The sequence below is a fragment of the Aphelocoma coerulescens genome, chromosome 13, assembly GCF_041296385.1.
Source record: "Aphelocoma coerulescens isolate FSJ_1873_10779 chromosome 13, UR_Acoe_1.0, whole genome shotgun sequence".
NCBI lineage: Eukaryota > Metazoa > Chordata > Aves > Passeriformes > Corvidae > Aphelocoma > Aphelocoma coerulescens.
The window spans coordinates 11,249,696-11,532,827 of record NC_091027.1 but is presented as its reverse complement, the minus strand read 5'-3'; the positions used below and the strand labels follow the sequence as shown (position 1 = coordinate 11,532,827).

At 44.5% G+C, this 283,132-nt stretch overlaps 11 protein-coding genes and 1 long non-coding RNA gene across 37 annotated transcripts; 6 read left to right on the top strand and 6 right to left on the bottom strand.

The window, feature by feature from the left end:
* Positions 1-26,841: 26,841 nt before the first annotated feature.
* LOC138118233 (uncharacterized) lies at positions 26,842-44,723 on the bottom strand. 3 transcript variants are annotated; one of them, XR_011155046.1, is made up of 3 exons: positions 44,018-44,723; positions 28,492-28,675; positions 26,842-27,214 (listed from the first exon to the last, which is right to left on the bottom strand). It is a non-coding gene; the product is annotated as an uncharacterized lncRNA (long non-coding RNA). The 3 variants fall into 3 exon arrangements; XR_011155048.1 differs by lacking the exon at positions 44,018-44,723 and adding an exon at positions 38,597-38,836; XR_011155047.1 differs by lacking the exon at positions 44,018-44,723 and adding an exon at positions 37,586-37,751.
* Positions 44,724-56,613: 11,890 nt separating this feature from the next.
* Positions 56,614-61,007, bottom strand: PTTG1 (PTTG1 regulator of sister chromatid separation, securin). The gene is made up of 6 exons (XM_069028754.1): positions 60,857-61,007; positions 59,972-60,074; positions 59,514-59,692; positions 58,626-58,704; positions 57,711-57,860; positions 56,614-56,768 (listed from the first exon to the last, which is right to left on the bottom strand). Exons 2-6 carry the CDS (start codon positions 60,051-60,053, stop codon positions 56,689-56,691), a joined length of 570 nt encoding a protein of 189 aa, XP_068884855.1. The 5' UTR covers positions 60,054-60,074; positions 60,857-61,007; the 3' UTR covers positions 56,614-56,688.
* Positions 61,008-61,076: 69 nt separating this feature from the next.
* SLU7 (SLU7 homolog, splicing factor) lies at positions 61,077-72,026 on the top strand. 3 transcript variants are annotated; one of them, XM_069028743.1, is made up of 16 exons: positions 61,077-61,133; positions 61,527-61,703; positions 62,322-62,475; positions 62,734-62,814; positions 63,386-63,550; positions 63,697-63,762; positions 65,301-65,348; positions 65,848-65,979; positions 66,264-66,361; positions 67,761-67,828; positions 68,028-68,167; positions 68,941-69,102; positions 69,534-69,638; positions 69,823-69,897; positions 70,153-70,257; positions 71,180-72,026. In XM_069028743.1, exons 2-16 carry the CDS (start codon positions 61,540-61,542, stop codon positions 71,357-71,359), a joined length of 1,743 nt encoding a protein of 580 aa, XP_068884844.1. In that variant the 5' UTR covers positions 61,077-61,133; positions 61,527-61,539; the 3' UTR covers positions 71,360-72,026. The 3 variants fall into 3 exon arrangements, with proteins under 3 accessions (XP_068884844.1, XP_068884846.1, XP_068884845.1); XM_069028744.1 differs by lacking the exon at positions 61,077-61,133 and adding an exon at positions 61,140-61,344; XM_069028745.1 differs by lacking the exon at positions 65,301-65,348.
* An 11,473-nt stretch (positions 72,027-83,499) lies between these two features.
* Positions 83,500-105,135, top strand: SHROOM1 (shroom family member 1). 13 transcript variants are annotated; one of them, XM_069029237.1, is made up of 9 exons: positions 83,500-83,635; positions 87,223-87,272; positions 95,131-95,185; positions 95,902-98,742; positions 99,466-99,536; positions 100,270-100,845; positions 101,238-101,388; positions 102,537-102,809; positions 104,538-105,135. In XM_069029237.1, exons 4-9 carry the CDS (start codon positions 96,007-96,009, stop codon positions 104,790-104,792), a joined length of 4,062 nt encoding a protein of 1,353 aa, XP_068885338.1. In that variant the 5' UTR covers positions 83,500-83,635; positions 87,223-87,272; positions 95,131-95,185; positions 95,902-96,006; the 3' UTR covers positions 104,793-105,135. The 13 variants fall into 13 exon arrangements, with proteins under 13 accessions (XP_068885338.1, XP_068885339.1, XP_068885336.1 ...); XM_069029238.1 differs by having other exon boundaries at positions 95,097-95,185; positions 95,981-98,742; XM_069029235.1 differs by having other exon boundaries at positions 95,097-95,185.
* Positions 105,136-112,052: 6,917 nt separating this feature from the next.
* On the bottom strand, positions 112,053-115,573 carry SOWAHA (sosondowah ankyrin repeat domain family member A). The gene has a single exon (XM_069029135.1). The coding sequence runs from the start codon at positions 115,531-115,533 to the stop codon at positions 113,830-113,832; it is 1,704 nt and encodes a 567-aa protein (XP_068885236.1). The 5' UTR covers positions 115,534-115,573; the 3' UTR covers positions 112,053-113,829.
* A 10,306-nt stretch (positions 115,574-125,879) lies between these two features.
* Positions 125,880-169,863, top strand: SEPTIN8 (septin 8). 3 transcript variants are annotated; one of them, XM_069028534.1, is made up of 10 exons: positions 125,880-126,022; positions 142,495-142,609; positions 144,563-144,758; positions 145,440-145,626; positions 158,705-158,866; positions 160,317-160,413; positions 160,749-160,917; positions 161,172-161,304; positions 161,979-162,169; positions 168,503-169,863. In XM_069028534.1, the coding sequence occupies exons 1-10, from the start codon at positions 125,993-125,995 to the stop codon at positions 168,555-168,557; spliced, it is 1,335 nt and encodes a 444-aa protein (XP_068884635.1). In that variant the 5' UTR covers positions 125,880-125,992; the 3' UTR covers positions 168,558-169,863. The 3 variants fall into 3 exon arrangements, with proteins under 3 accessions (XP_068884635.1, XP_068884637.1, XP_068884636.1); XM_069028535.1 differs by lacking the exon at positions 168,503-169,863 and adding an exon at positions 163,998-166,942 and having other exon boundaries at positions 125,884-126,022; XM_069028536.1 differs by lacking the exon at positions 168,503-169,863 and having other exon boundaries at positions 125,882-126,022; positions 145,446-145,626; positions 161,979-162,173.
* A 3,204-nt stretch (positions 169,864-173,067) lies between these two features.
* CCNI2 (cyclin I family member 2) lies at positions 173,068-180,657 on the bottom strand. The gene is given in 7 exon segments (XM_069028537.1): positions 173,068-174,467; positions 174,510-174,696; positions 175,546-175,776; positions 176,805-176,947; positions 178,076-178,148; positions 179,131-179,265; positions 180,544-180,657. Coding segments are annotated over 7 exon segments (1,047 nt in total). The 3' UTR covers positions 173,068-174,303.
* A 2,753-nt stretch (positions 180,658-183,410) lies between these two features.
* KIF3A (kinesin family member 3A) lies at positions 183,411-204,192 on the top strand. 4 transcript variants are annotated; one of them, XM_069028547.1, is made up of 19 exons: positions 183,411-183,479; positions 184,777-185,059; positions 186,640-186,784; positions 187,004-187,088; positions 187,566-187,671; positions 188,428-188,567; positions 189,242-189,439; positions 189,823-189,997; positions 191,009-191,098; positions 192,691-192,762; positions 194,604-194,612; positions 196,137-196,293; positions 197,119-197,299; positions 197,588-197,698; positions 198,478-198,603; positions 199,253-199,306; positions 199,456-199,524; positions 199,731-199,855; positions 200,368-204,192. In XM_069028547.1, exons 1-19 carry the CDS (start codon positions 183,474-183,476, stop codon positions 200,414-200,416), a joined length of 2,181 nt encoding a protein of 726 aa, XP_068884648.1. In that variant the 5' UTR covers positions 183,411-183,473; the 3' UTR covers positions 200,417-204,192. The 4 variants fall into 4 exon arrangements, with proteins under 4 accessions (XP_068884648.1, XP_068884646.1, XP_068884645.1 ...); XM_069028545.1 differs by lacking the exons at positions 192,691-192,762; positions 194,604-194,612 and having other exon boundaries at positions 200,368-200,447; positions 201,201-204,192; XM_069028544.1 differs by lacking the exons at positions 192,691-192,762; positions 194,604-194,612.
* Positions 204,193-205,485: 1,293 nt separating this feature from the next.
* On the bottom strand, positions 205,486-207,631 carry IL4 (interleukin 4). The gene is made up of 4 exons (XM_069029290.1): positions 207,488-207,631; positions 207,231-207,278; positions 205,743-205,874; positions 205,486-205,581 (listed from the first exon to the last, which is right to left on the bottom strand). Exons 1-4 carry the CDS (start codon positions 207,629-207,631, stop codon positions 205,486-205,488), a joined length of 420 nt encoding a protein of 139 aa, XP_068885391.1.
* A 14,381-nt stretch (positions 207,632-222,012) lies between these two features.
* On the bottom strand, positions 222,013-241,383 carry RAD50 (RAD50 double strand break repair protein). 4 transcript variants are annotated; one of them, XM_069028541.1, is made up of 26 exons: positions 241,124-241,383; positions 240,390-240,569; positions 239,903-239,986; positions 239,520-239,671; positions 238,505-238,690; positions 238,156-238,360; positions 237,613-237,741; positions 237,240-237,405; positions 235,972-236,165; positions 235,219-235,425; positions 234,258-234,440; positions 233,897-234,054; positions 233,046-233,221; positions 232,708-232,945; positions 232,030-232,219; positions 231,047-231,173; positions 230,628-230,821; positions 230,208-230,318; positions 229,574-229,666; positions 229,378-229,491; positions 228,468-228,595; positions 227,448-227,672; positions 224,866-224,951; positions 224,316-224,458; positions 222,831-222,964; positions 222,013-222,507 (listed from the first exon to the last, which is right to left on the bottom strand). In XM_069028541.1, exons 2-26 carry the CDS (start codon positions 240,516-240,518, stop codon positions 222,321-222,323), a joined length of 3,939 nt encoding a protein of 1,312 aa, XP_068884642.1. In that variant the 5' UTR covers positions 240,519-240,569; positions 241,124-241,383; the 3' UTR covers positions 222,013-222,320. The 4 variants fall into 4 exon arrangements, with proteins under 4 accessions (XP_068884642.1, XP_068884641.1, XP_068884643.1 ...); XM_069028540.1 differs by having other exon boundaries at positions 240,390-241,383; XM_069028542.1 differs by lacking the exon at positions 229,378-229,491 and having other exon boundaries at positions 240,390-241,383.
* A 13,595-nt stretch (positions 241,384-254,978) lies between these two features.
* On the top strand, positions 254,979-258,434 carry LOC138118351 (interleukin-5-like). The gene is made up of 4 exons (XM_069029289.1): positions 254,979-255,589; positions 255,761-255,793; positions 257,866-258,000; positions 258,336-258,434. The coding sequence occupies exons 1-4, from the start codon at positions 255,410-255,412 to the stop codon at positions 258,432-258,434; spliced, it is 447 nt and encodes a 148-aa protein (XP_068885390.1). The 5' UTR covers positions 254,979-255,409.
* Positions 258,435-268,162: 9,728 nt separating this feature from the next.
* IRF1 (interferon regulatory factor 1) lies at positions 268,163-275,009 on the top strand. 2 transcript variants are annotated; one of them, XM_069028583.1, is made up of 10 exons: positions 268,163-268,316; positions 269,425-269,516; positions 270,426-270,525; positions 270,724-270,900; positions 271,216-271,265; positions 271,391-271,526; positions 271,693-271,818; positions 272,443-272,486; positions 273,319-273,454; positions 273,913-275,009. In XM_069028583.1, exons 2-10 carry the CDS (start codon positions 269,430-269,432, stop codon positions 274,011-274,013), a joined length of 957 nt encoding a protein of 318 aa, XP_068884684.1. In that variant the 5' UTR covers positions 268,163-268,316; positions 269,425-269,429; the 3' UTR covers positions 274,014-275,009. The 2 variants fall into 2 exon arrangements, with proteins under 2 accessions (XP_068884684.1, XP_068884683.1); XM_069028582.1 differs by lacking the exon at positions 268,163-268,316 and adding an exon at positions 268,337-269,346.
* Positions 275,010-283,132: the final 8,123 nt, after the last annotated feature.

Sequence of the window (283,132 nt, the reverse complement as noted above, 5' to 3'; positions counted from 1 at the left end):
CTGGGTGTGCTCAAGCTGCATGGACTCTGCAACACTGGAGGTGTGAGAAACTGCTTCTGGCCAGGTTGTGTGCTGGAGTGCAAGGGCTGCGCCTAACTTTCTGAAGCAGCCACAGCATTCTCGGCTGAATCTGCTCGTGAAGCAGCTCTCGGCTGGACTTTGGAACTCGCTGCACGGAGTACATTAGCCCGCTGCCCAGCTGCTCCGTTCTTCGCCTTCTGTGGTCCGGGCAGAACTGAAGCCCAGCGACGGCTTTCAGCTGTCCCGCTCTCCAGAGTGTATACTGCACGCATCCACAGCGTGCTGTGCACGGATTTTCCTCAGCTCGAGGCGCAATCATTTTCTTGCTGTTTTACAGTTATCCAAACGGTCTGTGTAGCTCCAGCGCCACGAAATGCGTCAGGAGACAAGCCCTTGCTGGATGAGCCTTTCGCTGGCCAAGACTTTCGACACAGCACCCCAGTCTGGGCGACGACGAGGAGAGAGAAAGAGCATGGCTTCTTCCTGGCACGTTCTTCTGTGCGAGACCTCTGTCCGCGTCTTTGCTCCCTGCAAGGCTGGACGGTGCGCGGTGGTACTTGGAACTGAGAAGGAAGGGGCAGAGAGCACCACGATCTGACGGCGCTGTGCAGGCTGTAAGGGAAAGAGGGCTGCCACTGGAAAGCTGATGCAAATACAGGTTCTCACGCGCCGCGGACAAGCTCTGGGTAAGCTTGCTGACCTAAAGCTGTTTTGTGTGCGAGACGCAGCCGAGAATCTTTCCCTTAAGATTCAGGCTACAACGCAGACAGAATGTGGTGCTAGCTGGCGCTGAGAGAGAAAGTGCATGCAGCCCCGGTGTGTTTCGGCAGAAGCAGCAGCAGCCTGGAGGCTTTCGCTGCCGGCACCGTGCTCTCTGGGCGAGAAGCAGACGACAGCTACTTTTATTTGTGCTGGTGCCTATTCCTCTTTCAGCCCTCACTGGGAACAATATCGCCTAACTTCAGGCTTCGAAATGCGGAAAACAGAGTGGTTTATTTGGCGGAGAATGGATGAGCAGAGTGCAGCAGGTATTTTCGGTGTCTTTACACGAGGCAACGGGAAGGCAGAGTCCCTCATTGGCTTTTCTTCTAGTTCTTCAGGAGAGTAACTTGCAACCCAGCTGCAAGAGCCAACAATGGAATGGACGTCTGTCGGAGAAGTAGGCTGCAGTGCTGCCGGCTTCTGTGCACAGTTTTAATATTGCTGTAACTACATGGTTCTTTTGGAACGTCTTCTGTCCTGAGTTTCCCATCTCTGTGACCTCTAGCTGCTTAAATTTGGCACACTGAATGTGTGTGGAAGTGATTGCGCTGCAAGTCTCAAGTGTTCCAGAGAGGAAGGAAAGTCAGCAAATGCTTTCTCACCTGGCCCATCTCTCAGTCTGAACTGTGGCTGGAAACGCTGCTTTGCAAGGGTGGACTTACCTACTTTGAGAGAATGTGATGTTGCTCTATATATAGTTGCGAAGGAAAGTGCTGGTCACTGGTATGTTTTGCTTAGTTTACAGACTTTAGAGGGGCTATGAAGGCCAATGCCTTATTCTAAGACTTGTCTTTGTGCAGCTGCTGGATATTTGGATGGGGTTTGGGATCTGCGAGAGATGGAACGTAGGTTGCTACATAGAGCTTGAAGGAAAGTGCATAGCTCCAGGGCCTTTGATGCATTTCAGTGGGTGCGAGTTACATGTTGAGCGTGTTCATGATGGCACAGAAAAGGTTCTGAAAGAAAGAGGCCATGCTGGAACTGCCTTTACTTTTGCCGCTTAGAAACTGCACAGCCAACAATGAAAAGATTCCTCTTGCTTCCCCGCTACATGCAGGAACACATTGTTTTACGTCTCCAAGAGGCAGGATGCACAGCGGAGCTCTTCCACCAACTGCTCCCACACGACTGTGGCCGGGCCAGCGAAGCGCTTGGCTTTTTCCTGGGCACTGTCATTGCTCATCGAAACAACCACACGATGGCACTGACGACTTGCCAAAGAAGGACACGCACCTTGCGCAGCTCAAAACCACCCCAAGGGCAGAGGCAAGTTGCAAACGTCCCTGCACTCAAATCAACGGTGTCAGGACAAAAAGATTTCCCTCATCTTCCCCTTCCAAGAGCAGACTCTTCTTTGCACCACACTCCAAGAGCCAGACAAACCTCTTTGCCCAAACAAATCTTTTCCCTCTCACAGAGTCTGCCCACCAACTTGAAACCATCTGGCAAAAACACAGCTCACAACAGTGGCAGCTGAGGAAGCTCTTGCTGCCTACAACTTCAACTGCACTCCTCAAACTAGCAGCACACACACTGCTCTCGGCACTTTCCTTCTCAGCTCTAGGTACCATCCTAAGTCTTCCCTCTCCCAGAGTCAGGATCCAAAGACAACGGCACCAGGGACTGCTCACAAAGGCACCAGGAAAAAAGGGTCACGAGCTTGGCCTTTGCATTCCCGCTGACAGCTCAACAGCTAGAGAACTGCCTGTTGGGAAAAGCCTTTAAAATCCCTAAGAGCACCTCATGTGCGCATGCAAACCTGCTTTCCTTGCCAAAGAGAGCAACTACAAGCCCATCTCCAATAAAACGGCATCCCCTCCTCCAAAATGCAACACATCCAGGGACTGATCCACCTCCAGTATTGAATATGTCCAATAATTGCCCCAACACGAAAGGGGCCAGGAGAGAAATGTCTTGCTGGACTATTCCTCCCCATGGTACCTTAACATCTGCTCTAGCAACACTGGCACTATGTCCTTGCCTTCCCAAGGAAAGGCACTGCAAGTCCCTTGGCCTTGCCTTGCCTTCAGTACCTTGCCTAGATTCTCCTAAGCTACCCTTGCTCTGCTTCCTTTGCCTACGTCTGCCTTGCCTCGCACTACCTACAGCTTGCTGGCTTTGCTTTGCCCTGCCTACCACTCTTTACCTTGCCTTCCATGCAGGCAAGGCACTGCAAACCAAGTGCAGGCAATTGCGGGCAAGTCAAGCGAGAGGTAGGCAAGGCCAGAGCAGTGAGGGGAAAGCAAATGGAGTGGTAGGCAAGAGAAGGCCCAGAAGTTAAAGGCAAGCCTTGCCCCTAGGAGGAAGGAAAGCCCACTGATGAGTAGGCCAGGCAGAAACAGGAAGGGCTCGGCAAACCAAGGCCCTGGAGGAAAGCAGTAGGCAGGTCAAGGGTGGGGCATGGCCATGCAAAGGAATGCAAAGCTACAGAGGGCTAGCAGGGCAAGGCAAGGAAACTGTTGAGTGTCCAAGGCAAGGCAAGGCAAGACAAGGCAGATGAGAAGTACATTCAAGACTTCTGGTACACGAAAGTGGCCAGGCCCAACTGCTCTGAGTGGCCTTGATCCTGTGTGGGTCGTGTCTAATCTGCACCTAAAAGACTTGAGCTACCGGTTTCCTTTGTATGCAAAAGAACTCTCCTTCTCGTCCCGGAGCTCAAGAGCAAAATGTGAATTGCCCTTCCAAGATTCAAGATGTGCAAGGATTGCTCCCAGATAAAGGCTGCCCATACAGATGAGTGTGGCAAAAAGTGTCCTCCCCTAGTCTTTCTCTCATGTGATCTTGAAACACTGGAGATACTTGAGAGCCTTGAGATTCCTAGGAGGAGCAGAAAGGGCAGGGCAAGGCCATGAAATGTCATTGAAAAGGGGTCTTGAATTCCAGGTGGGGGAGGGGTGAGCAAGGTCATGCAAGGCAAGGGTTCAAGGGCAAGGCAAGGCAAGTGGTGGCTTGGCGAGGCGAGGCAAGGCAATGAGGGTCCTAGAAGGAAAAGGAAAGGAAAGGTAAGGCCAGACCTAGACGAATGTGAAAGGAAGTCAGGTGGGGGATGGGTGAGCAAGTCAATGCAAGGCAATGGAGAAAAGGCAGGTTGAGGGAAGGCTACAGAGGGGGCAGCAAGGAAATGCAAGGCATGGGGAAGCATGTGAGGAGAGGGTGATGCCAGCCGGCTGGGACGGAGGGGATGGGGCAGCTGAGAGTGGCATGGTGGAGATATGGAGGGGGGTGTTATTGTGCGGGGGGGGGTGTGTGTGTGCAGCAGAGTGCAGGGGAGGAGCAGGTGTGTGTGTGCACATACGGGGGTTTTGTGCCAGGTGCTGTGCCAGGGGAAGCCGTCCCACCACCAAGAAGGTGTGGGAGTGAAAGGAGTAAGATACATGTGTCTTTACAAAGAGACCGTGTGAATCTGCCCTTAGACAAGGCTAGGAATTTACAGGTAGGGAAGTAACAGAAGAAACTATTAGTTCTAGAAACTGTTACTAATCAACAGAGACTGTTGCTCAGCCAAGGCCCTGTTAAATTCCTGAACCTAAAGCAAGGCAACAAAGGCTTAATAGAATTAGGAATAGTTTCTTCTTCTTCCTTTTTCATACCAAAATCGGGGTGCATATTAGAGGAGGGCATAGAGTAGGCACTTCGGAAAGTCTGTACCTCCTGAGTACCTCAGACAAAGGGGAAAAGCAAGAGGGTGCTATGGCCAGGAACTTAGCATAAAATGGGAGCTGTGTCCCACAATCATTTGAGAGACTGCATGGGAAAAGCCCCATGGCCTCTCCCTGTAGTTGAAGAATGTTACAGGACGCCTCTGTCTCCTTTTTGGTAGATGAAGAAACTCAGAAAGCAACACTTTTGCCAGAACTCTCCAAGATCCCCCTTTGCTCCAGAGCAGTGACTCAATCACTGCCCGGGAAGCTGTCTTTTCTACCAGAGGTGTTTGAGATATAGTTCAAAGTAGTGTGGCAAAGAAAAAAGTCAGTAATTGGTTTACAAGGGATGGCAAACAATAGATACCAGAAGCTTTGGCCCTACCAATATTAACTCCATGAAGACCTTGCACTTCCTAAGGATTGGCAGAAGCCTTCCTCAAGATGTATGCTGCTGTGGGTCTTTTTAGACTGGCAAAAGGAGCTGTTGAAGGTTGCTTGATCTGTGCTAAAGCCAACAGCCAAGTTACAAAGCAACTTGCCCGGGGAGGGAGGCCTTGGGCTGTATGTCCCTTCCAAAGATGCCAGGTGGATTTTCCTGAGATGCCTCAAGTGGGAAGGCTTAATATCTTCTGGTAATTATACATCAGCTAGCAAGATGGCCAGAAGCATTTCCAACTGCTTCAGCAATGACAGGATCAGTTATTAAGGCATTTTTGGAACAAATAATTCCAAGAGACAGGATTGTAGAAGCAATAGACTCAGATAGGGGTACTCATTTTACAGGAAATATCCTTCAAGGGGTTTTGGCTTCTTTAGGAATACAATGGAACCTCCATAGGCCCTGGAACCCCCAGAGCTTGGCTCGGGTAGAAAAAAATGAATCGAGAAATAAACACCTTTTGAAGCTGGTAATAGAAACCAAGGTGCCATGGGTAGGCCTTTGGACACTGGCTTTGGCGAGAATGAGGGCCCAACCCAGAAGAGAGATTCAGTTATCCCCCTTTCAATCGTTGTTTGGAATTACCCTGCTAATTCTCAACCTAATGGGGGGGTAGAGGCAAGTAATGTATATTTAAAACCATATGTGGCCAGGATACTGCTTCTTGTAAAACCCCTTCAACAGGAAGCTCAGCTGGCACAGACCCCACCTTTGGACTTTGCTGCTTATAACATCAAGCCAGGAGATTGAGTCCTAGTTAAGGAGTAGAAAGAAGCACCAGTGGTGGTGAAGTGGCATTGCCCATTCCAAGTGTCAGTGATGACAGAAACAGCCGTTGAGACAGCCTGAACACAGGTGGACCCTTCACACTTGGGTCAAGGCCTCTGAAGCCTCGGAGATTTGCGCATCTCAGCTGGAGGAGAAGGCCGGGATGCCGTGACTGACTCTGCAGGAGTGGGCCGGAGCAGTAGCCAGTGCGTTGACATCAGAGGAAGCCCTGCCGTCCTATCCTCCGACCATCTGCTGAAATAGTCTGTATAGGCATCCCTCCTCTAGAATCTCCACTCACTGGGGGGCTAATACTTGTGGCCATCGTTTTACGTTCAGTGGTTTCTTGTGTCTTCAATTGCCACAGGTGGTGCAGAAGACAACGTGAAAATTAGACTAGCTAATTAGATCACACTATTAAAATCTTTTCCTTAGTAATTCTACTTTGATATGGTCAGCTGAGTTTAGGCCAGGAGTGGGAGAATCAATTTGCAGCCTTAGGAGAAGAAGTAGCAAAAGTTTTTAACTTTAGCAATTGCTGGCTCTGTGGAGAGCCAGGAGGATCTGAAGAGTGGCCATGGTTGGCTAGCCCAGCTGAACCTAAATGGTGGGTCAACGTGAGGGCCATAATGGAATGGGATTTGGGGCCAAAGAAGGAAGTTCACGGCCACTTCGTTCTTCTCAAACAGGCACTTATTGCCTAAATAGGACAGAGGGTGTCTATGTAGGTAAAGGCGTTTATGAATTGACTTCCCCTCTGGATTTAAACAATTGGGTTTACACCCCTTACAATTGCTCCAAATATCAAGGCAAAGGCAATCAAATACCTGTTAAGCTCACTAATGGTAGCTGCGTAAGGTGTTCTTACCACACCAAAAATATTTGGAAGCCTGTAAAGCAATGGGGAGGGACAAGGGGTTTTTTTGACCACCTATTTTTAAGATGTCCCCACGAAAATTCCACAAGTAGAAGACATGTTGTTTGTGATTATCAGTGGGAATGGCAACACCGGATTGGAACTCAAAGCCTTTTAGTGAGTTCTGTGGGAATGGCAACAGCGGATTGGAACTCAAAGCCTTTTAGTGAGTTCTGCTCCAAATCCAACCAAGCAGCTTGAAGATGTAAATGTAGATGGGAACCCTGTGTGGGAGCTTAGAAATGCAAATACTGTGACCCTTATGGTGGGGCAACTATTGTTGGAGGACTGTTAGGCCCAGGAATCCCGCTGTATTTTGACCCACCTATTGATGACAAAGGATAGGAAGGCCCCTTTGCTAACGGAACACAGGCTTTGAAAGGACATTCTTGGATTTGTGGCCAACATGCTTAGCTCAGGTTACCTCCAAACTGGTCAGGGATATGGTATGGGTATGGGGTATATTAGTCCGTTGTTCTTTTTGCTGCCACAAGTTCAGGGAACTCGCTTAGGAATCAAAATCTGTGTTCATTTAATTAGAGAAAAGCAGTCAACTGATGCAGCCCTGGCTGCAGGGAGCACCCCAAAATGGGGAAAATATGAATGGCCACCAGAATGAGTTACTGTCTCGGTTTTGAAAGACAGGTGTCTGCTAAGGACGGCAGAAGCCTCCCTTGAAGTGGCAGATATAACCCCTTTCCCTCTGAGTTATTATAATTTTGAAATCAAGGGCCTTTAGGCAAAGATGTGGGAAATAGGAATAACAGTTCTTTACTATATATATCTATATATATATATAGATATATAACCAGTCAAACAAAGCAACAACAACTATGACAGTAACAGCAAACACAAACCCAGTCCCAGCCTTCTCGGCTGTCAGGCTATTTCCCCTTGGGTGCAGTTCTGCTCGCAGCCAGCAGGGATCGCTGGCGGCTCCTGGTGAGCAGGGCAGGTGCGATGGTTCCCCCGCAGCTGCAGGGGGCGCTCTGGAGTGAGCTCGGGGAGCACGCGGCTCTGGTGCCCTGGGATCCCGGGGAAGGGTGGAACAAAGGCTTCACAAACCGCTGGGCAGCCAATCCCGGGCTCTCGGGAACAGCAGGCTGGAACGGCAGGCTGGAGCGACAGGCACAAACACAAATCCCGCGTGGCAGACGAGATGTATCCAAAAGGGGAACCCCCCGGAGGTCCAGGCAGGCAGGGCGAGCACGGCTACAATGCAGCGAAGGCTCGAAGCAGCAGCGGGGCAGGGCAGCCACAGCCCAGCCTCCAGCAGGGCAGGGAAAGCAGCCCTGGGATCCTGGCATTGTTTCCAGCAGAAAGAAAGATGCCGAAAACGGGAACCAGAAGCCTTCTCTGCAGCTTCTCTCTCCAGACGCCGAGAACAAACTGACCCCACACTCAGGTGAAACAAAGGAGTAGCCAGGCCCACCCGACCCCCAATGGGCAGCTGTTTTTGTCTTTCTTAAGTACAGCCATTTATCTCCTAGCAACATGCATATGGGAAAAAATTCCTTTAACAGAAAAAAACCCTAGGACTAAGCTAAAACCCCAACAGTTACACAACACCATGGACCTGCCACTTGGAATCCTAAGGAATTAGTCCCAGATGCCTGGGAACCCATTTATCATTTGAATGGGATAATTAGGTTACAAGCTGTCTCGGAAATAATAACCAACGAGACAGCCACAGCTCTTGACTTTCTTGCTGACACACCCACTTAAATGAGGAAAGTGGTATTTCAACATTGGATGGTACTAGATTATCTGTTAGCAGAAGAAGGAGGAGCTTGTGGGAAATTAAATACTTGAGCTGCTGTTTTCAAACAGATGACAGCGGAAATGTGGTCAAACAAATAACAAAGGAAATAAAGTCAGCTCATGGACCTGTCCAAACATGGAAAGGATGGGAATGGGACATGTTTTCATGGTTAACTGGCCAGCTTATCGGCTAAACGAATACGATTTCTCCTCTTACATGCTATAGCAACTCTAATCTTTTTACCATGTGTGACACCTTGCTGAGTGCAGCTCTTTCAGCAGGTGGTCAAGGGGATGCTGGTAGCAGCCATGCCTACCTGATCCAGAAATGACTACAAAAGGATAGAAGAAGATGTCACTGCAAATAATATTCAAGATTCAAGAAGAAAAAATTAAATCAATGGTATTTAAGGTTTGTAAAGACAAATAGAGATAAAATAAAAAGAGGAGGGATTGAAAGGAATGAGATGAATGAGTCTTTACAAACAGACCGTGTGAATCTGCCTGTAGACAAGGCTAGGAACTTATAGAGAGTGAAGTAACAGAAGAAACTATTAGTTCTCTAGAACTGTTATTAATCAACAGAGGCTGTTGATTAATCAAGGCCATGTTAAATTGCTGAACCTAGAGCAAGGCAACAAAGACTTAACAGAATTAGGAATAGTTTCTTTTTCTTTCTTTTCAATACCAAAGGGGGGGTGCATATTTGAGGGGGGCATAGAGTAGGCACTTTGGGAAGTCTGTACCTCCTGAGTACCTCAGCCAGTGGGGAAAAGGAAGAGGGTGCTGTGGCCGGGAACTTGGCATAAAAAGGGGGCTGCGTCCTGCAACTGTTTGAGAGACACCATGGGAAAAGCCCCATGGCCTCTCCCTGTAGTCGAAGAATGTTACAGGACTCTGTCTCCTTTTCGGACATAAACCTCTGGCATCATGGATTAGTTTTCCCTAACATCAGAGACCTGCCGCGTGGTCCCCGTGCGCCTCCCCAGCACTCTGGGGGGTGTAAAATAATTCCCGGCAGCTCCCACCGCGCGTGACCGATTCTGGCGAAGCCGGGGTCCCTGCAGCGGCGCAGGCGGGAGGGAGTGGGAAGTGCGCTCGGTGCCGTGTCGGCCGCTCCCGCCCAGCGCCGCGCTCCGACAAGGCGTTAGCCCGCCCGTCCTGGGAAGGACACAAGGGATGCTGAAGTTGGAGCTTAGCTGTCAGCCAGAGCAACTTCCCTCTACTGGCGACCTCGTTTTCCCGCCCTCCGATTCAGCTACCTTGTGGTAGGTGCGGTGGTGCTGAAGAGGGGCGGTGTCTTGGCACAGGTGCTGGCATAGGTGGTGCGAGAGCTCCACGCAAGGAGCTTTGAGTGGCATGTGTGAGGGTAGGAGCGTATGGCATCCATAGCTGAAGGCAAAAAAGGTCAGGGCATGTAATCAGCTGCAGTGATGCTAAGTTGTTCATCTTCGCAAACTGCTTGCCAAGTTGTTCCTTTCTTAGGTAATGGGGGTTTGTATCAAGCAGAACTGCATGTTGTCAGTTATTTGCAGAAAAGGTTACTTGGACTGTTGGAGAAGTGAGTGTAGCAGTTTCTATGGCATTCTGCAAAAATTGACAGGTCTCTCTGTGTTCCCCAATTCTTAACAAAAGTTAAGAAACTCCTGAAAAGAGGTTTTGCAAAACCTCAGGGTTTTTTTCCTACTAGTACTGTAGAGACAACCATAGTCACCTTGTCTTTCCAAAAGTGAAGGTTACATATTTTTGTCCAAGAGCATCTAGTGCTTTTGATCAGCGTTTGTGTGCATGCATTAGCCTTGTTCTTGTTCTTCCTTGGAGAACTTTTACTCAGATGATCTGTGTAGGCTGTAGACTGCAGTGGTGGACTTCAAGGCTTCCAGCAGAAGGGAGATGCTGTCCATGTTTTGGATTTTCCTTAGTCTGAACCTTCAATGTCCAAGGCTTCACTTTTTAAGCAGTTGGAAGAGCTCCCAATTAAGACATGAACAGGTCTTAATTGACCTTGTCACTGCCTCAGTTAGTCAAGTTATCGTGTGCATTGGATTTAATTGACTAGTGCAGTGAGTGCTAAAAATATGTAGAGTATTACCTCTATTACCCTGCCAGAAGGGTTTGAATGGAGAACAAGGAGTTCCGAAGACAAATATTTGGTGTATGAGAAGTAGAATTTAGGAGTTGATTGCAGAGCACTGCATGCACAAATGTCTAAGGAGGATCCATCTTTTTATGTCCCATCTATGCTTGTTCTCATTTGAAATACTGAACATTCTGGAGGTTGGTTTTGTTAGGGTTGTGGCTGGGGGGGGGGCAGTGGTGGGGGAGGGGTGCAAAGGCACAGAAGAGAGGTGCCAGGACAAAACCACTTTCTTCATCAGCCCTTCTCGTGGCCCACATTGTGGTGCTGTGTTAGACGTCTTGCACACTGAAAGACTCCTCTGGCAAGTGCTTCTCCCCTGGCACACTTCGCTGAGCGAGAGCTACGTGGGCAGCGTGGACTCAGAGAAACCGAAAGGGTGCCCTTGTAGCTGGAGCCGAGGAAAAAACTGTGCACGGTACACCATGGCTGCGTGCAGCATGCCCAAGGAAAAGCAGCAAAGTTCAATGCAGTCACTCGCCTTCTCTTCCGGACAACGTAAGGTGAAGAACTTCTTTATCAGAGAGGTGTTTCCATTTACGTGAAAGATGGAAAAATTTTAATTACTTATACAAACACTTTGCAACCTGTGGGCTGATACGGAGATGAGCTTCCTTTTAATATTCTCCCCCATGGTTACACAACATCATCATCTACTTTTCTGTCTTCTCATTGATAACAGGAATGTAGTGTGCGTGCACAGGATATTTAATATTGATAAAAATATTGCTGGTGGGTGGGAATCATGGTGAAACACCCTTAAAGGTGCCCGGCTGACAGCAGAGGGAGGTACTTGTGAGCTGATTTTCACCAGCAACAGGATGGGAGGGGAGATAACTAGAAGACTCAGGAAACCCAACACAGGTTTGTATCCAGGCATTGTGTGTGCAAGAGCAACAGAAAATCAGTTTCTCTTGTAAACCATTAGAAACCTCTTTGTGTTTATCAAAATATGCAAAATATGTAATTTAGATGACTGGCTGCTATAATGGGCTGCAGAAAGCTCATCTGCCACCTTAAGTAGGATTGGGAATGCAATCAGCTCTCAGAGCTGAAGAAAGAGCTCACAACTATGGTTTTAGGCACAGAGACGAAAAACCTCCTTTTGAGTATCCACGGACTAACAGTGGTGGGGAGTAATGGGTCTTTCCAAAAGAAACCTTCTATTGATATATTCCCATTCTGCTCCTAATAGAAGGATGAAGGATAATTAGAAGGAAAATTAATGAAATTGTAAGCCTAGTGATTTTGATCAATTCCCAATTCCTGATAAATTTGTTTGCAATAGTGGACAACACTACACCATTCTACTCCACCTAATATCAGCAGCCATGGTCTGAAGGGTCCTGCCTGCAAGCTGATTCAGAGGGTCTGCCAACATGCTGATATTGCATTTCCATCCAGCTCTATGATGCTGGGCTGGAGTTGCAGTCAGGTTACACAGAGGCAGACGGGAGAGAGCCTCTGATGAAATTCCCTAGAGAAGGAGCTTCTCCTCTCAACTGTTCTTGCTCTTAGTCACACTCCTGTTTGATCTACCTCTGGGTAAAGGCGCCAGTTTAAGCTGCCAGTAACAATCAAGGTCATAGTTTGACTTTGACGTGCAATTGTATTCCTGTTCTTAATCAGTTCCCTGAGCATGTGAGTCACACTGTGGGTGTCTTAAGCTCCTACCAGACACCGGAGGATGAGCTGTTCGCATGTGCCTCTACCTTCCTGGCAATGCACCTTGAGGCCTGGGACTAATGAACTTTGGGAAGCACTACACCTCCCAGGAGATTGGAACCACCACTGGGGTTAAACAGAGAGGTGGAAGTGAAGGCCAGTGTTCAAGGCATTGGCTCAGGTGGGATAATAGGGGAGAGGGAAAGAGGGACACTGAATGCCACATCAGGTCAAAGGAGAAGAATAGCGAGCAACCCTGCAGAGTAGACTCCTATTGTGGTCTATGTTAGGTAATTTCTGGGGACGAGAATCTATAGGAAAATAGTATTTTTTGCCAGAGAGGTGTCACAATCTGCTAATACAAGCGAGGGTTGTGATGGTTCGTTTATAGATCTCAGAGTGCAAAAAGATACGAGGAATTTTAGTTTTAATCAAAACAGTGCACCTTTATTAAGTGCCCACAACACAGTAATGCGATAGAGAGAAAGAGAGAGAGAGATAAAGAAAACAAAGTAAAAGGGTAGAGAGGAAGAAAAGGGGGGCAATAGCTACCAACGGATGAGACAAAGTCCTCGTGGCCTTCTGTCAATAGATTCGTCTTCTTTCCATAGGGAGATCTCATCTCAGTTATTTCAGAAAGTCCCTTTATAGTCTTTTTCAGAAGTGAGGGGCAACTGGCCAAGAGGTTGGGAAATCTACAGCCTTTGTTATGGGGCTCGTTGCTTTGGGAAACAGGTACAGGACAGGTGTACAGGACAGGTCATTCCTTTCCACTTCAGCACAGTCCTTCCCACCTGGGCAGCAAGAATGGCGCAGTCCACTGTGACCTGCACTAATTTTCCTCAGGAATGTGTACCAGCTCCCAGCAGGCACACCTGCAGGCAACACTTGGCAGACATCCCACCTCAGCCAGGCCGGGACTCCTGTGTTCAGTCTCCATCCTTGGTGATGATCGTGAGGCAGATGAGGGATCTTCGGACCGTCTCTTACAGGGGGTCAACTCACCTGTGGCTCTGCCGTGGGCTGATGGTGCAGAGCCTCCTGCTGTGCTGAGCAGTTTCTGCAGGCCCTGGCAGAGAACATTGTGGTCTCTAGCAGATTAACCATCGCAGGGATGGAATTAGCCCCTATTTTCCCTTGGCTAAACAAAGCTTTCTTGAGGCCACAGAGCTTCTGCTAAAACATAGCTCAAAGGGCTCTATGTTACACCAATATCCCCTAAATTCATCTCAGCAATCTAAGAGACATTTAAGTCTCCTTCTAGAACCGTTGTCACCTCATCAGTTTCAATTTTTAAGGCAGAGAGACCCTTCGAAACCAAATTCCAGTCTCAATCTAGGCTGGTGACGCTGCTCTAAAGCTCACACACCAGCCTGATGCTGTATTTCAGCCAACCCCCAGGCAATGTCAGCACAGGCACAAGGGAGTACTGTCACAGAAAGGAGAAGCAAACTGTCTGTGACCTCATTAAGCAGAGAGCACCTCGTTTCCCTCACCAGCAGGTGAGCAGCACATTGGCCTTTAACAGTACTAGGGCTGCCCAGGACATTGCAGTGCTCAGGCAGGGCGAGCCCGATTGGACTGGCAAAAGAACTGGCAGAGACCCAAAAGGTTAATTAGATAATAAGTTAATTAATTTGCCATTCATAATGGTTGTTACAGATATAGTACTGAAGTCTTGCTTTTTTGACAGGGTAAATTTGTGTCAAACGGGCAGCATATGTTTTCCCAGCCAGCTTTGCCGAGGTGTGACTAGACAGAGCTCCCATGAGGTCTGTCAATCTGGAAGAAGGGATGGAGAGCTCCAAGGCTCATCCTCTCCTACGCAGACTGGCCTTTAATCCAGCCTGACAGGTATTTCTGCATGGGACTGGGGTGTACTCTCTATGTGCTTCTTTCCCTCTGTGTGCACACTGCTGGGGTTTTTTGTTTTTGGAAATAGTCATACTTGTGTTGAATCGTGCTGCAACCGGGCCAGGAGACACTTCAGAGACAGTCAGAGAAGTGGGTATTTGCTTTATTCAGCGCGCCGGGTGTGTGGGGATCGCTCCTCCAAACACACACCTGGTGCTCTCTACAACACAGTATTAAGGGTTAAATTATGAATATTCATCACATTCCTTGGGACAGGTGTGGTTAAACAAATTATTTCTCGGAAGTTATTAGCATACGGGCCACGCATGCGCTGTGTGTCCTGGTGGTCGCGCTGAGGAAGGCCTCTCCTCTTCCTCGGGGGTCTTTCTGATGAAGGCCAGTAGTCATCCTCGCAGTGAACTTTTCGCCTTTCTCCCTGGGCATGCGTAGTCCTTTGAGGGATGATTCAGCAATCTCTGAGATGATCCTTGTCCCCTCTATCTTGACAAGATTAGGGTGAATTCGGCTTCTCAGGCTTTGTAATTAACATCTTATGTCTGAACTAACATTGCTGTCTCCCAATAGTTAACTTGTGCTTACATGAGTTAGTTATTGACTGCCCCTTCTTCAGTGTCTCCCTCCTTCTCTTCCTTCTTTTGCAACAGAGTGAAGAAGTTGTTCACCACCTGCAGTGAAACCTGACCTCAGGCAGAGCTGCTGACTCTGAGTTCCATCCCTTCCCACACTGCCAGGACCAGTGCTGCCCCTGCCAGTCCCTGCTCTGATCGTCTTCCTCCCAAAACATAGGCACTTGCTTCATTTAAAGCAAGAGAGGCATCTCACTAAACACAAAGAGAAGCGCATGGATTTGAAATTAATCCTCAAGACAAATGTCATCAAGAACAGGCTTCTGCCACTTTGTCATGGGTTAGCAAAGCATAGTCTCGGAAGTGATCTTCTTGCAAAGGGGTGCTTACAGCTTCCTCTGCGACCTGACAGAACCTATCAGCTGGCCAGTTTGAACACGGACAATTCTTTAAGCTATTTAAAATTGTGACCGCCTCTGTGATCCACACTTAAGAATAGACAAACCCCAGGCAGAGCTCTCTCTCATTTCCGGCGCTGGGACAGGTGGCTGTGGGCCCCATGCAGGGGCTGGCGGGTCCGGCCCAGGCCCTGCTCGGGCCAGGCCAGGCCGGGCCACGGCCATCCTTGAGCCGGTGGGCCCTGTTCCACCCACGGACCCCCCCCACAGCCCTGCTGTGTGCAGACAGAGTAGCCCGGCTCCCCCTCTCTAGTGCAGCCAAGATTCAGCTGAAGCTGCCCTGCTGTCTGGCAAAAGATCATGTGACCAACAGCGATAAGCGAAATTCCAGCTGCAAGGCCTGGGTGAGATTAACCCTTTTAGTGCTGTGAAGAGCTGAAAACCTGAGGGAGAAGAAAGAGGAGATGCGTAAAGCTGAAATTCTGTTGTAAAGCTATGATGTATCAGAGTACCTGTTGTAATTTCATGAAGGCATGGGGGGTGGAGCATTCAACTTGTACTTGTGAGCAAAAGCACCTGCGCTGAGATAGGAAGATGCTGAAGCAGCTGTAATTTCATGAGAAGTTTGAACAGGGAGAGATGAAAGCGATGAGGACTCTTGCTCTAAATGGAAAAGGAGAAAACCTCAGTTTCTAGAGATGCTCCAGAAATAGTCCTAGAGATGAAGATGAGGAGGACCCTTTGCTCCCAGGGAAGGAGAAGGGCCTCTATTCTTAGAGAGGAAATGCTCCCAGAGATGGTAAAGAGAACTTTTGTTTCTGAATGGCTCAACCTTAAAATTGCACCCCAGTAGCTCAAGATTGGACCCTCTAAAGTAGTTGTGGGAAAAGCTGCACATTGTGAGAAGGGACTCTCACATGATGCAAACAGAAAACCAACATGGGCGGCTGTCTCGTTGTGATAATTTCTCCATAGCATGAGAGACTCCTCTTCCTAAATGAACTGAACAAGGCTATTACGGAAGTGGTAAACAGACTGAACATCTCAAGGGTTGTCTTTTTACATTGTCACTTGGAGAAGGGAGAAAGGTGGGGGGAAGAGAAGAGTTCTGAAGGTGTGGTATGATTTTATTTTTTTTCTTTTTCCCTCTTTTAGGTCTGTTAATAAATTTCTTTATATTGTTTCAAGTTTGGTGCCTGCTTTGCATTTCTCCTAATTCTTATCTCACAGAAGGCAAATAGTAATGAGTATTCTGGACCAAATCCCTACACTAAATTGGTGTTTCTGCCTGGTTATGAACCAAACCCGCTACACACATATTCAGCACAGTCTGAGGAGGCAGACTGACACCGCCTAAGGTGTCACATTCACCAACAGAGATGTACTCCAAAAGAGAAGGGTTTAGCCCCAGAAATTATCAGCTTACTGCACTGAAACATGTGTCACACTTCTCAGTCACTGATGAACTGTTGTTCCTTTTAGGCGAGTCACTGGTGCCCTTGATCAGCGACCCTCTCCCTTCACAGAGAGATTTAAAATCTAGTGTCTCGTGCAGAATTGAACAGGTGAAAGAATCAGACAATGAATGCTTCTAACAAAAATTAATAGAAAACTTGGGGAGCCTGCAGGTGGCATCCATGCAGAGGACCTTAGAGCCAGAAAGCTGGACTCCAAGGCTGTTGAACCAGCTGGGACTATTGATGTGATTAACAATGATTTGATTTGGAAATCAACGCAAAAGAGGTTGTTTGCTTGCTTTGTCCAATTTAGTTCCTAAAATACTGGCTTCAACACAGGGAGAAATGCAGCCGAAGCAGGAAGGGGATTTTGAGGACAGGTGGAGTGGGGTGTGCTTGTTATTTTACCAGACATCCATCTGGATTCTAGCTGGGGAAAAGTTGAGCATTCAATCAAATATTTTACGTGTGGCTATAATAATCCGAACAAAGGAACAGCTGACAAGCTCATGATAATTTAAATATATGGCAATTTCTGTTTAGCAATCTTGTTACTACATTTTCTCTATCTAGGTGCAAGGCTTCTTAATAGATATGTAGGTTTCATTGCAGTTTGGCTGAGAATGAAATACTACGAATTTAGAGGAAAGACAATACAAACATTGTCTCTAAGAAAAATATTAAGAATATTCTGGGTTGCAGAGCAAAAACGCTGCATATGCACAGCTATTAAATATTGCCAGGTATAAGATGTTTGGCTTATATTCTAACCCTAGGACAAGTAGTTTTTCATCACAGATAATTTGAATTAGAAAGGAGAGAATTTTCTAAACTTTAGTCCTATTAAATTTTATTCTTCACTTTAGCTCCAGGGAGCTGCTTCTGCCAATAACTCCTGGAAGCAGTGCAAGAACCCCTTGATAAACCCCTTGTTTTTTGGTGTGTGCTGGGAAGAAAACTGGTAAGCCAGTGATAAATTATTTCTCCTGACCTTAATGTTTTTTGAAATGCATTAAATCTCAATGATTATATTCCAGACCCCATATAAAGTTCTCATACTGACACATTACTTTTGCTAAGTAGCCACGTGGTTCACAGAAACGGCTATAAAATACCAGACAAGGAAGAGAAGTGAGTGTCAAACAGAGGGAAAAGCTTGTTGTCTTACTATTGCCCTTGGATAACTGAACTCCCTTAGAATCAGTAGCTTTGTGCGTTTTGATATGATTATTTCATTATTCTCTGTGGGAAAATGAGGTTGTTCCCACCCCTCCGCCATCCAACAGGGTTCTCAGACTCCCATGAAATGCTTGGTCTCTGCATTTAGTTTCTTTGGGGCTGTAAGACGCTGCCTGGTTGGAACAAGTTTAGATGGCTAATGCTCAGTTTTCTGTAAGTGACGAAGTCCATGGAATACAGGAGAAGGACAACTCTGTTTTTGTGCCGATCCTTCCCACAGCCACAACGAGCACAGGCTGCAGGCAAAGGACCAGGAGCTCTGCCCACAGCAGAGAGAGCTGGTTGCTGATTACCATCCTCACAGCTTCTAAGGCTGCACCTCTCTTTGTGTACAAATGGAGGTGCTGGAAGGCTGAGTTCTGCTGGGCAGAGAGCTGAGAACTGGCTTAAAATAAAGCAGTCCTGCCCATGTCTGCTTGGAGACACTGACAGTCTTGGATACCCTCTGGTGAGACTGCTCACAGACATCCCCTTGCCGCCCTTATGACCATCTTCTGCAGAGAAGTTCTTCTCCTTAAAGACTAAAATTTCTACCTTCTTGGAAAAGTGTCATTTTTCTGATTCAGTTTCTGACCTGAGAGGAACAAGGTACCTCCTTTTGAGAAAGGAAGTATCATCTGCAAGATTTTCACCACAGTTTCAGTATATTTGTTTAGGCCTGGAGTCCTTTGACAGAAAAGTTTCATCAGCTGAAGGTACCTCAGTGCCTTTAAGCAGTGGAACCTCTTCAGCTCTGCTTTCAGTGCCAGGATGTTTCCCTTTCAAACACTTTAGGAAAGTTGAAGTGGCTATGAATCAAACGAGTTGTCAAAATATCAGCTTATAGAACATGATCTGCTGCTTAGATCAGATTGACACATTCTGCATACAAAAAAAAGCACTGAATGGAAACATTCTCTATATTTGGACACTGGGCAATACCAATACTGTTGGGGAGGATGAAAGTTTGGTAAGGTATGTAGGCTTGGCAGAAAGGTCTGTGAGTGTAGAAGCTGGGGATGAGGTAGAAATGAAAGCAAGTTTTGATATAGAATAAAAGATGTCTTGCTGAAACAGTGATCGCTGAGTAACTGAGAAGGCAAAGGTTGGAGATGAGTTGGAAAGAGATTTTTAGGAGCAGGACAAAGGTATGTGATTACAAACAAAGTCATGTTTTTCACCAAGTAAATAAGTCTCAAGAAGAGCATAAGTAAATAGAAAACATGTCTTTACCAAAAAGAAAGATATGGCAGGCAAATAAGAAATGTTGATGTAGCAAGAAGAAGAAAGGTCTAAGAATTTTCCACTGTAAGCTTAAATTGTAGCTTACTTTTGTGATTGGATAATAATGAGTGTAATACGGTGATGGTAGTAGTTATGATAGGCTATAGGCAAATGTAAAGGTATTGTGTATGGTGCTTATTGGTTGCTATGTGTTAAGGTACTCCGCAAAGAAAAGTATATAATGCTTTGTAACTTGAACAGAAAGTGGCTTCAGGTATGCCTACAGCTGGAGCTGGCAGCTGTAGGGCTGGCTCTGGATACCCACTCCCTGAAATGCTGTAACTTCGCCTATGCAATAAATGGCTTTCAAGAGAGACGCCTGAAGTCCAGACATCCTTCGTGAAACTTTCTCCTATACAATATAATCCAAAGAAAAGCAGGAAAACAATCCTGCAGTGAAAAAGTAATCGGCGGTGAGGCTCAGCTCAGACTTCAGCAGTTACCAACTTTAAATTATCAGAGCACTTTAGGCTGCGATAACATTACACTGTAGAGGCTTTTCACTAACCTTTCTTCTGCAGCTGAATTTCTCAGGCAGTAGAAAATTTATCTAGTGATTCAATTCACTGCAATCTCCTCCTGAGTCATTACTGGAGCAACTCCTACACAAAGGTTAAGCATTTTAAACAAATGGCTCTACCATGCCTGAGATGGGTTGCAAAACTCGGCAGCAACCAGACATTCAGACAAAAGTGATTTAAGTTTTCACAGGTGAGATGCATTTACATCTACTGATGATTTTATTTCAGCAATTCAGTGTTATCTTTCAGCCTCTTTGTATTCAGTGTGATGCTAACTGTGAATACTAAAGTATTCAGTGAAATGCTAACTTTTTATCATGTATTTGTAATATTTACTCATCTACTCAGATGAAAAAGACCTTGAATATTTGGAGAGCAGCCATAGCTTTCTAGATCAAAATACAAATGCCTTTACATTAAAATTATTAACTAATTTGAGCAGTTCTTCAGTAATGACAGAAGAGGAGACTACTGTCTCTCCCATGTGTGGAGAAGAAGCATTTTTGGTGCTTCTGTGTATTGTGGAAAGGCAGCTGTTCCCACAGAGGGCAGCGCCAAGTCAATTTTTTCTATTTCTGTAATATGCTTTCCCAGCACAGCACCTGAAGAGCTGCTTCTTTCTCTTTTATTTTGTCATTGTGGATGGAGAGTGGCAGACACGCAGTACCAGCACTCAGAGCACTCCATGGTGACAGGGTTTTTCACTCCGTCCTACCCATAGGCAGATAAAAGCTTTCCTTAGCTGAAGTGCTGCCCCAAAGATCTGCACTTGTAGAGATGCTCAGTACTTGGTCAGGGTCTAGCCCTGGAGACAACTGGCTCAGTATTAAGCCCAGCGGTCATATAGACGTCTACCCTTAATTCCAATTCTAGACTAATACCACCACTGCCTGTACAGCAGTAGCTAAACCAAATCCAAACTTTTTGTTGTGAGATAAACATTACACAGATTTAGCTTGCCTAATATTAATGTTTTTGCCCTGCTGTTCTTACCAACATCAGCAGTATTGAAAAAAGCAATCAACACATTATGATAAATGTGAAGAGTTTTGTTTGGCTTCCCAAGCAGCTCTGCAGGCATCTTCACAAAAGGGACAGACATGCTCCTGAAAACCAGGCATCTTCGGGGAAGGAGATGTAGCAAATATTTTTCAGTTTCAGCTCAGCAATCTTCTGTACAGAAAGACAACTCCTGAAGGAAAGGCAACCTCAGAGCTATTTTGAATAAATATGACTGGGATCATTGAATCTTTCTTCCTGTCCTAGAATGTGAAAAATGTCCTATGTGGGAGTGTGTTCTGTTTGGTTTGGTCCGGGTCTCCCCTTTGGTTTTGTATTATTGTAACATCCCAGTTGGCACCCTCCCAGTTTTATTATAATTATCCTGTATGTCAGTTTTGTCTCCTCCCAGGGTCCTGCCAATTGCTCTGGCGCCCCTCCCAAGCGTCTAGAAAGCTCTGGCTGGGGGGGCCCGAGTGATTGGCCCTGGGAAGAGAGTCCCTCCCTTCCTTTCCTATAACTGGATCCCCTGTGCCCTTCACCTTGTTTGCCACACCCTCCCCTTCCCCGATTGGTTGTTCTTGTGATCCCTCCCTTGTCGCCACCCCTCCATAAAGTCTCCTGCGCAAGCCTTTCAGGTTGCTCTCTGCTGGGCACCCCTGGTAGGTGAGGTTTCCTGTTCGGAGGCACAATAAACCTTCTGGATTTTACCCAGCATTGAGTCTGCCTCCTCCTTCCACCACCTGCCTCCATTGCCGCGGTCCTGTGGAAGGACCCACGAGCCAGACCTCTGGTCTCCCGGATTCTGGAGGCTGGCCCCCGCAACCTGCTGCATCCAGAGCTGACCGGGCTGAGTGGGAACTGCTCCGAAGGGACGCAGAGGCAGTCCAGTGCCAGTCTGTAAAAGTAATGGTTTTGAGAACGCCCCCTTTTTAATTTTTCCCCTTGTTCCACTACACCTGTAAATTCTTTGATAAAACTAGAATTTTAAAAGTAAAATCATAAAAAACCAGAATGGTTTGGGTTAAAGGGGCCTTAAAGATTATCCAGTTCTAGCCCCCTGCCCGGAGCAAGGACACCTTTTACTAGACCAGTTTGCTCAAGGCCCCATCCAATCTGGCCTTGAACACTTCTAGCATGAGGCACCCAAAACTTCTCTGGGCTACCTGTGCCAGGGCCTCACCACCCTCACAGGGAGGAATTTCTTCCTAACACCTAATCTAAACCTATTCTCTTTCTGATTAAAGCCATTCTCCTTTTTCTATCACTCTATGCCCTTTTCCGAAGTCCTTCTCCAACACTCTTGGAGCCCTTTTAGGTACTGAAAACTGTCCTAAGGTCTCCCTGAAGCCTTCTCTCTTCCAGGTTAAACACCCCAACTCTCTCAACCTGTCTCCATAGCAGAGGTTGTCCAGGCCTCAGATTATCTTTGTAGCCTCCTCTGAACCCAGTCAGTCCATGTCTTTGTTACATTGGCGACCCCAGAGCTGGATATAGCATGTCAGGTAGGGTGTTTCAAAAGTAAAGCAGAGGGACAGAATCCCCCTTCATCTGCTGGCAACTGTGCTAGTGATGCAATCCTGGACACTTAATGGCTTTCTGGGCTCTAAGTGAACACTGCTAGGTCAAGTTAAGGTCATCAGATTACACTCCCAAATCCTTCATCTCAGCTCTCAATCCACCTTCCACGCAGTCTGTGTTTGTGCTTGGGATTGCCCTGACCTACATGCAGGACCTTCTACTTGATCTTGTTGAAATCCATGATACATTCATGGGCCCACCTCTCCAGCCTGTGAAGGTTCCTCTGGATGGCATCCCTTCCCTCCACTGTGTGAACAGCTCCATACAGCTCAGAGACTTGCTGAGGGTGCCCTCAATCCCCATGTCCGTGTTCATAACAAAGTTGTTAAACAGCATGCTAATACAAGCTCCTGAAGATGCCACACCTCCTTCACAATTCCTAGAATTACTGGCAAAGATTCATTCTGTTTCCCACTCCCCAGAAAGCTCAGCTGACCCTTAGAAACCTGTCCCACTCGATGCCTATCCTCCCTCTTGCACCGCTTTCCCTTCTTCTGTTAAGAGCAGGAGGCTGATAGTTTGAGAAACAAGGAGCGCATCTCCGCGAATCCCATTCCCAGCCACCGAGGGATCGCGGTCCCCGAGCGGGCTTTGCCGTGACGCTCCTGCCCTCTTGTGGGCCAAGGGAGCCTCCTACCGTTCCTGCTATTCTGGGGAATGGGGGAAAATCACCTAAAACCCTGAATGCCTGGGATGGCTCAAAACCTGTCTGGCTCTGCCTGCTCCCCCGCACGCCGGGAAGCTGCGGAACATCTGCAGCGGCACAGCCAGACGGCAAAACACAGAGTTACTGGGGCTCCTGTAAATATTTGTTTTGCTCAAGTAAATATGCCTGTTTTCACACTCTCAGCCAAATTTGAAGAGTATGCATCAGAGAACTTAGCTTTATCTCAAGATTTCTTGGACCTCAAACCGAGTTTTTATGAGCTGATATTTTTTTAGCAGAATTTCAGAGAACTGGTGCAGTTTTTTCATTTTCCCTGTGGATGTGAGCTTCAAGAGTAAGGGAAAAATCACTGAAGGGAAGTAAAAACACACAGTAGAAAAGCCAGAGCTTGTCAGATGTCTAACTAGGAAGGAGCAGTGAAACTTTAAACACTCAATAAGAAATGTACAGAGATTTCAAATTTATCACCGCACCAGATTTACCTCTCCTGGAGAGACCCTATGAATGGATGGAGAGTAGTGGGGCTTCAAACATTTAATTTTTTTCAGTGGGAAAATTTAGAACAAACCAAACACTGCTGGTTCCTTTCCAAACTGCATGTTTTTTTCCATTATATTTTTGTAGCTAAATGCACTGACTTACTGAAAAGAGTTAGAGCTATCTTTATCTTCTTGTCTTAAAAAGTGACTGAGAAAATTCCAAGTGAAATGTAACCTTAGCCAAGGTCTAGTGCCATCTGCAAGTTAATTTGTATAGGGCACAAATCCTCCTGAAGCAAATTAACCCAAATCTTTTCCCATCTTTGGCCTGCTAATGGTGTTCAATTTGTTGCACTACTGAAAGAAGCCAGTTTGACTTTAAAACCAAAGCAAAACAGAAAAGCATAAATAGGTGTGCTAGAGCTTCTAACAGCTTTTTGGCTGCCTCTATGCAAACTGTAGATAATATTTCTCCTGAAATAGTAGGCCTTGGCTCATGGTCTGACTGTCTCTGCACAATGTCCCAAAGTAGACGGCGCTAACGCTATTTTAATGCACAGTTTGGCACTGACCTGGCCATACTCATAACACATGGATGGCAACACAGTAGAGCCTTGCGTGTCTGCATGCTGCACATGACACTTCCCAAAAAAGGAAGAAGAACTTAAATCTCAGGACTGAACAAGTTGTTCCATGCATAAAATCCAGATAAAGAGAGGCAGATTTTACTGGATGATGTCTCTGCAGCCCTGTACTTCCAGTCTCTTTCATGCTGTGCTGGCTCATAAAGGATCTCACTGGCACTCGGTGACCTCAGGTCTCAGCATTCCTAAACTTTCCCCCTCATGGCAGAAGAATGCAACATATCTTTTCATGTGTGATTTCTCTGTGATAGGAAACTTTGCAACATAAATCTGCTCAAGCGTAGATCCAGCCCTGAACCTAAGACCTTCATCTCCATGATTCTGTTAATGCCTTTAAGCATATTGCATGGGCTAGACTAGAGGGCTCCTTAAGATCCCACACAGCCTTATTTTCCTTGACCCTTCTAATTTCTTATTGTATCAGAAACTTCCCACTCCAATAGAGAATTCCAGCCCTTTTAGCAACTTTTTCCAAGCTCCATTAGAGCTTCACAACTCTAAATAAAATGTAGGTGGTTTAGTGCAGTCAATGGACTGCAAAGTTCCATAATTTCATTTAATCTTCTTCGCAGTAGTGCAATTCCCCTTCTAGAGCCCTGTCTAAAAGGTAGATATTCTTCTCTGTACCAGTAATGTCTCATCTGGTTACAGCAATAGACAAGACAGATGGATCCAACACCGAAAGTCCATTGCACCCAGAGGAGAGTGGAGCCAATGTCAGTCCTCCAAAACACAAAATGGGAGAGCAAGAAGGTGTTAAATGTTTCACAGCCTTTGCCTATTTCCTCTCAGATATATTGAGAGATATGAGATCAATTCAATTTTTTTTACATATTGCAATAAAGAAACACAAACATCCTCTTTGAATACCTTGAAAACACCTCCTCATTATAACCTACTGTGGGGCATTTTCAAAAAAGAACATTTCAACACGTGGGCCAGGAGTAATTAGACAAAAGCTGCTGATGCTCAGTTATACAAACTTATGGCACCTGAGGAAAGTGTCCACATCTTAGACATCTTCCAGTGCAAACCAGTAGCTTCAGACCAGCCCAGAAAAAAGGAAAAACAAAAAAAACCCCACAAGAGTGATGGGGCATTCAGTCACATACAGCAGACAAAAATCCCATCACTAGAAGGAAATTTCACTGCTGCCACACTGGGAGCTGCCTAGAAAAAATCCCTTGCTCTTACAGCTGTAATTACATAAATCCCTTTGATGCGTTGATCAAGAAATGCATCTTGATACTGATCAAGAAACAGTATTAGTTAGACCTAATCCACACTTTGGAGGCACCAGAAGGTATCAGCATGGCTCCAGGCATTTAGGGCAGCCTATGCTGTATGTTTCAGCAAGGCTTCCTTAATTTTATCCTCATGAGTTTGAAAGTATGAAGGCTGAGAGGAAAGAAAGAGGGAAGAATCCAAAATTAAAATAGCAGATTTTCAAATTTTACCCTTCCAGTACACGTTGTCTGGGAGGTTAAATACTACTGGGGCTGTTCTTAGGCAAATTGAGTACCCTGTGAATGTTTGTGCCTTTGAGAAAGAACATGGAAATATGGGGGTACAAAATAACCCAACTACAAGCACATCTATTTGTGTCTCTCGGAGCAGACAAACACCAGACAATTAATGGGCAAAGAGCTAAATTAACCCCCTTGAATTATTTACTGCAGGAAGGCGAAGTCTGAGATCCCTGGCACTTCTCCAGCCTTCTGTCAGCACAACTGGTTGCCCTGTCCCTCCAGTAAAAAACTAGATAGAGTGGGAGGCAGGCACAGACAGGAAAGGAGGGGCTGTCACTTGGAAAGTGCTCCAGGTGTTAGGCTCTGAAGAGTTAAAGCAACCAAAGGAATCCTAAAAAAAAACAACAAAAAACCAAACCAAACCAAAAAGTTAAGCAGCAGCTCACACAACAAAAATGCAAAAATTAATGAGATTTTTATAACCCCTTTCAAAAATTGAATATTTCAATTTTTAAATGTACAAAGACTAAAATCTTCATAAATTTCCTATTAAGAAACATCTGATGCTGTTTTATATTTTCCATTGAAATACATGGCATGAAGGTTGCCATAGCTACAAGCAATTTTTTAAATAACTGTTTTTCATCAGAGCAGCTGCAGTTTCCTACAGAAATGAGGGTGAAGTGGGCAAGCTTCAAGGACTCTGACCAACTTAAAATTCCTAATCAAGTGAGTCCAAGATTTTCATAAACACAGCTTAGATACTTTCAATATGGGTTCTGTTTTTCAGAGAAAATACCACTGTTTTTAACTTGGCAGCACCCCAGGAAATGCTGTCAGCACTGCCAGAGGTCTCAGTCAAGAGAAGAGCTTTGTTTTCATGCTGGAAAACATAAAAATTTCCACAGTTAAGCCCCAGCCTGGTACAAGTCCCCAGGCACCAAGGGATGTGCCATGGCCTAGGATTGCTCTGAAGGGCTTTCTGAATGAACCGCTTGAGTGGCAGCGGTGGGCCTAAAAATGCTCCAAGAACCAGAGATTTCTGTACCGAGGAAAAGCTCTTCCTTGCCTGAGTTTGTACAGGAAAACAGAGAAAAGAAGAAATGTGAAAAACAAGTGAAGCTGTAAAATGCTGGCAGGAGGCTTTCTGAGGAGGGGCTGTGATTTAGGTGGCCCTGCCTCCAATGGTGTTCAGTGGTTGCTGAGCATCATGAGGCTGTTTCTTCTTCTGTAGGAGCGCTCCCTGGATGGAATAGGCAGAGCGGCCTTCTCTGCAGCAGTGTGAGCAGAAAATGGACATTGCTGCATTGCAGGCGCCTGTTTGCGGGAAGCCTAATCTAAGGACAACATGGAGAGACTCCTTTCAACCTGTAGTTATTAACTGTGGCAAAATTCCTACAAAACCTCAAATAGATTCCTTTTTTGCCTTCAGGCAAGTATGTCCCTGTGTCCCAGTCCATAAAAAAGAAATAAATAAAGAGCAAAATTTCTCACAGGAATACCAAGAGATTTAACTCCACCAAAACAGTAATTTAATTGCTTTGTATAGAAGATGGAAGTGTTTGTCTGGGTTTGAGTGTTTTTCTAAAAAACAAATTAATGATCATTATTTTTTACACTATTATGAATCTGAAAAACCATCTAAATGATTATTGTTTTTATACACATTGCCTCATTTATCTATGACCTGCTTCTATGGGATACTTCCACAGCACAGTGCAAGTGCTGCCTCCTGCTCTGGTGGTGATGCTTGAAGGCTCATTTTACCCTGCCATCACCTGTACAGCAGATGAGTTTACAGGCAAGCAAGAGATATTATTCCATATCGACAGATCTTCTGGGCAAGGTAATTTTATTTCAAACGTGACTTAAAATTCCCTTCCCATCTTGAAACGACAGCTTCCTCTCCCAACGACTGTATTCTTTTTTGCTCCAAAATTCTTCTGGAATAAAAGACAAAGAAAAACAAAGGGGAACAAAGTCAGAAAAAAGCTTTTAAAAAAAGTTAGAAAAATGAAAGAAAAGCTATAATGGCAGATTCTTCTAATGAAATGCATTTTTTTTACTAATTTCAAGTACTCAAGGAAGTGTTCAAGGCCAGGATGGGGCTTGGAGAAGCCTGGTCTTGTGGAATGTTGCCCTGCCCATGGCAGGTGGTTAGAACTCCATGATTTTTCAGATTACTTCCAAACCAAACCATTCTATGGTACTGTGATTTTATGATTCATAGGTGTGGAGGCAGTTTAAGTCCTATCTTTAGCATGGAACATGGATTTTCTAAAAAGTGGAAAAGTTCCTCATTTTAGAAATTAGCTACTTCATGGCAGGCAGAAACATCTCAGGCACTCAGTGAGATCTTGGTACAGCCTGTCCAAGTGGCTTTGCCCAACACCCTTCTCCACATCAACAGTAAGTGATCAGAAAGTGGAAAAAAAGAATAGCTACCAGAAAGACAATCTAGTAAATATAGTTTATAATGTAAGTTATAAAAGTTTCTCCTTCCCAATGTGAAAATAGGCTAGCACAGCAGAGTGAAGGAGGGATGCCAGCGAACAGAGAATTCTGTACTAGAGTGCATGTATGTATCCTGTCAAAGGAACAGACCTTCCTGGATCTCTTGAGGCATTAACTTTTCTGATGTAGAGTATTTTTTCAAGGAAAGAAACAGAAAAAGCACAACATTCCATACTGTTGGGCTGCCAGAAGAACAGATTTTGAGTCATTGCCAGCTAGTGACCTTAGTCAGCAAATATGACTCCATAGATTTTCAGCCCAGTCTCTTCACCAAGGGAGATGAGAGGCTTGTGAAAGCTGTACAGGCATACACACTCTCATAGTGAAATGCTTTTTCTCTCGACTGTGCAGACATCAGGATTACTGAACCTGACATAAACTCATCATTTTCCTGGAAGCAAAAAGGGATGCTAGCCAAAAAGATGAGCCACAGTTGGCAAGAGCTGCCTCGTCCTGGATTAGCAAAGGGCAAGCTGTGCAGAGCCATCCTCAGATGAGTGTGCAATGCACAGCCACTGTTTGGAGATACCTGAAATGATCTGCTGAGAACACCTCCCTGCAGCCTGCACTGAGCCTCTCCACAGCACTCACCTGGCAAGGCACAAACAGGTTAAGGAAGAAACGCAGAAGCTTAAGGAGAGGAGGATGGGTGGGAGGCAGCAAAAGGGAGTAGTGGTCAATGCCACAAGGCACATTTTCCCCTTACCTGCAAAGTGAAACACACCAGCACCTAGAGACCAGCTGCAGCTCCTCTCTCTGTGCTGCTTTGCTGTTTGTTCTCATTCTGGTTTTGAAGCAGTTCATCAGGCCCTCCAGCACAAGAGGTTTACTTTTTTCACCAGATTCAAGCAGTGTCTTGGATCAAGGAGAACAGAATCCTGGGGGATGGGCTAAAAAAAGGAAAAAAATTTAGCATAAAGAGGGAGAGAGATAATACACTATATACTGGAGAGAAAAGCAAAAAAATTTCAAGAGATTTGCCCTGATAGAGGCAGGGTGGGATCAAGAACCAAGAAGTGGGGACAGAATGTCAGTCAAGCAAAGGGAGGGCAACAAACCACACAAGCAGTGTGGTGACACTGGGGCATGCTCATAGCAGTATGTAGATGTTTTTCCTAATTTGTTTGTTGTGAATAGTAAGAAGAAAATGGCAAGTTAAAGGAAGAAGTATGCAAGAGGATTCAGGGCTTCTACATTTTAAGTGTTTGGTCTTCCAGTTTGTTCATCTGCAAAATGTAGGTAGCCCTGCTAATGTGCCAGAGCTGTGCCGGGGATTCAGCCCGGGATTTATTAAGAACAAAATAAAGAGCCTGAGATCTGTGAATAAGCACCAGAAGGTGCTGTAGCTCAAGAGATAGAGAGAGGGTATATATTTTTAGGAAAACCTTTACTTGTGTCAAAAAGTAGTTTCAAATCTACACCAGCACTAACAAATTTAGATGAATTCACCTGAACACTTCTGTACTTAAAAGTACAATGAAAAATCAGAATTTCACTTTGGAATGAAACATTTGGGGCAACAGATAAATCCTCCAGAAGAGATGCTGTCATCAAAGTTGTGATGCTTCAACTTCTGGTGGTTGTGCACAGAGCTGGTGGATTCAGTAAAGATTTATATCCATTAATACACCCGGATGTGTTGTACATTTGATAGAGCCCTAGAAAAGGAGCCACTGGGTCATTTTACCTTCAGCACTGTGACCCTGCATTGCTTCTATGTGCAGGCTGGGGTGTGTGACCTGCAGACTGGGCCATCCTGAGGCTGCCCCAGTTAGAGTGAAGCAGAATAAATAGGTATATTGTGAGGCAGTAAAATGAGACAGACAGAAGGTACACTGGTTGAAACTGCAAGCTAAAAATACTTTCTATTCTGCTAGAAAGACACAGCACTGTCAGTAAGACAGCCTGAGACTTGAAAACTTATCTGGTTTAAAGATGTCAAGAATATTTCAAAAGAAGATGCCTTGTCATGAAAGGGCAAGCTAGCTTCAAAGGCAACTACAGTAGCCTGGGCCTAAGGAAGAACACACTGAATGGTTGGTCACTGCAGGGCTGAAAGGCAGGCTTGCATCTTCTTTCAAAATAGCTCTGTACCTATTCATTTTAATCTGTTCTCTCACCCAGCAGCAACTGTAGAGCACAGAAACATCCAGGCAGCTGTGAGAGGAAAAACACTTCGGAATAATGAACTCTAGAGACATCTTTTTCATCTACCATTTTCCATCTGAAGGCTATGATCAGAACATATACTTGCTCAGGACACAAATACCATCTAATTTTTCATTACACACAGGCTAGGAAGCTGTTTTCCTACATGAAGGCCATCATTCATGGAGAGGTGAAGCCCAAAGCTTAGACAGAGGTTTCCTGACTTTCACCTGGACACAGCCAGTCCATGCACTTGTGGAGGTCCAGCCCCATGCAGATATGGCCACCAACTTTTTGGTAGTGACATCCCACTTGCAGTTCACCAAAGGTGTGGTGACCTTGTGTGTGAATTTGTAGGGGGTGACGAACCACACTCTGGGGGTACGCATACAGCTCTCACCCACCCTGGTTACCCCCTGGCCCCTCCTGTGAGTGCAATCACAAGCATGAGTCATCATCAGAGTGACAACAGTCCTGTATTTTCTCCCTGCCTCCTTATGATAGTGACTTGTTCACCCTTCTGTGTTTTAACTACTTAAGCTTAGTTTGAGACAACATCACTAGTGCTATTATTAGTTCATTAATTACTGTACTCTTTTGAGAAAAAAAGCATTACTTATGCCACATTTTTGTTCTGTCCCATAGATGGCACTGCATAGACTCCTGTACTCCTTGATTTCATCCACGGCCTTGTTACCACCATGCACACACCACCTTCTCTGCTGCATCACTGCCAAGAGGCTGGGCTTCACAGTGAAGGAAGAGGATGAAGTTTTGCACCATAAGGCATCTAATATCCACCACGCTTCCTGCATTAGACATACTGTAAAATGTTCCATTGATATCTTGTCTTCTGTAGATTTTGCCAAATCTAATCTCAAATTTCTTTTTCTCTTTCTGACAGGGATAATAGAGGAAAATAAAAAGCAAAATTTTGATATTGTTGTTTGCTCGGTGTGTTTCTCCATCTTGTTTAATGAATATTCCCACAGCAGGAGCTGGTGGAAATGGTGAGCTCTTCCAAGAAATGTAATTTCTAGGCTGGTGAGCACAATATATCTCAGACAGCCACAATTGAAACTCTTCAACACCTAGGATAAAAATTTATGTTTAAAGTACATCAATATGAAGGCACATCTGTATCCACAGGCAACAGTGATTAATATCTCATAATTTTTAGTGTAAATGCATATTCAAAATTAAAGGCACATGGCAGTTTTAAGCTACTTAGCTGAACAGGATCTTCATGCACCTGAGGGATTTTAGCATTTCTATGCTTTTAAGAGCTTTGTAACATAGGGATAAGATCAGTGTATGATACACTTTACTGAGTTGGGAAAATGTAATTTAGAAGGTGTTCTTATTGCAGGAAAGTGGTGTGGAAAGCTCATTGGTAATCATACCTCTTTACATGCTCAAAGACCACAATTACTTTCCTGGTCCTGGAATGAAAAATTTTCACATAAGTCTACCAAGAAAAAACATCAACCTGTGACTTGAATGAATTGCCCTATAGAGGGATGTTTGTGCTACCGAGCCTTCATACAGCACACACATTGCCATCAGTGATTACACTGGAAACTTTCTAATCTAAAAAATTTGGGATCACATCACCAACGTCAAGAAAGAAAATCTGTGTTTCTATAAATGGGCTGCTGCCTGGTGCAAATGAATATTCTTTATGGTAACAACTTTTGTTGAAAATGGGTATTTGGCATAAGACAAAGCAAAAGAAGCAGTAAATGCACAGCAGCAGTACTAAGAGAGCAGGGCAGAGCAGATTATCATTTGGGAAATTTAGTGTTCAGCCCAGGGAGGTCCAGGTTTACCATGGTCTAAGGGAGCTCACCACATCTATCCGTAGAACTGCAACACTCAGCACTGTTTGGGGACCATCAGCCAATCAACAATATCTCAGGGATTTATATGTAGCCCTGATAACAATGAGAGGAAAGAACTAAGCTAATCAAACAGTGAGCAGCAACACAGAGCCTATGAGTTCAGAAGAGATTTAACCACTACACAGGTATTTAACATGAGAGAGCCAGGCCTTTGCAATGAACCGTCCTCGTTGAAATGATTCACATCAGTGAGTCTTCCTCTCCTGCTTGCTACTGTCACCATCCAGAAGAGGCAGCGGATGATCTTCTTTGATCTCCCGTGTATGCAAAGACAGAAATATCTAAGCTGAAGAACTGAGACCCATGGGTCTGAGAGCAGATTCAATTACAACCCATGGAATTCAGTTCTCAAAGCTGAGAATAAATGATATTAATTTTCAGTTTGTCACAATGAACGGCAGTATCTCATACTCCTGTTGGCTCTCTCCAGTGCCTGTCCTTCTTCCAGGGGCTGTAAAACAAAAGAGTTAAACCTTCACTGCAGCCAAATCAGCTGTACCCAGACTGTAGGTCAGAAGCAGAATAATGGCTCCAAGACACCTATTTTGAAAAATAGGGTATTTGATATATTCCTTTGACACGAGAAGTGGCCACACACACAAGCACAATATGCCCTAACAAGCTGCAGAATTCATAGTAAGAAGAAAAGAAATTTACAGCCATGGACTATAACAGTATAACATTTTGCACTTTTCTGGAAGCCTTTGAGAATTTCAAAGAGGTGAGTTATAGATTTCTTTCTTTTTTTTTTTTAAGTACAAAATACAGACACAGAGGCAAAATCCTCCAGAGTCACACAGCAACCTTGTTAACAAAATAATACAACCAGAAGTTCAAAAGAAAGAAATCTTGCAGCAGCCCTGCAGAGTCCTCAGAGTCTGGGTGTCAAAAAGGCAAGTAGAAGCCTTCAGCGTTACAGCTGCATGGTTTTGCACTGACACAACTTTGTCAGATGTGGCAGCCTTATCCCAGGGTGACAATCTCACCTAGAGGCAGGTGTTCTGGACTACTGAAAAGCACTGCTCAATCATACTGGAGATAAAAGCTGACATCTCCGACAAGAAAACACCTTGTCAGTTCTGCCAAACCTAAGAGAAGTCACAAGTTTCATTGAACTACATATCCCAAAAGGGGAATTTTTGAGGAAAAATAGGTTGGATAAAAATTTGTATGATCTATAAATTAGATGTTATATAGGACTATGTATAAAGAGCATCGGGTAAGTTATAAAAAATAATTCAGATTTTTTTTAAAGTTTTAAAGATACTTCTTTGTGTTCCACTGAGATGAGGTCTCAGAAAAAAATCCCTTTGGTTTCAATGAAAAGAATATTTGGTCTGAAATAAAATATTTGGATTTCAAGGGGATTTCAGATTAAATCTTTTAGCTTTAAAAATAAAATTTAGGAAATTTACTTAACAGAATGGTTCAAATAGAATTATTTTGATCTAGCATTGATTTTATTACATGTATTTTTTTGCAGTGAACAATTGTTGATAACATCCCATTCTACTTTTCCAGTACCTCAGCCCCACATGCAGCCCCAGCAGTGCTGTCAGAACAGGCAGCAGTGTGCCTGTGTCTTTACAGCTCTAATTGCCTTCTCAGGCTGCTGCACTAGTCAAGAAAACAACAGAAATCAAAAATATGCTTCTTTATCTCTTTCTCTTGCTGGGAGGGAAACCTCTGAACAAGCATATTTGCAAAATAACTGTCTTGTGGTACCCACAGCCCAGCTCAGTCTTACCCATCTGTCATTTGACTCTGTAAGACAGGAAAGAAAAATCAAATTAACAAAAGTAACATCTTGTTAAGGCCCTCAAATAAGACACAACTTCATCTGCAACTTTGAAATAAGGTACTGTAGCAATAAATTTTGCTTGTCTGATGTTTCTAGTTTGTCACTGGAATACTGCTTGCTAAGATCTTTGCTGACTTAATTAAGCAAGACCTTCACTAGCAGTGTGTCCCTTCTGTGGCAATCCCTCTTCCAATCCCAAGCAGGAAAAAAAACCTAATGGTCAACAATTAAACATCGTATGTTAAAAGCAGAGAAAAGGTGAGGAAGACGAAAGGGTGAAGTGCCTATCCCTTAGGACAGTCTCCCCATCCTATGAAAAGTCCATGTCATTTCTATAGAGGAGGAGCTGGCACTACCTGGGCACCAGTGTGGTTATCACCCCAGCTGGGGACAGACACCATCATTGCACAATCAGGCACATAATGACAATGTGAAACACCCTTCCTTGAAACAGAGAAAAAAGGCTTCAGTAGCTCTAAGCTACCCCAGGCCAGAAGGGCAGCTGAGCACTTTGGGTGCTCCAAACGCTGTGCTCACAGGGAACTGAAGTCCCCTGCCCCCCTGCCTGGGTGAGGTCCTGCCAAGCTCCCTCTTCCAGGGAGATGGGCTTGGTGAGCAGACATCCCCAAGACAGGGAGACAGGTGAAAATGCTCTAAGATTGCTCCACTCCCTCTTAAAACTGTGGGATGGATCTGTCCCACAGGTGTCCCAGTGGAGGACAGCACAGCCCAGCTCTCTACCAGCACACATGACGTTTTAGTGAAAAGCCTAAGGAAAGGTATGGAAGGGAACATCCTCATAATTCTGCAGCCATTTTCCAGGTAAGTTGGCTTTACAGGTTTTTTACCTAAGTAGGGAAAAATGTCACATTCTCTCGTTCAATTTTCCTGCAGATTTTAATATCACTGCAGTGCACTAGTTGTCTCATCTTAAAAAACCTGATGCCAGTTTCAGTCACGTTCTGCTTTGACCCTTTATCAGCTTCACACGTGACATTCTCAATCCTTTCAGTGTCCTTCCCAGAATAATTCCCTCTCCCTGAGAACTCATTTACTCAAGGATTAAATTCATGCATTTGCAAACAAGACAGCCCATAAAATTATATTGTTCTGCTTTTGCAAGAGGAGCAGCGAGGCAAGTCTTTTCAACGGGCCATAAATCTACTTTAAAAAAAATTATTTTTTTCTATTCCAGCAAACTCTTTTAGTACCTGATAGCTTGGCGATCTTATTATACCAGATTTAAGAATTCCCACAGGAGAGATACTTAAGAGACAACCATCTTATAAAGTTTTAGTGCTACACCAAAAGGCCTTTTCAGAGTGATTAAATAATGTTAACTGCCTGAAGAATATATTTCCATAAGTTTTCTTTTTAATTAAAGAAAAAGGGAAACAGAACACACAGGAAAAGAACATAAAGATCCTAAAGCCATCAAATTAACGATGGCTTACAAATGCGATGTGTAAATTCTCTGCATTTTCTTTACCATTCCCTACTTTTATTCTCTATGCTGTTATTACAACTGTCCTTTTTAATAAAGCATCTACATTTGTCTGAACATATAACCAAAGAGTTAGATTTTAATGCTTCTTAGCTAGTCAGTTATCTACTGTAGCTTCACATGAAATCCAGATACTACGCAAATGAACTCACTCTGGGTGGTAATTAATTTACACCGATAGGAAACTTGAAATAAAATATTAATATGGTCACATTTCATGACGACCATGATATATCTTTTTCACCCTTATTTAGTTAAACACATTGTCCCCACAGCTAGCAGAAAAATACATCTCAGAGCTACACTGACAGCTGAGTAGTTGAAACAAGAGAGCGAAATGGAAGATTAAATCCGTCTAGATATTTTGAAATTTTTTTTGAAAAGCGGAAAACTCACAGCCAGAAAGGAGCACAGTGGCACCAGAGGCAGACAAACACTGGAGCACAGCAGGAGCTCGCAAGTTTAGCGGTTCTGGCTGAGCTGCAGGGCAGAACTGAGATTTCAGTGCAGGCCATGGGCCATGTGCTCTACAGAGCAGTGGTGTCCTGCAGGGGAGTTCTGTTCGCTGGGCATACCTCGTGCATCCACTGCAGCAGCTTCAGATCAGCCTCACACTGAGAAGACCTCTGCCCAGTGTAACGAACCCAGAGCTCAAAATCTGAAACCCAAACTTTGGTCTTCTCCATTTAAAAATCACCCATTTTTTTATTTCACCCTGGCCCACCTTTTCCCACTCAGGCCAGGACAGGCAGCTTCATTTGCTCTCCATGGTAATTCCAATTCCTGTAGGAGCTGCCTGGTGTGCTGGGCTGTGGGGAGCCTGCCTTGCCCTCACAAGCAGTTAACTTACACCAAAACCAATCACACCTTTCCTACACTGATGAGATCTACTTCCATCACTCCCATCCTCAGCAGAGCAGCTCTGCCACAGAATAGGGATCCACAAGAAATTCTTTACTCTGGTGCTTAGGTACAAGGCAAACACTTCCCATATCTTAGCTTTAAATATTGTTACTCTCTCTCAGTAGAGCTTATATGCAAGTTTACAGGCAGATTGCTCACACACAGCTCTTTCCATGCTCTATAAAGATCATGTTCACCCATGAAAAACCCAAGGCCAAAGTTTCAGTGCAGGCTTAAAGAAAGGACACACCTAATCTGTGCTCTTGAGCTCTGCCAGTATAAAACAGCTCACATCAGACACAGATACACTGGTGTCAAGTATGCCCTAGTCCCAGGTTCTCCCCATATCAGTCAAGACTACAGGCAACGCCAGATGAGGAACTGTAGATATTCCTTTCCCTGAACCCTTCAGAATGATAAATGCAACAGGTCCATAATGCCTTCGTCCCTTCAAATGCACAGACACTTTCATTGTTCGCACACCACTGAGAAAACATTTTTTTTAAAAGTTAAAACCAAATCTGGTCTTGTTAATTCTTATATGAAAAAAAAAAATCCTGTCTCATGATGAATCTGAGTAGCCCAAGCACATATTTTGGTCTTGCCAAAAGCAAGTGCATTTCTTCCCAAAATGCTTTATGGAACTTCCAGTTATTTTCTGGCTGCATTTTCAGTTTTAAGTGATAGTTACATTTCTATTTTCAATGTCTATGCCACAAATAACAAACTTTCAATTTCCTCTGCTGTAGAATTATTCCACTCTGCTTATCTTGAGGTTCAATTCTCGTCTCCATTTTAATCACATTTTCCAACACTGTATTTTGTGCAACAAACCATTTTCCTTCATGAAAGATAAAAATGATTGCAAATTCCATTTCATTTTTCGACCAAATTTTACTGATTTTTTTTTCTGCATTTTTTCACTTAATTGGAGAAAGAATACATGGCAAAATACACACTAAGAAAAATAACATTTACACCATCAGCCATCTATATACATTACAGCTACTTAAAACACTAGTATCAAAAGTGCATAATGAGAAGTTATTTCATATTTTTTAAAAGCTCCGGCCAGCAGCAATAATAATAAAGACTTCTAATACTAAGTATTCTTTTTAGTAATCACTATGCAATTTACTTACAATGTAGTTGCAATATAGTATAGTTTCATTTATACTCAGCCATAATAAGTCACAGCCCTGGAGACAATTTCAGCAAGCTTTATGTACTGAACAATACAAACTTTTGTGGGCTCCATGTTCTGGCTTATTAGAATACATTTTCAGATGACAGGATGAAACTTAGTGTAGAAGAATGTAGCAGTCTAAAGCACATATTCTGCACATTGATGCAACTGCAGTAACAGCTGTATTAACAGTGCCCAGATGTTGTAAGAAATTGGAAAGCAAGTTTTCACTGTGCTAACAAGGGCAATGAGGACTGAGATTTAAAAGCCATTGCAACTGTGTGGAATTCAACCTCTAGCTCATCTTTCTAATTTCAGGAATAAAATTGTATTGTAAACAAAGAAGTAGTTTCATACCAGCTGACTGAGGATGAAGGAAATTCCTAACTCTTCAAATAGAGAGCTGTCCCAAATCCTTTGTCAGGATATCTGATCACCATGCCCAGGGCAGATGCTGGAAGTGACACTTGCGCTTTCTCCAGTAGTGTGGTAACTGTTCAGTTCAACTAATTCCTGATAAATATAGTGGAATGGAGCAAGCTCGAAATGACTTGTCAATCTGTATGTTTCAAAAATAATCTAAACACCCAAAATAGGAAAACAGAAAAACCAATAAAAAGGAAGGAGTAGATGGCCATTTCTTATTCCTTCCCAAATTACACATTCTAATAATTAAAAAGTACTGGCAAAGTTTCAGCTGTTGAAAGTACACAGGTATTTAGAGTATTTGTCACTACATAACTACTAGACTATATTACTAATAAAAAATTGTTACACTCTGTATAAGCAGTTATAAAACAAAGAGGCAAACATCAATTAATCACCTTTTTGTAATCCTCCCATTACATACATCAACTAACTCACATCCTCTCCCTGTTTAAATAGTTGTTACTTAAGTGGGTTAAGATACAGATTTAAAAGAAAAAAATGAATATATAAAAATCATAATTCAAAGAAAATATTAATGCACATAATGATACCACCACCCCTTATTTCTGAATTCCATTGGATTTCGAATAAAGTCACAACAGCATTAGAAGGACAAGAAAAAAAATTCCTGTGTGGAAGAGAAGCACTAGAAAATGTGCAGATTCCCTGACACAACAGTATTTAAGTAATTCTAAATTTCTCATCACGTTAGCATAAATATAACTCAAAACTACTTCAAAGACTTGATATTTCATTATATTGCATTTACAGAATGTAACTCCATCGAAGCTGACAGAACTACCCTGGTTCAAAACTGGAGGAACTGAGGAAGAATTTGACATTTTGATTTAATCTTTAATGTGCAAATTACCTTTCACATATACAAACAAAGCGTACTGGCACTCAGGCAGAAGATAAACATGTAATAAATCAGCTTACCTTTTTTTTGCCTATTAGTCACAGTGGAATTTCCAAAATTAATTTTATTTTTATCTTTTTGCCACTCTTCAGCTTTTTCTTTTTCATGTTCCTTCCTCATCTTCCATCACCACAGGTTTGTATTTCTCGTTTTCTATTTTACATCACTCCATTTTCTTCTCTACAATGGAAAAGCAGACAGCAGGCACAGAGACACTGCCGGCCCAAGGTAACCTCCTCGGACTCCCACAATCTGGAGGATCTGATTCTCTCTCAAAAACACTTAAACTTTATAAAAGGAAGGGAATCAAAACTCATTTGCATATAGGGTCGTTCCATCTCTTCAGCTCACATGTTTACAGCTCTGGAAAGCCCCTTTCTGATTCCTTGGCTGATAAAGAGCCAGGAAAGTAACTCAGCACAGGGAGAGGTGAGAATTGTTTTGCTGACCTTGCAAGTTGGGCTATGCTAAAGCACTCCATTAGCCTTGCTCGGAGGGCCTAGCTGGGAGATTTGCGTTCTGTTTATCCTTCAGATTTCAAGGCTCAGACCATGCATGCAGAGCTAAAGACTTAAGTCAGAGAAATCCCCACTCTTGCGCAGGAAGACGCTCTGGCCAGGCGCTTGATACTTCAGCTTCCTCTCTATATACTCCGCGGTCTCATCTGGGGACATCCTGAAAACATTATCAGATGCCTAATAAGCTCTTTAACTTTCAAGTACTTAGTGATTCAGTTTCGGTCAAAACCTCATTTCAATACATTTTCAAAGTCTAAATAAAAAGTGAGACCCTAAAGGAGAAGAGATTAGACTTGCAGCCTAACATCTCTGGCATCCAAAACAATGGGACTAACATTTGATACTAGCATAAACGAATCTACTTCTCCATACCTGCACCAAGATAATCAGAGTGCATGTTCAGCTTACTAAAAAGGAGTGGAATTAGATGTCTGGTTAATTAATGCTTTTATTTATCCACAGACAACGCAGCAGAAGCAGCAGCAGGGATTGCTTACTCCATTCCAATGTTGTTCACCATTGACACGAGGCAGATTGTTTCTGAGAGAGGGGTTGCTTAAAACTCTGGTGCCCACTCTCCCCATGGGCTTTTCTGGCAAAGCTGGGAAGTGACAAGACTTGTTTTGTTTCATGTAGACTCCCATATACCAGGCATTAGACAGATTTTTCCAAACCCCATTCACAGACTCAGAACAGGTTGACACCATTTAACCCTGTGGCTTTAGCCTTGGAAGAGTAAACCTCCACCACCTCCAACATTTTCCAGTTCAGATGGGTACTTTGTGAGGATTCACCCAGCGGAAATCACACCCTCTCCACTGGTTGTCTTCATCCCAGTCAGGCCAGGGGACTCTTCTAGGATACATTCCAGGAGGTTCTCCTTCACACAGCTTCTGAAGATGAAGAAATGCGCTCCATCTATGAGTCTGGAAGCACCGAGGAACATTTTCCCATGTATTGCATGTCTGCAAGCAGACAGAGCTTAATCTACTTTCCACTCCCAGCACAAAAACGTATCAAACACTTTTCATGACTGCTCTGATGTTTTCTGCTGTACTTGCCCTAAGGGTTACCACAAAAGCAATGCACATGTATGGATCAGCTACCTTAGAGAAGAGGAAAACTTGCAAGATCTTTATTGTTAATAACCACATTCCTCTGAGTCAGTACAGAAGTTCAGGCTGTCCATATTCAGGGCAGAAATATGTACCATCTACTGTTTCATCCCAAGATCTGGTTTACAGACCTTCAAATAGGCTAATACACAAGTTGCAACTCACTAGAGCAGAGGTTTCAGACACAAACCACTCACCATTTTAACATCCACATCAAAATATATAACAACAAAGGCAGATCCACGGACACTGAGTAGACCCAGATGGAAAATAATCCCAACGTCTTAAAAGCATGTAAAACAGGGATTTTGCTTTTCAGCAGCATGAGAGATCTGATAGGCTAAAAAAATACCATTGCCTGAGCTCTCAGATGCTGCCCTGCATCATGTCTGGGCACAGAGAAGCCAAGGCTCTAGCAGGATTTATCAATGTGGACGCTTAACTTAATTTGAATGAGTCGTTGCACAGGAAGAGAGGAACAGTGATATCTCAGGCTGAGATTCAGCTGTGTTTGCAGCGCTCACTTGTACAACTTCCAAAATGCGTCGTCACTCTAGTCTCGGATTTAAAAACTACTTTGTAAAAGACACTGAACTAAATTCATCTATTCTCTGCTGAGCAGTACATCCTTGCTGGTTCGTTAAGTAAAGGCAATTCAAGTTTCCTGTGTCCCAAAAGATGGGTATCATTATGTGCATGTATCACAGCTGGATAACTTCAAGCAGAGAGAAGCTGTAGAGAACCCAAGGCCCTTGGTGAGAGCAGCAGATTCCTCAGTCCTCGGTACATCTTCGAAGCAAAAGTAGGAAAGTGTACAGTAAAGCCAAAACACAGTGGCCTTTAGAGAGCAAGGATGACAGGACAGGTTCTTCACTTTGCTTGTGAAACAAATGCAGGGACCAAAGGGGTCGAGGAAATGTTGTGCACTGCTCCTGACAGCTGACACCAGTCAGGACACTTATTAACATCTTTGCATCTCATCTGGAAAGTTCTGACCAACTGAATTTCTTTTTTGACATGAAGTCTAGATCTCTGCCTAACTGAGTGGCTGGATTCTCTTGAGGCAATATTATGTTAGGCCAAGCAAAATAACACTACAGCCCTGAGTGCAGCACTATCAGAAGTGGTCATGCAGTGCATTTTAAGGCCACTAAATCACAGCCCAAGTGCCAGACCACCTGATAGTTCCAGCTTCTCTGCTCTATTTACTGCTGTTCCCTGTATTCCTTACCAAAAAGGCTGACTTCCTTCTTTCACTGAGGCAGAAGGTCTTCCTAGAAGGGAGGACCTCTCCCAAAGTAGTTAAAATCTTTACAGGAGTATAAAACATGCAGGCATCAGAGATAAATCATGTCTTGTATATAAAACATCTTTCACAAAAATACAGCCTTCAGAAAGCAGAGTAGACATATAGCGATTTCATGCATGATTTCATAAATCTTTCATCCCTGCTTAGAGTATTTCTTTGTGACAGGCAGTGAGGTATGAGTTATGAATTCCAAGATGAGGTGGAGCTTAGTTCCATTGAACACTACAGCAAAATCCGCATTATTTTGAAGAAACTGGAATTTCTCCTTCAATACTCTTAAAAGCAAACTTTCACTTGGTTTCACATGAGACGTTAGTTCTGTGGATCTTTTTCTATGATACAGAGCCTATACACATACATATATTAGTCTTTATTTTTGTACATCTAGTTTTCTGTTTTCTTTAAGCTGAATTGACTTACAATTCTGATTTCTGTCTTATTGCTTTAATAGCCAATACATTGAAAAGAGCTTGGGCTGACAGAGAAACCAAGGAAATACTTTATAAAGCATGTACCTTTCATAGATCATTTTGCACATTTACAAAGTCTATGGTCATATCACAAGCCAGGTAGTATTTGATTAGCCATTTCACAGCCCATTGTGACAGGCATATAAATTATGACACTGTGCTTCTACCTCTTATGCAAGCATTGAAGAGCTGTCAGGCATGTCCAGGTAGCAGAGAGGAGACGGGATGGTAGAAATAGCTCTTCTGTGTACTCCTGATGACCTGTGCAGCCTCCAGAAACCAGAGGTCTGATCGTGGACAGGGCTCACAAAAAGGGAGTAACCTGCCAAGACCGGAGAGCTGCAGCTACCCTCCATTACATGTTTTTCTAAACTGGGAAATGTTCCTAGTAGGAAATGCTTGCAGAGATTCATACAGAGGCATTAACCTTCCCCCCAAAGCCTGTCTGTGTACATAAGTGCATGTACATGCACATATTTCTTATCCTAAAGGGGGATTTTTGCTCCGCAGTTGCACAGAGGGCTGTATTGCTGCCAGAACAGCCCACAGCCCCTGCAGCTTTGCTCTGTGTCCTTCATGACAGCCAGATTGCTTGTCCCAGTGCCTTGAAACCTTGCCAGAGTTGTTCTACTCAGGTTTGTCATTCTCTTAATTACTTTCCTGTGACTGGCTTTAACATCTGTGAAAACAAGTCGGAGAGCTAGTGCAACAGAGTCAGACCCCACACGAACCACAGTGCACGCAGACCTCTACACCTGCATCGTGGCCCCCATCTCCTCTCATGCCTCCCTCCCCGGGACAAGTCTTTGGCTTGCCTGCACCCTGCCCTTGAGACAAACAGTTCTCCCTGAGATGAATGCAGAATTTCAACAGGTAAAAATATTCCACTGCTGCCTGTCAGCCAGCTCAAGTGAAAAGAAAGTGCTGCAAAATAGCAGAAGGCAGCATGGTACAATTTCCGCCACAAGCTTCATAAATGGCTGCACTTTGCAGTCAGAAGTTAGAAAACAGGAAGGTTTCAAATGAGTTACTAAGGCAGGAAGTGAGTCAGCCCCGAGCAAGAGGGACAGCAAACATCAACCCCTTCCACTGCAGACACCCAGCCACAGACATGGAGCCAGGCACCCAGAACCAAGAGTGAGTGAGCCTGAGAGCAGAAAGCATCAGCAGGACAGGAACAGGGAGGAAACAAGACCCCTCTTCTCCAACCCAAAGGAGGGAAGATTTTATCCATCCAGAGGCCTATCTGCTAACCAGTCTTTCTTCTCCTTGAAACCCTAACCACCAAGCCACCAGCCCTTCCCCTCCTGTCCCTGCCCAGGCACACACACCAAGGCCTCCTGTGCAGTTCCACTCAGGAGAAGCTGAAAAGAGTCCTGCAGAACAGCTCAGCTGTGAGTAGGATTGCAAGTCCCCTCAAGCATCAGGGAATTTGAACCCTGGCTTCTTGCTCACTCATTTAAGTATTTGCTGTTGGAAATAGAAACATCAACACTTCCTCTTCAGCTGCCATCCCACTCTGCCCGCATCCTACATGAGATGCAACTGCTCTGGAAACAGTCACATCAGCCTCCACAGAACAAGGAGGCCAAGGAGCATCTTAGCTTAGACATAGAGATTTTACCTGCTTGCCTAGAAACAGATGTTTATCAGAGAATTCATCTGCAGCAAACAGAAGAGCCATAAGCCACCAGTGCCACCGCAGCTCAGCAGCATTATGGCAGGAATTCCAAGGATTTGCATTTTGGGGATACATACAAAAGAAGCCCCAGTCCTTTTTTAGGTGTACCTCCAGGCACAAAAATTACACCTATAAATAGAACCTAGGTACTGAAGTCACACAGGCAGAGTTGAAAATGAAACTCTAGATACTGGACAGTATTCCCCACCACACAAAAATGTTGTGCTCCTGGTTGAAGTGCCAGAAACATTTGGCCCTTAAGCCTGGACAGTCATACAAGCACTGAGACCCTACATGGATAACAAATCCCCCCCCAAATTTTGCAGGTTCCTAAACAGGGTAGAATACCTTAAAGATTAGCTGTTCCACAGGTGATGCATCCAGTTCCTAATATGCTGTCCTCTGTTTCAAACAGGCTGTTGAAGATATTAGGAAGACAAATGACGTTTTGCTCTCTGTGTTAATCAGAAAGCTAGGATGCTAATCCCAACTGAAAAAAAAAATTGGAGGACAGACAGAATTGGCTGGGTTCAAAAGACCCTCGCCTGTCTTCTTTTCCTGATAATAATCTTCTGTAAAGCATCAAATCACTGTAGCAAAAGACTTAAAAATCAGAGCATGGTCACACACACACCATGTGGGGGAACCAAGGCACAACTGAAGAAGAACATAAGCTTCCTCAAAGCAACTAGATTTCAAAGCAAAGCATTTCTAGATCCTTCCTGGTTTCAAAAGAATCTCAGACTAAGGCATGGAAAGCTATGCACAGAAGAAAGCACTTCAGAAGAAGCTTTTTAATCCTTGAAAGAAACTGTTGAGAACTTCTTATCTGAACAAAAAAAAGGCTGGAGCAAGAGTGGGTAGAAGGTAAAAAGCAAAATCTGGAACCTAGTTGCAACTTGCAAGTTTTAATTATCTTCCAGTGGAATAATCATTCTTAGAAAAGCGCTGTGCTGTTGGAATCAAGGCTTCCACAGGAATGCTCCCATTCTCATTTTCATTTTGGCTTTTTTCTCTCACTCATGCTTCAAGAGGTCAGCAGGCTCCTGGAAGCAGGGGGCATTGCATTTCCAAAATGAAGTTTTGTAAACTAGTTTACACAGCAAAGTTTTGTAAGTCAGCTTTGGAACTAGAAGTCTTGGTTTCATAATAATGGGACTCTTAAACTGACAATTTTAAATACCTTAAAAAAAATTATAACCTCCTTCACAAAATCCAGGGAAGGAAACATAACAAGCTCTACTCCAAGCAAAGGATCACACAGCTGCTAAAAACAGCTCTCAAAGGTTGTGTATTATTTAAGAAGGAATGTGATAGGCAAGGACTAGACAACACCTAAACAGCCTTAGGAAGAAAACACTAGGGACAAAACTTTCAAGCTCAGAAGAAGTTCAGAGAAAAGAGCTGTTTGCTACTGGATGTATTTAGGTGAAGAGAACTTCCCTGAAAATAAGAATATTCCCAGAATATTCCCTGAAAATAAGAAGAATCCATCAGGGAGAATCACAACTTGTTTCTCCTGCCTGGAGTTTCCACAAGCAGATGGTACAGAAACCCAATCGGGGTCAATTGTATTTTTAAAAGGAGGTTGTATCATGCTGAATGAAGTGCAAAATCCTCAGAACTAATAAATCCAGCAGCACCTTATATTTAATTAAAGAAGAAGATGACAAGTTAGTTAAACATTATGTTAATTTATTGATTCTTGAAGCTGGAAAGGTTTTTGTCACATGGCTTACAGAGAACTGAAGTAAAATAATAGCTGATTTAAGCTTGTTTTTTTCCTGGGTTTGGTTCTCATTCCAAAACTGAGTCATAAAGACTTTGAAGAACCTGCACTGGAACAACAGCCAAAGAAAAACATCCCACTTAGGAAATAGATCTGCTGAAAGCACATGTTCCCAGAATGGGAACATCCCAGCAGAGGTGGTGTCTGTGCCTGCTGCGATCTGACCTGTGCCACAGCCGGTCCCTCTCAAACCTGATGGTTCAGCAGCACAGGGAGTCACCTCTGTGTCCTTGCTGAGAAGAAGTATTCAGTGCTGCTTCTCAGGCCCCTGCAGGCACCTTTTTCACACATGGACAGCTCGCACCTTCCAGGCCACTTTGGAACGGAGACTGGCCATTATATCTATTCACCCCACAGGCTGGGAGAACTGCGTGTTTGCCCTGCAGAACTAAGGGCTCCCAGGGCCCTGCAGTTGGGATTTCCCTGCAACAGTCCCAGGAACATCCCTTGCTGCAGGGTCGGGCATGCATTTGGGCTGTGTCTCTGTAGACAGCCCAGAGTCTACCAGAGAGGAAAGAAAGGGAAGACTTGCACTTCATGCCCCCAGCTCTGCCTGGTCTCCCCTGCGCTCCACTGAGGGACGGCCCATCTCCTCTCCACCTTCTGAGGTGCACATGCACACTGCAGCTGGGAAAAACACTTTGGGCAAAATTACTATTTCCAGGGATTTTTGCTCAAGCGTATTACCGCAGGCCTGGTTCCTATGATGTATCACCGTGTCCTGCAGCCATAGGGAGGAGGAGGAGGAGAGAAGATCCAGCTGGCAGGAATTGTGCAGCAAGATTGATTTATTTAATTATTTTACAAACTCTTTTATAGACTTTTTTCTTCATAGTCTAATTGGACAAAGGATCAGGCACCCCTTGGGGGTGATTGGCTAAAATCCTAAAACATCCATTGTCAAAATATTTTTCTACTAGACCATAAACAAGACTTTTCAAGGTTGCAGGTGGCTTGGTGGTTTACATTCCCTGCTACTTCTTCTGCGTGAGAGAAAAGTCTCTCACGGACTTAGAAAATAGCAAGAAAATCCTTGCTAGCAGCATTTTTGTATCTACACAAGCCCACTAACATTCAGCATCCCAGATGGCTATTTACAGAAGACTAATACAGCATCTTGCTCAGATGTCAGACGAAATTTGAGCAGCAGTGGAGAAAAAAGTGACAGGCATGAAAAGGTCTCCTCAGTGGCTGTTCAGCCATCACACCGGCATTGCTCACAGGGAAACGTCTGCTTGCATTTTGAAGAAAGGGTCAGGCCTTGCCTTGTGGGAAGACAAGGCTCTAGATTCCAGATCAAGGAAAGCTCTCTGTCTCTCTGGGATCCATGTCACACACGGACTGGTGTAGTCCCAGAAAGACACAGCCTAATGCTGCAGCGCCTGCAGGTACCAATCCTGCCCAGCACTGCCGCTGCACCCTGGCCCCAGCAGGGATTGCAGGGTGCTCCTGTGTCCCTGTCCCGCCCTGCAGCCGAGGCTCCCTCTTGCAGCTCCGTTCGCAGTCACGGCTGCTGCAGCCACACAACTGTTGTGGTGAGCCATGGCTCCCAGCACGGTGTACTGGACCCTGTTGGACAAAAGGTCCAATGGTTTAACACCCCTGAGGCCCAGGAACCATAAGATGGCCGCCTGCTTCAACATGGTTGCCCTCTGGCAGCTTGGCAGGAAAAGTTGTTGATCAAGGCAGGAAAGACGTGCCACCTTGTATGTCTGCAATGACCACTGAACTCTCCTCCCCTAGTCACCTCACTGTTTAGTTATTGGTCCTCACTCACCCTCCCTGCCCCTCTCGGAACCCATTGGTTATGACGTCTTTGTCTCCGCCTGTGTTACACCCCCAAACTGTGTGGTTATTAGTTGTTCTATGTATGCTCTGCCCTGAGCAGTGGGGTATAAAATCCCCTGTCAGGGGCTTTCAGGTGCTCTCTTGGCCCCGCTCCTCTCAGCTCCAATAAACCTGTTCCTGCTTCCTCCAAGAAGAGTCTCCTTGTTGCTTCACTTCTCCTGGCGCTTTACCCATTGGTGGCTGAGGCGAGCCTCACTCAGGATCCTGCCTAGCCTCCCGCTCCCTGCCTGCACTTGTCCTCTGCCGCTACAGCAGGTGAATCAGCTGCCCAGTGCTTGGCCTCTGAGCTAGCCACTCATCTAACACTGTGGCACACAACCCCACCTGCCAGGGTCTCATCATCCCCCCGCATCCCTTCCGCACCTACGCATCCCAGGGCTCGGTACAGGACACTTGTTGCCTACTTACCCCGGCTCCTTTAGCGCTCTGTGCTATTCACAGCAAGAGCTATCAGATGTACCCTTACCCCTCTGCTCCTGATTTATCACAGCCTGGCAGCAAAGCTCTCCAGAAGCTGTTGCCAAGGTCTCTGGATCCTTCCACAGCCATCCCGCATGATCTCAGTGACAACATCCTCTCACTGTTGGTGTGGCAACATCCAATTCTACCTCCATTGCATGAAGTTCCCCTAATAATGTCCCTGCCCAGCTCCGTGGGGTCTTGTGTGCCCCCACAGAAACACGGGTGGGCTCAGTATTATAGCTGGTAGCAAAGAGTCGAGAAGGGCACTTGCTTGCGTTCTGGCAGGAGCATTTATTGCTTCTACACCATCAAAGGTAGCAGAGGCAAATGTGAACATGATCCCGAGGTTCACAGTTTTGTCCAGGGGCGGGGAAAAGGCAGGACTAGGGAACAGGGACCAATGAAGAAGCTCTGGGGGAGTGACAAGGGGTAGAGCATAACAGCCAACCGGGGAATCCAAACTGGGATAGATTAACATAACAGAACAAGCATCGCGGGAGAAGCCCTTCCAGCCACGCTAACATGAAGTGGTTCTTGTGGTACTAGGGACTTGTCTTACTGAAAACTCTCTCTCCCTTGTATGTTCACCGGCCACCGCATTCACTCAATGACCCTTCCTACCACACATACAATTCCAAACCTGAGAACTTTAGCTAACTAATTTTCAACCCACAATTGGTAAGAGGGGAAAAAGGCACCAGGAAAGGGGTAGCTCTCAGCAGTACTTCTTAGCTACACTCACCCTGCAGGGACCTTGTGCAGCAATAAACCAGAAATAGTGTTTTCTGGGGCATGTTGTCCGTTTTAAGACCTATGAAGTTTTGGGTGGAACAGAGTTACTTTTCTTCACAGTACCTAGCATGGGGCTGTGTTTTGGATTTCTGCTGGAACTGGTGCTGATAACACAGGGATGTTTTTTTTCTTGCTGAGCAGTGCTTGCACAGAGCCAAGGCCTTTTCTGCTTCTCACGCCACACCAGGAGGTTGAGCAAGCAGCTGTGTGGTGCTTAGGTGACAATTGGGGTTAAATCAGTCCTTTTTGGCCCTAATGTGGGGCTCAAAGGGTTCAAGATAACATATTTGATTGGAATGTTCTAGATCAAATTTATAGCTATTGCTGTTTAACTATTAATCAGCAGGCTCCTGTACTTGCCATGGGGCTTGCTTGTGTCAGGAAAATTAACCCACGATGGCAGAGGTTTATGTCCAAAAAGCAGACAGAGGAGTCCTGTAACTTTATTTGAATAAAGGGAGAGACCATGGGCATTTCCCGTGGGGTCCCTCAAATTGTTCAGGGACACAGCCTCCTTTTTATCCTAAGTTCCTGGCTGCATCTCCCTCTTCCTTTTCCCCACTGGCTGAGGTACTCGGAAGGTACAGACTTCCCGAATCGCCTGCTCTATGCCCCCCTCTAATATGCGCCCCCCCTTTTGTTATATAAAAGAAAGAAAAAACCTATTCATTATTCTATTATGTCTTTGTTCTTTTTCACTAAGTTCAGGAATTTAACGTGGCCTTTGCTGAGCAACAGTCCATGTTGATTAGTAACATTTTCTAGAACTAAGAATTTCTTCTATTACTTCCCTATCTATAAGTTGCTAGCTCTATCTACAAGCAGATTCATATGGTCTGTTTGTAAAGACAAATTAATCTTATTCCTTTCACTTGCCTTTATGTCAATTAGAGTCTAATGCTTAGTAGTAGCTGCTTCTTTGGTTTCACTGCTTGTAGCACTGTACTGCTTATCATCATCTTACTCTGCTACATCTGAGAACATTTTGATAACAGCCATGGCCACATGCCTGAGGTGGCAGAGGGCCAGGGCATCACTGCATTCCTGTGGTTCTGTACTGGACAGGCTGGAACTGCACTGTGAAGTCAAGTCCACAGGACCATGAGCTGTGGATGAGTCCATGCAGGAGCAGGACACCCCAAAGCATCTGTGGCTATGAATAAGTCCACACTAGAGCTGGTATGTGGTGGTGCAAGTGGCTCCAGCCACTCTGTTTTCTGAGGAGAACTTAGACAACCAGCTGTGGTGCTCAACAACCCAATTTTAGCATATAACTTTGCAGTCACGGTGAGAATCCATAATTCCTTTGTTCTGCTGTTTGCATGTTTTCCCCTACCTGTTTTATGTATGAAGTTATGTATATTCATATCCCTTGTTTAATATGTACCAGTTCTAGAAAGTTCTTAGTTCCTCGATGTTCCATTGGATCCTTCCCTAAGTCCCTTCTATGTGTTGGCCTCATTGGTTCCCTTGCTGTCAACCCCGCCTACTTGCCTTTACCCCATTGGCTGAGATCCCTTTCCCCGCCTGTTCTATGCTCAGTATAAAATCCCTGGACCCTGTCAAAAATTTGGCTTTTCGTCCCTGTCTTTTCAGTGGAATAAACCTGCGTGGAACACATTCAGAGTCCCCTCTCTTTCTTCTTTGCCTTCGCGCCTTCATTCCAGCAACAGGAGGAAAGCTCCCTTGGGTGAGGAGCTCTACTCCTTCCTTTTGTGTGCCTCAGCAGGGATTGCCACCTTCCAGAGGGGTTGTAGCTTTGACCTCCAGGCTTCCTTTTGTCAGCACATGAGGGGAAAACCCCCTTCAGCTTACCCTAAGCTGCAAAAACCCTTCACTGGTACATCTCAAAGCATCTGGGGCTATGTCTGTGCCACTGCAGGCACACCTCTGCAGGGATTGTAGGCCAAGAATAAGCCCACGCTGGAGAGGGTAACATATACATCAGGCAGTGGTGGCTGTGGATAAAGCCACACTGCAGCAGGTGCACCTTAAAGCATCAGTGTCTGTGCATGAGGTCATGCTGGAGCACCTCAAGACATTGGCTATGGGTAAGCCCATGTGTAGGGGGCTCAGTTTGTAAACCAGGCAGAAACACCAATTAAGAGTTGTGGTTTGGTTCAAAGTATCCATTACTTACTTATTTTCCTTCTGTGAGATAAGAATTAGGAGAAAGCAAAGCAGGCACAAAACTTAAAAGAATATAAAAAAGTTTATTAACAGACCTAAAAGGAAGGAAAAAAAGTCAGACTAAACCTCCAGAACACTTCTCCTCCCCCCACCTTTCTCCCTTCTCCCACTGACAACATAAAAAAAACAACCTTTGAGATTTTCAGTCAGTTTACCACCTCTATAATAATCTCTTTTTCGGTTCACTTAGGGAGAGGAATCTCTCTTGCTCATGCTATGGAGACATCTCCACAAGAAACAGTTCTCTCATGGCTTCAATGTCACAGCAAGACAGCTGCCCGGGTTGGTTCTCTGCTCACATGTGTCCCTTCCCTCGACTTACAGCTTTCCCCACAACAGCTTTCAAGGGTTCAATCTTTAGCTAATGGGGTACCATTTTAAGGTTGAGCTGTTCAGAAACAAAGGTTCTCTTCACCTATCTCTGGGAGCATCTTCAGCTCCAGGAACAGAGGCTGTCCTCCTCCTCTGGGAGCAAGGGTCTTCATCACTTTCATCTCTCTCTGTTCAAGCTTCTCATCAAATCACAGCAACTTCAACATTTGCTTATTGCAGCACAGGTACTTTTGCTCACAATTGCAGTTTCAACGCTCCACCCCCCATGCTTTAATGGAATTACAACAGGTACTCTGATGTATCATAGTCCATCACCATAGCTTTACAACAGAATTTCAGCTTCTAGGCTTGAAACATCTCCTCTTTCTCCTCTCCCAGGGTTTCAGCTCTTCCTTCTTCACTGACTTTGGTGTCTTTATGGTGTTTTTTTCACGTGCCTTCACCTTTCCTTTTCCTCTGATTTGGGAAAGGATTGATGTCTGCAGGCTTCATCTGTTCTGGAGGAAACTTACAGCACTAAAAGGGTTAATCTCACCCGGGCCCCGCAACTGGAATTCGCCTCTCGCTGTTGCTCACACGGTCTCTGCCGGGCAGCGGCCTCAGATGAATTTCGGCCGCACTGGGTGAGGGCTGGCCTGGCCGCGCCATGGGGCCAGGGGGCTGGCCCGCATGGAGCAGGGCCGCGGATGGAACAAGGCCACTCGGCTCCAGGGTGGCTGTCTCCCGGCCGGCCCGGCTTGCACTGAGGGGGCTGCACCGGCTGTCCAGTGAGCAGAAGCAGTTGAGATCTCAGCCGCGCCGCGGCCGACCCGGACCAAGCAGGGTCCAGCCCCGCCCCGCTGGGCCGCACCGTGGTACCTGTCCAAAAGCCAGAAGCAAGAGAACTTTCCCAGCCTTTGTTCGTTCTTAAATGTGGATCACAGAGGCGTGTCAAGCTTCTCAAGAGGCTTTAAAAAGTTGCCAATATTCAAACTAGCCAGTTGCTTGGTTCTGTTGGGTCATAGAAGAGGCTGTAAGCATCTCTTTGCAAGAGAATCACTTCCCTGGCTGATAAAAACCCCAAACTATGCTAAACCATGACACCATGACAGAGCAGGCACACCCTGAAGAGACTGCAGCCAAAGGAAGGCCATGCTGGAAGAGATTTACTTCTGAAGTGACTGTGGGTAAGGCTGTGCTGGAGCCAGAAGTTGAATTTGAGATACAAAGAAGAAAATGTCACCAAGAAGGATATGTCTTTATACACATCTTGCCTTACCACCCTCCATCATTCTGGCTGTTCTTTGAATCTTCAGTGTCCCATGCAAAAAAAGCTTTCCTTGCCCTCCTTCAAATCCCTTTGAGTATAGCTACACTAATCATTATAACTCTAACTGCCCTAAGTAACTCAAAAATGATACCAGAAAAAGAATCTCCATCACCAAAGCAGTACTTCCATTATACTGTATCTTAAAGATCCTTAGCAAGTCTTGAGAAAAGTTTAGTATCTCAGTTTGTGATAAACTTGCAAATTGAATCTTAGATCTTTGTCAGTGCTACGTAAATCATCATTACTAGTCAAAATGAGATCTAACAAAGTCTGATCTTCTTCATGGCTTAGATTTTTCCAAAATTTGAGATCGGTTCAGAACACTTCAGACAATGATATCACACATAAGGGACATACCTTATATATGCCCTTAAACAATTCAGATCTGTAGGAAAAGTACTGATTCAGAACAGTTTTCAGTATGAGGATGTGTGTGTGCACGTGTAAACACTCAAAGCTCTTTCCCTCTCCCAGTCTTTACACATGCTCCCTACACAACAATCTCAATTTTGTCCCTGGACTTATAAAAGGGGAGCCACTTCTACTGGAGCCTGTAGCAGTACACTTAAAGTGCCTTTCTGATAGTGAGTCTTACAAGATGCTTTTACCGATTGGTTACATATTTTAGGCTGAAATGCTGAAAGAAAGCCCAGTCTGAGCCACTGAAGAACAGCATCTGAAGTCCTCCAAAGGCTCCACCTTCCATATCGTTAATGAAAAGGTGATAGATACATATTATAATATTGGCTTTCAGCAAATGTTAAAATTAATGCTATATGTATAATGTTAAAGTAGCTTTGTTATTGTGATAGATACATATAATATTGGCTTTCTACAAATAGATGCTATATGTATAATGTTAAAGTAGCTTTGTTATAAAGATGTAGTTTTGTAACAATAACTAATGCCTTTATTTCTGTCATTAACTAAACTTAGACATAATAGTAAAATAGCTAATATAGTTATGCTTGTGGTAATTGAACTGTCTGCTTGGTTGGATAGCATCCAGTGAACGTGTGTTAAAGACCCCTTCTACTGACATGCCAACTATCAGCAACTACTGTCTGCAGAAACCATGGACCAAAGCCCACTCTGGGGGCGATAACAGAAACTGACTAAAACCACAGCCAAGAAATGCACATGCTCTAAAAAGGCGGATCCAAGGAGGAGCCATGCTAAACAGCTCCTGGAACATGTAAACTAGTTTAAGGAAAAGTCTGAATATGCATAATTGATTATGAATATGCATTAGGCTGATGCAATAGGACAGGTGCCTCTGCAATAACAGGTGTGCTCTTAGCTAAGTGCCAAAGCACCCGGCACTGTGAATTTTGCTTTATTGTCTTTGTCCCCTAATGTCCTTTATTAAACTTTTAAATCCTAACAGGAGAGTGAACCTGAACGTTTTTTTTCACAAAAATAATCAGGCTAGTACAAAAAAACAATTCCAATTACCAAGAGCTCCAGGAACCTCCCTCCAACTCCATTAACTGGGAGGGATTACCTCCCCTCTTAGAGGTAACAAAACACCCACCCCCCCAGTAAGTTGTGTGCACATTCCTTTGACATCCTGACATTCTTCATAATCTGACAACAAGGACACATAATAGCCATTTTATAACTTTTTCTCCTTTAACTTTGTAGATCATTTGAGCACAACAGGCAGGCCCACCATGCTTTAACCTTTTCCCAGACTGCAGTTAGAAGTAAATTTATCAAAAACACTTTTCTCACATGCTTTGCAAAGTTATATGCAAAAATAACTGGGAACTGACACACATTTAGATCCCAGATGACCAGTTATTAAATATATACTGTGTATATAACTTGTATATAAACCTCATTACAGACATGTTGAGGGGGTCAGTGCCTGAGTCTCTCAGAGCACAGTAAGTATCACTCTAGGGATACTTAGGAGGGCATTATTGTATTTCTATTACAGTATTTTGCTAGCATCAGTAAAACTGCAGTGAAACTCAAAGGTTCATGGCTTTGGTAACTCTAGAGAGACCAACTGCATCCAGGCTTCTCATTTCTGTTCTTTTTAAAAAATAGAAGATAGAAAGTGCTTGGCTGACCAACTATTCCCTGTAGTCATGGGGTCATAGTGCCCATTCTTACCCTCCATTTTCTGTTAATGAGGCGATGAAGCCGTCACAGCCACCCGAACTGTGTGCGAGGTACCAAAGGCACCGATTTCAGGCTGCAGGAGAGGCTCTAACAAGGCTATTACCGTGGTGCCACCCACTGCCAGAACAGTGCACACAGGCTGGATTATCTGATGTGCACTAAAGTAACTTTACTAAGCCTGCTAAATGATTATTTCATGTGCATCTATCTCCACATTCTCCTTACAGAAGTTCAGGTAAGGGTTTAAAGTGATTCTCACAGACAGAACAGTTCCTTTGCAGAGTGATAACCAACTGAAAAGGTTCCTGATCTGTGCATTTTGTTACAATTGGGAGCGCCCACTCACATACCCATGAGGGCTAGTAACGCTCTTTCAAACTAAGGCCAAGCCACCACACAAGCATTCACTTTCATCACAGCCATGCATTTAAGATCCCAGATATCTCAGATGTTTACAGGAAGCATAAACTGATCAAGCAAGTAAACCGAAACACTAGCAGTTTTTAGTAAGACTACTGTTGTGGAAAAAAGTGCTCAAACAGCATTTTGAACTCAAGTTGCATCTATTCCTGACAATACCCCAAGAGAAAATAGAACTTGGTAAGTATAAAGAGCTGTGTGTTGTATCAACATTAAAGCAGTTAAGGAAGTTGATTTTTTAGTCACCAGTAGAAGTCAGTGTTAACACCTACCTGAAGCAATACAAAATTCTCCTGTGTCAGCACTTCATGATGCTGAGCAGGCTTGCAGCTCTGAGGCTATGAATTTGCATTTTCCAAAGAGAAAACAGTGCCTTGTGACTGTGATCTCTTGGGAGTCACCAAGAACAGGAAACTCCATCCACAGATGGAGTCTCACCACAGCTTTGTCCCAGAAAGTCTCAGGACTTTAACCTCAGACAGAAGAGTTAAAAAGTAAATGAAATGTGGAAAATAAAAGCCAGCTGAAACAAGTAGAACTTTTAAATGAATGTTTACAAAATTAAGCTTTGTAAAAGCAAAAGCTTTGACCTGCATTAGCTAGAAAGCCTAATGAGAACAAAAAAACCTGCAATGAGGTTTATTGTAGCAAACAAAAATAATTTAGTTAATCCTACCACTACCATTTTATTTTCTACACCACAGCAGCACTCATCCCCATGCAGACAGACCACCAATATTCCCGAGCTTGACTCACCCCTATCTTTCCTCACACCCATTCCACCAGCCCCACAAGTATTTGAGCTCCAAGATTAAAGTCTATCAGTATCAAGAGGCCTGTGAATCTGAAATAATCACCTTTGTAAACATGCAAATACTTGTTCAGTTTGCTATAAAATTCTACAAGCATGTTTTAAATGTTTTAATGTGCATGTATACACACAAGTGGACAAGGCACAAAAGGCTTACTTGATTGTATGAAGAGATCTAGGTTCTTGATCACTGTGAATATTTCAAAGTAACAAAAAAGATCTCTTTTCATTCTGATAAGCTTCCATAACACATGTGAAATACTAGTGTCTCTCTCCCAGAGAGATGTCTGTTTGTACATATGAAAAGTTACTACCTAAATTTATGTTAATTTAATGTCATACCCATATTGTCTCACATCACTGTTCTCTGGGGCCTCACATACCAATGTGTTTTTACCTCTGTGTCTGCTTACCAAGAGGCCACGTGATGACACTGTGTAACCAGTTTCAGTACCTTAGTTACATGCATTTTTCTGTAAAATTAGTCTACAGCTGCGTAAGAACCCAACACCACCTTAGATAGCCACTGTGAAGAGCAAACAAGTTCAAAGGAAAAACACCAGAAGAATACCAGCTCTAGTGCTTACTTTATACTAGATATACAAATTGGTTCAAACCCTTGCAAGTTTAATGGATCAAGCTAGGCAGCAAGGTCAGAAGGATCTCAATCACAATCACAACCACACACACTCCAACCAGCAGGTACCAAGTCCTGGATATGGTATTAACACCTGTATTATAGCCTTGCTTAGAAGCTTATCCAGGCTCTGCTTTACCTGCTTGTCAGATAACCTCCTTCTCAAAGCTCTATTTTACTACCTACATCTTGGGCTCACTGAAAAAGGACAAGTACAACAGTATACAGATTAAACTAGCCTTTATTGCAAGACAGAACTACATGAAATTTGAATTCAAAAGAAACTTCAGAACAGACATTAAACATCATAATTTGGAGGTGGCATGTCAATGATCTCATCCAGGGTAGCAAGGAAGTCAGCAGTTGATTGTAGCAAGTCTGGAAGTTAGAAAAAAAAAAATCAGTTTCTCAAACTCAGAATACATACTAACCTAAGCTAGCTCACAGCTGCCCAGCATAAACCTCTTGAAAAGCAAGGTAAATATTGCTTCATAGTATAAGCCAATGCCACTTAACTGATCAGTTTGCAAAGCACCACAAAAGATTACGCAGTGTACTGCTTTTCACTGGGTAGAGTTAATTTTCTTCACAGTCACTGGTATGGGCTGTGTTTTGGATTCATGCTGGAAGCAGCGTTGATAATTCAGGGATGGTTTAGTTGTGTGAGCACTGCTCAGCAATGGTCAAGGCCTTTTCTGCTCCTCATCCCACCAGTGAGAACGCTAGGAGTGATCAAGGATCTGGAAGGGGGCACAGCCAGAACAGCTGACCCCAAGGGGCCCAGGGGATATCCCAGACCATATGGTGCCACACTCAGCAGATAAAGCTGGGGGAAGAAGGAAGGAGGGACATTTGGAGTTATGGCACTTGTCTTCCCAAGCATGCATGCGATCAGCCCTGCTGTTGTGCGGATGCCTGCTGAAGGGAACTGAATGAATTCTTTGTTTTGCTTTTTTTAAATGCATGGCTTTTGCTTTAGTTATCAAAACTGCTTTTACTTCAAAGCATGAGTTCTTTCACTTTTTCTCCTCTGACTGCTTCCCCATCCCATATCTGGGGAGAAAGTAAGCAGTTGTGTGATGCTTGGTTGCAGCTGGGTTAAGCCATAAGTCAGCAACACCACTCTGAGACCACTGCCTGAACTAGCAGGGTTGGCCAGGTACACTGAGCTTGATTACACAGCAGAAGCTCTTTGATACTGGTGCACTGCTCTGGTAGTTTAGACAGCAACAGCAATTCACTGCTATAGCCAAGTGGCTTTTTGCCCAAACCACTGATGAGCACTGAATGTACTGAAAATCATGCAAAGTTTCCACTTACTGGATTCCCAGGAAATCTTTTCAATCTTCACAGGTGAAGGAATCATGTTCACACATCTGTCATATGTCCTTTCAAATACCATGAGGGGAACACCACACAGGTTGATATTGCTTAGTTTGTGTTCTTCAGGAAGATCAAAACTCTCAAAGTCTGTTTGAGAAAGACTGTAAGTGTGCAGTAGCCTGGGAAGCTGCAAACTCTTCTAGACTAAATGAAATGGAAGCCAATCTAAAACAACACAACAGTCTCCTCTCATGGGGTATTTATCTGCAGTTACACCTTTTAGTTGTCCATGAAATCCCATACACCAACCCTGATGAAAACACTAGACTACCTAATAGAACTGATAATGTAAAGCACTTAGTAACTTTAGCAAGCAAAGCATGTGTTTCAACAACACTGAAGTGTCTGGCACAGTAGTTTTCACACACATCCACATGAAGAGGAAAGCTTTAAGGACACACTTTGAAGGACTGAGAGAATATCTACAATGGGCTGGCCTAAAAACAGCTTTAGAAGTTTAACCTTCAACTATTATATCCTATAGCAGTAGGAATCTCTTCAGTTACAAATTATCTTGGCATACACCCTTCTATATTCCTTTGAATACTTGTCTACTAGTCACTATTTAATGAATTAAGAAGCTAATACACAGTTATTTGGAACTTGTTTCCCGTCACCACAATAAGAGACTCAGAATAACACATCGAAGGCACAGCCATTACAGTTAAAAATACCATCTCATTCTTGTTTAAGTATTCCAGAAGCAGCAAGCACCCTTATGTTTCAGAAAGGACGCAGGAGAAATGCAATGCTGGCTTGTGTGCTACAGTAGCTCGAACAAATTCTTACAACAATACCAACACTCACAAAAGACTTCTTGCTAATTTTAATAATTACATCAATAGCACTTACCTTGAGGATCCAAAGGAAACATATTTTCTATTTCTGGCCAATCTTCTTCAGCCACTGCATGGCAGCTTTCTAATCCACTCTTTCTTAGTCATAAAAAGAGGAAGTCACATTATTTGAGCTACTGTAGAATGTTTGTAGTGGCTTTCCTGTGCTATTCAGGTCTACAGACAAGCATACCTGTCACACTTCTCAGTCAGGCCTAAATTCTAATACCTTCAACACAAATAAGATGGAGATTGGCAAATGTTTCAGCTGAGTTTATGTAGTGCAGTATTATATATGGCAGCAAGAGATAACTGCACTAGAACAGATGACTCTTAACATGTGAATAAGACAGTAACCCAGACTATTTTCTCTAGAACCATCTATGTAGGTGCCCTGCTTTTAGCTATGGGAGAATTTATTTTTCCTCCTAGCAATTCTTCGGATTCATGATGAAAACAGCATTGATACACACAGCTCTTTGAGCTATTGCCAAGCAGTGTTTATACAGTCCAGGCCTTCTCTGCCTCTCACAACCCCACCAGTGAGAAGGCTAGGGATGCACAGCTGACCCCAGCTACCCAGAGGGATATCCCATATTGCATTACATGCTCAGCAAGGAAAACTGGTGGGAAAGCAGGGCTAAAACTGCTCTGGGACTGGCAAGGCATTAATCAACTGGTTGCAAGGAATTGGTTTTGTTTTTCTTTGAGATTTTTAATAATTAAATTGCCTTACGCTCAGCCTATGATTTTTCTCATTCACCCTTCCAATTTTCTCCCCCAATCCCAACAAGGAGGGAGAGAGGGAGCAGCTGTGTGGTGCTTAATTATGTCAGAGTTAAGCCACAACAGCATGTAAATTATGGATCTCCCCTCCTCCCCAGCATAAGTGTGTTGTACTCACTTTGTTCACAGCGCAAGTCTGATTTTTCTGTTTTATCTTGTCCATCTTGCTTGTGACTCCTTCAGTTTTATTCACATTTCCAAGAGCCTTTCTGACAGAGCGGGATGTGACTGGAGAAGTACCGATCGCTTTTTTAGGAAGTGGAGTATTAACTTGTGTTCTTTCAATTAAGGCTTTTGCTAGAATGGGGCGGGGGGGGGAAGGAAAAAAAGCAAACTTCAGCAACCCTAAAGCTTGCCTAAATAAAATCACTTATTCTTATTTATAACCCATAAACCCCACTTACGACAAAAGCACAGAGTTATCTTTCATTTTATACTACTTGATGAGCTTGGAAGAATTGGTTGGGTAAGTGGATTTATGAATAGAAAATCATTATCATGAAAAGCAGCGAATAACAAAATGTGATTTATGCCCTTCACTTGATCCCTTACTGGCTTAGGGCAGCAAATACACACAAGATCCTGAAGGAAGCTTCAGGTGGCTTTTGGGAGCACCAAGTTCACCATTCTCCTGATCAACGAAGATCAGAGTTGCCATCTTCAGATTGATGATACTACCCTGTAGAGTCCATACATAAAAAAAGAAAAACAATTTCTGTCACTTGTCTCACCACAACACACTTTTTAAGCAAGCCCCATTAAAACCAGCTATCACATATTGGTGCTACACAAGGGGAACAAACCCCTACTTCCCACCATTACACAGTAGTTCAGCTAAAGACCCTCAGGTTTGAAGACACTACTTGTGCTCCTGCCTTGTACTCATCGCTGCCATTACACAGGTGGGCAAGCAATTAAAGAGGTCTACAGGAAAACTCAGAATCACAGTCAGTGAGGCTGGAAAACATCTCTAAGTAACTGAGTCCAACCTAAACACCACTATGCCAACCACACCATGGCACTGAGTGCTATACCCAGTCTTCCCTTAAGCATCTCCGGGACAGTGACTCCGCCACCTCCCTGGGCAGCCCGTTTTAGTGTCTAATCAACCCTTCTATCAGGAATTCTTCCTAATGCCCAACCTAAGTTTTCCGCGGCACGGCTTGATGCCATTTTTTCTTGTCCTGTTAGTGCTTTCTCCCAGGCAACTAGCAATCTCCACCTGCCTGCAACCTTCTTTCAGGTGCCTATAGCGAGCTATAAAGCCTCTCCTGAGCCTCCTCTTCTTCAGGCTAAGCCCCCTCGCCCTAGCCACTCTTCATCAGATTTGTGCTCCAAACCCTTCCCCAGGTTTGTTACCCTCCTCTAGGCGAAAATCCCTTTCTTTGTACAGCCTGAAGCACAAAGCCAAAGCAAGACTTACAGTCCCACACCAGCCCTCCCCCCCAACCCTCAGCTCACCTCAGAAAGCGACAGGAAAGGAAAGAGTCGGACTCACAGAATCCAAACCGCCCTCAAACACCTCGGAACACACCAAGTACCAACGGCCCCGGCTTTTAAACGGCCCTCGAGCCGCCCATTGGCCGCTTCGACTCACGCGCGGCAGCCGATTGGCTGACCGCGCCGCTCGCGCACCGCGGCAGGCGAGCTCCGGGGCGGGGCGGGCAGGGGGAAGCGGCTCCGCCCCGGAAGTGAGCGGAGCCGCGGGGCATTGTGGAGCGGTGCTGCGGCCCGGCAGGTAAACAGGGGTGAGGGAGCGGGGTAGGATTCGGGAACAGGATCGGGACCGCGACTCAGGATCCGAGAGGGCGGCTGCTGTAGGCTTCGAGCAAGTGCTGGCGTCCCCCGCTCGGCCTGGGCTTGGGCCCGAGCCTAGCGCTGCTTCCCTGCGGTCTTTCTCGCGTCTCTTCCGGGGTACGCGCAGGCCCAGGTCCTACGTTAACAATAAGGTAATTTTGGTTTTTCGGCAGTGGGCCTTATTTTTCAGGACAGAGGTATGTCAGGAATGCATAATACGGAGTTAACTCATTTCACTGAGTGACACAAAATCACGTTGAAGAGCTGTGATGTTAGAGGGTATTGATCTGTAAAGCTTTTTTTTTTTTGTCTTCTAATTTTTTTTTCTGCTAAGGGAAAAAGCCAAAATGGCCTCAGGTGCGGTAGCGAACACCCCTCCTGCAGGGGGGGCAAATGATGTGAGCCTGGAGGAACCAAAGAAGATGACGAGGGAAGATTGGAGGAAAAAGAAAGAATTAGAAGAACAGAGAAAACTTGGAAATGCACCTGCTGAAGTGGATGAAGAAGGAAAGTAAGTTTTACTAAAGCTGTGGTTATTCTAAAGCTGCTGAGTAAAAATGTCTTTTCCTGTTGTGGTTACAGAAAAACTGTCAGGGTAATGCACGATTTCAGTGTGAGTTGCTGTAGAAGTAAGTAGTTGAACTTTGTCTTTTAATGTTCCAGTCATCAGATATTTTCTAGAAAAATGTAGGTTCAATGTTTACCTTCTGTCAACTATTGAGAGTTCTGCTAAAAAGTCCAATCTGTTAAGCTAATTACAAGTGGTATTTTAAAACTGAACAAAACATAGTACGGGGGTCTTTTACTCTGTACCTCATCTGTTGCCTTTTTCTCTTGCTTTTACAGGGCTTGTTGCTTCTGAGAAATGTTGCTACGTTTTTTGTTCAGTAACATTACACAGAATAAGCCATTTGATTTGGAGTCAGGAGTTTAGGTGAATTAGATGGCAACAAAATCTCAAAGTCTGTGTTTATCAAATTGAGAATTTATTTTGCAGTGCATTGTACCAACTTCCTTATTTATTATCACTCCTAAAGCAGTTGAACTTTAATGTGAAGGTTGTTTGTTAGACTAGGTTGTTGTGTGTTTTTCCCCATGCCATGTATTCACTGCACAACATCTTCTACAGAGATATCAACCCTCATATTCCTCAGTACATCTCCTCAGTACCATGGTACATAGATCCTTCTAAAAGACCTACACTTAAGCATCAGAGACCTCAGCCAGAGAAGCAGAAACAGTATAACTCCTCTGGAGATTGGTACAAACGAGGAGTTCAGGAGGTATGCAAAATGTTTTTCTCATGAAATAAAGATTTGGGTTGATTAAGTGAGGAGATTTCTGGTTATATGGTTTTGAGGGGGGCAGGAATTTTTATTCAGCAGGCAAATCACGGTATCTGATGATAATCGAAACACGTGTTTGGGCTTTCTGGAGGGCACACACACTTGAGTGGTGTTGAAAATATGAACTTGTTATTTGGAACACTTCTGTAAATCTGCCAAAGTGTCCCCAGCGCTGCTCATTGTGTTTCCTCTCAGCATGCTGTGGCCACGAGGTACCGCAAAGGAGCCTGTGAGAACTGCGGGGCACTGACACACAAGAAGAAAGACTGCATGGAGGTAAACTTCACTTTTGTCCGTGTCTTAATGGCTTTGAAAGGCATAGGAATTTTAATCTTACTGAAAAATAGCTGGCTATAGATGAAATACTGGGTTTGGAAAAGCTGTTTTGAAAAATGTTTCAAGTAGTGAGAGATGGCCCAGAAATTTCTAAAGAAATTGTTATGTAGGAAAAATGAAGGGGAAAAGTGATACAATTCAATGTGTCATACATAAATTATGTTTGTAATAAGATTTGAAATAATAGGTGAAAATGTTATTTTCTTGTTAATTGCATTATCTCAAGTGCTGTTGTGTCTGTGTTTCTGCTTCATCTCAGCTAGAAGCCACTACCAGAAGCTGTTTTAATTTCTTTCTTAATTGTAGAAAATATGAATAAGAATGTATGGAGTTTGGGGTCTGTTGTGCTGCACGTAAAAGTGCAGAGCTACTTGCCTTTATTTACAATCCACAGGCTTACAGTGCTGAATTTAACTTGCTTTAGACGAGCTTGATTGATAGTATTTTTAAAGGAATATGTGAGTGAGTAATCTAATGGACTGATCTAACCATCTTTTTTTTTTTCTTTCAGAGACCCAGGAAAGTTGGAGCAAAATACACAGGCATGAATATTGCCCCAGATGAACATGTGCAGCCTCAGCTGATGTTTGATTATGACGGGAAGCGAGACCGGTGGAATGGTTATAACCCAGAGGAGCACATGAAAATTGTTGAGGAATATTCTAAGGTTGATTTGGTACGTAGGTGCTGTGATTTACTGGGGAGAGGGTTAGTGTTTGGTGTAGCTGGGCTGGGAGGAGGGACACTTGTAATGTACTCTGTTGATATTAGACCTGGTGCTAAAAAGAAATATTTAAACGAATGCATTTTCATGCTGCACAGGCCAAACGTACACTGAAAGCCCAGAAGCTTCAGGAGGAGTTGGCATCAGGGAAGCTGGAGCAAGTGGTATGTAAAGTTACTTAATCTATTTTTGCTTAGGCTGAATAAATATAAAATATAATTTCTGCTTTCTGACTCTTTTACTCTCTCTACAGGATCTGCTATTGGGTTTTATGCCCTTCAGTAATTTAAAGGTTTTCCTAGCACCAGCATGTTCTGTGTCACACTTGATGCATCTACTGTCAAATGCGAATTGCTCTGTGTTCCACTTATGAGCAGAAACTCTGTGTGATTATTATTATTGCTAAAATTAGTGACATGGAATTTTGGGTCAGAATAGCTTGTTTTCCATGTAGTAATTTTTTTTCATATACTGAAATGCGTTTATTGTATTTAAAGATTGTTACGGTCTGACTAGCGCTGAGGTCATGGCTGTGCATTGATTTAGTAATGCTTAATATAAATTAGAATAGGAAGGTGTTTTCTTTATCATAAACCAATTTGTTCTTAAGCCACTGCTCTGACTGTTTGCAGTGTCTCTGTGTATTTGAAGGCTGAGATATGAATTTCCCTTTGGTGTATATCTGCAGAGTTTGCATCTTCCACTAAGTTCTGCAAGCTCCTCTTAGATTATAAACTATATTGATAATCTTTGATATGAAATTCTAGTTTTAAAAGGCATTTCTGATTATATTCTAAGTTTACAAAATGGAGAAAAAATAGAGACTGCTACTGATCAGAAGGAGGGTTTTTTTAAAGCCTCCTTGCAGAGGCTGTTTTTCAGAGGCTGTGCTGTCCCCTTGCAGGTTGTCACTAGATGGCACAGTGAGCTCGATCTGCCACCCAGCCCAAATTACAGTGCTTTAACCTTCCCAATAGAAGAGATTCCTCCTCTTTTCGTGTCTGTTTTGTGAAGCAAACACTGTTGACTTCTGTATACTTACTGTAGAATGGAACTGTAAGAAGAAAAGGGTGTTTGAAACTTAAGAACTGTCTCTGAGGGAGAAGACTTAGACTGATTTGCATAGTGAGTGCTGTCCAGTTGCTGGTCCGTGTTCCAGGGCTCACAGTTGTTCCCATCTTTACTGCTGCAAGTGTTTTTCAGTTCAAGACTAAGCAGGTTAAAAAAATGAAATCTGGCTGTATTTGTCGAACTTAAATTCTGCCTCTGATTCATGCTTAGTATTCCTGTAAATCCTGACTAAATTCTTGAATATATATCTCCTTAATTCTTTTTTAAGCTTTCAGAGTTGAAACTTGGTTCTATTTACACGATATGAAATGTTATAGTCTAAATCCTCAGTGTTCAAAGGCTTAACAAGCTCTAAATAAAACCAACAGTTTTAGAATTTGCTGTTCTTGCAAAGAATTGGAAATTTAGTTAGGAATACAGTGAAAAGTTCTCCAACATGTGTCTGTCACAGAGACAGCTAAGAGCTTTTTCCTAGAATGTTATGTGGCAGTGTTTCTGCCTTTGGAGCTATTGGTAAATTGTATTTTGTACCCAGCATGAAGCTCTGCTTTGATTGCCCTTTGTATCCCTGCCATCTTGCCTTTTTCCACTGTCTTGTCTTCTCTGCTGATGTGCTCTTTGTTTGCTGCAGAACTCCCCAAGACACCAGTGGGGAGAAGAGGAATCAAATTCACAGACAGTAAGATGATTACCCACTGCATCACACCATGGGCAAAGAAAGAACCTTTAGTTAGTGGAACAGCAAAACAGGGGTGGCACAAGGGTTTGAATGTTGTGTCCATGCCAGTGTCTGCCTCTCCTTTTGGGCAGAGGTTGCTGGATTTCATAAAGAGGCATTTTGTTTTAATTCCTATGTGTTGTCAAACCTTAGAGATGCAAGCACATAACTAGATTTTAACATGTGGTATATTTTGACCAAAATAACTGTTTTCTTAATATCATCACAGTTATGTTTTGATAACTATTTCCGTAGAAGGAAGTGAAAATTCTTTAACAAGAGTATTTCTGAAGTGTTGGATGTCAGATTAGCCTGAGAGCACACTTAAGCTGAGGTAAACTATGCCACCTTATAACTACAAGGATTGCAGAATTTTAATGAAACCACTAAAATCAGATTCTTGTACATGTCTCCGGAATGAAGGAACTCTTTTAGTTACAAATTTTCCATTTCTCCTCAGGAAAGAGATCATAACAGTGAAGATGAAGATGAAGACAAATATGCAGATGACATTGATATGCCTGGGCAGAACTTTGACTCTAAGAGACGCATTACAGTCCGAAATTTACGTATTCGGGAAGATATTGCAAAAGTGAGTAAGGAATTCTGTACAGATTCTGTTCTTCTGTATTCTTGAGAGTTAATTTCAACAAATTATATATTCAGTTATTAATGACTTTGTTTTATTGGTCTAGGGGTTTGAAGGTTAAGGTCTGTTCTCAGTTCTGTTCCCACCCATGTTATGACTTCATCAAGGTCATCCTTTTGCATAAATAGAACTTTTTAAAACACTTAAACTGGGGGATGCAGGGGTAACCTCAGTTCTTTTAAAATCATAAATATTAAGTATCTTTTATGTTGGTTTTTTTTCCCTAGTACTTGAGAAATCTAGATCCAAACTCTGCTTATTATGATCCCAAAACAAGAGCAATGAGGGAGAACCCTTATGCCAACACAGGCAAGAATCCAGATGAGTAAGTTAAAATGAGGTCATGCTTGTATATCCAATAAAACTCTTAAAAATGAGATTAATAGTTTTATATTTTCTTTTACCTGTATGTACTTTAGCTAATTAATCTCTAGTCTAATCTATGTGTATACTGTGTATACACACAGTAGTAAACGTGGAAGAAAACTGTTTTATTTAGGAGCACCTTTTAGTTTAGTATATAAAAGTGGTATTTTTGTGATACTGACTGACCCTTAATCTTCAGGGATGTGTGGATCATGGTTTAGTGTAATTATCTGTACAAGGGCTAGGACACTGCTGCATCAGGAGGTGATGCCTATAAATAATTATATTTATGTAATGTATTTTCGTAACCAAATCTTAAACTTTATCCCGTGTTTCTTGGTTCTGGAGACTGGCATGGTGTGTTTGTGGTGTGACCTAATAAAATATTTGAATTAGGAGTAAGATCTCCTTCTATATTAGTGGATTCTGCATAGAAAAAGTGTGAAAGCTTTGGCAGTCTAGATAGCTTAATCAAAGGTGCCATAGGCTGGCTTTTGGCTGCACACTCAGCTGTCTCCCTTAAACCCCGAGTCAGACACTCAACCTGTGTTGTGCTGGGAACGTACAGAGCAGACAGGCTCTGAGTAGAACATGTATTCAGACAACAGTAATTGGATTAGCTTACTGCCTAAAATAGAATGGCAGTGCCTAAATGATTGCAAATAATGCTCTTTCTACCTCTCCTTGCCCCCAGTTAGAGTAATGCCAGTCAGTTCTTTTTTTAGATGCAGATGCTTTTGCTTCTCTCTCAAGTCATAATTTGACCTTTGTTGACTCTAAGTTTCTGCCACAGCTTTATAAACTGTAAATTTTTCAGAGTGGCTTTGGGAAGTGGGTAATTGGATTGCTAGCATTATTTGATCTTCAGCGTGTGTTTCATGTACTGACTGTTCATCTCTTCAAGGGCCGTGCACAAGTGTCTCAGCTTTACTGAGCGCAATAAAGCTGTCCCAGGCTTTATTTAACTTGGCCAAATATGGTGGGTCTGGATTGAAGAGTCACAAATCCAGAAGTGAGAATCACTGTGCTGGAATATCACAGACTGTTTATGCATATTTATTGTGTAACTAGATCCAAGTTTAACTTGCAGTGCTTGGCATCTCAGACAGAACTCCAGGTCTGCGTCATGTGTCCCTGTAAACACAGAAATCATGGTTTTTGAGTGGCTGCCTAATGCTTTCATGGCTTTGCAGGGAGAGTAGGTTTTCATTTCATGTATCGAGTTGAATGCACTTTCTTCTCTTTCTGTTCTTAACTCTTAGTACACAAGAGAATTTTTACTTACCTGTTGCAATTCTATGTTTGTATTTAAGAGGAAATCACATTACAAATGCTAAGAATTGTGTTCTTCTCTGCAGAGTTGGTTATGCAGGTGACAACTTTGTTCGCTACACAGGCGATACCATCTCAATGGCACAGACTCAGTGTAAGTGGGGTTTGAGTTTGGGGTTTTTTGAAGGAAATTGGCGCATTAAAATATTTAACAATGCTGCTTTCTTGCAAAAGAGAAATAAACCTTTATAGATTGAGGACTTCTTTCAAATTGCTTCAGAATTAAAGAATGTAATTTGAATGTGTACGTCAGTTTTAGAATAAGTATTGAGTGAAACCTCTTGTGTACACAGTGTTTGCCTGGGAGGCTTATGACAAAGGCTCTGAAGTTCATCTTCAAGCAGACCCTACAAAATTAGAGCTCCTTTATAAATCCTTCAAAGTGAAAAAAGAAGATTTCAAGGCGCAGCAGAAAGAAAGCATCCTAGAGAAGGTAATAGGCATTTGGGTTTATTTAATAGGAATTCTGTTGAGTTTGAAGTCTGGGTCTTGGGTAACAGATAAGATTACTAATCCTATGTGAGAGGGCATCAGCTGTTCTCAGCAGCTTAGACTTAAAAATATTTTTATATTTATACACACTATCTCATCAATTGTTGAATTTTATTATTTAGTATAGGGACCTTCGAAGGTCTGCTGGTATTTCTTTATATTATTGGGAGCTCTTCCCTTAATTGTCAGAATTTCTCCACTGAAGAAATCTGAATTTCTTTCTGACTCAAGTTTTGGGTGCACTCTTCTAGATAAATATTTATTTTATATTTTGCAACTTGTTTCTTGGACAACTGAAAAAGAACGAAGTAATCCATTTAGATTCTAACCATGTCAACATTCAAGTTTGGAGGGGGACAGGAAATATTGCTCTGGTTGTACCAGAGCTCTTTGGTTTGGTCTGAAAAGTTTTCCTGCTTTAAGTGAGAAGTATCATTGTTTTCATTTTCCAGGCATAAAACAAAACAAAAACAAACAAAAAACACACCAAAAAATCACAAAAAACCCCACAAAACTAAGCACCGAAAGACACCACAGTGGCCAGAGGAGATGATGTATTTCTGTCTTAACTCATCACTAAAGATTAAACTCTCTCCATCCACTTTTGTGCCTTCTTCATAAGGTAGCAAAGGTGCTGTTTTTGAAATGTTTGCTTAACTACATAAAAGGTAGTTTTTTTTCAAAACTATGACATAATTTCTATTTGCATTTCAGTATGGAGGACAAGAACATTTAGATGCCCCCCCAGCTGAACTGCTGTTAGCTCAAACAGAAGATTATGTGGAGTATTCTAGGCACGGAACAGTCATCAAAGGACAGGAGAAAGCTATTGCTTGTTCTAAGTATGAAGAGGATGTGAAGATCAACAACCATACAGTAAGTCCAAGGTTACGTTAAAATTTTTAAAAAATTAAATACCATCCAACTGGAGGTATATTAAGATGCAGTACAATATAATTAAAACAGCAAATATATTTCTTCTGTCTCAATGTGACACTCTCCCTTTTCTGCTAAGGAGAGACTTCAAGTTGTCATAGTTGTGATGTGAATTTGAAGAGTTGCCATGGCAATCTTAAACTAAAGGGGAAGTTACTGTATTTGCCTTCCACTTTGAATATGAGTTGACCACATCCTGTTGTGGTTCTCTTTTTTGACAGGGTACCTGTAAGGCTCATGTAAAATAGCAAAAGTATTTCTCTTAGCTTCCTTTTGGACTGTTTGAGTAATTTACTTACCAGGATATCAGCTCAGGTGTAAATTTCAGCCTGCCTCTTACAGGAGTAACTGTGTGGTGTGTTCTCTTGCAGTGCATTTGGGGTTCGTACTGGAAAGAAGGCAAGTGGGGTTACAAGTGCTGCCACTCCTTTGTCAAATACTCCTACTGTACAGGAGAAGCTGGGAAAGAAATTGCTGTAAGTATTCTCTTGTTTATTCATGTGGAAAGAGCTAAAAGTCATTCTTATTCCTTACTTAAGGTTTAGACTTCTGCTTTTTGTGGGGGGTTGGTTTTTCAGGGATTTGTGGGATTTTTTTTTTGTCCTCCTGCTTTCAAGTGTGCTCAGTAACAGTATATCCTTGTTCTTGTCTGTTGCATAGAATACAGGAGCAAGTTTAATGGAAGAGCAGCCTGGGGAGGAAGAACACGTGACAAAACCCAAAACACTGATGGAGGTAGGCTGTTTTCCTTTCTCGGGAAGACAGATATTTCTCCTCAGCGTTTTAAGAGATTAAAAGATCTGTCTAACTACAAAATTGTGTAGAGTCATAATAAGCCTGAAAATTATTAGACTGCATTCTTAAAGCATTAACATCTCCATTGAAAACTAAGCTCTCAAGTAGCAATAATAGAAGTTTGGATTTAGTGGTTTGGGCATTATTAATGTTGGCATGTTGAATCTTAACAGTAACTTGTTTCTGACCTTACAGATCCACCAAGAGAAACAGAAAGAGAAGAAAAAGAAGAAGCACAAGAAGAGCTCAAATTCTGACAGTGAGGGTGAAGAGAAAAAGAAGCAAGAAAAACTAAAAAAGGTGTACTAAAATCTTCAGTGGTTTTGTGGCAAAAGGAACATGACATATTTTACAGCATCAATTCTTTATCTTGGTGATATACCATGGGACACTTTGATGCTAAATTTGAGCTAAATCAAATTTTAAATGCTGTTAGATGTTCTAAAGTACATCCCCTACTCCTCAGGCAAAAATTCAATAAATATTTAGTTTTGAAAGACTTAATTTAGATGACATAGAACATTTCCTATCTAGGCATCTATTACACCTGTAGGTCTATAAAAGACATTGCAAAACACAATGATTTGTGTATTGAAGAAAGATGGAGAGATCAAAGGCACTGTTAAACCTTAACTTATCACTTGGTATCCCAGGCTTGGCCCAGTCTCATGGTTGATGTAGTAAATCCATGCCCCAAGCCATCCACTGTTCAGTAGCAGCATGCTCCCCTGGGCACAGCAGCCTGCCTTGGGCTGCTCAGAGAAGAAACCTGTTGAAACCATGGTTAATTAAAGCAGGGTACAAATGCAACTTCTTTTCCAGTAGCAACAGTAGTAGTTTGAAGAATGAGATAACACAAAGCATTTAAAAATTAAAACCCCAGATATATAACAAAAACTAACTAACAATTAATTCGTACTTGCTAGATCATGATTATATTTTAGGTAACTCCTATGAGTTTCTTACTTGATTTTGACATTTGGAAAGAGATTAAAGTGTCTTGTTTACTAAATAGCATTTTACCATCATTTTTTGTTAAATACTAAAAAATGAGCATTAAGTGAAATGTGCTGGGGGGGGCCAGACAGATGTGCATTACTTATCCCACCCTTGTGCTTGCTTCTTCTCCATCATACAAGAATCTAAGACAAACCTTCATTGTAGGGGTTTTTTTGTTTAACTTTCATTGTAGAATTTTTGATTCCCTTTGCTCTCATTTCAGGCACTAAATGCAGAAGAGGCTCGACTTCTCCATGTCAAAGAAATCATGCAGCTAGATGAGAGGAAAAGACCATACAACAGCCAGTATGAACCAAGGGAGCCAACAGAAGAGGAAATGGAGGCCTACAGAATGAAACGGCAGAGACCTGATGACCCCATGGCCTCTTTTCTTGGGCAGTAGTCACAGAGAACGTCATCCTAGTACACAAGGCTTTTTTCATGCTGTTTACAACTCTCTAGAGACTTGATTCCCTTGCACGTGTCTAAAATGGCAGAAAAGGCAGAAACCTTTTTTTGCTCCAGAGAAGTTTGGAAAACTTCTTTCAGCAGACATGAGCAGTCCAGTACTTACAGGAGTTTTGTAAATGTGTATGTATACAAGTACAGGCACATAAATACACACACGTATGTATAACATATGTATAGATAAAATACATACACCTACTCTGTAAATTCTTGAAGGAGAAGAGATCTGACTGAAATACTAGGTTTATTTGGCCAACTGATATATGCATAAAGTTGTGATACAATAAAACTGACTAGTCAGAAGAAATGGTCAGCAGGTGTCAGTATAGAACAAAAATTGTTGACAAAAAATTGACACAACTACTAGAGCTTATTTGTAAAAGCTTGTCTCATGACTTTAAAAGAATACATAGTTTCTTGATCACTTTGTAGTAACTTCTTTGGAAATGTAAAAATTGATTGCTCTGTTCTGGTTAAAATAATATAGAGATCTTAAGTGCTGTCTAGTCTTTTAAATGAAAGGGTTAGGAGAAGCTGACTGTAGAGCTTTTAAATTCCAGTTGTTTCTTCAGATGTATTTCCATATAAATTTCAATTGCAAAGATCTGAGTTCTTTGGTTTCCTTTTGATAACAGTATCCTGTTTGGTATGACATGAAGTGTCAGGCTCTAATCCCTTGTGAGAACATGAAGCAGCATCTGCTTTGGTTTGGCAATATTAATCCTTAAACTGGGAGTTTTCCCAGTTTAATCGTTTTTAACTATTAAAAGTTGAAGAACTGGGTAAAAAACTGTACAGCATGACTTTAGAGTTGGAAAGTTTGGGCATTACTTCTATTGGGGCTTAAACTGTCTTTCCAAGGAAAAACTGCTCTTTTCCACAAATAACTACATATAGAAAACATACCTTTAAGTGTGTGATTTCACAGACGCTTTGTGGACTGAATGTTTTGATTTGGCACACGTAGCGAATGATGGCAATTCTGCACTGGTCTGCAGTGTCGTTCTGTATTAATATTATATGTGATATTCTCACTGGTGACTAAAATTTTGAGTATTTACTGTGTGACAGATCCTCTGGCACACAGTAAAAACAAACTGAATTAGCTGATTTGAACTGTGAGGTGCTCTTCTTAGGGCTGTAGCACCTGAGGTTGTGCCAGCATGCTTCCCACTGCAACTGCTGTTGGCTTGGTCAATGCCAAATTTGAGGGAAGAGGAGCTGTCAGAAGGGTTCCTTGAGCTAGTTAGATACCTTTCTCAAAGCTGCAGTTTAGTCTAAAAAAAGTTCAGTCTGAAAGATTTAATTCTTTATAAAGGAGGTAATTCAGAAATAAAACAGGAAATAACACAAAGGAAATTTCAAGACTAACTTTGTAAACTGTGGATTGACTGCATGGACACTTTAATACATTGAGTTTCTACTGAATTTATGCAAAGTACTTGTTCAGGGATTTAAATTCAGAATACTTGGATTTCACCAGTGAGTCAAACCTGAGCACTTGGGGCAATAGTTGATCCTTGCCAGATCTTCAGTCTGAACTGTAAAGGAAAAGGGTTCCTGTTTCATAAAGGATTGTCAGGTTATTATTTTTAACTGTGAGAGGACAGTGTGTTATCCTGAAACTTGTTCTCAAACAGCTGCAGCGTTTATCTGATGGTTTTAAAAAATCACATGCATACATTTTCAGCTAGAATACTCCAGTCAGATGGATAAACATTTGTCAGAAAAAATAGCAGGAAATGTGAAGCAATGCTGATACACTCAGAACATTTCAGGAATAAACAGACCTGTCTGGTTTTCATCACAAATACGAAATGATATCTCTCATCTTTGGGTCTTTATTCTTGGTGCAGCATTCCATGTATGGAACTATGTAAGATTATTTCTTGGCTCATGAACTTTTCTGCACTTGCCCCAGTTACTATACAGTCTTCTCCAAGAACAGGAAAGGAGTATGGTCAGAATTAAAAAATACCATTTTGCTCTTCACCTGCCCAGGAGTAATTATGCATATATACTCATAAAATATCAGTCCCGCTTTGAAGCAAATATTTCATGCTAGTAATTTTCATGATAATCAATATAAATCAGCAAGTGTTTTTTGTATGGAAAAATGTTACTAAATATAAAATTATAAATATTTTTAGATTGTCAACAACATTTCCATGGATTGTGAAATGAATGGTTTAGATTGTCACAAAACTCACCTCAAAAAGTATTTTACTATCTGAGAGCCTGTAAAACATAAAAGTTTGACCCAAGGGTTTGTCAGACTTCTGTGACTGATGACCATGAATCTGATTGCTGGGGTCTGCTCTTCTGCCTTTGTAATGGTCACACCAGGCTGCATATTTATTGCTATAGTTAAATTTTCTGCTATCTAAAACATCACAAGCCATTTTTACAGGCCTATTTGTACAAGACTCAAGAATTACTTACTTTTCACCATATGTTGAAGAAACCCAAGGATTTGCAATTTTAAGTTACTGACACTGTCAAAATAGTCCTGAGAAATGACCAGTGTCTCAGTTCTCCAAGCTGCCCTGTTGAGCTCTCTAGCCCAGAATAGCTTGGCTTGTGTCAGGAATGCTTGTTCATCCATGCTGGGCTGATCCCTACAATGGCACATAGCCCCCATTGCTGAGGAATTTATACATTCAAGGGTCCTTCCAGCTTAAGATCAGACACACTTCTGTCTAATCCAGGCCTAGTGTGGTTGTGGCAGGTATACAGTTTGCTCCTGTCTCTGCCTCCCTCTTCCTGTTCCTTCACCTGTCCCTGCTGCTGGAGACCATTTGTAGATGCTCCAAGACAATTTAATTGTATGATCAGAGGGGTAAGAGTTCTGTCCTCATGGTGTTTTCTGCTTTAGCTGCCTCCAGCACTGCTAGGAGGCCTTTGCAGGAGTTAACCACCTAAAAAAAGTGTCCCTCTTTCAGGAGTGTTTCACAGCTGTTGCCAAGTTACTGGCTGTTAGTTACACTGCCACCCATGTACAAAGTTTTATCATTCTTTGATGGTTCCTTGGGAGGAAAAAGGGGTTGATTTGGGCGGGAATTGGCACAAAACTCCTTTCAATTTTTTTGTAGATAAGCTGAAAAAGTGATTTCTGGTAAGATTTGAAGCAATTTTGCTTAACTGATTCATTTGTCAAACTGAAGATGTGTGTGATGGACAATGCCAAAAAGCAGTTCCAGGCAGATCTTGGCTGGCAAGGTTCATGTCTCTCATGCTTCTACCAGTGCAAAAGTTTGAGTTTCCAGTTCCAATCACATGAGAATTCCCTACAAACCCTTGGCTGAAATAAGTTGATTAACTGGACACTCTGACTTTCTCCATAAGCAGCATCTGTTCCTCGGGAAGCTCATGCTTCTGCTAATGCTTCTGCCATGTGATGCTTCCCAGCAAGGGCTGAACAGCCCATGGATCCGACAGATGCAGAACCAGAGCCAAGCTTTGAAGTACATGGATGTACTTCTAAGTACTCTAAGCGACTCTGTGATGTCTGGGTCCCTCCCTGCCCTTCCTTTGGCACCAGCTGCTCTCCTTTCCCCCACGTCAGATCCCAAGCACCAGCACAGAGGAGACACCTCCATCCCACGTCCGTGTTAAGCAGCATGGTCTGTGGAATTGCTTTGATGGAATTTCAGCGGTGTCTCGGGTGGGGGGGAAGGGGGTTTGGGAGGCTCAGTAGAACCTCTTCTAACACACCAATGGAATTTGAGCTTACTCATAGTACTCTCGGGTCTCTTGGCCTTAAGAATTTGCAACCATAACCTGAAGTGACCCTGCTAATGCCCACAAAGCTCGTCTTGGGCACAGTTACCTAACAAGGGCTATCTGCTCTGGTCAATAGAGCAGGGAATTGGAAATAAACAACTTGCTCCCTTTTGCCCTTAACTTAACTGCATGAAAGTGGATAAGTAGCTGTATAGCCCCAAATCTGTCCATTGAGATTTCCTCAGCTCTGTGTCTGAGAAGTGTTGAGTTCAAAGCACCTTTATATATATAAATACATATATTGCGAGTAATTTTGCTTAAATTATATAAAACAGAATGGTAAAACAAAAGGATTTTGCACATATTAAACAAAAAAGAAACTTTTTCCAGGTTTGTAAGTCAATTGTCATCATTAGATGAGACTAATAGAATTTCACATGGTGTATCTAGTAAAATGGCTTCTTTTAACGTATATAAAATCAAATTTGAAAAGCAGAGCTCAGTTGTAGCATTTTGTATATCCCCTCACAGGACTTTCAGAACTGACACCTTGTGTGCTTCCTGTTTTGTGGTAATAACTTGCAACTTTACCACATGAAAAGCATCTTGAAATTTGTTCCTGAGTTTTTTTCCATAGTGAAAACTCTTGCAAAAGCTGTTCAGAAATTTCCATTGTGCATGGCTTGCAGGATAAGGTTCTTATTAGCATGAATGTTTCATAGAAAAGAAAATACGTGCTTCTGTCCTGGGTTGCAGCGTATTCTATTACCATCCTCATGAGCTGTTAAAATCAGGTGGGGCAGTGTTTCCTTGCCTCCTCCCCCCAGACTATCTTGCTGTTAATGGCCCATCATTGTCCTGCCGCATGACTCAGAGATAACTCCCTCCGGACTATCTTCTGTTAATGAGCCTAATCAACACTTGGCCTCATGACTCATTACCCCATTGTGAGATGCTCCACCCAGAGGGAGGAACCAAGCATCCCATCGTGGATATAATCTGAGACTCTGAACACCAGAGAGAACCCTTTCCACTGGATTTCCAGAGGACAGAAGCTACACAGCCACCACTGGACTTTCTGAGGAAGAGCAGGCCCTTTTTCTACAGGATCACTGCTTCAGAGGGCTGCAGCCACCATTCTACCAGACTGCTACCACCACCCTGCCTAACAAGGACTCAGGTTGTATCTTGACTCTGTCAGTTTGAACCAGTGTTTTCTTTTAGTTTTTTTCCTTTTCTTTAATTTCCCCATTAAATTGTTATTCTGACTTGGTGCCTCCCACTGGTTTGTTTTCAAACTAGTACATCTTCCTAAAAATATTAAATGTAAAATGGCTTTGATATCATTCTCTCATCCCAATGCCTTCTGAAGTTCAGGGAAACTCCAGAATTTCAATGATTAACTGGCACTTCCAGACTCCTGGCCAAACTAACACCACGCCTGAATGTTCTGTTATTAATGAGCCAGGTTTGCTTGGAGTGCTCTGAGACCCTTTTTAGTGTTTGATTATTAGAATAATACTGCTTTTACTTGTGAAAATATGTGCTCAAGTTGCATTGGGAGACAGCCTGATTTTTTTTTTTCTAATGCTACATTGATAGAATCACAGGATGGTTTGGGTTGGAAGGGACCTTAAAGATATCCAGCTTCACCCAGTCTACCCTGAGCAGGGACACCTTCCACTAGACCATGTTGCTGCAATTGTGTCCAACTTTGGCCTTGAACATTTCCAGGATGAGGAGTCCATAACCATAGTCTACATTGCATAGACATTGTTCAGATCCTGTTGGGTCTATACATTTAAAAGCTCCATTGCAGAAAACAAAAGCACATAAGAAAGAAACATCTATTGTCAGTCATTATTCTGAATTAGTCTGTCCTCAAAACCCAGACCTTCATATTCTGTATCTCTGTTGTCTCCCAGTAATTTTTGCCTCAAGTGCCCCCCACTGCTGGGCTGCAGCTTCATTGCTGTACCTTGGTTTATCTGTGACCATGGCAAAGCTGCCTTGCTCTGTACCTGGAACTTAATTGTGTAATGCTCCTTTTTCTTTGACATCTAATGACCACATGATTTATTTAGCCTCCTGTAACAATGCCCCCATTGTGCTGGAGTGTTGTGAGGGAAAGCAGAGAGTCAGCTGCTGCCTCACTCTGTAACTGGAGTGACAGCCTGCCAGGAGCCCCCCTTGGAATTTATTTTTCTAAGTGCAGAGGAGAGCAGAGGATATGTGATGACAAAAGCAGGCAGCAGCTGGCATTGTTGCTCTTCAGCTGGACCCTTGACCCAGAGGAACCATGATGTCCCTCTCACTTCTCTGGCATTTTACTGTGTTTAAAGAAGCAAACAGATCACTCTTCCTATGGGAGCTGTTTATTTGCACTCTATGCTACTCTTTTAATACATGGCTGCAAGTGTGGTTCCTGAACACATTTTTTTTAATGTAGTGACAAGTTGTGTTTATAGTCTGGTTTTATGAATATCTGGAAAAATGAAAGCATACAGCTTCTGATGAATGACACATTCCCTGAGCAAAATGCCCTGACTCTTTTTTGAAGGCTCTCTCATTTAAAGAAAAAGTTTTTCCATTGATTTGTGTGTCAGACTCAAGGGAGATTTCTGGTAAATCTCTGTTTGATGGCAGAGTGCTGGATACATATCTGTGTTCCAGGTACACACCTCTGCAATGAGATCAAGGGATCCCAGGTTGGAGGGACAGGCCCTAATGCTTTTTATGTTTCATGCTCACACTCCTTTTCATGTTGAAGGAAGCTCAGCAGCATCCTTCTCTCTCTTCTCTCTCCTTTCTCCTGACATTGGCTTAACATTCACCCAATTCCTCCATTAACTCTTTCAGCTCAATAAATCAGCAGTGTTCGAGTACTAGAGATGTAGCAAGGCTGGTGTGGTGGACAGGGGAGAGATGAGGTGAAGGCAATCTCTCCCCTTCCAGCAGCAACTCTGACTCATTTCCATTTAAATGGCTTGAGCAGATTCTGCTCTGAGGCTCAGGGATAACTGGTGATCTATGAGCCATAGGAAATGAAGTTCAGCTGCTTTGAGAAACGATATTAAACAGTGTAATTAACTAAAACCACATATCCAGTCTGGTACTGCCCCTTGAATCAGAAAGTGAAGATGTCCCAGTGCTGTGTGACAGGATGTTCTCTGAAGATTTTCCTATGGGTTCAAAGAGCCCAGACACTGCTGGTATACTACTTAAATGTGCTCACAACATGGTTTCAGATGGAAAAAACAAAATTTGGTTGGCTAAATATCTGTTTACTTTTCTAATGAGGCTTCCAGATATGATTTGATTTTTCCCACCTAAAGATCTACCTTTATATATTTATTTTACCAGGGACAAATCATGTAACCTTACTCAGTCAAAACTCCTAGTGAAGATTTACATGACTAAAAGCAGCCACATCAAATTAAGGTAGTTTTTGGCAAGTGTGCTTTCCCCAGCACATAGCTGCTTCCTTCTGCTCCATGCTGCAGCCAAAAACCCTGTTCCTTGCAACTGCTTGTAGTGCTGCGAATTGGGAAACCAGCCTTGGAAGAAGCACGAGGAAAGAAAACTCCTCTACGTTGCTTTGGCTGCAGAACATTTTTTATTAAACCAGAGACTGAAGAAACACAGGGACCTGTCTTTGATCCATGGAACATCAGGATGACTTAGAACAATAGTGACTTTGTTAACCTTTCTTCTATAAACTATTACCAATTAACTAGATAATAGGCAATGTAAAAAAAAAAAAAAGCTGCTTATGTTTGTTGTAAGGTCATGAAGAAGGATTAACTCCTGTAGGAATTATTGGTTTCTAGTGAAAAAATAGTAAGTGTCTGTAATGACACTGCCTTAGTCCTCTGCCCTGGTATGGTCACTAGGTAGGGCAGCCACGTCTGTGAGGTCTGGTGCTGACTTTCGGCAGGAGAAACCATGCAGACAATCAATGTGATTGATAAAGCAAGCTTCGTTTATTAGCAATACAGAGGCACTTATATAGTGTGAAAGTACATGCTTATCAGTTCTTTATTTAGTTTAAACTTAAGAAAGCGCATTCTTACTTCTACATAATTGGGTTAGATAAAAGACTACATTTGGCAAGCTTCTATTATTTATGTTTTGACTTGAGAGATCAAAGATCTTCCTCCCTTCTCATGGTCAGTACATTTTATCAGCACAGGACTGTACCTCCTTAAAACTCCCTTTTGGTTCTCAGGCCTGTTTCTCACGCAGGCATTTTCTCATGTAGGCTTTTTCTCATGCAGGCCTTTGCTTGTACAGTTCTGTTATTGATTTGTACCCTTTATCAATAATCCATGTCCCTGATCCTCTAACCATTCTCCAACAGTCTGGGGTTGATGAGATCTCTCAGAGATATTATTTTGTCCATTAGGCTGTTGTTACTTGGATGGTTTTGGTGGCTAAACCCCAGGACTCTTATTTTTCCTTGATACCAGTGCTGCCACTGACCTAGTTCTGCAGCAAGTAACTGCACAGTCATCTGTATTGCAGCTGATGCCAAGGAATGAAAATAACCCTGAGAAGTAACAGCCCTCTGGCTGAAGGGAGGGTTTATGGGCAACATTTTCTATTTGTGTTGTTTCCTCTTGGGACTGCACTTTCCAACACCTGGTAAAAAAAGCTGGGAAGGCAGAATGCTGGGAACAGCCCCGCACGGCTCAGGGGGCTTTGCCAGCCCTGCCCGCAGCTCCTCACTGGGGTTTACTTTATTCTGCCTAATGGGGCTCAACCAGTAGTTGTTTGGTGTATTTGGGGCTCTTTGAGAGAAGAGTCAGTCACAGCCATGAGAAATTGTTTTAATGTTGAGTTTCTCTGCTGTCCCTGCTGCCTGTATGTATTTCTGTGGTGTTGGCACTGTCCACTGGCAGTAAAGGGGCAGTGGCAGAACGTGGGGTGCCAGTGAATGGGGAGCAGACATCTCACCTGGTTGTGTTGATCATTGATGTTTGCAGGTTTTACCCAGAATTGTAAGTTCCTGCCTTCAGGAGCAGCACATGAGTGCAGGACACATCCCAGCACAGTATAGATTAGGCAGCAAATCTGTAAAGTAGCATTGAGATGCAAACTTTGGCCTATAATCCTAGTTATTGCTTTTCTACTCTCAAGCAGTTTTGTGCGGTGACTGTGGCAGTGCTCGGAAATGAAAGTCATGCTGATGGCAACCACTGACATGGTTATCAGGGATGTAATGAGATTTTATGCATCTCTGAAAGCAACAGCTGTAAAAATTCAAGGCTCCCCTGAAAGTCCTAGCTTTCAATTAAGAAGTCACTGTGTATATCAATATTTCTGGATGTGAAGAAAAGTTTGAAAACATGTCAATGTACTCTAAAAGTTTAGGTACCAAAGGACAAGTAAAATGAATATCAGCTATTTTGTTCTTATAAAATCCCTTGTTTATTTTAACTCTTGGCCCTGTTTATTATTGTTACCATAAGTTTATCAATTGCAAAACTAAGCAAACTTTGTGATTTGTAAATATCCTGAGAATACTTTGGTTATTTCCTAGTGGTGATGGATGATGGAGCACTCATGGCTGGTACAGGGGTGAGGTTTTTGCCTTGATTCTGTCATGTTGTCCGACACTAATGTGTTCCAGTGTTTTTAATTGCCAAGAGCAGCTGTAAATTCTCTTTTTGGGGGTGTCCCATCACATCTCGTTCAATTGTTATTAGTCATTAAACATCTTACCCTGTGATTGAATCCAAGGATAGAGCAAAAGGCAATTATTCAGCCCAAATCTACAGTACTTCATGTGAAGGTAGTGGGAAGGTTTAATTGCTAATACTTGTGATGCATGGATTTACTGTGACAGTTGGGGCCCTAGAGGAACTCCCACCTGCTCCATCTTAGCTCTGCTCATATGTGAGTGTGAGTGCAGAGCCCTCCAGGAATCCAGCCTTGGAAAAATTTGCCACTGTGAGACACACACCACTAGAGCTGCAGACCATATGAAACATTTAATAACTTCTTTACAAGGCAAATGGTTTATAAGTGAGGAGGAGCATTTGGAAAATGTGATTTATAGTTGGGAATAATTTTATAATTACTGAATGCTATTATCACACTCACAGTGCTGTGTATTAGTGCAAGTTACTGGTAAAATTTCCACTGGTTTAGAGCTCACGTTTGGTGACACTGTAGTGACAGGGCTATTTTCCCAAAGCTTTGCAGTTTTGCAGATTTTCAGGCGATCTGCTGACACTCTGCACCTCAAAGAGTCTTTCAGCACCCTCAGGTTATGTGGGGATTGTGTTTGCTTTCAAGACTCCCACCACTTTTAGTGGGTTTATCCTGACAACAGTGTGTTGAGTGTTGTTCATCCCCAATTAACACACAAGAGACACTTCATTTAAGGACCCTTGAACTTGGATGTCTGCATAGTTGTCTCACAGAGACAGAAGTCAGGCACTGTGCTGTGTCTGGAAAAGTCTGGACACTCTCAAATCTGATGTGTTGAAATGTCTTTAAAAAATCTTCTTATATAAGGGCCAAACCTTACAAAGACCTGTGATAAATCCCAGAGCCAAACCAAACTCTCTTCAGTGAATAGCTCTGCTGCAGGCCTCAGCTGTTTGAATCCTGGGAGAGGCAGGAGCTGGTGAATTAACCCTCTGAGGTGCAGGATGGGAATGATGGCTTTGACTTCCTTTATTTTCTCAAGTGGTATGCTGGAACCTTGATTATTCCTGCAGGACTGAGGCCAGGCTTGTCTGCAGCACTATTGCAAACCGGTCATTCTCTGAAGGACCTGCACAAATGTTTCACTGGCAGAAGGAATGTACAGAAGTTCCTGTGCAGAGGAGGCACCACTGGGGTTGCCAGCTCTGCCCCCAAACCAGAGCTCTGCTCATCACCTGGCAGGAGAATTGCTCAGGTTTGCCATTTTCCTGCAGTGCAGGACTTTTTTCCTTCTCATTTCTCAGACTGCTGGAGACATCCCCTCACCTCCAAAACACTTGATCAGATACCAAGTCACTGCTGGGTGAAAACAGCATTAAACACAATGACTAAACAGTGAGTTAGTTACTGAGTAACTTCTCAGGAGTCCTTCTCCATACTTGGAGCTACTGAACACATGTGCTGGTGAAAAAATTGGGCTGCAGGACAGTCTATTCGTATACAGGATTTTGAAGAGGAGCCTGGGTGGTTGTTCACAGAAAAACCTCAAATATGGATTAAATTAATAATCAGTGAATAGTATTCCAGAGGCTCTTCATGCTCAGGAGAAGTGGATTGAGACTTTGCCAACAAAATGATTCCTGTCCTCTCCAGCTGCTCTGCAGTAAACCCAGTTCCAAGCTCTCTGTGATGGCATTTGCACAGCCTTCCCAGAGAGCAGGGTGAGGCCAGGCCCAACCCAAAGGCTCAGTCTGTCTCTCACTGGACACCACTTTTCTCCTTCCCAACATGTAAAAACAACATAGCCACAGGTGAGCAGATTCTTTTTGTAGGAAATGTGGAAGGAATGCCCAGTTTTCCCTTGAGAGACAATACATAACAAACTGTAGAGCTGTGGCCTGCATGGCATTATCCAGCTTAGTTTGAGGGGAAAAAATAGTGGCATAAAATCAGCTTATTTTTTAAGCCCAGCTGGAAACTAGTGGGAATTCATCTCACCAGATAAGGCCATTATAAAATATATCAGGCTTCATCACATATATTGGGAGGCAGAAAGAATTTATTGCTTTATTGCAGAGGCTTGAGTTGATTCAGTCACATAACATAGATGAAGGCCTCAATCTGTGTGCCTTCTGTGCCTTGTATTAACAAAATACTTACAAGTAATTAAAAAGCCCCACAAAACAAAACCTGTGGCATATAAAACACAGCTTCAGAGTTGCCTTGACCTGCATTATCTTTTACTGTACAACCCTTTGTCTCTCCCCCTAAGAAAGCAGTACATAATCTTTTAAGAAAATCAACTCTAACTACTTTGTTGTATTAAATCTAATTACTTTCAGTTGGATTTAATTAGTTTTTGTCTAGCAGTGCTTCTCAACTGCCCCAGAGGAAGGGCTCTTGGCCCATGTGCTGTGACACCAGGTTGGGGACAGCATGGGACAAGGTGAGGGATGCTCCTGGAGTGGCGACATCCTGGTGGGATGCACAGGAGTGCTTTGGGTTGCAGGGCAGAGAGGCCTCACCTGGTCTCTCCTCTGTGGCCTTGGCAGCATATTCATGGAATTTTTCAGTTGTGCTCACGTGGAAGTCGTGGCTGCCAGCCAAGAGCTCAGGCAGAAACAGCCCTGTTGTTAATGATTGACTGGTGAGATAATGAAATAGCCCAGCCCACTATTTGCTTGCTTTCCTTCTCCACTGCTGCTGTACTGCTGCTGTGCACCAGAGTACCATAAATCCAGGACAGTGTCCAGCCTGTGACAGCCACCCTGCAGCCGTGATGCCTACAGAACCACCTCCTGCCCCAGAGACATCCCAGTGATGTGGTGACCAGGTGAGAGATGGGAATTGCCTCTGACACTTGGGAGTGCATTGAGAACTCTTCAGGCTGTGATCTGCAGAAGTTCTGCTTCACTGACTTTGAGATCTTTCCTGTGGGCACAGCTGGAATGTGGAACCAGAGCACTGGCTTCTGTTTTATAAAGAGAATATTGGAGGTAGAAAATTTGCACTGTCTGTACTCATTGTGAACATGCCTTCAGATTGCTCAAGCTAACAGGTAACCTGGTATATGCAAGGTCTCTCTGCCCATGGCAGGGAGGGTGGAACTGGATGAGCTTTAAGGTCCCTTCTAACCCAAACCATTTTGTAGTTCTATGATTCTAACAAAACCAATCAACATCTCAGTGTGTATTTTAGATGCTTGTACCTGGTACATATTGTCTCCAGCAGTTGCTGTGCTCTCTATTTGTGTATTTGCTTTATGCAAGAAAAGAATGAAAAGAACATTCTGGTTACAGTTGCTTATATTGTGTTTGCTGTAAGTCTGGAGAACAGTGGTTCTGCTGATCCATGGTCTAAGTAACTGCTCCTTAGCCTGTGGATAAGTACATGTGTTTGGGGAGGGATTCAGTGAGATCCCAGGTGCAGACCTTTGAGGATCACAGTGCGTGGTGGATGAGCTCACTCATCTTTCCTGACAAGCAGATTTTCCTTCATCTCAGCAGTGTCCTTTGAGCAGCTGGGGGACACCACACATGTCCTTGGACCTCACAGGGTTTGATGCAGAGTTTGTGTGATACATAGGTTTGGGTGCTTGAGATGCACCTGGCCATGCCAGGTGCTTTTGGCATTGTGGCACACGTGCCAGTGTGTGGGTGCTTATGGCATCGTGGCAGCCATTTAGAGGTGGTTTGGGAGGTCTCACCAAAAGAGGAGGTGCAGAGTGTGCCTTGTCCCAGCTCAGCAGCATGGGGCAGGCAGAGCCAATGGTCCCACTGGGGAGGGGAGACTTAACATATTGCAAGAGCCTGTCTAGGGCCAGGCATGAGCTGGTGGATGGTGGTGTGAGAAGAAAGAATCATGTTGGACAAACAGGTGTCCAGGTGCTCTGTTTTCTATCAATCCTTTCTCCCCACCAAGGGCTGACTCAGCTTTCATGTGCCTTGCAGAGCATCTGCTGCCAAAGTCCATGTGTTCCCATCTGAGAAACTCTTCTGTAAAAGACAGCCTGGAAACAGAGGAAGGGGCAGGATGTATCTTGGAAAATATTAAACCCCCATTTTGAAATGTTTAACTTGGGGCTGGAAGCTGTCTTAGGCACACATGATTGCACCAGGCCACCTGAACTTCAGGGCTTGTCCTTGGGATCTCTGACTGTGAAATATGCCATTTTCATAGGGAAATATGTGAATGTAACTAATACTGGCCCTGCCCAGCTCCATGGGGTCCCACGTGCCCCCAAAGAAGCACGGGTGGGCTCAGTATTATAGTCGGTAGCAAAGAGTCGAGAAGGGCATTTGCGTGCTTTCCGGCAGGAGCATTTATTGCTTCTCGACTGCCAAAGGTAGCAGAGACAAATGCGAACATGATCCCGAGGTTCACAGTTTTGTCCAGGGGCGGGGAAAAGGCAGGACTAGGGAACAGGGACCAATGAAGAAGCTCTGAGGGAGTGACGAGGAGATAGAGGCTAACAGCCAACCGGGGAAATCCAAACTGGGATACATTAACATAACAGAACAATGCCTCTTGGGAGAAGCCTTTTTTGGTCACTCTAACATGAAGTGGTTCTTGGGGTACTAGGGACTTGTCTTACTGAAAACTCTCTCTCCCTTGCAATGTATGTTCACCGGCCACCACAGGTAACAAAATAATTGAGGACAGAACTGAATTTGTAACAGAAAATTATCTTTAAAATGCTAAAATTAACAGTGTGTTGTAGTGCGTAAGGGACCAATCTCACCCCTGCTGTGGACATGCACAGTCTAGAGTGTCACTTGAGTCTAATAAAAACATAGGAGCTCTGCTCTATCCTTGAGTGTGCAGATTATGTGGGGTTTTTTAGAATAAATAAAATCTATGCCTATGCTTAATAGGTCAGGTAAGGCATCTGGCAGGTAGACATTTTACACAGAAAATAGCTGCCTTGGTACAAATGTACTTAGTGATCCTCCAACACAGGCAATGTTTGCATTGATGGTTGATTGCAGGTTATAGAGGACTAATTTGGGAACTCAGAGGAGAAGTTTCTGTAGAATGGGTTAAATGTAGAAAGGCAGGTCTGCAAAAACTCACACCTTTCTGTTTGGGTGGGGTCTAGTTGGTATGAAGTGCTACAGATAGGGAATCACTTGGTCCCTTGTTTGTATGTACCCAGTAGATCCTCTCACTGAAACTGCCACTGCTCTCTGAATTACTCACCTGTCATCAGAAGTGAATACCTGTCCTGGCATCACCTGCTTTGGGAAAGTCTCCCACAAAAGCTCGGAATGCTGCATTTTCCCAGAATTGAATTAATTTCCCCCAGCATTCTTCCTCTGACATCTCCTGCTAGTTTTGCAGTATGTCTGGAGGGAGGCTGAAGGAGGGTGGAGTTAGTTTAGATATTGGGAAGAAATTCTTCCCTGTGAGGGTCATGAGGCCCTGGCACAGGCTGCTCAGAGAAGATGTGGCTGCCCCATCTGTGGAAGTGTTCAAGGTCAGGTTGGATGTGGTTTGGAGCAACTTGGTCTAGTGGAAGGTGTCCCTGCCCATGGCAGGGTGTGAAACAAGGTCCCTTCCAAGGACCCTTCCAACCCAAACCATTCTGTGCTGCTCCCAGGGGTTTGATTTCTGCCCCTAATTCTGAACAACCCCCACCCCACCACTAAACCTGCTCTAAAGTAACTATTGGATATTTCCAGATTATTTTTAACTACTAATCCACGTTTTCATTTTTTTGTTGTGGAAACCAGTGATACATTTAGTGAGATTAAGCATAAATGCTTGTGAATCCTGCCCAAATGAAAGCTATGGGAAAATACTGGAATGCAATATTTGCCAAAGGAACAGAGCAGTCTAATATATTATTTCCTGTGTTTATTTGGTGGTTTCTTCTTGTTCCAGCGAAATGTTCTGTAGTAATTGGATATTGCATTACTGTCTGCCCCAGCCCAAAGGCAGGCACAATTATGTTTAACATCTGGATGAATTAGACTGAAAACAGACATCCTCTGGAAAGGAATCGTTTCTGTCTCCTATGTTAAAATAAGAAAGAGCTAATGGCTTTTTAAAAATACCAAATTAATTGATAAGACTTCATGATTTGTATGCAAGAAAATGGAAGTGCTAAGATGGTTTGCTAATTTTATTTTAGATTGCTGCTATGAAAGAATGGAAAAGTTTTATGATTTTCTGAGGGTAATAAAGTATTAAAAAAAATTAATTTATAGTTAGGAGGAGTGCTGAGAAGGTGAGAGGCCTGGGCTATGCTCCTGCTGTGGGACTCAAATGATTTCATGATAAGGCAGAGTCCTACTGGTGTGGCAGTGTATGATTGAAATTTGTTAGATATAATCTGAGATACTGGGAGCTTCTTTTGTTAGAGGAAGTGCCACTTTCACATCTGTGCTCACTTTCTCTTTGTTTTTCTCATGTTTTCAGTCTCCTCCTCACCTCTGTTCAGTGCTTGGAAGTTTTCCACGTACCACAAGGTAAATCCTGTGCTCTCCTGTTCTCTGGGGTAATCTGGGTGAGCCAGCTTGACCATGTCACCCTCTGCTCTGGGAAGGTCTGGTAGGAATCTCTATCCCATATTTTACCTGTTGGTATTCCCTAGATGGAAATGACTTTGGGAATGTAGTGAAGAGAGTGTGCTTCTGTATCTTCATGAAGTTCATAGCACACAGTCTAAAGCTTGCAAAGTTCAGCAGAAAGCTTCTTAGTACATTTAGGGACCAGAGAATGAATTTTTTGATCCATCTGAAGCCATAATTTAAATTATACAAACACATACATTTATATATGTAAATTATATATATATAATCCCACTTCATTAAGGCGAACTGGACACTGCTCCTTCCCCAGCCAGTGCCTCTGGATCCATCCTTATTTAAAACTGGAGCTGCAGCAGGAATGTTTGTTCTCATGGTATGTTTGTCTGTGGAAAGCATAACTACAATATGTAGAAATTGGAATCTGCAGTGTTCTGTCAAGGACTCTTGGACTGCAATTACAGAGCCGTTCATAAAGCTTCTGAGAATAATTTTATATTAGAGTAAAGCATATGTAGGTGCCAGAAAACCACAATTCTTCAAAGATTAGATGACTTCATGATATTTCCCAACCAGCCAACACTCACTGATAAGTTTGAGTGAGCATCAGCTCTCCCAGAGCTCTGATAAAGCTGGAAAAGGCAAATTCTGATCCTGGAAGTGCTGGGCATACATTGGGTTTGGGATGTGTGGCAGCTGGTGAAGCTGCCTGTGTTGGAAGCCGCACAGGATGAGGAGCCCGGATCCCCGGCGGGGGGAGCGAGAAACAGAAATCCAAACCAATATGGTTGATAAATGAACTCCCTTTTATTAGCAGTCTAAAGGCACTTATATAGTATACCAGCTTGTTAGCTCCTAAGTGGCTTAAAGCTTATCAAGACACATTTCTATTTCTACATAATTGGACTACATTGGCAAGTTTCCACAGTCTTGTTATGATCAAAAGAATTTTGTGCTCAACTCCTTTGTATCACTCCCGGATAGCACAGCTGCAAGTTTTTCACTCCCTATCTGTTTTCTCAGGCTGTTTGTTTCCTTCACACAGGGACTTTCCCATGGAAAATGTCTCTCACACACACAAGCCTAAAAACCTCCAGCCCTATTGCTTGCACAGTTCTTTTATTGATCCCAATAATTCTATTCCCCAACATGCCTGTTATAAGCACTTGTTTTTTTCTAATTATAGGCAATTAATAATGAACATGTTTTTAAAACTGTGCTTGCAGTTTTAAAATTTGCTAACCAGCTACCAACTCATAGGATTCTGGACTAAAACCATGACAGTGGAAGGAGATGTGGAACTGGATTACTCCTATTTAAAGGCCAGTTTCTTCTCTTGTGAGCTTGACTTGCTGCCTAAGCTGTAGGAAGCTCAGTGCAGCTAGGAGTAGGTCAGAGGGACTATAAGAATTTTATTTTTCTCTGATGTTTCTTGGACAGCCTTACTGGGAAACAAGGTACAAACAAGAAAAACGTCAACAAGGTATGTCGCGGGTTGGGTTTGTAACCGGGCAGAAACACCAATTAAGTGTAGTGGTTTGGTCTAAAATACTCATTACTGTTTATCTTCTGTGAGATAAGAATTAGGAGAAATGCAAAGCAGGCACCAAACTTGAAAGAATATAAAGAAGTTTATTAACAGACCTAAAAGAAAGAAAAGAAAAAAAAAAAACAAACAACAAAACACCTTCAGAACTCTCCTCCTCCCCCTACCTTCCTCCCTTCTCCCACTGACAATGTAAAAAGACAACCCTTAAGATGTTCAGTCTGTTTACCACTTCCATAATAACCTTGTTCAGTCCATTTAGAAAGAGAAGTCTCTTCTTGCTCACAACGAGACAGCCGCCCACTTCCAAATATTGTTCAGTCCATTTAGGAAGAGGTCTCTCTGCTCGCATGCGAGTCCCTTCCCCCGACTGTGGGATATGCCCAGCCCTTGCCCTGGAGGGATCTCTGCTGAGACAAGAGATTTTGCAGTTGCCCAGCAGGACTCCCTAGAAAGGCAACCACTTCTTGGGTCATGGCGAGGAAAAGTGGACCCACAATCCTTTGGGAGACACTATGCAGATCTTTCTGTAACCCATTGGTCTGTCCCAGACCCTCTGTAACCCATTGGTCCCCCACTGATCCCCTGTATCCCTATAAAAGGAAGCCCCCTGGCTCTGTGGGGAGAGAGAGCTCGTCCCTGGCTTTCCCCTTCGCCGGAGGGGACCGACAATAAAGCTACCTTTGTGCGGAACCAGCCACATGGGCCTCCTCGTCTCTCTCTGGTCTGGTTTGGCCTGGAGGTGCCCTGCAGAGCTGAGCTGAAATCACAAGCTGATAATCACCAAAGAGCTGACAGCCTCTGCAAGGGCCATCCTGCCAGCAGCTGAGAGGAAGACACTGGGCCTCGGGAAGGCGATCCCTTTCAGGACCATCTCTCTGGACCGGTCACCTCTTCCTGGGTCAGAGCTACTGACCCCACCACCAGCTGTAATACCCGACTTGCAGCTTTTCCCGCAACTGCTTTCGAGGGTCCACTCTTGAAGTTTTTTGGGGTACAATTTTAAGGTTGAGCCATTCAGAAACAAAAAAAACCAGAGGCCCTTCTCCTTCCCTGGGAGCAAAGGGTCTTCCTCATCTTCATCGTTAGGACTATCTCTGGGAGCATCTCTAGGAACTGAGGTTTTCTCCTTTCCCATGTGAAGCAAAAGTCCTCATCTGGTTCATCTCTCCCTGTCCAAACTTTTCATGAAATTACAGCTGCGTCAGCATCTGCCTATTGCTTACGAGTTGAACACTCCACCCCCCATATCTTCATGAAATTACAATGGGATACTCTGACATATCATAGCTTCACAACAGACTTTCAGCTTTAAGCATCTCTTTCTCTTCCCTCAGGTTTTCAGCTCTTCACAGCAATAAAAGGGTTAATCTCACCTCGGCCTTGCAGCTGTGTGGCTTGCAGCTGTGTGGCTTATCGCTGTTGGTCACCTGACCTCTGCCACTTTGCTGAAATCTTGGCTGCAGTGGGGGGGGGCGGTTCCGAGCCGCTCTGGCTGCCCACAGCCCTGCTGGAGGGTCATCCTGGAGCCGTGGCCCGGCCTGGCCTGGCCCGAGCAGGGCCTGGGCCGGGCCCGCTGGCCCCCACACGGGGCCTGCAGCCACCTGTCCCAGCACCGGAAACAAGAGAGAACTTGGGGGGGAGTTTGTCTGTTCTTAAGTGTGTATCACAGAGGCGGTCACAACTTTAAGTGGCTTAAAGAATTGTCCATCTTCAAACTGGCCAGCTGATAGGTTCTATCAGGTCCCAGAGGAAACTGTAAGCACCCCTTAGCAAGGACATCCCTTCCAGGACTATGCTTGCTAACCTATGACAAGGTAGAAATGAGAAAACATCTTTATTATATATATTAATTAAATTCCATTCTATTAATTAGTTAATTCAATAATATATATTAATTCTAAAGGCATATGCTTAAAAATCAACAGTGTAACTAGATTTTTTCTTTTTGATTTTTTGTACTTTAGAGTCTGTAATTTTTTAATGCTCTTGTGGTGTTTTTGTAGCCTGCAAAAGCAGTATGGGGGTAAATATATGGCATCAAATTAACTTGGTTAGATTTAAAAAAGAAATAAGGAAAATTATGATGACATTAAAAGGGATAAAATGGAAATGGTTGTGAGGAAATGCATACATTTGGGATGAAACCGTGATTTCTGGCAAAAGCATTTTTTGAGAAGCACTTACAGAGGTAGAAGAAACAAAAAAATGTTCAATGTTAATAGAATAGAGACTAATGCTGATGGAAACCAAGAGAAATTTTTGAAGCTGAATAAGGAAAGTCAGGGAATTCAAGGATAATGGAGAGGTATGTGGTGGGTAACTGCTCTAATTAAAAGATCAAACTCTGCTGGGTGCTCAGGAAAGGTCTCTCCCAGGGCTGTGAAGAATTGCCAAACCTGATCTTCCTCATTAAATCCTTGGCCAGAGATTGGGCCACAGCTCTCGTCTCCAAAAGCAGTTTACTTGGGCCACAGCTTTTTATCACCCAGTAGACATGTTAGGCAAATGCCAAATGTTCCTGTCCAGCACTGAGATGTCATCCCTATGGAAAGTAATGCCAGGAAGGTGTAGGATGGACCCATTCTGGCACTGTGGCTCCAGCAAAGCTCCCAAGCTGGTCACTAGGGATCTCTTCCTTCTCTAGAGAGCCTGGCATACCAGGGTGAGGAAGTTTAGGAAGGTTTGTCTATGCCCCTACAGAAAAAAGTGGATACTGAGATGCATTATTGTTGTTATGACTTTCATCCTCCTCTAAATTTCTCACAACACTTTAATAGCTCCAGAAAGCCTCAAGTGTGTATCCATGGGTTTTACTGGAAATGTTTACATTCCTTAAACTATGGCAAAATTTATTTTGTGCACACAAGGCATAAACCTCCTCTAAATCCCACTTAGGCTCGGTTTTGGGAGATTTGGCTCCCAGTAGAAGGGTAAGCCTTTCACTGAGCCTGGAAGCCAAATGTGAGACTTTGTCCTTGGGTGTTGATGCACAATATCCTTGGTGACCATTACCTACCTCACGACAGTTCTGGAAATTGCACTAAATGAGAAAAATGGGGGTTAGAGTCTTCAGAAATCTTACCAAAAAAAAAAAAAAATACAAATTAGCAGAAAGTGTGTTTTTTCAGTCAAGCAAAGGTAATATCATCTGCTATGTTTGCCTTCCTGCTTGAAACCTAAAGTTGAAAGTCCAAGGGGATAAAATTGTTGATTATAGGCTAGAAACAAATAATAACAGAGGGAAAGTATCTATTAAAGAGAAAAGGCAGAGAAAGAGAGAATAGTGACTTTCAGAGATGCTGAGCATAAAGGCAATGCCATCCACACTTTCCTGAATGTGGTATCCTTCCACTTCTCTCACCCTTTCAACAGTCATGTCAAAGTGATGGAATTTGAAGACATTTGTCTGAAATTTCTGGATATTTCAAAGTCTAGTCAAAGGACCAACTCTTATTTCCAGACATCTCATATCTTGGAGAGAGAGTCACTAAGAATGCATCCATGTTGTGCAGGGGCATGGGTTTCTGTCCCAGAAGACCTGGATGGAGAACAGGGAACCTGGGTTAGATCATCAACCGATGACCTACTGAAGGTTCCTAGGAGAAACTGTACCTGCCAGAGACTGCACCTGACTTCCCCAGCATTCTGGCCTCTCTAGGCTGCCCTGGGACAGCCAGAAGGATCACTGGCTAAAGCAAGAGTCTCTCAGGTGATCTTTTGTAGCAATGAGATCTCCTGGTCTGGGGAGCAGATGGGTCAGGTGCTGCAGACTGTGCAACTGATTGGAATCTGAAGAATTTCAGCTAATATTTACATCAAGTGTTTACCCTTTGATAAGGAACAGGTCATTCACAAATGTGGACATGGCATAATATTGGTAGGTTGGTCAAGGTGTTTGCTTCGCATTGTGCACACTTGTTCTCTTCTGGAGAACACTTGTGTACTGCAGTTTGATCCACATTAACAGCTGTGGATTTCCCCTTTATTTTCATGGAGCCATTTGTTTAAAAAGGGCAGATCCACAAAAAGAGAGCTAGGAAAGTTTGAACTGTGCTTGTGTTTATTAAGGAAAATGCTCATACTTGCTTCTGTGATGGGAAGATTGTGTTGGTCACTTCAAGGGAAGTCCACAAGTACAAAATTAGTACTGACTGTGTTATGTGCCAGGGGCTGTTTTTCCTGGGTTGTTGAGGGCAAATGAGAGGCTTGATAGAGAGAATACCTGTGTTTCTGATGGGTGATGATTTGTTTGGGCAAGCATTGTAAGTGCAGGTGAGTTATGGATCAATTATGGCACCTATCAAACTCTAAAGGAGGTCAAACAAGACCAAACTGTAATTATAATAAATCTTGCCCTTATAAGACAGGTAAGTTGTTCACTGAATGTGGTCTGGAGTCACTAAATTTTCTTTGTACAGAGTTAATTTGCCAGACATGAGACTTTGACCTACTGAGTTGGTTGCAAAGAATTCAAGATTATGCAATGCAAATCACCCTTCCCTAGAACAGAACAGGTTGATGTGGATGGAAGTCAAGTTCACCTCTGTTTTTAACAGCAAAAAACAACAAGCAAACAACTTTGGAACTTAATAGGTTGATAGTGGCTTATTTCTTCCTTAGGCATAGAGTGAATATACTTCCCTGCATCCCTACACTGTTAATACACTTCCCTTCATCTTTCAGTGGTTTTGGTTCTGATATACTTTAATTTAACATTATTCTTCTTGTTTTCAGTGGTTTACAATGCAAATATTGCATGCCAGTCTGGAATGTGCACATTGTATTCCAGCCTAGCCAGAATATTTCTGAGACCCAGAGACAGTGCAGTCCATGAGGGAGCTCTACCACCTCCCTGCTGAGAACAATAATGACATTGTTCATGTTAGTTGAGTTTTAAGGGCATTAATGATTTTCTCTTACATGGGAAAGAGAGGGTAGTTTCCACATAGTTCTTTGAACACACTGAGGTAAACGATTCTGCTGCCAGGGTTTAGGAAATATCCTCTTCAAAAGAACTAAGACATGTTTTCCAGGTGTGTTTCAGTATCAGTCAGAAGTTCTTACCTCAGTCCTCCAAGATACTGAAATTATATTTCCTATTATTTCTGGTATCATCATAAAAACTTGAGTCAAAAATTCTTCACTGTATTGCCAACTTCACCGTAAACCCCAATGAGGAGCTGGAAACAGTGGGGGAAAAGAGATCTTGCGAATGACTGGTATAGGAAACCAGGAGAGTACTTCCATTGATAGACATGAACCAAATCACAACTGTTACTTGGATTCTACACATTGCCATGAAAAGTTAGAGCCAAATTCTCATTGTAAATCAGGGTGGCTCCATTAACTTCCATGGAACTGTGCCAGCACATCCCAGACAAAGACTTGGCTCAGTCTATTTACAGCACCATCAGTAAGAGCTGCTTGGAGAGGTTCCAATGGCAGAAAAATTTGATTAAAACAAGGGAGATAAAAATGACAGGGAATCTGTCTTCTGTGTCTCTTGTGGAATGTGGCTCCTGTGGGGTTTGATCCTGTGCACCCACAGCACCTCCAGGTACCACTGAGCTCTCCCAACTCAGTGAGACCCAGCAGTCACTGTCATGGGCCAGACTTCCAGGGCATTCTGTTTGCCTAGGAAATGTAACGGCAGTGTGATACACCGTGGTACCCTCCCAGTCTGCAGTTAGTGTCACTGCAATCATTCAGCTGCTTTTTTTTTCTCAGTGGTTTCAGAAAATCCAAGGTTTTCCTTTCACCAAGTATCTAAGGTTTTTATTTCTTTAAATTCCTCAATACACCATGGTGAAAAGGATGGAGAATGGCATCACCAGCTGCTGAGGCTTCCTATTTCCTTTGTGACCCTGTTATTCATACATTTCATAGCTAGATTTTAAGTCATCTGTAAAGAGGGAGAGAACTCCAGACATCCTTGAGTTGGTTTCTTACTGAAATGTTAAAAAAACAAACAAACACAGAAAGACCCCCAAAAAGGTAGCAGGCAAATTCCCACTTTGTGGTGTTAGGCTGTTTTCATTTCCCAGAAACTAGTTAATTTATTTAGTGTGCCCCAGCAGTCCAAGTTTCATTTATAGATTAACTTGTGTATTTTGGCTCCCATCCATCTCTTCCTTTGGCTCAAAATTAATGATACCAGGACCAGTCTTTGAAACAATGCAGGAATGTGATGATTTTTTTTTTTTTTTAAATTAAAGAGAAACATCACCCTGAAACCTCTCTTTCTGCCAGCTTTATGAGGCCCCACCACAGAAATACGATATTGGGAATGGCAGATTAGTGTCTGGTGAGTTCAACCTTTATGAATAAATCAGATGTAATATTCTGGAGGGATCTGGACATAGTTTGTGTCTCCTCAGAAGGCCTGTTACTGGAGCAGCTTGTTGATGAAGCTTTTCAAGACTGTTTGTTTGCTTTCTTTTAATGACTAATCAGTTTCCAGAGCTGGTTTAAATGAGAACTACTAAACAAGGTCGCTGGCTAGCACCACTCTAGCACCAGGTTCAGTCTTTTATTTGGGGCTCCTAGTGCCTGGGAGCATATCAGGGCATTTGAAGCTGGCAGAGGTGGCTGAGAGTGTCACACTGTTGGTGTGAGAATCTTCTGCTTGTTTTCTCTTGGCCCATTGGGTTGCTGCTTGTGGAGATCCATTTGTTAAACTAAACCTATGGGCATCATGTACAGCAATCAGAGAGGAACAGTCAAGTGCTGCTGATAAACATGGGCTGTTTTCCAGACTCTGCAAAAACTGTGTATTTGTCTTACATGAACTCTATGCTGGTGCTTTTTCCTAGTCCATTTGGGGGTTTGCAGGAGAGTTCTGAGCTGTAGTCATAAATATTTAGCCATCTTTTAAAATCTGTGATTTGGGACTGACAGCAGAATGTCTCATCAAGATGGTCTGTCAGTCTGAAGCCACTTTTTATAGGACGCTGGGAAAGGTTTTCCAAGATGTGCCATGAGAATCCTCCCACTTTTTAACATATTTCTCTTTCATTTTAGGATCATCTAGATATTACTGCAATGTGACTGTAGAGAAAAATGTTCATTTCTAACAACTTGGTTGTGGATTTTTAAACAGACTTGGATTTCTGGAAATACTACAACATGAGGTCAGCTGGGAATGAGATAGAAAGATGGACACACAGGCAGGGTGGCAGAACTGGGAAGCTGGCAGAGCCTGTGACCTCTTCTGAAAATGATCGTATTTTGTCAGTGAAGTCAATCAGCAGCATGGACCATCTCTTGCACCTCCCTGGAAGGGCAGATTCTGCTTACAGCTCTTTCTCAGGAGGATCAAATGTTCCAGAGTACCCCATACCATCATGCCATGGTGAATACTGCTGTGTACCTCCAGAGCAGGTCTCGTACATGGACTCAGAATATGTAACAGGAATTTATAATTTCAGTGCTGCACACTTTGACCTCAGATCCCCCCAGCCATACAAGGCACCAGACCTGAGCACCCCCAACAACTCTCATAGCACTAGTCTCACAGATCACTGTGGAATCACTCCTAACCAAAGGACTTCAAATCAGGAACCTCTAGCCCTGGCAGCACCTCCACCATTCCCTCCCACGCAACTTGACAGCTATAACATCACTAATAGACACTTGGAAAAGTCAAGAGGGAGACAAGGCTCTGTAGGGCACACTGAGTGTAGTGTGCAGCCAGCTCCTGGTACACAGGACAGCCAGCTGGCAGATAGGGATGTACCGTGGAGTCAATGCTGGGATGCAGTTACCAAGCAAGATGTAGGGCCTAATAGGGAAAAGACTCTAGAAAACAAGGGCCTTTCTTCTGATTTTACAAATGGGGTATCAAAAGTTCAAGGGTTAAAGATGGAGGAAAACGGAGAATGGAGCCCATCACAACAACTTACAAAGAGAAGTAATCCACACGTTTTCAGCAGACCTTCTTCATTCATTTTTCAAGAATATTTAAGGACAGACTCTGTGGCGAACATCCCCAAAATACTTTCTGCTTATAATTCAGTTCATGCTAATAAAATTCCCAAAGAGATGCGCTCCGAATCCTATCACCGAGCACGTTCCAACCCTAAAGGTGTTAATGGTAGACAGGAAGTCAAACAGTGTCCCTGGGCTGTGCCTAAGCCAAGTGCCAGAGAAGCAGCTCTGCCAAGCACTGTGCCAGGGCCCAGCCAGAGGAAAAAGTCCTTGCCCTGTGCTCAGGGCCTGCTGCATGCCAGGTGGCATTCAGGCATGGGTCAGGATGTGTTTGGGGACAGCTCGGAATTAAAATATATGGAGAATGCTCTTCTAAATGAAAATGCTCCCAGGAAGCTAAACAGTTGTACAGACAAAAATCAGTGCTATGATTCTGAAGGAAAAATTGTGAGCAGTATTAGTGAACCAGTCCCAAACCATCAAAACAAAGTGCAGAGATCACCCTTGTCCTGCAGCTGCAATGCTATGGAAGTGGAACACCCTCAGTGTGAGGAATCAGATTGGGGAAGAAAGCAATGCTGTGATGGCACAAGCCAAATGGCTTTTTTCAGACCAAAGGAAGATTCCACATCTCAGTCATTATGTGAAATCCAGAAAGCAAACCAGGGTAATAACAGCAGTCCCGACCTCAGCACCCATCTGGAACAAGAGGAACCTGCTGTTCAGCAACACCAGCCTGTATTTCAAACACAGCTCTCAAGACAGCTTCAGGAGGACCACGCTAGTGAACAAATAACCAGGCTGGCAACTCCCATGCTTTACTATCTTTCTGCATGGAAAACCACCAATGTCCTGCACCCCAACAAGCTCACCTACAGTCAAGAGGACTCAGGGAGCTCACCAAAGGAAATTCCTTCATGCAGCAGTGCTGCCTTAGCACAGTGTCTAGAGATACGAGGAGAAGGCCATCAGCTTCAGAGGAGCAGCCACCACCATCTGTGCAGTGCTGATGATCTCCTACTCCAGACAAAAGATCTTATTCTTAGGAATCCTGCCTCAGTCATGGAAGAGAGTTTCCAGAATGACTATATAGAGAAAATTAAAGTGGCTCAGAAAAAGGTTCTCAAAGAAACTTCCTTTAAAAGAAAAGACTTACAGATGAGTTTGCCTGTCAGACTGAGACAGAAATCCTCTAAAAGGCCATCAATTGAACACCTTTGGTCTTTCTCATTATCCAGTGCAAGCGAGGATGCCAAACCTGTTCCTTGCTCCCCTTCTCATCTAGAATCCTTGGAAAGTTTCAACAGAGATGAAGAAATAAGGAGGCCACAAAAAGGTCAAGCAGGGGGAAGGAAAAGGGTAACCCAAGAGCAAAAGAAACTGTGCTACTCTGAGCCTGAGAAGCTCAATCACCTAATGGATAAGGAAGTATCATGGAGTCAAGTTAGGTATGACATCACTGAGCAAGATGCAGTGTCATCCAGGAGAAGGGATCTGGAGAACAGAGGAAGGGCACTTTCCAGCTCCAGGACAGAGCTGAAACAAATCCAGCATGGTGCACTTATCGAATACATGGAACGAAAGATCGGTCAAAGACCAGGTGGCTCACAACACCTCCCATTGCATAAGCCACCCCTGCAGAAGAGGCTGTTGAATCCCAAAGGGCCTCCTGTCCATATTTCCAACCCAAATGGGAGCAGGAAGATGCAATATGATGAGGTTTTTTGCCAAGTTCTCTCTGAACAAAAATCACCAGATGTTTTTCCTCCTTCGCCTTTTGCTGCCCCACTGAACATGACCAGCAGGTGCAATCCCAATGAAGGGGACGGGAAGTGTACTAGCAAGTGTCCATCAGCTAAAAGTCTCCCACAGGCAGGTGATTCTGCATCTGGGAGAGCTCCTGAGAGATCAAAATCCACTCCTTCTTCCACACAGGTAAGAAACCAGTACCTAAAGGGGGCCTAAAAAAGTCAGAGGGACTCTGGCACTTGGAAGATGCATTTGCACAGAACATGTGCTGTATGCAGGATGAGGCTGTTTGTGCTCCAGCAGTCATTATTGTTCATGACAGCAACTTCATTAGAGCCCTATCCCAGAAAAGGTGATTATAGGGAGAATTTTATAAATGACCAACCTTTTTTGGCTCCTGAATTTGAAAGACAGTAGCTGTCAATATTGTTGAGGAAAATAAAGAAGATAAAGGGTCAGAAAATAAATAATTTAACATACCACTAAAATTACCCTACTGAAGAGACTGACAAACTTCCACTAGTGCTGAATTTCTGAAATTTTATGATGGTAGAGGTATATTTTGTTGACAGCTGTTCTTTTGGTTTTCTAGGAGAAAAAAAAAAAAGGATGCTCCCTAGGAAGAGCATAATAGCAATTTAAATAATAAAAAAGAGATAGAGGAAAACATCCCCAAAGATTAAAAACACCCAACGAACAAAACCAAAACCTTTCCCCCTAGAAACAACAACAACCAAACAAAAACCACCCAACAAAACAAACCACAAACAAAAAAGCACAAACCTCGGTGAACCTACTTGGAGATCCATCATCAACTTCCCTTTCTGGGGATAACAAACATGGGAGTAAAATTAGGCAGCTGCCTTGCCTGAAATGCTGGTTGCCCCAGTGTGCTGTTTTCCCTTCCAGGAAACGTGCAGATGTGCCAGAGGTGCAGCAGCACTGTTCCGACGCTGTGGGAGCTGCCCCGGCACCTCCAGGTAAGGCTGTGGAGTTGTGCCTGGGTACAGCCGATGTCTCAAGCGTGGGACCTCCAGTGCTGCTCCCCTCTTCTCCCTCGGGATCCTTTGTTGTCCATATGGGAATATTCACCCGCTACTCTCTGAGTCAGTCTTTAAAATAATTTCTACGCTGTGAAGTGGGAAGTGCCGAGTGCCCCTGAGCAGCTGTCCCTGCACAGCGGGGCTCCATCATATCTCTGGGATCACAGCTCCCTCATCCGAGCTCTGGAGAAAACCACATTTCCAGCAGCTCGGATATGCCCAGTCCTGGAGAGTATGTGTGATCAGGACTGGTGTAAAAGGGGATTTTGGTGTGTTTTTTAAAGGAAAAAAATACTGTGCCATTTACACATCACTAACTAGGACGTTTGTGTTTTAACTCTCCATATTTGCTTTGCTAGTTTGAGGAGCATCAAGGGAGATAAACATCTGAACTCTGTCTCAGCAAGGCAGTGATGCTGACTCTTTTGTAGTAAAAGAATGTCCACTCTTTCAAAAATATCCCAGTGGTTTCTGGAGACTTGAATGGCTTATGAAAAAAAAATTAAAATTTTTCCTAAATTTCCTAGTTTAGCAGGTTAGCATAAAAGTAACTGAAAGCTCCAGACAGAACCATAACATCAGAAACATTTTGATCATTGCTCTTAAACAGTCTGCAAAAATATCTGTTGTAGAGGGAGTGTCTCAAAAGGAATTGTCTTCTTTCTTACAGTTTCTCTGATCCTGAGAAAGAGGGATCCAAGAATCATGAACATAATGACATAACTGGACATGTGTGTGGTCAGGAGAAAAAGGAGCAGATTCCTGAAACCTCTATTCCTGTCCCAAGAAGTGGAAGCAAGGAGGGCGCTCAAGTGGAGGAGGAATGCAGAACTCAGTCTCTGAGTGGGAATGCTGCACTCAAGCGTCCAGAGCAGCAGCAGCCTGCAGCTTCTCTGGTGCAGGGAATGCATCTCTGCACAGCATTGGCTCAGCCTCACCAAGGAGACAAAAATCCAGCCAAAGGTTTACTTGCCCAGGAAACATCCGTGGACATCAACGATGGTGTTCCCCTGGAAAGAAAGACACACCTGTCTGAAAGGAGGCTGGAGTCTCCTCAGGACCAGCAATACCAAGAGCTTGCTATGGAGATCATTGCCAAAGACAGTTCTCTGGTGGACATTCTCATACCTCATCCTCTTAGAAAAACTTCTTTGGACCTGATGGAGGGTTTGTTTTCTGTTAACACTTCCATGCTGGATAAATCACACAGGAAAAGAGGAAAAGTACAGCATGTGCAGGAGAATGAGTAAGTAGACAAAACCAATTATCTAGCACTTTGGTCTATTTTACTGTATGGATATCATGTACATACTAGTAGTAAGATGAACTTGAACACATTGTTTTATTTTTGTTTCATTAGAAAAATATTTAGCTCTCTGATTTACATACCAAGAAATATCTGAGGCTAAGGGTATATGATGGAAGAAAAGTGGTTCAGTGATCCCTTACTAAAGGCACTGTGACAGGCTGCAAATCTTTTGCTCTATATCTTCTAAAAGTTTAGAGGATCTCCTGTGGTGAGAAGAGAGGAGAGTGATCCTGAAGTCAAGATGTATAAAACCATGAATTTGATGTTTGTGAAGAAAACTTTAAGTGTTAAACACTTACACTGCAGGTGTTTATTTTCTGTTCCAATAGCAGGAAGAGTCATGGAGATGGATCAGAAAAATGTCCTAAACCTGAACATGAAGCCAAGCAAAGGAGCAATGATCCTGCCTCTAAGGGAAACCAAGTCCTGAAGAGGAACAGAGACAGCACAAACAAGCTAGATGACATCACATCTAAGAGAGTATGTAGATGACTATCACAGGAACCACTGTTTCTCCATCATGACAAAGAAATACTTATTAATCTCATTATTACTATGGATATTTTTATCCCAATAACATTTCACAGGAAACTTTGAATCAATTTTTTGCCAGTAGGTGAAGTCCTGGCAAATTGGCATATTGATCATAAATAGTAATATTTAAATCCTGCCTGATTTGACTCAGATCTCTCATATCTCATCATGAAAGGTTTCCTTTCCATGATACTTGTACAGCCAGCTCCTGTGCAGCAGCAGCAAACTCCCAATTTCACATTCAAATCTAATCTCAAAATCTGTAAAATAAATTAGAACTGGCAGCCTAAATAAGAAATATTCTTTAGTCTAAGAACTGGCAGCAGCTTCTGCACATTCCAGTGTCCAATTAACTCCATATATGCAGAGAATAGGGGACATAGCTGGACAGTGATAGAAGTATGGAGCTTGGAAGGGCGACTATGTAGCTTTGCAGAGTTAGGTGGGCTTTTTCCTCTGGCCATGCTCCATCTCAGCTAATGACAATCTGCCTTCCTGAAGCTCTTCCTGCTGTGCACATTACCTGCTGTCTTACTGCTCCTCCTGTTCATGCTGGTATTGTCCAGCTTTCAAAGAAGGTGATGGTGTGCTCCCACTCCAGTCATGAGGCCTTTTTCCATATAATTTCCCTATGAAACAGCCTCTTCTGATTATTTTTCTAGGCACCATGGCCTGCTTGAATTGCCCATGGAACTGACTTTTTCTGTGCATATGCTAAGTGAAATTCTAATCAGTTCTTCCAAAGCTTGGTACAGAGCTGGGACTTCATGCTCATGTCTTAGAACAACAACTCTTTGTAATCTTGTTGTAATCTTTATTGCAGCTCCCTTCTGACTGATTGGAAGCTCTCTGAGCCAGGGAATATGTCACCAGCTAAGGTGATTACAACTAATTTGCTTTTCAGAGTTTGGGAATTAAGTACAGCTTAGAAAATACTGCTTTTTTCCTCCCCTCTTTTCTTTCCTGTAGCTTAAAATTACATTAAAAGTCAAAAATTTGGCAAAGACAATGTGAAGAAAATCCATTCTCTAGAACTGAGATGGATTCTGTTTGGCAGTAACAGCTTTCTGTGATTTTTTCTTTTCCCTTTACAGTTGGAACTCATGGCCGGTCTCCAGTCCAGGCTGCAGGTGCTGTGGGAAGAACGGGAGCTGGTTCTCTCAGAAGCCAGGGAATGTGCCAAGCGGGGCGAGGAGCTGGAGGCCATGGTGCGGGATCTCTGCAAGCCAAATGAGTTTGAGCGCTATATGATGTTTATTGGGGACCTGGAGAAAGTGGTGAGCCTCTTGCTCTGCTTGTCCAGCCGCCTTGCCCGAGTCCAGAATGCCATGAACAGGATGGATGGCAGCACAGATGCTGAGGAGAAGGTGAGTGACAACAAAGGTGTTGAATTTGTTTGGTTCATTTCTTTCCAGGTGCAGCTATGCTCAGCTCATTTGTCTGACAGCTTGTTTAGTTCATTAGTTGTACATTATCTCAACCAGCCATTGCCCAGGCAGTGTTTATGTCCCTGGATTGGCCGTGTCCCCATGGCTGAAGCAGAGCAGGTTTCTGGTGAGGACCAAGGTTCAGTGCTGGTGCACAGGAGTGCAGAGTGAGCTCTGCAACTGGGTGCTGGGGGGTAACAGCAAAACCTTGAGAGGCTCCAAGGCAGAGGGGTGGCCTTTGGACCCTTGGGCTTCTCCTTGTGGAGTAGCTCCAAATCTGTGTTTCACAGGGCTTTTTGCAGGTTTATTTCTCCACTGGTAACTTCATTGTACTAATTACTGCCTCTGAAATCATATTTCACTAAATGGGTTTGTCCTAGTGAGCAGGAAGATGTGGTCATAACTTGAAATAAAACACACTGTAGTTTAACTCAACTAGCCAGCTCATTTTTAAAATGAGGAATTGTCTCATGTCACCAGGAAATTATTTAAACTCTTGTGAAGTCTCATTTTTGCTGAAGAAGAAAAGCCAAATTTATCCCAGAAATTATGCTTCCTTGCTGTCCTTATTGCTCTTAGATGTGTTTTTATCAATACAATACCTGCTGCTATCTCTTATTTGGAAATTGGAAAAGCACAGAGTTAGAAAACTGGGATTTTCTGGAGCTGTGCTGCTGCTGACCTTTATCTCTGGAGGTTTATCATAGTTCATACACAGAATAGCACTAAAAAGGTCCTTCCATGCAGTGTGACATGGAGAGCCAGGATTCACCTCTTCCAAAATGTCAGTTGTGTTAATGTGAATAATTTTAAACAGTATTTCATGCTTACTTTCACTATATGGTAGGCAGGGAGGGTGTTGTTTCTCTAGTATTACATTTATACTCTTCATAGGAAACACATTTAAATAATTTATTCAAATATTTTAATAGCATGCCTAATAAAGACTTAGTTAAGTGCTAACATTTTTAACAACCATCTCCCACTAACTGCATTTGCCCTCATGTCAGCAAAACCAGCAGTCTGAATCTTTGACTCCATTTTTAGGGTTTCAGTAGTGACCATTGCTCTGTGCTATATTTATGGGAAACAGGACGTTTTCCAGCACTGTAATCACTATGAAAATTATTGCTGAACGAGCTATATGAAAATATAGCTGAACGAGAATTAGCTAAAGTTAAAAGGTACTAAAATCCTGTAGAACAAGCAAGGCTCAACTCTTTAAAAGAAGCCTTTGATGAACAGTTACTGTCTACATCACAGTTATTTTATCACATGGACCTTTTAATAGAAGCCACTCTATCTTTTTAATATGTCAGTGGCACTCTGGCCACATGCAACACACAAAACACAAAGATATGTGCCTTAAAGAGCTTTTAAAAAAATGAAGATTGTTACAGGATACTTTAAAATGACCAGAATGTTAAGTATAGTGATTTTTTTCATGAGGGCAGCATGGGAGAAGTGAACCTTTATGGCATTTACTGTGTCTTTACTTTACAAGCCACAAGAATGAGTAATTCAATCGATAAAAAACTCAGGTGGAACACAAAGCCCACAAGAGGAAGTAATTCAATTAAATTGACTGTGGCTTCTAAATGAAGAAATAGAATCTGCAAGGAGTGATGGGTTCTCATGGTGTGCTGCTTTGTTTTTTGATTCCATTAGCAATCACTGAATGAACGGCACAAGCTCTTGTCTCAACAGCAGGAAGATGCAAAGGACCTGAAGGAGAATCTGGACCGGAGGGAGCGTGTGGTCTCTGGAATCCTTGCCAAATACCTGACAGAGCAGCAGCTCCAGGACTATCAACACTTCGTTCAAGTCAAGACCTCCTTGCTGATTGAACAGAAGAACCTCGAAGAGCAGATTAAATTTTTCAAAGAACAGTTAGAAAATCTCGAGCAAAGCATCCCTATCTAACACCCACCACCAGGCCAGACATTTTTACACGTTATTTGTCATGTTTCCCTGGAAATCCCCAGGCACTCTCATAATAGGGCTCAGTTTGGTTGATTCTTCCAATCCTATTTGTGCCACAACACTGACAAGTGCTTAGATGCTCTGGGATGCTCTAGGCACACTCTGGACATGCCTTCCACTTGGGCAGGCCAACTGACAGCGTCTCACTGCGTGTAGCAAATGGCCTTGTGGATGTGACTGATAGGATTCATTGCTCCTATTAACTTGGCGTGTATTTCCCCTTCTTCTTGTCCATCCGTTTCCAGATCAACATAATCTCAATAAAAGAACCGTACAAATATTTGCCTCTTGTGGGTGGGTTGAGTGTTTGAAATGAAAAATTATGTGGGTGCTCAGATTTGAATTGGTGATTGCACAAAGCTATAAGAAATGTTATGGACCATTTCAGTGAAACTCCTGCACTTGTTTCTACCGTTTATATGTGTGACACAGTAAAAATACACTGTAATGGAAGAAAATAATTATTTCCTTTCTTGGCAGTTGCCATCCTGTCTTTCCTGGCTCTGTGTAATCCTGGTAGGCTGTTCAGAGAAGGTCAGAAAAAGGGTGGGCTTCACTGACATCAAAGAGCCAATCAGTTTAAATGAACAGTTTTGGGAATCATAAACTCTGAGCTTATCCTGCACAGTCATTTGCAAAGTCCTTGCTGTGCTTTTGAAGCATTCATTTTTCAAGTAGCACCTTCAGTGGGTTGTTTTTTGGTAGTTTTCAATTGTCAGCATGCATAAAAAGCCTGAGCTTAGGGGAAAAGCTCAGCTGCAGACTGGGCCAGGTGGAACCACTGGAAGAGATTATTCGGTTTCAATGGACTTTATCTAAAACCCTTGGCAAAAATCTTTTAAGCCAATGTTTGCATTGAGTCAAACCAGTGATGTTGCTGTATTTAAAATCCCAGTGTGTTTTGAATGCAAGAATTCAGTGAGAACAATATGCAGCCTAAGGTACATACCTAGACCATGAATAAGGCAGCTGCTAATTAAACTCAGGTTTCTTCCACAGCCAAAATAGATGTTCATTGTGCCATGAAGATGGGCTTTACCAAGAAACGTTTTACTAGTTTGTGTGTCCTGGTTGGACAGTGGTGTGTGTCCTGGCTACAGTAAATACCACCACCACAGGGAGAAGCTGTCCTGTTCCTGATAAATCTTACTTGGAATTGCATGTCACTGAGCGCAAGAACTCTGGGAGCACAGTGACCAAGCTGCCGAGTGTACTGTGGTTGCCTTAATACCTGGGGGAAATGGCCAGACACTGTAGATCCTGTGAGTAATCTGCACAGTGGTTCTCATAAGGCCATAAATACAGCTTTTAACATGTTAAGTCTGAAAGCTGCCTTTTGAAAATGGTCCTTAAAATAACAAAAGCAATGTTAATGGAGTCAGTGGAGAATTTTAAAAAATATGAGCAATGTTAAATGAGTTGTTTGCATGATTTGAGAAGCCTGACTTGAAGGTGCACTTCATTCTTATTATTCCTAGTTGAGGGAAAAACACCTGATTGGAAATAAATGTTTTGTAATTGAAGCAAATGCTTGCTTTTAAGGGGGAAAAAAATGTGTCTGTCCTGTTTAGCTTATCTTTTTAGGGTTTTGTTCCATGGGGAGGGCGATTGCTACCCCTTCCATGATTGGCACTCACACATATGCTTCAAAGAGCAATACTTAAAAATAACTTTTACTTGTTTTAAAAGAAAGAAAGAAAGAAAAAGACTCCTTTGTACAGTATTCGACTCTAAATTCCAGGCACAGTGATGGCACCAGAACCTCTGCAGAGAAGTAAAGACCCGCTTTCAAAGTGCCAGCAGGTCTGGATTGTCAGGTGGGTCTTGATTTTGATACTGATCATTTGTTACCAATTTATTAGGAGAGTAATGGTGAAAGCTCATGCTGGACCTCAGCCATGTTCAGCATTCCTGACACACCAACATACTAAGACATGGTAAGTGTCCCTTTCTGCTCCAGTCAGCTGCAGCCTCTGAAAGTACAGACTGAAGCCAAGAAATGGTTTAAGCACTTGATTTTGAATCCTATCACCTTTTGCTGAAAGTTTGATATTTAGAACACTAATTACATCCCCATACCAACATGTGGAAGCTTTCTCCCAACTTCAAGTCATGCAGCATAGAAGGCAAGATGGCCAGAAATACAGAGCATCTTCATTTTACAACACTGTGATCCCACACTGCTCCAGACAGTTTTTTCTGACCCTTTACCATCAGAAGACAAATTTAAGACTTGAACTGTAAATAGCAGTAACTGGTGGTCTTTTTGGGGAAGCAAATCCATAGGGATTATGGAAATAAAACGCTGTGCAGTCCTTGTATATAATTACTGCTCATACCATTACTCACCAGCCTTCCATTTGTGACTTCTACAGCAATGGCACTGAGTTACCTCTGCCCAGAGTCCTGGGAAAGTATCAGCTTCAAGAGACTTCTGCACCTTGGCAGTGCCCCCATGCTGGCAACTTACATAAACGAAGTCAGGTGTGTGTGAGTTCAGAAAATGCAAGGAATGAAGAAGCTGCCTGATACCTGACCCCCTGGGAGAGCAGGCAGGAAATCCCTACTGCTGCCCAGTCTAGGGGATCTCCTGTTGCAGCCTGCGAGCCTGATACTTCCACAGGTATAATGTAATGTGAGCCCAGCTTCAAGGAGAATTGCAATTGGAGCCCTGTGGGGAGCTGTCTCTATGAATTAATGACAGCTGCATCCAGGAGAGTGCAGAACTGCAGTGCTGAGGAGAAGGAAGAGGTGAAAGAGGCAAAATGCAAGCGCCCAGATCTTGTGGGGTTCCGGCAGCGGGAGGCTGGGGGGATTCCAGGAACAATCTCTGCATCTCGCTTGGCCACCCACAAACAAGTGGCGTGGGGGGAGACTCTGCAATAGCTTCTGTTGTGCCAAGCAGAAGCAGGTGGGCCTGATTTCGGGATAAGAAGATGACTTACATTGCCCGAGGCAGAGCATGAGCCTGTGGTGCTGGTGTGGGAGCGGTCAGTGGCAGCAGCAGCAGCACATCCTGCCTGTGTCCTGGCAGCAACTGAGAAATTTTTAGACACAGTGGCTTGTTTAGAACCATTTAACACCCACTGCGATGTGTGGGAGTCACTGCTGGACCAGGAGCTGCTGTTTCAGCCTCTTAGGAACTAAATTGAAGGATTTTAATTACTTTGTTTTAAACCCCAGCCTCATTTTCTTCACTGGGGCATTATGGTGGGGGACTTTTGCATGTGGAACTAATTAAGGAACAGAGGGCTGCAGGAGTTAATGCAAATGTACTCTGCAAAAATATCTATTTCGTGCTTGTGAGAGCTGCATTTAATAAATAGAAGGGTGTTCTCCCTGCTTTGAGAATTCATGGCAACCATCTGAATAAATTTTTAAAAATAACTCAGAGCAGCATTGCAAAACTAATCTGTGCCTGGAGGGAGCCCACATAGACATTAAAGAATAATCAGCCTGTAGGAATCATGCAACCTCTGGGATTCACAAAAGGCTCTCAAGAAGCAGCACTTGAATTTTACTGCTAAATGAAGAGAGGCATTAAAGGTTATCAGAGATTCTAAAATACCACATGAGCCTTGAAGCTGAGTCATCTCATAGATAAATCCACAGAGAGAGAATTATGGACTGCACTGATAGTTTTGATTTAGAGAATAAGAGACATTTCTAAAAATGTGCATAAAAGAGCCAGAGATCTTTCTAATGGGCTCAGCCCATGGTGGAAGAGCAAGAACATCCCAAACTACGTCAAAAGGGAACCATTTGTGAAACAGTCTCTCCAGAGATCCCTGCCCTGTGGCAGCTCCTGATGGCATGGCTGGTGCCTGAAGGACCCCCATCCGAGCTTCAGCTGCTCCCTGCTGAGTGCAGGGTCAGTATCGATGTCACAGTGGCTGCTCGGAGAGGTCTCAGCTGGTCTGGTCCAGAGTTGATCCCAGCCTGGAGTGGAGCTGTAGTTCTTTGTTGCAAAGAGGAAAACTACCATGGGAGAGTGGCGGAAGAAAATACAACATAAAAATATTGGTGAGAAAGTCTGTCTGTACTGCTGCAGTTTGTTATTGTGACCATATTGGTGAATCTTATTGGTGTGACCATCTGCCTCATGCAGGAGCCTGCAGGTGAGGACACAGGAGGGCCTGGCACCCCAATACCATGACCTCACATCAAGGGCTTGTGCATTTGGGTATTGTGTTCTATTCAGTGGAAATGAAGGTTTGTGTCAGCTGTGACTCCACAGTGCTTGCTGTGCTTCTCAGCTAGAGTCTCTTACCTTGTCTGGAGGGTCTCAATGTGATGGATATGGATGATTTTCCTCTTGGGAAATGGTGATCTGGGTTTGGCTGGGAACTCATGCTTTTAGGTAAAGAAAAGAAGTAATGCTCTACCTGGGACAAACATAGGGCAGAAGTTCTACCGAGAAAGGGAAAGATTAACATTGCCAGCATAATTTTTATTGTGCACATCTCTATTTTCTCTTCATAGAAAGGGAAGAAGATGTACTAAATCTGTGCTAATATTAACAGTATGGATCTATTTTGCCTGGTTCAGGGTTACACATACAGTATAAAGGCTCAATGTGCTTAATGACTTGCTTTGTCTTTTACATTACTGAAATAAACCTCAAAACTGGAATAGAAATATTCTTCATTAGGATGCAGAGTTTTTGATCTGTGTTGCCCTGCTCTGTCCCTGCTCTCCCCCTGCAGCAAACAAACACCACACTGTTTGTGCCCGTGCTACATGCTGGCCAAGTCCCTGTTAACAACCGCTTAATTTGGGGAGTCCCACAATAGTACAAACGACTGGAAAGGGCAAAAACTGCCATGTTGCCATTTTACTCAGATTAATATGCATATCGGGAGGCAAATACATCCAATACTCCTCAGAACAAAACGTGCCAAGGAACAGACAAACCAAATTATCCTTAGCAGGCAGACTGAGCCAGGGTCAAGGAAACACTAACTGTGCTGATCCCTAGGTCATGCTGGAAACATGAAGAGAGGGAGCAAGACATGAGCAGTGGGGAATTAGGGGACTGTCTAGAAATGCTTCCTCTACCTCCAGCTGGTGGCTGCAACTCCCATTTATTTTCTGGAGTTACTGTGACTCATCCACTGGACTGTGGGTTTGTGAAGAAGCTGAAATCTCATTAAGACTCCTATGCAGTGCAGGAGTGGCATTTCCTGGGTTTTCATAGTCCACATTTCTGTGCAGCATTCACAAGGGAATGAAGACAGACAAAAATCTCTGTGAGCCTGACCACAACCACACTGCCTCACACTGCTCAAACAGCCACATCCAGGAGGACAAAGTCTGTCCCTTTGCACAGAATCATGGTTTGAGGTTTGTGTGCAGAGCTCTTCATAGCAGGTTTTTGAGCTGGTACTCCTCAGAACAAAACATGCCAAGGAACAGACAAACCAAATTATCGTTAGCAGGCAGACTGAGCCAGGGTCAAGGAAACATTAGCTGTGCTGGTCCCTAGTGCTGCTGAACTAAAATGTGAGCTAGTTTTATTTGTGTAGGCGGCCCACTGAAGGCACATTCACAGGGTGGGGGAATGACACTGCTCATGCTGCCTACAGGTCTAAAATCATTATCTTGATTTCAATTTGCGTATCAGTACTGACTGTGCTTTAAAGAAGTGACCAAGGTGATTATCTCATTTTCTAACAGGAAAACTGAGACATGGTGAGAGGGCAGGCTAGTAACCAAGGCAAATTACCACTGAGCTGCTGAGTCCTGCTCCTGTGCCTGATCTGTGCCTTCCATGTCCAGCCTTCCCCACCACTAAGCCCTCTCCAAGGGACAGGAGCAGAGCTGGGGGTCCTCAGGTTTTTTGGTTTTTAACTTTCCTGCTATTAACTTTGATGGTGCCTAAGGCAGCTCCCAGCTCTGGGCTGGGCCAGGGACTCAAAAGGCTGCATGCCTAGCCCGTGGCACAGCTCCTGCCCCGAGCCAGTGTGCTGAGGGGAGCCCAGTCCTCCTCTCAGCTGTTCCTGTGAAAATATCCAGGCTAAACTTCACAGCTCTTTCTTGTTCAGGTGAAAATCCTACTACGTTCAGCCAGATTTGGGCTTGAAAATGAGAATTAAGGAGAATCAGTCAAGCTGAGGGATTCATAAAACAGTCCTGCTTTAACCTCTTGCAGGAGACTGCTCTCATGATCACTCATTTCCCTACAGTGTCCCTTCCCACAGTTTAAAGGGCAACATTGGAACCTAGAACACAGCCAGGCTGATGGACTGGTTTTACTTCAAACTAAAGGCATTATATATATCTGTAGGATTACAGCATTCTCGATACCTCTCAGTTATTTGTCTGCACCCGAAGTTGTACCGAACTTCGTGTACTCATCCCAGCCTGCCTAAATACTATCTTTTCCTTCATCGGCTCAACAAGGAGGAGGAATGAGCTGAGTCACTGCACAAACTTGCTGGCAGAGCCTGGCCCGGCCCATCCCACCCACAGCACCTGGCCTTGTGAGTTCCCCATCTTTGTGTCACCACCCTCCTGCCAAGCCTCCAGCACTCCCTGGGGAACGCTGGAAGAGGGCTCTTGCTGCTGGGCATTTTTCTATCACACCAGCTAATCGCTGCGATGCCTCTGAGGAAGTAGTGCAGAATTTCCTTGATAATACGTGTTGCAATGAATCTTATCTCAGCTGTGACTTCTTTAACAGAACAATAGAGAAACAATGAAACCTTCTCCCTACTTTCCCGGGGGTGAAATCACAACCACACTCTCCAAGTCAGTCAGGTGGGGTTTATAAACGAAAAACACTCCATCCTTGAATCCTGTCTCTGGCTCACGTAGGCTTGACTCTGAATAAGCACTAAAGTTCATAGAGCTATGGTGTTTGGACAGGTATCAAGCCTATACCCATAATTATTGAACAAACTTCTCCATAAGTCCAAGGCAAACTGGAGTGTTTGCAATTCCCGCAGAAACAGAATGCTTTCACCAGGCAGTGTCAGTGCCTCAGAGGTAACATGAATGCACATACACACTTCTATGGTTTCAGGAATTTTTTTTTAAATTATTAAAAAATTTTTTTTTAAAAAAGTCGTTTATGTCAGTACACTTGGAAAGACATTTTAAAACAGAGCCCTTTTTTTTTCAGGAACTCTGCAAGCTGACAGAGTGCAGCACAAATCAAGTCTTCAAAGGACCAAACTGGGCAATGGTCACACCAACAGCTAGAGAGCAAATTGGACTTTATTTTTTTTAAACCCTACTCCAGATACAGAAATCATGAGGTGCTTGATCATTAACCTTTGCTTAACAACTTAATTAGTTAAATACAGAAGCAGACCCATCCAGAATAATCCAGTCTCTTCCTAGAACTGGATCTGACCTGGCTGCAACCTCTGATTACACTCCCGACGAATGTCACCAACTCCAGGAACTTCAGGGAGAGTGTTTTGAAGTAAAGAGGGCAGTGCCTCCATCTTCAGTCCTACAGCATTCCTTGTGAGTGTTTGGGACAAGTTAATTAGAACCAATTACAAGTACTAGGTTTAATGCAAGGTGGAAAAACCGAAAACATTCCTGAAGCCACTGACTTGGAAGGAAAGGCAAAGCATGCAAACAAGTGTTTCAGTGCAGAAACCCAAACAGAGCCACTGCAGCACTGCTCTCACCTTCAGCACCTCTCAATGATACAGGTTTCTAGTCACAGTTTTAGAAAAAACATGCTGGTTTAGCAGACTTGCCCCAGAAGTTGGACAGTTTCTGTTCATAGCTCTGCCTCTTTGCATTAACTTTAACCAAACAGTAATTAAAAAAATAATAATCTTACTGCAAATATATTATTTAACCTGCAGTTACCATGCTTTTTGAGCTACATGTAGTTCTATATATAGAACAATTATGTTTATCATATAAAAGAAGAAGAGTTAGTTTTAGGTCAATGATTCACGCTGTTGAAATAAACACTGCTTCAAGGGGTCATGCAGAGGTTCTGTCATGAAACACCTAACATTACATAAAGCCCAATGTTTATAGATATTTATTTTAAATAGGTCAAAATGAAAGGCCAAGTTTTAAACAAAAAAGAATCAGACATACAAGCCTAACTTTGTTTCCAGTAGGCTACTCAGAAACTCTGACGGATCCAATTCCCAGTTTTTCAGCTCAGTTTTTCACCATCAACTATCAAGAAGGTTTTTATTCAGATTAAGTTGATTGAACTACAGTAAAGTTTAAATGTTCACAGTATCATCAAGACGTGGTTAAGTACCACCTGGTCAAAAAGTCTTTCAGGAAGAGAGAAAAACTTAAATCACTAGCCAGCTTTCAAACTGAGGTAGACAAGTCACGGTGACTCGAGTGCTGAAGGTAAGGGTCTATCCTTTTAAGTAATTCATCTAATAAAATGCATCAGACAACAATTGAGATTATGTTAGTATTTCTGATAGTGAGAAACTTTGTTTTGAAAAAGTATGCAATTTTTGTAAATAGAAATATCCTTCTTCTGCTACCAAAATAATCAGAAACATCATAGAAAACTATGCATCTTTCCTCCGATAATTTAATCCTGCTAGATAACAGGCCTTGTTAAAATAGCCAGCTACCAGCTTGCTGTTCACAGTGTAAAATATGCAATCCTTCACCTTGTTTTTGCTCTCCAGCCGAGGAACACAGAGCAAGAAGGCTGTACCTCAGGCATTTTCACCTGTCTACACACACATAAGTTGTTTTAGTTTTTCAGCCAGTAAGTATAAAGTTTGTGGTCTCCACCAATACATCAGCACAATGGTACATACAGCATGGATAGCACTTCCTGGCAGCTCCCTTTCCACAGGCATATGGAGCCGGGCTTCATGCTGTGGACTTTGGACGTAGACCCTATCACTGATTCAGCTAAACATCCAAAAAGACAGATACGGAGAGAAAAAATCCAAACTGCTTCTGCAAGAGAAAGCTGAGACACCAGCTGTGCTATTAAACCATTTTGATCACAGTAAGGCAGAGGCTAGTGGCCAAAGAACAGCTCAGAAACGGGTCTGCGTTTCACGACAACCTCTTCCTCCTCCTCCATTACCTCAGAGAGTGAGGAATACGAAGGGAAGCCCCCTCTGGTCTTTGGCTTCCTCCTTGGGCCCGTAGTGGCAGCTAGAAGCTTGTTTAAAGTGGAGGGCTTCCTTAAACCTTTGGTGAGATCGTAGAAAGCCATGTCATCAGATATGACCCCCAGAAAAGTGCTAGTGGAGCTCAAGATTGAAGCCGCAAGCTTTGTGGACTTCTTGATGGGCATGGAATGCTCCATGTTTTGGGAAAGGCTGGGGTCCCCCAGCAAGCGCCTAATTGTAAGGGATGCCCCTTCCTTTAAGTACTGGTGTGGCTTCTTCCCGCTGTAGTCCCTCAGGTCAATCTTGGCATGGTAGCTGTAGACGAGCATGGTGATGATCTTCTCCTGGCCGTGTATGGCAGCCAGGTGCAGTGCCGTGTAGCCACCATGCGACCTGGCATCCACATTGACACGGGACCCGCCCTTCTCGGCCGCTCGGATGATGTTGGTCACCATGTCGCAGTTGCCGCTCTTGGCGGCCCAGTGCAGGGCGGTGAAGCCGGAGATGAAGTCCCTGCGAGCCGCCAGGCTGGCGTCGCCCAGAAGCAGCCCGTGGAGCTGCTGTGTCCACTGCCCGTCGGCCGCCAGCACCAGCCACTGGTGCTCCGCCTGCTCCAGGGGCACCACCGTCTCCTCGCTGGCCCGGTGGTTCTTGGGCCCCCTCCGCAGCCCGGGCGAGCGGGACCCGGTCTCCTCGTCAGGCGGTGGGGGGGACAGCGGGGTGACTGCCTCCTCGGGCGGCCCTGGGGCAGCGGGAGGCAGCACCCAGCGCACGGGGAGCATGCAGGGCTTGGGCGGCGGCTCCCGCCGAGCTCCCCTCGCGCCGCCGGGCAGAGGCACACCGCCGCCGCCGCCCTGGAACAGGCCCCGCAGCTCGGCCACGGCCCGTGGCCCGGGCGGCTCCTCGGGGGACGTCCCGACGGGGTCCGGGTCGGGGAAGGAAATCGGGACAGGGGCGCCGGCATCGACCCCTGCCGGCGGGGCAGCGCGCAGCTGCCGCTTCAGCACCACAAACTTGACGCCATCGATCTCCTTCACCGTGGCCACGGCGTTCACCGCCGCCTTGAACCGCTCCCGCCGCGCCGCCCGCCCCTCTGCCTCCCCGGCACCGGGCCCGCTGGCCTCCAGCAACGGCCGGAAGGCGCTCACCAGCTCGGTGTTGCACACCCGCCCGCCGCGCTCCCTCAGGAAGCCCATCACTGCCTCCGCGCTGATGTCGAGCTCCGCCATCCCGCCGCCACAGGTGGTGGTGGTGGTGGAGCTGCCGCCGCGCCCGCCGCCTCGGCGCAGCGTAGGATGCCGGGAGCCTGCAGAGATGGCCAGAGCTCGCGGGCGGGAGGCACCTGCTGCTGCCAGCGACCCCCCCGCGACCGCTCCCGCGGAGGTGCTCGGGCCGCCCCGCCCCGCACACGAAGCGCAGCGGCCCCGGCGCCGATCTCGCCCCGCCCGCGGGGCGGTGGCTGCCGGGAGGGTAGGGTCCGGGCAGTGGGCGCGGGGAGCGGCGGTATCAGGCGGCGGCTGACACGGACTCGGCTTCGACCCAGGAGTGAGTGAGAGCAGGAGGGAGGTCACGGAGGCTCCTCGGGTGGGACCGAACGCTTCGTCCATTTACTCGTCTTCCAGCTTCCTGAAACGATTTTTTGGTTTGGGGTGGGTTTTTTTTGTTGTTGGGTTTTTTGTTGTTTTTGGGGGGGTTTTTTGTTGTTGTTGTTTTGTTTTGTTTTGCTTTTTTGTTTTGTTTCAGTAGCAAGTAAGTGGAGCAGCATTGGGTAGAAATCACTCTGCAAGGTTCGGTCTCCATTCCTGGAAAAGCCTCAGGTGTTCTGCAGGACCTGTGATCCTGCTGGGCAAGAGGCTGATGCCTTAAAATTAGAAGATGGCTGGATGGGTCAGTCTTCTGAAATATGCTCACCTCTACATGATACTATGTATTATCATACATATATATATATGTAATCATATATTATTATCTCTTTTACCTATATTGCATCAACAATGTAGATGTACATGTCTATTTAAACAGTGAAATATTTACAGCATGGATGCATCTGTTCATGTCCACCAGGAGAAGAGAGAGCTTCTCTTTTTATAGAGAAGCTGTCTCTGCTGTCTTATCAATTACTTGTGCTTAAGCATTTAACATTACTGTTCTCTGCTCTACAGGAGGAGAAAATAAATCTCAGACAAATGCTTTTCCACAGGCAAAGTAGGAGGACTGAGGACCTCTTGGACAGATGTTCAGCCTGCAAACTTGTTTTCTCCTCCTCTGAGTGTTGCAGTTAAGATCACTAAATTGATGCCTGAACAGTTTGTCTAGGAGAAGAAAGAGCAAGAGAGACTGAGAACAGAATGAACAGTCAGAGTGTTATGAAGACAGATAAAAGTAACTGTATGAGGATGGATAAGAAAAAACAAATAGATCTGGAGTTGTTTTCACTGTTTTCGAACTTAATAAAATGGAATATCCTTTTATGACCAAGTGACCTGGCTAGTGGATATGGGGAAATCTGTGGGTGTAGTCTACCTGGACTTCAGCAAAGCCTTCAATACTGTCTCTTACAGCATTTTCCTGGAGATGCTGGCAGCCCACAGCTTGGAGCCCACTCTTCTCTAAAGGGTTAAAAACTGCCTGGATGACTGGGCCCAGAGAGTGGTGGTGAATGGTGCCACATTCAGTTGGTGACTGGTCAGTAGTGGGGTTCCCCAGAGCTCAGTATTGGGCCCAGTCCTGTGTAATAATATCTTTATTAACGATCTGGACAAGGGGCTGGAGAGCACCCTCAGTAAGTTCGCGAGTGACACCAAGTTGTGTGGGAGTGCTGATCTGCTGGAGGGTAAGTAGGCTCTGCAAAAGGATCTGGATAGGCTGGATTAATGGGCTGAGGCAAATGGTGTGAGAGTCAACAGGTGAAGTGAGAGGTCACTTAAGCCACAGCAACCCCCTGCAGAGCTCCATGCTGGGGGCAGAGTGGCTGGAAAGCATCCCAGTGGAAAAGAACCTGGAGGTGCTGGTTGACAGTGGCTCAACATGAGCCCAGGTAGGCAAGAAGGCCAGTGGTATCCTGGCCTGTATCAGCAACAGTGTGGCCAGCAGGACCACGGCAGTGATTGTCCCCCTCTATTCAGCACTGGTGAGACCACACTGCAGGTGCTGTGTTTGGTTCTGGGCCCCTCAGTTCAGGAAGGACATTGAGGTGCTGGACCTTTTTAGTCTGGGGGGACTTTATCACGCTACACATATCTGAAAGGAGGCTGTACCAAAGTGGGGTCTGGCCTCTTCTCGCAGGCAAACAGTGACAGGACAAGAGGAAATGGACACAAGGTGCACCAGGGAAGGTTCCATTTGGGCATCAGAAGGAATTTCTTTACGGTAAAGATTTCAAACCCTGGAATGGTCTGCCCAGGGAGGTGGTGGGGTCACCATCCCCGAAGTGTTCAAGGAATGACTGGACATAGCACTTAGTGCTATAGTTTAGTAGATAAGGTGGTGTTTAGTCAAAGGCTGGACTTGATGATCTTGGAGGTCTTTTCCAACTTTAATGATTCTATGATCAGTCTGCGCCAAAGTCTACAATTTGAAGGCAATGTGAGGTATGTCCTCCTCGCTGATGCTGACTTCCCTTCTGCCTCTTCAAACCTTTTACTGAGGGTACAAGAGACTCTTCCCACAGATTGCATTTGGCATTCTTTCCCCTTCTCTCTCCATCTTTGTGCAAATGTCTGTAAAACTATTTCATCTTTTGCTAATGAGCTGGTGCCAAACCAGTTCCTCAAAATAATTTTGCTGCTCTAATGCTCTTTCACATAATAATAGTGTGCAATCTTCTTGTAGTAGTTCTGTGTTTCTATGTCAATCATACACCTATTACTGCCTTTTCATGTGGCCTGAAGAGCAACCTTGCCCTCGCTGAGGCAGCCACTTGAGCAGTGTTCTGCAGTGCTCTATAGCTCATGGCATTGCCTGCCCTATGTAGGGAGCTAAAAATGACCCTGCATCCAAATGCTAATTGCTGTGCCTTGCTTTCACTGTTCAGATCCTTACTAGAATCCCTTGCAGGTGTAAGAAAATCTCAGCAGTCTGTGATTTTTGCATTGCAAACTTCCAGCTATACCCTAGGATTATAGTTCATATCTGCAACTGAGAGCGAGGAGGGAAAATGATTCAGAAGAACAGGCTCTTTTAAAAAACATTTTCTTATGTTACAAATGTTAAGGGAGAAGTTGCTCCAGTTGCTTGAGTTGGTTCAAGCAGGGGGCTGGGGGGGCATTCTCAAGCTCACTGCACTCCGTCCCTGCCTGCACAGCATCACACCCCTGCACCCCTGTATCCTTTGAGACCCACAACGGTGCTGTCACACCCCACCTGCCTTATCGTCAGCCCAGCACCATTCTTGCAGAGGGATCTCCCTGCACCAGGCTCCCAGGACACCTCACTGCTCTGCACCCATGCAGCCAAGCCTCTCCGGGGTCTTGCACTGGGTCAAGGTCCAAAAAGAGGGGAATTACTGAGACTGTTCCCCTCTGCAGATCCTGGCATTCCCCATGGCTGCAGAGCAGAAGGACACATACCCAGGAGGTCATAGAAGAGGAGACAGGATGTTTACACGTGCACCTCATACCATGCAAAGTCTGAACTCGTTTCTCTGGTTTAACTGCCCTGACAGAATGACCTCTGCCCAGGTAATGCCTCCAGCCACCTGTGTTCCACACCACTCTCTTCACTCGCAACCCGTGGCATGTGGTTGTGCTCCTTTTCACAGTCTTTCAGTGGGTGTTAGTAACCTAACACATCAACCTCCTATACTATCTGAAATAAGAAAACAACACTTCTGGCTACTTACCTGTATCAGTTCCAGACCACAGCACAGGGTACATCCTGTTTGCCAGTGTTTCCCTTTAGCTGTTGATGCCTTTTGGTTGCCCACCATTCAGGATGAGTGCCAAGTATCAGAGGACCAGCTCCCAGTGAACCCTCTTAGCCTGCTAAGTGCTGGTCACACTGATCAGATTATGGAACAGAAATTAAACCATTTGAATGAAGATAGATAGATAGATAGATAGATAGATAGATAGATAGATAGATAGATAGATAGATAGATAAAATCCTGGAACATTATGGGTGTTATACTCATCAGTCATCCAAAATTTCCAGCCTTAAAAAAGCGTGAGAAGTTTTGTCTCTGTGTCATTGAAAACCTGCAAAGCAAATATTTCTTGTTGGGCTATTTACAGAATACTGTGGGTTGCTTTGTTGGAGATCTCAAGGCAACTGTCTTGATATTTTTCATTTACTGGCTGAGACAAAAACAATGTACAGAAGCCCATGATTAAATTAATTTACTACTACTTTTTTACACACAAAGACTGCAGTTTGCTTTTTCTGCATCATAGGCTGTAGACAGCTGGCCTCTATTTATAACCATGTGACTGATGAGAGTTACCTTTCCTGTGAAGAAGTTTCTGAAACTTAAATCATTGTTATGTTGGGGTTTTAGGAGTTCTCCTTTTGTTTTCTTTTTCTCTTAAAAGAATTTCCCCCATACATGTTGCCTGGGGGGATGAATTACTGGATACTTAGGGGAAACAAAAGACCTGGCCACAGAAGGTAGGGTGCAACTGGCTACTCTCTTTCACCTGGGGTTTTCTCATGTAGGGCAGGGGATGCCGCGAGATTTGAATTGGGAAAAAGGGGTTGGGTACATCCCCTAGCTCTCTGGTTCTCCTGACATCTGGAGAGAGAGGAGGGCTGCCATCGTTGTGGAGGGAGCTCGTCGCTGCTGCAGGCTTCTGCTTTCTGCTGCCTTTCTTCTACTGTGAGTGGAGCTTGCTCACTGGAACGGCTGTTGCACCAGGACCCTAACACCCCACCTTACTAAAAGAGGGACCTTTTCACCATCTGCTTGGGTGCCTCGGGGAAAACCCCGAGATCCCAAGCCCGCTTTTCCCTGCCCCACTGGGAGCCGGGCCGTGGCCACTCTGCCCCGGCTGTTCCTTCGAGCCCTCGCTACTCTGTAGCCCCCGCACATCCTGCCTGTCGGGACCTCTCAGTGTTCCCACTGCAGCTCCGGAGTTTGATACATCTCGTCTGCCACCCGGGATTTGTGCTCGTCCCTGCCATTCCAGCCTGCCGTTCCAGCCTGCCATTCCAGCCTGCTGTTCCCGAGGGTCCAGCCGGACACCGGGATTGGCTGCCCAGGGGTTTGTGAAACCTTTCTTCCATCCCTCCCCGGGATCTCAGGCCACCAGTGCCACGTGCTCCCTGAGCTCGCTCCAGAGCGCCCCCTGCAGCTGTGGGGGAACCATCGCACCTGCCCTGCTCACCGGGAGCTGCCAGCGATCCCTGCCGGCTGCGAGCGGAACTGCACCCGAGGGGAAAGGGCCCGACAGCCGAGAAGGCTGGGACTGGGTTTGTGATTGTTTGCTGTTACTGCCATAGTTATTGTTGTTTGTTTGACTGGTTTTATATATATATACACACATATATATATTAGTAAAGAACTGTTATTCCTATTCCTCATATCTTTGCCTAAAAGCCCCTTAACTTAAAAATTATAGTAATTCGGTGGGAATGGGGTTACAGTTTCCATTTCAAGGGAGGCTCCTGCATTCCTTGGCAGACACCTGTCTTTCAAACCGACACATTATTAGAGTGAAGTAAACTGCATAGTGAACCTGGGAGCTTTTCCCACCCCCTCAGAGGAGGAAGGTAAAGGTTATATGACTAATTATCCACACCACACAAAACCAGGAAATAAAGTGGGAGATCAAGCACAGTATCTAGTCAAAGCAAAGAAGTTTCTACTGCCCAAACCGGAAGGAAATGGTACCCTAGGTCTTGCTCTTCCCTGGATGATAGTCTCAGAGCCACAGGGAAGATGAGATGCCAGGCTGGAAAGCAAAAGAGGAAGAAAAGGGAATGTGGAGGATAGTTCCAGTCAGACAGGCTGCTGCTGCTTTGCAGAAAGGCGAAGCTTAGCTGCTAATGACTACAGATGGGACTTTCGCCTTGAGGAAAACTTATTTTCCTCCGAAATGAAATCAGCGTTCCCTGAATAAACAGGATGACAAGGCCCATGATTTCCCACTTTTCTTGTTGATATTTTCATGTGAAACAAAGACCACACATTGTCAGGGATAGCAATAGCTCTTCCTTTGTTCCATGGAGAAATGCAGTAACCTTCCATAGATAAACAATTGAGCAAAAGTCTGTGAAGGGGCAGCTGGGGGGAGGTGTGGGGGGGGGCTGATTATTTACAGATAAAAGGCATTTTCTCATAAATGAGAAGGATTCATCTCTAGCTTGAGGACCTCAGTAACCAGTTCAGAAGACGTTTCTTAACAGCAGCCGTTCAAACACAGTTTTCTGTGTATCTCAGAGTCTGTATTTATTAAATACTGCTTGTTTCACACAGATTGATGCAAGGACTCATCTCAAACATCCTCTGTTTTTCAGATGGTACCTGCAAACTTGATGGGATTTTACCAGGATAACGCAAACCTGGCATGAGGTTCAGTGTGGTAACAGAATCATCGACTCATGGAATGATTTGGATTGGAAGGGACCTTAAAGCTCCCAGCCTCCCTGCCATGGGCAGGGAAACTTTCCACTAGACCAGGTTGTTCCAGGGCCCATCCAGCCTGGCCTTGAATGCTTCCAGGGATGTGGCATCCACAGCTTCTCTGGACAGCCTGTGCCAGGGCCTCACTGCCCTCACAGGGAGGAGTTTTCTTCTAGTAGCTAACCTATGTTATAAATGAAATTGTTAATTAGTGCTTGTGTACATAAATATATGTATTAATTGTACAAATAAAAATGCCTAAGCCCAAACCCCAGGGCGGGGACGGAGAAAATTTCACAAGCCTTGGCAGCAGCAGAGAAGACAATAGGCCAGGAACTAATCAGTATACAAAAAAGTCTATCTCAGGGTGGAGGTAGACCTTATCTGGAGCTATTAACACCACACCTGGGCGATGATTTGGACGATGATGAAACTGATTAACATCTCGGAGTCGTTAAAGGAGTATCCCATTCCGGGAACTAAGAATAACTGTTCCAGGAATCAGAGATGGACCATTCATCATCCAAGATGGACGATTCATCAGACCCAGGAAAGGCTTTGTGCAGTCCACCTTCAGGACAAGAAAACATCATGAATATGCTAAACTGCAAGAAGAATAGAATTAATTCAGACTCTGCCCAAGAACTGTATAAGAAGGAACCAGCCTAAGCGTCATTCGACATTCGTGAACTTGGGCATCTGATGCAATAGAGGTCAGATCTGTGTTCACCCAGCACCGATCCCGGGCTCGGGGCTGACCTTTTTTCCGATCATGGTTTTCTGTGTGACCGATCTTTTGGCTGCAGAATAAAATCTATTTCTTTAGTAAATTTAATTTGGCTGAATTTCTTTACCTTACCTAAATCTACCCTCTGCTGCACTTTAGCAGGGAAATTTGGGGTCTGTTTCTGTATGGACATGGACCTACAGCTCCTATTGACTTCCAGGTTAAAAAGATAGGACTTCTGTACAAATGCCTTATGAGCTCCATATATTGTCAGCTCCAATGAAAATTTAATAAGGTGCTTGGTGGTGTTAATGCTGAAAGAGTAGCTATAAACCACTTGATTTCTAGTAATCTCCAGGACACACAGTGAGAAATGTATAGTTATCCCAAAGCTGTTTCCTCTGGCCTGTGTTGAAAACCCTGAAGGAGATCTGTTTATCTGCACCACCTGGATTTAAAAATCAAGGATTTTTTTCAGCCCTGAAAGTTGGAGCCATCCTCAAAAGGCCTTGGTCTTGCTGCTGTACTCATGTGGCAGGTGGGATGATCTCTTGCTCTCTGTGTCTGCCTACCAAATCAAAGGGGCTGTGATAGCATTTACTGCTCTCCACTTTCATTGCCTATACCTGTGCTCACAATGTGAAGAGGTAAAGCACCTCCTGCTGATCTCCCCACCATCAGAACTGTGCTGCTGCAATGCCACCATCCATGCAGAGAGGGGCATTTCCCTTGCTTTCCCCAAGACAAAGAGATTCCAGGGACACATTTGTGCCTCTCCAGTCCTTTGTGCTCTCTGCTCCAGGTCTTCACCTGTAAAAAAATCCACAGCTCGTCTTAAATTCACCGTGGTTTTAGCAGGTACAAATATTCCACGAAATTTAAAGTCCTTGCAGGAGCATCCAGCACTATAATATACATTTAATTACAGAGCTATTAGGAATAATTTGCATAACAATTAGGAGCTAAAGGAATCACCAAATCCAAGTCACTTCTCTTGAAGCAGTTTTTATGCAACTGAACCTTTTGAAATCAGCAGGGTTTCTCTTGAACTGGCATTAGAAATAGTGTGCTTTCTCAAATAACAAGGTGTTTAAAAATAACTGTAAGCTTTTATACAGTGCTCTGCTGTCACAGAGATCTTGCCCCACACTGGTGGCAGCGCTACTGGAAATTTTCTCTGTCGAGGACCTCAGCTGCAGGAGGTCTGAGCAGCACAGCTCAGAGCCAGGAGGCAGCAGTGTTGGCTCTTGATTTGTTGCAATGTCTCACAATTTTCTTTGTGCTGAGAATCTTTGCATCTGACCTGCAGCTCTCAGAAACCAGCAGCTGTTTGGGAATCAGCTTTCGTGAGCCTTGTTGTCTTGTTACATTGTGCACTTTATTGTCAGGGAATAGAGCTCTTAATGAATCAAAGTCAATTGCTTCTCCAAAAGTACCTGGCATTAAGGCGTTTAGGCATGTGCTAAGCAAGAGTTTTACATTGTCTTAAATAAGGACTCACAAAGCTGATTGTAAAGTAAAAAAACAAAACAAAAAACCCAAAACAAAACAACAAAACCCAACAAAACCAGAACTTTTAGGGTTTTTTATCTGCTTATTTTTGCTCCTTTGTGATATATAAAAGCAGCCTGGAAAGTTAACTCTGCTTCTGTATTAACTGTTTGACTTACGTCTGTAGACCAGAAATGGCAGATTTTAGCTTCCACATTTTTGCTGAAGGAGCCAGGGAGAACTGGAGAACCTTTGGGAATCGGCCAAAGAAACAAGGTGATAAAGTGAATGTGTGGTCTGCACAACATTTCAATCACAGGGATAAATGAATAAAAGGTTCAGCAAACTTATAACACTGCTCAGGCTTGCCTTCAGGTGGCAGGGACTAGCAGGACAGCTTTGCTGTCCCTGGCAGCATTAAGAACTGTGACTGTGACATGAAAAATGTTGGGGGTGGTTTTGGTAATTTTTGGTGAAAATCAATTAAAACAGGAGGTGTTCAGCAATGAACTTTTTAGAAAAGTACATTTTTAAAAACCTGCCTTTATTCACAGCTAATACATGGATTAGCAGAATTAATTTAGTTGTAGGCAGTCTGCTCAGGAAAAACAGCTCCTTTGACCTGCACTAGATCTATCATATTTCAAAAAGCAAATAATTTGGATTACACCATCTCAGAAAATGCCTTGAAATTGCTTAAAGGGAGAACACAACCTTCTTCCTAATCTCTGATCCCTCTAACCCTTGTCCTCTCTCTTCAATTACCTACATTTGAGTTTATACCCTGTATTATTACTCCAGCATAAGCACCGTGCCCTTCTGGATGAACAGTGCTTCCCAGAGCTCCTGCAGCACTGTGCAGGTGGAACACAAGGAGGCTTAGGAAGAATCAAAGATGTGGAGATGTAAAATACGGACACCTGCTGTAACCCAGTGACTGCCCTGTGGCTGGTGTGTGCACTGATGGAGAAGCAGCCCTGAGGACAGGCTTTGAGCAGCTCAGCTGAGCAGATGCTGCCTGAGAGCAAAGGAGAGAGGGCTCTGTGACTCCCCAAAGCTGCTGGGGGATTTCTGCTGGGCCCTCAGAACATGCACAGTAACTGCTCCATTTTTGTGCACACACTGCTTTTTTTTGACTCCTGTGTGTAGTGGTAAGAGGAATTCTCTTCTTGCGGGGTTCAGAATGATCCTCATGAGTCCCTTCCTTGCAAAGAGCATTGTAGGCAGAAGTATTTAGTCTCTTTGACCCAACTCAGCTCTCCAAATCTGAAGAGTGGATTGTTCCAAGAGAGAGGATGAGGAGGAAAGGTGAGGACATAGCAGGGACAGAGGGGAAAGCCTCAGACAAAACCAGGGCTACAGAGAGATTAGCGGTGCAGGTCTGGTCTAGTGACCCAGCAGCACGACCGAGAGCACACGTGGCTCTGGTGAGCTGTTCCTGGGTAGCTGCACTGCAGCAGAGGGCACCAGAAAGCAACAGAAACCGCTCTGTGCTAACAGCTCGTGAAATACCAATGTCTGCGTTACAGAGACTGGCGGTGGCCTTGGCTCTGTGCCTTTGGTGGGAAGGAACGATGAAGAAAGACTCGACAGCCCTCTGTTGGATACTTTAAACTATCATAAACACGGGCAGCGTTAATGGCCATGAGCTCTCGTGGCCCGGCTCAAACCCACACTGTGGCTGCCACTTTGGTGTGGCTCCCGCGTGTTATGGAAGCACCTCGGTGCAGAGGCACCGCTGCCCTGTGGAATGTGTTGTTCTTCCAGCACGCTGAACGCTGGAGACCTTCCCGAGATGGGTCTGTGTGACCCCTGCAGAGGATGCTCCTGGCCCTTCCGCAGCCGCACGCGGGCTCGCAGCTGCCCCGTGCAGTGCTGTACGGCGCTCACAGCCCCCTTCTCCTGCCAGGGCCACCCGTGCGATGTGCTAGCCCCCAGACGACAGCTGACCCCCGGCAGGGGCGGTGGGCTCCCGCCGGGGCAGCCCAACCGCTGTTCCCCGGTTCCACTCCCCTCCGCGGCCGAGGGTGCCACGCTGAGGGCGGCGGGTGGCGGGACCTCCCCGCCGGCCGACGGAGGGCTGGCCCCCACCCCGTCCCGCCCCGCCGGTGCCCGTCTCGCCCCGCCGATGCCCGTCCCCTCGGTTCCCCCGGTCCTGCGGGCGGGCGGCGCCTGCGGCGGGCGGAGGGAGTTTCCAGGAAGTGGCCATATTGGATCCATTCAGCCGCATCCACCCGCGGCGGGCAGCGACAGTAGCGCTCCCGCCGCCGGAGCCGCGTCAGTCCCGGTCATGGCCGCCACCGACCTGGAGCGTTTCTCGGTGAGCACCGCCGCGCTCTCGTACGCGCTTTCCCTCGACCACACAACTTGGCGTTTCTTTGTCACTCGGAGGCGGGGGAATAACCCAGTGGGTGGTGGGGACAGGACACCAGGGGGGATGCGCGGCCTCTGCCCCGCCGGCCTCCTCCGGGACCCCGGTGGCGGCGGGGGGGAGCTGGGGATGGAGCAGGTCGATGCCGGTGCCCGTGGTGGGTGCGAGGAAAGTCCTTGCGGGAAGGTCCTGCCCGCGCCGTGGGCAGAGGAAACGGTGGGTGGAGGGCTCCGGGGCCTCGGAGCCCCCTCTGGTGCTGGAACCGGCACCGGAACCGCCATGCTCGGGGACTCCTGCCGGGATGCCCAGGATTCAAAGGGTACCCGGGATCCGTGTGTCTGCAGGCATGCAGCACCCCGCAAAGACGGGCGGCAAGAAATGGGGTCAGACCTTCCTAAATACGAATTGTTTACATACCACTGTTATCCAAACACTCTGCAATAGTAACTGAGCGGTGTGTATATGATACAGCAAGAGACACGCTGATTCAAACACGGGTAAAGCAAACCATTGAGGCTGGCTGCTCCCTGAGCCTATGTATGAGGAATGCTGTACAGCAAATATGGAGCATGACCTGTGCACCGCCGCCTCTCTGCAGCTCACATGTTGTATAACTGCTATCGGAAGTCAATCTGGCTAAAATCTGTGTCGGCTCAAAACTATTCTTTGTCTACGGCTTGAATTTTTTGTTGTTGTTGGAAGGCTGTTCTCGTTAAATAGCTTGGTATTGCATCTTGTACGCTCTCAGAGCTAAAAGCATTTTTACTGCATTAAATAGCATAGCTCTCCGAAGTCAAAAAAGTCTGGTGTGATATTACTAAATACATGGGAACAGCAGTGGTTGCTGTCTGAATTATGGGCTTGCCATTTGAGCACAAACAAGTCCCTGCTACTGTTTTCCCTGTAAGCTACTTTTTGCCAAGAATCTTAAACCCTGTTTCATTTCTTTGAATCCTCGCCCAAAAGTTTCCAGCTCAAGAATGAATTTGCAAGACTGTAACTTCCTTAAAACCTGCATAAAGGAAAATTGAGTTGGGGCTCTTATTTAAGGAAGCTAATGTTTCTAGGCGCTGGGAGGAGTAGATTAAAGTAAAGAGAGTGGCAGAGAATGAAAACACCAGGACTCTCTCACTGCAATTCTTTTCTGCATTTGTAGCATATAAAAATACTTTTAATGTTAATTTGGTGTGTCTGCAGTTGCCTGTGCAGGTTTTCATAGGTGTTACAGGAATGTAAAATATTGCCTAGTTCTGGAGAAAATTAAATTAATTTGCATTCTTTGGTGTGGGTACTTGAATGCTTGGTGTACTTACATCAGTACTCTGTCACTGATTTAAAAAAAAAAAAAACAACCTTTTTAAAAAAACCTCTTGAAGTTGCTTGGCTCTCATTTGGGCACCAAAGGGAAAGGGCTGGGCTCCAGCATGGCTTGAGTGCCCAACTCCATTAGGAAGAAATTTGCTTGCTTTGTGCAGGGAGCTGGGATGAGTTTATAGGGATCTGCAGGCATGGTAGGTCTGGTGATCTGATGATATCAGTTTACCTTTTGCCTGGAACCATGGATCTGGCAGAGGTGAATGGGAGAGCAACATCTTGTTTCCATTTGATGTGGGGCAGATGTCTGTCCCAGCTGCTGTTTCCTTTACCCCTAGCGTGTGTCTCAGCTGGTTTTCCTCCAGCAGTATCATGGAAACCTCATGATTCAGGTGCTCTGAGTTGTTCTTTCTGCGGCGCTTACAGGTTTCTTGTTGCCATTTTATATCACTGTACCTCAGCTTCCTGAGCATGAAGTCCATGTGGGAGTAGCTTATTACTGCTAAGCAAAGGTGATGATAAATTCACTTATTTTTACCAGCTGTTTGTATTTGCAGTAGGAAGTAATGTTGGAAAAACCTCTGAAGTAGGGTTTTGATACACAACGGGTCATGCTATTCAGATTGGTGAAGCTATTTATAAGTGTCCAGCTGACACTGACATCCTGGAATGTAGCGAACTTTAGGTTCGGATAATGTGTTTTGAAAACTCCCCAGATGCACACTTCCCTTGTACAGTCCTCCAGAATGCCTCTGTCTCCAGCACAATAAAGTTCCCTTCAAGTGCTGCTGTTGGAAATGACCAACAAAAGCAAGTGAAAGGAAGTTTGCCCATGGAAAGCTGTCTCTGAGGCAGCAGGATCACACCAGTGGTGCTCAACACCACCTTTGTTTTTGTGGCTGTAGTGTTGAGAGAGATTTGCTTCAGCCTCTGGAGACTTAAGTTTTCTGCTGATCTGCTCTGAGAACGTGGCTCACTACAGCTGTGTTCAGGTCTTGGGCTGCAGGCATTGCTTCTGGAGACCCAGAGCTGCTCACCCCCAGGGTGGAAGGAGAACTGATAAAGTTTGGTTCATTTATTGAATACTTTTATTTTGTCATTAAAGCTCAGAGCTTCTCCATTGCCTGGGCTGGCCAGTGGTGAGTTAGCACCTGTGGTGACTGTACTGGAGCAGACACTAGCACTATTAGCAAGGATGTTGGGATGTTGAGTGGAAAACAGCCCAACCACCATGTGCAAGCAACAGAAGTTGCTTGAAATGCAGCAGGGAAATGCAGAAGCTGTGAAGGAGCTGGAAAAGCTGGAAGGAGAAAAAGTGACAGAGAAGCGACTGGAAATGTGTAGGAGAGTAAATGGGACGAGATGTGAGACCAAGACTGTAAGACTTCTGTTTTCCCAAATCTGTTGCTTTATCTCTTTTTAAATAAAACCCATTGACCTCACAAAATGCTGTTGCTTAACTATCTGCACTAGCCCATGGCCCTGGAGGTGCAAAGCCAGTGGGCTCCAAACTGAATAGTTCTTGTGAGAAGAACCAGGTGTCCTCAGCCTCAAGGTAGGGCTGGGATAAGAGTTTAACATGAAAAGCTAACTTTTGGCTGATTGCTCTGTGTGGACACTGCCACTGCCTGCGTGGACAGGGATGTGTGAACACTGATGCCCAGGGCAGAGAGCACTGGACACATGTACATAGCAGTGTGTGAGCTATGGTTGGGGATGGCTGTCCACATGCAGTCCTGAGATTTCTCTTCATGTAAGTGATTAATAGCTAGGCTGGTACTGGCAGCATTACTGTAAATTAATGTCCCTTAGAAGATCTTGCCAAAAAACCACCACTTTATACAGAGGAAAGCTGAATAGCAACTTCTTCGCTGGAAATAGACAATGGGATTTGCTTTGTCTCAGCAAATTGCTGAGCTTGGGGAGGATCTGGCGAGTTTGGCAGCTGTGCGTGAGTGCTACCTGTTTACACACCACTGCCTTCTTGTCACCTGCTTTCAGCTCTGTGGGAGGAGAGGAACCTTTGGATGGTGCCTGTTCCTTCCATAACTGCCTGTGTTGTGATAAACTTCATGTGTTGCTGCTGCTTTATGTAAGCTCAGGGTTCACTTAATGACTGCACAGCCTAAACCCACCCTTTCCTGTGAGGGGCCAGTGTGATGCCTTAGTTTGTGAAAGATGGGCTTAAGGAGTGAGCTGAGAACAGCTCTATGTTCCATGACCAGAAGTCTTATCGTTGCATGTCCTAAGCAGAGGCACATTTTCTTCTAAACAAACTCTCAAGGAAAACCTTTCCATGGCTCAATTCCAGTGGAAAATGGGGTTGATTTGAATTCAGACATTCCCTCTGCTCTCTTTTTTGCCCGGGCAGGTGGCACTATTTGGAAGTTCCAGGATTAAATCCCCTTGTCTCTTTTTGCTATTCAGTTATTTTACCTTTTGCCTGGAAAAACTCAAGTGATCCCCCATGCAGTGTGGAGCACAAGTGACAGATTTTTCTCCAAGCTGGTAGCAGGCACCAGGAAGCCAACACAGCAGGAGCAGCCCTTCCCTTCCCTGTGCTGGCCAGCTCTTCTGAATCTATAGCGTATGCTTTTTTGGGAAGGAACGATGCAGAAAATGGCCTTCCACTGGAGGGGACAAATTGGTGGTTGCGTCTCCGAGCCCTGAGATCTCTCCCCTGGAATTTTGCCTGTCCTCACACAGGAAGCCAGCTTTGACTGCCTCAACCACAGAACCAATTAACTCAATTAACTGCCCATGGCAGTTAAACACTTATTTTCAGTTTATGCACTGGGTGTAAATGTTGCCCAGAATAAGATTTTTTTAAATTTCTTTTTTCTCTTCCCTGCTGTGGTGCTGTCACTGCTGGTAAATCTGGAGTGTCTCTTCCTCCTGGAGCAGAGATGCAACATGTTGTTCTGCGTGGGAGCTCCAGAGCTGCTCTGAACCACTCATAACTGCAGTGAGTGCTGAGGCAGTGGGTGGAAGGACGTGAGCTGGTGGAGACTGAGGCTGTGTGTGCTCTCAGCATCAGCAAAACAGATGAGAGCCTGAAGAATAACTCCCTTTCAGGAGGCCAGCATGGTGTCAGGGCTTGTCATCTGTGCTGTGGTGGCAGCTGTCAGCCAGTCCCCAGCGTTGCTGGAAGACCAAAAGCTCCCTAAATATTATCTTCTGTGGCAGAATACCAGTGCTGTCTACAGCTGTGGGGAGAGGCACAGCCCTGTCTCTGAGTGCCCCCGCTGTGCCCAGTCCTGTCGTCTCAAGGCACCACTGTGCAAGCCAAGGGCCCCAGCACTGGGCTGTTTTTCTCTCTCCAGGAGCAACAGTCATGCTCATCCCCTTTCCTTCCCATGCTCCTTTGGCTTGGAGCTTGGGAGGGGAAGAAACTGGTATGATGCTGAATCGGCTTCTCCTGGGTTGTGCAATTAAGAGGAGGAATTTGGGAGGTGATGGGACTGAAGGAGATGTTCAGGGGCGTGGGTGCACTGGTTCACCCTGCCTATGTAGGGTCAGGGTGTGTTTATGGGATTAGTTTTGATTATTCAAAATGTGTTTTGGGCACACTTCAGGCTGTGGATGGGAGAAGCTGCCCTGTTTGTTTCAGATGCCCTGTTTGTGCAGCCTTTGGAAATAACATTGTCCTGTCCCGTACTTGTTTTGTTGAAGTCGGCCTTGTGTTTATGCAGAATCTGCTTGTTTCTCCCCTTCCCTGCATCTGCATAGCTGCAGTGAGCTCTGGGTTTATACCTGAAGCTTTGCCTTTGTATTCGTGAATCATAAAAGTGTCAGATGGCTAAGAGAGTCCATCTCCCAGAGCAGTTCAAGTGAGAAAAAAAATCCTGAAAGTGCTGCTCCTGCTCAACTCCAGCCATGCACTTTCCTTCCAGAGCCTCTTCTCTGACATAAGCAGCCATGCTCGCCTCCAGTTTCTGACATTGGGATGCAGAAGGAACCCAGACAGGGAATCATCCTCAAATGGAGTGACGGGAGACTTTCAGAGGAGGGTGGTATCAGTTAGGACCACAGGATTCTTGGATACAGCCCTAGTTACTGCTCTCAGCTTGTGGCTGACCAGGGCCCATGGGGTCAGGGCTGTGAAGGCACCACTTTTAGATGTTTAGATTCCTTTGTGAAACCAAAAAGTGTCCGTGTCCCACGTGCATGGAATTCCAGAGATGTCAGACAGCTTGAGCGAGGTTCCCATGGAGCACCCTGTCTTGGAGCTCCTGCCCTCTCTGGCTGCACTGCCTCAAAACCAGACTGTCACAGGGAGCTGTGGAGCCAGAGAGCCTAGCCTGGATTTCCATCAAAGGGTTGGGGTTCTCCCATCCCCACCTCACCATTGCATGAGATGCTGTGATGACTCTGCATTTTGTGTGCATGTGGGGAATGCATCAAGTCTTCCACAGGCAACCAGCATGCTTCAGCTGGCTCTGGCTGTAACAGAGGCAGGACTCAGCCCTCAGCCTCTGCTCAGCTGGGTTCATGTCTGCCTGCAAAGGACTGTGCAGGCATGCCTTCAGCTGTGGCTGCTGTGGAGCATGTTCCCAGAGCTTGTGGTGATGCCTGAAGATGGAACCTTCCCGCATCTGCCAGGATCTTCCATGCAATCCTCAGGTCTGTTGCTGGGAGAGATCATCCCCGCTGTGTTGAATAGTGTGTACATTCCTGGCGTGCCTGGAGTGTGGGTGCAGTTCAGGACATTGCTGGGTCTCTGCTCCAGACCCTGCTTACAGCAGCCTTCCATCCTGAGCCACATTGATCCTGGCTTTCAGCCCCGCCACAGGAAAATGCTACCTGAGGAAGGCTGGCAGCTGGCCTCCCAGCAACATTCCCCTTCCCTTTTTCTGCAGCAAAGGTGCTTCCAGCTCATATTCCTGGATATAGATTTATTCTGTATTTTCATACGGAACAAATAGTCCTTTAAGCTTATCTTTTTGCTATGTGTATTTTTCAAATAGAAGTTTTCCTTTTTCTGTTGCTTTGATTCTTCAGATTAAAGGTATTCTGTGCTAATACACTTGGAGGCTTTCTGGAAGCATGTGTTAATAGGATATATAGCAGTCAGCTTATTAGTATGATGACTCTAGTTTAGCCCTCAGAGGAGCTGAGTTGCTGTGGTATATTGTGGGATATTCTCTTTCTGGTGTCTTCCAGGCATTATTACAAGAAATCGTGGTCATTAGCTGGAGGACCTATTTGTGGAGATGCTGTGGGATGGTTGCATAAGGCAAACTGGGAAAAAGCATACAGCAGTGACAAAATGCTCTTGGGTTCCCATTATAACTCTGTTCCCTTCTCTAAAAATATACTGGCTAATAGTATTTATTTTAATTGGGCAATAAATTCTGGAAATGTATGTGGGAATTAGCCATGTTTATTTTAAGTGGTAACTAAAGCAAATAATCTTGGTGGCTGATATCCAGTGTGGCTTGTTTGGTGTGATGGCGATCCAGATCCTTTTTCCCTTCTTCAACACTTCTTTTAAACTGCTCCAAACATTTTTCATTCCACTCCTTAAGGGTAGGCTCTCACTTTATCTCCTGGGTTTTTCCCACAGCCACTTGTGTTTGCCCAGTGTCTCCTCTTCCTCATGGAAGGATACTGGGAAAGGGAAGACATTCCACAGCTTGGAGCAGCTGAGTGTAAGCTGGGAATGCATCTGCTGCCTTGGGTGAACTTGGGGAAGGTCTGTGCTAGATAAGGTGCTAAGATTAGCCTCTTGACAGGGGTAATTGGGAAGTCCATTAAATGAAAAGCCTCAGCAGCTTCTGAATAAATAATTTTAAAAAGAAACTGACTAGGGCAGTGTTGGGTGTTGTTGTTTGTCCGTATTTTAGGTTTTTTCCTGTGTAAAAAGTTTTATTTGTATTTTGGACTTTGCTTGGTTTTGAATAGCTTATGGGGGATGGAATTCTCACACTGCCGAGAAGCTGAACTTTCTCATCCTTTAAGGTCATTTTGGAGGAAATGTCTTTCATTTTTGTTTCCATCGCTTTCTCTGTTTTTACCAACTTTCCTTATTCTCAAAGGCAACATTCATGTTTGCAAAACACTGTATACATAATGAAAATCTGGTAAATCCTGCCTGGTAAATCCTGCTTTTCTGCATTGTAAATTCTCATCCAGGACTTGTGATAGAGACAAAATGCACATTTAATCCTTTCTTGATTAAGAAAGACCTCACAATTAATTAGGCTTTATAAATGTTATAGGGAAATCACTAAATAATAGCTTAAGAAAAGGAAGCATGTGGGAATTTTGCTTGTGGTGTAAAACAGAGAGGAATTTAAGCCAGAAACAGTTAGTTTGTTTGCAGAAAATGAAAACTGATGTTGCATTCACAGGTTGTGAATGGATCGTCTTGGATGTGTGTGGTATAAGAAGATGAGGAGCTTTACTCTCCCTTGAGACTTGGCTCTGAGCATCAGCAAAAACTGATGTTTTAGCCTGTGCCATTTGATTCTGTAGATATGTGTAGGATTTTTATGTTCTGTGGTTTGTTGTGGTTTTTTGAAGGAGGAAAGGCTGCTGGGGCTGAAGTGAAGGCAATGCCATCAGTTCAGCTGTGTGCTCACAAGCCTTGAAGGGAGCAGGCTGGTGCAGAAGGGGAACACGTGGAGTGTGCAGGTCCCTGCTCCTGGTTGGCTGCTGGGAGTGCCCTGCATCCGGCTAGTTGCTGGGATACAGCACAAGGTGTGCCGCAGGAATCCAAGCACATTTTGGCACCAGTACCTTGGATACAGGAAAGCAATCAAGGAGTTTGCCTAAGGAGTTCCTCCCTTCAAAGGAGCTTGGCTTTCTCACTTAAATCCCTGATCGCCTTCTTATTGGAGGAGGCTGCAGTGTGTGTTCAGCACTGGATATTGCAGGTGTGCAGCAGTGCCTTTGGTTTCCCGAGACTGCGCTGGGGCACATGGGACATTGTGAAATGTTGGCACCGGACAAGTGATTTTTTTGAAATATTTGTTTTCCGTAGGAGCTGAGCACTGCATTTCACAATGCACTCACTGGTCACTTGCTGGTCTTAAAGTTTGTGAATAGCTCTTAAAAATGGGTCCAAAAGAACCTCAGCTCTTGAGCCTTCTTGCTTCTGTAGTATAAAGTTGCTTTAATTTTTATTTGGCACATCTTGGTGGTGACTCCATATGTAGTTTCTTCAGTGATGTTTTTGCCTGCCTGGAGTGCAGCTGGGAGCCAGGAGGGATATGAATAAAGGCTTGAGTGTCTGGGAAAATTCTTGGCATTCTTTGAAGAGCGTTTTAACAGTGGGGGGAGGGCTGGGAATTGTGTTGGTTTAGTGTGAGGTTTTCTGGGGGGACTCCAGTGTAGGCTGGGAGCTTATTGTGAGCATGCAGCAACTGGAGATAGCTGGCTGGCACAGTGTCCCACGCACGGAGAGCTGGCTCAGACGTGGCTGTGCTCCCGTGTGCTGTGTGCTGGAAAACAGAATAAAGGGAAGGCACTTGGGGCTCTGCCCTGCCATTGCTGGAGCAGTGTTAGGCAACACTATGTTAGTTTTACAGCTCTTTAGGGTTGCTACAACAGGGAAGAACAACTGTTGCCCTCCCTGCACAGGCATAGAAGGCAGAACTGCTCATGGTCTCAGGTGCATCCTGGTTGACTGACCATGTACCACCACCAGAGTGGGCAGGAGCAGGAGGCAGCACGAAGATGAAGCTCTTTATCTTCTATTGTTGCTATTGCAAGGCAAATGGTAAATCAGCAGAAAGCCCACATCTAAAACTTTTTCTGTGGGCTTGTTTTTTCTTCCTTTCTTCTTTCCCCACCCTGTTAAGTGCTCCATGATGGGGATCTGAAATTTTAAGCCCATGCTTAAGATTAGCTGAAAACCTTCAGAACTGAGTGTGTGCTTGCACTTTGCAAATCTCTTTTGAGATTAGGTGCCATTTAGATGTGACAATTTTAGCCTACGAGGTGCTGAGAGCTCCACTGGCCAGCCCCAGCTGAGTGTGCTTCATTTTGTCTCCAGTACCAAAGGCATCCACAAGGTCATGCCTACTCCACCTCTGTTAAGATTTACTATGCTCAGAATCCTCTGACTGTCAAATCTGGTCTCATTACCTCTCTTGGACTATCTCTTTCTGCTTAGTAGACTGCAAAGTGCAATCTCATTGACTGATGCTGTTATACATCTAATAGTCATTAGCCTGTGAGTACAAGACAGGTAAAACATTCATGTGTGCTAGTGACTGTTTTGAATGTTGCTCACACCGCAGAGATGTTTTTCATGCATGAGGTGTTCTCTTGCTGTTAATTGCCCTTCAGCTCTGAGCTAAGCAAAAGAGATATTTTCTTCATGGTAATACAAGTCTGTCCTCACTGCTGTCGCTTTGCAAATGTCAAGTGCCATTTATTGAGCCAGCATTCAGAGATGAAGAGATCCTCCTGAGAGAGGTAATTTGTCAAATTTTTCTGCATTGATCCAGAAGCTGGGCCAAGCCCCAGGGTGTGCCTGCTTGGACAAAGAAGCTGAATTTGGCTTCTGACACTGTTGCCCAAAGGCCTCTAGGCAAGTACTCAACTGCTCCATAACTCAGTGTACTTGTGAAATGATGATAACTACAAGTGCCTTTGTAAGGAATGTTGCAGTGGTGGGCATTTGACAGAGGTTGTGAGGTTGGGCTAGGGACCTACATGTGCTGTACCCTGAAGCAGCCCTCTCTGTTTCGTGGTTTGTGGAACTGCTGCCCGAAGTTTCCAGCCTGAGAGGGGACAGGCAGTGCCTGTGGCTGGCAGCGCAGCTGCTGCGGTGCCAGCACACATGAGCCTGTACCTGGGACCAGCTTGCTCTGCTTGAGTTAAATAAAGAGCCAAATATCACTTGGTCCTTTCTCTCCTCAGTTGCAAAATGAGACTCCCTGCATCAGGATGGAATGATTTCCCGATTCCATGTCTTTCCATGCAGGAGACAAGGGAATAGCATCCTACAAACCCCACTGGTGCATGTATTAATCTCTGTGTTGAGTGCACTGTTATGGTTTGCGGATGGGGCATCAAGAGGGTGAAGTCATTGTTTTGTGCCCAGCAGCAGTCCCCAGCTGTGCCGGGTGCTGGGCCAGCCCCTCGGAGCAGTGTCTGTCCTGCCACAGGAGCTCTTCCAGCAGCATCGCGGCCATGCAGAGCAGGGCTTAGGGAGCCTTCCCCGCTCTTCCTCCTGCTGCTCTCTGAGTCACTCTGGTCAGGGACCTGCAATCTGCTAACACTGGTTTCTTTTTCTGTTTTGACTGTAAATTGGAGGGGAGAGGATCTGTGTGTGCCTGACACTCCATGTCCATGTGTACCCTGCAGGGCAAAGTGATGCTTCCATGGGAATAGACAGTGCCACAGACCTGCTGCAAGGCATCGGTGTGACACAGATAATGCCTGGACCCAGGCTGAAAAGCCTGGAAGATTTGTTATGGTGTAAGGTCAAGGTGACATCCAGGATTGAAGAATTTAGAAACAAAAGTGTGCTTCAGTAGTGGGAATTGAAGTGCTGTGGAAAAGTGCCATGCAAATGTTGTGTTGTTGCCTCTTGCTGTTTTCTATGTGTGTAAAATGTAAGTGGGAAAAGTCTGGGAAGAGAAGGACCTGAAATACAGCTGCCTTGTGAGCTCTTGGAAGACACAAGCTTCTCCCTGTGTGGGGCTGGCATGTGGGGTTGCTGCAGCCTGGCCACAGATCCTGGGTTGATGGTGCAGAGGCACTGGAGGGAACGTTTGGGAGCAGCAGACACCTTTGTTGAAGGTCACTGCTCAAGTGTAAGCCCTTTTCATGTAACAGAGAGGAGAGAAAACTTAATTTCCTTCCTCTTTCCATGTAGGTCTTTGGTGTTTGGCCTTGGAAATTGTGATCACTTATGTTTTGTTGGGCTGTAGAAATGGGAAAGGGCGCCTCAGATATAGAAAAGTTCTGTGCTGTCCCTCAGTATATAAGTCTGGGAGTTGTCACTGTTTATCAGCTAAACCATGTGATTTTTGGTTTTCCCTCTTGGTTTTATTTACCAGTTGCTTGTATGCTGATGAATCTGCTGTAGCAGGGCCCAGGGTGTACATTACAAGTCCCATCATGCCAGGTTCTTAAAAATAAGTATCACCGTTAAAAAAAAAAAAAAAAGTATCACCATTTATGATTGTGGCATTCAATTATGCTTTTGTTTACCCATATGCTTTCACCTGCATCATTCAGGAAAAAAAAAAAAAACTAGAGTAATCTCAAGCAGGAAACACAAGCATATGTCACTAAGGAGAATTTTGCTGTGGGATTAATTGAAAGATGATACTTCTAGAAATATTTATTTTTTTTAGCCAACTGATATCAGAATGGTCTTTTCTATACAAGGTCCAGTCTGTTAATAGTGCTCCTGGTGAAAGCAGAGGAAGCACATCTAAAAGCAGTGAGCTGCTCTTCTTTGCAGCAGGAGCCTCAGCTAAGGAACACTGCAGCTGAGGGGCAGATGAACATGGATCTGGTCCCACTGCTGACATTCCCCTGGGTTGTGCAGGCAGTGATAACACCACTTTTCCTGGAACAAGCTGCTGAAAAATGTAATGATGCAGAGTGAAACTGATGCTAATTTGGAGGTGAAGCATGAAGAGAATCTGTGATGGGGTTTTTATTTTTTGAAGAATCATAGGCACAGAGTTTGAAGCTGTAGCCTGTGCCCTTCTCACAGGTTTCGTTAATCACTGTCTACGAAGAAGAGCCTAATTAGTATGTGATAGTGTGTTGACCCTCTTCTGGGGATTTGGATTTGGTCTCTCTAATTGTGTTTCTTTGCTGCCTTCTTTTGTCTGACTTGCAGTAAAGAGCCAAATAACATATCATCTGCAGCAGATGTGGTCTGTGGCCAGCTGCCCGCAGCAATACTGCTCCATCTTCCTGCCAGCCTTGCAGCCCTGCCACAGGGCACAGCCTGGGCAACCCTGCCAGGGGTGCCCTTGTAAGCCAATATGGGTTTGAAGCACAGTTTTTGGTTCCCCGAGTGGTTCTGTGCTGGTGTGGCCACAGGAATGGACTGGTGTGCCATTGCACATCCCAAATGCATCCTCAGTCTCCAGCAGGCCATGTCCACGAGCTGGGATGCCTGGTGCATTACAGTGCATTTGAAGCACTATGGTTGGAGGTTTCGTTTTGGTTCTTGTGGTGCTCAGCTAAATGTGTCCATCCGTGCTACCGAGGACGTGTCTGTCTTTCTGCTGCATGCTAAGAAAAGGGTTCTGTGATGTTGCTGTCAACTCAGAGCTAAAGATTGATGTCCCTCTGGAATGGCTGTTGTTCCTATGGGCATGCCCCCAGATGCCATTTCTGTGCCTGTTACCTGGACAAAACATTTGTGAAAACCTTTAAAGGACTTTAGATTTGAAAATACATAAATTCTGCTCTGACCTTACGATGAATCTTTCATTTCCCACAAAATTCCAGATTCAAAATATGGTTTATCCCCTTGGCTCTCTGCTTCAAGCCTGAAGATCAGCTCAAGGCACAGAAATCTTTGAAGAGCATGTTCAAAGATTGCAAGTAAAATCCTGTTAGCTGCCCCATCATAGAATGTTATTAGTGACCCAAGAAGGGATGTTCAGGACTGCAGTGGCTATTTCAGGTGAGAGTTCCCACCTGGAGCCATTGCAGACTCTTAATTATCATGTTGTGTAATGGTGAAATGGGCCTCAGGAAAGGTTGGCTGCCTCATGGTTATTTGCAGCCCCAGGATGGGGTCCTGCCTGGTAAGAAGCAGTAGAATTGTCTCTCCAGGCTGTGAGATGGAGGGAACTGGTTCACACTGAGTACTGTGGAGGGTAGGAGTATTGCAGGGTCCAGTGCAACTGGAAAGGGCAGGGCTGTGTTCCTGCCTGGCTCTTGCAGTGGCTGATCCAATCTGCCTCTGCCATATGATCTGCCCAGCTCCTATCCTGCAAGGTAGTCTCATTGCTGGCACAAAGTGTGGAGAAAGTTCTACTGAAATTCTTAGCTTTCATTTAAAACAAACAAAACCACAAACAAAACCCCCCTACACTGCTGCATTACTGCTGCCCTCATTTATTGCAGCATTTGTGTTCTGGATTGATTATTTATGGTGAGTGTGGCAGGCTGGCTGCTTCTGCTGGAAAGGATTCTATTTGGGGTGTGGCCTTGTCTTTACTAGCAGGTGAACTGTTTCAAGCTGTCCTTAAGCCACCCTGGTATGTGGGAGCTGGCCAAAAGGGCTGGTCATTTGGGGTTGCTCATCAGGATGTGGGCAGGTTCCTCTCCAGCACAGGTCCATACACTAAACTCCACAAGTGAGCAGAAGTAGTGGTTGTATTCACAAGGCTGTCAGGTTTCCAAGCTCGATAGATTGGGGGGGAAAGAATAAAACAGTGAAAACTATTTCCCCCCCTTTCTTCATTTTCCTAAATATATTACTTTCCAGCAGCTGTTGCCATTGTTTTTCCTAACACAGCAAAATCCTTTTGGAGCTGAATGACAGCTGAACGCACTGCAAATGGTTTTCTGCTTTGGTATTTGGCAGTGCCTTGAACTTGAACCAGATTATTTCTGCTGCTTACAGAAAGAAAGGAAACTGTATTTCAAGGTCACTAGGAAAAAATATTCCACTGAAGTTTGGTTCATTGGTTTATCAGTTTGAGAGACGGCGAGCAGTTCTGAGCAGGTATATTCCTGTCCTTTAGTGAACAGCCACTGAGTGCCAAAAAAAGAAAAGGAAAAGCCCTGTGCAGATGCATTTGGGTTTCCTGTGGCCAAGGCATGACTGAGTTCTCAATGCAGCTTTGCCTGGCTGGAGCCTATTTAAATGCAGCTTTGCTGAGCTGGAGCCTATTTTAAAATCTCGAGCAGTGGTGCTGCCTGTTGCCTGGAAACCTCCTCCCAGCCTCAGGCACTTTCAGCCTAATCATAGCCATCGGCAGCCTTTATTTATTTCCTATCCAAAATGTCATCCCAGGCTTCTGGTTTGTGTTTGTGTTTGCTTGTTTTTGTTTATTATTTAAAATGAAAAGACACAAAGTGTAACCGTCAAACTCGGTGACTTTCTGTGGGAACAGCTTGTTTGGCTGTCACTGCATTGCAGTGGTGGGAACTGGCATTTTAAGCTCCGTAAAGTGGTGGCTCAGAGGGACATGGGGAAGAGGAGAAGCGGGGGCTGAGAGATTGGACTGAGAGCCTGAGGAAGCCCCCCAAGCTCAACTGGTGCCTGCAGTGGCTTCCTGTGCCTTGTGACAGCCTCTTCCTCAAGGGGAAAACCAGACCAAATCAACTCTTGAGTCTTTTCCCAGCACACACGTGTCCCAGGTTCCCCTTCCCTGTGCGGTTGTACCACCCCATGCGAGATCCACAGCTCAGCATTGGGCTGACTGGAGCAGCACAGACTCACTTTTAAAACACCCTGTATCCTGGAGTCTGAGCTGTAGCATCTCCCTGTGCTGACAGGTGAAGGGAAGAAAGTTAAACTTTGAGATCTCCCTGTTTTAGGGGCCCTTTTTATTTTTAATTTGCCTAAACTCTCTGGCCATCACAAAACCTTGATTACTGATATCGGTTACACATGGAGACTTTAACTGATTGCTCTTTCTGCTAAGTTAGTGAGTGTGATCGATCCTGATCGGATGGAACAGGATGGATCACAAGAGCCCAGCTATGATTCAATTGTGTTTTTGTCCAGGGAGCCCCTTCGGAGAGCACTGGGCTAAAATCATCTGAAAGTGGGTAAAAAATGCTAACCAGAACAACAAGAAGGTTTATATGTGAGGCATAGAAGCTGTTTCAGCTGTTCACAAGTTGTTCTTGTGATTTAAATGGTTTATTTTACAAGGCTGAGAATATTTGTTCTACCAAAGGCAGAGCTAAAGGAGGCTTTGACTCAAAATGCAGTTGAACAAAGATTTGTGTTTTGTTTAGCAATCTTACTGCAGGCACAGAGCAATACACAAGACTTATCACATCATTTATTTGCCTCTTGACTTCATTTGACAGGCAGCTTAGGCTCTTCTCAGGGATGCTCCTGTCTCTCAGTCTTAGTGCTGGGACATTAAGTTCCAATTGTCAGGAACAGACAGAAGAACCAGAGCCAGACCAAGGGCAGACATTTGTTCCATTCCCATCTTCTGTGTGTGCTGGTGATTAAGAAAAACAAGCAATTACCAAAGATATCATGAGGGTGAATGAATCGTGCTCTGAAGTCCTGTCTCCTTGCTTTTCCATGGGTGAGTAAGAGTGCCTGAGAGGCTCCAGGGATGGTGGTCTGGTCCCTGGGTTCAGGCATCATTGCTTAGTGTGCAGAGAGGTGTGCGTCTGTTGAAATTCCAAACTTTCCTGGTTTTAGCCACTAGAAAGAGTAATTGTCCTTCTGTCAGCTCCTCTTTGCTGGACTTTATAGCTGCTCTGCTCTGCCTTTCTGTATAGCACGGGTCATAGAGCTGCTGTCTCCTCGGATTTTGTCATCTTAGTTCCTAAGCAAAGCCTCTACAGGTGATTAACTTCTCTGGGGGAGGGAGGAGACAGAAGGGAGAGCAAAGTGCACACGGGGGAGGCAGGAACAGGAACAGCAGAGGAACGGTGGAGAACTGTGTGGTCACAGATGGTAAATCAAGAGGGTTCCTTGCGCTGCCTGTGCCACCAGCACCCCCAGTGCCTGAGTGAGCAAGCCTCGCTGCTTGTGGCAATAGCAAAGCGGGAAAGACAAATACTCAGGGAAAAATGCAGAGTCTGTCAAGCTGAATTCACTGCTGGAAGGTTTAAAAAAATAAAATAAAAAAAGTCGAGGAGAAATGAGTGCTAAAACACACCCTGGTCAGTTTTCCTTTGCTAATCTCTCCCAGCTGCATGTAGTTGAAGCTCACACTAGTGTTTTCTTTTTTTTGAACCCTGGTAGCTTAGTTCTTCCAGTTCCCCATGAAGATCAGTATTTCACACCCTCTCTCCTGTTGTTTGTGGCTGTTGGGGGGTTTGTGCTGTGGTGTGCCAAAACACAAGCTCTTGAGAGCACTGATGGGGTTTGTGCGGTGGCTCTGCAGTGCCCAGAAGGGTGAGTGATGTTGGTCTCATCAGTCTGATTTGCCATCTCAGTGCAGTTTGCTAATCTGGCTTCTTCTCCCTGCCAGAATGAAGAGAAGAGGAACCTTTCCCTGGGGGGCCATGTGGGCTTCGACAGCCTCCCTGATCAGCTGGTCAGCAAGTCTGTCACACAAGGCTTCAGCTTCAACATCCTCTGTGTGGGTGAGCATGGTCTCCTGCAAACAGGCATGGGGGAAAGTTGGGACGAGGATTTCGTGAGTGTCCTGCTATGCCACAAACCTTGGCAGTGATTTAAGCAAGTCAGAAATGCCAAACTCTTAAAAACACATTGAGTCAAACCAGGAGAATTTCTGTAATCAGTGGGGTATTGCTCATCATCTCTGCTGCAATAGCTTTGCAATAAGAAGGATTAAGGGAAGGCTGTATATAGCAAGTTAAATATTTCCATATGCTAACTGGGGTGGCTGGCACGAGCAGCTTTTGCTGGGTACGATGTCTAGGTAGATGCAGTCAGATGCACCATGGGTTATGTGAGAGCTGCTGGTGATAACTTGGTCATTTCTGAGTGTAAGCCTGCACCCCAAATCTGGGCACAAAAGGTTTGTGTCTGAGCTGTGCCTGGTCAGTGCTTTCCCAGGTGTCAGAGGGCTTGAAGCATGGTCGTCTCTGTGCTTGGAAAGGGAGGGAGGGTGTTTCTTATTGACTTTAAAATAACCTCATTATATTCTTGGTTTTTAATTTTGGTATTGATGAGATCTAGCAGGTGATGCTGGCTGGAGTACTAGAGACCAATTCCTTTCAGTGATGAGATGACCATCATTTTTGCTTTGGCTGGTTCTTATATGGTGTATGAGGTCTGATGTATTGTAACCTGTTAGACCAGCAGAAATACATCCAGAGACAGCAGCTCCTATGGCTTTGTATAGACTGTGCAATGACACCTGGACAACTTACACAAGGTGCCTGTGCCATACCCAAGTCATTTTTGCATATTCACGACACAAGTAAAAAGCATGGCTGAAATCACAGTTGAAATTCACAGACTTGTTCCTCAGCAGAAGGGTAATTGCAGCACAGGCCAATATGTTTTTAATCAGTGTTGTTCTAGGGGCTACCAGAATGGATATTCCTACATTCTCATTTAACTTTTTTAAAAATTTTTTTTGGACAAGAGGGAAAAATCCCCACCCTGTTTGCCAGTTCCTACTCCCAAAAGTGTACACAACTCAGTTGTGTACAGTGTCACAACTGAATAGGAGAATGTAGCTTACGTCAGGAAGTGAGTTCTCCATATGTCTACTTGCAGATTAATCTAGAGCACTAGGTGGCTTTGTTTCCTTGCACAACTCTTAGCCACAGCTGGTAGGAAGCAGTGTGTTTCTCTGCTGCATTCGGAGGTGTTTATTCTCCTGTGAAGAGCAGAGCCTGAGGTGCTGGAAGAAGGAGAGAGCCCAAAGCCCTTGGCAGCAGGCATGGCACCTCTGTGGAGCAGAACTTTCCCACCCTCCTGCTCTCCCACCAGGATATCTGCTGTAGGGCTCCTCAGCGGTGCCTGTCTCTGCTTAAGTGGTAGCAGTATGGACTGCCTGGAAAATGAGCAGAGCGTAAGTTATTTCCTTGGGTTTTGCCTCTCTTCACCCCCATGACCAATAGGGCTGTATGTAGTGAATAAGGAGTTTAAATGAGGCCCCTTCTAGGCCAATCTGGAAAATATCAGTCTTGTTTAGTTACCAGAAACAGCAGTTCAAAGCCTTTCTGGCTCACAAACAGCTTGTCTGCCAAATATTCTGAGATAGAAGTTTTTGTGATGCATCCCAGGTGTCCTTCAATGGCTACTAAAATTGTCCTCTCCACAGCTTCTCTAGAGCAGAATCCCAAGCAAAGTTAGGGGTCATGGAAAGGAAAATAGTGTGCTTTGCTGTGCTGATGTGTTTTGTGTGATACTAGGAGACAAGACCCAAGTTCTCTATATTGTTCGCATTAAGCATGGGAGGCCTTCAAGAAGGCAGACACCTATGTGACAATTACATGTCTGTTCACAAGCAATTAGTGGTGACCTTCCACGTGTATTTTAGTTCTGCTCTCTAATTAATGTCCTTTGAAGTACCTGTGGCAAATTCCTGCTGCAGTGAGCTGATGATTTGTCCTCCCTAGGTGAGACTGGCATTGGGAAATCCACACTGATGAACACCCTCTTCAACACCACGTTTGAGACTGAGGAAGCCAGTCACTATGAGAGCGCGGTTCGCTTGCGGCCGCGCACCTACGACCTGCAGGAGAGCAATGTCCACCTGAAGCTGACCATTGTGGATGCGGTTGGATTTGGGGATCAGATAAATAAAGATGAAAGGCAGGTCTTGTGCCATCTGCTCGGCATTTCTGGGCATGCCTCACGCTTAGACATCAACTGCCTGCAGTTCCCCTTGCAGTGCTGCAGAAGTGTCTGTGTCTCTGCTAAAGGAGTCGCTCCCTGTAGTGGCTCTGGTTCTGGGGACAAAGAACAGAGGGAAATGAGTAAACAGCCAAAAAGAGAGGTCACAGGAGGTCTTTCCAGCAGAGAATGCTGTCCTCCAGGAGCATGGGCTGTTAACCAGCTGTCCTCAGAGCAGGGTCAGGGATTATCTGTTCTGGCAGTGATTGGTGTTTCTGGGCATGTCTCAATTAGCTACACATATCTTTTTGAAGCCCCAGGTAAAGGCATTCTGGGACTCCAAGGTGTCTCCTTGGTCATGTTACATTGCTACAGACAGATGGCTCAGCCCTGAAATCTGGGCTAAGTTTGATCTGGGGAAGTAGATCTGTCTATCCATGCTCCACTGTCCTTAGACTTTGCTGTGCAACCTCAAGAATCTCCAGCAATCTTTGGATTATAAAGTCTGTGTGTAAACACCATGCTTTTCCCGTTGTAAGGCTAAATTGTTTGAGTCTTATAACTTAAGTGATATAATGGAATGCCTAGGGGAATTCCTTCAGCCTTTAAACTGTTTAGATTTGCTCTCCAGTAGCTGTTTTGCTAATGGGATGGTTTTAGTTACAGGCCAATCGTAGAGTACATTGATACGCAGTTTGAAAACTATTTGCAAGAAGAGCTGAAAATCCGCCGGTCTCTCTTCAACTATCATGACACAAGGATTCATGTCTGCCTCTACTTCATCACCCCCACTGGGCACTCACTCAAGTCCTTGGACCTGGTGACAATGAAGAAGCTGGATAGCAAGGTAAGGGGTTGGAGACTATGGTCCATCTTTCTGGAATGCTTTTGTTGGTACTGATTGTCATGTAGGAGCATTTGTTCCTTCTGTGCAAGTGCTGGACTCCTTCCTGCATGGCAGCTGAGCCATTTTTAGGACTCTGGTAAAGCTTTGTCTGGCCTGGTGGTTGCTGAGGTCCTGTGCTTGTTTTCTCACTGACTTTCCTGAAGAATGTCAGAAAAAACCTGTTTTCCAGTTGGTTGTGTATTCCAGAGTGTCCCTCTACAGTAAGAGTCTTAGCCAGATTAGCTGGTATTTATCAAAGCCATCAGCTGCGGCTCTATTGGGTGTGAGGATACCTTCCAGCATCAGCAGTTGAACTGTGGAGTCCCCTTTGCTGTCCTGACCTGTCAGCAGGGACAGAGGGGCTGAGACATCAACCCCTTGTCTCGGTTTGAAAGACAGGTGTCTGCTAAGGAAGGCAGAAGCCCCCCTTGAAGTGGCAGATGTAACTCCTTTCCCTCTGAGTTATTATGATTTTGAAATCAAGGGTCTTTAGGCAAAGATGTGGGAAATAGGAATAACAGTTCTTTACTATATAGATAGATAGATAGATAGATAGATAACCAGTCGAACAAAACAACAACTATGACAGTAACAGCAAACACAAACCCAGTCCCAGCCTTCTCGGCTGTCAGGCTATTTCCCCTCAGGTGCAGTTCCGCTCGCAGCCGACAGGGATCGCTGGCGGCTCCTGGTGAGCAGGGCGGGTGCGATGGTTCCCCCGCGGCTGCAGGGGGCGCTCCGGAGCGAGCTCGGGGAGCACGCGGCTGCTTTGGTGCCCTGGGATCCCGGGGAAGGATGGAACAAAAAAAAAACTTCACAAATCCCGGCTGGTCAGCCAGTCCTGGACTCCCGGAACCGCAGGCTGGAATGGCAGGCTGGAGCGGCAGGCACAAACACAAATCCCGGGTGGCAGATGAGATGTATCCAAAAGGGGAACCCCCCGGGGCTCCAAGCAGGCAGGGTGAGTACGGCTACAACGCAGCGAAGGCTCGAAACAGCAGCGGTGCAGGGCGGCCCCAGCCCCAGCCTCCAGCAGGGCAGGGAAGGCAGTCTTGGGATCCCGGTGTTGTTTCCAGCAGAAAGGAAAGACGCCGAAAACGGGAACCAGCAGCTCTTCTCTCCGCGGCTTCTCTCTCCAGATGCTGAGAGCGAAACTCCCAACACGCCCAGGTGAAACAAAGAGTAGCCAGGCCCACCCCACCCCCCAAAACGGGCTGCTTTGTCTTTCTTAAGTATAGTCATTTGTCCCCTAGCAACATGCATATGGGAGAAAATTCCTCTAACAGAAAAAAACGAGGACAAAACTAAAACCCCAACATTATCCACCCCGAATTTTTTCCCATACTAACATGTTACATGAAACTTAACCTTTTTAACCATATAAATACATGCATCACCCAAATTATATACATATGTACATGCTGATACTGATACAAGTACAGAGCCATGGGTAGTTCACCCTAAAACAAGGTCCCCTTGCGGTATGCATCGGGTCTCTCCATCCCTTTGCATCACCCACCAGGTACAACCTGGTCCCTGAGCAAAAACAACCCCACGGATGGGTTTGTCTTTGCTCAAGGCAGACCTTACCCAAACCGTTTTTCCAAGCATACCTCTCACGTGCACCACTGGAACCTTATCCCCATCTGTTGTTTGTAGGGGTTCGGATTGGGCAGGGCCTGCTCGGCTGGTGGAGCCTCGGGTGTTAACTAACCAGGTGGCTCTTGCTAAATGCACCTCCCAGTTTTTGAAAGTCCCCCCACCCAGTGCCTTCAAGGTGGTTTTAAGCAGTCCATTACACCGCTCAACCTTCCCAGCTGCTGGTGCATGGTAAGGGATGTGGTACACCCACTCAATGCCATGTTCTCTAGCCCAGGTGTTTATAAGGCTGTTCTTGAAGTGAGTCCCATTGTCAGATTCAATTCTCTCAGGGGTACCATGCCTCCAAAGGACTTGCTTTTCGAGGCCCAGGATGGTGTTCCGGGCCGTAGCGTGAGGCACAGGGTAGGTCTCCAGCCATCCTGTGGTGGCTTCTACCATTGTGAGCACATGGCGCTTGCCTTGGCGGGTTTGAGGCAATGTGATGTAATCAATCTGCCAGGCCTCCCCATACTTGTATTTGGACCACCGCCCACCATACCACAGGGGCTTCACCCGCTTGGCCTGCTTGATCGCAGCACATGTCTCACAGTCATGGAGCACCTGGGAGATACTGTCCATGGTTAGATCCACCCCTCAGTCTCGTGCCCACTTACAGGTGGCGTCTCTGCCCTGATGGCCTGAGGCATCATGGGCCCATCGAGCTAGGAACAGCTCTCCTTTATGTTGCCAATCCAAGTCTATCTGGGACACCTCTATTTTCGCAGCCTGATCTACCTGCTTGTTATTACGATGTTCTTCATTAGCCCGGCTCTTGGGGATGTGAGCATCTACATGACGGCCCTTCACAGATAGTTTCTCTACTCGAGTGGCAATGTCTTTCCACTCCTCAGCAGCCCAGATTGGTTTTCCTCTGCGCTGCCAGTTTGCCTTATTTCACCTTTCCAGCCAACCCCACAGAGCATTGGCTACCATCCATGAATCAATGTAGAGGTAGAGCTTTGGCCACTTCTCTCTTTCAGCTATGTCCGTAGCTAATTGAACGGCTTTTAGCTCAGCAAATTGGCTCGATCCACCTTCTCCTTCCGTAGCCTGTGCAACTTGTCGTGTGGGGCTCCATACAGCAGCTTTCCATTTCCGGCTAGCACCTACAATTCGGCAGGAACCATCAGTGAAGAGGGCATATTGTCTTTCACTCTCTGGTAGCTCGTTATACGGTGGGGCTTCTTCGGCACGCATCACCTGCTCCTCTTCTTCTTCAGAAGATAACCCAAAAGTCTCACCTTCTGGCCAGTTCGTAATTATTTCCAAGATCCCAGGGCGACTTGGGTTTCCAATTCGGGCGCGCTGCGTGATGAGGGCGATCCATTTGCTCCAAGTAGCATCGGTGGCGTGATGCGTGGAGGGAACCTTTCCTTTGAACATCCACCCCAGCACCGGTAGTCGGGGTGCCAGGAGGAGTTGTGCCTCTGTGCCGATTACCTCTGAGGCAGCTTGGACTCCTTCATAAGCTGCCAAGATTTCTTTCTCTGTGGGAGTGTAGTTGGCTTCAGACCCTCTGTAACTTCGGCTCCAGAATCCTAGTGGTCGGCCCCGAGTCTCACCAGGCACCTTCTGCCAGAGGCTCCAGGACAGACCATTGTTCCCGGCTGCAGAGTAGAGCACATTCTTCACCTCTGGTCCTGTCCTGACTGGGCCAAGGGCTACGGCGTGAGCGATTTCCTGCTTGATCTGGGCAAAGGCTTGCTGCTGTTCTGGGCCCCAGTGGAAATTGTTCTTCTTGCGGGTAACCAGGTAGAGAGGGCTCACGATCTGGCTGTACTCAGGAATGTGCATCCTCCAGAAACCTATGGCACCTAGGAAAGCTTGTGTTTCCTTCTTATTGGTCAGTGGAGACATCGCAGTGATCTTATTGATGACCTCAGTGGGAATCTGACGTCGTCCATCTTGCCACTTTACTCCCAGGAACTGGATCTCTCGGGCAGGTCCCTTGACTTTGCTCTTCTTGATGGCGAAACCAGCTTCCAGGAGAATTTGGATTATTCTCTCTCCCTTCTCAAACACTTCTGTTGCGGTGTTCCCCCACACAGTGATGTCATCAATGTACTGCAGATGTTCTGGAGCCTCACCCTTTTCCAGTGCAGCCTGGATCAGTCCATGGCAGATGGTGGGACTGTGCTTCCACCCCTGGGGCAGTCGGTTCCAGGTGTACTGCACACCCCTCCAGGTGAAAGCAAACTGAGGCCTGCACTCTGCTGCCAGAGGAATGGAGAAAAATGCATTAGCAATGTCAATAGTAGCATACCACTTCGCTGCTTTGGACTCCAGCTCATACTGGAGCTCCAACATGTCCGGCACAGCAGCGCTCAGTGGTGGAGTCACTTCATTCAAGCCACGATAGTCCACAGTCAATCTCCATTCCCCATCAGACTTGCGCACAGGCCAAATGGGGCTGTTGAAGGGTGAGTGGGTCTTGCTGACCACCCCTTGGCTCTCCAGCTCATGAATCATCTTGTGGATGGGAATCACAGCATCTCGATTCGTCCGATACTGCCGGCGGTGCACTGTCGAGGTGGCAATTGGCACTCGTTGCTCTTCCACTTTCAGGAGCCCAACTGCAGAAGGATCCTCTGATAGTCCAGACAGGGTATTCAATTGCCTAATGCCCTCTGCCTCCACAGCAGCAATCCCAAATGCCCACCTGAGTCCCTTTGGGTCTTTGTAATAGCCATTCCGGAGGAAATCTATGCCCAGAATACACGGGGCCTCTGGGCCGGTCACAATCGGATGCTTTTGCCACTCCTTCCCAGTCAGGCTCACCTCAGCTTCCAAAAGGGTCAACTGCTGTGATCCCCCGGTCACCCCAGCGATGGATACAGGTTCTGCCCCCACATGTCCCGATGGCATTAAAGTACACTGTGCCCCAGTATCAACCAATGCATCGTATTTTTGTGGCTCTGATGTGCCAGGCCATCAAATCCACACCGTCCAGAAAACGCGGTTCTCCCGTGCCTCTTCCTGGCTAGAGGCAGGGCCCCTCTAGCCCTGGTTATCATTCTTTCCCTGGGCATACATGCTAGAGGTACCTTCAAGGGGATCCGACATATCATCCTCCCTTCTGTAATACCTGGCAGCTCGGTCACGGGAGGCTGAGGCTACTTTCACCTTAGTGGAACCCCCTCGGTTAGTGCCTCCCTCCTTGAGTTCACGCACCCGCGCTGCCAGGACAGAGGTGGGTTTCCCATCCCACCTTCTCATGTCTTCCCCATGCTCACACAGGAAAAACCACAGCTCAGCTCGTGGGGTGTACCCTCTCTCTCTCGCAGGGGGACGACGGGCTCTGACCTGGGGGCCTGTGACTCGCACTGGTGCCACACTGACCTTCCTCATCTCCTCCCTTATCTCCTTTATCTCCTCTTTGAGGTCCTGGACCACAGCAGAGACATGAGTTTTCAGCGGGCTATTGACCATACTGTCATAATTCCTGAGTTTGTTGGCAACAGAGCCCACTGTTTCTCGGTTATTGTCAGCATCAATGGTTGCAATGAAGGTGGTGTATTGCGATGGCCCTAGTCTTGCCAGGTTCCACATCATCTGTCCTGTGCACCGGACCTTATCGGGGTCATTACCGTGCTGTCCATCCCTCCCAAAGAGTACCTCTAATACTGCCACCTCTCTTAGCTGTTGGATCCCTTCCTCAAGTGTCTTCCACTGCATTCTATGATGGTACTCTTGCATTCTTTCTTTGTGAATGAACCTTTCTCTCACACTCATTAAGAGCCGCTCCCAGAGAGAAAGGGGTCCTGGCTCCCTCACAAATACCTGGTTCACACCTGGGTCCTGGGTCAACGATCCCAGATACCTTGCCTCACCACTATCCAGTTGCACACTTGTGCCCATAAGGTCCCAAACCCGAAGCAGCCAGGTGGTATAAGGCTCACGCCCCCTTCGCACAATGTCGTCTCGCATACCACGGAGACTGTCGTACGACAGGGACTCAATGATGATTTCTGGCTCTGGCTCTCCTGCTGGTTGTGAGGGCCCTGGTTCCCCATCATCATTAACTGGTCGTACTGATTTGGTCTTACACTTCCTCCTTTGCACAGGGGCGACTGCTGCTGGCTGTACTTGTCCTTGGGGTTCAGCTGAAACCTGGGCGGTTGTAACATCCATGGGTTCCACTGCTGCACCATCGGACTCACCCTCTTTGGGGCAGGGAGAGGTTTTTTCACTAGCTGAGGAGGTGTATTCCCTTAGCAATTGGCATATCCCCTGGTGCACCTGGCCCATCTCCTGCATCCCTTTCGCCAGTACCCCCACCCATTTCGGGTAGTCCATTTCTGAGGTGGGCTGTTGGGCGGTATCTGGCTGTGGGGGAGGGTCTCTAGTGTCTGGGGCTGTGTCAGGCTCTGGGGCTGAATCAGGCTCTGGGGTAGGATCTCTAGTGTCTGGAGCCGTGTCAGGTTCCGGGGCAGGATCAGGCTCTGGGGTAGGAACTTTACTCTCTGGGGCCATGTCAGGTTCTGGGGCAGGATCAGGCTCTGGGGCAGGATCTCTAGTCTCTGGGGCTGGTGTCTGGGTAGTTATCCAAGCCAATCTCAACTTATCCTTGAATGCTAAATAGAGTAGGCCTACCAGCAGCAGGTGGTTAGTATTCAGAGGGAATCTAAACCCTTCGAAAATTGATGGGGTGGGTCCAAAGAACTGGTTGAGGGGTTGGGGGAAAACTTCCCCTGGTGTCATTTCCTCACAGAAGGTACCATTGTTAACATAACCCCAAAAACATGCGCTCAGTGTGTGATAGCCATTTATCCACGTGCCCACATTCCAGAGGAAGTTAAAAACCCATGAATTCCTCACCTTCTCGGCCCATAGCACAAGCTGGATAACAGCAATGGTAGCCTTAGTGAGAGGACCCATATTCAAGTAAGGAGCTGCAAAGGGGAAGAATATAGCCACGGCCACATGCCACCCGAACCAGGGCAAAGTAGACCACATAGTGCTGCCTACCAAGGTTCCTATATCCAACACACCAAATTAAGTTATCCAGGAACTGTTATTCCTTTTTCACCTCTCTCTCTTAATGCCCTCAGGCCCCACGGTTGGGCACCAAGATCTGTCTCGGTTTGAAAGACAGGTGTCTGCTAAGGAAGGCAGAAGCCCCCCTTGAAGTGGCAGATGTAACCCCTTTCCCTCTGAGTTATTATGATTTTGAAATCAAGGGTCTTTAGGCAAAGATGTGGGAAATAGGAATAACAGTTCTTTACTATATAGATAGATAGATAGATAGATAGATAACCAGTCGAACAAAACAACAACAACTATGACAGTAACAGCAAACACAAACCCAGTCCCAGCCTTCTCGGCTGTCAGGCTATTTCCCCTCAGGTGCAGTTCCGCTCGCAGCCGACAGGGATCGCTGGCGGCTCCTGGTGAGCAGGGCGGGTGCGATGGTTCCCCCGCGGCTGCAGGGGGCGCTCCGGAGCGAGCTCGGGGAGCACGCGGCTGCTTTGGTGCCCTGGGATCCCGGGGAAGGATGGAACAAAAAAAAAACTTCACAAATCCCGGCTGGTCAGCCAGTCCTGGACTCCCGGAACCGCAGGCTGGAATGGCAGGCTGGAGCGGCAGGCACAAACACAAATCCCGGGTGGCAGATGAGATGTATCCAAAAGGGGAACCCCCTGGGGCTCCAAGCAGGCAGGGTGAGCACGGCTACAGCGTAGCGAAGGCTCGAAACAGCAGCGGTGCAGGGCGGCCCCAGCCCCAGCCTCCAGCAGGGCAGGGAAGGCAGTCTTGGGATCCCGGTGTTGTTTCCAGCAGAAAGGAAAGACGCCGAAAACGGGAACCAGCAGCTCTTCTCTCCGCGGCTTCTCTCTCCAGACGCTGAGAGTGAAACTCCCAACACGCCCAGGTGAAACAAAGAGTAGCCAGGCCCACCCCACCCCCCAAAACGGGCTGCTTTGTCTTTCTTAAGTATAGTCATTTGTCCCCTAGCAACATGCATATGGGAGAAAATTCCTCTAACAGAAAAAAACTAGGACAAAACTAAAACCCCAACACCCCTGTAGATGTCCTAAAGGGGTTGTCAGTGCTGAGGAGACAAGGGCTGAGGAGAAGCGTTGGTTGTGTGTGCTGGTGCACAGGGAGTGTGTGAGCTGTTACTGCTGGCAGTGCCAGGTGATCTGGATAGGCGATCACAGTATCTTAAAGTGTAGATATGGTGAGGAATTCTCAAGGTCATAGGAATCCTAAAAGTGGGTAATGACAGGGTCTACTGGGGTTGTTTCTTTGTGCATAGGCTATTCTGCCTTAGGGGGCAGGGTGTTACCTAACCAACTACTTGCTGATATTCCTGCAGCTCAGAGCAAGTTTCTGACATAGTTTTGGGTGTTCCAGCTGTCTTCCAGGGAGCTGCAGGAGGCTTCAAAGGTCACTAATGGCAGCAGAATCTCTTCTTCTCAATAATTTCCTATCTTTCAGAGCAGTGTTTTAGCAGCAGGGTAGTTCCTTTCATGTGGCAGATGCTGATCAGTCTACAGAGGGACAGGCATGGCAGGTGGGATCCTGCAGGACCTGGTGATCCCTTGGATTACACTGAGGGAGCATTCTCTTCTCTGGCTGTTGTTCACGTGCAGGTCTGTTGGACTTTCCTGGTGGGTTGAGTTCCCATTGTGCAGTCCCTGCTGCTTGCCCTCACCAACTAGGGCTCAGGGCCTGCTTTTCCTTGCCCCCAGTCCAGAGCAGGCACTGGCTTCCCGTTGCAGTGGGCTGTTTGTATCTGTAGTGGCTGTTTCACTGACTTCATCAGGAATCTGAAAACCTTCCCTTAATAAACTTCTGTCTCTTGGTACAGTGCCAGCATTACATGTTCCCAGAAATATTTTTGGAGGGAAGATTTTGCACGATTCCCCTTGGTGGTGGTGGTCCCACAAAGCATTTCTCTCCCTTCCTTCTCATTCCCAAATTTTTACATCTCCCTCTGGTTGCCTTTAATGTGGTCCATGTGTAGTACCAAAATAAATCCTTTGTACTTCTGGACAGATGAAAACTTTGTGTGCAGGCAAACTTTTTATATTTCCAAACTTCCACTTAAATAGTGGTCTCTGGAGTAATTTTATCCCATTGTTCTCATCCCCCTTCTTGCCCACGGCATGAGAACATCCTGGATTTCATGCTGTGGTGGCCTCACACAAGTGGGCACATGGAAATGAATATGCAAGTGGAGCCAATTGATATTTTCGGGACATCAGGGATATATGTTGTGTTTCTGCACTGGTGTCATCCCAGGACATTGGGGTGCTTTCCAGGCACACCTTGAGGGTTTGTGCATGGCAGTGCTGTGCCCCTTTCCCAGGACAAATCAAGCATTTGTGCTGGGGGCTGGTGTGTGGGCAGAGTGGAGCGTCAGCAAAGCCCAGGCAGTTCTGCCCTCTCCAGACGGGAGCAGCAAGTGGTTACTGAGCAGAGGTGATGTGCACTGACTCACGTCTACTGCTGTGTGAGCACACTTGAACCTGCCATTCCTCTTGGAGAGTTTTGTGTGGCTGGTGGCCCTGGTTTTACAGTTGAAGAATGGAGCCTGTGGAGATGGAAGGTACATCAGAGGCAATGCTTTGCTCTGTGCTCTGCTGGCTCAGCCTCCAGGACTGGTTTAACAGGGAATTTATAGGACCCTGGCTCAGTTCCATCTTTGCTTTAGCCCAACAGTGGCTTGATGTGTGGTCCTGGGTAGGCTTTGGACTCTCTGTGACAATTTCAATAACCAATCTTGCTTTTAGTGTGAAGTTTATGAAATCCCTTCTGGGTAAAGCTGTTTTGTAAACAAAATCTTCCACTGTACTGTAAGACAATTATCTGTTTGGCTGAGCTCATGGCCAGCTGCTGCCTGGGGTATTTAGTTAGAGCCAGAGAGCAGAAGCATCTTCAGAAGTGGTTGTAGGTAGATGGAATTTGGCTGGCAGGCTGCCAGCGTGAAGCACATAGGGCCTGACAGGTGTAGGCTTTCCACTGGGTTTAACCTGGTGTGCTAGTTTGAAAAGAAACCAGTGGGAGGCACCAAGACAGAATAACAATTTAATGGAAATTAAAGAAAAGGAAAAGAAAGTAAAAGAAAACACTGACAGAGTCAAGATACAGCCTGAGTCCCTCTTAGGCAGGGTGGTGGTAGCAGTCCTCTGAAGTGGTGATCCTGTAGTAGAAAGGGTCTGCTCTTCCTCAGAAAGTCCAGTGGTGGCTGTGTAGCTTCTGTCCTCTGGAAATCCAGTGGAGAGAGTATCTCTGGTGCTCAGAGTCCCAGGTTATATCCACGATGGATGCTTGGTTCCTCCCTCTGGGTGGAGCATCTCAAAATAGGGTAATGAGTCATGAGGCCAAGTGTTGATTAGGCTCATTAACAGAAGATAGTCCGGAGGGAGTTATCTCTGAGTCATGCGGCAGGACAATGATGGGCCATTAACAGCAAGATAGTCTGGGGGGAGGAGGCAAGGAAACACTGCCCCACCTGCTTTCCACTGCTCATGAGGATGGTAATAGAATACACTTCAACCCAGGACACCTGGGAACAGGAGGAGATAAATAATAGTGCATTTGTATCAGATGAGAAGGTGATTTATTGATTTAAAACACAGCCCTGTCATGGGAAGTGGTCGCACAGTGTGTGCAGCCATGAGCATCCTGGAGCTCCATGCTTGTCCCTGGGTGGTTTTCAGTCAGCATGTGCTGTTTTGAGCTGTGGCTAATTGCCTGCCCTCTGAGAGATGACGCATCCCAGGCAGGTGGGAATGCTTCAGGCAGCCTGTGCCTCAGGTCTTTGGCTTCCAAAATAGGATTTGCCTGTTGGCTTCACTGCAACTTGCGTTCATGAACAGTTTGGAGATGGGGAAAAATCCAGCTATATTTCGCAGGGCAGAAGCACCTGCAGTCTTATTGCATCAGCAAAATTATTTTGTACCAAATAACAAGTTCTCATAAGTTTTATTTTTGGAGATGAGAAGCAACTCTGATCAGAAAGACTTGAGAAAGAGGTACATTTTGTGTGTGTGCATGGGAGTTCCCTGCCCTGTCTGAAGCACAGACTTCCTCTGGTCATAATTCCAGCTCCAGCAAAGCCCTCCAGCACATGGACTGACAGGCAAGGGGACACTGCACCCCTGTCACATTCAGTGGGGTGACATGCCAGTAGTCAACTGCGTGATTTTATTATGAGATCTTTAAATAGAGAATACTGTTCTTCCACCATGAGATACAAGAATGTTGCTCTAGGGTTTTGCCTTCAACCCAACCTCAACATTGTTTGTGTAAAAAGAGTGGACAGAGAACCCTCACGTAGTTCTGGCATTCCTTCCTTTTTATTGGGGTTTTAAAACCTGTTCAGGAGAAGAAGTGACTTCTCTTCTCTAGCTAGATGTATAGCAGTCACTAATCTCTGTGCCACAGACTTGGCCTTTGCATGGAGGTGGCTGTGGGGAGGTGGGATTAGACATGCAGTTCAGTAGCATCTCATGTCTCATTGGTTTCTTGTTTCCAAACTGTTCCATCCTTTCTCTGTATTGTGAGGAAACGAACCCATTTTAGACTTGGGACTACACCCAAATGCCATATCCATGCCTCCCCAGTATTGATGTGGCTATTGATTATTGGAAACACAACTTGTAAAACCCCTTTGGGTTGTGAACTCTGTCAGCAAGTGTTCACTGAGTTGCCTTTTCAAAATACAAGTGAGTCCCAAGACAACAAGAAATCTGGTTGAGGGCACTCGAATCAGCCTTGGTTTGTGCTTTCTTTGAGTAGTGCTGAGACCACAGGTGACCAGAGAGTCTGTCTCCTCTGCTGCTCCAGGCTTTGCAGCTCCTGCCCCGCTGTAAGCGGGGCTGAACTGGTGCCCCTTAGAAAAAGAAGGGGAAATTTGCTTGGGCCAATTGAAAAGGGATGTGAGCCCTGAGCTGACCTTTTTTCTGTGGGAGATGGTGAATCCAAGCCACCTCAGCTCTTAGCAGGTCAGGGAGACACCCAGCTGTGGTCATGGCCCTTTTACTTTTGTAAGGAGGATATGGACCTGCTGAGCAGTGGAGTGAGCAGCAGGCCTTGTTCTGTGGGGGGTTGTGGTCCTTGGTAAAAGAGGCCAGGTCAGTGGCTGAGAAAAAGAGGAATTTATTCTCTCAGATACATTTGCAATGAGCAAATTCAGACTATTTTCATTTGGAGTGAGTAAATGCTCTTGTGCTTAGTGAGTACTAAACCACTAAACAGAGACAGGGGAGGGGGAGCAGTGGCACGGGGGGAACCCAAGAAGTATGGAAAAAACACTGAGCTGCAAAGAACTTGTACTGGGAAAGCAAAGCCATTTATTTTAATGGGCACCCACTGGAGACCAACTGGTCGCTATGAATTTCAGCTCTGTAGGCCAAAAAGCGTTGGCTGTTGGGAAATGTTAGATGGCCAATCAGACTTTCCCATTATTTGTCTAAATTCTTGTGTTTCACTGCTATGAATTTGGCTGCTGTTCAGACAGATGAGTTCTGCTGTTTGTTTAGGCAGTGGTTTGCAGTATCACACTTGGCTTTTCTGGGCACAGCAGCATTATCTAGCACAGGTTCCTGTGATAGATCCAGCCCCACTGTAGCTCTCAAACATGAGGCCATAGTGATCCACATTGCTCCTGATGGATGTGGGATGTGGCCCTTGTTTACTTTTGATCTGGCTGGGTACTGGGCACAGGGAGACCTCCCCACTGTGTAGCTTGTGGGTGGCTTTGAAGCCTGGGTGGATGAAGTTGTGTGGGGTATAGTGACTGCTGGCTGATGTGAAACCAAAGCTGAGAAAGAACAGCATGAAAACAAATCTGTCTGCTGTATGGCACCCTGCACCTTTCCCCGGTGCTCCGTATAATCCGCACAGCACACCCAAGTTGTGGTCCTCACCAAGAGGCTCAGGGAGTCCTCAGAGAGGATCAGCAGCTGCTGTCAGAGCATCTGAGGGGTCCCTGCTCTTTCTGCTTGTGCATGGGAAGGCTTCACATCAGCTCAAATGCAGCGTTTCATCCTTGCGCTTGTCTTGTAAAAAACATCCTCTCAGCACAGCCAGGTCGCATCCACACAGGGTGGATGGGCAACAGCTTGGATGTGACGGCTACATTGTGTCTGCCTCCATCGACGTGTGTAACAGAGTACATAGGTGAGAGCAGGGGCTTTGATCTGCTCCTTGTGTACTTAGCGCAGGGTGTTTGGTTGTTCTCTAGTCTTGTAGCCAAGTCCTGGAAAACTCTTCCCTCTAGTGTTCAGCTGAGCTGGGCTGCAGCTCCTGTGTAAACAGAGCTCTGAGGTGATTTTAGGAAATGTAAAACAGCCGGGGAGTAGGATCCAGGTCACCCCCGGGCTCGACACAGCTGCTCACCCAGTTGCTGCTCACCTGGGTGTTTGTCCTATTCCCCCTTCTGCTCTAGGTGAACATCATCCCGATTATTGCCAAAGCAGACACCATCTCCAAGAGCGAGCTGCACAAGTTCAAGATCAAGATCATGAGCGAGCTGGTCAGCAATGGAGTGCAGATCTATCAGTTCCCCACGGACGACGAGGCAGTGGCTGAGATCAACTCTGTGATGAATGTGGGTAACGCTGCCAGTTCCATCGCTGCCAAAAGTTGTGACAAATTAAATTGCTGCACAAAAATGCATTTGAAGGGCGAATTTCATTGGGAATGTCCAGACACTGAATCTGTTGGAAAGTTGAACTGTGAGTCTCGGATATACCAAAAGCTGTTGCATACAGAATTAATTACAATGTGGCTCATGTTTAGTCTGGGGGCTCTCTGGAGAAACTTAGCTCTAGAACTTACTGAAGTTTTGAAAAATACTTTCTTCAAAATTAATTCTGTCTGTTCTTAGACTACTTTGCATTTGTGGAAGAAGAAACTTTGAATAAAAATGAGACAGTTAAGATTTACATTAGCCTTGTGACTTAAGGAGGCTGAGCAGAGAAAACCCAATTTAAAGTAAAGAAGAAAAATTGTTAATCTCTATTTTGTCTTTTTTGAAATTCAAAGATCAAATTCAGACCTGGCTGAAGCACATGCAAAAACACTTTCAAGCTTCTTGTCTCCCAAATCAGAGTGCAGCTATGGCAGTAGAAACAACTGAAATGTTTCCATGTCAATTTTATAAATCAAAGGTAGCTTTTTCATCAAAATGAACATTTTCCCACATAGCTGTTTCTGATTAAATGCTTTGTCTTTTCTTTCACCCTTCCCCCCCACCATTTTTTAAAAATTCAGTTACCAGTTGGTTTCTGGGTCAACTAGATATGTGTTTTCACTTAATAGTTCTTTTTTGCTGAAATCATGAAAAATCTGGAGGATTCACTCTTACTTAAATAATTGCAAGCTGTGTGTATTCGGGAGAAAAACAGGAGTCATGCTTGCTTGGCTTTTTTTTTCCTTCCTTCCTCCAATGAAAATACAATTAGCCACTTCTCTACAAGTTCCATACTTCTGGATCCATTTATATTTAAATGTGAAGGATTTTGTCAGCCACACCCTACTGAAGCACCCAGTCTGTGGCTCCTTCTGTGCAATCCCGAGGAGGGTGTCCTGTTTCCTCCCTGTGCCTGATGCTTTGCAGACTTGGAGAGCAGCGAGCACGTTGTATCCTGCACATGTCCCTTGCAGTGCCCACACACTCACTGCTGTGCCAGGGCTTGTTTGTGGATATCCCTGCCAGTGCTTTTGGGAAGGCAGGGAGTGCCCCGCTCCTGGTGCATGCAGGAATAGCCTGACAAAGGGATAGAGGAGAGTAGTAATGACCGTGGTGTTCCTACAATATTCTCCAGCTGGTGCAGCCCAGACAGCATTGCTGGTAAGCAATGCTGTGGCCTGACACCACTCTCTGTAGTAATATCCCTGTTCGTAGTAGACATTCCTCCAAGTATCAGAGATTGGTAGGTTCAGAGGGGGGACTCATGGAAGCAGCTCCTGTGCCTGGGTGAGGGGGATTTAAGGGTCAGGCTGATCTCTGAGGGGTTACCCCATGCACTGAGTCCCTGCCCTTGGCTCTGTTTCAGGCTCATCTGCCCTTTGCTGTGGTTGGCAGCACAGAGGAGGTGAAAGTTGGGAACAAGCTGGTGCGAGCTCGGCAGTACCCATGGGGAGTGGTGCAAGGTGAGGTGCTGCAAGCCCACCCCAAACCCCTCCCTGTGTGTGCTCAGACATACCCTGGCACCTGTGCAGCTCTGCCCTCCACCAGCACCTCTGCATGAAGGTGCCCTGTGATAAGCAGTGCAGGCGTGTCCCCTGCAGCCTTTTGTCTTTCCTTTGAATTCCTATTCCTACCAGCAGGTGGGAAGGTCAACAGGAATCCGTGCATCCAAGGGGTTGTGTTGTGCCCTGAGCAGGGCAGCAGGCTCTTGAGGATGCAAGTACCTGGAGTCAATCATATGTGCCCTTGTCCCCCACCACACCTGCAGTTTGCTGACTTGTCCCTTCACTTCTATTAGTGGAGAATGAAAGTCACTGTGACTTTGTGAAGCTGCGGGAAATGCTGATTCGGGTCAACATGGAGGATCTGCGGGAGCAGACCCACACCCGCCACTATGAGCTCTACCGGAGGTGCAAACTGGAGGAGATGGGTTTCAAGGACACAGATCCAGACAGCCAGCCCTTCAGGTGAGTGGCCTTCACATCTAGCATCGATTTAGAGTGAGAGTTTGGTGCTGACAGCCCCAAAAAGTGGGAGGTTTGTAGGTGAAATCTACAGTGCTGGGCTGGAAAATACCAGCACTGGGTTTGAACTTTGCAGTTGATTTGGATGATCCCTTCCCTGTCTGTTTGTCTTTAAACAACACAGACAGGCATGCATTTCCCCATCACTAACTCATCGGTGTCCAGAGAGTCTGTATTTCATTTGCTTTCTTCCCCAGCCTCCAAGAAACATACGAGACCAAAAGGAAGGAGTTCTTGGGTGAGCTCCAGAGGAAAGAGGAAGAAATGAGACAAATGTTTGTTAACAAAGTCAAGGAGACAGAGGCAGAGCTGAAGGAGAAGGAGAGAGAGGTGGGTGTGCCAAAAACCTGTGAGGAACCCAAACTACACCTAGCAGGGAATCTGGGTCTGGACAATGCATGAATCCTGGAAAGCACATGCAGCTGTGTAGGAAACCTCAGCAGCCAAAGCACAAACACATCACTGGTTTAGGTGCCTCAGAAATTAGTCTTCCCTGTCCTGTGCCGTGTGGAAATATGGCTGCTCTCTGGGGAGTGAAAGGCAGTGGCAGGAGGTTTAGGTGAGCATCCATGCCAGGCTTCACTCTTGAGGCTTACTGGACAGCAGAGTAAAGGGGGCAGCTGGGCTGGAGTTCCCAAAGTGAGTTCAATGGAGTCTCCAGTGTGAGGCCTCAAGCAGCAGCTGTGACTGCAGAGGAATTAAATGGACCATCCTCAAAACTAGTGAGGAGGAAAAGATCCTGTGATATCCCCACCCCCTGTGCAGTGCTTCAGGCTGAGCCAAAATCCCCTGTGCTTATCTCCAGGGTTCACGCTGCCTCTGGTTTGCTGTGTGGTCTCAGGCAGAGCTGAATTTATTGTGTCTTCCCTGCTTTTGGTGGTTACTGGGTGCTGTATTCTGCTACATTGGTCCCTGTGGTGGGGATTTGTGTGGGAGGTGTGACAGGGCTCTTGGGGCAAGGTTAGTACAGCCCAAAGGAGCTCAGACGGTCTGTCTCCTACCAGCTCCATGAGAAGTTTGAGCACTTAAAAAGGATACACCAGGAAGAGAAAAGGAAGGTGGAGGAGAAGAGGAGGGAGCTGGAGGAAGAGATGAACGCCTTCAACAGGCGGAAAGTCGCAGTGGAAACCTTGCAGTCCCAATCCTTGCAGGCTACCTCACAGCAGCCACTGAAGAAGGACAAAGACAAGAAAAAGTAAGTGAACTGGAGTCTTCCTCCTCTGCCACTGGAAAGCTGAGAGTCTGCTCAGATGCTTTAATGTTTGGTCAGTTGTTCAGAGAGCATACAGAAAAGGGGATTTTGGAATCCTAATTCCCATCCTTCTGATTCTTTGCTTAAAGCAGAGGAGAGATGAGCCCCTCCTGTGCCTGAGCACTGTCCAGAGAAGCCTGGGCAGCTGCAGGTGGGAGGGATTTGCAATTTGGGGCCATTCTCTAAAGGCTGATGGTCCCATGGGATTCACTCTTGCCACTGTGACAGCCAACTCAGGTTGTGAAATGGGGCTCCAAGGCACAGTTCTAATTACAAGAAAATTCTTTTCCTCTAAAGGCAGAGTTATCTTAACTTGCTGCACATTAATTGACATTGCTGAAGCCACCAGGAGCAAGCGTATGTAAATATTGCTGTTTCAGCCACCTGACTGTGCAATGATAGACCAGGAATGGGACAAAGAAGTTTTGTCACCTGTGTTTTTAACACCCCAAATTGGGGGGTTATTCTACTTCCAGTTCAAGACAGTCTCTGAGGAACAGTGGCTAGAGAGCAAAATAAGGAGCACTGTCATGCAAACTGGTAATTCTGCTATTGTGGCATTTTTTGTTACTTCCCCTTGCATGAAGGAGCTCAAGAGTCAGAACTGCATTCTGTCTAACCCAGAGCAGGCTGGTGGCAAGCCTCTTAATGATGGCAAGAAAAAAAGACCATGAAGAGTAGCAACACCCGAGTTTGTGCTTGACAGCACAGCATTCAGCTTCACACTGCCGATGGGATCTTGTGGTCTGTCATTTCCCTGCTGTGCACTGCAGCACCAGAGGAGCTCATTCTGTGTACTGACATCCTAAAAATCTGTTTCTTCCTGTGGAAGATAATGGGGTAGATTATTTGAGTATTTCTTTGGAATGTAAATGTATTGGTGCTTAAACCAAAGCACTCCCTTGTGCAGACTGCTCGACATTCTCTGGGGCATAGCCCACCTCACACACAGAGTCCAAATGGCTTGTAAAATACCTTGCTGAAAATAGGGTTTAATCTGAATTAGGAGCTGAATCCTAGGGCATTCTTGGGCCCAGGACTGCTTTGGGGAAGGTGAGCACAATGGTAACTTGTGCAAGGGATGCTGGTGTCAGGGATGAACTGTGAGCATGGGCCAAGAAATGCTGCAGCTTCCCCTCTGCTCCTTCTGGCTGCAGCAGAAAAAGTTTTCCTGCACTTTGCTGGGTTTAGCCCACCTTCAGATGTGAGTCTGGACCCTTCCTCTTCTGGGCAGTGATAGAAACAAGCTGTGGTCAGGAGCAGGACTCGGGGGCAGGTCAGTGGTGTGCAAAGGTCTGAGGGGCACCCACAGCTCTGCACGGTGAGGGACCCCACATGGTGCTGGGGGGACTCTAGCTCTGAAGCACAGCTAGAGGAGGTGCACCATCACCAGGATGGTTTTGGATTGGGGTTTTTTTATTGTTCTTTTCAAACCTGTGAGCTAGCTCAAAATATGGGGTTTTGGGATTTCTGCTCAAGTAAAATTTTTTGGAGAGCTAGTTGAACTCTTTATCATCCCTGGTTCAAGACAGTGTTCTTAGTAGCTTTAATAAGTAAAAAATGGTGATGGAAGAATTGCAGAAGCTGGGGGAAAGAGAAGTGGTTTTGGTGCCGAGCAGGCTGTGCCAGGCTGCTCTCACCTGAAGTCTTCAGCTGCCCCAGCAGTTTGTCCTCCTCCTCCTTTTTTTGTTTTAACATATTTTGCTACACTTTGCTTTTGTTTGATTTTCATAACTTTAATTCATGCTTTTTTATGTTTTGTTTCTTTCAGTTAATCACACACAGGCTTTCAGGCCAAGAGTGGACTTGGTGCTTTCATGTGTTAAGTTGCTTGAGTTTCCCACCCTGTGACCCTTCTCATAACATTGTGTGAGTGGACCAAAGTGAAGGAGAAAATGAGCATCTCCAGTGGTTGCAGTGTTCCAATCTGCTGTTTTCTTTTCAGAATTATCAGGAGGTTTGCAGGAAGTAACCTTACATGTACATTTTGTTAAACAAAGCCAACTAATCCCTCAAGTAAGATGTTTTGTTCTAAACCCAGTGATTGAGCAGCTGTGTATGAAGTGACCGTAACTGAACTCATCTTACCCACCAGCTAAATAATTGCTTTCTGGTTTTTTTTTTTTTTTTTTTTTTTTTTTTTTTTTTTTTTAAATTGGCCAAGGTGACTGCTGGAGGCTCATCGACCTCCACTGTACATGCACAGTGAGAGGAGTGGTCTGAAGAATGCTGAAATGTTTATTTTTCTAACAAAATTCTCAAATAAGTTTTTAGAATGAGTAGAGAAACACAACACTTAGGCTTTCTGCAGGAATCTTAGTCAGAGTAACCCTCATTCCAGTAATTCTATATTTAATCCTGAATTACTCTAAACACTTTCTACATCATTTATTATATATATATATATATATATATATAAGGAAAGAGAGTGGTTAATAAAATTAATGGGACAATGTTTTGAATTTTCTTTATTGCTAAAGTAGAACATTTATAGAGAGTTTTTTCATAAGAGTTTGTTGTATAAAGTGGAACTACAGGATTTGTGTAACATTTCAGTTGTCACTTACCAATGTATTTGCTGTTGTGGAAACTATTTAAGCCAACATCTTTACTTTTACTCTTTAACTTTAAACCTAATATGTGCCTAATAAGGAGAATCCCCTGCTCTTGAGCTGTGCACTGTATTTATGCTGACAGGCTCTGTTCCTCTTAGAAGGTGCTTCTTTTGACAACTCCTCATGCCTAGAAATCACAGCCTTGTTTTCCTGGGCAACTCAGCTTAGAAGACTAATTAGGATCAATATTAATTTTTTCCACTCAAACCATTTTGTGACTAGGCAGGGCAATAACTGAATAGAGAGTTACTGGCTATGTTGTCATGGAAAAATAGTTGGACCCAATTCCATCCATCCATCAGATCCTAGGCTAAATGAAAGGAAATATTTTATATTAGCCCTCACATAGTGTCTTTAGAGTTTATAAAAACACTGGCTGGCTAAGTGTTAGTTGTGAGTGTGTGCATTTTTATTTAGTTATTAATGTTACAGGATTTTTCTGATATGTTTTTTGTTAAAGACTTGTCTTTAAGTTGTCAGGAAATTCCTGATGTGCCGTGCAGAGGGAGATGAAGGACCTGGGTCTGAGCTGTTGCAGGGCTGTTGCAGGGCTGTTGCAGGGCTGTTGCAGGGCAGCATTTTGCTGGATTCTGAGGTTCTTTAAATCTCATATCCCATTAAAGCAGCTTTTTTTTTTCCCCTTTCTAAATACATGCTCAGGTGTTAGACTGTGTTTTCTTATGGACACTGGCCTCTTTTGTTGATATACTGACTGTGTTACTTGATGCTTGTAGAAAAGAACCTCACAAAGATTTCATCGGTACCTTTTAGAATAGGCTTTTGTTGAAAGAATAAAAATTCAGCACTTGTTGGCAATCTGCTGAAAGCTGGACATTTAATTTTTAAGGCTGTGCCTCCAGGTTAGATGTATTTTAAAGAGTAACTATTGAAAGTTAGGAGGGTTAGTGTTGTTTTCTCAAACATGTACAAGGAACCCAACCTTCTGTTACATGCAAGAAGACAATTCTGCCTCACCTCTGACTACAGATGCCTCACCTCTGACTACAGACCAATCATGAAGCAAATTATTTGTTATTAATCTTTTGCTAATGAGAGAGACTGTAGTGCACTAATTGCCTGAGAAAGCAATGCTCTTTGATTCATTGTTTTGCTTCTCAAGGCCAATGCTGGGATAAAACAGTAACTGGTGGTACTGGTATGCACCCAGCTGCCTCACCAATGTGTTCCCAATCAATAGTTCTCTCCTGATCTCATGCTGCAGCCAGCAAGATCTATGCAAATGATTTCCTTCTGCCCTGGCTCATCAGAGATCAATTCTTTTTTTCCTAGAGTAACAGGTAGTTAAGAAAAATTATTATAACAAAGAGTAAAAATCTTCAAATCCATGGGCATTGTGGAAAAATTTACAGCATTTTCTGAAGAAGACATTCAGAATGTATGTGACAATATTTTAATGATGATGATTATTATATTACTTTGACTTTATATTGTGACAGACATCCATTGTCCTTGTAGTTGCTTGTTCAACATCATAGTCTCCCCAAGGGGACTCAGTCATATTTTTTTCCTGAGTTTTTTGTTTTTTCCTTTTGGTTGAGACAAGATTTAAGTATTGTAGTATATAGGGTAGTTCTGTATCTTATTTTTATTTAACAAATTACAAATATGTTGTGATGCTAATCTCACCCAGTCTGAAGACATACATCTTGTAGGCTAGAAAAAGTGAAAGAAAAACCCTTCAGAAATGATTGAAACCATTCAGTTACACACCTTTCAGCTGTTTTATACATTCATCTGCAAAAGATTGGTATTAATGGTAAAAACGATCCAGTTTTTATCCTTTAAACATTTGCCATCCTGTATGTTGTCTGCTTTCTAATTTAAATTGTGTTTTGTGGGTCTCTGAGGGGGGGTGTCATGTGTGGCTGTGGTGGCTGCCCCAGGAGTGAAGATGGTGGGGGTGTTTTGGAGCCATGGAGGCACCTTGGGGCCCTGCCTGGGGGGCACATCCTTCTGGGATGTGCTGCATCCCTTTGCTTTGTCATTCCCAGCGTGTTGGGGTTTGTGGTTTGGTGTTTTTACTTCCTTTTCTTTCCACTCTGTACTTTTTTTCTTTTATTAAATCTCACATGTATTTTGAGTTTTTGTGGTGTCGTTTATTTAATGGTGCATTATTTTCTGTGCAATCTAGTAATTTTCTGTATTATCTGTCAAAATAATAGTGTGTCATGATTGCAAGCTTACCAGTCACAGCCTGTCTTATGACTATTGGGAACATTTAAAGATATAATTAGCTAATTAATTGACAACTAGCTAATCATAGAGTGTGCAAAAATGTACTTCCTATGTAATCTGGGGAGAAATTCTAAGATATTAATCCAAAAGCCATCTGTGTTTGGGCAGAATGACTTTGAGGCTTGTTGGTACATCTCCTTTGTGAGATGTACCAGCAGCTTTGCTGAAAGAGGTGATTTAAAGGTAGGATGAAAAGAGAGCAGAGGTGGAGAGGTTTCCTGGTGGTGCATCCAAAGCTGTGTGCCTTGTCTGGAGAAGAACATTATACACTTAGGTCAAGGCCAACAAAAGAGCACAGTTTTAGTTTGGGGCTCTGCTTTCAGAGAGCTGCTGAAGCTTTACCCAAAGATTTATTCTCAGTGTCTGTTCTCTGGGCCATTGCTAAGTACCAAGTTATATTCACTCAGCTTTGGGTCCTTCTGGGGTTTATTTGGTATTGGACTGAGATCAGTGCTGCACTTCAGACACAGCCAATGTGAAGTTTGGCTGATGCACAGTGTTTGCTATAGCAGTGCTTCTGGTGGGAGGTTTTTCTGCAGCCCCAGCTTGAAGAACAAAACCAGGCTGGTGATCCTGGCTGCCTCTGAGAGCTTTTTAAGAATATGCAGCTGGAAATCTTTTAGGCATAACCTTTAGTAGGGAATTAGTAGTTGATACCAAGTGGTTTGTATGAAATGTTTACATCCTTTTCTGTCCCAATACGTTTTAAAGCCAAATCTAGGAGACCAGAGAGGAGCACATGCATTCAGGTACATCAGAATTCAGGGAATCGAAGGTGGTGGAGTAGCTGTTCCTTTTAAAGATGGGTGACCTGGTGATTCAGATGATGTGCGTTGGCAAGTGTCTTTCCAGAGGAGCAGTGTTAAGGGCATTCATTAATATTTGTGCAAAGCTCCTAGAGATGCTTTGAGGAGAAGCAGAAATGCACAGGTTTGTTAGAGAAGCAGCTCAGCAATGAGGTAGGTGCTGCCCAGGCTTTGCAGTTCCAGAGCCAAAGGCCAGTGGCCAAGGCCTGGGAACATGGTGGTACTTTCCTTCAGGAGACAGCCCAAACCCAACCTTGTCCTCAGCTGTTCCACTGGGAGAACTGTGCAGCTGTGAGGGATGAAATGAGGCAAGGACTGTGCAAAGCCACTGCTCCAGCTGTGTGTGCTGGTTGGCTGCTCCTGCAGGTCTCCATCACCTGGGATTTCTCATGTTCCATCAGCAGTCTTTTCTCATTAAAATTTTAAATCAATCCTCTGATTGCCAGTTCCAAACAAGATGTTGGCAGCTATGAGAGCTTATCCAAGTTGCAATGGTTTAAACTCAAATGTCTGTACAATAGATTTGACCTTTCATGCTGTCTCTACTTAATGTAAATAACTGAAACTTAAACACTGATTCTCTTTTGTTCTTTCTATAGCTTTTTTAGTCTTCCCAGTGCGTACTCCATAACAACAGGAAGATATGTTAATTAGAAGATTTATTGAGGCCAAAACATCTCATGCAGAAGAAATTAATTGGTACTTACACCTGTAAGCTTGCAATATATTGCACAGAAGAGAATATGTAGCAAGGACTAAAATTCACCATGTCTTTTGATGGGGAAAATTTTGTTTAATCAGGTTTCTTGGTAAAGTTAAATCCAAGATACTTGCCAAAAGGTAAACTGCTAATTCAGGCTGCTGCATGGCTGGCGCTAAAACAAGAATGTTAATTTTGGGGCTTTTACCCCAAAGGAGTTAACACTGACTGACTCCAGAGAGATGAGGGACAAAGCTGGGGTAGTGTGAGGAGCTTTCAGCTTTGCTGCTTGAGCTGCCGCAGTAACAGGGTCCTGCAGGTCCTCTCCAGTCTGGTTTTGGGTTGTAACTGGGGAACCTGGTGTCCTTAACCTGTCATCCCTAGTCTGACATACCTAATCTTTCAGCTGGATTCTCACCTTTCATAGCAATAATTCTTCTGTGCAGCTTGCTTCTGTATACTTATGGGTTTTATAACCAAAATGCCCCAACCTTCATCTCTTTAGTTTTCTGAGGGCTGCACATGGTGCCTCACACCGTAACTCCTTCCCCAGAGCTCCCTGCCCACCTCCCACCTGCTGCTTCAGGGCCAGGTAACTCTGCCTGGCCAGTCCAGGCTCTACTCATCCTGCTGGGATGTGATGGGTGAGAAGGGAACCATTTTAAAGTACAACTAAATGTTATCTATTAATGGAGGGGAAATGGTTTAAAACGGGAGACTCGGTGTTCCTGGTGTGAGTTCAGTGTTTGTAACAGACTGACTTCCCCTGACAAAAATACTTTTTTTAAAAAAAGGAAAGGGGAAAAACAAAGTGTGATATCTGTGCCACCAGTAACTTCACACAGGAACAGGGAGAGGCCCCAGTTTCTTTGTTTTAAAGAACCTTGTAAATGAATCTCAGGAATTATCTGTACCAAAGTTGGGTTTAATAAAAACAAAACTGACTTGTTTAACAAACATCTGTTAAAACCATGGTTTGTACACCAGGTATAACCAGAACAATGTCCTCTGTCCAAATTCCCAACCCTCTGTGATCCCAGTTTCCCCTTGTTAACTCTGTTGCCCTGTGATTAAAGTGTCATGTCCCCTTTGCACCCCTATGTCTTTGCAGCTGCTGTCCCCAGTCTCCTTCCCTTTTTCCAGGCTGCTGCTTTCCCCACTGCCCTGGTGCTGGGAGGGTAGGAGTGGCCAAAAGCCAGTCCTTGGCAGGAGGTTTAAAGGAAGTCTCACCCTCTGCCCCTACCTTGTGCTGGGTGGTGTGACTGCAGTGGGACAAAGGCTGAGAACAGGAAGTGGGTGGATGTGACAGGAGCCCTCTGAGGCTTCCGCTGAGGACATTTTGTCTCTGTAACCCCCCAAGAGATGGAGAGGCTGGTGTAGAGGTGCTAACTGCCCCAGGCACTGAGTGCCTGTGCCTAGGATGTGTGGTACCTGACAGTCTCTGAACCCTCTGGATGCCCTTAACATAAATTAGAACTAGGAAATAGATTGCAGCTGTAACAGGTATATGGCCTGAAAAGGACTAAACTGGGCACGTGGAGAAGCTGTGGAGACTCCTGCCACTTGCAGGCATTAGGGATGAAACCCCATGACAAACATGTTCATCCCATGTTCTTCATCCCTGCCTGTTCCTGCTGCCGCAGTGGGCAGGGATGAGGCACCACTTGTGTCAGGAGAAGTGGGACCAAGTGGGAAGCACCAGGGTCTGACACAGCTGTGTCTTGGGGGCCAATGAATTCAGAGTTGGAAGTCCTCTTAGGAGGGCTCTGTCTGTCTCCATGTCTGTGATGCCCTGCACAGAATGGGGGAAAGCTGAGGCTGTGTCTGACCATCAGGCTGAGCTATGAAACAGCCTTTGCTGCTGCTTTGATGACTGTTTTAAACTTGCTTGTGTTCCCTTTTGAGGCCAGCCACTCTAATTTCTTTGGCAAAGCTTTCATCCCGCTTATAGCTTTTGTCAAGTTAGATTCCCAGCTGGATAGGTTAATGGGGAATAGAAGTTTTTCGTTCTTTTTCGAAATTGCTTGGAAGATTTGATTAAGTTCAGTTTGTCGTGACCATAGTTGGGTCACCAGGGGAATTCCAGTTGCATGCCTTGCTGAGGAGGAATGGAAAGGGGCTCTGAGACCTGCTGGAAGTTAATGCATCTCTCCATCTCAGTGCACTTTTCTGTCTTCCTAAAGAATTGAACTGTAAGTACTGTTCAAATTGAATTAACACTAAAGTTAATTAGCAGGAGAAAAAACCCAACAACTTTATAGATGCAGCCCCACAAATGAGGTGTAGCTATTGCATTACTCTTCCCTTTGCAGTTTTCTTGTCTCTTGATCAATTCTCTGACCACAGGAGTTCCTTTAATTGTGCAGCTGTGTAAATGAACTCTTCTCCTAGGTCATCACCTACCCTCCATAAGTAGTGACACCAAGTCAGGTTTATTGTCAGAAACATCCCAGTGAGTGCTGCCTTGAAATGGGGACGCTCTATCCTCACCTGTAATGGTGCCTGGGCGACTGCATGAGAAGTGACATGGTTCCTTTTGGTGGGGGTTATGAATGGGGGATATTGTGGTGGATGGGAGGATCTGAAATGCTTTGCTGTTTCCATAGGTGGTTTAAAACAGCCACAGAAAACAGTTCAGTGGGTGCTTACCATAGGGGATTTTAGGTTTAATTGCAGCTTTGTTTACAAGGTGGTGGTAGCTTCAGGCATCTGGAAATCTGGCCTGAATTGAGGCAACAAGAAGAGGAGTCTGGGTTTGAGAGGTGTGCCTCACCTGGGCCATGATTCCCCAAGGGAAGGGACCTTACTAGGTCAGAGCTCTTTGAAAATATGAGCATTCTCTGTAATTTTCCTGGGAGTGAATATTCCCCAAAACAACAATCCTCACAGAGCTAGCCATAACCACATGAGACCTGTGCCAGCACTCACTGAATCTGGCACATTTTCACCAGTAACTGGTGTGTAGCAAATGGGATCCACAGTGGTGAGTTGAGCTGCAGTTGGAATAAACTTGTGTTTATTATAAATAAACAGGTGAGATGTCATCCTCTCTGAAACGGGCTGGACAAAATAATTGTTCCTGCCACTGCTGTGTATGGGGAGTGTTCATCTTGTCACTCATTACTTGTCCAGGCAGGGAGGGGAAAGGTATTAAAGCTTCCAACTCTGTTCTGCAAGAAACAAAAGAGATTTGGTGCTGTTCTCACTATCCAAAAAGTGCTTTCTGTAACAAGAATGGTCCTGTGCAAGAGCAGCTCCTTCCTGTAGCTGGCAGCTCGTTCTTTGGGGTAGGAAGCTCCATTCTGAGCGATGGCAGGAATGCAAAGGTAAGTGACATTTTTAACCGGTTGGAGCCAAGATAAAAGTACTTGTTTGTCCATGGTAACTACAGTGCTGGAATAGGCATGTGGGAGGGAGCTGTGGTGCCAGAGAAGCAGCAGTGTGTCCTGGGAGTGCAGGTAGGCTCCAAGTGAACAGTTCTCATCCCAGTGTGGCATCTTGCACTCTGACTGGGAACACGGAGCCCTGATGGGCCTTCCAGTACTGCCTTTATCTTTTAGAATTAACTCCTGTTAATGTATACTTTTCAATGCTGATCATAGAGATCTGCAGGGATTTTGAAAAGCAAGTTTGTTCATGGGTTTTAACACATCATCCAACTTATAGGCAAGAACTATATACATAGGCTCAAAGCTGTGGGGAAAACATGAGGTTATGATTATTGTGGTGTAAAGTTACAACATGTTAATTACTGCATGTACAACTTTTCTGCTGGCATTTCCACAGGTAAATGCAGCTGGTGACAATGCTTGAGATAGGGCAAATGGATGGGAGGGAAGCAGAGCCCATCACACAGCCCAGTTTTCTGCAGGGATCAGTGTGGGCATCACCTTTCAGCTGGGCTATTCCAGGGCCACAGAGAACAGGCAGACCAAGCTTATGTTTTATTTAGTGGAAACTGTAAAAGACAACTCGCCTCCTCCCAAAAGCCAGGCAGTCAAGTCACAGCTTGTGAGAGAAAAGGAAGGTACTGCTCAGAAGGAGGGAAGAGCCCTACCATTACATGAAAACCTCCCCTGTGATTGAATGAGTAAATACCATGTCCCAAGCATGCTGCTGCCTGGCCCCCAAGTATGTGGGGACCTCACAAACCTCATCTGGTCTAACCCAGCCCTGAGTCCTGCTCCTGCAGCATCCCCGGCCTGCTCAGAGCCCCTCCTTAGCACAGCATCCACAGCTTGAGGTAGCTTTGATCTGATTCATGGGAATTCTGTGGGTTTCACTGCAGGTTCAAGTCATGTCTGCTCACACATGCTATTTGCACTAAGTCTCCAATACTGGATGTTACTGGAACACTTGGGCATTTCCTTTGTGGTTTAAAGAGCAGCATGGCTTTCTCCCTGCACACACAGAGCTCGCTGTGTTCTCAGAACCCAATCTGGCAAATTTAACACTTGAGAAAGTGTGAGCAGCTGCTCAGCACATCAGTTCTGCAAGGCTGGCATTCAGGAATGCCTCTCCTACAAGATAAGACAACGAGGAAGGGGGGACAAGGCCAGAAACTTTCTTCTTGCACTGATGAGCTCTGCTGTTACATAGCATGAGGGTTGCTATGTTGCTTGCTCCTGTCCCATCTCTGTCTCCAAGTTATTTTTTCCATGTCATTACATGAGACACCTGCTCAGTATTTAGCCTGTGCCAGTCCATATGAAAGCCTCTCCTGTTCATGACAGGATGGCAGGTGTGGTGCTGTTGCCCATCCCATACTGGCTGGATTATACCTTCAAGCTAGGGTAACAATCACCTAAAAATGCCTATTGTTTAAAGCAAAACCCCCACAAATTTTAAAAGGATGTGTGAGGCTGGTTTTTAAAAGTGTAAGAGTGGTTTAATCTGACCTTTGTGAAACCACTTTGCTATGAAGATTAAGCAGTTTGTAAGAAATAATGTGGTTGTAGTGGTGGAGGGGAATTAAAGGCATTTCATATTGTCTAGTCTGGTAAGACAGCATAAATGTTAAAAACCCTGAGCAGCACATGCTGGTTGGTAAGAGCCCAAAGCAATGGTGATTGTAGACAAGAAGTGATTTCCCACATTTCATAGGAACTGTGATTGAGTCTGTAATGGTTTAACCAGGAAGAACCACAGATCCCAGACCCCTGGATTACAAGGTAAGGCCTTAAGGAAAACTGGAAGTTTGATTCAGGCTTCTCACTGGTGAATCAAAATGATGCTTGGCTCCATCTGAGAGCTCTTGCAGAGGCAGCAGTGGAGGCTGCCCATTCCTCGACAGCAGCTCCTGTTCAGGCTCCCATGGACCAAGTCAGATTAGCTCTAATGAGAGAACAATGGTGTGAGCTGGATGAAAGGCTCAATCTGTCAAACTTCATCATGGCTATTTTAAAAATAAACTCTGAGGCATTTGGTTCTCCATGCAGTCTGTAGCTGCCTGCCAGCTGGATCCCTGGGTTGAAGGACTATGACCAAGTCCCTTCTCTCCCCAGCTTTCTGTCTTTACATAATGTTAAAACTGAGGGGTAGCACACATTGCTTGGGGAGGACATAAAAAATAGACTGATAATACCAGCTGTCTTTATCCTCTGAGAAGCACAGTGACACTTCTCCCCTGTTGTTTTGGCTGTTCTGTTTGCTGGGACCTGCTGGTTCTGCAGGTGCTGCTTCCAAGGCAATAATTTTCCACTAGTCCTTTTCGGGTGCCTGTAAGGGAGGGCAGAGGCAGCTCAGTTGAGGGCATGAGCCTCCTCTGTTCATCCTCCCAGCACTTACTTCCTCATCCTCACTGTGCAGGTGTCTGAATCCATCACAGCATTCTTCAGTCTCAATGGTTTGATCAGGAACTTGGGCTGTGTAGTAGGTATGAAAGGTGCTGAAACAGGCTGGTTTACAGCGACCCTCAACCTCCCTTCATGGGAACTCTTCCATTCAGAAGGGTGATGGCAGGGTAGCCTTGCCTTGGGATGGCCCTGCAGTTTGGCTGATGGGATAGAAAATATAAACAGTATTGGGTGGCTGCAAGCACATTAACTCTTGATCCACAAGCTCTTTGCAGTGGATGAATTCAGCGCTGTTCACCTGTAAAGAAAGATGCAGGTTTATTGTAAGTTCTGGATAAATGACTCTCTTGTCTGGCCACTGCTTCTGTCACTTTTTAATTAGGGGGAGGGTGGGGACAGGCTGCATGCTTCAGTAGATGCATAGCAGCAATATGCTGTTGATACTGATGGAAAACACTTACCCAGGAGCTCCTGGTAGCTACTTCTGTAACTACTACTACTCCTTCTACTACACAGAAGGCAGGCAAGTGCTTCCTCTTTCTGGGAAATAACAGGCAGCAGGGACAGCAGGAGACCAGGTTATTTCAGACAAATTCAAGACCTTAAATGGGTGGATGGCAAGCTGACATCCTGGGTCTTTAGCCCTGTAAGTGTGCTCTCTTAAAAGGCATGTGTTTTATGAAACTGGGGGAAAGCTTTAAAAAAGAAAGGAAGAAGGAAAAAAATAGAGCTTGTCTTGAATCATTAGAAGTCAAACTGATTATATTTTAAGAGCAATGTGACTGTACTTCAAAGTTTTCTTAATGTTCAGTGGGAGGCTGAGGAAACTGGGCAGATTTCTAGGTGCTCTCAGACTCTCCCATCATGAGAGAATTCCTCCTGGCTCAGGATGCAGAGAGCTATCTGTGGCCAAGAATTTGGAACCCTCCCTTCCCTGCCAAAGGGATGTCCTTCTTCCCAGTCCCACACCTGAACTGCATTTTTGTTCCATTTTGTTAGCACCAGCAAGGTCTGCAGCAAAGGCAGAATCAGGACACAAGTCTCAGGAGCTGCTGAAGTGCAATATTGGCTGTAAATACACATAGCTTTATTCATTTATCATGTCCTGCCTTCAGGATTTGTGACCAAAGGCCATTTTGCTTCCTACCTGTGCTTTTTTTAGCAGATCAGTAATAACAGGAAACCAACCAGGAGTTTGCCTCTCCAGCTCCAAGGTGATGATCACCAAAGCCAACGTGGAGCCCTTAAACTGCACGAGTTGGTGGCAGGCCATACAGTGCTGCAGCTGCTTGGTCAAGAGTGCAACGTGGAGGGAAGGATTCCTCTGAGGCAGTCTGGGTGGGAGATGGGGCCAGCTGGACATCACCATGGCATGGAACTGCAGAGAAGATAAAGTGTACATATATATATATATACACACACATATATATATGAAAAGCAGAGGTTAGTGAAGTTTATATGTTTTCATGTCATCACCCAGAAGTACAGAGTAATTTCATCTCATATCAGGAAACTTGAAGGCTTCCCCCACCTTTTTCTTTGTGTTTTGTGTTCGTACTTGCCAATCATTGAACTGTTTTTTTGAGCTGATAATGAATGTATGAGGTCTGTGTTTCCTAACAATTTCTGAGGCTTCTACATTATCCAGACTGCTGTCCAGGAGATTCAATTCAGGACAGCAGCTCCAAATCCAGTAAAACCAGTAATACTGCACTCTGAATTTACTGAGGAAACAAGCACCTACAAAAGCAGTTTTCACAATCAGCAGCCTAAAATGGCTTGATATTTGCACATAACCTTAAAAAAAAGGATCCAGGATGTGTTCATATCACATGAATTTTGCCTTACTAGCACATGATCGTTTCTTGAAGACAAAGTTTAATTGTTTATATTAAATGCTTAGTAACTGCAATGTGAACTAAGTGCCAGATCAGGGTAGTCTCATTGCATAAATGAATAATTAGTGGGATGAAAAGGAAAATGGTTTAAGAAAAAACCTGTGTGTGAAATGTAGCAAAGCTCTGACAGCTTTCTATGTACAGTACTAATAGAAGGGGAATAGTTAGAAATATTTTTGCAGCCTGTATTTAAAAAAAAATAAAGAAGGCATATGGTTGTGCATTATGAGAATCTTTTTAATGTCCATTCAGTTGTCCTTTAAAGATATGAGTAATTTTTTTGGAGCAAAATAGAAGGTTTTAAATAGTAGAAAAATAAAAAAATAAATTTAAAAAGAAAATTACTCTAATATTCTTTAAAAGACTTGTAGATAGGTAGAAATAGGTAGTTTGCCAAGCATCTTGGGAAGGATGTATGGGTGTGTGTGTGCACATCTGTGTTTTTTAGTCTTGTTTGATAAGGAGTTGTTTCTTTAAAGAAAAAAAATTTGCAAAATGTAGTGCTTACAATGTTTAAGAAATCCATTGGTGTTGCTGTGTAAAGATCCCACTGAAGCTTATCCAGTATAATTTTTTCCATTCTCAAGATCTCAGCTGGAAAGTGTTTACACCTGCTTTGCACTGCTAGTATCTGCACCGATGGTATTACCTGTAAAAAAATTTTTAAAAATTAAAAAAAAAAAAAAATAAAGAAACCAACGTCCTACACAGTGCTGCGTGTGCTTCTCTATATTGTGAAGGGATCTAGCAAGTTTAAACAAATTTATGTTAAGGAGAATGCTCATCCAGGAGACCTTGTTCCTAAATGAAGAGTGGTCTCTGCTCACCCCAGGGCAGCTGCTGCAGACCCAGCCCACAGCAAGAATAATGCCCTGAGCCCCCTGGGTCACTGTGATCCTCCCCACTGTGGCATCAGTGATGCACCTTCCCTGCTACCATTAGTTTTGCTCAGAGGAAGCCTCCTGTCAGCCAGGTTTACAGGGCCTGCTGTGGTTCCCTTGTTTCCTGTGGTCATTGACTCAGCTTCTCCTTTGTAGTGGAGAGGAAAAGAACAATAACCTCAGTGTAAGGCCACCTAAGAAAGGCTGTGAAGAACATTTCACTACAGCAGTGGCTGTTTGAAGAGATGTGTATGTCTGACTCCAGCTCCTGGGTTTCTTCTTCTTTTGCAAAGCATAAGGAAGAAAAGAAGAGGAATGCAATCTGAAATGCTTTTGGCTACTGCTTGTAAATGCCTACAGAAGTCTATCACTGCATTTCTGCTGTGCAATTACACATTATCCTGTGTAATTTCTCACTGGCTGCTGACTTTACTTGCTCATCTTGAAGTGCAAACCTGAGTCAGTTCCTCACCAGGTTCAGAAACCAGTTTTGGCTCCAAGCAAACTCATCTATTTAAAGCTTCCTCTGAAGAACCTCTGTTCTACTCTGTCACACCTGCTGTGCCCTCCCAGAAGCTATAGCATGGGAATTGCAGCCCTCTGATGTACATCTTGACTGTCCCCCCAGACTAAGCTCTACTGTGAGCCATGGATTCTGAAAGAGGAGAGAGGTTTGGGGGCAGGAGAGAAACACATCCATGACATAAACAAAAACAAGTTCTTCATCTGTAAATGTCACAATTCTTCAGAGCAACAATGAAACGGGCCTGAAAATGCTACTCTCACCCCTTAAGGACTACATATGGTAAAAAAATTAACACTTTTCCATTATGTCCAAGTTGTTGAAAGACCTGGAAACATGAACAACTTTTAGTGTGTTTAAAATGAAACATACTGCCTTCATCTTCATTGGTTTTTGCTGCAAGGACAAGGCAGGAAATCGCAATGCACTGCAGAAATTCTAATTGGGCCTGAAGGGAGAAGAAGAAAACGCTGAGTAAAGAAGAGAAAGAGTCTTGGGCAAAATAATTGTCATTCTATGATACGTACACAAGTTTCAAACTTTCATTTAGGTTACAGTTGCTTCTGAATTAGTGTAGCTACAGAAGCTGGAAACAGAACAAGGAAATTCAAAGTGAAGCAAAATAAATCCTCTTATAGGTGCCATTTTTATTCATATATTTCACAATTTTTAGACTATGCAATGCCACAGTATTTACATTGCAATGTTGCTCCTCTTCTCACTTTCAGATATTGGTTCAGGTTGGACTTCAGGAAGAATTTCTTCATGGAAGGGGTTATTAAACATTGGAACAGGCTTCCCAGGGAGGTGAGGGAGTCACCATCCCTGGAGGTGTTCAAGAAACTACTGGATGTGGCACTTAATACTATGGTTTAGTTGACAAGGTGGTGATCAGTGAAAAGTTGGACTTGATGATCTTAGAGGCCTTTTCCAAGCTTAATGATTCTGTGATTCTATATGCCAGTATCAACCTAAATAGAATTGGGAGCTGCAAAGCTCAGCTCAACTCCTACCTTTGCTGTAGCTTCAGTGGCAGAAAAGATCAGCCCCACAGTTTAATTAAAAATAGTAGTTTAAAAACCAGAATATTAAAAGTGATAATGTGAATAATTTCTGTTTAGCAGAGAAAACCAGATGAGTTCTTTGTACTTACCACAGCAGTTGGACTAAGTGCACATAAACAATTCTAATGAGGACTGTATGTCAGTGCAACCTCATCAAACACTCAAGTTCATATGTGTGTATATATATATATATATATATATATATATATGTATATATATTTGCTAAATGGCCTTCCCCAGCAACGACCCTGACTGCTCCCTAAATCTTCTGCCAAGCACAGTCCCTGCTTTGTCTATAAACTGATTACATGCTCCTTACACTCTCAGTCAGTAATCTATCCAGGGAAAAGCTGACAGAGATCTCACCTTTACTGATGCCAGCAGCCTATTGAAGATGCTGGTGGCTAAGGCAAACGTTTCTGGGTAAAACTGGATCTGGGAGCTGATTTCTGCAATCCAGACAACTGCTTTTTTGTAACCCGACAGAGAGATACCTGTGCCCTTAGGGGAAGGAAAAGTTAGAAGAAAAATACAGTTAGTGCTTTGATGATTTTGTTAACATATCTCCAAAGGAACACGAAAGTCTTTTTAAGTGCTCTAATTAGCATTTGAGATGGCTGGAGGCTTGAAATGAAGGAAGTTGTCGGTTGTGTCCACAGAGGTGAGGGAATGGGCACATTTTGGACCAGTTTAAAGCACTCACTCCTGTTGCACATCCAGTCTGGCTCTAGCTGTGCTTACGCAGGCCTGGTACTGGATTGTACTGGAGCACTGAGTAGGGAATAGTAGCCTTCCCAAACAGAGCTCTTATAAACAAGGTCATGAATGTGCTCGTTATTCCCACCCTGGGAAAACTGAAGCCTCGATGCAGCACATGTTTCACTCAGCCAGCCTCAACCGAGAAACTGGAGTCAGGAGCAGATTTTGATTTACTCTGCAAGAGTTTTAACAGCCCTTGGATTTGCTAATTGTTGGGATCAGAAATAGGTTTGTGACTCCCCAAAGGTACATGGCAAAATGTACTGAGCTTTTTCTTTCTTATATCTTATTTGAAGTTGCATTCAGGTGAGAGGGAGGACCTTGACTGCCATAACAATGGCACCCAGGAGCCGTGGAACACACCTGAACATTGTTGTAGGAGAAGTGAAAGGGCCAAGCAGCTACACAGAACAGACAACACTAACCACCAACTTGTTTAATATTACTCATCACATTATCTGTTTCACTATTTTGCTTAATTTGGTAGTAAAAATACTTGGTAAAAAGTAGCATTTCTACACTATTTCAAAAAAGAGACAAGACTGTCAAGGCACTTCTGTGCATTCTTCCATGGTTCTGATGCTCTTACAGAAACAGCCAAGAAAAACTGTTTGAATTGTACAAAGAGGCCATGGAGTCTTGTAGCTTTCTAAGGTAGCTTGGAATGGAATGGAACAGATGGAATTCACAGAATAGTGCTGAACACAATTAGAATGCCAAATTTGTGGTTTTACTGTTGATTGGCTGCTCTTACCTGCTCTACCACATTACCCCAAACTATTTCACATTTCCCAAAACTACTACTGTTCTGACTGAGCCAGAACAAAATGCGAAGCCCCTGTTTTATACAAGACATCAATAAAATGAAAAATGGGACAAATACAGACCCTCCTCCTCCTCCATTCCTTGAGCCTAGTCCATGAGGGTTGACTTTTACATTCCGATGAGTCAGATGGCATGACCAGCACTGCACCTCTGCAGGGTTCTTTAGAAAATTCCAAAGGGGACAGGGGAGGATACCTTCAGGGTGAGATTCTGGAAAACTGGCACTTTCCAAATCCTGGCCTCTCTGGCTAAGGCATTTTCCAGAAAAAAGGCAAGTTGTGAGCTCTCTATATGTCCAGGACACTTCATGGCAGCTGTTTGAGCCTGTTTCATGATGGGAGTCACTGACAAAAATAAACAAACAAACAAAATTATAAAACAACATCCCAGCTCCTTGTACTAAGTATGATTTCCTCTTTTGATGCCTTTCCAGCACTGAGAACTGAGGAGCAGCCACAGGACTTGTTTGTTTGCAGACAGAGCAATCCTGATATGCATTTTCCCTGGAAGTTCCTAATGAAAGAAAACATGTCAGATAGCTGAACAACATCACAGTCCAGCTTTTTCCCTCCTGGGCTGTGTAATGGCTTGAAAAACCTTGGGTCGAGCAGTCCAGATTACTCCATTTATCCTGTTTCACACGTTTGGCTCTCCATTTGCAGAGCTATTACATTGCAACCTGTTATTACCTGATTTCTGTGTCTGGCAAACAGAGCCTTATGGTTTCCATACAAAGGCTCAAAGACGACTGTTATTAGGAGGTTTATTAATTCCCAATTAAAACTTTTCTTCAGAGCAGTTTAATCTTTGGAGATACCACTTTGGAAATCCCACTCTCCAGACGGACTAAGGAGAGTATTTACAGGACATAAACATCTCTGAATCATATCAGTACCAAGTGAGTGAGAACATCCAGCCTGAAACTATTTCAAGGCTTACATTTTTGTGTCTCTTTAACAACAGAAAAAAGATGTTACTATATATAAAATTCCTGCTTTTCTTTCCAAAGAGTGGTGAATGTGGGCTTCCTCACCGTTTTTTTTCTTGAAGCTCACACCATTATCTCAGCAGTTTCATTAAAAAACTCTAAGTGACATGAATCCTCTGGAAATCGCTCTCCATTTCTAAAGCTGGAGCTCTGTGATGCTTCCCTGAAAGCAGGAACCATATATGACTTTAACTTCGTCTGCCACTGGATGTCAGAGCATCCAAACTCGGACCGTTTCAGCAGAGGGAAAGCTGGAGATTATTTATCTGACCGGTTTGATGCACTGAGAAGTTTACTCTTATGTAGCGGGGGGGGGTCCATCCCAAGTGAGCACTGTCTCAGCCCGTGTGGGTCTGTCTCATCTGCACAGAGATCATTGTTCCAGGCAAAGCGCTCCTGGGATCGGGATGAAATTCTGCCACGGTGATAAACACCGTAACCTTCAGCATAGCCCCCAAATCCGCCTGCCCCCTTCTCTGGCATCGGTTATTGCCTTGACAGATGTACTGCCCCTTCTCTTCGACGTGGGCACGCATTTGCTGTATCCACACAATCCCAGCACCTGCCAGGACCTATTTGCCTTCCAGTCACAGGAGGTATTTTTTTCTCTGTGTTTCATGGAGCATATGCACCCTTGTTCCCTCTCAGGACTGGGCCTCTTTTCCAGCATCCGTGTTTTCACCCTATGTTTTCTTCCACCCAGGATCTCTCTATGTCTCAACTTTCCCCTCAGCTCCTGGATCCCTTTGTTTTCCTCCTGCAGCATTTTCTGTGGGAAGCTGGTTCCAATATTTTATGTTAAACCTTTTCTCGTTCCTCCGCTTTGCCTACCTACACACGACTCTCTGTTCTCTCACCAGCCCCTTGGGTTATACATTTTTTGGTGCTAAATTATTAGTCCATGAATCTGTGCATGCAGCACAGCTCTGAGTAACACCATGGCAGCATGTAAAAAGCAAAGAGACTGTTTACTGAACGCCTGGTCCTCAAGCTTCCTGACTCACCTGGTGACACACACCTGGGGCTGAGGGAATGGCTGTGTCCTGTGTCCCAGCCCTGTGACACACCAGTCAGTTTGGTGGGGGAGTTCTGCAAGGTACAGATCAGCTGTGTCCACATTCCTGCTTCTGCTTACATCCCTCTGGCAAAAATACAGCACAACTGAGGTATAGCCCTGTGTTTGTGTCTGTGCTTGGTGCTTGGTGCTGGGGATTCCTGGCTTTGCCCAGGGATCCCAGGCCACAGTGGTCCACAGCAAAGGTAGCAAGGGGAGGAGTGGGAGAGGAACAATGCCCTGCCTGCCAACAGGATTTGGGTGTGCAGAAATACCTGGGGGGGAGCGAGACAACTGTGATTCAGGGCACGAGGAACTGGGGAAACTATTCATGAACTTCTCCCGTTGAGCAGAATTATGTCTGACTCTTAAGGACATAGATTATGAAAGGACAAAGTCAGATTGTTGGAGTAATTTAATATAATTTCTGTAAATAAGTCACACATGGACAGCGTGATGTTGAAATGCTGCGAGTAGGAGTGGAGCAGGTGAGGATGTGGAGGATCCCAGAAGTATCCCATGAAACTTTACACTAAACGACAAATAACTTGGAAATGTGCCTCATTAGTGCGGGGCTAACTGATTTGTGTCCCACTTGGACTGTATCGCTTGTTTATATTTAAGGTACTCTGCAGTCCCTCTATTTCATCAGCAATTCAAAACACTACAGTCAGGAAAAGGAGATGGATTTTCTTCCTTGTGTGGAGAACAGGTTGGGGCTGCAGCCCTGTCAGAGACCCAGAACCTCGTCAGACCCCCTGGAGCCCTTCCAGAACAGTGGAGTCTTGTCAGAGCCTCTGAAGCCCTGTCAAACCCACTGGAGATCCCTCAGAGCCCCGTCGGGCCAGCGGCCCGGCCCGGCCCGGCGCGGTGTCCCTACTCCCGGGCGGTGTCCAGGACGTCCGCCGCCACTCCGCCGCCGACTCCGCCTCCGGCCCCGCCTTCCCCCGCCCGCCATTGGTTGCGCGGCCTCCGCAGCGCTCGGGGGTCGGCCGCGGGGCGGGGCGGGGCGGGCGCAGGCGCGGTGCTGTTATTGTTCCGCGGGGCCAGCGCCTGGCTGCGGTTGTCGCTGCTGCCATCGCCATGCCGGTGAGACCCGGGGGAAGGTGGGCCGTGGCTCACGGGGCCGTCTAGTCACTGCGCATCTCGGCCCGCCGCGCTCGGTTTTCGCAGGCCGCGTCGCCTCCGTTCCACGGCGCAGGAGCCGCGGTGCGGGCGGCGCCTGTCAGGCCGAGCGGGGCGGGGGGTGATGAGGGGCTCCGGGCGGGGCGAGGCCCCGCAGAGGCGGCGGCGCCTTGGCAGTGGGGGGTAGAAGTTCGGCCTCCCCTGAGGGTCTCCTCCCATATCCCGGGTGGCTCGTGGAGATACCCGAATTCCGCACCTGATTTTGGCTGGCGCCTCGTGTGCGGTCCCTCCCCCGCCCACGTGGGGCTGAGCCGCTCTCTGCGTTCTGCAGGGCGGCAGAAGCCGCTGCTGAGGCCTGAGAGAAATCGGGGTAGGTAGCAGCCGGAGGGAGAAGCGCTTGGAAACAGGGTTTGTTTCGGCTTGACATCCAGTATAGCTGCTCTAGGAGTAGATAAACGCTCAGCTGCCGCACTCCCAGCCAAGGGGAGTGTCTCAGGCTTAACTAGATTCATCAGCTGTGCTTCAAGATTTGTTTTGGTAACTACGTGAAAGAAAATGAATGTGAGGTTTTCTAAAGGATTAAACTTTAGCATGTACAACGTTGAGGGTTGTAACTGAAATGAATTCCCTTCAGCCAGCACTCCCTAGTATCTGAGGTTTGAGAATGTGTACTCAGTGTTACTGAAAAAGAATGTCATGGCTGCACCAAATTCCGGCAAACTTGTTGCAGATTGCAAGTGTGAAATTGTTTCTTGAAAAAATTCTTAGATGGTGTTGAATGTGAAATGCTCAAGGTTTACTCATTTGGTTTCCACATTGGCAAACAGAAGAAGGCATTGCCTGAATAAGTGTGTTATTCTCTCAGCTTTAATTATAAACCAGTCCTGGCTTTAAGTCCCCAAGTTCATGATTCTTTGGAGATGTAGTTGCTCAAGCTCATTCAACAGTGTTTGTGCTTAAACAGACAGTGGTTTTATAGTGAGAGTGAGTAGGACTAGACTGGATATTAGGAAGAAAATTTTCCCTGTGAGGGTGGTAAGGCCCTGGCATAGATTGCCCGGAGCAGCTGTGGCTGTCACATCCCTGGAAGTGTTTAAGGCCAGGCTGGACAGGGCTTGGAGCAACCTGCTCCAGTGGAAGGTGTTTCTACCCATGGCAGGGGGTGGAACTGGGTTTCTTCCACCCCAAACCTTTCTGTGATTCTATGTTAACACTGGTGTTACAGCCTGTGTATTTTTTTTTTTCTTTTTAATAATTATAGATTAACAAGCCTGAGAAGCTGGACAAGCCGGAAAGCTGTGACAATGTCAAGGTGGTTGTTCGCTGCCGGCCTCTCAATGACCGGGAGAAAGCTACAGGCTACAAAATGGCAGTGAATGTGGATGAGATAAGAGGAACTATAACTGTTCATAAAACAGACTCATCCAATGAGCCTCCTAAGACATTTACATTTGACACAGTGTTTGGACCAGAGAGTAAACAGCTGGATGTCTATAATTTAACAGCAAGACCTATTATAGATTCTGTCCTAGAGGGGTACAATGGTAAGTCCCTTGTTGTAAGGGAAGGATCCCATCTGGTCTCCTATTCTTTGCTTTGTTGAAGTTCCTGCCGACCTTGTGTAAGAGAGTTTCACTTTCTGAGGGCTGTAGTCCTGAATTGTTTCTATTGTGGCCTCTAACTTAAAAAAGCCTGAAGGTACTTGCTGTTCTGAGTGCTCAGGGGTTGTATCCACTACTGTCATTAACAGTGGGAGATGGGTGATGAAGGAGACTCTGCTGAGATCAGTTAGCTGCATGTTTTTATCCTTTTTCTTCACTTTGCAAAAGATATGCACTTATCTCATTATCAGAATTCTCAGCGGCTTCTCACTGTACAACTTCAGTGCCCAGGAGCTGCCATGGCTGGGCAGTCACTAGGTGTATATATACCAGAAGTCTGCATAGAGCTGCTGTGTTTTTTCCTCTGAACTTTGCTATTTTCAACTGGGATGACTGCTTAAACACATCTGCCCTTCCCCACATAGAGTCTATTGCTTCCTGCAGCTGAGATGAGCATGGCCATGATTTTTGTGTGTGTGTCTGTTATGCATGGAAATATAATATATAAAGGAAAGCAGATTACTTCTTTCCATAACAGTATGCTACAAACAACAACAGTTTACAAAGTTTTCCAAGGTTTATAAAATGACTAATAATCTCTTGTGCTAACAGACACTGGTTTCAGCTGATAAAAGTTCATGGTTTGAAAATGAATGGTTTAAGGTTGTGCCTGGGGCGGTTTAGATTGGACATTTGGAAGCATTTCTTTACTGAGACACTGGAACAGGCTTTCTAGAGAGGTGATTGATGCCCCAAGTCAGAGTTTAAGAGTCGTTTGGACAATGCCTTTAACAACATTCTTTAATTTTTGGTCAGCTGTGAGTTGCTTGGTCAGTTGGACTAGATGATTATTGTAGGTCCCTTCTAGCTGAAATATTCTATTCATTTTTTCCGATCTGTAATGTCACTGGCTTGATAACAAAGACTTGGAGTTTTCAGCAGTGCCAGGCTAAATCTAAGAACTGGAATTTTTCTGGAGTTCCAGAGCCTGGGATCTTAGTAACGTTTCTGGATGCGTTTCTGTGCAAGCTGATTCTTTAGTCCAAATTGTAGCTGTATGTGCAGGTTCAGAGCTGGGGTTTTGCTGTGGCTCTGCTGTAGAAGCCTCACACCATTTCTGCTATGGCTTAGAGATCAGGTGTAGTTGGGTTTGCTGTTGATATATAATCATCTGCTGCTAATTGGCTGTGTTATTAATTGGGCTTACCTGTATTGTTCATATGTGGAATTGAAGTGTAATAGCATTCCATACTTTAATCACTCTGCACTTTTAAAACAAGTGGACTTTTTATTAGACATCTTGCAGGCTGGATTAAGCAGCCGCTAAATTGGGTTTGCCGTGTTTGCCCAGCATATCTGTTGCTCCAGCCTTGCACTCCCATAGTTACTGGAGTGGGTGGAAAATTTTAACTCCATAACAATAGAGGTGTTTAGTGATATTAGGCTAAGAAGGGATGAAGTAGAACTGCAGTTAGAGTTTAGAGAAAACTTCTTAAAGTTTGTTCTTTTACCTTATCCTTCAGGTACTATTTTTGCATATGGGCAGACTGGAACAGGCAAAACTTTCACCATGGAAGGGGTCCGAGCAGTTCCTGAGCTCAGAGGCATCATTCCAAATTCCTTTGCCCATATATTTGGTCACATTGCCAAGGCAGAGGGGGATACAAGGTAAATGCCTTCTCTTCACTGCTTCTGTCTTTTTTTTTTTTTTTTTTTTAAAATGTGAGTCCATGTGTAGCAGGAGCCTGACCTTGACAAGGACAATAGAAATGGTAGTTCTTCCAAGATGAAAGGCTCTTTTCACTGTTTTCTTTGCACTCTGTGACTGTGTTTGTGGGACTTCAGCAAATGTTTTGTTAAGTGAACTACCCAACTCTTCACCTGCAGGTTTTTAGTTCGTGTCTCTTACCTGGAAATTTACAATGAGGAAGTGCGGGACCTGCTGGGAAAGGACCAGACACAGAGGTTAGAGGTGAGCCTCCTCATCTGAATGTGGTATTTGTTTTGAATCAGAGCAATATTCTGTTTTAAAGACCAGAGAAGCACTTGCAGGGAAGTGGGAGGTTGGACTCCTCAGCAGTCCTCTTTTCCTTTAAGATGCAGTAGCTATACGTTACTGCTGGCTTCTCTGAATCTCTTCCACTTGGTCAGTTGCACAAACTGGCTGTTCCACCTGAGGCAGTTTTGTACCTGCAATTCTACCCCCAAAGGCCCCTCAGCAGTCCTGGAAATTAGAGACTGGGATTTAAAATCATGTCTTTCCCCCAGAGGAAAACAGTAGCATGTTGTCATGCATGAGTCTTTATTCCTTATCTGCTCTGATTCCAAGTGGAGTATTTTATGTGCAAACCAGAACATGGAGGGGTAAACCACTGTACTGTTACAGTATCACTAGAATTGCTGTCGAGGGTCTCCTAGGGATGCTCAGTCTGAACTGTTTCTCTCCTAGGTGAAAGAGAGACCTGATGTGGGAGTTTATATCAAAGACCTTTCAGCTTATGTCGTAAACAATGCAGATGATATGGACAGAATCATGACTCTGGGCCACAAGAACCGTATGTAGCCTTGCTGTGGGCAGGTTTATAGCTCAGACAGAGCAAAGATCTGGTTACCAGACCACAGTAGGAGATCCTAGTCCTGTTGCTGGGAAGAGTGTTTGGCTGAACAGAACAAAAAGAGTATCTCCTCCCAAACCCCTTTTTTGCAGGGGCAGGTAAAGAAGGCTGTGCCTCCCACATTGGCCAGTGTGGGGGGGATCAGCAAAGGGAGGATGCAATGAGGGCAGTGTTGTTAGAATTGCTTGTGTGTCTCTTGGTCCTTTTTCCACTTCAGTTCTGATCAGGATGAACATTACCCCTGTGCTGTGTGTGGGAGGTAGTTTGTGTTCTGGAAGACTTCTTAGTTAAGCTCAGATTATTTAATGACTTAAAGTTCTGACTCTTGTTGCCCTTGGCATGCATTGCTGTGTTCTTATTTCCCAAACTACAGCTGTTTTCAGGGATCAGCTGTGAACACCTTAAGCTACTGATCTTTTTAGCCTGTATGAAACAGATGAGGACAATTGCTGCTCTTGGGAATCTGTGGTTGGCTTAGAGCAGGCTGCAGGACCTTCTGCTAGTCCAGGTTGGAAGTGTACTGCAACTTCAGTGCCCAAGAATACACTTTGCTGCTGAGTCTGAGCATCCCTCTGCTATCTTCTGGAATACAGGGCTGGGTAAAGAGGTGGGGTTGAGTCTCCTCTGAGATCAGGAGGAGTTAGAGGAAGATGTGACTAATTCTGAAGACATCACTGCTTTTGTCTCTATTAAAAGGTTCTGTTGGTGCCACAAACATGAACGAGCACAGCTCTCGCTCACATGCCATCTTCACTATCACCATTGAGTGCAGTGAGAAGGGAGTCGATGGGAACATGCACGTGCGCATGGGGAAGCTGCACCTCGTTGACCTTGCTGTGAGTAGGACCAGCCAGGTCTTTGGCAAGACATTTGGTTTGTGTTGTTGAGTTTTTTTCCAGAGGGTTGTGACCATGTTGTTCATCACTTGCGGGTTCCTTCCCCCAGTGTTACACTTTGAACCAGTGTAATTGTGCTGGTAAAACATGGCTTAAGCCCAAGATTTATACTGAGGTACCTTTCCTTGGGGAAGATGCAGAAAAAGTGAGACTAAAGGCATTCAACTTAACTTATTTACATGCATTAACTTATTTATGTGATGTGTGTTTAAGATGCTCTATGAAACTCTTTAAAATAATTGCAGTGTTGCTGTTCTCTCTTGTTCTGCTTATAGGAAGGGCTGTAGATGGCAATTGGCAGCTCCAGCTGGGGTGCCTTTTAGTTGCCGACTGACTTCCCATAACATTTTTGTTCATGGGGAGGAAAGTCTCAGCTTTGTCAGCTGCATTGCTTTGAGCAATCCAGAATTTGCTAGCACTGAAGGTTTCTGTTTAAGACCTGTTTGACTTGTCTCTCTAACAATGTCTGAGATACTTAGCGAGGCTCTCTAATAATGGATGAGGTGGTTAGTGGCATGGCTGCTAGCAAGATTTCAGGTGTAGCTGATTCTGTTTGCAGGGAGGAGATGTATTAGAGGATCTGTTTTAACTCCTGCTTCATGTTCCCTTTGCAGGGTTCTGAAAGACAGACAAAAACTGGAGCCACAGGGCAGAGACTGAAGGAAGCCACTAAGATCAACCTCTCTCTCTCCACACTGGGCAATGTTATCTCTGCACTGGTAGATGGCAAGAGCACTCACGTGCCCTACCGTAACTCCAAACTCACACGGCTGCTGCAGGACTCCCTGGGAGGCAATTCCAAAACCATGATGGTAAGCTAAGAGATGCCCTTTCCAGTGCCAGCTATTGGGCTGCATTTTTGCAGGGATAGCATAGTGACTTGAACAGCGTGGCATTTACCTCTCTAATCCTGAGCTGTTTGCAGCTTAGAGAACCTTCAATGTGCATCTCTTTCTATCTTTTCTCTTTGGCTCTGTATAGATGAGGTTCTAAACACAGCACACGTATACATACATGCATGAGATCAAACAGAACCTGTGCTTGAGTAGTCAAGAGTGGCTTCAGTGTAGAAGCAGCTGGAAAGCTTGGGAAAGAGTAGCAGTGCCAGACTGTCAGAGCTGGGGGTGGGTTCCTGCAGTACCTTGTGCTGGGCTCTGATACTGTTCTCCAGTAACTTGGTCTCCACGTGTTGCAGTGTGCAAACATTGGACCAGCAGACTACAACTACGATGAAACCATCAGCACTCTCAGGTATGCAAACAGAGCCAAGAACATAAAGAACAAGGCCAGGATTAATGAGGATCCCAAGGATGCTATGCTCCGCCAGTTCCAAAAAGAAATTGAAGAGCTTAAGAAAAAACTGGAAGAAGGTGAGACTCTTCCTTTCCCCTTGTGTTCCTCTCTGCACAGTTCCATTTGAATTTGATTGTTCTGTTTGAATGGGAACATTCTTTGCTACTTGAATTATCACGCGAGGTTGGCCGCTGGTGCAGGTCGGTGTCCTGGTTTTTTATGCTGAGCTGGGTGCCAGGAGAGGTGTCTAAGGCTGCTCGTGGGGGCCTGGCTTTCCCACTAGGTGGCACTTGGCACTAGGGTGAGTGGTGGCCTCCAGGCTGGCAGTTTCCTTGGGTTTCCCTAGCAAGCATGGGGGCTCTGGACACAGCTGACATGGTACAGGGAATTAAACTGGACTGTTAACAACAGGTCACACTTTTTCTCTGATTGGGGAGGAGGGATGCATTTATCAGGGGGAAGAATGAACCAGATTTGTGGAGCTGGAGCTGGGGTTTCGAACACTGTAGAGCAACAAGAAGCTTCTTTAAGCCATGTAACTTCATAGCCTTGTGTCACTTCTAGTCCATCAACATGGAGTGACCCTGGTAGAGAGATGCTTGCTAAACAGTGACCTTGTCACAGCATCTCTCTCCAGAGATACAGCACAGAGCAGCTGTAGCAGTAATTCCAACATGACTTGCTGTTTGGTGTCTGCCCCATTCAGGAGAAGCAGGAAATGGTCAGTAATGCTTCTTTTTCTTTCATCTGAGGTAGAAGTGTGAGGTGGAAGAGAAGGTATGGTAGAATCCTGCTAGGAAAACTTTGTTGTTTCAGCTGTGCAAAGATGCTTTTTTTTCCATAGAAAACAGCCTCTTGAGCTTTAATACGTACACACTGACATCACAGCATTCAGTTACTTATCTTGATTGTCCTTAAGTTTCCTGAGCCATGGCAAGCTGTCTGCCTGCTTAACAGTTAAGGACTTCTGCAGGTGCTTGTCAGCTGATGTCAGGCACTGCTGTGTTTGCACAAATGCTGCTGTCACAGTAACAAGCTGATAGGAGGCGAAGGAAAGCTTTTGATAAAAGCACACTCTTCTCTTCTAGGGGAAGAGATCTCTGGTTCTGAAACCAGTGATTCTGAAGAGGAGGATGAAGATGGGGAGATTGGAGAGGAGAAGCGGAAGACACGGCGGGGTAAGGCAGTAGAGATTCCTGTCAGTGCCACTAGTCTCCTCTTATCCACGAGCTGGTGTAGGAAGTGTAGCCAGAGCCAGGCAGGGACAAGAGGAGTTGTAGAGCTGCCCTATGCCGCTGCAATTATCATGCCTCTCCTAGAAACGAAGCCCTTTGGTGCCGTCTCTGTGGATGGACAGCTCCAAACCTGTGTAGTACCTGCTTCCACTCGGGTAGCTGTGCTTGTGGTGATATCCTCCTTTGTGGTGGCTCCCTGAGTGCCGCAAGGTGGCTGCATATGGCTTGTGACTGGTGATGTGGAACTTCCCCTGCTGACAGAGGTGGGAGGAAGAAGATGCCAAAGATTGTTTGTAGGCAGATGTGGTTTTTATAGCCATGGGTATGATTGGAGGGGAATTTTGGCTGTGGTTTAGGCAAAGGATTCATCTGTCTTATGGATCTTCAGTAACTGACTCTTCTGGTGTCCTATTTTATACTGATAGAGGGAAAACGTGATGCTTGGGTATCTTTGTGCTAGCTGAAAAGCTTAATGGGAGCTGCACGTAATTTTTTTGGGAGCAGTCTGCAAATCCCATGGTGAAGTTTCCTTGGTCCCACATCAGTGTTCAACTGCTGTGTGTCATCTGAACTCCAGGGGATGTTGCTGAACGTGGAACTGCAGGTCACTGTGTACCATGAGATGCTGTGGCTTCTTGGGAGCTTGCTGTTCTCCTAGAACCCTGCTAGTAATTCCTTATGGATAGTAGAGAAATCAAGCCCAGTGATACATCCCAACTTCCAGCTTCTCTAGTAAACTTATTTTGACATTCAAATTGCCTTCCTGAAGCACCCACATCTGTTGAAAAAAATTCCTGTTAAAGCATTCCTGCTTTTAGGTGTACTGTCTTCATTTTGGTGTCTGTCCAAGTAGTCATAAATGACTTTGCTATGCCTTTGGTGATTGTTGTAACAGCTTCATTTTCACTTTTTGGTTATTTCTAGAAGTGGAAAGCTTGACCACTGTCTCCAAATGTCCTGCCCAAATCTCCTCCCAAGAGGAGGTCACCTTCAAAGTGCTGCTTGGAAGGAGTAGAGGGCGAATAACTGACTTATTCAACTCCCAAACAAACTACTGTAGTTAAGTTCCCTAAGGGAGCTGCTTCACGGGAATACACACTGACTCTCCCTGTGTAAGCTGTTTCTGCCTTTCAGAGTGAGAAGTGCACATTGCCATGTGCGTCAGACTGGAAAGGCTTCCTTGTCACTGAATCCTCTGCTGTGGCAGATATCCACAGCCTTCTCCACTATGATTTGGTGTTCTCTGCTGTTGTTGCTTCAAACGGAGGCTGCCTTGGCATGTTGTTTCAAGCTGTAGTCTGGTTAAGATGGGTTTTAACTGCAATGTATTTCTGAGCATGCAGTCTTGTGCTGGGAAATGGTGGCTTTGCAAACTGAGTCTGGGGGGGATCCTAGCAAATCCTTCCTGATGGGAACTTGTGCTTTTTTGAGCTAGGTTGCTGGCTCTTCTGGGTTTCTTTCCTTTAGAACTAACTTCCCATCTGCATGTTTCTTCCTCTCTGGGTTTTTCTGTGGGACGCATTTCTGTTTTCCAGGCAGTAGCAGCAGCAGTAGTTCAGACTCCACATGCTCTGTCATAGAGAAACCTCTGGATAAGTCCTTCACTAGTGAGTGGGAGCTCTTAAGTCCTTTAAGCTTTGGCCTTTCCATAATCTGCACACTCCATTTTGCAATGTTGCGCTCTTCCCCGCTTTGTCTGTTGGAAAGATAAACCTCAAGCTGTAACTCTGCTAAAGCATGCCTTTCCTTTGCTGCTTCCATGCTTGAAACAGTTAATCGTTGTGTACGTTGTTAACCAGATATATGAGACAATAGGAAACAATGCAGTAGGCTGCTTGAGCAAGATTTAAAGATAATTGAGAAATAATAGGTTAAAAAATCCAGTTTGCAACCTGTGTTAAATGTACCTTCTAAAATACAGGGGGAAAGACTGAGCTAACATTTTAATGGGAATTGCTACAATATGAGTTCGTAAAAAGGATAGCTAGGCGTGTATTCTATGTTATATTGGACTGCCTTCTCAAAATTAGTTTTGGAGAAAACAGCATGGGGTTTATACTTGCAAAGAAAATGTGGCAATGCTTGGTTGATTGGCTTTATTTTTGCAGATACTTTAAAAAATATCCTTGTTGGTTGGGGTTTAAGTGCCCCATGATACTAAGTTCTTGATCTCTGTGGGACTTAGTTCAGAGGAACAGGAGATCCAGATTTTGATCTAGCAGTGAATAAAGTCTGGGCTGCTCCTGGTCAGAGAGGTTGCTGTGCCTGTAGAAACCCTACAATAAATGAGGACTGAGGAAACAAATCACATCTCGGGACTGGGCTTGTGGGGACTTCACTCACTGTTGTTGTTATCCTGGATAGAAGCACTCCACTCTTCTCCCTGTGTGGAGAGACCCTGGAAAGTATTGCTGTATAGTTCACTCACTTTTACACTAGTGACGTTAGTGTAAAGCCTCAGCTCAGACAAGGGTGCTAGCAGGTTTGGAAGGAACACAAACCAGGGGACCTTTGGTGGGTCATATGACTGTAGCCTGGGAATTTGATTGCTTCAATCCTTCTCCTTTAAAGCTTGCTTGCAACCTCAGTGTTTTATTTGGATGAGGACAGTTAATAGCAAACTGCTGATGTGTCAGCAGTCCATCTCCTGCAGGTTTGGAGACAGCTCTGTTGGGGAAGTTGTGCTGGGCTTTTGGCAACTGGGATAAGTGTAGCTTTTTGTGGTTTGGGATATTAACTGTCCTCTAGTGTGACCCTTCTGCATGTGGTGTCTTTCATTATCCCTTTCCTGTCCTGCCTTTTTTGATGCACTTTCTTGAATAACCAAAAATGGCTCTATACCTCTATGGAAGCACCAGTTACTGCAAATTAACTAACTAATCCCCTGTGTAATTAAATGGAGAAATCTTGTGTTGAGACTCTGTGTGCAACTGTATTGTACCTTGCTAAGAATTGGCTTGGAAATCTTGGTTAAAACATGTATTCTGTATGCTAATATTTTACAAGTAAAATAACAGAATTGGCTCTCTTGAGTGTGGGGAGCATTAAGTTTGTTAATTGAAGGAGAAATCCACCCCCTTTAACTGTTTCTTAGGGCATGATCCTTGCGGCAGGCTCCTAATGTTGTGTTTAGATCCAGCATTGCATTGAATGGGCAGAAGAATGCAAGAGTGAGCTGAAGATTATCCTGGATTTGCAAAGCAGTCAGAAGTACAGACACATTCTCTGCTTTAGCATAACGTAATGCATTAGTCTTTGCTCTAATGGAGGGGTTTTTAGTTACGATTATCTCATATTTTCTACCCTAGAAACATAAATACAAAATTTGATGTTTGTTCTGGTGCTGATGGTCTTTGTCCAAAATGATCAAAGCAGTAACATTTTCTCTCCTCTTTTTATGTGTTTGCTGCCTCTCTGCGATTTGCTTTCTACTTCCTCTTAATACAAGATCAAGCAGGTTGGTGTAATTGATTTTCACCTCCTTACAATTGCAAAGCTTGTGACAGGATCTTACAACTTGCTTCACTTCACCTTTTTCTCCTAAACTGAAAATATATAGGGCTATGTCCTAAAAGTAAGAAGCCTTTATCTGGCTTATCTCATATGATGAGCTCTGTATAGCACTTCCAGAAAGCTTCTTACTCAAAGACTAATTAGTGAGAGATTTTTACACCACAAGCCCAGAAAGAAGTGCTCATTATCTGATTCTGAAGTTTAGCAGATGGCAATGAAGATGTTGTTTGCTGTACTGGTGAAGTCCTTCCCTTGCAACAAAACTAATGAAAGCTCTTGTGCACCTGAAGAAATATATATGCAGATGTGAAAGTATGTGCATGTATGTTTACATATGCAGTACACTTTGTTGGAGTGTGTATGTGTATAATGTATATATGTATATAAATAAAATATATGTATATAAATGAAGGTGAATATCTTGAAGACTGGAGGAAGAAAAGCCTTTTATTGAACAGCTTCCTTGAGCATGTTCTGACCATGTGCATTATGTCACTATTGGAAAACTGTCAGGTGGCAGTCAGTGGCTCCTGTTAGTTGCAAGTACAGCTGAATTCTGCAGGGTGAGGTTTTTTCATGTCTGTAGAAAAGCAAAGAGGGAAAATGATGGATTCACTTGTGAATAAGGGATACTTAGGACTTGTGGATTTGAGAAAATGCATTCTCATTCCACATAACCCCCCAGGATCTCTACGTTCACCTGCTTTGGGCACTCCTAAGATTGCAGTGAAAGTTGGCTCAAGACTTGCAGAGTGGCTTTCAAGAGCAGCAGCCTCACACTTCGTTTCAAATTTGGGGTGTTTGAGACCAACCCTTGAGGTTAGTAGGTTCATTGAGTTGCTCTGGCCACTCCCTTTGTAGCCCTCCATGACATGGACCTGGTTCTGTTGTAAAGACAGCTGATTAAGCCAGAGCAAGCCTTGGTACTTTCGAATCTGTGGGTAGTCACTGTTACATAGACCAAATATTATCAAGAAGTTTCTTCAGTAGCCTAGTTTTCATACGGCTGTTCTGAATTTCTCTATTTTTGTAGTAGTATGTTCTTAAAAATATATGTTTGCTCACTTTGGAACAGGTAAGCCTGTAAGGAGGGCAGTGAATGAGGGGGAATGGTGGAGATGCTAATCTGAAATTTGAGTATGTAACTCTTGGTAGCTGAGCTCTTGTAGCTGTAGGTTGAGGCAGTCTTCTGTTTTCCTTCTTCTGGCCTGATCTGCATTGTTAGAATGTCAGAGTTTCCATTTTGGGCTTCTCTTTAAGCAGTGTTCCTTCTCCAGGTGTTCTGCATATGTTCTGTATTTATGTTAAAATGGGATTTGAAGGACTGAGTTTTGTCCGTTTTGAAGCTGATACCTAATGAAATTTTTGTTAAATGCAAGTATTGAGTCTGAACTTGGAAAAAATACTATGATACAGAGGTTGTTTTACTCTGTAGTGAAATAATTTGTTTTCCCTATGTTTTTCAAAGGCAAAAAGAAAGTTTCCCCTGATAAGATGGTAGAGATGCAAGCAAAGATTGAAGAGGAGAGAAAAGCTCTTGAAACTAAGCTTGATATGGAAGAAGAAGAAAGAAATAAAGCCAGAGCTGAGCTGGAGAAGAGAGAAAAAGACTTGCTCAAAGCTCAGTGAGTACCATGCTCTGAGAAGTTTGTATGGTCATGTGGGTTGTTCCTTCCTTAATCATATGAATATCCGGAGATGCATGGTAAGGTGCCTGTCAAACTTTGTAGAAAGTGAACATGAGCCCTTGCTATTTTCAAGGTGAAAGAGGAGCTTATTCTGCTTTGAGAGCTTAGAGTATATGGAAAAGACAAACTTAACCTTTTGCAACTTCTTTTCTTAACTTTACTTAGTTGTGCAAGATAGCCTAGAAACAAATTAATCTCCCAAGACCTGTGAGGGGCAGCAGTACTGTTGTGACAGGCCAGGTTTCCTGCAGTACAGCCACAAGCATGTCATTTTGGGTGTAGGGGTGCTTCATTCTGAAGCTAAAAAGCTGCTGAGGTTGCACTACCCTATGCAAATAGACTGCTCCAGCAGCAGCCAGCATTCCTGGTTTGCACCTCAGCTGCACTGCCTTGATCTTTGTTCACTCCCCTCTTACTTCAGCAGCTGCCTCTGGACATTGCTGTGCTGACAGGGCCCTTTTGGGCAGAGGGTGCCTTGAGTTGCCTGGTGATGTCACTGGGTGCTTGCAGCCCCTCACAGAGGTGACTCGCAGCAGGAGACACTTCTCTGCTGACCTGGTTTTGCTTGAGAGAAAGTGGTGGGAGCTGGAGCTTGGGGAACTTGCTGCTCTCACTTGCACTGCCTCACCCCCACTTAAACCCTCATCAGCAAGACAAGTTTTTCCAGCCCTGTGAGTGGTGTCTGGGCTATAAAACCGAGCTGGACCTGCTGCCTGCTGAGCACGGTGGGATATGAAGTCTCACACCTACCTGTCTGTCTAGGCAAGAGCACCAGTCCCTGTTGGAGAAACTGTCTGCATTAGAGAAAAAGGTGATTGTGGGAGGAGTGGACTTGCTGGCAAAAGCAGAGGAGCAAGAGAAGCTTCTAGAAGAATCAAACATGGAACTGGAAGAACGAAGGAAGAGAGCAGAGCAGCTTCGCAAGGAGCTTGAGGAGAAGGAGGTGGGGTTATCTACTGTGGCTGTCTGCAAACAGCAATGGCGTGACATACCAGGATGTGTTACCCAGGTGTGGCTCTGCTCTGGAAGCACTGCAGAAGCCAACCCCTCCACAGGTCACTCATTGGCTGTGCAACCCCTGCAGGTCTGAGCCAGCCTGGCTCAGCCAAGGCTCTGTGTTCTTAGCAAATGCTTTGTTTGTTCAAGTAGTTTTTCCTCTTGTTCATACTACTGCAGAGAGTTTCTGTGATTGTTAGTGCGTGTGTGTGTCTGTGCTAAATGTTGTCCACAGCAAGAACGCTTGGACATTGAAGAGAAGTACACCAACCTCCAGGAGGAAGCACAGGGGAAAACCAAAAAGCTGAAGAAAGTTTGGACCATGCTTATGGCTGCAAAGTCAGAGGTTAGTGTCTAAAGTCCTCAGCCAGTGATCCTGGGAGGTACTAGAGCTGGGAAGGGTAAGCCATCGGCTTTGCAATGCTAGAAAAATGCCGTATGTTTAGGAATGTCTTCCTGTGCTGTCCATTTGGCTCACATAATTCAAAAATACCTAAGTCTGGAGTTGGAGCTTTAGAACAGCATGTTAAAGAGCTTTTCCCGAGGCTAGGCTGACAAGGGTTATGTGTGAGACCCTGAGATATGTAGAAATTCAAGGAAAAACACTGGTTATTTCTGAAATAAAATGCGAGTTGCTTGCTGGCAGCCCCATGTCCTGCTTCGCTGCAGCTCAAAGGCTTCTCTGCTCTGAGCTGCCTGTTCTTTATGACCGATGCCCTTGTTACCTCATCCTCAGTCACTGGATGAATATGTCCTTTGGCTGGTAGCTGGAGTTCCTGTTTCACAAAAAATGCATTTAGTCGTTGGGATCAGAGATGTTCCTCAAAACTGTGCCAGGGGTATAACTTGTCTCATGCTCATCATCTAGTCTTAGCTGAAGCAGCTTGGATTGGCAGAAGGCCAGTTTTGGGTTTATGAAACTGAGAACTTAATGCTATTTTCAGCAATCTCTGAGTTGGAACGTTTCAGAGGGTTTATTCTTCAGAGATAAATATTCTGGTACTAATAACCAGAGTTTGCTTTTGTTTTCCAAAAACCTCATACAGACATAAGACTGTTCTCTTCAGGCTTTTACCATGTCTTAAGCTAACTCTGATGCCTCTCAAATGCCTGGTCTGTTTTCAGATGGCAGATCTACAACAAGAGCATCAGAGAGAGATTGAAGGGTTGCTGGAGAACATTCGGCAGCTGAGCAGGGAGCTCCGTCTTCAGATTCTCATCATAGACAACTTCATTCCTCAGGACTACCAGGTGAAGGCAAAGCACCTGAGCCTGGGGCAGGGGTTGTGCTGTGCTAATCTCCGTTCTCTTGCAGTTTATTTTTGTAAAGGCTTATAAAAATAAGAAAACCACATTCACCACATAGTTAACTGGTATGTTTGCTGTGTGCCCATGCAGTGGGTCTGTTCAAAATCTTTTACTTTTTTTCCACTAGCTTGAAGTTGTGCTTGCTAATGTCTGAAATTAACACAAAGACTGGATTTTTCGATCTTTGACATTCTCTGTGACTCCCATATTTAGAAAATTCATGATGAGCTTAAATATAATGCACACTATTTAATGGGAAAATTAAGGGAAATTCTTTTTATTGTTATAATTCTCCATATTACAGTGTTTGTTTACTGCTGTCCTGATGGTGTTGGCATAATGGGAACCTCATGCTTTAGGGGGCTCTCCAGTACATACAATTTGGGAGTAGTATTTTCTCTTCTGTAGTCTTCAGAGTATAAATAGGGGTTTTTTTTGCACAGGATATAGCTGTCCTGATAGGAGCAACTTGGAATGGATCAAGACTGTTCTTATGCAGCTTGTCCAGGCCTTAGGATGTATGTTCTGGAAAGTGCAGCTGGAGGGGGTAGATTGTGCAAGTCTAACACTTACTGTCCTGACTTCTTTGTAGGAAATGATTGAGAACTACGTTCACTGGAATGAAGACATAGGAGAATGGCAGCTGGTAAGAACGGCTGCCTGGCTTGTGTACAAGCTAATGTTAGCATGAGTTTCTGAGGGGTTTAATTGAGCCCAGGAAGAAACTGGTGAAGCTGTAGTCAGTTTTACTGTGCACGGTAGACTTTACTAACAGATCTTTCTTTCTGCTTGCAGAAATGTGTTGCATATACAGGAAACAATATGAGGAAACAGACACCTGTTCTGGATAAAAAAGAGAAAGATGTGAGTGACTATCGAATTGATGTATTGAACTGTACAGGCCCAAGTCCTGCATGAGACTACCACTCTATTTAGAGCCAAACTGTCCAATTTCAATTTTCTTTTCTTTTGAAGAAATGAGTCTTTGTAGTGTCATGAAAGCACTGTTGATCAGTGTATAAAATTATTCTGATGATTTTGTCTTATGGTTTTTTCTGGTGTTTTTCTAGCCCTTTGAAGTGGACCTTTCCCATGTTTACTTAGCTTACACTGAAGAAAGCTTGAGGCAATCTCTGATGAAGCTGGAGAGGCCAAGGACTTCAAAAGGCAGATCCAGGCCCAAGACGGGTAGAAGGTGAAGAACTCTGGGGTATCTATATGCAATGAGGGATTTACCCAAGGGAAGGTTTAAGTTTGTGTATGCAAACTTACCACAGGTCTTCAAATATTAGCTTAATGAGAAGCCAAAGGACAAAAATTTTGCATGGTGTAGTTCGGTATTGCTGAACAGGTGTGATAGAGCCAGGCTGAGATCTCTTTAGTGCAGTAAATCTTGTCCAGAAAGACTTATCTGGGGATTTCTCTGATGTTCTTTTGCTGCATTCTCCTCTTCCAGCTCCTTGCTTTATTTTGCTGCATTCCATGGTTCAGTTTGACACAGTACACTCATACCGATGGAGAGGAGAGGGCTGTTGGAGGACATTTCAGCATGTGCTTTCTTATGCTTTTTGTTTGGTTGGTTTTGCTTATGGAGAAGTCATGTCATGTAGTTTTGATTTGAAATGTGGCTGGTCCTTGTCTTTCCTAGACAGCATAATGATGTGTGTGTGGTGTTGTTTTTCCCTTTCTTTTCTGCTCTCCAAACAGAAAACGTTCGGCCAAGCCAGGAGCTGTCATTGACTCCCTGCTGCAGTAGTGTGACCTGGTCAGAATTGCTGTAAAAATCAGTGAGTGTATAAGGTTTGGCCAAAATATGGAATTCAAGAGATGGCACAGTTTGATATGGTTGTAATTTTTTGTTCAAAAAAAAAAGTATTTTTCCTTAGTTGCCTGTATATTGTATGTTATATTAACATAATATTAAACTGGTATATATGATTGATGGTTGTGAAATTCCATGTGTTGAATGTGTTGTGCAGGGAAACTTGTTGGTAATCCTTGTTGAAATGTATAGAAAATAAGGGTTCTAGATGTGTGTGTAAATGCTAGACATGTTAGTTCAAAACAGTTAATGAAATCCTAAAATTAAGGCTGGTAAATCTGACTTATGCCCTGCTTTGCACATAACTGGCAGCTTTCACTGTTGTCCTCTGTTGCACTGATCTGTGTTTGAATGTTGTTGCTGCAAACCTTTAAGAGCATCAGATCTTTTTATTTAATATTCCTCACTGTGGCTGTTAACCTGATCATGTTGTGTGTCAAATACACAGTCCTTTTCCCTTTTTGCTGGCTTGCTGTACAGAGAAAGTAGCTGGTTAGGAAAAGAACCACAAAAGACTGAGGTGTCTGAAAAGGGGGAATATGCTCTATTCAAGTGCAGCAGAAATCAAGGGTGCCTAATAGTCCTTTTATTTTTATCAGTTTGTTTGTGATTTGCTGGCACTGTGGAAAATGAGACCTTGGATATGAAGGCAAGGATGGTTTTTTTTTTTTTTCCTTCTTTTAAGGCTGTGTTACTTTGGCTGCTTTTTGTACTTCAGGGCTGGAATTTGTGTGTGAGCAGCTTTGTAATCTGAACAGCAGAAATGATGTAAGGAGGATGCTGTAACACCAGGACCTGATGTTACAGGGGCTGTAAGCGCTATGGCTCCATTTCCTCATCCCTGACTACAAGCAACTGGGCCACTGCTCTACACTGAGGATGAATTTGACTCTCCTTTAGTAAAACAGAATGAATTGCTCAATTTTCCCAGACCAATATCCCCTGACATAACTGGTGCTGTCTGTGTTCCTGTGTAGACTGTGTGCATCTCTGGCTATGCAGAGGAAAAAAATTCTGGTCTCTGATAATAACCATTTATTTGTGATGGCTGCTCTTTTTATTTTATATTTATGCTGCTAATAGACACGTATCACTTTAATATGTTGCTTTTGTGTCACAGAGAAAATGCACCTCCTTCAGACTGTGTGTGTTTTCTAACACATCACATCAGCTGTGGGTATATAGGCAGTTCCTGTGCCAGCGTGGGGGGATGAGCTGTGACCTCCTTGTCATCTTAATGTCACCTGGAGGATTGAAAACTGTGATTACTGACAGGAGAAACTGAGTTCTTCAGTGTGGCAGAAAACAAGTCAGCTCCTCACGTGTCCTGAGTCCTTGCTAGTAGCCACATCTGCTTTTACCAGAATATTTCTGTGAAGTACTTAGAGAAGTTAAATGCCCTTTCTTCCTGTCATGATGGTTATATGGAGGTACCTTGGGGTCTGTGACAGGATTTGTAATAGTTAAAACGGGTCTTGTAAGGACATATTTTGCTCTGAAGGATATATTCAGTGCTATTCTAAACAAGTTGTAAGTTTTTTCCTGGTGTTTTTAAAGTTTTTTTTCAGGCTCATGGAAGAACATGCTTCCCTCTCTATCGGGAGTGTCACCTAAATTCATACAACACACAGATACAAACACTGGCTTTTGTTTTTTCTAGCCTAGCATGTAGAGGCAAAAGCTCAGAAACTTTCTTGATTGAAGCTGTAGTTGGTTTTGCTTGTGGAGAGCTGACCTTATTTAGAATATGCTTTAACAGAGTTGGATTATCTCTTATTACATACCTCTCCTCAAAAAATCCAGACTGAAAATGGCTTAAATGCTACTTAAAGTCTTTCAGTTCTGAGTCCAAGCAGATAGATGCACAGCTGTGGCCTGTACCTAGTTCTCAGAACCAGGGATAACTCCTGTTTCCTTTTTGTGTTACATCTTGTGATAACGTTTATTGAATTAGATGTTTTTAAGGGAGTTAAACCAGAACTGTGCTTTCAAAAAGATGAATAAAAATCCTTTTACCTGACAGGTATCAGTTGCTTCAAGATACCACTGTGAACCATGGTACTCCATTTAAAAAATTTAAATGTTTAAAATACTTAAAACTTAAAGGCATATGCTTTGCAATTAATATAACAGTCCTGCTGCTGAAAACGTTAGTACTCTGCATGTTTAAGTGAGCCTTGGAGCAGGGAAAACTATAACTAATTGCTTGCACACCTTTAATTGGCAGACTTAATTGGCAGATTGGAGAAAGTGGTTATCTCCTGTTACAGAGGCTTGGAGGACGAATTATCTGCTCTATAAGAGGAGTTTATATAAAGTGGAACACTCTCATGGTCATGTGCCCTATCAATTTGGCTCACCTGTTAACTGGTGTGTTTTGTTGAAGTTCTGGGAAGTTTCTTGTAAAACCAGGGAGTCTGGCTTGTAGATTTACCACATGGGCCCTCTCTAAACCCCTGCCAATCTGTGAATGTCTAATGGGCCCATAATGTGTTTTAATAAGGAAAGGATTTTATTTATACGGACTTTTAAGAGCTTAATACAGCCTTTCTCGTTGCAGGTCAGTATGTGCTCTAGTATTTATCAAAACTCACATAACATACACTGTGTGTGCTCATCTTTGCATCTTACTACCAGAAGATTCTCCTCATTCCAGAACATTGATCTTAACAGTGAGATTTTTGCTTTATGTTGTTTAATGTTGTGTAAATGAATTATTTCATATTTAACTTACTCCTAATCCTTTAAGAGGAGGGGAAATGGTCCTCAGTGCCTTTCACTGACTACACTGTCTGCACATGTCCAGCTTTCACCTTTCTCTACAGTTCTGCTTAGCCAGGCCTGTATAGAGGGAAGAACTTCTAGTCTGTTTGTATAATTTGCCTTCCAATTAATTGGTTTTTTTAACTGTTTATTTCTGACTATTCCTTGTTTTATTAAAAGTTAATTCACTTTACTGTATATATCAGTATTGTGTCCCTGGAGCATGTTCAGACCATGAAATAAAATTCTTGATTCCTAATTCCACCCTGTATGCGTGTGTCTTGGGGTGATTTTATGATGATACTTAATTCCCTAATCATCTGCTTTATGCCCAGAAATGTCTGCTGTATCTTTAAGATGAACCAGGGGGCGGGGCCGGGGCCGGAGCCCGGGAACTCCGGGCGCGGGCTCTCTTCAATCTCTGTCCCTCTGGCGTGGTCGGCGGCTACGCGGATTGTTACTTCGTTGCCTTTGCTGGTTTAATTTTCGCCAATTTAGGCAAGAAGCTTCTGGGGGTTTGGGGTTTTTTTCCTTCCCCCGGCCTGGAGGCTTTTCACCGGCAAATCCTTTCGGCGGCTTTCTGTTTTAGTTTTTATTTTTCCTGGAACTGTCTCGGTTCGTTTTTTTCTTCGGCCCAAGGAGCCTGCGGGGGGCAGCCGCGGCCGGTCTGAACCCCGGAAAGACCAAGTCAGCGAGAGAAGGGACATTCAACTCCACCAGCTTCACCTGCTGCGAAGAGAAGACCCACTCCAGAAATCCAACAGATTCCCAGCTGCTGCGTGGACTCTTTCTCCTCCCTTCCCTTAGACGAAGAATGGCAGCCGCCATCTTTGCCTCACAGCCACGGGGCGAGATGGTGCGGTGTTAAGGTTCAATTTCTTTTGTTCCTGTGCTGTGCGGGTATCTTGCTTTGTTAAATAAACAGTTTTACTTTTTTTTCACTTTCATCCCCTGGTATCCATTTCTCTCAGTGGCAGAAGAAAAGGGAGTTAGTGAAGTCCTCTCTCTCTCTAGAGAAAACCACTCATTTCAGTGGTTTTTTTTTTCCTAGAATTTGTCTCCAAACCAAGACAGCGTATTTTCCAAATAATACTATACATAGTACATCATTTTAATTCAGTTGTGTCGGGAGCTGGGTGAGGAAGGGTGAGTGAGATGCCGCTGTAGCTCTGAGCTGCACAGCACGCTGGAGAAGTTACTGCAGGTACTGTGGGGTGTGTGGGGACCTTGTTGCCAAGTTCCAGGGCAGTGGGCAGCAAAACCTCGTGAAAGAGGTGGACAGGGTTGAACAAGAGGCTTCTTTGCAAGACTACAGAGAGAACCAGTGGGATGAGGCTGCAGATCCAAAGATGTGCCCGAGGAGCCGCTTGAGCCCCTGTTTAAGCTCATCCTCTGCTGGGGTGGTCCTGGGCTGAGCCAGGGCACTCCAAGAGCAGCTTCTGGGCCCCTGCACGGTCAGTGCTGCCCGTGCTCTGCCTCTTCTGGTGTGTGCATTGCAGAGGGGGTGCAGCTGATGAGGAGAAGTCTTCGCACGCTGTCCTGGCTTTGTCTCCTGTGTTACACAAACCAGTCACACCCTGTACTGGTCCAGGTGCTGTGAATTTACCTGCAGTAGTTGGACATGTTCAGGACTGTTTCCTTTGCTGCGTGAGCTGTGTTGTTTGGCAGTGTCTGTGGCCCCCCAGCCTGCTCAGCTCGTAGGTACCAGGTTTTCCGTGGTCTGCAGCCTCTGCAGCTCCCCAGAGTCCTGTGACTCAGCTGATACATGAACCAAACCCTGCACATTCCTGGCCTCTTCACTCCTGGGCCACAACGGGCTGTGCCATATATATATATATAGTAATATAGGCTTTAAGTAAAGTGAGGAGAGAACTTGCTTAGCTCCAGACCTGGCTTCTCCCTTTGCAGCTCGAGCATGTACTTTTGAGTTCCTAGCTTTCAGGAGCATGCCCCATTTGTGGCCCGGCTTCTCTCCTCTGCCTTCTCTTGGGCTTTTCCTTCTGCTTAGACTTCTGTTCCTCATGTTAACATGAGCTTAATGCCATAGCAGGACAGATTGATTGGCAACTCCTAGCCACACCGCCCTTGTCCCGTAAACTTGTAACTCTCTTAACTGTTGCCTTGTGTAACATCCTATGTAATGCCAGTGCATTTAGTCCAAAAATACATTTATTTAAAGAATTATTATAAATAATCTTTGAAAAATAGGCTCATAGTTTAAAAACAAAAGAAGTGGTTTTTCACTTCCGACTCTTATACTCTTCTTGGAGGACTTGGTGTAATTGCTTGAGGAAATTCTTTAGTGAGGTGGTGCTGCCTGCTGCCACAGGACATGGCTTCTGGAATGGGAAAAGAGGCTGTTAGGAAGCTTGCTGGGGCAGGATTGGGTTCTGCAGCCTGGGCTGGGCTGCTAACAGTGGTGGGAGAGTAAAACAAAAATGGTGACCGAGGGAGAAGCTTGAGGGCTGTGGGCCGTGCAGGGGGAATTGTGCCTCACCTTGTGCCCTGCTCTGGTCCCCCAAACCAGGCTGAGCAAGTTGTGGTAAATGCCCTCGAGGTACCTGTGACAGCTCTGGCTCTCCCGAGCAATTGTGGCAGCTTTGCATAAGATCTCCATATTGTTACCTCTCTGGGAAAAGGCACATGACTTTTTTTAAAACTCTTTTGTATGCTCATGGCTTTTGAGCAGCAGATTAAAACACAACAAATAAAATATTTCTGTTCTAAAGGATAGGTGAAAATTGTGGATTGAGGTGCCAAAGCCTTCATGAAGCTTCCTGGCTCCATCTGTGCACACCTGATGCTGCTCCCATCCCTTTCCTGGTGAGGAGTAACCAACCCCCGGCAGAAGCTGTGGCAGTGTGGCACAGCAGCGAGCACACCTGTGATGGAGCATTGTGCTTCTGCTGCAGGTGTGGATGTGGGACCCTGTGGAGATGCTCCATGCAGGTTCCCTGGGAGTGAAGCTGGTTTGAGCAGGCAGAGGTGCTACAGGAATAACAAAAGTACCTGGGAAAAGTTTGCCTTCATTAGGGGCTTGAGAAGTCCTATAGCAGAGACACATGGAAGATGAGGAGTGAGTTGCTGCTGGCAATAAAAAAACCTATATGACTTTCTTCCCCGGTGGATGTTCCCAGTGCTGCCTGCTCTTTCTCAGCTTTCACGTCAAACAAGTGACCAGCCCATCCCTGTGAGCTGGGCAGCTGTGAGTGTGGGGCTGTGCAGCATCTCAGGCATCTCTTCTCACTACCACAGCTGCTCCCTGTGGCGGAAGGGGTGTGGGGATCCCCTGAGGGGTGCTGAGCCCCAGCCCACCAGGGAAGGCCACTGCATGCCTCAGATGCCTCAGATGACACCCAGTGTGGCATGAGGTGAGAGCATGGGCTTTCTGTGAAAGCAGGAACTCAGGGGCTGGGGAGCTTGGCTGAGGCAGCAGTTTTCAGAGCAGAAAGGTCTTATTATCTGCTATTAAATCTTGTGCTAACTGTAGAGCCTTCCCCCAGATAAGGGGCTAAAAAGGGATAGTGTGTCTACCCAGTGCTTGAGATGCCATGCAACAGGCATGTGTAGGTGCCTGAGCTGGTGACAGCACTCCAAGGCAAAGGGAGATTTCCTCTCTTCCTTTCTGAAAAGATGAAACCTCTGTTTGCTGCCCAAGCACAGGTGCCCATCCCTGCCCATCCTCCAGCATCTCCCTGTCCCCAGGGTGGCCAAAAGCCACCAATGCTGCTTTGGCTGGAGGTGGACATGGGTGTGGGAAGGTGGGGGCACGTGTGCAGGGCACCGGGAGTGGTGAGAACCAGCTGGGCAGTCCAACATTTGTGCTGGGGGCTCACAGTGGGCTCCTTGCTCCTCCACAGCACCATACCAGGACATGCAGGATCCCGGTCTTCCCACCTGCCTGCCACTGCCCTGTGCTTTCCTCTGGCCCCCCGCATCCTCTCCCAGTACCCATCAGGGCTATATGGTTGGTTTTTTTTCTTACCTTCTCATCTGCAAAAATATTTGTCACGTTCATTTTGTTACAGGAAACCTTTACCAAGACACAAAGGAAGAGGAGCAATCAGGCTCCAGACAACACGGATCCATCCTGACACATGCACACGTCCATCCACCCGCCAGGCCCTAGGAGCCCTGTGAACCCCATGCTCATCACCTGCCTCTGACTCAGCATTGCTCCCTCCAAGCCTGGTTAAATGGTCTGTCCCTCCCATCAGTGGATAAAATACCGACCAGCCCTACCTCCATCTGTTGGAGCTGGTCCAACAGCCTGATGCTCTCCTTCAGCATGTTGGCCTGTAGTCTGTGTTTCCATGGAGTGACCACGTCACCCAGGCAGGCTGACAGTGCCAGGAAGGTGAGCAGGACCTGGACCAGGATGCTCATGGCCTGCTTTGGCTGGACCCCTTCAGCTCTTAGTCTCTGGATTGTGATCTGTACCTGTGTGTGCTTCTCTGGAGGAAGCACCTCAATTTATTACTGTAAAATTGCTGAACCAGAAGGAAAAACTTATTTTTCCCTTATCTGCACTTTCCAAAGTTGCTCCCAATTAGGAGAGCAACAGGTCTTTTTTTGTGCAAGTCAAAATTTTCTTCTGATCTTGCATTATGAAATTTCCGCTGTAAGATGACAGTGGCAGGAGTCAGGTCACATACAGTATATAAGCTGCCTGATTTGGGGATTCTCCATTTCTCCATATCTCAAGGCTTTCTCTACACCGTGAATTGGAAGTAGCTAAACTGGGTAACCCACTCCAATAACAACAGTTTTCTTTTTATTTTCCTTTGAGTATCCTGCAAGTTCTTCTATCGTGTTTCATTTGAATATCTTCAGATCATGTAAAGCATCCTTCATCTGCACACAGATTTCCGTCCCTGAGTTTCTTAACCTGGGGAGGAACAGAAAGTATGGCAGAGCCATGGGGGGACAAACCTGGGCAGGAGCAGGGCATCACCTCGGGGGGTCTGTGGAGAGATGGGGCCCCTCCTGGCCAAACAGGATCCCCAAACCAGTGTGGCATTCTGCAGGGTTGTGGGCAGAGATCTGGTGTGGGCACAGTCCTGCTGTGTCGATGCTGGGAAACTGGGGCTTTGTGGCCCTGTTCCAGCATTTGGGGGAGCTGGAGGCTGCTCTGTCCATCCTGCCCTGCTTGGGGAACATCAGCTTGAGTTTTCAGGCAATGGGCTCTGCCAGCCCCACAGGAAATGGCACTGAGAAATGCTGAGCTGGGAAACTTTGGAGTTTTGTAATAACTAATAGGGATTTTTCTAACTCAAACAGCAACTTGCCACCAGATAACAACTTGAGAGCACTTGATGAATCCGGGAGTAGCCAGACTGAGAGTAATTTTGTTTGTCTGGGTCTGAGATGCCCCAGATGAAGTTAGGTGAAGTCACTGACTCAGAAAGACCTTTGTGAGGGATCTGCCAGTGGAGAGCTGGGCTGTTTCCTACCTCCCTGTAATGGAGAGCAGATAAGGGAGCATGCTCTGCCTGTGTGACTGCATCCATGGCCTTCAAGGATGGTGGGTCCTCATCAGCATGCCCAGAGCTGTCCCAGTGGTCTGGGATGAGTGGTGGTGGTAGGATTCCTGCTTAAAAGTGATGCTGGAGAAGGTAGGAGAGAGAGGAGGGTGGATGGAGGTAGTAGCTCCACCCTGCAGACACAGGGATTTCCCCAGTGATCATGGTGGAAAGCTCTAAAACTGGAATCAGTGAAGAGAAAATGCTCAAATCACAGAAAAATTTAACCTTTCTCTACTCAGGTTGAATCATGGTGGAAAACTGCATCACTCTGTGATGAGAAAGTCACCAGCTGTGTTGGGTTTGCATGGCAAGGTTTTGATAGTGAGGAGCTACAAGGCTGGGTTCTGTGAGAAAATGCTGGAAGATTTCCCAATGCCTGATGGAGTCAATGCCAGTTGCTCCAAGAGGAACCTGCTGCTGGATGAGGCCCAGCACATTGTCAACAATGGCAGTGCCCTGGGGAAAAACCCTACACAACTGCAGAGAAGGGAAGAGAAGGGAGAGAAAATCAGGAACAAAGTTAAGCCTGGGAGGAGGGGATGGGTGGGGTTAAGGTGTTCTAAGATTTAGTTTTTATTTCTCATTATCCTACTCTGATTTGATTGACAATAAATTGAATTAATTAAATAATGAAATTAATTTTCCCCCAAGTTGAATCTGTTTTGCCTATGACAGTAATTGCTGAGTGTTTTTTCCTTGTTCTGACTCACAAGCCTTTTGTTATGTTTTCTCCCCACTGCCCAGCTGAGGGTGACAGGGGGGCTGTGTTGGGACTGTGACATCAATCCAGGGTCAACAGTCCAACACAACAGTGAATGAAAAGATTCCCATGTCCTTTCCCAAGGCTGGGATGGAGCTAATGGCAGTGATGGCCCCATCACTCACTGAAGGGACAGCTACAGCCCCAGTGGGATCTCCCGTGTTTCTGGAGCCCTGGCTGTGCCTTCATCCCAGCCACCATCCAGGGATGAACCTGCCCCATTTCCCTACCAAAGAAAGGTGCTTGATTCAGAGATGTGTCCTCAGTTTTCCTCCTCTTGGAGCCCCTTGGGCTCTGTGATTTGGAGCATCTCCCATCCCACAAGGATCCTGCCCAGGATCTCAAGCACCAACATCCCTTTGGCCACTGAGCCTGGGCTCTACCAAAAGTCACAGCCACCAGCTCAGCTCTCCCCTCTTTGTCCTGAACCAGAGTGATTCCAGGACAGCCACTGAGACAGGACCATGAGGGTTTGCCTAGGTGTCACACCCCACCTGTGGTGACTGGCAGCTTATGGCAGCAGGGATCATGGAATCAGAGAATCACAGAACTACAGAATAAGCTGGGTTGGAAGGGACCCACAAGGGTCATTGAGTCCAGCTCCTGGCCCTGTACAGCATCATCCCCAAGGGTCACACCATGTGCCTGAGGGTATTGTCCATGTTCTGTTCTCATGAATATCTGCTGCTGCCATGCCTGGTGCTAATACTGCTAGGATTTATCCAGGGCAAATCCCAAGACTGCAGTTGAGCCCCTATTACATGCATTTAGAGCATTGTTGAGATTTTGATGGGGTACCCTTCCTTCTTGGACCAGGGTAAGAAGCTGCTGTTCTGCTAAGTTCTTTATTTCATAGTCTCATAGGTTTCTTGAAGGCAGAGTTCGAAGGGGGTTCATGATAAAGGCAAGCAGCAACAGTAAACAGCAGGCAAAAACCAGCTTCTTCTTCTATATGCTCTATATGCTCTATACTCTCTATGCTCTATACTCTATATTTTTTCTTACAGAAGTGTGGATTATATTTGCTAACTGACCAATAAGAATAATACACGATTCTAGTTTTCCTTTTCTTAACCTATCCTGGTGTAATTCTAACAATTGTAAATCTTACACAAGTGTTACATAGGTATTACACAGATTTGCGTATACAGTTTCTATCAGCTCTTATTGTTTATGTGAACCCTCTATCTAAAAAATGTGAACAATATAATTCTATCTATATTTTGTCTAAAGTAAAGAATTCTGTGAAAAGGTAACACTGCTGCAGCAAGAACTGTGTTTCAGGTCTCTGCTACAGCTTTTTAATGTTTAAGGCACTTAGCATATATTTCTACTAAAAGTTAAAAAATCTATTTTTCTATTTCACTTTGGTGTGGCTTCATGTATCTCAGCTTATCCAAAGGTTTTAATTCAACCCCTGTGCTTTGGCTTCCTTCTGGGCCTGAGTCCAGAGGAGCTTTCACTCCAACAGAGCATGTATAACAATTTCCAGCAGTTAATTTGTGGATTTGTTTCCTACATGTGTTCTGGTCCATAAGCCAGCCCCATCCCTTCTCTCTCCCATTGGACAAGCCTTCCCCTGCCTGCAGCTCCACTTCAGCTCCTGCTGGCTCCCATTCCAGCCCCCACTGCCCCCAGACCACAGCCTGCACCCCAACACCCCCCTCCACCATGGCCCCATGCCCATGGCTGCTTCCCAAACAAAGGCTCTCACCTTTCCTCCTCCACTCCTTCCTTTCACCAATTTCCTAAGCCCCAAGCCAGGCGGGTTCTTTGGTGCCTTTTCCTTTCTCAAGGCCTTGCTCTCAGTGGCAGAGTGGGTACATTTACTGTACATTGCCCGAAAAATGCCAGCATTCTTCAACCCAGTCCCCTGTGCTGACCAAGGAGGCAGCACCACCAATGCTTGACATGAACTGCTGAAGGTAAGAGGGAATTGACAGCATAAAGCATGGGCACCAAGAGCTCTTATACTCAGTCGTTTATTGCTTAAGCCCTGGGACACTTCAATAACATCAGTGCATAGTTGATATGAACAAAATAATAAAATGAAGACATTCAAATACATGGTAATTTGAATATATTAACTCTCGTAATACAAATATTTTAAATAGAGAGAAGAACAATAAATTACAAATCAGCACATGTTCATTCGTTGTTGTGCAAAGGCAGTCAGACAGTAAGAGTTCCCTAAAGTGAGGTAGCAGTATTTTAAATATGATTGTATTCCACAGAATTACCATGTAATTTCAAAATAAACCACTTGAATATTGGCTTTTCATTTTTATTTTGGGTCCCAAGCAAAGAAAAACTTTCAACAGCGAGGACTTTTTGGTCTTGAATATTTAGATTACACACTATAAAAATAAGTTATTTAAATAACATATAATAATAAATAAACTTCAGAAATATGATGCCAGTGAGCACCCATTAGATTCAAAGTTATCCTACAGACTCTCCTGTCTTCACTATTAATAATTTAAAAGCCACTGACAATAGAAGAGACACACTGTAATTGCAGTAACAATTCCAGCCCCCTCTGACCCGTTTCCCCTCCCATCTTTTGCTCTCGAATGCTGCACTTCCCCAGCTCTGCTCCCAGAAGTCGGCCTTCCCCTCAGCTGCTGTAGTAGCACATCAGTAAAAAATTCACCATTTCAGCCTAGATTTTGATCTCTTTAGGAAGAGAAGATGATTGTGAAGAAACCTCCTGTCACTAAGGGGAACAGGAAGCAGATAATATGTTTTTGGTTTTGTAGGTGCTGCAGGAGCAGATGAATGAGTTAAGAGCTCAGGCTCCTCAGCAGCTGGTCCAGGATGCTCTCCAGGATGCTCTGCTCCTCCCGGCTCGGCAAATCCTCCCGCATCCCTCCTCCCGGGGAGAGAGAAGGGTTGTTGCATCCCAGCTGGATGAGCCGCAGGGCTGCAAGGAAGAGTTAAGGGCAGCCTTGTCCAAACGAGACCGCTTCTGCTAAGGTTGAGTAATATCTAACAGCACTCGGACGGAAAGTCTGGGAGATGTTAGGTGCCTGCCGTGCAGGGGACATTTCCCATCGCAGCTGAGGACCCCAGGTGCCCGGCGTACCCTCTGGGACAGACTGTGAGGATTGGTTGGGTTTAGGAGGGCTGGAGCAGGACTGAGGAACTGCACGAAACGGGGAGCAAAAAGAGAAAAAAAACCGAAACAAAACAAAACCACTCCACAAAACCTATTTTAGAGCTATCAGCAATGAGATCCCGGGGCTCGGGGCTGGCAGCCGTGCCTGTCTTACTGTGTAGCCGACGAGCCCCTGCGCCTGTACATCCCCTGGGTGAAGTTCCCCAGCGCTGGCAAGAAGTGGCGCAGGTAGATCTCATTTTCATCTCTCAGGAAGCAGTTCTGGGGAAGGAAAAGTGTAAATACCTTAGAGCTGGCAGCACGATTTAGCTGCTGCGGCGGTGGGTAGCTAGGCTCCCAGCCCAGACGGATGCTTTGTTTGCCTCCGTTGCCACATAAATAATTCAGCAAATAACTCAGAGTGGTGAGGATACTGGCCCGGGATCTCAGGAATTGTCCTTTGCTCAGAAGAAGCATCTGGCCTCTGTGCCCAGCAGTGTGACCCCCATGACCACTGGGCTGGGGGGCCTGGGGCTGGTGGGGACTGATAGATAGAGGCAGATTGTCCTGAATCACTTGCAGGTTTGCAATGCCCAGCTCTGGCCCCATTCAAGAGAGCAAAATCTGATCAGCCCTGTGGTACCCTTGGTGTGGGGGCACAGGCACCATGGGGCCAGAGCCGCGGAGCACAGCACGAGGGGGGGAGGTGCAGCCCCTGCTTACCTTCTTGCCATGCAGGCGCTTCAGGTTGGTGATGAGTGGCTCATAGATTTCCTTGCACCTGGTGACTTTGGTGAGTGCCATGTCTGCCTGGCACAGCAGCTCCTGGTCCGGCAGCTGGGGAACACAGAGGGGAATGATTAGAACCATGTAGCTGAATTAAGTTGAAGCTGCTTATTCAGGTGTCCAGGACTAGCAGGAGGTTCCACAGTGACTTCCTAACCTGCTTTCATGTTACAGCAGTGACCTGGGCCCTGGGCTGTGCCCCATGGCTGGGGCTGGGGGGAACTGGGGGACAGAGATGTGGGATGGAGGCAGGTGCTCAGGCACAGCCAGCATCCAGCCATACACTTGCCCCACCAACTGGCACTGAGCAGCCCTTCAGTGACTAATAAAGCTACCTCAGCTACAGGTGCTGTCCCCCATGGGGAGGAGGCCCTGGCTATGTGTGGATTTATGATAAATGCATTTTCTGCATATCTCTGCATAGGTGGTTACCTTTCGATCCATGAAGGTGACCTGTGCCACTCGGGTGTCATTGCAGGGGACCTGGAGAGGCAACACAAGGGAGAGTCATGATGATGAGACTGTCATTATAAGACCATCATCCCTCTGCCACGAAGGGGCACTGTGTCTCCAACCCTCTCCAGCAGGCCATGGTGTGGATGCACCCTTGGTGCTGCCAGCACTGAGATCCATCTTTCAGCAAATTGTTTCCAAACAGGCTCCTGGGCACAGGACCTGGGTTTGCACAGCACTTGTGTGGGAAGGTGCAGGAGAGTCCCTGTGTGCTCAGTGTGAGTAGAGCAGGGACCCCCTGGCAGCTCACACTGCCCAGACCACCATGTCCACATCCCCGAGCTGCCTCTGTCCCCCTGACACAGAGGGTTTTCTTGTTCCTCAGGACTTTTTTTCTGCTGTACCTAACATCAGGCGGAAAACTTCATCTGACCTGACCCCAGAAGCTGCTTGTACCACCAACTCAAGTGCTGATCCCACAAAGTCTAGGCTGAAACGGGCCAGGGTGCCCCAAGCAGGAGGTGGGATGGAGTGGATTGAGCCAGTGGGAAGGGCTCCTGCCACCCAAGCAGGCACCTGTGGTGGTGGTGCCGGTGCCTGGCCTTGGACACTGAAGAACATCATCATCATCAATAACGACTAAGCAAAGCAAAGCCAAGAGGTGTAGCAGCATTTACCTGCACTCCTGAGTTGAGCTGTTGGATCAGGAGGATGACTTCCTTCAGTATTTGCTGGGGAGATGGAGTCATGGCTCTGGAAGAGATGAGCTGGAGCAGGGAGAGGAGAGTGAAAGTTGTCTTCAGTGAGGGGAGCATCCTGTCACCGCTGTCTGAGCACGTCCTGTGCTGGCTGGGCTGGATGGCCAGGGCCTCTCTGCCTTTGCTTGAGACAGCACAATTTTTATAGTGTGAAAAAGGACCTGCGTCTCCATTGCTACTGCCAAATATAGGTGTCTTCCTGTGCAGCAGAGGATGCAGTGGGAAGTGAGACACCCCAAAGAAGGGCATTACGTAATGGTGGCAAAGACTTCTCTATACGTTGAATAACGTTATCTATTATTCTATATATACATGCAGATTTTAATCACCTAACTGATAGATAAGGAGATACTGGGACGAGAAGATGAGATTTTCTTTTTGATGTTCAAGGATCTATTTACTATCGAGCATGTTTGTAATGTGCTGCATGTGGAAAACCATGGACATGTGCAGGACCAAACCAAGCACGTTGCAAGGCTTGAGTAAAGTCAAAGCAGAGAAATATCCATTGGTGCTTTCCTGGTCTCCACAATGGAAAAAACAAACAGTTATGCAGAAGGACCACCTCTAGAATGTGCATGGCTGGATGCCTGCCAGGCTCCTGCCCTGGGTGCTGGTGTCTCATGGAGGATGACATGACGCCAGCAGGTACCTGGACCTCTCCTCCTGCAAGGCTCCTTTTCCTAGTAGTGTCCCTGGGCCATGCTGGGACCTCAGTGCCCGGTGCTGCAGCTCGGCCACCACCAGCAGAAAGGGGGATCATGGGCAATGGCAGCGCTTCAGGGAAGGGCCTGGCACAGGGATGCTGTTGGAGAGGAAGAGCTGAACTGTGTGCCAGAAAAATTCATGTCCTTTGGCCATAATAACAGCAGCCCCAGTAAGCTGAAGTTGTCAAAGATTTGAAGGAAAAGAAAACCTCAAAACTTTTATCAAGATGTTAAACATATACAAAAACAAAATAAAAGTGCTCATGTTTGTAAAGGAAGAAATAGCTGAGGGTGTTTTCTGGCATGTGGGTATTTAGTTTCAACCAGGACTTAGCTGTGTACCACAAATCCCATTGTGGGACGACGGCTCCTGTAGTGCTCAGCTTGGCATTCCACACCATCCCATGCCATGCCACATTGTCCCTCTCACACCTTCCAAGGGGACATCAGAGAATCAACAATAGTTCAGGGATTCAAACCACCATATTCTTGAGCAGGAGAACAGACACAAACCCATAGTTATTTCCCACTATGGCTGGTCTTGTCAGCAGAAATTTTGTGGCAAAAAAAGTTGACTTGACAAAATGGTTAATTTCTTCTCCAGACTCTTAAATGACTTTTGCTACATCCTCCTGCATGCACAGGTCAAGCAGCACCTTGTGGCTCTGCTGTCCCAGCTGGGGCAAACCCTGTCCAGGGAAGCCCAACTTCAGCTGGTACCTGCTTGGAGGCTTATAAATAGTGCAAATTGTTAAATGAATTTAGAAAATGTAGAAACATTTAAATTTAAATCTTTTTTTTTTAATGTCCAAAATTTCAGTCAAGTCAAGGTGCCACAGAGCCTGAGGGAGCCTGAGGAAGCCTGAACTTCATATTTCAAATTAACCTCTTCACACTTCACTGTTCTCTGTGGGATGACCATTGGCCTAAGGTTGCAGTGGCAGGACTGGACTGCAGCACTCACCATTTGTTCCTGTACTAGCCTGAAAAAATTTGTTTTCCTGAAAAAAAGATGGTGACAGTTCCCAGTCATTGAATTTCCTGTGAATTTGAGAGGCTGGTTCAGAGGCAGGTGGGACCCTGTAGTGTTCCCATCACTTCAGGTGGAGGGCCTGGTGTATATCCAGGGCTGCACAGTGCAGAGCTTGTCATGTCCACCTGTCCCAAAGCCAGTGTCCCTGGCTCCCTTGAGCCAAACTGCTGGAGCAGGATGCACCATGACCCCAGGAAAGGTCCCATCACTGTGCCCTGGTGCAGTGTCCCAGTGGGATCACAGGGCTATGGAAGGCTATGGAGAGTGTTCCCATGATTTGGATTACCCGACTCTGCAAACCATGCATGGGAGAGCGTATGTCACCTCCCTCAAAGGCAGATAAAATTCTTCCCCAAACTATTGATATTGCAACATGAACCTGCTGATGGGAAAAGCTCACATGTATAAATTTGCATTGTGGGGGTAGAAAATGATACCTAGAAGGTGGAGCCCTGTTCTGAGAAACAGCACTGGGGGAGGCTCATGTGAGAGGGGATCAGACCCACCAGGAGCATGGGAGCTGCAGGGAACCAAAACAGCTCCTTCCAAGAGTGTTGGTCAGTCAAGCTGTCCTTCCCAAAGGGACTGGGGTGCTGGGACACCACGACCATGAACCCAGTGCTGCTGATCAAGGTAGACACAGAACCCCACGTATGTGAGTCTAGCCTGAACTGAGTCTCCTTGTCATAGAAGAGATGGTTTTGCTTTGCTGTTTTTTGCTGTGTATGTCCAGCTGTGGCCAGGGGCAGAATACAGAGGGGTCCCAGAGGTCTTCCCCCACCCTGCCTTGCCACCCCATGCTCTTCATGCTTGATTCAAGCCACCCCAGGTAGGTCCCAACCAATTCAGAGAAATTATCCAGGTGGTTATTTTAGGTACATTGTGCTCCTCTTGCCCCCATGTGGAGGAGAGACCAGGGGGTGATGGTGCATGTTGGGCCAGCATTGGTTGAGCCTTTCCACAGCTGCATCTCTGATGATGACACCAGAAAACAGAGAAGTCATCTGAAGAGACCCAGAAACCAAACCCAGAAATTTTGCTTTGTTCTGTACCCAAAGCCATGGATTTTTTCTTTCTTTTTTTTTTTTTTTCCAGCAGCAAAGCCAAGGTTGGATGCCACAATCACCACACACAAATGAAGAGCAGAGGGGTTGGCTGCAGCCATGGCCATGACCAGCATGGGATGACACTGGGGGACATGGATGGAATTGATGGAAATCAGAGGAAAGAAATAGGTATGACCAATGGCTGTCAGATATCCAGGGGCTACAGCTCCCTGGGGCAGCATCCCCTTCTCTAACCTGGCTCTGTAGGGAATGGGGGAATAATTTCCATAATTTTAGCCAGGCTGAATTTGTGCCTCCCCAGTTAAACAGACAGTAGCCTCACCTTCGTACTGGGCCATCCCAGTGGCAGTTGGCAGGCAGGAGGGGTGGGAATGTTCCCGCCCAGCTGCTTTAGCCATCCCTGGCTCAGGATGGGAAGAGGATGGCATGGCTGGCAAGGAGGGCACCTCCTTCTCTTGGGTGCCTTTCCTTTCCCTGCAGTCTCCTCATGCTCAGCTCCCTCTCCCTGGCAGTTTGAGTGAAGGGAGGCAAGCAACTGAGTCACCTTCCCACCTTTGCTTTAGCAACCAAATTCATCCCTGTGGCAGGTGGAGAATTTTTGGAGGGACAGGATAGGATCATGGCATTAAGAAACAATGTCAGAACTCAGAAGGTCCAGCAGATGCTTTAACTGAGGTGATACAAATAACTTCAGTTTGTCCTTGAGGGCCTGATTTTGGATGACCCTACTAACCATTTTCTCATTTCCAACACTATTCCAGCATTGCCTTCTATGAAATCCTCATGGAGAAGCCACCAACACATCTTCCAGGCCATTCTCTCATGTGTGCTGATCCTTACTTAGCAGAGTAATTAAATAAAACATTTTATAAGCTGAAAAAACCCAAATGTGGGTCACAGCATAAAGTGTAGCATCAGCACATGTAGTATCTCTTGAATCAGTGGTTGGGTTTATTGGCTTTGTAAACAGTGAGTTCTCCCTTGTGCAGGGCTGGCAGTGCTGGAACCTTCCTGCCTCCTTCAGCTGCTGCAGCTGGAGAGAAGGGTGCACTACAGTTCCAGCAATTTACTTTTCCTGCGTAGATCAAATTACACAAAGGATGGAGCCAGATGAAGGAGAATTTGCAAATTGTGTGGCGTTCCCCAAAGGTGTAGTCTTGCAGTAGGCCGAGAGTAAATGCTGGCTCCTGGCAGATTGCCCAGGGGCAGCAAACCCTGTCATACTGAAATAGATGAGATGATACTTGCTGTGACATTTAAATGCAAAGTTGCAGGGAGACAGCAAATGATTAAGCTTTTGAAAGCATCATCTATATTTATTGCTTTGGTTTGTGGTGTTTATTTGTAGATAATCTCATCTGCTTGTGTTTTTTAATGTAATTCTATGGCACGTAAAAGCTCTTTGCCTAAAACATGGCATGTAGGAGGAAGCTACATGGAGAAGTTGCACCTGGGAGTAGTGAGTTAAGTAAGTCAGTTTTTTACTTCAGGCAGGCCATAAAGCAGTTTTTATTAAAAAAAATTTAAAAATTATTCTTCTCTGAAGTTTGCAAATCGGAAGTACTTTGGGGCAGGTGTTATGCAGCAGTCTGTAAACAGGCAGCAGAGTTATACTGCAGAAATAATACTGAAGGAAGCATCAGAAAATTGAAGTATTGGTTTTCTATTACTAATGTTAATTCCAATTAGAAACAAAATGTTCAGACAGGTGTGTCTTGGAGGTCTCTGGGTTTTCTTCCTAGTGAAAGTAGTTGGCACCTTGCTTAGTGTAGATAAAGCAAAAATACATCATGGTACTGAAGAAATGGATGTTGTGGCACAGAGGTGGAAGGAAAGTCTCTTACCTGAGTGGTGCATGCTAAAGCCCTCCATCTCCTGTAGATCCCTGGCTCCAAAAGCATTTGCCAGAACTGAGGCTGCAACCAGACCAAATTTCTTGGAAGGGATTTGCACCCAATCAACCCTTCCAGGCCAACAGGCAGAGTTGGTGTTTGGTGCCCTCAGACAAGTGGCTTTGCAATTACCATCCAAGGCAACTGCCTGAATCTCAGCTTATGAACCTACGGCAATTCCGCTGACTTGATATTGTTATTTTGCAGCTGTTATTTTTGGCTTTTAGCCATCATGTATCTGAGTGTGTGCCTGTTTCTGTGAGGTGTGTGCATGGATTGCTGTCTGGAAGACAGGTGCTGTGATTTCCCTGCTGAAAATCCACCCCCACTCCACCCAAAATGGGAAGTAGACAAAAACTTTTTTCACCACTTTGCCACCTGCCCAGTGAATTACAGCAATAAATCTGTGCCTTGTTTGCCATAGAACATCTCCGCTTGGTTCTGCACTTTGTGTAGCATCACGTAGGGGCAAGAACACCTCTCCTGGGATGTTCTGCTCCTGTGCCACCCTCCCCTCCAGCCCTCCCGCCGTGGGTGGTGGTTGTCCCTGTGTGACAGGGCAGGAAGCTGTGGCAGAGCAGGGATCCCCTTGACGTGGCGCTGGGGGCAGCTGACTGTACCCATCTGCTGCTGCTTCCGGTGGGCATGGGAGAGGTGGCAGCACCGCCATGGCTGGGGCAGTCAGGCCTATTTTTGCCCTCACTGTCCCAAGGTACCCATCAACAGCAGAATATCATGAAAGCGTTTGAAGTTTCTCCTACACTTACTTTACATAAGCCTGTTTTTTGTTTTCTAGTCCACATGAAAACCATGGGCCTGGCAGAGTCTCTTTTCCATGCTTTTGGCTGTCAAGGGGCCTATGGATTATTCAAATTATTCAGTGGGTTATTTTTTATCATTTTAATTTATTTGATATAGGAGAGGTTGGTTTCCCACTACATTTCCTGTGTTTTCCCTATGTTCTGACAAAATGTTTAATGTCAAAGTATGTGTGAGCATAAACTTGGGAAAGGCTGATAAGGCAAAAATGTACCCAAAGTACTTCATAGAGGAACTGTGAGCTATGGCCTTAACTTGGGAAAAAGTAGGATAGAACTTACAAAGGTTGGGGAGTTGCTTCTGGTGACAGTGCAGAGCTGGGGTATACATGTCATGCTAAAATAAATAGGTTGTACAGGAAAATATGAAAAGACAAAGCATTTTTTTTTCTGTTGATTGTATCTTTAAGAAAATTTCCCTTCAGGAAGTAGTACTAGAGTCAGTGAAGCTTCTTATTTAAAACTGCAAACATAACACAGGGTAGTAGCATTTTCCTTTTCCTACTCTCCCCCCTCCCTCCCCAGCTGTGTGTTCATTGCTTTTTTGGGGAATTGGTGAAAGCGTAATTGCTAGGAAGTCCCATTCATTTTCTTATCTTTGAGTGGTTTCCCGATGACTGGGGTCACCCTGACACTGGTAGCTTCCAGTTTTAGAAAATTTAGGTGGAAATAATCCTTAGCTGAAGATCTTGGTTTCTGCCATCACACTTTAAGGCACTTACTGCCACTCACCCTGGCCAAGGCTGAGGCCTAAGAGTCTTTGCCATAGAGAAGAACCAGAGTAGGGGTATACCGGGCAGATATCCAGACCCCTCAGGAGGTGATGTTGGGGGTGTGTGATGGTAATGTGAGGGGCACAGCTGCACCATCTCCAGGGGCAAAGGCTCTGGTCTATCATGCTAAGCCAGCCTCAGGCCCTGTCCATACAAGCCAGGTCTGCTTGTGCCCCTCCCATGTCAACTGCTCCCTATTCCTGCAAAAAAAAGGGATTCCTGCACCCTGGCAGAGGAGGAAGACAACATGCAATGTTCTAAGGCTCACTTAAACATTTGCCAAGGAGAAATGTCCTGATGTTACAGAAATTAACTTTCTTTCATGGTGGTTTAAAGATTCTTCCTCTGAAATTGTGGTTTGGTCATACACCATTGACTGAGGTTTCAAAGAATTTTAAGTCCAGCTTCTGTTTGTGGACACTTACCAAGAATTCAAGGTAGCCCCTGACTTGATTACAAAGAAACAGGGACCCAGAAATCCCTTCCCTCAGAGCTTGCGTGGCTTCGGAAGCAGCAAGCATGAGGAACTTGTGTGCAACCTCAGGACTCTTGCTAATCAGGCCCTTTGCATTTCACAGCAGACCACCCCTGTGGCTTTCCATTGTCACTCCCACTGAGAAGTGGGTTCCCTGGGGCTGTCAAGCTGTAGGGCCCCTGGGTGTTATCACACCAAGGAAAAGAGCTTCAGGAAGAACTCAAAGCAGGGCAGGTGAAGTTCAGCATTCACACAACCTAACTCTGAGGCACTTATGTTCCATTTTCCTGTTTGCAGACATTGCCATGAAGAATCAGGACATAACTCACTGAGCAGAGAATTCACTCATTCATCTGGTTAGAGATGGGCCTTTGCTTCAGAATAAAGCAAAGCTGACTTGGGGAAGATTCTGTCTTTGAACAGCCAGAGTTAGGTTACCTTGTAGAGAAAGCAGTAAAAGTTCTCTTTGAAGCTTGTGAATTTTGGGTAGATTAGGTGGGTAGCAATGAACACACCTTCAACTAAAGTGACACCCAACACTTCTGACCTTGCCAGGGACACATTCCACTGGTAGAGCTGTAGCTACTCCAGAGATTCTGCAACTGGATCTCCCCAGCAGGACATCCACAAAAAACATCACAACTTTATTTTCACTTTTAAAGCATAAAATACATCAAAATTTAACTATGTCGTATTCACTTAAATTCTTTCGAATTATGGTGATTCCTAAACCCAGGCACAGAAATATGTGGAAAGATAAGAAGTTTAAAAGTCTCACAGTTTTAGACTCTGGCTAAAATTGTTACAAATCTTCAACAGAATATGATACAAAGGAACTACATTTTCAGACACCTACACTGACCTCTTATCAAGTCAGGCAGTGTATAATGTATCAGGTTATGCTGTCTATAATATGTAATTACTTAGCAGTCTAATGAACATAGGAGCCTAGGGAGCTGACACTGCATTTCATTATCTCAGAGCACTGGTCAATGTTCTTCTTTATCCTGTAGAATGTTTCCACATACTCAGAACGGCCCAGAAGTTCAACAAAATCTTCATCGTGAGTAATCACCAGAAGCTGAAAGTTGCGTTGGTGTAAGCGACTCTTTATTATCCTACAGAGAGATATTATTGAGCGTGCATTTATCTAAATCCCATGTTAGCATTAGAGAACTTGCAAATACAAAGCACAAAAATATTTCCTTATTGATAATGAATGACATAAACCATTGAGCAATCTAATCCTGATGAGCCACTCTTTTTACCCACATAAAAAACCCCCTCAAATTATGCAAGAAATATTTTTTTCTTTTCCAGATAGAGATGGAATCTAAAACTACTCACAACAAAGATAGGCCAGCATAAAATATAATTAACTACTGCCAACTGGGTATTGAAAAATACCCATTGTTAAGCACCACAAGGAGAGCTCACTTACTCTACCAGGGCATGTGCCAGGGACTCAATGTTTTCTCGGTCAAGGTTGGTTGTAGGCTCGTCTAGGGCCAGAATGCCACAGTTGAGACAGAATGTTTCTGCTAGAGCAAGGCGAATGATAAGAGAAGCAAGCACCTGAGGGAAAGGAAAAAACATGAAAATCTCAAGCTTCAAACTGCTTAAAGAGGGTCTACATGTAACAACCTGTTTTTAATGCCATTACAAACCGTGGCTGAAGTTTACAGAACAATGTGCTGACAGTTCACAAAATGACAATAACTAATTAATTACTGAAAAACTACATTGAAACTTCAAGTTTGAATTCAAAGATTGACTCTACAAAGAAGTACTCAAAATTCAGAAGATATTGGAAGTAAGGATTCTAATCTGGGGTAAAGAAGCTACAACACTGCTGTTTGCATTATTCCTACACTCTGCTTGAGCCCACCCCACTACAGGAGGGAGGGTGGAAATTTGTCTGCATATTACTAAGTTTGAGCTACTGAACTCCTGACTACTTACTAAAATGGAAGACAGTAGGATTTTACCACCATGTTAGTTTTGCATGAACATGCATAATCATATTTACAAGATCTACTGAGCTACTAAAAATTACAGAACACTCAATGGAAACTGTGCTACCAAAAATATTTTCCAATTATCACGACTGCTGGCATCACATTTCATGATCAAAGAAGAATTCTCAGAATTTCAGCTAAGAAACTTGTTCAAGTTTCACTCTCATTTACATAGGACTCTAACGCCAACATCCTAAACTACTCTAGGAGAGGACACATTTAATAGAACAGACAGGTGGAAACAACCCTCAACATGTGTGGGTGTGGTTAACTGTGATGAACCTCTGACCACATTGTCACAGCTGGTGTGTCATCAGGCCACTTGGCCAGTGTGTACTGTTGAAGCTGAATGGGCAGACCACAGAGCTGCGAGCTGACAGCACAGGAGGAAATGCAATGCCTGGAAGTATGGCTAGGTGTGATATTGGTGACATGAAATGAAAGGTTATAGTCAGCAGCAGGTGAAAGCAGCATAACTTGGAGGAAGAGGTGTCCTATCAGCTTAGAAGTAGATGCAGTTGCAAAAAGAAGACCAAGGGCTCAGAAAGAAAAAAAAACGGAGCAAATCAATAGACCTGAAGCTGAGGAAACCTCTGTGGTAACTAGGAAGAGACAAATGGGAGGACTTGAACTTGAGGAGAGAGGGAAGTCAAACCCTTCACTCCTGCAGGGAATCAGCCTAGTGCCCATTTGAAACAATGGATTTTGGCAGCCCAAAGCAGGGTTCAGATGTTCAGAGTCATATATTGTTCATATATTGTCACCCAGACACAGTGAGGGAAAGTGGTACACAATAATAAATTAAGAGTCAGAGCTGCCTGTCTTTGGTCACTTGACTCCTGCATTCACCTGAGTCAGTTTTCAGAATCCCTGTTATCGTGCGTGTACTGAAGATAAAGAGCCATTACCTTTTGCCCAGCACTACATCTTCCTCGCATATCCAGTGCTGTATCTCCCTTCACCATCACTACCCTGTAATTGTAATTTCTTCTTTTGTCAGTGGCTGAGACATTCTCATCTGCATCAGAGCGAATTTCTATATATTCAATATCTGAAAATGGGAAGGAGACAGTTTTTGCATTATCAAAGATCTCGAAAAATATCATTGGATTAATGGGAGATGAGAGGTATAGTATGTAGTAACAACAAAAATTCAGTTCAGAACTCTCAATGATAGATTGGCAATTAAATTTTCCAAAATTGAAGGAATGAACTCATGCACTTCCCCTGTCTCAAAGAAACCTAACCTTTGGAAAACACAGAAAAGTGAAAATTAACTCAATTTATCCTGCACGTTACTATATAACGTGCAATGAAAGATTATAATGGTGAAGAACAGACACAGCCTTTAGAATGGAACCAGCTATTTCCAATCTTGTGAACAAACACTTTTCCATATGCAGTGCTCAATATCAAATGGATACATATGGGTAAAACTTAAAAAAAATTATTACATACCTTGTCCTCTGTAAATGCTTCGCCACAGGTCTCGAATTATTTTGTTGATTTCTTCCATTTTCATGCTATGAAATGTCATTATTGCTCTGAAAAACAACAGCAAAAAAGGCAAATTGTTAAGAGATGCAACCATGGGCTGCTATGGACTGCTAAGGGCTTTAAGGCAGGTGGCAGCTCCCTTTCCATTCCCTTAATACTTTTACTAAAAATATAGAAAATACTATTTTATTTTGGATGGAGAAGTACCTAAGGAGTAACAACATGCCATTGCATAAATAATTCTATTCTATGCTCACAAACAGCTCAGTTTTAAGAAGTAGGAAAGTAATGATGACAAATATATTTGCAGTCACTCAATGGAGAATGACTTTACTTTAAGAGATTTATGATTTATGTGTGAGATTTATTTTCAGGCTGACACCAAGAAGATGAATCTGATGTTAAGCTTTCCAGAACAGGAGTGTTACTCTTTGGCACAGTCACCCAACACGGCAAACAGCAGGAAAGGAGAACCTGAAGTCTCCTCAGAGCAGAGAATTCCTACTGAGAATATAATTTGTGATTACCCAAACAGGCATTGTGACAAGAACTACTTTTCTCTTTAGCAGCAAGAGTAACACAGGATAATCATTAATAATTTTAAATTTAATTTCTCTGGTTATCATAACAGCATGACTTTAGTTCATTAACAGATGAAATCTTACAAAGCACTCAGAAAAGGACAGGACACTGCATTTCTAACTTGGCTTTTTACAGAAAAGCTACTCTGTAATGAAAAAAATGCTCACTAACTTTATGGCAATATAGTCTTCTCTCAAAAAATGTGGTGGAAATATCCTTCTGAAATGGATTTTTACATATGCTTTTTCTACCTTTGCTCTTCCACCTGTTCTGGGGAATACTGAGGGATCAACTCTAATAAGTTTTGTTAAGTAAAAATGAAATGTTTTCAACTATTTACTTAACCCCAAGAATGCATTCCTCATCAATATTTATCATAAATCTAAATAAAGTAAATAAAGATCATCTGATAGCATGGAACACCCAAAATGTTGGTTTTCCCAGCCACAGATACAGGTTTGGCCATTGGAGTTAGCATTCTGTCTCACCGATTTTTCAGATGATTACCGCTAAGTGATGCTTATCTATTTTTCTTGAAATTACAAGACTGTTTTCCTGTTTAGCCTTAAATAGAAACAATAGATGATTTGATACCATACAAAAAAAATCTAAAAAGGAAATTCTTGGAGTGCATTTCCATTACAGCTGAAAGGGAAGACTTATACACACTCTGAACAAATTAGATCTTCACACAATAAATTTTGGATTATCTTACATTCTAGTATTATGTTTACTTTATTTAATGTAATTATCAGACTAGCTTAGAACGGGGTTCCTCTAGAATGTCCTTTCAACTTGGAAAGATCTCATTTATTTTGTTTCTCTTCTTGACCATTATGCTGTATTCTCAACCACATAATTACTCTTCTGTGCTCCTTTTTCCAGCACTACTTTTAAATAGAAGGCCAGAATTCCATACTTTATTCAAGACATGGGTGTATTGAGAATGCCTATAGTGGCCAAAATATTTATCTTTCTCTCTTTCTCTTTTTTTGTTCCTAATATTTATCTTTCTGCCATTGAGCACCAGTTTACTATTTCCTGAATGTATCCACTGATTCAAAAATCCTCCCGTATTGTCCATCAAGTTGTTCACTGCTATTCCATCATTACAAACAAACAAATAGGGTTTTTAGGAGCCACGTGTTTTATTTTGTATACAGTTACAAATTTTGAGATGCCCTTTTTGGCCAGTCAGTCCACAACCAGCAAACAAGCTTCCAGAGGAAACAGAAACAAGCACAAATTTGCTAAACTTTCCATCAAATGCCAGACATGTTTCTTATGATCTTACCTTCTTTAATATAAACACAAAACCACCCACACTGGAAAATGAGAAAAAAACCCTCTATATTGTAATATTCTTTAAAACACAATTATTTACCTGAGAAGCTGTCATGAGAAACAAGAAATCTACCTGGCATATCTTATGCATGTTAAGATATGACCAGAAGATGATAAAATATATTGCTACAGAAACAAAAGTAGAAGGGCCCAAGTTAAAAATAAAGGATTTAAACATCAATTTCACCTTTCCTTATCTCTCTCCAATTGCTGTGTAAGTCCTAACATGTACAACCAAAACCCAAATAAGTCTTACAGAGAACTGGGAATACAAATATCAGACTTACATATGACTGTATTAAATTCCAATTATTACCATCAATGCATTTAATATATGTACATTACAGACATTAACTTACAAATTTCCTACATCATCCCAATCCTGTGTAGTTTCCAGTATAGATTCATTAATTTACTAAGGAAGTTATACCTTGTTATGTTTTCTTAATATTTAAATGCCAGAATTTATGAAGAGAAATTATTATATATCTCAAGGAATCATAGCAATTTTCTGAGTTACCCTGGAAGCCTGGAATTGAAAGCTGCTTTGCTCCAAGGTTATCAATACCAATAAAGATGGAAACATTCAAGAATCATCCTCATTTGACAATACTTACTTATCAAGAGCCTTGTAATAAAGGTCCAGATCTTTGTTCACCAGCTCTGTTGTTCTCATGACAATCATCATGTCCCTGTATTTTTCCTCTGCATCTTTGAATTGTGGCTCTCTGAGCTCCTTTCTAAAGCGAACAATCTCCTCCTCAAACCCACGCTGGCGGCCAAGTGCAACGTGATGGTTCCTTTTCAGAGATTCTATTTTCTCCTCCAGATGTTTTTGTTCACTGTGAAACCATAATTGATACACAAGTATTTTGTATTTAGTGTTTCAATTTTTTAACCAGGGTTCTAATTTTGAATTTATGTTAAACAGCAGCTCATTGTATCATATCTATAAAGTCTGTAACAGTTAAAATTAAAATACTAATGCCACTGAAATGAAGACAGTATTGAAATAAAAACAGTTTTAAGTTTGCTAAGAACATATTCAAATCAATATTCTGAGTGGGAGAAGCAAGTTGTCAAGCTCAAATACTAAAGTGCTATATGCAGAAACAACAAAAAAATTAATTTTATAAATGGATACTGAGCAAAATAAGATGAATTACTGGGTAAGCTCCAGCATGCTACATAAATATTTCACATGCAAGAACCAGAAAAGGGGTGATTACTTTTCCAAAGTGTTTAGTATCCAAGCAACTATTACTAAACTACTGAAGTAAACATAAAATTTGCTGCTGGGAACTAAGTGAGCAGACTGAAAATGAAAACTAAATACTCTTATCGAGAAGCATGAATTATTTAAATGTGCATTTCTCAGTAAACATCATGAAAAGGATTGGATTGGAACAGGTATGAGCAGATACCTCTATTTCCAGCCAGAAGCACTGTACCATTTCACTGAGTCATTTACACTGTCATCATGGGGATATGAAACAAACACAGGTGTCAAGGATGAAGCGGTCTGCATGAATGGGGGGAAAAGTGGACCAGGACACACTAAAACACAGTGACTACAACATTCAGACATTCAATGAATTCTTGTGCAAAGCACACCATTCTGTTTTGAAGGTGCTTACTTTTTCATCTGGGGGACTTTCATTTCTCCCATCTCTTTTGTAAGTTGTTTTATATTGTCTTCAACTTCTTTTAGCTCTTCATTCCGCCTCCTCAAAGTGAGATTATCCTCCAGCCATCTTTCCCGTATCTAGCATCAAAAGAAAGCAAGAAATGGTATAATGTTTCAGTATGTTGGTTATTGATTACAAATGTATGAATTCTGCACAACTCTAAAACATGCTGCAAGCATAAAATAATTGACAACAACAAAAATTATCACAGTGAGAACTTACCTTGTCCTAGAAATAGAGTATAATGGAAACCAGCAATATTATTTCATCTTTCAAACTGGAATGACAGTGCTTACTGTCACAACCAAACACAAGACTGGTTCTTTTTGAGAATATGAATCCATGTTTCAACCAGGCCAAGTAGTTTAGGATGAGATTTAACCAAGTACTCTATCTCAGTTCTACAAGAGTAGACAGTAAGTGAAGGGGTAGAATGGGGAAAGACATATTTCCTATACGGAATGTAAACAGTATTTGAAACATATACACAAGAATTATACACAAGTACATGACAAATCTGGAGTAGCAAGCATCTTTTGGTACCTGCAGTTTGTACTTTACTTATAAAGGCAGGTATCTTCCACATAAAGATACTCCTGAAAATGCTGAGTACTATCCCACCAGACTGAACTCTTAGAAATACCGTAAGATGATGGTTAGAGATAGATGATTTTTAAATTTGCACATACAAATCTCAAAACTATTTTCAGCCTAATGCATGTATAGCAGCTATCCTGACGAACAACTGATCAAATAAATCAAGAGGAAAGTAATTTCACACCACTACAGACATAGGCAGACAAACCAAAACTAGGAATTATTTCAACTATGCCAAGTATACTTTAAACAATATATCCACCTTTTGAGTGTCAATATCTTGTCGGGTCATTTCCATCTCTTTACTTATTTTTTCCTTCTGTTTCTCACAGGCAGTCAAATGAGAATTTACTTCATCAAGTTCAGACTCCTTTTGCTAAAGAAATATTAAGAAAATGGTATATGATTTAAAAACAAAAGTACTTTTGATGCTTTTTATTGACTGGCTTTTAGATTACCTTTTTATAGTCTTCTTTTCCTTGTTGAATATAGTTTTCAATTTCTTTCACATATGTGTTTATATCTTTAACTTTCTCATTTATGCCATTCATCTGCAAAGGAAAGATTTCAAATGAAATATGGTCTTATGTCCAAGAACAAATATGCTCTGCATCAAAGATACCAGTTAACACTCCTGCCCAAGTACAATTCCTTATCATAACTCCCTTTAGTTTTCTAATAAAGTCTTCAGCTTCTAAAATCTCAATACTCCTTATAAGCATGAAAATGTTTCCCAAAATGAATGAGGGCCACTTAACCTGGGAAAAACCCGTGTGTCTCTTGGCAAGGACAGGTGATGGTCATCCTTGCTGTTCCTCCTGGGTCTATTAGGAAGGGCTTTTGAATGCCATCAGTCACTAAATATTGCCAAATGTGCCAAGAAGACTTTTGTCAAGACTGCCAAAGGTTAATTACAATTGAGTTCATGTCCTGAATGACATGTTTCTTTTCTTCCCTGAAAGCTCCATCAATCCAAAGCATCTGCTGGAGTCACTGACGTTTCCTAAAAGCAAACTCAGTACCACAGCTTCCATCCATGCCTGAAAAACAATATCTAATCCTATCTCACAGCTATGCCAAGAGCAAACAAACCTTCTCTTGTGTTTCTTTATTACTTGCAGTCCTTTTATTCACTAGATCCTCCTTCTCCTGCTGTAATTTCTCTAACATTGCATCCAAAGGAAGTACCTGCTCTTTTGCTTCCTGAAAAGTAGTTGGAAAAAGTAGGTTTTATTTTCGCACTCTGGTAAAGATCAATAATTTTTCAAGCAGTAAAAAAAGTAATGTGGTTACTTATTTCTTTTCTGGGTGTATTAAAAAAAGAAAATGTGAAAATATGTATTTAAAAAGTTCTGGAAATTCCCAAAGATATACAATAGCAGCACAGGACAAACATTTAGAAATCCATCCCATTTTCTAGGACTAGAGACAATATTAAGTATAACAAGATTATTATTTTTTTATTTCAAGGCCAGCAAAGCTAAGGGTTAGACAATTAAGAGTATTTCTCACCTTGATCTCTCTGCATAAGGACTGAACCTCAGTGGTTAACTCCACAGTCTGCTCCTCCAGCTGCCGCCGCCGCTGCATGCTGCTGGCAATCTGCAGCTTCTCTGCTTTGAGCTCATTAACTGCACTCTTCAGCTGCTGAATCTGGCTTTGCTGGTCCTGCCTGAGTTTTTGATTTAACTCAATTTTACCAGTAACTGCAGATGAAAACAAACAGTCACACTGTTATTAAAACCATTATTGTAATCCTTATGAAAATTAATCTGTAAATTAAGCTGGTATGACTCCAAATACCAGTAACAACAAACTAGGAGAATACAATTATTTGAGAATGTAAAATAAGTAAACTAAAATTTTAATGGCAAGAATTTTGGAACACTACTTTCTGTATAAAAATGAAATAACAGGTTTGTAAGACCTACCTGTATCCCACAAGTGTTTTTTCTCTTGTTTTTCTTGGCTTACTTGAAGCACAGTTCTACTTAAATCGATCCCTAGCAGCTTAGCCTCCTGCTGAGCAATTTTTCGTTCAACATCCCTAATATCAGTCTGAAAGCATGAGGAAAAGTACCATTACGACTATATTAATGTTTAACAATGTATTTTTTTGTCTTTGGCACATAAGAACAAGCTCAGGGCTTGAGGCACTCAAGACCTTCAAATATACCCTCTCTTCTGGAGCAATGTCACATCATTAGCAGGAGGGTTATGGCAGCTGCTAGGAACTGGAATTCCTAATTGCAGATGGAATCAGTCAAAAAGGATGCACAGACCTTTGACATCCCCAGCCCACTTCAGGACACTTCCATATGCAACCTGTCCCTGCAACACTGGAATTGTTGGAGCCTCAGGAGCTGCTGACATCTTCACCTCATGAAATGCTCTCAGTCCTTTGCCTGGCCCCAGGTTCTCTAATTGCTCCTCTGAAGGTTCTCAGTCAAGCAAAGATTTTCTGTTGGTAATAAAGGCATGAAGACTGCTCAAAACAGTCTCCTAGGCCAGAATAATAAGAAGTGCAGGATTTCTCTTTCCCTTTACCATGTATCCAGATGGCACAGAACCAGGAAACGCATGTGAGATGCTGGGAATACAGTGACCTATAATGACTATGAGGACTGGAAACACTTTGGTTGTGTTTTGCGTGCTTGTGGTTGCACTCAGTTCTGGATTACACCTCTTCTTCCATATAGCACAGAACTGAATCAGAACTCAAGGGACTCTGTGATCCTCAAAAAAAAAATTTTTCTAAATTGAAATTTTATTAGAACAAGATCACCTATGTTATACTGTCTTTGGAAGCATTTTAAAATAAGGACCTCAAAGTTTTATCGTATTACTGAGTAACTACATATGTAAATGCAAGTGAGTATAATTTTATATATTAAAAAAAATTACCAATGCATACCTGGTACCTTTCCATCAGAGTTATATCCTGTAAACGTGCTTTGGCACCTTCTTCCTCAGACAAAGCTGTCTGCAGGAGTGATTCCTGTTCTTCTATCTCACTCTTCAGGCCTGTTAAATCTCTGTTTGCATTCTGGATCTTGCTCCTCAGGTCTGGAATTTCCTTATCTTGGAGTTCAACTACAGTTTGCCTTAAATGAAATACAATTCCCTAACATTTCCTTGGTCAAAAACAGCAGCATAAATTGAAGACATTCAAGATCACAAAATCCATGATATGATTTAGTAGTTGAAGACTAAATTTAGCTAAAATAGTATCCCCTTAACTTTGCCCATATCTAACTAAGCTTATGTTACATACCCAGCTAAGGTAATACATCCCTCATTTTATGTGAGATGATACAAACAAGCAAACAAAATCTCTTTTGGTTTTTAATTTCATTACAGCAAGTGATCTGGAGAAGGTATAAAGCAGTGAACAAGAGTGCCCTCTTGTGAAGGAAAGCTCTACCCTCATACATTCTCAAATTCTCTCAAAATATTTATCCCAACAATGACATTTTGAAATTAATTAACCAGCCCTAAAATAAAGCCTCCTTGATGCGTCGTTTTTAATAATCAAAACCAAAGCATTTGAAAGAAAACAGCCTGCAACAATATGCTTTGCTTAGTACTTTACCGCAGTGGTTTAAGACTCATCATTTCATCACGTTTTTTCTCTTTTCTTTTAAGCTCAGATTCTGTTGACTTCAGTTTGTCTGGGGCAAGGCGCAGTTTAGACTGCAGATCACTAATGACATCTTGCAGTTCAGCCTCTGTCTGAAAAACTCTTTGGCAAACTGGGCAACAAGACTGGTTCTCCTCTGTCAGTTGTGTAATGAACTGTGAATAAACTGCCGTGGCTCCAGCAAGGACAGCTGGGTGAAAAACAAACAGATGACTTATGTCAAATAAACAGTGCATAATCAGCTAAATTAGTGTTTCAGGGAAAAAAAGTAAAGCTATACATGAACTTACCTCTCTGTTTGGAACTTTTTTCAATTTCATCTTGAAGTTTGTTCAGGTCACTGTCAAAATCTTGACTTCCACAAACATCAAAAAGTTCTGCTTCATGATGGGACAACTGGGCTTCTTTTTTTTTTAGCTCATTACTGGCATAAGTTTTATCATATTCTACTGATGCCAGTCGCTTGCTGAAATATTAATGCAGAAACGCTTTTATTACCCAAATCCACAGATTTAAATTGTTTAAGCAAAACCAAAAACCGTGGGAAGGTAATCTGAAATTGGTATTACAGAACTATTCACCAGTTCCTCTTGATTGATTTTTCAGGCAATCTATAGCATCAACTTTTTATTCATCCAAGTACAGCACAAGTGTTTAATTTTAAATCCCTTTTGTTTTCTAGATCATTACTGATGAGAAACTTCCTATTCTTTCTAACTAGCTGTTTTATATAATCAAATGAAATCGGGAACAGGTAATCACACATGAACTTGTGATATAGTCATTAACCACTCTGTGACTTGTAAGAAAATTGGAAGACCAGCAATTTCCAGCCCCAGGCACATTCATTCAGCTAGAATTAGTACAAACAACTAAGGATGTTCCAGATCACTATTTTGCTATCTGCTTTTAGTGCTGCCTTTGACACACTACAAATATTGTGATTTTATTAACTAGCACAAACTGTATCAGCTCTACATCACAAGAACTCTGCAGGATGTTTTCTCTGATTTTGCAGATACCTAAATAAACACTAATAAATTAAAGTTAAAAGTATTTTGAATGTATTAAACTTTCCAACATCTAAATTCATAATTAAATAAATACTTGTGGAGAAATAATCAATTAAATTAATACCTACTTAAGATTAGCAAGAGTATCCCTTGTCTGATTAATCTTCTTATTTTTACCATGAAGCCAGTCTTCAAGTTGTTTTTTATTGGGGAAGTATCCCAGCAGTGATGTTAGTTCCTCAGAATGTCTTGATTTTACTTTTCTAATCTGATCTTCTTTCTCTGCCTAGGGAAACAAAGCATTTTAAATGAAATTCTTCTATCTTCATGTTTATAACAGTCAATGCATTCATTAAGCTAATAGCTTCTGTGAAGTCAGACAGAAGTTCTACATCTGATTGTTGATAAACACCTGAAAAATACACAAATGTTGGAGGGACTGTATCAATTTCATGTCCCTCTCTTATGAGATATTGATAAAAACATTACTTTGTCTTTCTTCAGCATCTCCATTTGGGTAATTGTTGTGGTGTGTATATTCAAGTGCTCCATCTCTTGATCCAACCTCCTAAGAGCTTTGTCCAGGTTTATTTTCTCATTTTGCAGAGTCTGTACTTCCCGTTCGAGTGTTTCTACATTACTGTTCCTCTCAGCCTTCTCCAGCTCATGTTCCTACACAAAAAATAAGAGCCCAGAAGACACAAATAATTACAAAAATCAATTAAGTTCTAACTAAAGGAAACAGAAGAAACCTCTTCAGCTACCTGGCAGCAGCATCAGTAGCTGTTACAGGAATGCCACAAGATTTGTAAAGAATACATGCAGAAGGACACAGGCTGTGACATTGGTGTGGGGCAAGGAAAGCCCCAAGCAGGTATTGGATGCAGTCCTGGAATGCAGTACTGCCCCAGCTTGATCATGCTTTTACCAGAAGCTCACTCATATTTAGTTTGAATTTCTGTAGAATTCATATGCTGCTAACAAACACAAAATATTTGGCTACAAAAGCATAACCAGCTGTTCAGCTGGAACATAAAATGCTTGTAACTTTACTTCATCACATAAAACACTTAGAACCAACTAGTCCATCTCACAGGAAAGTTATCTCTGAAAATGTAAGTAGTATGGAACTTTAATTTCAAAGTTTCTGGCTCAATAATTTAAGACTAACCAATCTCCTAATTGCCAGCTGTGCTATTACCCAGTTTACAACTCATCAAGCAGAAACAGCATATTCTATGTGTGCACTGTACAAAAACAAGGTAGGAACACACCCTGCCCCAAAGGTGCACTATCTAAACAAAGGATATAGGATATTAAAAGGGTAGAAACACAGTTGAAAGAGTAAACATCAAAGGGGGGTTATGGGTTTTAGCATATTTTTTTAATGATAAAGCTGAAAGTTTTTAGTTCAAGCTTCTGTAATTTTTTCAATTACACACTAACTTACCGTCTTGCCAATCTCCTCATTCAACTCACTAATTCTGTCTGAAAACCCCTCCAATTGCTGCAATTCACATTTTACATTCTTCAGCTCTGCTTCTTTCTTACTTTGAATGTCTGATTTCAGCTCAATGGTTCTTTCTAATCCAGTTTTCTTGTCTCTTATTTCATCTACCTGTTTTTGTTTCACCGCTTCTTTCTGTGCAAATTCTCTCTGAAAGAAGATCAGCAACAATACATCCATTATTTTTTCACAGGAAAGTATTTTGAAATACTTTTTCACACTAGTGTGCCAATATTCACCACAGTAAAGCATTGAAATACTGAGAAAACTACAACTTATCCAACATTTTCTGCTGAAATGTTTTTAATAGGCAAATGCAGATGCATCATACCAGTAGTGTTCCATGACAGCAACTCCATTTTGAACATGACTTCAACAAAAAGTTGTTTCTTTTTAAACCAGCTGTCTACTGTAATTCCTCCTCAGATTTTTGAGCTTATCAGTGATCTACCTGCATGAGGGCTGCTAGAAGAACCTCTCTGACGAACTGCCTGTTCAATAGCCTTGATGACCACTCCTAATCCCAAAACTAATTTCCATGGAAAGATGAAGATGACACAAGCAAGAATTCTAGAAAAAAACCAGTTTCAGTTCCCCCCCATCAGCACTTTGTCCCAGCACCATAAAGACCCATATGGACCAATAATACACCAATGGCCAATACAAATGACACTACTTAAACAACAATATTCTTACCATCATACGATTTGCAGCTTCTGTATCTCTCTCCTGTCTCTCCTTCACCAGCCTGCGAAAACTGGCAATGTGCCTTTCAGTGAAAGGTGCTCGCTCAAACCCATCTAATTCCAGCTGTGCTGCCAGAGACTGAATTAAGGAATCCCTGGTCACAATGTGCTCTTGGTGACGATCTGCCTGCAGTTGAAGACGACCTTTACAAAAAGAACAAGTGACATAAATGTTCAAAAACTGAGGCAGAAGACACACTTAGGATTCAAAGCCAGTTGTGACTACTAAAGCATTTGAAACCTTGAAGTATTTTTGAACAACACAAAAAGCCACAGAATAAAAATAAGCTGTAGGTAGAGATTGCTATTTCAGGTAACTAAATTTTTATTTGTAGATACAAAAATGCTGCTAGCAAGGATTTTCTTGCTATTTTCTAAGTCCGTGAGAGACTTTTCTCTCTAACAGAAGAGGTGGCAGGGAATGTAAACAACCAAGACACCTGCAACCTTGAAAAGTCTTGTTTATGGTATAGTGGGAAAATATTTTGACAATGGATGTTTTAGGATTTTAGCCAATCACCCCCAAGGGGTGGCTGGTCCTTTGTCCAATTAGCCTATGAAGAAAAAAGTCTATAAAAGAGTTTATAAAATAATTAAATAAATCAATCTTGCTGCACAATTCCTGCCTGCTGGATCTTCTCCTCCTCCTCCTCCCTATGGCTGCGGGACACAGTGATATATCATAGGAACCAGGCCTGAGGTAATATTTATTAATTTAAAAAAATCAATCATTCAAAAGCAAGCCCCTAAAATCACTAAAAGTATTATTCTGATAAAAAAACAAAGCCCAAACATATTTTATGTAAGCATATACTCTGTGACTCGACTACTACAGCTTTGCTGAAATTCCCATGATCCATCAACAAAAGGATACGCAATTGAAAGAACATTACACTAAAGCCCTCTGACTTGTCCCCAGTCCCCATGTGAGACATGGAGAATGCTGGGCATTCAGCTTTCATGGTTTTTCTCTGTTATAAGACAAAATGTACTACATGTTGTAATTATAGCTCAGAAAAAATGCACATTAGAAACTCTACGAGAAAAAACACCAAAACTTGTCCACCAGCAAGACTCTCACACCTCACTGTGCAGCTGAACCTGAACTAATACATGTTTTAGGAGTTTTGTCCAGTTCAGATCACTTCAATTATCAGTAGTTCCATTTCATATCTTAATTACATTAAAAAACAAGACTATAAATGAAGTCTAAAATACCTCGTTCAATAAGCAGCTCTGATTTTTCACTGTTAAATCTCTGGCACTCTTTAGTGGCTCTATCTAAATCACGCTTACAGTCCAACAATCTCTTCTCCTTCTCTTTCACTATTCTCTGGTGGTTCTGGTATCTATCCCTTAGTTGTTCATCCGTTCCTTGAAAAACCTGTATACCACATACAAATTTGTAAGTCAAGTATTGATGTTTTAAAAATTTATAGTTTTCACAACAAAATTATAGAAATAAGAGACAAACACCTCACGTGCAAAATTTCTATGCTAAGACATACGGGGGAAATCTGCAGCAAGCAAAACTAGAAAACTGTTTTTCTTAAGCTGACAAAGTAAAATAAGATTTTGTCATAAAGGCAACCTCTTCCATCTTCTGTTGCAAATCTTGATTATCTTTTTCCATCTGCCGCTTCCTGCTCTCAAGGGCCTTCACATCATTGTCCAACCTCATTACTTTTGTGAGATTCTGTTCAACAGCTGCCAGAGAACTCTGCAAAAGAATGTGGTAAGTAAAATATCTCATCAGTTTATGAATCCCATAATCAATTATTTTAAGTGCAAAACCTCCAGTTTTATTAAATGTTTTTAAAATAGGGAATGTTAAGTTTTAGCTTGGTTTTTGTTTTAGTTACAGCTTAAAATGGTTTTAGATACCAGCTAAATTTGAGAGAGATTTTAAATTGACAAAAACCCAACGCTGCTATAAGAATTCTGTTCTTAACCCTTCAGTGACTGTTTACAGATTAGAGCAGCATCTGCCAGGTGAGTTGAGGTGTGCTGCATTCTGCTGCAGGGCAAAGGATTAGATAAAAAAAATCCAAGATTTTAATCAAGAAATTCATCCAGCTTTCACTTCTTTTATTGTTTTGTATTAAAGTATTAACATAATCCTCATGGAAATTACCTTTAGAGGCTCAAGCTGGCTCTCAATTGCTTTTACATTCTCCTTAGAAGCAGCCAGCTGAGCTTCCCTATTGCTGAGATGATCCTGGATTTCCTGTGCTTTCTCTTTATTCTGTTTTAGATATTTCAGTTCTGTCTGACACTCCTTTACTTTCAAGCTTTGTTTCAGTCGTACCTGACGCAGAGCTTCGAGTGCTTTGATATACCTTTAAAAAAAGCAAAATTTCAACTGCTTTGGCAATACAGCAATACTGATGTATGAAACAGTATCTTAGACATTTTCATTAACATTCATGGTATGAGAAGACATTTTTACTTTGTTTTTATTTAATCACTGTAAAGGGAAAAACCTTGTTGCTGAAAAGATCTCATCAAATTTTTGTTTCAGGGCTTTCCCTTCACTTAAAGGCCAGTTGGATTCTTCTTGGTGACAGAAAATGACATTGTTAAGCACAGATTTGGAAACACCAAGGGCGCTGATCATTTCCCGATCTATTTCGGCACACTTGGAACTCAGACTGACCTTCTCGCCATGCCTATGGAGATAAAGAAAATCCCCAAAGAAGTTACTAGCAAGTTCTCAAAAAGTGAACTGTATTTTAACAGTATAACCTCATTTTAACATCCCCATTCAAAAATTTAACAAGTAACAATTTTTAAGCACATAATTACCATGTTCAACAAATGTTTACTCAGGAGTAAACATTTAACACTGCCAATTTCTGAAGTCAGACCGAACAAAGACTGTTTCTGAGGAACCACCAGAGGGAGCAGGAAAGCTCTTGAGTTAAGGGAATATACTTAAAACAGTGGACATGGGAGTTAAACATGGGCCAAAAACTATCTGAAACTGAAAATGGTTTACTTTACTTACTAAAGGAAGTAAAGCCTACATAGTCCACACAATGATACTTTCAAACTGTATCCTACAATCATGGAATGATTTGGGTTGGAAAAGTCCTTACCACTCATCTCATTCCCTCTGCTGCAGGCAGGGATGCTACTCACAGAACCAGGTTGCTCCAAGCCCCATCCAGCCTGGCCTGGAACACTTCCAGAAATGGGGCAGCCACAGCTTCTCTGGGCAACCAGTGCCAGTGCCTCACCACCCTTATTATTAATAAAGTTTTCAAATAAATGTAGGTCAACAGATATAAGGATTTCTTAACACCACAGATATCAGATACAGGATTTTTCAATCACCTAACAGATAAAGTAATGAAAGTACACATCTTCATTATCTAAAAGCATTAGTAGCTATGTTGAGGAATACATTATGTAATTTTCTCTTACCTGATACATAAAAATATACCAAATCCAAAGCTATCTTCATGCCAAAGTAAGAAAAAACACTTGACAACTTACTTTGTTCTAGTAATGACAGATTCCAGTGTTTTAAACTCTGGCGTCTTGCCTTTCTGGGTACAGACCATGGAGCGCTGGACAGCTACGAGCTCCCCATTGACATCTCGAAACTGTAACCGAATCTGAGCTCTAACGTCGGTTTCATTGGCAACCTTTGGTAGAAGCAAAAAAAAAACAGAATGAGGGCAATTCTCCACAAGATCCAAAGGAACACATGCCTCTCCAGCTGTAGGGTATGTTCTAATCACCCCCAGCTCTCTGCTTCTCCTCATTTCAGATCAAGGCTGGCTATAACTTGAGCATCCCAGTTTTATTCACAACCTGAGTACACTGGAGTATTTTACTCAGGAGTAAACATGTTACATCTAGTCACTATGACCTACCTTTGGATCATGAACAAATGTTTTTCCTTTGGTGCCAGGAGGAAAATCACCAGTAGATATATATTTAAGACATTCAATGATAGTCTAAGAAAACAGAAATAAGTATGTAGTTATAAAGACAAATTTAGAGTAACAAAGATGGACTACAGGCAAATCTACAGTAACAACCCAAACATTTACAAATGAATTAGATACATAAAGAGAGAGAAATAATATTTTAATTTTTGAGTGTCATGAAAACATGATACTTTGCAAAAGCAGTTTTAATCAGGATCTGGATCAATTTTCTAAGAAAATATATCGACCAGTGCTCTGCAAATTCCAGGCATGAAAACAGATTTCTAATAATGCTAAACAACACAATATTTATAGCAAACAGCATGACTTTTGCAGTATTATTAATACCTTTCTGTAGAAATTATTATTCACGTGTTAAGGCTTTCCAGACCTATTTACAGCTCAAATCCAAACATACAGCAAGCCTTACCGTTTTTCCTGCACCATTTGGTCCCACCAAAATAGTTAATGGATTAAAGAAAGTGATAATTTGTTTGTCTTTATCCTCTACCCCAAAACTCCTCACTCCGAGGATACTCATTTTTTCAATCCTCGACATTTCTGCTGAACAAATTCCGTTCCAAAGTCAGAGGTGTAAACACAGTAAATCCTGTAAGAGAGCTTTGTGAAAAATCCAGTAGGCAGAAATCACAACAGATTACTGAAAGCTGACTAAACACCTATACAAGCACAACATATGATGAATATATTTAAAAATACAGCTAAGGTTCTTCAGTTACTGCTCAAGGTACAAAACATATGAATGCAAAACCTTATTTGTTTCAAACTGAGAAATTAATCACCTCCAAGTGCCATACTGTGTATCACGAAATCAAACACAATGGCCCCAAATAACCCATCCACATCACAAACACTATGCACGTGCCTTCAGAATGCCCCAAACACAACAGAAGCGCCAATATTTTTTCCCTTTGATAACCGACTGTTTTACTGCAACACCCAACACCGTGCAAGCTTTGTCAATGCCTGTTTCTCACAGGTATATCCAGCATCACCACAAAGTTCCTGCTGTCAAGGGGAAGACTCGAGCCTTCCCAGGCCACGGGGCAGGCACAGACCATTGGGCTGTGTACGGGTAGGAGCTGCCCCGGGCACTGGAGGGGTCTGGGGAAGGCAACTCCGACCCCAAGGCCCGTCACTGACCCACTGCAAACGCGTCTGCGTGGTGTGTGTACGGCTGCGTATTCCCAGGATGTTCCACGGGGCCGATGGCCCAGGCTCGGACCTCCCGCGGCTCCTCCGGGGTGCCCGGCGGGGCTCGGCTCGGGAAAAGGCATTTCCTTCCACCGGGGCTTTCCCGCCCGGAGCTCCGCGCGGCGCCGCGGGCGGACGTTTTCCAGGGAGAGGCCCTGTGGCGCCCCTTCCCCTACCCGCCACCCGAGCGCAGCCGAACTGAGCCCGCCGCGGTACCGCTCCCCCGGCCCGGCGAGCCGGTTTTTCCCCATCCCCGCAGTCACCTCCGCCCGCCGCTGACGCCGTCCCGCGCCCCAGCAGTCCCCGCGCCCGCCTCGCCCCGTCCCGCCCCGGCCATGGCGGCCCCGCCCGCCACACTCGCACCGCCTCTTGGGCGGCCTGAGGGCTCTGGGGCCGCAGAATTTCTTCGGTATACGCGCATCGTGTCCGCGATGCTGAGTCCTCTAAGGGCTCAGAAAGGAGTGACGGAGTTTTAAGGCGGTATTGTGGTTTAAGCCCAGCTGGAAATCACAGAATCGCAGAATAAGCTGAGTTGGAAAGGACCCACAAGGATCATCGTGTCCAGCTCCTGTCCCTGCACAACACCATTCCTAAGAGCCAGACTATCTGCCCAAGAGCCTTGTCCAAACGCTTCTTCAGCACTGTCAGGCTTAGTGGTGTGACCACTTCCCTGGCGACCCTGTTCAGTGCCCAACCACCCTCTGGGTGAAAAACCTTTTCCTGATATAAAATGTAAACCTCCCCTGACACAACTTCAGGCCATTCCCTCAAGTCCTATCGCTGGTCACTGCAGAGAAGAGGTCAGTGTCTGCTGCTGTACCCTGGTGCAAGACCTCCCCTCAGACTCATGCAGGCTGAACAGACCAAGTACCCTCATCCATTCCCCATGTCTTCTTCTCCAGACCCTTCCACATCCTCATTATCTTTGGAGGCACCGTACAGCCACTGGCTTGATCTCCCTCTCCTCCCCCCCATCCTTGGTGGAAGGTGGAGAAGAATCAACTCTAAAACTTGTAGGCTGAGATAAGAGCAGTTTAATAACAGAAAACAAAGCAAAATACAACAATAATTGTAAATAATAATAATGAAAATAAATAGGGAAAAAATCCCCAAATAACTGATGCCCAATTTTAATAAATGGTTTTTGGGTTTTTTTTTTGTTTTGTTTTTTTTTTTTTTTTTTTTGGTTGAGAAGAAGTTAAAAGTTGCTTGTTAGAGGAGTGGGGGTATGCAGTTAATGAGTTAATTGTTATTGCGATTGTACGGGTGTAATGTTGCCATGTACCCACTAGATGGGGACACCAATGGGGGAAAGTAGTGGGTCTATAGAAAGGAGGGGAATGCTCCAGAATGCTCTTAAGACAACCCAATAATCATGATGTAAACACTTTGAAGGATTATTGGTTAAGGGGCAAACCAATCACTCAACGCCCCAGAGACTTGAACACTAATGAGGATCCTAGCAACGAGCAATCAGAGGGAGGAGGATCTGAGCTGCACCAATCACAGCATCAAAAGAGACTATAAGAACTGCTCCGGGGCGCAACCCTCCCGCATCTTCCTGAGGAACCTGAGTCCAGGGGCGTGGTCTGTGCGACGCACAGTTTGTTTTTCTGGGTTGTCGAGTGGGACTTGAGCTTACCTCGAGTCTCTGCTCCTGGTTTTCTTTTTAATAAATGAGCAGACTTTTATTCTACCCAAAAAAGTCCAAGCCTCGTTTATAACACTGTAAAATTGCTCACCACATGCTGACCAATGCCAGACCCTTTCCAGGTAACTCCCCCAGTTTATCTACTGGGCATAACATTCCACGGTATGGAATATCCCTTTGGCCTGTTTGGGTCATCTGTCCCAGCTGTGCTCCTTCAGTGTTTCTTTTCTATACCTCCTCACTAGCAGACCATGAGACACCAAAAATATTCCTTGACTTAGGATACGACAACTTAGAAAAAACAAAACATTGGTATACTATCAACATTATTCTCATTCTGAATCCAAAACACAGCATTGTACCAAATACTGAGAAGAAATCAACTCCACCTCAGCTGAAACCAAGACAGGCGGTTTTAGGGACTGCAGGAAAGTTCCAGATGATCAGAGGTAGGAAAGGGGATCACACCCTTTGGCTTCTCAAGTTCATTTCTCTCTAGGGCCAACAGAGCTCCTTGCCCCCTTGTTCCAGTCTTCTTCCACATCTTCTTCCTCTTTGCTTCCTATCCCCTATTCATCATCCAGTTAGAAAAAAGTCCAAGCCAGAGGACTGCCCCTTCCTCCTGCTTCTCTGGAGCTTTGTTATCCTGCTCCTGAGGACCAGGAGTCCCACCAGGACCAAACAAGGGTCAGGCTGCACGTGCCAATGCACACCCTTTACCTTGACCCAGCAGCCCCTGGCCAGCTGGGAGCCATCTCAGGTTCACTGTACAAGCCAACAGTGTTGGGAATCTAATTTATCTACACTTTCAGCCAACTCCAAAACTGATTAATAACTTGCCAGCATATTTTAGTGCTTACTGTATTTTCTCCATGAAGGGAAACAGCACAAATAGTTCTTGTGTCAGATCAAGTTCATAGTTAGATAACAGAGGCAAACTTTGGAAAACAGCCCTTTGTGCTCAATCTCAGCATTATCAGTAATTAAAATGAGTAACAGAGAGGATAGGTGAAGTAAGTCTGGACCTAATCAGAAACTGGTAGCCAGCAGGTGGTTTTGTGGCCAACAATTCAGGCTTTCCCTACAGTTCTACTTTGGTGATAATCCTACCTTTTATGAGTGCAAAAACGGTTCACAAAACATGTGCTATGGCCACTTCAGATTTTGAGACAAGAAGGAATTAGTGTCCATATTGGCAGAACAGCCTGTAAAAATATTGCCAAAGTTCACACCCATCTTTGAGAAGCCAGTACAACTTCTCTGGAGAGATGACACCAGATTATACTCCATTTGTGTTTCACCTCCTGCCCTGTAGCTGCCTTGGTATGACTCAGTTGTTCAGCAGCACAATGATTTCTCCATGGCAATGCTTTTCCACATTGCTTTTAGATGATGCATGTATCATACCCTGATTCTGTAGCCAGTCTGACCTCTGGAATATTCTCCGAAAGCTGATGATTAGGAGACAGTTATTGGCACTGTTTCTGGTAAGAGTTTTCTGTTTAACACACACCATTTTCCCACCAATATGAAATCTATTCTCTAAATATTGTGTGTGTTTATGCTGCTGTGGGATGGTTTAGTGGGAATCATTTCTTCGCTTGTGATGGTTCTCCTTTCACCAGCACAGTTACCAGCTTTTCAGAGTCTATAAATCTATGAATATGAATGTGAACATGAAAGGTTGAGGAGCAGAAGGGACAACCTCAGTCACTCTTTCCTGCAATGTTTATTATCATGTCATCCCTTCTAGAAATCTGTCAATCTGTTTGGAACATTAGGTAGAAGAACAAATAGCGGTTACGCACTTTTATCTTTCCAGTCTAAACTACTGTAAGAGCAGCCAGAAGCTGATTTCTGTGGAGGAATGGAAGTATATCTTGTATTATTTCTACATGCTCTTCTAGGAGCCAAACATTTTAATCTGTGGATCTCTTGTGTTTCTTTGGCTGTGGCCTGACAACAGGATGTTCCATAAGTTTAGTGTTAAAGGCTTTATCAGGAGCTTTTTCAGTTAGGATCAAAAGATCCTTTCAAGATGGCTTTTTAAACTCGTAGTTATGCTTTTCTTGCAGAATTCTAGGACAAGAATATAAAAACAGTATTTAAAAACTTACTTAAGCAGTATTTCCAACAAAAACAGATCTGCTCATGAATTATGTGTTGAGAAACTGATAATTCGATGTGCACAAGGTCTTCTCTGCTTCTGGGCCTCTCAAGCAGGTAGCTATGGAAAACCAGATGACTCTTCTCACGTCATTGAATGCTTTGTCCAATTTTGCTGGAAAATTGTAACCTTTTAATGAGTGAGTGTTACCCTCTCAGAAGCCCTTGCCAGTCATCCGAAAGTAGATTTCAGCCATTTATAAGCACTTTGGTTTTTTTCAGTAGATAGAGTTTTTCCACTTAGGTTAAGGGACAAGGTTTTCACCTGATGCCAGGACAGCTAATTCCAGCCATTAATACCTGCCATGCTTTCACTGCTGGGCTGTCAATTAAACCCATGCCTTTTCCAGCCATGTGTTCTACGCTGAATTTCCCCAAACAGTGAGGGTGAGAGAGGAAGGGTAAAGAATCCAAACTGATTAAGTGGTGTTAGGGTCTGTGTTTGTCTAAGAAAGTGTATGTTGCAGATATTTTTTACTCAGCCTTGAACTGCAGTTCATGTTAGAAAATCCCACTGAACAAAGGATAGCATATTACTGAGTGGGATGTAAAAACTACACAGCTTTTTAGATCTCCATCTCTCTGATTATGTGATGCAAAAGTAAGAATGGAACCACACAAAGATCTGTATTACAGAAGGAATGCTCCTATTTCCTGTGATGAGTTTTTGATATCATGTAAGAAAATGACATCTCTTATCCACAAAGGTATTTTCCCCTTACTTGATGTCAGAAGGAAGGAAACCCCCAACCTGTCCCCAATAAGGCATCCCACAGTGCCTATGATAACTCACACTATGGTCTTGTGCCTTTTCCTATATGAGAAAACTTTCCCTTTCATCTAATATTCAAGGTGTATGTGGGTATATATAGGCAGCGTATGGTGCATAAATCAAACACAGCTTTCCTTGAACCCAAAATGCTGTTGCTCTGTATCTTCTTGGTGAGTTGCTGCTTACCTGGCTCAATGGGAGGTGCAATAGAAGAATTTCAAGCAAACCTCAAGGCTGTAGTGGCTCTAGCAAACAAAGAGGTGGGTCGTTATCTCTTTTTCTTCATTTCCTACAGTTCTTTTGATGGAAATAGAAAATGAAGTCCGGGCTAGTTTCAGCTCTAGTTGGCATGTCCTGTGTTTTGTTTGTTAAAGTTGAGATGCTCGAGGCACTGCGTGTCAAGCTTTCCTCAGAAGCTGGTGCTGTAATTGTTTCCCCAAAGGAAGTTCAGAAATAGAAAACCTGATGAAGATGATACGTAGTTAGAGATGTTTAACAATGTGGCAGTCACTTAGAGGAGAAATACCTTCTAACAGTATATTCTTTTTAAAAATTTTAGATCTTTCTTCCAGTACCCAAGGGGAAATTTCAGGTAAGGCTTTCAAACTTCTTTATTCTGCTGTTGTTAATTATTTGAAAAATGATGGTGCTTTGTAGCAGATCTTGAGGGAAAGAGACTACTAAAAAGACTGAATCTCACTAAAAAGGAATACATATGCTAATGGTTCATGGGCATTTCTGTCAAATTCAGTGAACTTACTTGTATGGAAAGCTATGAAAATAAATAACCAATTCTGTGGCCATGGTCTCTGGGAATTGGTTATACTCCTACTGAAGGCAATCTCAGGAGTTCTTGCAGAGAGATTACTACTGAAGCTGTTCTCAACATTACTGCGTGAGGTGCAGACCCTGAACATCACCTGCTGTCATTTAGAACCAAAGGTGGTGAATGGGGTTAGTACTTGAAGCACTAAAATGTTCTCACTTTTTGGCAAACAAACAAGTTGAGTGTTATAAAGCACCATAAAGTTTGTGTTTGAAGGAAGCTATTTGTTGGCACAAGAAGTTATTGCCCACAACCGTGTTGATCAGTGGTTTCAGTTTGTGGTCTGCAGATTTTTCAGGTTCTGTGAACTGAAAAAGGTTCATGAAAAATAATTAAGAACAGCCAGCCTGTTGTTTTAGAGGAAAAAATGTTTAGAGCTTGCAGCTTTAAAGAAGGTTAAGATGTAGACAGAGGGGTACAGTGCTCCTGTCGTGTGTGGGAGATACAGCCGGGAGAGGGATTTGGCAGATCTGACATCCTCGGGCTACTCAGTCTGGTTTTGATAAAACTGCAACCCCAATGGATTTTAGTCTGCTTTTACAATTCTTTTCTCTATTTTCCTTTATAACAATTTTTAAAATGTGTTTCTTTTCTCTCCTGCTGTAGATTTTTAATCAAACCCCAGAAAACATAGGAAAGTACCTCTTTCTGTATTTGTACAGAAATAGAGTAGACAATAGGTAATTTCTGTTTCTGCTATGCATGCAAATACTTACTGAATTTACTGAAAGATAAAAGTCAACTAATTTGGCAGAATATAATTTTGCTGTTACTTGATTTTTTTTTAGTGCAGTCATGTTCCCTGTCAACTTGAAAGAACCATAGAAGGACTGAAACTTTCCTTTAAGAATAATCCAGCAAGAGCCCATATTTCTCTGATGGAGAAAAACATGGATCACATAACATCAACTTTAAAGAAAACACATACAGTAAGTTTCTCATGAATTATTTTTAGTCATAGAATCATGGAATGGTTTGGGTTGTAAGGGACCTTAAAGCTCATCTAGTTCCAAGTCCCCTGGCTGGGTTAGGGACACCCTAGGTAAAAATATGAAATTATGTTAATGTACCACTCACTTTTTTTCAAAACATGAAATTAATCATGTCAGCATCCTGGCTGAGTAAAGTCAACAGCAAAATTTTGATGCCATCTCTGCATAGCCTTAGTTTCACAGTGTTGAGCATTACGGCTGCTGCTCAGCAGTGGTTTTACAGGAAATACCTGAATTCACAGAGTCTGGATGGGAGTTAGAGTTTCCTAAAAGATGCATCACCTGTAGACAAATTCTGGAACTTGTCGTTATCCAGGACACTAATAAGAAAAGGCCCTAAGCCACATCTCAGTAAGCAAAGTCAACCAGGAAGAAGTATTCCTGATACTCAAATGTCTTCTCTCTGTTCATTCATGCAGATCTGTCTTTCCTTCTGATTAAACATCCCCTTGAACAACCACCGACAGCTTCTCAGCAATATGTTCGTCTTATTTCCTCCATTATTTTGACTATTACCTGTTGCTATTATCATTATTGCAGCAACCCGAGAACACCAGATCCTGTCCAATGAGAGACCTGCCCCAACAGACAGCCCTGAAGCACTTCATGAGTTACTTCCAGAAGGTGCACGAGAACTGCTGGGAGTCCTGATGACAGGTGTTGGCACCCCAAATACTTGGAGACAACTAGACCCAACACTAGAGTTGGTTCTGATGGAAGACAGAGCACCAGGAAGAGACACCACAATGTTAACATGAATGTTTCATGTATGAATTATCAGATATTTATGCCTTATTGCAAGTATTAATGTATTTATTTAATTTATAGAGACCTTTTATATTTGTGGACAGTCCTAGTATTCAAAGTGATAATGAGTAAAAGAACTTAAAAGTATTAATTATATTGTGGAGGTTGTGCACTATAATAACTAGAGTATAGGTCAAGGCTATATAAGTGAAATAAAAAAATGTACAGATTAAGCATCAGATCCATTGATGTGCTCTTCTGCAGGCACTTACAAAATTGTCGAATACTTATCATCTGAAAGCAGGAATAAAAAGGAGAGAAGGCTGTCTTTTCAATATGTGCATAATTAAGTTTGAGAACAATTGTTTCCCTGTAATTCTACAACATAATTTCAGTACAGTATACCTGCATGATATACATTCTTTATTTAATTAATATATTCAGTGTGCAAGCAGATCATATTTATTTTAATATTACTCCAAATTTATTTTCAACCCATGGTATCTTCAAATTTTGTAGTAGAGTCAGGAATTAGTGTTGTTGGCTCAGTGACAAGCCAAAACAAAACCCTGAGCAGGTCTCTGGGTTATTGCCATAGAAATATAATGATAATTATCAAACAGAAACAGTGGTGGTAGCAAAGGTTGTCTAATTTAGGCTGGATTTATTTGTTTGGTTTTTCTTCTCAGATTGCCTAAAGCTGTATTTTTATGAAGTGAAGAATGGGTTTACGAGTCACTTTTCCTAAATAAAAATGCAACATTTTTCTAGAACTTGAAGTGTCAGAGGAAAACAACACTCTTGCTAGTGTATGGAAACATACCCTGTATTCCAAATGAAATGCAGTGGCTTCATTTAGCTGGCTTTTGGGGCACAAAGCTGTTTGAGGACCTGCCCAGATAGACATTGTGTAACTTTTTAAGTGAAAAATACTTGGCATAGATCTATTTTTGGGAAGTCATAGCCCATCTCTACTGAAATAAACAATAGGATTAAGTAATTGAGTTATGTCCAAGGAACCATCCGGTTTGTGATGACTGTAGCAGATAGACAAGATTTTACAAGAAATGAAAGGGTGCACAGCAAAGAGATTCCCATCTTGGTGACTGAGAAAAGCGAGGATGAATCCAGACACTGGTATTAGTAGTGTGACAGTGGCTAATCCAGTCAGTCTTAAAACTAATAAATCTTATCCAGAGCAAGCAAAGAGAGCAGTAAAGAGGAAACCTGGAGAATGCTGTCTCACAAGGCCATGCCCACGCTGTTAGTCACTGCCGGAGGTTTAGCAAGAGTAAAACAATGACCTTTGTATGAGCAAACATGAGAAGGCACCTCTCCAAACAGGACCCTTCTGACACAGCTCCCAAGGAATCAAAAATGCATCCAGAGAAACAAAATAAGCCAGGAAACCTGTCTCACACAGAGGAGATATTTAAGTACATAAACATCAGCTCTCACAAGTAACTGTAAACGATGCACAGCTGCTAAAATTGAGGCAAGGCTGGGAAGCATCACTTTTTTCCAGTATTTTATGTTTCATTCCAGCTTTCTGCATAAAACTGAAAAGTAGGAGCAAAGGCAGCATTTTATCACAAAGTTTGCAGAAACTCTATAATCTTAATCAAAACAAACCCCTTTCAACCAACCATAGCTGAGTGATTGTAATATTAACGCAGGTCATGCTAAGAACTCACCTTTCCTTCCGAAACATGCTAAAACCTGCTATAAGTGTAAACTATAATGTGCTGTACCTGCTCTGGGGACAATACTGCTCACCCACACCAAGCTAAACCTCACAAGACAAGCACAGACAAATGCTACTAAGTGCTGCAATGACCAGACTGGAGCTTAGTTAACTCATTAAGCAGAAGACATCTCTAATTACAATTATGCAACTTTGCATAAGCTCAGCTCATACCTAAAGTGCATTCTTTCGCTATTCCATCTCATTACCTTGTGGTGGGTCCATCTGCACAGCAAAATCTCTTTTCTTTCTATTTTGTTCTTCTGGAAGTGTTTTACTTCCTGCATTAGCAGAGGTTAACAGAGTTTGGAGCACATGTAGTTCTTGTTTTATGCTCTGTGCTCTTCAGGAATAGCAGTGCTAGGATTGTAAGAGAATTTAGAATCCTTGGGAACATTCTAAAATAGCCACTCTAAATAGAGTGGCAGAAATGGATTTTTAGTGTGCTGCCAACATGGTGCATTATCCATTTACCACACTGCCAACCTATTGACAAGTCATTTCAAAAGAGAAAAGAAAGGTGCTCTTTCAAACCAGTTATCCAGGCACATGAAAAAGGTTTTTAGGACCCCTGGCAGGGAAAGGCTGCACACAAAAAAGCAGAGGAAGTTGCAAGACTGGCTGTACAACTTTAAAATTCACATGCAATATACACAATGCTGTTTACCCTGAGTGAAGAGGAAAAGCCTTTTAAGACTTTCATTTTCAGGATGTATAGACAAAAAACCCACCCAAACTGAGGCAGAGCCTGCTCTCAGGAAGGTCTTGCTGAGTGCAGGGGGCAACTGGCACTAAGGCAGGCTCCTGCTGCAGGGTGTGATGCTGTGGGAACTGAAACCCAGTGCATCACTGCCACCATAAAAATCAGAAAACAAAGAAACAAAACATTAGGGACAAATATACTGAGTGGTTTAGGCTGAAAAAATCATAATCACGAGTTTCTGAGCTCCTACAAGTTTCATTTCCTGGTGAGGGAAGCAAAAGGATTTTAGAAAACAGAAGAGATGCTAAAGCTGCCGGAAGGAAGTCCTGAGACCCGAAGCGATAAGCATCCCACTACTGTTCCTTTGCCTTGGCACTTCAGGGAGATACATGACAGTGGATTAGGGCTTTTTTAAAACATATCACTATTCTGGCTACCATTCCACTGGCATTTCCCATGGTGCTTAAAAGCTTTCTAATACAGTCTGGGCCAGCCAGCAATTGTGCCTTTGCTCCAGCCCAGGGCAGGGGGTGAGCAGCAGATGACATCCACATTTTGTCTGAGTCTTGAGCAACAGTTCCCTCCTTTGTCTTTTGTCTTCTGCCTTTATTTTTCTCTATAGGAAGCATCTCATTTTGTGCAACAGCTCAGTCACGCTGGTCTTAAAGTGGGATCTGACAGAGTCCCACAGATGGCAATGTCCAGTGGTAAAAGGGACCTGTGAAAAAATGGCCAGATATTGCACATATTGTTTCCAGAAAGCAGTCACTCCCACAGACTGCCACAAAACTGTAAATAAAATTCCTCCCAGCAGCCTGTTTCCCAGGAAAAGGTTTTATTTCATGTAATTTAGATCAAAACCAGTCTTCACTAAATTTCACAATTTCTCTGGCTTGGAACTGGCCTTTGAAGAATCACCAGGGCAGTTTTGGGGCAGAGATGCTCCAGGAGCAGCACTATGGAGCAGCACTACTTTGGGATGCAAGAACAAGTACAGGCATTTCTCTTTGCTGTCCATTGTAGGAAGCAGGAATTCTGCTCAGTGCTGAGAGCATCCAGACATACACATGTACCTTGCTGTACCAGCCACCCTCACAAAGGGCACGTACTGCTGCAAGGCAGCAAAAGCTAAAGAATAATTCGTTAAATATGGTGAATAGGACTCCCTCCTAGTGACCTGCTTTTTGCACTCACCTCACTCCTCTCCATTACTGTCTGTTACAAGTGAGAGTATCACTAACTCCTGGAGTTTCTACAACTCCAGGAGACTGGATGAGTTTGAGGATCAGAAAATTTGTTTGGGATAAGAGAAAACTCCATTTCAAATGGATTGCTTTAAGCTAAGTTCCCAGCACAAAATATTGAAACATAACCATGTGGGAAAGGAGAGCATCTCTCCTGGAGTTGTTCCCTGGTTTCCAGAAATTTCCGTTTTCTTGAGTCTGGCAGGCTAGGGGGGCACAAGATACTGCACCATAGCAGTGCTGCATTTTCTACTCACACCAGTAAAGAAACCTTATCTGACCATTGTAACTTCACATGTATCTACATGAAAGAGCAAAACCAGCTCCTGCAGAGCTGTAGCTCAGTTTTTACAAAGCATTCGTCCATCAACCTAGTGCAGGCATAAACCTGCAGGAACCATCACAATTTCTTGATGCAAAGAAGCCCTTGCCAGGGATGATCCCAGCTGGCATCAGCAGCACCTTGCACTTGCCTTTAGGAAAACTTGGTTTTCACACTCAACATCATCTGATTGTTTTCTTAAATAATATTCCTAAAGTGGCTCAAATATGAACACTTATCACACCCTGACTCCCACTGAAATGCCTTTTTCATTAGTATCAAAAGTCATGAATTGACTGATTAATTAGATTATTTATTCACTTCCACCCTCCTGATCATTCCAAATTGAAATAGAGACACTTTGGATAAATCCAGCAGTGTGGATTTCCACTTGCTATCTGACACTCCAGTCTCCAGAGTTTTTTCTGAAATATTTTCTTTGCTTATTCCTATTCCTATTCCTATTCCTATTCCTATTCCTATTCCTATTCCTATTCCTATTCCTATTCCTACCAATTCTATTAGTGTTTGTGTGCCTTCACTCCGCTCATGCTCCCAGATCAGACAAATTCCAGAACTATAGGTACCAGAGATGTACACTATTGAGGTCAGGACCCATTGCTTACATTGCCCTATTTTTTTCTTACATCCTCCTTCAGCTTCTTAACCCTTGCATTCATGTTAAAAACAAAACCCCAAACCATCTGTACAAAAACGAACCTGTTGGAAGATGGGACTATGATTTGTGTAGGGGCACTGAGCCAGTTTAGAGAGAAAAACAGGCACTTGAGCAGTTCTGTTACCTCAAGCAAAATAGGGGAAAAAGTGAAGGAAAAGAGGAAAAGGAAAAATCCCTGCCTTGAAAAGTACAGTGATTTTGGAATATGTCACAAGAAGGGAGAGTGGTAAAACAGCAAGCAGTGAAGGACCAATCTTGTTCCTTTGGAGCTGGGAAAAGCTGAAAGACCAGATCATGCTACTGCTATATTTAACAAAAATACCCACGAATTCTTCGGAACAGGGAATTATCTCCTACAGACTAAGTTTATCAAGGGAAAAAGAACAGTCATACAGGTCGTACAAAGTTCTGGGACAGTGCTGGGATTCTGCAGAAGTGTCTGCAAATACCAAATGCAAGAGAGGGAGGAAAAGAAAAAGCCTGAGACAAAATCTGTTGGTGGTTATGCCGGCCAGGAATGGAATTGGAGACAGATGTGCTCTCTGTGCTAAGCAGCCCTGGTGCAAGGAGGTCTGAGGTGGGGGGACACAGCAGTGTCCAGCAGCCCCATGGACAATCCTTTGCAGTGGGAATGGGAAACACCATGCTACAGTGGATGGGCCAACTGTTGGCCAAGGAAAAGGTGAAAAAAGTGGGGTTTTCCAACAAACCTTGAGTTAAAACTGAGTTGCCTGCAGAGATTTCTAATGGTGGGGTTGAACCTCAGCCTGGCTGGCAGGTACAGCCCAGGTACCAGCCAAAGGGGAGAGGAGGCCTTGCCTGAAAACCCAGTGTGAATTTGAAGGAGACCAAAGGAAGGGAGCTGTGGAACACCAAAACCACAATGAGCCAAGAGTGGGGCTTAATCTTTTCAGTTTTATGGCTTACAAATTCAGCCCAAGGGCAACTGGTTGTGCCAGGCAGATTCTTTGCCTTTTCATCTCCCAGACATGCACTTATGCAGAGTCCACAGAATCACGGAGTTCTTTGAAATTGAAGGAGTCTTAAAGACCATCTAGTTCCAAACCCCATGCCATGAGCAGGGGCACCTTCCACTAGACCAGCTTGCTCAGACCCCCACCCAACCTTGGTCTTGCACTTCCAGGAATGAGGCTTTTCCAGATAACCTGTGCCAGTGTTTTACCTCCTTATTGTAAAAGTTTCTTCCTTATTACTTGCCACATTCCTACAAGAATATGATCCTCAGAGCTGTGTGATGACAAAGTTCTACAGATAAGTGTGAAGTGTGGAAAAAACCCTCATCTTGTTAGAGATGACAAACGGATACAGCAAAGCAGGCAGCAGCCAGCTTTCAGGTTAGCTTGAGCTAAGCCACATAACCACTACTGACTTTTGACTTCCCCAATTCAAACTATTGAGATCTTGAGGTGCTTACTCTGAAATGCTGTGACATCAGACCCCATGAGCGAAGCCAGTGGATCTGCTCCTGCCTGGCAGACATGGGGCTGCACTGCAGCCACCATCAAGGCGGCCTTCAGTTCTGTAAAATAACATCATGCTTTTTAAACGGAAGTAAAAAAGGAGTTTTTCCAGCTTCCGGGAAAGAGGAAAACACAAGTCACTGGCTGATTTGGCCAGGTAAGACACCACAATGCCTTCAATGAATGAAGACCTTAGACCTGACGCTTGCAAACCCTTGTCAGCTCCTGGCCAGAGAATGGGCCAGTAAGGGGCCACTATCCTGACACTAAATCAACTCTGGGGCACCAATTGTGCCCATGGGGTCCAGGCTGATGCGCTCAAGACACCCTGCTTCCCTTCTTCCCACCCAAAAAGGGCCACTTTGCTGTGCCTATCCCCAGTGCCACCCTGATGCTCCAGGGCAGTGGCTTCTCCTGCTGTAAATTAATTAAATCTTACAGAATACCTGCATTTTGTCAAAAATTTGCCACAAATATTGCACAAGTGCTGTAATTTTTCCTTTCTAGGCAATGGGCCACATATTTTCCATGGGGTTCTGTTGGTGTTTTTTTCTTATACCAGTCTTTTTCCTATTGTCTAGCAGATGATCACACTCTGTGAACAAAGAAGCTTTGATTTCTAGAGCAGTGCTGTGCAGATGGCATCTGCTTGGTCATGCTTTGGGTCATTCTATGCTTTACTAATTTTCAACTTGAAAAGCCACTCCTTTTATATTTACTACCTACTTTCCATGGAAAAGCTGATTGGGTAAGGAGGCTGGCCCAAGGTTAAACATCAAATTTACTGGAACCTTTCTCTTCCAGAAAGTCTCAAAGAATGGCTTTTTTTTTTTTTTTTTTTTTTTTTTTTTTTTTTTACCAGTTTTAAAATTCAACCTAAACAGTTATTTCCTTGTAGAGACCATAAAATGGTAGAGGACTGGTCCAGAACCACTTACAGGTTCTCTGAGCACATCAGGAGGATGAAGACCCATCTCTACCTTCTCTTGCTGGCTGCAGGGATCTCTGCTGCTCCCCAGATGAGCAGCATGGCTGAATTACTGACACTACTACAGCAAATGTGTGAGGTGATGACAAAGGACATTCAGGTAAATTCAATTTCCATTTTTCTAATGTAAAATATAATATACTGAATCTTCTTGTTCTTGAATATTTAAATTTTTTTGAAAGTAAAACAATCTATGTTTTTATCTATTATATTTTTATCAGTGTTAATGAAGAAGATATTTGAAAGGCTGAATTAATGTGTTATTTTTCAGAATCTGAGGATTGAAACTCCCAACAATATAGATGTAAGTAAAAGATTTTTAAATAAAAGTAACTTTTTTGGTTAATTTCTTCACTAGAAATGGAGGTAGTTCTTAAATTGTTGTCTTCTAAAATATTCTATTTGTATTTAAGAGCAAACAATTACTTTAAGTGTAGCTATATATAAGATATAAAATTAATTATAAGATCTAAAGTGTCATTAGATATAAAACATTATTAAAATAAATCAAATGATGAGTCAAAAAAGATGCTGTAATATAAAAGGACAGCAACTATGCTTGTTCTATGTTTTTGTAAATCTCCTGCAGAACACACACACGTGATTTTCTGAATCAGTTTTTTGAATGAGATACAGCTAAAAAGGAAAGAACGCATTCATTCACACTTCCTGCTTGTATGTCTGAAAAATCCTTCTGTTTAGTCTACTTCATAAGTCCACTTCTAGAAATGGCTTTTTATACCCTTACCATAAATTAGGGAATTAAATAGTTGTATTACCTCATCTTCTCTTAAGGATGGTGTTAATGCCCAGTGAACAGGACACTGTGACCGGGTGTCCATGAACAGGGTCTGTCTTAAAGATCAAACTCCCCTTTATGGATTTCCCACTTTCTTTTGCATCTCAAATAAATTTCTCCTTTCCCGTCTCAGATTTTCTGTCTCAGATAACTTTAAATGACTACCTTATCATGCAGACACTGTTAATGAGGCTTTTTCCTTTGCTGTGCATCTACTAGAATCTTGGTTTCCACAGTCCACAGTCCAGCACAGAGCTCTTCTGCTAATAGTGTGTCCAGTTGGCTCTTTGTGGGAATGTAATCTGAGTCATTGATTTATTGAAGGAGCAGAATAATTCCCATTTTTGCCCTAAACTAGTTAAGGGAGGGTGGGGGTTTCCATCCCATTCCATCCCAATCCAGCCCATTCCTTGCAAATTAGATGTAAAGTTCCCAGATCTCTGGATCCTGTCTGGAGGAGCTCTCTTCCTAGGCTGGGGCTTGGGCTGCCTTTAGCTCTGAGGTTCTGATCCAGAATCAGCAGTTCCCAGTGGTGGCAGCTCACTTACCCCTTCCCTGATGGGGTTCCTGGTGGTGCTGCCACAACCCACAGTGTCAGTGCCCAGCTCTCCTTTGGGGGGAAGAGCTGCTTCCCTCTCACCTGTTCTTTGGGTCCAGAGGTGACAGAGACTTCCTTGGTGTCTCTGTGCTTGCTGTTTGTCAGTGGCAGAAGCATGTGGCTTCCAAGGGAAGGCTGTGGAGAAAATGGTCTCATTCATCGTGCAGCATCCAGGAACAATTAACAGGGTGCAATTCTGACCTTCAGCAGCTGCCTGCATTTCCTCCAATCTTCAGTGATTAGGTTTTTCTTCATTTTTCATCACTTTCTTCTCCCATAACACTTAAATCTATTCCTGATGCTGATGGTCTTGTCCTCTCCTCCTTCCCTTCTTTGTGAGTTTAGCTGATCTCTTTCAAAACAATCCTACCCTGGAGAGTGTTACCATCATCACTCTTTGCTTGGCTTCCATCCCACATCCCTTCTCCCCCTTCTGGTGGCCTTGTCCAGACCACAAGGTCTCGGAGAGCAAAGCCAGTGACTGCTTTGTGGCAGAGGACCAGCATGGCCACCCTTAGGACGGGACAAGGGCTGGGAAATGAGAGGGTGACCGCTGTCCCCATCTCTCCTGGAACACAGGTGTCAGATGTCACATGGGTTAATGTTTGGACTAGCTTCAAGTTCATCTGTTTTCTTTCTCTTTTGTTGGAGAGACAGGAGCAGATGTAAGAAATCAAACTGGTCTTCACATGGCTGCAGAAGAGGCAGGGCTGAGTCTTTAGACAATGACATATTTCATCTGGACATTACAAGGCACGCCAGCAGATACTGTCCTTTGCCAGGTTTCTGTCTGCAAATAAATGTGTACAGCAGATAAGCACACTCGCCTAAGTTTTTTGCAAACTCAAGCCCAAAAGTCAATAAGAATGAATTTGCCACCCAGGCAGCTGGGCAAAACTCACAATGTTTTTTAATAAGCTCATTATAGCTTGTGGTTATGAATTCTTGTATCTCAATTTTTCTATTTCTTCCATCTTAGGATGTGAATTGTATCAGCACAATCTTTGAAGGAACAGAACAGCTGAAAAATAATCCAGCTATAAAAAAATTCAGTGTCTTTTTCCAAAAATTTGAAAGACTGAAGCAATGGCTCATGCCAAGCCTGGAAAAAGAGGTAGGAATTTGTTCGCTGTCTACCAGAGATCATGCAGCAGAGATGTAACAAAATAAGATCTATAATTCACAAATGAGTCTTTACATCTACAAAAGAGAGTAATTTCTGTACTGGCTTGTTTTTAGTATGTGGAAGAATAAATCCTGGCATTATTTCATGTTTATATCCTTCCCTTGTTCTAATATTCAGCTTGGTCCACCTCTAAAATAAGGATTCACATGTATGATTAGCAAATTAAAGAAAATTTGGATCATTTATAAAATTATTTTGAGATTTAAAAGCTCTAAATAATGATTAAATATTAAGCAATTTCATTTTCTTGACTTATTTTTCAGGGGAAATGTGATACAGAAAGAAGGAGCACAACAATATTTATAAAAAAGCTGATGACATTCATCCAGAAAATATTAAAAAACACAAGAGTGGAGAGTTAGAAGTTTCTAAAATTGCTGTAAATTTATATCAGCAGTAAAAGCTTTCCTTGTTTAAGAAGTGTTCCTCCTTTGTGTTAAAATCTGGCAGGACACACCTTCAGTTTCAGTGGTACTGTGCTGGTTCGTGTTTGGCATCTCAAAGTATTTGGTGGCAAAATGGTGTCTGTATTTTGAGACAAAAATTTAAATGCTTGATAAACCAAATCATGCAGGGGATTACAGAAGGACCTGACTAGGCATCAAATCTCTGTGTTTCTCATGCAGAGTTAACTTCTGAGTCACAGGGAGACTGAATAGGGGTGGGTGTGAGCAGAAGCAGCTGGCTCACAGCACACATCTCATCTGACCGTTGACCATCACCTGCCTCCAGGTCTTGCTGTGCCATCAACACCGAGTGACAGATGATACAGGATGTGAATATATCCCCTTTGCCTTTCTTTGAAACCAGACTGGGACAGTGGAGGGGGGGGACAGCAATATGGGTTGGGGATCTTTGAAGGTTTAAGGTCAGATTTCTACTGGAAAGTTTTACTGCTCTCACATAACCAACTTATTCCACAAGCACTGAGAGACACATGCTGGGATTTTACTCTACCTGCAGCTTTGGTAGATCAGTGTAAATTTGACAACTAAAGATTTGTAAGGATTGGAACATATAGCACTTAGAGAATTAATGGGTTTTTTATAATGTTAATGGGTAGGGATGTTTAGATCAGTACAAATTTATTTCTATTGTGTCAATTAAATTATGTTATATTTTATAGACATAAGTGTTTTGGAGAAAATATTTATTCTGTATTTTAACTACTTTTAATAAAGTAATTGTTTGTCTCTGCCTTTGTCCCTCCCCCCCCCCCCCCCCCCCCCCCCCCCCCCAAATTTCTTTCAAGCTATTCCCACACTTCAGGAAATCTAGTTACCAGTCAGGGGAATTAGATCCTTGAGATGAGTGAGCAAATGTATTGCTGAAAGCTATTTCTAATGATGCATGAATTAAAAACCAGAGAGTCCATTAAGGTACCCACCTCTGTAACAGAGCTGAACTCACACATTCTCTCTAGCTCCCTGGATGATGTTTGCATTTTTTTTCTATAAATATCCCATCATAAGTTTATTTCTTAAAAAAAAAAAAATATATATATATATATATATATAGGAGAAAGAAATGAGAACAAAATTGAGAAGAGATTTTTGGTCAGAGAGAGAGGTGGGTTCTTCCAGTGTCTTTCTGATCATAGGAGAAGCTTCTTCCAAAACCTACCAATTCTGACATGGTGAAAAAAGAAGCTGAGCAGTAGAGTGAGGCACTTGTCACAGTGTTGCCAAGAGTTTGGTTTAATGCGCTCCAAACTCTTGAGTCGGACATGTCCTGATACAACGTCAGCGTCCCTGCTCCTTTTTCGGGGGCATCCTCGGGAACACTGGGGGAAGGACAGGTGAGAATCCTGTGATGGCAGAACAAATATGCAGAAACAAAACATTGTCTTGCCACATCAATGCTGATTTTCCCAGTGTTTTCTAGTGTTATCCAACTTTCATGAAGGAAAAGTACAGTCTTTCACAGTATTGCTCCACAAGATGGGCAAAGCAGGAACAATTGCCGGTGAAACAAGGGTTAATCAGCAAAATTATTACTTATAAGTTGTTTGTGCAGACGTTGATTTGTCAGACGCTTTACTCTGCTGCAGCTCAATCCCCAAAGCAGAGAAGCCTTCGCACAGGCGTAGGAGGAGGCGGTGGGCGGCTGACGGCAGGTGGCAACAGGAGATCAGAAATGCTCGATGCATCTCCCGGGAGAGCTTTTGGGCAGGGGAAATCCTGGACAGGGCTTTCCTTCCTTCTGGTACGCAGAGCTCCTTCGTTCGATTCGAGTCCCCCTATTTCGCAGTGATTCCGATTCCTGAGCTGAGCCCAAGTCCCGTTCGTGCTCAGCACATCCTCACAGCAATCCCTGTCCCCCCAGTGCCACCCAAAGGAAGGCAATCCCTGTGGGACACAATCCGCCGGGCTCACCCTTTGCCTCGGGTTTCACTGGAGCAGGAAGGAAGTGACAGTCCAAAAGTCCTTGCCTAAAGAACAAGGCGACATCAGCAGAGCGGTATAACCCCAGGTGGAGGCACATAAAAGTTAAATCCAGGCAGGCGAGTGCTCACGGGGGAGTTCCCTGGACAGGTTTCCCTGGATTCAGTGCGTGCATTTTCAGAGGGGCCAAACGGTGGAGAAAAAGGAATGGGTTTATTTGGCTCCAGCTATAGTGAGCCGTGGAAAACACCCAGGAATGGTGAGGAGAAGCAAGTGTGCAAAGCCTGAACAGGGCATGATGAAACTACCCACGAGAAGAAAATGAACCACGCTGCTGGCACGAGGCAGCAGGATGAACTCAGGGTCAGCAAAAAAAAGGAGCTTTTGAACTCTAAAGATGCTGGGAGCTCTGTCTAGATCGCTGTACCCTCAAATCACTGCAGACACCTGCCCTCCGACCCACCTGGATCCTGCTTCAGGGAGGAACTGCTCCAGCTGCACTTCAATATTAACTATGACTTTATATAGAAAGTTCAAAAGAATTATCTTTTCTATCATGCCCAGGGAAAAAAAAATCATATAGATAGTACAAATATGTGCTGAATTTTGTGTAATTATTTATTGTATTTTAAGTGTAATATATATTATATATAGTATAGGCTAATATTCCGGGGGGTTCTAGACTATATATATTTTTAATATAAAATCAATACAATATAGATTAAATAATTGATATATAATATTTATATAATATTTTTCTATTTTATATATGAATCATTTTTTCTAGCATGCCCAGGGAAAACAGCATACCCTTAATGTGAAACAACACTCTTAACTTCAATTAACCTTTAATACTTCCTTTTCGCCCTTTAATTGACCCGGCGAGCAGCATTACTCATCCAAGAAAGCAATTCTGGTCTCCTTCTCCGGGCTCGGCCAGGGGTCACCGGATCGAGCGGGTGCAGCTCGATCCCCCCGCTCTGCCCCGGGGGACTTTTCCCGGCGCGGCCGGGGATTCCCTGCGGGCTGGCCGGCATTCCCGGCCAGCCCTGCCCGTGACCCACGCCCCGGCCCCGGCCCCGGCCCCGGCCCCGGCCCCGGCCCCGGCCCCGGCCCCGGCCCCGGCCCCGGCCCCGGCGCACCAGCGCCCTCCCGCGGCCGCGCCCCGCAGCGCCGATTCCCGGAAGCCGCTCCCGCCGCCGCTGCTCCCGCAGGAAACCGAAACTGGGCACGACGGGACGAGGGGGAGGGGAATGGGATGGCAGGGGAGGAGGAGAACGAGGATGAGTAAGGGCTGGGTAGCGGAGGTTCGGGCAAAATCAGAAACACATAAATAAATAAATAAATAAATGCACACAAACAACGGCCACACGAAAATTAAGGGGAAAAAGAGGGGGGAGGGGGGGAGGATTAAAGAAAAAGGGGGGGCAAAAAAAGGAAAAAAAGGGCAACAAGGGAGGAGGGACGAAAGAAACAGAGGCAACGAAAAGGGCAAAAAAAGGAGGAGCATAAAGAGAGGAAACACAAAGAAAGGGGAGGACATAAAATAAGGAGGGACACAAAAAAAAAGGGATACAAAGGAAAGGGGGTGCACAAAAAAAAAGAAGGCTGACACAAAAGAAAAAAAAGGGGGGGGGACAAAAAAAAGCAAAGGGAGGGGACAACAAGACCCCTCTGGTCTGAGATTTCAGCCACAGCTGGCGAGTCAGTGGCCGGGAGTCCCCATTGGGACAGCAGAGGATGTTAAAAAATAATAATAAAAAAATTAAATCTGTGTTTATTAAAAAAAAAAAAAATCACTCCCACCAAACAGAAGAAGGCAATGAGTTTGAACAAGAAATCGTGTGGGACAGATGGTCCCTTCCCCAGGGCCCCCCTTGCTGGGTGCTGCTCAAGGGGTCCCCCCCATTCCTTGGTCAAGAGAAAGTTGCAATAGGTCCTTCCCTCATTACAGATCCACCACTGTCCCTCAGCAGAGGGTCAAGTAAAGCCACAGTGGGTTCCCTCCCCAGCATCCAGCTGGATGTGTCACTTGGCTTTTCCTTTTTTCTTGAGGGGAACACAACCAGTGCTTACAGCACCCCCTCTGAGAGCATCAAAAAATGAACAGCCAGAAGTGACAGCTGTTACTGCTCCAACCCTGCGAGGACAAGAACACCACACCTGTCTCAGGCAGGTGTTTTTCAAGCACCAAATCTGAGTCTTGCTTATGTAAATTGTGGTATTATCCAATATAGCTACTGTTCTCCCTCATGGTCTGTGTCTGGGCAGAGATGTTTGCAGTTGGCATCAAGGTTAAAACCCGATCAATAATAATTAAAATATAGGGAATACAACTCAGATGTTTTAGCACATGATTTTCACTCTTTGCTATGGTCCTACAAGATCCTTGATGGTCGCCGTCAGCACTGGGACCAGCAGCCCAGCCTAGATCAGGGTCCCATCCTGCTGTTCACCTGCAGTCTATCCCAGATGGGACAAGGCACCTTCCCACTGCATCCTGCCTCCAATTCCCATCCCTTGGCTCCTCATGGCACTAACGTGACCGGCCCAGGCACTTCTAAGCATCCATAAGAACTTCCTTTTAGGCATCCACTTTGCACAAGGACAGGACAGAGTATTTCAAACAAAGCAGGCATTATGGATGTTCTTGCCAAGGTGAAGCAGAAGTGAAACACTCACAGGTCACCGCACTGCAGGCTCCACTTTCAGCTGACTTTTCCTGGAGGGCCACAGTCCATCCCCAGGGTCTTCCTGCCTCCAGCTCACCGGCACACTGGCCCATTCTAGCTGCTGGAGGGCAGAAGCAGGGTGCAGGCAGGGGCTGGGCAGGAGGTGGGGGGTGGGCCTCCATGAGCCCCCAGCTGGCCCCTGCCTACCCCTGAGAAGGGCTGGAGGCACAGCACCACACTGCCATAGGCACTGGCCTGTCCTTCCCTTCTGATAGCTGGGAAGTTTGGCACCTTTTCTAATCAGTCCAGGATGGAGCAAACTTTCCAAGCTAGGACCCAGATGAGGCACAGCCAGCCTTGCCCACCATGTGCTGCTTGTCCTTTTGGCTTGATTCCTGCTCTGCAGATAGCTAGTTGGGCAGGAGGTCCATTCCCACTCTCAGATGGATACTCTAAGGGCAAATAGAAGAACTTGAAGACACAACTCACCTTTTTTCTACTGATCTCAGCCCCAGCTTCACTGGCAGGACTCCAGCAGTCTAAAATGCATGGATTCCCATTTGACTTGGAGGGTTACTGGCCAGGATGCCAGGACTTCAGGGCACCCCAGGTCAGTACAGCCCTGTGACCGTCCCACACCTGCCCCACTGTGCCCTGGGTGAAGACCCATGTGCACCAAGAGAGGCCTGAGTCTCTTTGGCCTTTTTCAGGGAGCTCAGGCTGCTGCAGGTCTGCACCCTTGTTAGCAAACCTGTCAGAGCTGCCAGGTGCCTGCAGCTCACAGGACTTCCCTCAGCAATTTGTTCATGACATGTCTGTGTCCTCCTGCAAGGTGGAGAGGAAAGCAAGGAGCAGGGAAAGTCCAAGTAAACTTTTTGGAATTTCCTTTATTCCCACCAAAACAAGCACAGGATCTCTTTTTGGTTTAATTAAAAAATTCACTGTGCCATAACTGGGAAGAACTGGAATGATTTTGAGTCTTGAGATAGGTCTTTCCAGTTCCAGGAAACTGTAAACGCCCCATCCCAGGATATATTTATTGTACCCTGCAGATCAGAGCACTTGCTGGGATTACATCATGCCAGCTGGGCAGAGTTTCAACATTTCTGACATTCATTCTCCTGCATGCGCTTCAACCAAAGTTCCTTTCTGTAAAATAGGCATTTATAAGAAATGGAAACAGCTTGCAGCAAGCCCTGCACCCTCACAGCTTCTGACCCAGAAGCAGCTAGTTTTGGTTGTCTGCCTTGGCAGCTTTTAAGGCTGATACTCCATACCTGCTCCTGAAAAAAAATCACTCTGCATTAACCCCTCGCAACCTGGAAAGCTCTTGGGAGGAAGAGGCATTGCCTGTTGACAGATGACCTCTGTCAACAAACTGTGACAGCAGTTGGATGCTCCTTAGCGGGGAACCATGACAATGCTGAGGTTACAGGGATGGCTCTGCATCCATTTTTTATGTCCTGCTCCAAAAAGGAAGTTTTGTTTCTGAGTTGATGGGGAAAGGAGACAGAGGCAGGTGGGGGGGGTGGGGGTGTGGGGTGTGTGGAATTAGAAAGGGCTTGAATTAGAGCAGGTTTCTCTTAAAGCAGATAGAAAGGAGGAACAAACAAACCTTCACAGAGTGGGTCTGGAAGGGTTGTTGAGGGCTGGTGGGCATGGGAAGGTCCTGATGTAGAGATGGAAGGAAGAAGCCAGGGCCACGAGGAAACAGATAAGAGTTTCCCTCTCACCATGCTCCAACTCTTCCCCTCCAGAAACCCCTGCCCCATCCTGTGGTTGTTCACTCCCCCCACACAAATGCTGCCTGGCCATGCAGACCCGGGGCTCTGCTGCCTCCCTGGATTCACTACCAAGTCACCAGAGGCAGCTTTCTGTGGCAGCCCCCAACCCCATCTTCCCCTGTCTCCATCTCCCCATCTCCCCATTGTCAGAGCATAGATTCCCCACTGCGGACCTTCTCCCTGGTTGAGTTCACAGTCAGGGGAAGATCTTCAAAGCAAAGACTGTCATCAGCACTTGGTATAATGCTCAAGCTCTTTCCCCCCAAGACACCTTAGAGATTTAGAACTGGAGGCTCATCTGGAGGCGAATGTGGCTCTTGAGTCTGTACCCACATCTGCAAGCATGTCTGCACTGATGTGTGCTGGTTTTCTGCCCTTCACCTTCCAGCTCCTCAAAGTGTTTCTGGATGTTTGGAGCCTCATGGGTTCACCGCATGGCACGCTGGGTTCTGTATTAACCAGAATTTCTTTCATACAGCACAGGATCAGAGCCATCCTGAGCTGCTTGAACAAGAAGAGCAATGATGCCAGAGAAAAAAGACCTATGTTTGAGCCTCTGTATCTGATCCATAACCCTCCCTCCTTGGAGGCCATGCCAGGAGCTCCGTGGCTGATATCATCCAGGTCACATTTTTGCGTCACTTAAATTACAGTCTTCCTAGGAGCTCCTTATCTTGGGGCACTGGCTGAGAGGGAGAGGTACATGTTATAGGATAATAAACACAACTTGCTGGAGGATTAGTTTGGGATTGAATTTGGTTTTAAATAAAGATACAATTAAATATTACTTCTGCATTCAACAATCCTAGACTTGGGATCTCCCTGGATCAAGTAAATGTGATAAAATATGCCAGTGATCTGCTTCTTTGGGTCTCAGCTTACCGGTAAAACAAGGGAATTGGCAATTCATGGAAAAGGTGCCCAAGGTAAGACCCCTGTGAAATAAAGCTGGAGCAGGGCTATGATTCTGCTGAGAATAGAGATGTTGACATTATGGAAATTCTTCTTGCGTGATTAACTGGGTGGAGCAGAAGGGCTTTATGGCCAACCATTTATTGACTATCTGAGTTTATTCCTTCTTTATACTTTTATATGTGACAAATTTAAGTGCATATTCTTGCTACATTAGGTAAGCTGATGAAAGGGTGGTTAGTGTAGTGGGATAAATGAGAGGAAGGAGTCAGTTTAATAAGGAGAAGTCTTTGTAAGTGTGGTGTAAGGGAGTCTGACACTCAATAACATTGTGGAGACAAAAGTTATTATTTCCTTGTTTCAGTGGAGAGATAGCAAAAAAGCAAACAAACATAAGGCATCCCAGGCTGGGCAGGTCCTGCTCCATGGAAATGTGCCATGCAGATATGGGACAGGACACAAATAGAAAGATCAGTTAAGTTTCATTAAGTAAGATCTGTCTGGGTTTAAACCCAAGGAGATTCAGAGGAGATTCAGGGGTGGGGCTGTTAACATTCCTTCATGCATTTCTATTCTAGGTCTATTTATTTGGTGTCTGGTGTCAATTCCTGACAAGATACAGACTAAAAAGCCAGTAAGGGTCTCAACAGTACTGAAGTCATGTATCAAAAAAAAGTTGCTGTTCAAAATTCAGTCGTTTAAGGTGTTTGATACATTTGCTGTGTTCAGACCTTAGCCCATGAGACCAGCAAGGTCAGAATTCATTTTTCGTAAAGCTGGGTGAGTGGTGAAAGCAAACCGTGGGAGGTTGGAGCTCAAAAGCAATCAGCATAATCTTTTTTTGTCAATATTTATGTTGTATAAGAGTTGGTGTGACTATTTTTGTAGATGACATTTACACTGAAACATCAAATATCTTCTGTCTTCTCTTTTTCAGGATACTTTTATGTTACCCTGTATTTGTCTAGTAATATCTAGTATCTCTCCTTCTTTGATTATTTTTTTAATGTACCTAATATATTGTATCTTTACCTATGGTGAAGTGTCGGTGGTCAATGGTGCTTCCCTCAGCACAAAGACCCAGCTGGAGGATCCTACCACAAGTTACGTGCATCAAGCAGACAAAAAAACATTAGTTAAGAGAAAGCATGGGACTCTACAGGGTGTTTCTCTGCACTTAAAACCAGCTTAGGGCTTTTCTTTCATCTATATTAAAATAAGACAACTTGCCAGAGCAGACAGGCAGTGTGCTGGTGTCACACTCCTGTCTCAGCTGCCCATGCATCTTTGTACCTCTCTCCCAATATAACTTCTTGTTGCATATGACTACAAACCTTCCTTGAAATCGTGGAAGTAGTTAAAAATGCTCTAATATTCTGCTGAACGGAATGCACCTTGAAGACACTGGGTGAAAATCTAATCTCCCTGTTGTACAGTTCCAGTGGACTGAGGAGAAATCCTGACTGTTTCAGTAGCCTTCTGTCATGCTGCCATTTCCCTTCCTCAGGCTTCATCCAAGAGGGATAACAGGAGACAATACCATTGGTCACCCTTTGTCATAGAATCACAGAATCCCAGGACGTTTTGGTTTGGAAGAGACCTTAAAGGTGCCAACACCTTGTGATAAGGACACCTTCCACCAGACCAGGTTGCTCCAAGCCCCATCCAACCTATCCTTGAACATTGTCCAGGGACGGGGCATCCTCTCTGGGCAATCTGTTGCAGGGCCTCACCACCCTCACAGGGAAGAATTTCTTTTTAATATCTGATCTGAACCTATCCTCTGTCAGTGTGAAGCCATTCCCCCTTGTCCTGCCACTGGTCTGCTGAGGCCAGGCACCTGTCACACGCTGGTCCCTGGTTTAGGTGCACCATGATGTGCTTTGGCAACTTCACCGTCTCTCCCTGACAAGGAGGCTAGATCCCTCCGTGGGACGGGGGCTGGATCCCTCTGTGGGACGGGAACAGGATATCTCTGCGGGACGGGGCATGGATCCCTTGGGGGGGCGGGGACTGGGTCCCTCCATGGGACAGGGACTGGATGTCTCTGTGGGACAGGGACTGGATCCCTCCATGGGACAGAGACTGGATCCCTCGGTGGGACAGGGGCTGGATCCCTCCGTGGTTCGGTGCTGGATCTGTCCATGGAACGGCGCTGGATCCCGCGGGGGGAGCGCGAGCGGGCGGCGGGGCGGGGCCGGGCTGGGGCTGGCGGCGGGGGAGCCGCGCCCCTCCCCGGGCCTCTGGTGCTACAACAGCGTGATTTCCCCGAAGTGATGCTGCGGCGGCCGCCAATGGCGAGCACGTCCGCCCCTCGCCGCGGCGCGGATTGGCCGGGCGGCGGCCGGGCCCGGGCGCGGGGAATCCCGGAGCCGCCGCGTTATACCCGCGGGCGCGGCCGGCGGCAGCCAGAGCCGGGCGGCGGGCGGCGGGTGTGCACCGGACGGGGGACCCACAGCTCGGCACTGCACGGCACGGCACAGCACAGCGAGGTGGGGCGCGGTGCATCCTATCCTATCCTGTCCTGTCCTGTCCTGTCCTGTCCTGTCCCACCGTTAGCCCCTCACTTTGCGCAGCACGGAGGTTCCAGGAGAAGGCGCCCCGCAGGGTCCTTGGGAGCGGTGCCGGGGGCACGGCGCGGCTCAACTCTGGTCGTAAAGAGGCGGCAGCGCCGGCCTCTGACGTGCGGAGGAGTTCTGGAGGCGGAGCGGGTGCATCGCTCCGGCGGCCGTCGGGGTGGGCACCGCGCATCCCTCCTGCGGGCAGCGGCCACGGCGCAGTGCTCATGCCCTGGGAGGGGACGGGCTGGGGCGGGCTGTCCCTGCGCACCCGCGGGGACGGGCACGGCTCTGCGCCGTTGATTAGCCTGGGGCGGAGCGGGCGGCCCGAGCCCCGCTGCTCGGGGCAGCCCTTGGCAGACCCTGGCCCGGGATGGGCACTCTCCGGGACCTCGTCCCGCCCCCGCCGAGCGGGTTGCTGGTGAAAGTTAGAAACGTGTTCTTTGGGCAATCTTGGGCTGTGCGTCTTGGAAAAACACTGCAAACAGGAAATTATTTGTGCAGAGGAAGCGCCAGGAGGGCTGGTCCCTGCGGCGGCCGCTGCTCGGGACGGGTCGTGGTGGAATTGGGGATACCCACCTGCAGAAGGACCGTTGCCCCCCACCTTGCGCAACTTAATTAATAATAAACTTTTAAGAGAGGATTGTGCAGTCGGTGCCTCTCCCTGGCTGTAGAGTGGGGGGACACCCGCACCCAGTCGCGGTGCTGGCGGGAGACTCCCTCCCAGAACGGGGATCGGCGTCGGGCTCGCACCGGCCTGACCGATCCCACGCAGAGCTGCCCACGCAGCATGAGCTGAATACCCACTGCTGCCGTCGGCCTCTTTGCCGAATTCCAAACTGGAGCTGAGCCAGGCGGAGCGGGAAGTGCTTCCTTCCAGGAGCAGGGGAGAGGCACTGAACGAGAGTTAAGACTCTGGAAAAGTAGTTCGTGGTAGCATTGGTGGTGATGCTGAGCACAGAAGGTATGGGAGGGGTGACACTGCAGAGTGGTTAAAACAGTGATGAGAGTTGGGCTGACCTGTTTGTTCCATCTTTCACAGCCAACATGCCAGCCTCAAGAATGCGCATGAGGCCATGGTTGGAAATGCAGATTGATTCCAATCAAATACCAGGACTGATATGGATTAACAAGGTGAGGCTGCTCTGTGCTATTATCATCGTTATTAGTATTACTTGTGTATCATTAGCAGTCCTTATTCTTAAAGGACACTAAACACAAGTCAAGATCATGAAGAAAAAAACATGGAGAAAACTTGCCAGCATTATGTTTAAAAAGCAACAGGTTTTGTTCGCAGAAAAGGTAGCTCTGGTTGGTACACAGTGGAGTAGTTCCATTTTTCCCTCAGAAAATTCCCAGGAGGGGAACGATAAATTACAATGAAAACATTCATGAGCATGTTGCAGAACCAAGAAACCTTCAAGCTCTCTTTTAACTCCTGCTGTTCATTGAGCCAAGTCAGCTCCTGTCCCAGATAAGCAGCTGCTGTTAAACTCCAGTTACTTCTAGTTTTAAGATCTGGCCTGAAAGAAATGTAATTTTTGGTCTGTATGGCATATCCCTGTTACCAGTGTGTAGCACAGGTTGAGATCACTGAGCTTATTGAACCAGGTCGCTGAAGTTACCATATCCATCCCAAGAAGATATTTAAGCTACATTCTTTTGTAGCATTGCTGCAGGATCTTATGGGCAACTTAAAAAAGGGATTCTCTCACAAAGTGTATCTAGAAAATATGCTGTAATTTATGACATACTAATAGGTTAGATGCAATGTATTGAAACTATTCTGGGATAAAGTTGATAATATTACTTAATTCTACCATACTGTATCACCTTTGGGTTTTTTTCTCCAGTTTCAGAAACCATAAAAAGCCTTAAATGCGATGAACAAAATAGATGGAACAATAGCTATTTAATTAAAATATAGAGCAGGAGGGTTATAATATTTCTGAGCTGCAACTGAGAACTCTGATTAAATCCATCATTCCAAATTGGTATGTGATGCTTCTTTTTTCATTCAAATCTGTATTGGTTTAATTTCAGGATAAGAGGATATTTCAAATTCCATGGAAACATGCAGCTAAGCACGGCTGGGACATGGAGAAGGATGCCTGCCTTTTCCGGAGCTGGGCCATTCATACAGGTGTGTGCTAGCTTTACATTCCCATCAGTCATATGACTATCTTAAACAAAGCATTTTTTTGCATGACTTACCCTTGACTTACACTGGTAGTTAGACTAACTACTAGTGTATATGTCAGAAAATATAATGTTGGTATCTTTTGGTGGGAAAAACCAGCACTGGAAAGTCTTAAATACATGACCCATCTCTTATTTATAGGAAGGTATAAAGAAGGTGAGAAAGATCCTGATCCAAAAACCTGGAAGGCAAATTTCCGCTGTGCCATGAATTCCCTGCCTGACATTGAAGAAGTGAAGGATAAAAGCATCAACAGGGGCTCCAGTGCTGTCAGGGTTTACAGGATGCTGCCACCCTTGACAAAGCATCAGAAGAAAGGTAAACCCTTGGCAATCCAGCTGGAGTTACGCTGCTTAAACAGCACTTAAATGTCCTGCTCCATGTATGCAGGGGGTAACAGACCTGTTGGTAGCACTGGTGCTACTGGGATTGCTCACTGGTTATTGCTGGGAATAGCCTGTACAAACACAGTTAATTTTATCCCAAATTACTTAAACATGCCTAAAGGCAGCATCAGGAGGTATGGGGACTGGCTACTGCTGGCAGTAGCTGAGCAGGTTTCAAGGCTGCAAGAGCTCACACTTGCCTAAAATGTGCAGCCCTTTCTCACATTTGTCTTATTATATTTCACAGAAAGGAAGTCAAAGTCTTCAAGAGAAGTAAGAAACAGGAGCAAGAGAAAGGTATGTGTCTTTAGAGGCAGCTGAAGAAGCTAGAGGTTTTGGTGGTTTTCTTGCTTAACTTTTTTTCATATGGGAACTTCCGTGTTCTTAGACAAGTCTTTCATGCTTTACCCTTGTTTTTGCAGTGTTATGAAGAGACAAGGCTGGAAGAGTCAGCAGAAAGCTTAACCAACACTCCTTTGCAAGATGACCACAGTGGCTACACCATTCACGACTATGCTGAGCAGGAAGTGGAGGTGGAGAGCACAGCCATCACCTTAGGTGAGATGCTGGGTTTAGGTCTGAGCAGAGCAGAAAGTGCTGTTTGTGCTAAACACGTGGTCAAAGATGAATCTTGGGGCTGGGGCAACTGCAGCATCAGACTGGCAGGGACCACAGAGGTGGTTGTCTCTCTCCTGTGAGTGCCAACTCCTGGTACATCCTACAGACCTGTCCTCCTGCGAGGTGAGCGGCTCCCTGACCGATTGGAGGCCAGCAATGGAAGTCACCATGGCTGACAGCACCAACGACCTCTACCAGCTCCAGGTGTCTCCTCTGGCTTCATCCTCTGAAGGTGGGTATTTCTTTTTTCCTACCCGTCTTTCACTGGTCTGCTGGAGGCAAGGAGGCAGTCTCCTGGAGGCAGTATGAAGGAGTATGAAGGAGTGCCTGGGCCAACAGGAAAAACAAGAGCTGTTTTGTAGAAAAACCAACCTCCATCTGATAGATTTGGGAATTTGGAGTTACCAAACAGGCCAGGGTGCAGAATGGAAGAGCTGGCACATGCCACCTGCCCATGGGTGAAAGGCTCTGAAATGCCACCTGCTCCAACAAAGACAGTGGAGGTAGCCATGCTTCTCACTGGGGAAATAAATAATTAACATGGATATATCAGAGTGGTTCTTCACTTGGGGTGCAAATCATCTTATTCCTATAAGCTTCCACAGTAAGTGGGTTCTGCTCTGTTGAGTCCTAGGGAGGCGTCAGAGCTAGCTGGAGCCCTGCATCTCAACGTGCAGTTGTTGAAAAGCATCAGAGATGAAGGGCTATAAGGAGTCTGGGGTGGGCATGAGTAAAAAGTACTGGTGTTTTGTGACAAGAGAATATGGAGCACGTTCTGTGGTGAAGAAGCAGAAGTATGAGGGCTAAAAGTTGACATCTATATTTTCTTTTCTTTTTTAATGTGCTTCCAAAACAGTCACAGATGAAGATGAAGAGGAAATAAATCCGGATATTTTTAAGGTAAAACCAGCCCTTCTGGTCAGAACAAAATTGTCCTAAGTTGATGTTTGTACCAAGAGAGGAGGGGAAGCAGGTATCTGATCCAGTCTCATGCGAGCTGAACATACACTTACTTAAGGAAGCCTGAAAAATTAAATATAAAAAAGAAAGCTGCTTTGCAAACATGAACTGGAGAGGACACACCCATGGAAATATTTACCTTTCATGTGAAAGTCAGAGAAAGTTACTGAGTACTGCTAGGAGTAGAGGCTCATAGAATCAAGAGTTGCAGAATCATTAAGGTTGGAAAAGATCTCTAAGACATCAACTCCAACCATCAGCCCAGCGTAACCACCATGTCCTTAAGTGCCATATCCTCATGTTTTTTGAACACTTCCAGGGATGATGAATCCACTGCTTCCCTGGACAATCTGTTCCAATGCTTGACAATCCTTTCCATGAAAATTTCTTCCCTAATATCCAATATAAACGTCCCCTGGCACAACTTGAGGCCATTTCCTTGATCTCAGGTTGTTGTATTAGGGTCTGCAGAGATCCTCCAGATTTTTCTGTTTTGCCCTTCCCTCCACCTCTTACGTGTTTAGCTCTTATCTGCATTTCCAGACATGTCACACTCATCCCACTGATAAGATAGAAAAAGGTGCTCCAGCCCTTGCTGTTTTGCATGAACTTTTTTTTTTAAACTGTGAATAAAACATGTTTTATTTAACTTAGCATGAGAAAATAGAACTTAATCTTGTTGCTTACCTGTCTTCTAAGTAAGGGCAAGTAATCAAACATTGCACCCACAGCAAGAAGGAGCAGTTTTTACCATTTCCTTCTTCTCTTCCAGCTGCTTGGACCAGCCCAAGACTGGCACAACACCAGCATTGGGGGGAAAGGCTTTCTCACCAATGAGTCAGGCACCCAGACCCTTTGCAGCACCTACGGCTACAAGGAGCAGGACGGGGACATCAACACGACTTCAGGTACAGGCTTCTGGGCTATCCCTGGCAATCAAGGCCACAGGATGATGCAGATAAGACACTAATTAGAAGGCAGCAAAGGAAATTGAGGAATCCACCATCCTTGTGTTCTGAGATTTCCAAGCAGCCTGTTGGAAGGCTGTAAGGAATTTGTTGATAAAAAGGAAAAGTCAAAAACACCTCCAGTAAGAAAATCCTATGGATTTCAGGGTTATACATGTGTAAGTTAGGTCAGCTTTCAGGAACTCCTTGGAATACAACTAAAGAATTTCTTCTAGCAATAGCTTAAATGAAACAGTTTAATAGAAAGTGTTTGATGTATTTTAGGAAAATAATAGTCTAAGGTATTTTCTCTCATCTGAGAAATCTTTCAATTTTTGATATTTATTTTTAATATATCTATACACTATTTTGCTCTTGCTGCATTAATTCAGTGCCCATTCTTGGTTCCTTTTATCTAGGAGAGGTGGATTTGAGGTTCTTTGACCAGAAAAGCAGCCTAGACTTCTCCTGGCTGGATACAGTGAGGCCAACCATGCAAGTCATTCCCTGTGGGTTGTAAACCCTTGACTTCCTCCAACCACAAACTGCTCTTGGATAGAAACTTCAATGGGCGTGGAGAGAATGGAAGAAATTCTTTGTTACTGACTGAAGGAAGAAAGTAACTTTTCTATTCCGTTTCAGTTGTAGGCCTGGAAAGGTTAGCACGAAAACACCATTATCAATGTAAAAAAGGAACCCCATCTCATTAGCAGGACTCTGGCACCGAAGGTGCTCAGCTGCAGCTGCCACCTTATTGCTCTGGAGGTGAAGCTTTTGCTGGAATGTGTCACTGTGCCGTGGAGTCTGACCTGGTGGGGTACCACAGGCCTGGGGAACAGGTTACCATCCTCTCCCATGTGTGGTGTGATGAGCACTTTACCCACAGAGTGCTTAGAGGAGACACTGCAGATAAGTCTCTGACCTGTTAGTTTTGGTTGCTGCTTACCTGTGCAACACTGGTGACATTGAGCTTAATGACTGTCATTACACTTAAGCAGAAAAATTGCACTAATGGGCCATCTCTTCTTTGATTTACTCCATCATATAGTTCATCTTTCAGACCTTTCAAACTCTGTAAATAGACCATTAAAATGTGAAAATTCAGTTTAGGCTTTGCTTCCACCAAGTCCATTCCCCAGGTGCACTCATAGGATGCTCTCTGCCACAGGCATGCCCTATCCCTTTCCTCATGAGTTCAAGAGCTGCTGCATGAAACAATTTTGCACTGATGGGGCCGAGCTCTTTATTTTTACCATGCCTTTTGCAGATCCCTTCTGGCACTGTGGGGATCCCTCCAGTACTGCACACAAGTTTTAACATCCCACAGATCCTCTGGACCAGCATGTGCAGGCGAGTGCTGGATGGAAGAGGTTCAAATGTGTGTGTGTGTGTGTGTGTGTGTGTGTGTAATAGATAGGAATCAAATCACTAAGCTGTAACAGACTATTTTCTTGTACATTTTATTTTTGTATATAAAGTGTTGTATATTTGTTTTAATAAAATGTTTTATATATGACATGTTTACTTTTTCTCATAGAAAAGCTCTGAGGATGAATTCCAGCATCCTTGAAAATACCCAAACAGATGCACTGTTGACAGAGACGGAGGGGTTTTTTCATGACTCATGAAAGCACAAGGAATTTAGTTTGCTCTCATTTTCAACCCCCCAGCCTCTTCCAAGTGCAGCTGATGGGTGCAATCCTACATGTCAGGGAAGGGGAACACTGGTGCTATGCATTGTGGGGTAGTTGGTTTGTATTTGTCATCATCTGCAAGTCAGACCTGACTCAGAGCAAGGTTACAGCCAACATTAAAAAAATTCAGTACAGCAAGTCCCTGCTATGGATGTTCCTATCAGCAATACCATTGGCTTCTGGGATTAAATCAGCAGTGAAGCCCCAGTTAAATACCTCAGGTTTGCCTAAAAAGAAAGCACAGGCACAATTCAGAAGGCAAGGGGAAAGCAAGCTGGTTTTCCCCTGAATATTTGATGCATTTGCTATACTTCATGCTGTAAAGGTCTAATGCTATTGCATCACATGTAGTGGGATACAAGAGAAGCTGAAGCAACGTGTGAGAGCCACAGCCATTGACACTGCCTGGAAAACCCCTGTGCTGTTCTGGCCTTTGGAGAATAACTTCATTTTCTGGGCCAGAGCTGAGGAGAATATTGGGCTGCAGGAGAGGAAGACCCAGCCCAAAGGGCCAGAACAAAGAAGACATTTCCTACTGCGTTTGGCACAGGCTCTGCTGCAGTCTGACCTGCAGGGCAGGGACAGATGTGGGGCTTACTGAGGGAAGAGGGAAAATTGAATGCCAAGTTGTGGGTCTCAAATCCAGCACAGCAAGGTGGAGGGGCAGCCTGGGGAGGGGGAGGCTGGGCAGGGTCCCTTTGTCCTGTTAGTCATTAACCACCCCTCCCTGGCACAGCCTGAGGCAGGCAAGCTCAGGAAGCACCTACCAGGTGACAGGGGCAGAGAGCAGCTTCTGATGACCTCATCCTGGCCCTGCAGGGGTGGCAGTGTGTGTGGGGACTGTGCTGTCCCCCCAAAGCTGTCACACTCCCTAGCAGGGTATCTGGCCTGAAGGTTCACATCTTGGGAATCCCATCCAGCTGGGAATCCCCAGGTACCTGGGCTGCCTTGAATCACACACACCTGAAGTCCTGCAGATCTAGAGCAGGAACATTTTGTGCACAAGCAAAGAAATCACCCACCAGATTCTCAGCCTTCCAGTACTTAAAGTGAACTTATAAAAGAGACAGAGAGCAACTTTTATCTCGGGCAGACAGTGACAGGACAAGGGGGTAGGGCTACAAACAGGGCAGGGTTGGATTGAATAGATATTAGGAAGAAATTCTTGACTCTGGAGGGTGCCCAGAGAAACTGGGGCTGCCCAATCCCTGGAGGTGTTCAAGGCCATGTTGAGAGGGGCTTGGAGCAACCTGGTCTAGTGGAAAGTGCCCATAGCAGGTTGGAGCAAAATGAGCTTTAAGGTCCCTTCCAGCCCAAACTATTTGATGGTTCTATAATTCCATGACCAGATTTGTGTCCTGGTCAGCTGCAGCAGCAGCTTCTACCAGAGAAAGAATGCAGGCCTGCAGGACCTAGAGCTACCTGTAGCCCTGGGACAGGACACCAGCTCAGCATCACCAACACAAGGAGGAAATCAGTTTTAAGAGCCCTTGCAAGTTTACCACACATGGGGGGAGGAGAGAGAAGGGAAACTTTCTATGATGCAAACACTGCTAAAAATAAAGTAGAGATTAATTCACCCATTCATGCCTTAAAAGGGGCATGCTTTTCACAAACATGCTCAGATACAAAAAACAAACAAACAAACAAACAAACAAAAAAAATCCCAGCATTGAAATGCTTACAGATAAAAGGTTAGATCAAGATCTGGGAATAGAAGAAAGCAGCAGCAAGTGCCTCACACCCAGGGACCAGAGACATGCTCCAAGACTATTTTATCAGGATGTTGGAAATGCTTTCCCTTGTTACCTCCCAAGGTACCTGCACATATGACTGCATGCTTGGTATTTTACCAGTGAAAAGTGGTAAAGTCCCATGACAGAATTTGGTAGTTATTCAGCCATTGAAGCATCTGGATGGATAAATTCCACCCCAGGTATTTTGTTGTCAGTTTTGTTGTTTTGAACTCTTTGGGAGGGGGAAAAAAACAGAGTGGTGCTCTCCAGCTCATGAGTGGGGTGACTTGGAGGCTGCTACGCTGAACTGATGTCTGACTGGCTCCTCCATCACCTCCAGGGCAGGTGGGACTTGTAGGAGCAACAGACTACAGAGACTTTTAGGCTGCTTGTACACAGAGGAGCATCATCAGCTCTTTAGGATAAACTCCCTGCATAGGCTATGTGATAGAGTTTTAAACCTTGACACTGGATTTTTCTGAACTTGCCTATCCTAATCAAGCTCTTCATAAACCCAGTAAACTTCTGTTGGAATAAGAGTTGTTTTCACCTGTCATTAAATTCAGCTGGGAAGTATTCACATCGCAGGAGAGCAGGTCCCTGGGGAGAGCTGCTCAGCCCTTTCAAACCCAGCGAGAGCAATAAAGGCAAGTTCCTATGGGTAGAGCTCAAAGGGCAAGCAGCTCTATGCTATGAACCTTGCATGACAGAGAGAAAGATCTAAAGGCAGTGAAGCTGTTGTAAAAAAAAAGATAACTTCTCTATGGTGGAAAACAAAAAGGAATCGTTACGTAATCACCGGTCATTTAGGAAATGAACTGAGCTATTGCTGCAGGCTTGGAAGTCTGCTCCAGCAGAGGCTTTCCATTACCTGCACCATCCTTACACCATCACTAGCTGCAGCTCACTTGTAAGCCTTGAAACCATTCAAAAACAAACTAAAAAAATCCCTTTATTTAGCTTTAGAGCCTCAGACCATTAACAGTACAAAACTTCCTGAAAATAACACATCAGTAAACAAGGAGTTGTTGCTTTCCCCCCAGTCTTTGTCCAAATGGATTCTTAGTGAGTGGCTCACTAAGAACCACTGGTGCCTGGAGAAGCCTCTGGCTCTTGGCTGCCCAGAGCAGTGGCACCTCATATAAGCTTTACCCACTAGGCAGCAGAGCCTGCAGTTATCCTTTCACCTTTGTTTGCTGTGGTGATTGAATCCTGATAATCAGACACATTTCCAGGCAGTCACACGATTTACAGTATCACACCTGGAATGGATAGCAGTTCTTCAGGTCATAGGTATGAATTTATAACTGAAAAAACCAGTGGGATATTTATTTGTGGTGCAAAGGCAAACTATTGCTTAGAAAGCAACCAAATGTCTTGGACTTCAAACATTTCTCTGCTGTCGAGGATCATTCCTCCTCTCCAGTTCCACAAGGGCCCATTCCCCCCCCCATATTTGTAAACATAACACAAGGAAGACAGAAACTTTCTAAGGGCAAAAGCCACTCTCACAGACTTGGGAGGGCCAAGGAAAGAAGTGTTATCTGTAACTAACTTTTCTAGAGCTTAGATGGGGAAACATCTTCCCTAGAAAGGGATATAGGGAGGAAACTCACATTTTTCATGGACCAATTGTATCTAAGTCGTGTCCCTTTCACCAGTTGCTTCAGTCCACTGCCTGTACCCTCTCCCACCACAGTGCTGCACTTCAGAGCTGATTTTTCTCCCACATTTTTCTACCCCCTTCAATATTTCTCTCACTGTTAACTCATCCCTGCCCCCCTCCTCACCCCCCCCCCCCCCAAGCCCTTCTATGTGCCAAAAACCCCAAGGCAGCAATAATAGCAATAACAAAAGCAACAATAAAAGCTCATTGGTGCAGCTGCATGGTGCAGGTAGCTCCAGTTACTTGCACTACCACTAACCTTTGGTCTCATTTGTTCTGATAAGGTCAGGATGTGAATTCAGCCAGCGTGGTTCCCTGCCATGCACTCTGTCCTAGCACAGCTTCCCCAGAGAAGGGAGGAGCTGGGAAGGGATGGGAAAACTTCCCATGTCCCCTTCCAGAGTTTCAACAAGAGCATGGCATCCACTGCCATCAGCTGAACTCTCAAAGGCATATCAGCTCAAGCCAGCAGAAGTCATAAATTGCCCAAAACGTAGAAAATCTGCTCATCCTGCTGGATTTAGTCACCAACTTGATATAAGCAGAGATGTCACACACAGTATGAAGGACTCAGGGCTGCCAGGCATGAACATTCTCAACCACTGACTGCCTTGCTGACCATGGTGGAAGGGCAGTGCCAGATCACAGGCAGCATGACAGGAAGATGGGGTAGCCAGGAGGATCTGTAGCCACAGGGCTCAGAGATGAGGAGGGCCAGGGACTGAGCAAGGAGCAGATCAGATGACCTACCCACCCAAAACCTCTGTGCCAGAAGTTACAGACAGAAGTCTGTCTCTGCATGAACACCAAGGCAGTTACCATCCATTCTGGTGTATGAGGCTGGAAAACTAAGTCAAAACACATAGATGAAATAGGCACTGGGAAACCGTTAGCAGGAGATATCCAGGAATAAGGAATCTGATCTGCAGAGGAAACAGGACAGCAAATCCAGCCTCTCTCATTGCTCTCTGACAGCTGACACAAACAGTGCAGCTGTTCTCAGCCTTTTTAACTTCAGAATGATCTACTACCTTCATTTTGCTCATGATTCACCATGAAGCCTACTGAAGAGCCTGGCAGTCAGCACCCAGCCAGCCCGAGATGTCAGATGGGATGAGGGGTGAGATGTTGTCACAGCCTACTCAGCATAGACCAGCCTCTCACAGCTCACCAGTGTCTCCCAGCTGCCAAAAACCAGTAGGGAGGAAGTGTTGAGTTGATGGCCCACCAGGCTGCTGGGGCACCCAGCTCCTGGTCCAAAACAGCAGCAACATACATTACCCCATGAGTATCCTGAGCTGTGATGAGAGGGTGGGTGCTCAGTTGTCACAGCTCACCACCTATTTTGGGGTAATAGTGTCACACTTTAAGCAAGGACTCCTGCCTGTTGTGCTTGTTCCCCATCACACGACATGCTGTGGGCACATGGTCACAGCATCAAAGCTGGGGCAAGCCAAGATGTGTCCAGCATCTTCTGGGGACCTTCCAGGGGAATTCAACCTCAACAGCATTACACGACAGCCTGAGCAGAAACAGCTGCCTGCTCACCACAGGCATAGGGAAGGACTTTATTTGTTCTATTTGTATGGATCAATGGTTGAAAACACAAAAACAAGGGAGTGGTAAAAGGCAGGTTCTCAAAGGCAGGAGGAAGGAGAAGGGTCTGAGGAACTCTGGGCAATCAAAAAGTAGCTGGAGGTTTTGCTCCCTTCAAAGCATGGGTGGTTTGGCATTGATAACACAGAGAATGAAGGACAGAAAACAGCATAAGGATGCTGGCCCTAATTCAAATTGAATCTAGCACAAGCATTACACATATCAGCTATTTGTGAGCAGGGCTATTAAATAACAAGAGCCAGGTGAACCACAGCATATCCATTAAATATGCCCAGTTCCCATATCTCCATTGCAAGAATATGTTTCACTGAGTTTGTTCTTTCATCAGCTTAATACTACAAAGATTTCACCAACAGTCTTCAGACAGCAGAAACTAACTGAGAAGACAAGTCCAGACAGGTACAACTTTGTTTTCACCAGCTTTATTGCTGAAGAAAGCAGGGAGCAGAATGGAGACTGTGCTGGCCTGTTCCAGCCTTGTGGCTAGTTCTTAGCATATTTTTATCAATTCTGGAGGGATGTGGCAAAGATTACTAGTGGCAATACTTAAAATCAGCAAGTGAACCATTTAGACATCTACATTTCACACAAATAATAATTCTGTGTTATATCCAGCAGCTGTCATTCCTACGCAGGGCATTCCTTCACCCTCAGCTTTGGAGGATCCTCACTGGGTTTCTCCCGCCTAGCCTGTTTCACCCCATGCTTCTGGAAGCCCCCAAACAGGCTTCCCACAGAGAAAGATGAGGAGCTTTGCTGGAAGCACAGGCTGAGCCCCTCAGTCCCATTCCTAATGAAGAGCTCACTTCACTTCCCTCCAGTATTTCACTTGTGTTAAACAGGTAACAAATGTTCTACCTAATCAGCATCCTGAGACAAGCAGCCCACCAAGCTGTTTGATTACAACACACACACCTTTAGGTAACAGGAGCATCCAGGGGTTAAAGAGTGGGAACAGCCCTTGAACTGCTCACAGGTATAAGGAAGCCTTGAAATAACATTTTTCTGGGTTCCACAGCGGGTGACATCTCCTTCCACCACCAAGGAGCACAGCCAGGCTGAGTGGGTGTCCTGCCAAGGCAGTGTCTCCAGGAACAGGAATGACTCTGCTCTGGCAGATTTTGCAGGGACTAAAATGGTCTGGAGAAAAGGAGGCTCAGGGGGAACCTCATTGCTCTCTATAACTCCCTGACAGAAGGGTGGAGCCAGGTGGGAATCAGCTTGTTGTCCCAGGTAATAAGTGATAGGACAAGAGGAAACGGCCTCAAGTTGTGCCGGGGGAGGTTTAGATTGGATTTTAGGAACAATTTCTTCATGGAAAATGTTTCCAAGCCCTGGAATGGGCTGCCCAGGGCAGAAGCAGAGTCACTATCCCTGAAGGGATTTAAAAAACAGGCACTTGGGGTTTAGTGGTGCGCCTGGCAGTGCTGGGGGAATAGTTGGACTCGATGATCTCAGAGGATTTTCCAGCCTAAATGATTCTGGGATTCTGTAGCTACAGACCCCCACAGTAGGATAGAGGCAGAACCCTGCTGGGGTCAGGGGAGCTGCACATGGCTGACATTTGACCATTCCCCATGCCAAGGCTGGAGCACTGCTGCTGTGCCACATAAACACATTGCATGGAACCTTACAGATCCAAGCAGAGACAAAATTTCTGTATTTCAGGGGAAACAGCTTATTTCCCTGAGGAAGGTCATTGTTGTGAAGAGGAACAACTTGCTCCCTAAGGCATGTTTAAAAGCTGAGGGGTCATATTGGAGCAGAGGTGTTTTAGAAATTTCCCTGTTTTAGAAATTAGGAGGTATCTGCAGAAGCATTGGGAGCCACCAGGGTGATGGGTGGCAGGGGCTGCGCTCCCACCTCCCACAGCCTCGGCTGGAAGGAGCCACCTCATCATCTCCATGACTTATTCACATGGCCCTTGAAATGACAAGGAGGAAGACGCTGGTCCTCCAGTTTGTTTCTTTTTGCTTTCAGAGTAGGACCTGGTGAGATGTGAGTGGAAGGACTGAGGTGTGCCCTTACCACAGCACTCTCCTCAAAGTGGAGAAGATGTGTGGGAAACCCACTAGTGCCCTCCCACACACAGGATGAGTACAGCACCCACTCAGCACAGACCTGTTCCTACTGATTGGAAATAGCCTGCAAGGGCTCATCTTCAACCCCTTTGCAGAACAACAATGCAGGGGCAGCTGAGCCACCTCTGTGGCACAGTTTCACAATGAACTCACTGCAGTTCAGCAAACCTCAGGTACCTTGTGTCTGGGGAATAGGAACCTCAGCCACTGAGATCTGCAGGATGTGAGCCCAGCTCTGCAGGAAAATGAACTTGCTACAGTGTCAAAAACTCAATAAAAAATTCAAGAACTTGACACACAGAACACATCCGCTGCTGCAGGCACCCCAAGCTCACAAGTGCCTGCTGGGGTACCCCACTGTGTGCCATGAAGAGCCCTGCACAGCTTTCTGCTCTGGAGAACAAACTCAGAAAATTGAGAAAAACTAGGAGAAAGGCTCATGGTACACTCGATAACAACTTACAGCCTCCTGCACCTCTGCTGAGCAAACCACCATTTCCTGAACTGTCAGGCATGAAATATTTCACATACTGGAGCAACCGTCACCATCTGCTAAGTGACAAACAGAACTTCAGCCTTTCCTGGTATTTAATGCATAAATCAGGGTGTGTCCTGTGTGTCTGTTTGTGATTCTGTAATTGAAAACTTGCTGTCTTGCTTGGGGAGGCAGCAGCAAAAATGTTTGTGTAGCCAGTGTAGATTTAGCCCAAATGACTTTTCTGGCCAAGAGTTTCTATAGTGTGCAGTCTCATGCTGCTGCTGCAGGAGCACTGCCAGAAGTATCTGTGGGCATCAGGTAAGGCCATGTCTGAAACACCAAGAACATGCTTCCTTTCCCCCATTTA

Coding starts and splice junctions, on each gene's coding strand:
- IRF1 (XM_069028582.1), top strand. Junction 270,526..270,723: donor GAGCTGGGCCATTCATACAG/GTGTGTGCTAGC, acceptor TCTTATTTATAG/GAAGGTATAAAGAAGGTGAG. Junction 271,266..271,390: donor GAAACAGGAGCAAGAGAAAG/GTATGTGTCTTT, acceptor TTGTTTTTGCAG/TGTTATGAAGAGACAAGGCT.
- SEPTIN8 (XM_069028534.1), top strand. CDS start 125,993: ATGGCCGCCACCGACCTGGAGCGTTTCTCG. Junction 142,610..144,562: donor CTTCAACATCCTCTGTGTGG/GTGAGCATGGTC, acceptor TGTCCTCCCTAG/GTGAGACTGGCATTGGGAAA. Junction 160,414..160,748: donor CCCATGGGGAGTGGTGCAAG/GTGAGGTGCTGC, acceptor CACTTCTATTAG/TGGAGAATGAAAGTCACTGT.
- SHROOM1 (XM_069029239.1), top strand. CDS start 96,007: ATGAGGTCAGCTGGGAATGAGATAGAAAGATGGACACACAGGCAGGGT. Junction 100,846..101,237: donor CAGCATGTGCAGGAGAATGA/GTAAGTAGACAA, acceptor CTGTTCCAATAG/CAGGAAGAGTCATGGAGATG. Junction 101,389..102,536: donor ATGACATCACATCTAAGAGA/GTATGTAGATGA, acceptor TTCCCTTTACAG/TTGGAACTCATGGCCGGTCT.
- PTTG1 (XM_069028754.1), bottom strand. CDS start 60,053: ATGGCAACTCTGATCTTCGTTGATCAGGAGAATGGTGAACTTGGTGCT. Junction 59,693..59,971: donor GAAGCTTCCTTCAGGATCTT/GTGTGTATTTGC, acceptor GCCCCATTCTAG/CAAAAGCCTTAATTGAAAGA. Junction 56,769..57,710: donor AAAGATTTCCTGGGAATCCA/GTAAGTGGAAAC, acceptor TCTAACTTCCAG/ACTTGCTACAATCAACTGCT.
- IL4 (XM_069029290.1), bottom strand. CDS start 207,631: ATGAGCATCCTGGTCCAGGTCCTGCTCACCTTCCTGGCACTGTCAGCC. Junction 205,875..207,230: donor ATATTTTTGCAGATGAGAAG/GTAAGAAAAAAA, acceptor GCCTTTTCCCAG/AGAGGTAACAATATGGAGAT. Junction 205,582..205,742: donor GGACCAGAGCAGGGCACAAG/GTGAGGCACAAT, acceptor CCATTCCAGAAG/CCATGTCCTGTGGCAGCAGG.
- LOC138118351 (XM_069029289.1), top strand. CDS start 255,410: ATGGTAGAGGACTGGTCCAGAACCACTTACAGGTTCTCTGAGCACATC. Junction 255,794..257,865: donor AAACTCCCAACAATATAGAT/GTAAGTAAAAGA, acceptor CTTCCATCTTAG/GATGTGAATTGTATCAGCAC. Junction 258,001..258,335: donor TGCCAAGCCTGGAAAAAGAG/GTAGGAATTTGT, acceptor CTTATTTTTCAG/GGGAAATGTGATACAGAAAG.
- SLU7 (XM_069028743.1), top strand. CDS start 61,540: ATGGCCTCAGGTGCGGTAGCGAACACCCCTCCTGCAGGGGGGGCAAAT. Junction 62,815..63,385: donor AGAAGAAAGACTGCATGGAG/GTAAACTTCACT, acceptor TTTTTCTTTCAG/AGACCCAGGAAAGTTGGAGC. Junction 65,349..65,847: donor AGGAATCAAATTCACAGACA/GTAAGATGATTA, acceptor ATTTCTCCTCAG/GAAAGAGATCATAACAGTGA.
- KIF3A (XM_069028547.1), top strand. Junction 197,699..198,477: donor TTATGGCTGCAAAGTCAGAG/GTTAGTGTCTAA, acceptor GTCTGTTTTCAG/ATGGCAGATCTACAACAAGA. Junction 199,307..199,455: donor ACATAGGAGAATGGCAGCTG/GTAAGAACGGCT, acceptor TTCTGCTTGCAG/AAATGTGTTGCATATACAGG.
- SOWAHA (XM_069029135.1), bottom strand. CDS start 115,533: ATGGACGAAGCGTTCGGTCCCACCCGAGGAGCCTCCGTGACCTCCCTC.
- RAD50 (XM_069028540.1), bottom strand. CDS start 240,518: ATGTCGAGGATTGAAAAAATGAGTATCCTCGGAGTGAGGAGTTTTGGG. Junction 237,742..238,155: donor GCCAGCTTGAGCCTCTAAAG/GTAATTTCCATG, acceptor ATTCTTTTGCAG/AGTTCTCTGGCAGCTGTTGA. Junction 233,222..233,896: donor GATACTCTTGCTAATCTTAA/GTAGGTATTAAT, acceptor TTAATATTTCAG/CAAGCGACTGGCATCAGTAG.